The sequence below is a fragment of the Zalophus californianus genome, chromosome 6 (genome assembly GCF_009762305.2).
Source record: "Zalophus californianus isolate mZalCal1 chromosome 6, mZalCal1.pri.v2, whole genome shotgun sequence".
NCBI classification, from domain to species: Eukaryota; Metazoa; Chordata; class Mammalia; order Carnivora; family Otariidae; genus Zalophus; species Zalophus californianus.
In genome coordinates this window covers 38,340,266-38,628,623 of record NC_045600.1, presented here as the reverse complement: position 1 = coordinate 38,628,623, position 288,358 = coordinate 38,340,266, and the positions used below count along the sequence as shown (strand labels likewise).

At 42.8% G+C, this 288,358-nt stretch overlaps 2 protein-coding genes and 2 non-coding genes across 6 annotated transcripts; 3 read left to right on the top strand and 1 right to left on the bottom strand.

The window, feature by feature from the left end:
- Window positions 1–11,594: 11,594 nt before the first annotated feature.
- On the bottom strand, window positions 11,595–14,273 carry TMEM30B (transmembrane protein 30B). The gene has a single exon (XM_027572861.2). It carries the CDS (start codon window positions 14,135–14,137, stop codon window positions 13,076–13,078), a length of 1,062 nt encoding a protein of 353 aa, XP_027428662.1. The 5' UTR covers window positions 14,138–14,273; the 3' UTR covers window positions 11,595–13,075.
- A 6,173-nt stretch (window positions 14,274–20,446) lies between these two features.
- On the top strand, window positions 20,447–20,502 carry LOC113910658. The gene has a single exon (XR_003516160.1). It is a non-coding gene; the product is annotated as a U7 small nuclear RNA (small nuclear RNA).
- A 32,213-nt stretch (window positions 20,503–52,715) lies between these two features.
- On the top strand, window positions 52,716–275,653 carry PRKCH (protein kinase C eta). Of its 3 annotated transcripts, XM_027570955.2 has the most exons (15): window positions 76,808–76,942; window positions 77,730–77,881; window positions 119,821–119,884; window positions 169,698–169,848; window positions 173,355–173,389; window positions 176,638–176,726; window positions 178,195–178,324; window positions 180,552–180,679; window positions 183,575–183,718; window positions 183,903–184,076; window positions 207,619–207,773; window positions 246,366–246,504; window positions 247,100–247,288; window positions 272,778–272,921; window positions 274,408–275,647. In XM_027570955.2, the coding sequence occupies exons 4-15, from the start codon at window positions 169,754–169,756 to the stop codon at window positions 274,633–274,635; spliced, it is 1,650 nt and encodes a 549-aa protein (XP_027426756.1). In that variant the 5' UTR covers window positions 76,808–76,942; window positions 77,730–77,881; window positions 119,821–119,884; window positions 169,698–169,753; the 3' UTR covers window positions 274,636–275,647. The 3 variants fall into 3 exon arrangements, with proteins under 3 accessions (XP_027426754.1, XP_027426755.1, XP_027426756.1); XM_027570953.2 differs by lacking the exons at window positions 76,808–76,942; window positions 77,730–77,881 and adding an exon at window positions 52,716–53,448 and having other exon boundaries at window positions 274,408–275,653; XM_027570954.2 differs by lacking the exons at window positions 76,808–76,942; window positions 77,730–77,881 and adding an exon at window positions 52,720–53,448 and having other exon boundaries at window positions 274,275–274,562.
- Window positions 137,092–137,198, top strand: LOC113910599. Its single transcript, XR_003516112.1, has one exon. It is a non-coding gene; the product is annotated as a U6 spliceosomal RNA (small nuclear RNA).
- Window positions 275,654–288,358: the final 12,705 nt, after the last annotated feature.

The following is a 288,358-nucleotide window of genomic DNA, read 5'->3' as shown; positions in this document are numbered from 1 at the left end:
CGACTGAGCCACCCAGGCGCCCCCAAACAGAAGGAACTTCTGAAGGTGTGGAAAAGGTAGAGCTCACTGAGGGGGAACACTGTCGGGATGACTGTCCTCCAGCCTCCGGAGCCAGTGGCTTTCCTCAGCACTGAGACGGGGATCCAGAGGGAAGACAGATGGAAGTATGTTCTGAAGGGCCAGAGAGGGCCAGTCTCAAAAGAACGTGCAGCTAGAAACAACTTTATATGCCTGACTTATCTGTAAACTCGCTATTCTCCATATTTGTGTGCAGTTTTGTACTACTGGAGACCTGAAAATTGACATAAGAGTCTAGGTACATTAAAAAAAAAAAATCTAGGGAGCTTGGGTGGCTCAGTTGGTTAAGCGACTGCCTTCGGCTCAGGTCATGATCCCAGAGTCCTGGGATCGAGTCCCACATCGGGCACCCAGCTCAGCGGGGAGCCTGCTTCTCCCTCTGACCCTCTCCCCTCTCATGCTGTTTCTCTCTCGCTCACTCTCTAATAAATAAATAAATAAATAAAATCTTTTAAAAAATCTAAAAAAAAAAATAAAATAAAAACGGATAGGGGCGCCTGGGTGGCTCAGTCGTTAAGGGGCTCTTGATTTCGGCTCACGGCCTGATCTCAAGGTCGAGAGATCGAGCCCCACCTCAGGCTCGGTGTGGAGCCTGCTGAAGATTCTCTCTCTCCCTCTGCCCTTCCCCCCTACACACCCCCTTCTTGTTCGTACATGTGTGCACTCTCTCTCTCTCTGAAAAATAAAATAAAATTTTAAAAATCTGATGTTATGAGCTTTTCAGAATTGGAGTCTAGAAAAAGAAGTAAGGAGACAGGGATGGGTGGTGGGGAATAAGAAACACAATTTCTGAAGGAAAAAAACCCCAAACCTGGTTCCTTAGGCAGGGTTGCTGAGGGTGGGGTTGAAGCGAATCTTTAACCAAGCTGAGTCTAAATTGACTGGGAGGCTTTTATTTGGAGCTCTCCCTTGGTAGTGTTATATCACAGTATGGTTTCTCTTCTTGGCCAAGAAAAGAATGGAGGTGGAATGGAATTGGTTCAGTCTGAGCTCTGACAAGACAGTCATAATAATGGAAGACATCTTTTCCCTATAACTTTGAAAAACATGAAAGCAGATATTGCCTCTGAGTATATCTGATGGTCTAACTTTATTTCCTGTCAACAGAAATAAGTCTGATTTATATTTGGTCATCAGGTTCATGCACTCACATACAACTCATACTGAAAGAGCACAGAGAGATGTAATATGCAGAGCTGTGATGTATGTCTATCCAGCAAAGCTTCCTGGTCCAAAGGAGACCTCAGGGACTGGGAAAGACACTTCAGTATTCTCACTCTTCTGAAACTCCATCTCCCTGTGCATCCTCCCAGTGAGCTATATCTCATGGACTTCAGATGAGCTACGTGTTGGCTTTGATCTCAGGGCCCTTCCCCTACCCTCTCTGTGGTCTGGAAGGTTGGTTGGCCTCTACCCAATAATTGTTGTGGGATGCTGAAGGCTGAGGGACTGATCTATGCTGGCGGCTGGCACCTTGTTTTATTCCACTAATATTTGGGTACATCAGAGGATTGAGGGAATTTTTAAAATTCCATTTCCTTCTCAAAATTGATCGATGGTGCAAGCAATGGAAATTGAGTGAATATGCCTTTTCAGTTAATGTCATCTATGTCATCTGGTTTTAAATTCAAAAGCATTCTTTCCACTGCCCTGTTATATGCTGTATAATTCACTGGATTTAAGATGCCATCCATCATATCATGTACCATTATTTTATGTACCACTAAGAAAAAAAATGCTGCCAATTAAAATAGACCTAATAAGTCCTTACATTTAAATTTTTGTCTTTTATCCTTATTAAAAGGATTCTTTTATACTTCTTTACATAGATTTTTATTATGTATCATACCTATACAGACATAAAAAAGGAAAACATATGTAAAATAAATTGGCTAAGGTTCTCCTACAACTTCTGTACATTCAGAGTCCAACTCTTCCAAATCCCTCTGCAGACAGAATCCTCAATGTCTACGTTATTGTACACAATGCAGTGGTTTGTCCCAAAACACAACACTGCAGCACAATGATAACTACAATATGACCATCACCTGGCTGACAGTGAGTTTAAGTAACACAAACGTAAGTTGCTATGGATAGTGAGAAGCCAGGAACTTGAGACACATTCTGATTTTAGAGGTGTTAAAGTGTGTATGTGTGTGTGTGTGTGTGTAGATGCTTCTTACAATGGAAGAAATATGGTATGTTTTGGTATCAAAGCATGGTACGAGACTCACATACACAAAATTTCAAAATACTTTACGAGTATTTCTATCTCTATTTCTTAGGTTCAATATCAACCTCAGGAAAGTATGTGAAGTTTAAAATCATCCACACTTTAATTACTGCCTCGGTATAACCAATTCATAGGATCCTAAGTGAGGATACTTATTTTGCTTTTGGAGAGACTCTAGAAGCTTTCTTCTTGAAAGACGTGGCTGAACAAGCCTGGAAGGCAATTTCATATAGTTCCTGGGAAAAGTGCCTGCCAATATTTCCCAGTCCTTCATTAAAAAAAAACAAAAAACAAAACAAAACAAACCACCATTTCTAATAAAAAAATGACATATTTATGCCTATGAGCCAAGTGCTTTGGTGAAAAAAGAATAGTAACAGTCTTTTTTATTTTTTGTGCCTAAGCTTACAACAAACTAGATGGCATGTACTTTTCCAACATTCGTGTCAAGATCTTTCCTTTCGGAGCCCTTGGGTGGCTCAGTTGGTTTAAGTGCTGACTCTTGGTTTGGGCTGGTTTCCTGATCTTAGGGTGGTGAGATCAAGCCCGGCATCAGGCTCTGCACTCAGCATGGAGTCTGCTTGAGATTCTCTCTCCCTCTCCCTGCCCCTCCTGCTTGTGCTCTCTCTCTAAAATAAAAAACAAATCTTTTTAAAAATCTTTCCTTTATGACATGCTCTAAAGTAAGCACAGATGTTTTAAGAGACAAAAATTTAAATCAGTAATAACCACTAGAATTAGATTTGAAGACAATATTCTATATTATTTGAATAAAAGTTAAACATGCCAGTTTCTTCTTAAATAGATTAATTGGAATGTATTAAGTCATGGAATTATTATGCAGTTTAAGAGCATTTGTATTTTATTTAATCTCAGGAACTTTAATTTTTGAAACTAATATTTCACATGAGCATACACATCGCATAAAAGATTTTTTTTCCCCTTCCCCACTTGGTTTAGGCCCAGAGGTAGTTAAATGCTGGTGATTCTATCTCCGTCCAGCGGAGGGCAGTAGTGCACACCTTTAGAAGCGGGATTCCCAGTTCGGATTGGACAGGCAACCACCTGAGAAACCTTACACCAGATTCTGTGTCTCTGGACTCAGGCTCTGGTCACAGTCCTTGGCAGGGACAGCAGGGCCACAACCAGGTGAAGGTGGCAGAGTTGAAATCGCATCTTCCCAGTTCTGTGGAATGTGTCCCAGTCCTAGGGGGGCTCTATACAAAGGGTCTGGGACCCCAGCCCCACTGCCTGGCTGCTTGAGTTCACCTTTGGCAACAAATTCGAGGAAATGTGGTTAAAATGCGACTCATTCCCTCCCCATGATATCCGCATTAGATTACATTAGATTGCATTTCCTCCTGTTTTCTGCTCCGATGAAAGATAGTGAGGAGAAGATGCGAAGAGTTGGGTCCTGTGGGGACATCTTTTTTTTTTTTAATTTTATTTATTTGTGGGGGGGCACAAGCAGGGGGAGCAGCGGGCAGAGGGAGAAGCAGGCTCCCTGCTAAGCAAGGAGCCCGATGTGGGATTCCATCCCAGGGCCCTTGGGACCATGACCTGAGCCAACGGCAGACACTTAACTGACTGAGCCACCAGGGCGTCCCAGGAGGGACATCTTCTTTTTTTTTTTTTAAGATTTTATTTATTTGACAGAGACAGAGATAGCAAGAGCAGGAACACAAGCAGCGGGAGTGGGAGAGGGAGAAGCAGGCTTCCCCCCACCCCTAGGAGGGAGCCCGATGTGGGACTCGATCCCAGGACCCTGGGATCATGACCTGAGCAGAAGGCAGACGCTTAACGACTGAGCCACTGAGGCGCCTGCAGGGGCATCTTCTAATCCTCCCCATCCTAGCACTGCCCAGAGCTTTGCTTCCTTCATGCAGTATTTGGACAAACTGCGATTATCAAACCCACCAGGGACTCCCAGGGACTGACCAACAGGGACACCTCTCTTCCTTTGAACTTTCAATTAAAACTCAGTGCTTTGGGCAGTAGTCCACCTAATGTCATTTTTATTATTCAATTCGAAGAAAATATTACATTAAAAATTTTTTTTCTAAGTTCCTTAATGAGGTAACAAATGCTTAAGAATAACTTATTCTAATCCTTGAGTATGGAAGCACTGGAAACACCACAGAAAGCAACAGAATCTGGATGTGTTGCGCACGTATAGTCTTAGAATGCCTGCCACAGCTTGTCATTAGTACAGGGTAGATTGCTCAGGCTGTTATTATTTGTTTCCAGACTATATTACACACACAATTTCAGAAATAATAGCAAAATGGACACCAGGGTATCCAACCCCCACGTTTAAGAACAACAATATTACCAGTACCTTTGATTGCCCTGTTTGCCCCTCCCTGCTTCCGTTCACTTCCTTCGCTCTAGAAGGGGGAAACACTCTCCTGGATTATAATAATCATTTCCATGCTTTTCTTCGTTGTCTGACTCTCTCTCTATTCTGTACCATCGACCTAGCTGTCTGTCCCTGCACTAAAATCACCTGTGTCAATTCCTGAAGCTTTGTAGTAAGTCTTCATTTTGGTGGGTCAAGCAGTACCCCCCACCTCCTCACTCCCCCTACCCCTGTTCTTCATTTTCAGGGGCTTGTTGACTATTCTTGTTTCTTCATGAGTTTTAATATTCAAAATTAATCATTATTAATAAAAAACCAAAAGAAAAACAGAGGATGAGATGTTGAGTTCCTTAGTGGAGAGCCTCTCAGTCTGATGAGCTGGCTCTCCGTTCTGTCTGTGCTGCCTGAGGCTGGTGACTTAACCTCTCTGAACCTCCGCTCCCTCATCCGTGACAAGCAGATGATGATAGTATCTATTTCATAGGATTGTGTCCCTGTTGACTTTGAATAGCTAGGGAGCTTCTGAAGTCACACTGACCTCCGCTAGACTGCTGACTGTCTCCCACCAAACTGTGTAGCCCTGAAGTAGTTTATTTTTCCAGAACTCTGTTTCTACATTTGCAAAGTGGAGGTCATCAGGGTTGCTGTAAAGATTAAATGAGAAAAGCCAGTGAAATGACTTAGTGTGTTGTCTGGTATACTGTAAGTACTTACCAATCTCATTTAAGCATTTTAACTGGACTTAATTTTAAGAGTGAATTGCATCTTAATGCTAAAAACTCCCTGTCTACCCTCACTTCTGAGTGAGGACTTGCCTGGAAATCACTGGAGGAGAGCGCCGATAGGAGAGAAGTTTGTAAACCCTTCTCTTGTGCTGAGGCAGCTTTTCTTTGTTTTCATCTTTTTGAGGTATGGGGTGGTGAGGAGGAGAGACTGTTCCTGATTCAGGGCCAAGCTCGCCTTCCTAGGTCCTGCCTCTGGTTTCACAGTCTGCTTCGTCGGCTTAGGGCTGACAATGCAAAGCTGTCCCTTAACTTGTTTTCCAGAATCAGAGGAAAGTTTATAATAACAAAATTTTATAGCTCCTGCCCGGTAACATATATTACTTTAAAAAAATAAAAATACCTTTCCCTTATCATGCATTATTCTTTTACACATACAATTTTCCTGACGTATTGAAGTAATATTCCACGGTTTGCTATGACTTGGAGGTTTATGGCCCTTCTGTGGCAGATCAGACTAAACATAATTCATTCATAGCTACTTAGTGCTCAGGGAAATAAACCCCTGAACTTAAATAACTATGGTGTGACCTCTGTAAAATATTATTTATGGTTTTAAAACTACTATTATGTAGATATCAAGATGTGCCAAACGTTATAAACCAAACATGAGCTGGCAAATGGGACAACTACAGTTCCATTTATTTTTGCTTTCCTTTCTGGATATTTCTCTACAAATGCTATTTTCATTTAAATGGATTCTGGGAGTAATTACCTGGCAAAGGACAGCAATGTTCATTTACATTTTATTATAGCATACTACAGTAAGTAAAACATTCTCCTCCATAAAGAAGCACTGCAAAAATGTAAACATTCCATTAACTTACTCAGTTTAACAGGAAAGACATTGATTACCTTTGGGTACAAAGTAACTGTTCTCACTATCAAGGGACTAAGGTAACCCATCTGCTATTCATTGTTGCAAATTAGTTTATGGAGGAAGACTGCTTGCACATTTGAGTCATCCAAATGGGAACTCTAAGCTTAGCCTGTTTGTGGTGTTAGGAATATATGCGTATTCCCAGCACTCCTTACTCAAATTTTCAAAATGTTGAGGGTGGTGTGTCCACATCTCATTTGTTTCCTCAATTATTTTGAGGAATATTTGAGGAATATTCCTCAACTAGATTGGAGAAGATAATATGTTCAGTGGCAGGGGCGCCTGGGTGGCTCAGTTGGTTAAGCGACTGCCTTCGGCTCAGGTCATGATCCTGGAGTCCCGGAATCGAGTCCCGCATCGGGTTCCCTGCTCAGCAGGGAGTCTGCTTCTACCTCTGACCCTCTTCCCTCTCGTGCTCTCTATCTCTCATCCTCTCTCTCTCAAATAAATAAATAAAATCTTTAAAAAAAAAATATGTTCAGTGGCAGTAAAGTAATGGAATCATTGGTTTCCTCATCATCATTCAACAAATATTTGAAGACCCAGCATGTGCTGGTCACTCAACTCGGCACTGGCAATAATGAAGGTAAGTGAGAAAACAAAGTCTTAGCCAGCCAAGAACTAACAGTCTGGATATGGAGATAGATAAGCAAATAAGCACTTTCTAGGCAACACCGTAGGTGCTCTGAGAGACGAATAAGGACAAAGGGAAGAGTGGGCTGGAGGCAGGGAGTAGAGGAGGCATGGAGAACTTGCAGAGGACTTCACAGAGGACAGAGGACACAGCATAGTGTTGTGGACAAGTGGAGAGATTTAGGTGGTCAGGTAGACAAGCAAGACCTGCGTGGGCAAAGACATGGGGGATATTGGGTTTAGGACTCTTAGAATCATTCAATATGCCTGGAATTTAGTGGGGCCTTGAGGAAAAAGGGATAAAGATTTAGAATGAGGCCAACCATGAAGGCCTTGTAGACCGTGCTAAAGAATTGAGACTTCCCCCCCTCCCCCGCCCCGGAGACTGTGCATAGACATGAGAGATTTTTAAGCTGAGGGGAACGGGATGAGATTTATGTTTTGGCTAGCTCGCTGTGGCTGAGATGTGGAGAATAAACTGGACCCCAATTAGCAGGCTCCTCCAACTTCCAGATGAGAAATAACAAAGACTTGGGCCAGAGCAGTGACAGAGATCTGATTGAAAGTGCATTGGGGATATAGAAGCAACAGGATCTGATAACTATTTGGATGTAAAAGGAAACAGGGAGGAGTCAAGGAAGCAGTTCAGAGTTTTGGTTTGGGTGATTGAGAGAGAGAGAGAGAAAGGAGTCATTTTCAGCAACCAGGACTGTTTTTGGAAGAGTGGGCTTGGAGAAGAGGCCAGTGAGTTAGCGCTGACCATGAGGAGCTCATGCTACCAATAAGACATTTAGGTGTGTCCCATAGGCCCTTGGAAATGTGAGCTTGGATAAAAGGCAGGGTTCAATGCCATCTATCTGTGTGATGTTCAATATTGTTTTAAAGATTTTGGAAGTGAATGTATGAGCTAATTTGCCCCTTTAAGTAAAATTTGAGAAATAGCATAATTCAATTATTTGCAAATTATGTTAATGTAACATAAGTCTAAAGCCTTTTGGGAAAAGAATAAAAAGTATTTTATGGGCGCCTGGGTGGCTCAGATGGTTAAGCGTCTGCCTTCTGCTCAGGTCATGATCCCAGTGTCCTGGGATCGAGTCCTGCATCGGGCTCCTTGCTCAGCGGGGAGTCTGCTTTCCCTCTCCCCCTGCGTCTCCGCCTGCTTGTTCTCTCTCTGTCTCTCTCACAAATGAATAAATAAAATCTTTTAAAAAAAAGTATTTTACATTCGATCATGATGAACAGGAAGTGTTGCTTCTCCCATTTTGTATTCTTTAACACAAACGGGAACTGTCTTTTACCTATTAAAATCATTACAAGAATTAAGTCTTCCTTGGAAAACACTCAAGTGGCCCATTTAAATGACTATCACTGCCACATCCAGGACTTATGCTTTTGTTTTAGAATACTACTTACTTTTAGAGAGTTCTGAAAAAAAAAAAGCAAAATAGAAAGGAATATGAAAAAGGAATATATTTCCTCCTCGTCAGTCTTGATGACTTTCTAAAAGCGCATGCCTTTTGGTGGGTAAGATGCATGAGACCACATAGTGTTAAGCACCTTGGACTTTCAGAACAAAGGCCTTTTAGAAGAACAAAGTATCATTATTAATGACACATCATTTACAGTTTTCATCAGTAATGTAAAGTTTCAGCCACTCTAATGGGAAGTTAGTTAAGAGCTCAATGTGGAGGGCAAGGCTATTAACAAATGTTCTTGACAGTAATACCTTTCACTTCTAAGGAAAAAGATAAATCACACTCAAACTGATCAAAAAGACAAGCTGAAGGGTTCAGAAGGAGGTGAGCCATGGCTTACTGAATTTCTCAAAGGCCTTGTGACTCATGAGCCCGCTGGTAAGCTCTGCCTTCTGTGATGGGCTCCCTTTGCTGCCAGCCCCCTCCCTATCTTCTGGACACCTTGCTGGCTCAGAAAAATGCCTCAGGCTCTAAACCTCATCTTTCCCTCTTATTCCCCCTCTCCTGTCTCTCTGCGTCCACAAATAGTCTCTGCTGGGTTTCATCACCTCCAAGATTCTCCTCTATGATGAGCTGCTCAGCCAAGTACATGCCATAAGGAATGCAGCCTGCTGCACTGACTTCATCTACATGGTGGGAATCATAGCGCCAGGTGGCAAACCAGTGGGGAAGAGGTTTTTTCCTGAATACATGTTGTTAGTCTTATCAGGGCAATGATGCAGGATGGCTGTATACATAGAGTCAACGCTGTTAGCAAGTTTTGCAAATTCTTTTTTTTAATCTCTCTCTTTTTTTTAAGATTGTATTTATTTACAGAGAGTGAGAGAGAGCACACAAGTAGGCAGAGCGGCAGGCAGAGGGAGAGGGAGCAGGCTCCCCTCTGAGCAAGGAGCCTGATGCGGGGCTCGATCCCAGGACCCTGGGATCATGACCTGAGCCGAAGGCAGATGCTTAATGGCTGAGCCACCCAGGCGCCCCAGGTTTTGCAAATTCTTTATACAAAGTGCTGCTCTCATGTAAGATCTCTTCGGGAAGGTAGTGTATTTTTCAGTGAGATTCGTTAAGGCCTTCTTAATGACATTTTAAAAACTACTGTTTTTGTTGGAGGGGAATTAAGAGAAATTCCACTGGGAGAAAAGAGTTGAAGGTTTTTACTTTGCCATCTAAAAATCAGTCAGCTATGTTTTAGCTACAGAAGAAAAATATCTGAGATGCAAAAAAAAAAAAGCCTGAAAAAATAGGGAATTTACTATTATTATAGTCAGTGATCACTTATATCCAAGAGCATATAAGGAATTGATTACATTGCAGCTCTACCAATAACTTAGAGAACTTGCTCAAGGTTGTTGAGATCTTCAAAGACAAGAAGAGAGGACCAGATTTAAAGTGAAGCAGAAAGGGTTGTGGTTGTACATTGCGAAGATGTGTTTGTTACTAACAGAAATCCCAGACTATTATTCTGTCTCTGATTTTTAATGATTGCATAGTTAGTAAATTGTTTGTTTAGTTGATTTGATCCTGGAGATACCTGGAGTCTTTTCTTGTTATGTTATTGTTTTGGGAGTTTCCCACCGACCACCTTTATTTCTCTTTTGTTTGTGGTTTAGTTTACAAGGTAGATCAAAGCACATTTCCAGTCCAGTTGTTGAGGTTCAATCTTTTCTGTCTCATTCCAGAAGACACAGCTCTAGCTAGGGGCATTTACTAGGCAACATGAAAATTTAAGCGCAGCTGGAATCCTGAGATATCAAACAAAATGCTACAGCACAGGGATCATCACAGGTAAATGCTTTATATTTTTGTTTGTAAACTTTTTGAGGCTTTGTAGTCCAAAAAACCCAACAAATAATTGCAATTTAGAATTTGAGTAAAATGTAGAAATGGAGAAGACTGCTATAATCACATTTTTAAATAAATTTTCATACTCTTTATTAAATTGATCACATTTTACCAAATTCAAGTAATAGCTGAAGATCATCTAATTCATATTACATTGACGATGTTCATGTAAGTTCAAGTTCTGTTTTGGGAAGTTAACACTGAAAAGACTGAGTTCACTCTGAGCCTTATTTTGAAAGATGATTTTCTTGCTGCAATAAAAACCTGCTAATAGCAAATGAACAAAGTGGTTGGTACCATTTGTGCCTTTAAGATCATAGTTCAAAAGAATTAAGCAAACATGATAACAAAGGTAAGGCAAATATAACCTTTATTCTCTTTCAAAAGCCCAGAGAATAGGGCCTGGAACCACATTCACTGATTTAATCAGAATACCTTAAATTTTGTAGTCTCATTAAAACTTTTATAGCAATGGACCAAATATTGTAAAAATGATAGCAAAATACATGGTTGCTCCCAGCCACACAATAAAAAAGTAGTCAATTCTCTTAACCAACATAAAGAAAGCTAGGCTAGTGAGCTGCTTGATCAAACATTCATAATAAATAAAAATGATCCTATATACATATAATCAGATTTTCATAGCCTAAAATCACAACACGCAATCTGACAAAATTGTGTCACACTCAGGAACTGGGAAGCCAACACACTAGAATGACCAAAATATTTTTTGGTTTATGTAAAATAGTGGGGCGGAATATTAACGCACAACTACTCCAGAAGGTTGGAGACAGATGGCAGTGAACATGCATGCTGTCCATCAATTATTAATTTTCAAAGAACTAGAATAGAGTATAATAACATTAATGTAAATTATTCAATACAATTCAATATTCTTTGGCTACTAAAAAAAATACGTCAAAGTCTTGTACTACCTTACGGGCATGAGCAAAAACAGTAGTAACTGGAGAGCAGCTATAAAAGAGAGCAGGTCCTGGACGATTCGGACCGAATACCAAATAATTGTTTACTTTCAGGAAATAAACTGGTTAAGATGATATCACTAAGGATTTTTTGTTTTTATTTTGCCATAAAAAGGTGATTTTTAAAAAATCTATTGCTTAGGAATAAGTCAGTCAGAGAAAGACAAATACCATATGATTTCATTCATACGTGGAATTTAAGAAACAAAACAGATGAACGTAGGGGAAGGAAGGAAAAATAAAATAAGACGAAAACTGAGAGGGAGGCAAACTATAAGAGATACTGAACTCTAGGAAACAAACTGAGGGCTGCTGGAGGGGAGGGGTGGGGGATGGGGTAACTGGGTGATGGGCATTAAGGAGGGCACTTGATGGAATGAGCACTGGGTGTTATATGCAACTGATGAATCACCAAATTCAACCTCTGAAACGAATAAAAAAATCTATTGCTTAGAATAACTTTATATACAGTAGGCTAATTTTAGAGTAGTCAGACTTTAAGATTATCTTGAAGTTTTCAAATAATTCTTAAGATTCTAGATAACATATATGACTATATTCCTTAGCATTCATTTAAAACAATTACTAGAAATAAGCATGCTTCATTTGAGAACATAGATTAAAAAGTTTTCTCTTAGACTCCAGGGAAAAATGTATGTATGAAGGAAAACTTTTTTCTCTAAGCATAAAAAATAATTTAGATGACAAAGAGGGCTGAGTCAGGAGTCAGGAGACACAGATATGACTTCAGGGAAATCATTTTCCCCTCTAAGACCCCTTCCATCTATCTGATTCTGAAGTTAAAACACTCACTCCAAGCTGTGCAAAGTGACCTGGCATTTTCAAGTTTCTATACAGTACTTGGCAAACTTTTTTTTCACTTTAACCCTCCAATATTAAGTGCATTGATACAAACCCTGTCCTGCAAATCAGTATGCTAGATTTCTAGAGATAGCAAGTGCCCCCCCCCCCATTCCACAAATTATGGAGAGCTTTCTATGTTGAAGGCAGGATGCTGGGCAAGACATGCAATATTATGACTCTGTCACTGCCCCTGGGAACAAATGACTACCTGAAAAGCTGGATGCAGGTCACTGCTTCAGGCCCAACCTCAGACACATGAGGAAACAGGGAAACATACAGTGTTCTACTTGCTCCCTGGTTCAGGACGGTGAATCTGAAGGAATACAGGAGGAAATCTCCAGACAATCTTGTTAAAACACAGCTTCCGGGGTCTCACTCCAGCCTTAGTGTGTCAGAAATGGGTCTGGTGTCTCCAATCTGTCCACATTTTTAAACAAGTATACTCTCTCCCACCCCTCTACACCTCTGCAAGTTATTTATGGGCTTCATTCTCTCCCTCAACACCCCCTCCCCTGCCCCTCAAGAAAACCAGGGTGTTGTCGCGATAAAAGTTAGAGTCACAGTCAGGAGCCAGTGAATAGCTGCGTGACCTTGAATGAGTTATTTAACGTCCCTAGGTCTGTCTCTTCATCAGATAAAAGTTGAACAGGAATCTCTACTGTCTCTTCCACACTCAAATGCTGCGGACTTGAAGAACCTAACATGTCAACTCGGTAAATCGTGAAGATGGGGAGAATGTACAAGGATGTCTCATTCTGCAGTCCAAACACCCCAGCAAGACTCTGGTAGCCCCCAGTTGGGTGTAATTCTTCCGTCTGGTCCAGGCATCACAACAGGCGGAAAAGTGAGGCAAGGCTGAAACTGGAATTGGAATTGATGGAGAAGAAGCCTAAAAAGCTTGCAGGCGAGTTCTGGCAAATAGCCGGAAGGCTACTTTGAAAAGCAGGAATCACTCCTCGTCCTCGTCCTCGTCGTTCTGGTCCTGGTAGCGAATGTAGACGACCAGCATGACAAAGCCCATGAGGATGCAGAGCGAGCCGACGACCAGGTAGGCGATGCCTAGGAAGGGGTTCTTGCCGCCCATCCACGAGATGTTGCTGAAGACGATGAGCTTGTGGCCGCCGAAGGCGCGCACCGGGTAGTTGTAGGTGATGTTGACGAGGTAGGCGCCGCGCGGCAGGCCGGTCGAGTAGTTGCCCTGGCGGATGCGCGCGTACAGCTTGCGGAACGTGGGCAGCGCCGCCGTGCGCATCCACACCACGAAGTCCTGGTTGATGAAGCCGGTGTTGTTCGGGTCGGGGCTCAGCTCGTAGACCGGCCGGGGCCAGTTGGGCGGCGGCGCGGTGCCTCGGAAGGCCAGCGCCAGGCTGCCGTTCACCAGCGGCGGGTTGCGGAACTTGACGTGGCAGTCGGTCCACCAGGCGATGCCGGTGCGGTCGAGCGGCACCTCGACGTACGGCCCTCCGGGCTGGCGCTGGTGCCACAGCGAAAAGGAGTCGTTGAAGAGGCTGTTGGCGATGGCGCCGCAGGGCGCGATGGGCAGGCCGGAGGCGCGGCGCTGGTAGGGGGCGCACTCGTTGGCCGGGTGGCGCAGCGCGCTCGGCAGCCCGCTCAGCTGCGTGTCGTCGCGGGACACGCTGTAGCGCCGGTTGTTCTGGTAGAAGTTGGTCAGCTCGTAGTAGAGGTACACGGGGCCCGGGAAGAGCTCTGGCAGCGAGAAGTACCAGGAGCACGAGCAGCGGAGCGGCGGCGCGCGGTCCCGGTCGGCCAGGGCGCACGCCGAGCAGTTGCCGGTGCCCGGGTTGCCCGTGTAGTCGTACTCGAGCTCCTTGATACCGTTGGAGGAGTAGAAGAGGCCCAGGCCCAGGCCGATGAAGGCCAGGCCGGCGCAGAAGAAGAGCGGCAGCGCGATGCTGGCCGACAGCAGCGGCTGCCAGGCGGGAAGGCGCTGCTGCGTGAACGCCGTGTTGTCGGGCTGGTGGGCGCCCCGGGCTGTGGCGCTCCAGGTCATGGCGGCCGCGCCGGGTCGGACGGGGGACGGGCGGAGTGGCACTCACAAGAGGCCAGCCGGGGGCTGCTCCCGGCTCAGCTTTCCGCTGGCTCAGGTGAGTTTGGGGGCTGGCCCCGCCTCCGGCCCCCAGCACAGGTCTCCGTACAGTGACCTGACCCCCTCAGTTCCGCCTCTGCCCAGGTGAGCGGGGCCGGCTCCGCCCCTGCTGGTAATCGGCAGCGGCGCCCCGCCTCTTGGGAGGTGAGCGGGGCGGGCGCTGGTTTCCTCACCTGGCCGGCGCAAGGCTCGCGTTTCCTCCCCACCTGGGTGGGTACGGCAGCCCGCTCCTCCTCCCCGAGGTGAGTGGCGGCCCCAGGCTGCCTCTGAGTGGCCCGTGCCTTGCTTAGGTACCACCTTCGCTTCCGCCTTCCAAGTGAGTAGAGTGCCTGGGCCAGACTTTCCTGAGATCGGAGGAGCAGCAACCTCCAGCAACAAAGCTCGTTGAGAGATTGTACGGTGGCTCCTGGAGACTTGAAGACTTCAGGTTATTAATCCTCTTTTATCTGCGGGTGGGAGAGTGACTCTAGACCCTCTTGTCTTTGTAGGTTAACTTACGGACCCCCTTTCAGTCAACTTTTAACCACAAATTGTAATGCCGAGAGATTACACTATGGCAAATCGGTTATTCATTCAAGGCCTGCATTCAAATTCTAGCATATTTTTAGAAAAAGAAGAATGATTTTCCCGCCAGGTGCACTAATCTGGGTGCAAAGCTAAGAAAAGTAGAAAGTTCTATAAAAATAAAGTGAGTCTTTAAAAAAGAGAATCAAAGACTACATGAGGTTCAGAGCCTTTAAATATCTCTCTAGCTGCTGGAAAGGGTCACACAAGGGTAAAAACGCACTGGACTACCTGTGATTTCCTTTTCTTTTCAGATTCTTTGCCTGAGTGGAGAAAGGCCTAATCCAAGGTCCTCAAAGACCTACCTGCTATCCACAGTCAAGGACTTTGGGAATGTTTGGCCTAGGGAGGTGAACTATAAGGATTTATAGGACTTATTTTAAAGAGAACCCAAATTAGCTTTGGCTTTTATGTAGCATATACACAGGGGGGTCTCAGGCCATTTCAGCTTTGTGCTAAATTCTCCCCAGGTATTGAGGGGTTCCTGCCTCTCCTCCAGATCATAAAATGCAAATAACTTAAATATTTTCTATATTACATCTTGCACCTAGAATAATAGATTGCATTCAGGAGTTGTTCAAAACCCATTGAAATTTGGAAAGTTAAAATTCTTGCAAAATTAAACAGGAATTTTTAAAATCATCTCCCAAGTATTCACCCCTATGGTAGGTACTGTAGAAGACAGAAGAGAATTAGACTAAAAAGGACCCTTGACCTCAAAGCATTTGCAGTCTGATAGGGGATATATATTACTTTGAAGTAAGAAAGAATCAAAATAGCCAATAGACAGCATATAGTCAAGTACCAAATTGTACTTTACAAGAATGATATTAAAAATTAAAAAGTAATATTTTAATAATGAAAAATTCATTATATTATTGAATGGAATGAATACAGGTTGGAGGCTTTAGCTGTTAGAGGTCACTGAGGGAGAGCCAGATGACTTGAATTCCACTTTCCTCATGTCTAATTGTACCCCAAGAAAGGAAATTACAACATTGCCAACAAGTTCCTATAGTCTGATCCAGTCTCCACTACACCTTTTCTTCAATAAGATAAAAGAACAAGCAGTTCTCTGTATCGTTATGGTTGAGTTCCATCTACACTTCTCTCATAAAATCATCAGTCAGCCTGACAGAGAGGACACAAACTAGTCTCTAGGAAGAAATTCAGTCCTCAAAACAATCTAGCAGATCTTAAGTTTAACACCACCACTCCCCTAAAAGTGTGAGCCCCCCCTGTTGAGCTGAGAGCCTTTCCAGCTCTGTCTTCCCTGGATGGAAGGCAACAGTTTATTCATTGTGCTAATTAAGGTCACATCAGAGCATCCCAGAAGTCGAGAGAAAAGAATATTTCAAGACAGGGAATGGTCAACAGGGTGAAACACAGCTGAGGGTTCAAGTGAGATAAGAAATGAAAAGGAGTCATGGCATTTGACTTCTGTGGGAGCAGTTGGGGTACTGGGGTGGGAGGAGTCAGGCTCCATCAGGTGAGGGAAAGGGGAAGTGGAGACAGCCAAGGTAAAACAACTCTTTAGAAATGTGGGTGGGGATGGGGAGGAAGGAGAAAGGCAAGTGGTAGTCATTTTGAAGAGTATGTATTTCAAAGGAAAGGCTTCTTTATAGAGGACAGACTAGTGTGTATTCTGAAGATAATCGTTCAGGCAAGGTTACAGATGGGTAGTCCTGGATGGGACAAAGGCAAGAACAGGCAGGGGTTCCAGAGAACAGGTGCAGGGTCACCTCACCTCAGAAATTGGACAACATGGAGTAAAGATGGAGAGCAGAGACTGGGAGTCCTAATGATGTTCATGAGCAGGTAGCATGAAAGCTGGGAGGGAAAAAGTGCTGGTATTGGGATGTTAAAGATTTTGGAGGTGGAGCAGTACTGAGATCCAGCTATATGTCCTGTTTCCTCCACCAGCTTGTAAGTTCTGAGAGGTCAAGGATTGGTACACATCCTTGTGTCCCTCAGAATTCACTGTATAACAAGGGTTCTGATCCTGTGTCTTTCATTTGATTATACGTGTTGTCACGGGGCATTAAAGGACACTTGGATCATGTAAACTCAGTTCTCAGTTCTCAGTACCAATAAAGTGAAGAAATGAGCTCATTCTAAACAATTCTTTATTGCCTCTCTTTATTATGAAGAAAACTCAAAATTAAAGAAAAAGGCATTCTTAATTACAGTACTTTCAAAATTACTTCATTTCCCCCTTTTGTCTTCCCGATTTTATCTGTATTTATTTAACTTCTGATTGGTGGAATAATATAAAAATACAATTATCATTCTATTTCTTAAGTTACCTCCTTTTGGAATGAGGAATAAAATAAATATTTTCCGTATTTCTTTGTGGTCTTCATAAATTTTTAAATGGTCCCAAAATTCATGGGTCTACCATATTTAACTACTTTTTTTTAATTGTTGGATATTAGATTTTTCCCAGTTTTTTCAGTATTCCAAAGAATATGGTAGTAGACATCTTTTTGCATATAACCTTTTCTTTTCAGCTATTAATTTCTAAAAGTAGGAAAGGGGCTTAAAAGTCAAACTCTTTAAAGGTACATACTGCTAGAATCTCTGAAACTGCCATAGTAATGTGAACTTTGCTATATTCACCAAAACTTTGCCAACAAAACCAATGGTTAACCACAGAATATATTTAATCTATGCTAAGAGGCTACCAGATATAGGAGAAGCAGTATAGGATAGGGGAAAGAATGCTGCTTGACATTAAGGAAGTCCAAGTTCTATTCTAGTTCCTCAGGAATAACTGACCTTGGTCAGATTGCTTAGCTATCCTGGTCTGATTGCTTACCTGTATGAATATGTTTGCCAAAATGATAGTGAATATCTCTTTCAATGCAAAGATTTCTGTTCCTGGGTCATCTCAAGGGGTGTCCTTTATACTGACTCATTGAACAGTTAGCTTTTATTGAGTATCCCTGCTGTGGGCCAGTCACTCTCTAAGTGCTTTATATACATGATCTCATCTAATTCACACCACAAACCTAGCTGGGAAGTACTGTTACTAAACCTATTGAGCTGATGCAGAACTAAGATTTTGGCTAAGGAAATGGAGGCCGACGAAGTTCTCATGGAGGTAAACGGTTGATCAGGAAGTCGAAGGCCAAATTAATTCTTAACGTCCTGCATTTTCAACCACGACACTATAATGCCTGGGCATACTTCCTCTTAAAAGAACCCCAAACACTTTAACATTGAACCAGTTTTTGGTATTGCAGTTCTTCTCTTATACCCCAAAGATAGAATTCCATGCCACAGATGGAGAGTCCCAGAACATCTGAGTTGCCTTATTTTTGTTTAACAAAAACTTTTGTTTTGAAGCCAACTTTTGTTTAGCATGCCTATTTCTCTTGCTAGAGTAAAAATAACTTGACTTGTCTGTCTATATTCAGTTTTTGCATTTATTTCTTTTCATTCATGACTATATATCTTCCCGTAATAGAGTCAGGATTTTTAATTGGTGTTCCCTTATATAAGTTTGTACTACTCAGGATTGTTGCCTATTACTCTGCCCATGGGGCAACTTTTATTTAAAAAGAATCAAATTAAATTGCTTCATAAAATTACAGCATATGTTCAGAAAAGTTTTTAAAAATTCACTGTGCCTGGACTTCATTTTTCATTAAAAACTCTATTCAGCAGACTTCCTGTTTTCAAAAATTATGAGTTGGTACCCCCTAGTGGAAGATACAAAGCAACTTCAGTTCACTACTACTAAAAGCACTGGAGGTACAAAAGACAGGAGGGAATTCTCTGTGCTCATTGCTGCGGTGTGTTGGGTTCTCCTGTCACTACCTTATTGAGAAACAGTGGAGGGCTGTTGTGTGCAAAGCTGCAGGGGGCAGTACAGAAGAAAAATGGGAATGAGATAGGTGACCATAGGTCTTCAGCAGCACTGACTTTATGTATGGGATGGCCATGTTGAGAGACGGTGGATAAACCAGCTAGGATGGGATTGGACTTGAATTGTGTGGTTAGAGTTCATCTGTAGGGTGTGTGCTTGGTGAGTTGGCAGGAGGAAGACCCAAAATGTGAGGAGGACAAGTTGGGTGACAGAATTAAGACAGAGGGGAAGGAAGAGCTCTGGAACTGGAAAAGAGATCAGAACTGGAATTGAACTATCCAGTGTGAAAGATGGAACGGGGTATATCCCAGGGTAAGGACTGGGGAAGGCGGAGACACCAAAGTAGAGCAGTGACTGTGGAACCAGCAAATCTGTTGAGGTGGCTAGAGGCCACCCTTCTCCGCCATCCCCCTGTCCCTGAGGAGATGAAACTCACTGGTTTGGGGATGGCCTCACTGAGGACTGTAATATACATACTGGCTTTCCCTTACACATGGCTACACTATCTGTCTTAAACTTTAGGAATCCCTCACTTATGTATGAGGAATAAATAGCTAAGCACTTAAAAATTTTCGAGAAGTTACCAGATTGTGAAATGAAATAAAATAGATGTCTGTTGCCACGAGAGGGCAAAGCCGTATGTCCTAACGTCCATAAGCTGGAGGGCTGACATCTTAGGAAAACTGGAGGTGCCCAAGAAAGATGTGCTTAGATGCTCTTCCCTGTTGGACAGCATCAATAAACTGAATGAACATACTTTGAATTCCATTATCTGGATCACTGATTTAAATGTTTAAATACCTTGCCCCAGCACCCTGGGAACCTGTACTTGTCATGTGTGCTGATCAATATTGACTGCTTAATATTCAATCTGGAGAGTGTGTATCCTTGGATGGTTGCAGGGGTCCCTGGCCTTTCTCTCTGAATAGTAAATCTGAATTTGTGGTGGTTGTATTTAAAATTTTGGTTTTCTTTCTGTAGGAAGAGTACTGCAAGGATGGCTGCATTGTGTCAAATTCTAAACCAAAGTTTGGGACTTTAAAGGGACCAGGATTCTAGATGATACCTTATCCAGTTGGTTTCCAAACTGGCCAAGTAGCAAAATCGTTAGGGGGGAGGGCAGTGTTTAAAAATACACATTCCATCTGCCTTTTGCCACTAAATCACAATCTCCAGGGGCTGGTGCCCAGGAAGCTTACTCAGAGCAACCTGATGATCACCCATCTTTGGGAGCCACTATCCTACGCTGGCCTCATAATCCATCTGGGGAATTCTCTTTGATTTTAGTAAGGATTTCTGTGATGCAAGGAACAGAAACCCAAGCCAGCTTTAGTAAAGGGGTGGCTATTGTTCCGAGATGAGGAATCTGGCACAAGGAAGGAACTGAAGGAAATAGATCTGGCTCTCACATGAGTCAAAGTCATCAGGCAGCTCCCTTCTCTCTGCACTTCGGCAGGCCACCTGCTTCCGCAAGGCTCTTAGTTTTGGTCATCCAAGTCTTGGGCTTTGCATGGCTTTGGGTTGCCACAGCTCGGACTCGGGAACCAGTGCTGGATCACCTTACAGCTCCTGCTGACTACAGCATACATGTTCTCTGGTTCAAGAGAGACTCCAGGTTGGGTCAGGGGTCCGGTCCTACTTCAATCTATTGTGACAGGGGTGGGGAAAGGTCCCACGACACACACCTGGTTGCCTACATTCACCCCTCAGTAAAAGTGGAAGGGACTCTCCAAAGGAGGGGAAGTGCAGTCTGGCTAAGCATTCAAAGGGTGTCCACTAAATGTTACAGCCCTTTTAGAATTTGTCTATCAGGTCCTTACTGGAAGACTCCCCCACGGTTAAAAAAAAAAATGTTGTCCACTATACCTTTGTAACTTCCCAATGAGGGGATCATTTGGGCTCTGCTTGAATACTTCTTGAGACAAGGAATTCACCATTTTGTGAGGTCCATTCCTTTTCCAGTTCTAACTACTCAACAGCTTCTTTGGTAATGACCATCGTATATTCTAAGTTCATTCTCTACAATGATACAGAATTCACTTACTCCTTGCTCTTTGAGAATCTGAAAATGGCTATTGTGTTCATCTCAAGATTTTTATTTTCACACCATACATGCTTATAAGGTTCCTTGTCATGGTCCTCTCTGGATCTAGACTCTCATCATTCTGGTTTCCTTCCTTTGAAAATGGCTTGAGTTAGTAGTTGTTCTCATCAAAGAGTTTGCTTACTTAAAAATCATAATTTTTTTAGGGGCACCTGGGTGGCTCAGTTGTTAAGCATCTGCCTTCGGCTCAGGTCATGATCCCAGGGTCCTGGGATCGAGGCCCACATCGGGCTCCCTGCTCAGCGGGAAGCCTGCTTCTCCCACTCCCACTCCCCCTGCTTGTGTTCCCTCTCTCGCTGTGTCTCTGTCAAATAAATAAATAAAATCTTTAAAAAAATCATAATTTTTTTAAAGGATTGAGAGTGGCTTTAAAATATGCAATAGAGGGGTGCCTGGGTGGCTCAGTTGATAAGCGGCTGCCTTCGGCTCAGGTCATGATCCCAGAGTCCTGGGATTGAGCCCCACATCAAGCTCCCTGCTCAGCAGAGAGCCTGCTTCTCCCTCTCCCTCTGCCTGCTGCTCTGCCTACTTGTGCTCTCTCTCTAATAAATAAATAAAATTTAAAAAAATATGCAATAGAACAACACACAAAAAAATACTTCAAAGCAAAAGTATGAAGGCAAAAAGAATACATTTTGTAAAATAAGCAGGAGTTGGAAGAGAAATTGGTTCACGAAGCACCTGCCATGAAAGCCTGTGCCTTGCTCAGGGTGGTCTGCAGGATTGCTTCAGCTTTCTAGTGGCCAGCCCAAAGAGAGAATGATGAATCACTGCATTCATGAGAGAAAAACAAACCATTAGCCCAGAAGAATTTAAACGATTTCTGGTGCAAAGAACAGGAAACATTTTCTCCTTGGGGTTCTCCCAGAGAAGATGTTATAAAACCAGGTAAACAATATCTTCAACAATATCCTTGAAGTAAATATTGTAGTCATTTCCTAGGATTGTTTCTTACAACATCTGCCAAAAGGAGATATAATGATGTTTGGTGAAAGCCCAGTTCAGTGAAGCCACTCTAGGGAGGCTCTGTGATCCAAACTGGGTGCCACTCTATGGTTCTTTGCCCCAGTGTCTGTGGATGAGTGTTAAGAGGATCTAGCAATGGTTTTCAAGCTGTGCTGTCAGGGTCCCATCAGTGGTGGGACTTCGAGCTTCCCATCCCTTCCCCACATCCCATTCTGTGACTCTAGAATTCTAGAAAAACATGGTTTGAAGAAGGATTCTAGGGTTAAAAAAGAAATTTGAAAACCACTGTTAGAAAAGAATGGATGCACTGCTATCCCTCAGGTAATCTACCATAGATAATGCTCTTTTCCCGAAGTTTTCAATAGTCAAGAGCAGTGGTGATTTCCAAGATTAAACATCCTGATAAGTTCATCAAGCACAGAACCTCTGTGTTGCCAATTAAACCCAGAGCCATATGTTTTAATAATCAAGCAAACTAGGGAGGGATTGACAACTTCTTATTAAATCTGAGGTGCGTAACAAGGACATATGGTGGACAGAAGGCCACTGCACCTTCACTTGGAGGTGGGCTAGGAAAGGACCATCTGTTAGTACTCAGATTCTCCTTAAGAACTAATTTGGTGTTTGCTCTAACAAGATGATACAGTACAGCCTCAATGACTTTAGCCTGAAAATTATTTAAACCTCATAACCACACATCCATTTTATCCATAAGCAAATCTCAGTAACTCAGTCATAGAACATCTAGCTTTTTATACCAAGAAGTATATACGTAAATTTAAAAATGTAATATATATAAAACTAGAAAGTTGATGATTTTAGATGCAGAACATCTAGATTTTCTTTGTGATAATAACAGATAGGATCAGCTCTGTATTAATGCCATTCTGGTTTTGATACTAAGGAAAACCTGGAATTCATGTGCCAGAGAAAGCCCATCTCTCTATTCCTTGTAATTGGAATAGGTGCTATTTCTGATCCATTAATGGACTGTAATTCCTGACCTTGAAACACAGTGGTATGAAGTGCAGGTTCCTCATAAGCCTTGTGACTGAGGGTGGGAACGGGCCTTGACAATCAACACTGAGCATGAGTATCTTGGTTTATAACTGATTTCAGTCCACAAAGATTATGGAAAGATCAATAAAAGGTGTAAACACTCTTAGGTTTTTCTTACCAGATTGTACACAGGTGGACAAAGAGTTTAATAATGATCAGTGGTGGAATAACTATGCCCACAGCTCACTTTGAGCCCAACAGTCCCAGAACCTACAATTTATCAAGCAGGAAGGTGACATGCATTTTAGATAGACCACCTAGTAAATTAGGAGGAGAGTAAATGATTGCCCTTAGGGAAAAGTGTTAATAGACTAAACTCTGGTCCAATCGATAAGGAGAAATTTCCATCAAAATACCACCACCAAAGGCTCTTCCCCATCGATTCACAAAACCATGTAATGACTCAATGTTTTTTAAGTTCTGCAGGAATCATGTGTATATATGAGGATCCCTGTGTTTTACAGTTGCAAGTGATCAGTGAAAGTGGGAAGTTGCAAAATTAATTATATGTAAACTAATCTTTATTACTCTCCCAAGCTGGCAACAAGCATCTGTTGGGGCAAAACCCAAAATGCCCAATTGGCCACAGCTGCATGGATTGATAGAACTCTACCTCTTTTTTTTTTTTTTAAAGATTTGTTTTTTTTTATTTGAGACGGAGAGAATGAGAGAGAGAGAGAGAGAGAGAGAGAGAGCACATGAGAGGGGGGAGGGTCAGAGGGAGAAGCAGACTCTCTGCCGAGCAGGGAGCCCGATGCGGGACTCGATCCAGGGACTCCTGGATCATGACCTGAGCCGAAGGCAGTCGCTTAACCAACTGAGCCACCCAGGCGCCTGATAGAACTCTCCCTCTTTAGAGGTCCTGCCAACTACTGCCCAGAGCAGATGCATCCGGCTACCTGCAGGCCCTTTGTACCTAATTTCAAATGACCATGGCAGGGACAGCACCCCAGAGTCCAAGAGCCTGGCTGGGGAGCAAGGATGACAGCAACAAAGACCAGGCTTGTGAAGGGCTGGTCCCAACTTTTCCTTCCAGAAGCAGGGGAAAGGCCGCCCAGTGTGCCCTCCCTGTAGGTTCACCCAGCCCACCTCAGGTTGTCTTTACATCCAGTTTGGGACATGAGGCCTCAGCCCACACTGAAATGGCAGAATTCCCTCTGTCCAGCTTGTACAAACACACGTCACTTGCCAAGAAGATCAAATCACTTGGTTTCCAAAACAGCTGAAGATTATTTCCCATTCAGTTTTCCCTCCCTTCCCCTATGATCCTCTGTGCTGTTTCTTATATTCCACATATGAATGAAACCATATGATAATTGTCTTTCTCTGATTGACTTATTTCACTCAGCATAATAGCCTCCAGTTCCATCCACGTCAATGTAAATGGTAGGTATTCAGCCTTTCTGATGGCTGAGTAATATTCCATTGTATATATACCACACTTCTTTATCCATTCATCTGTTGATGGACATCTCAGCTTTTTCTAGAGTTTGGCTATTGTGGACATTGTTGCTATAAATACTAGGGTGCATGTGCCCCTTCGGATCATTATTTGTATCTTTGGGGTAAATACCTAGTGCAGTTGTTGGGCCATAGGGTAGCTCTATTAACTTCTTGAGGAACCTCTATACTGTTTTCCAGAGTGGCTGTACCAGCTTGCATTCCCAACAGTGTAAGACGTTTCCCCTTTCTTCGCATCCACGTCAACATTTGTTGTTTCCTGACTTGTCAATTTTAGCCATTCTGACTGGTGTGAGGTATCTCATTGTAGTTTTGATTTGTATTTCCCTGAAGATGAGTGACCTTGAGCATTTTTTCATGTGTCTGCTGGCCATTTGTATGTCTTCTTTGGAGAAATGTCTGTTCATGTCTTCTGCCCATTTCTTGATTGGATTATTTGTTTTTTGGGTGTTGAGTTTGGTAAGTTCTTTATAGATCTTGGATACTAGCCCTTTATCTGATATGTCATTTGCAAATATCTTCTCCCATTCTGTAGGTTGCTTTTAGTTTTGTTGACTGTTTCCTTTGCTGTGCAGAAGCTTTTATCTCAATGAAATCCTAAGAGTTCATTTTTGCTTTTGTTTCCCTTGCCTTTGGAGACCTGTCTAGCAAGAAATTGCTAAGGCTGAGGTTGAAGAGGTTGCTGCCTGTGTTCTCCTCTAGGATTTTGATGGATTCCTATCTCACATTTAGGTCTTTCATCCATTTTGAGTTTTTGTGTATGATGTAAGAAAATGGTCCAGTTTAATTCTTGTACCTGTGGCTGTCCAATTTTCCCAGCACCATTTGTTGAAGAGACTGTTCTTTTTCCATTGGATGTTTCTTTCCTGCTTTGTTGAAGATGAGTTGACCATAGGTGAGTATCCATTTCTGGGTTCTCCTTTCTGTTCCACTGATCTATGTGTCTGTTTTGCACCAGTACCATACTGTCTTGATGATCATAGCTTTGTAATAAAGCTTGAAGCCTGGCATTGTGATGTCCCTAGCTTTGGTTTTCTTGCTACTTGGGGTCTTTTCTGGTTCCATACAAATTTTAGGATTATTTGTTCCAGCTCTGTGAAAAATGTCGATGGTGGGATGCCTGGGTGGCTCAGTTGGTTAAGTGTCTGTCTTCGGCTCAGATCATGTTCCCAGGGTCCTGGAATTGAGCCCCACATCGGGCTCCTTGCTCGGCCAGGAACCTGCTTCTCCCTCTGCACTGCTTCCTCTGCTTGTGGTCTCTCTCTCTCTGACAAATAAATAAATAAAAATCTTAAAAAAAAATGTCGATGGTATTTTGATAGGGATTGCATTGAATATATAGATTGCTCTGGGTAGCATAGACATTTTAAGAATATTTATTCTTCCAATCCATGAGCATGGGATGTTTTTCCATTTCTTTGTGTCTTCCTCAATTGCTTTCATAAGTGTTCTGTAGTTTTTAGAGTACAGATCCCTTACCTCTTTGGTTAGGTTTATTCCTAGGTATCTTATGGTTTTTGGTGCAATTGTAAATGGGATTGATTCCTTAGTTTCTCTTTTTTCTGTCTCATTGTTAGTGTATAGAAGTGCAACTGATTTCTGGGCATTGATTTTATATCCTGCAATGTTGCTGAATTCCTGTATGAGTTCTAGCAATTTTGGGGTGGAGTCTTTTGGGTTTTCCACATAAAGTATCATGTCATCTGTGAAGAGTGAGAGTTTGACTTCTTCTTTGCCAATTTGAATGGTCTTTTCTTTTTGTTGTCGGATTGCTGAGGCTAGAAGTATGTACTTCTAGTACTATGTTGAACAACAGTGGTGAGAATGGGCATCCCTGTCGTATTCCTGACCTTAGGGGAAAAGCTCTGTTTCTCCCTGTTGAGAATGATATTCGCTGTGAGCTTTTTGTAGATGGCTTTTATGGTATCGAGGTATGTTCTCTCTATTCCTACACTGTGGAGAGTTTTAATCAAGAAAGGATGCTGTATTTGTCAAATGCTTTTTCTGCATCAGTTGAGAGGATCATATGGTTCTTGTCCTTTCTTTTATTAATGTAGTGTATCACATTGATTGATTTGCAGATGTTGAACCAGCCTTGCAGCCCAGGAATAAATCCCACTTGGTCATGGTCAATAATCCTTTGAATGTATTGTTGATTCCTATTGGCTAGTATTTTGGTGAGAATTTTTGCATCCATGTTCATCAGGGATATTGGTCTGTAATTCTCCTTTTTGGTGGGGTCTTTGTCTGGTTTTGGGATCAAGGTAATGCTGGCCTCATAGAATGAGTTTGGAAGTTTTCCTTCCATTTCTATTTTTTGAAACAGCTTCATAAGAATAGGCATTAGTTCTTCTTTAAATGTTCGGTAGAATTCCCCTGGGAAGCCATCCCTCCCTGGACTCTTGTGCGTTGGGAGATTTTTGATGACTGCTTCAATTTCCTTGCTGGTTATGGGTCTATTCAGGTTTTCTATTTCTTCCTGTTTCTGTTTTGGTAGTTTATAAGTTTCTAGGAATGCATCCCTTTCTTCCAGCTTGCCTAATTTGTTGGCATAAAGTTGCTCATAATATGTTCTTAAAATTGTTTGTATTTCCTTGGTGTTGGTCGTGATCTCTCCTCTTGCATTCATGATTTTATTAATTTAGGTCCTTTCTCTTTTCCTTTTTTTTATTATTTATTTACTTTTATTATGTTCAATTAGCCAACATATAATACATCATTAGTTTTTGATGTGTTCAATGTTTCATTAGTTGTGTATAACACCCAGTGCTCTTTCTGATAAGTCTAGTAGGGGTTTATCGATATTATTAATTCTTTCAAAGAACCAGCGTCTAGTTTCGTTGATCTTTTGGTTTCTATTTCATTGATTTCTACTCTAATCTTTATTATTTCTCATCTCTTTCTTGGTTTAGGCTTTATTTGCAGTTCTTTCTCCAGCTCCTTTAGGTGTAAGATTAGCTTGTGTATTTGAGACTTTATTCTAGTTTCTTGAGAAGGCCTTGTATTGCTATGTACTTCCCTTTTAGGACTGCCTTTGCTGCATCCCAAAGGTTTGGAACAGTCGTGTTTTCATTTTCATTTGTTTCCATGAATTTTTAAAATTCTTCTTTAATTTTCTGGTTGACCCTTTCATTCTTCAGTAGGATGCTCTTTAACCTCCAAGTGTTTGAGTTCCTTCCACATTTCCTCTTGTGATTGAGTTCAAGTTTCAAAGCATTGTGGTCTGAAAATATGCAGAGAATAATCCCAGTCTTTTGGTACCAGTTGAGACCTGATTTGTGACTCAGTATGTAATCTATTCTGGAGAATGTTCCATGTGCGCTCGAGAAGAATGTGTATTCTGTTGCTTTAGGATGGAATGCTCTGTATATATCTGTGAAGTCCATCTGGTCCAGTGTGTCATTCAAAGCCCTATTCCCTTGTTGATCTTCTGCTTAGATGATCTGTCTATTGCTGTGAGTGGGGCGTTAAAGTCCCCTACTATTATTGTATTATTATCAATGTGTTTCTTTAATTTTGTTATTAATTGGTTTATATAATTGGCTGTTCCCAAGTTAGGAGCATAAATATTTATAATTGTTAGATCTTCTTGTTGGATAGGCCCTTTAAATATGATATAGTGAACCTCTACGTCCCTTACTACAGTCTTTGGTTTAAAGTCTAATTTGACTGATGTAAGGATATCTACCCCAGCTTTCTTTTGATGTCCATTAGCATGATAAATGTTTCTCTACCCCCTCATTTTCAATCTGGTGGAGTCTTTGGGTCTAAAATAAGTCTCTTATAGACAGCATATGGATGGGTCTTCCTTTTTTATCCAATCTGATACCCTTTGTCTTTTGACTAGAGCATTTAGCTCATTTACATTCAGAGTAACTATTGAAAGATATGAATTTAGTGTCATTGTATTACCTGTAAAGTCCCTGTTTCTGTATATTGTCTCTGTTCCTTTCTGTTCTGTGTTACTTTTGGGCTCGCTCTTCACTTACAGGATCCCTTTTAGTATTTCTTGCAGGGTTGGTTTAGTGATCACAAATTCTTTTAGTTTCTGTTTGTCCTGGACGCTCTTTATCTCTCCTTCCATTCTGAATGACAGCCTTGTTGGATAAAGTATTCTTGGCTGCATGTTTTTCTCATTTAGTATCCTGAATATATCATGCCAGCCCTTTCTGACCTGCCAGGTCCCTGGATAGGTCTGCTGCCAGCCTAATGTTTCTACCCTTGTATGTTAAGGACCTCTTGTCTCAAGCTTCTTTCCAGGATTTTCTCTTTATCTCTGAGATTTGCAGGCTTCATTAATATGTTGGGGTGATTATCTATTTTTATTGATTTTGAGGGGGGTTCTCTATGCCTTCTTGACTTGAATGCCTGTTTCCTTCCCCAGATTAGGGAAGTTCTCAGCTATGATTTGCTCAAATACACCTTCTGTCCCTCTCTCTTTCTTCTTCCTCTGGAACCCCAATAATTCCAATACTGTTTTGCTTTATTGAATTTGCCGATTTCTCAAAGCCTCCCCTCATGTTCCATTAGTTGTTTTTCTTTTTTTTTTTCATTAGTTGTTTTTCTCTTTTCCATTATTTTGTCTTCTATGTCACTGACTCTCTCTTCTGCCTCATTTACCCTAGCCATTAGAGTGTCCATTTTAGGCTGCATTTCAGTTCAAGTGTTTTTAATTTTGGCCTGATTAGATTTTAGTTCTTTTATTTCTGCACTAAGGGATTCTCTAGTGTCTTTTATGCTTTTTCCAAGACCAGCTAGTATCTTTATAATCGTTTTTCTGAATTCTAGGTCAGACATTTTACTTATATCCATATCAATTAAATTTATGGCACAGGGTATTACCTCTGGTTCTTTCTTTTGTTGTGAATTTCTCCTTCTAGTCATTTTGTCCAGAGAAAAATAGAAGAATGAGAACAAAATAAGAAATATCAACCACAACCCCAGCGAAATACACACGAGAAAAATCCGAAGAGATATGAAACCAAAAAAGAAAAGAACAAAAAAGGGAAAAAAGAGAGAATATAATCTCACAGGTGGACAAAACAGGATGATACACTTGGTCCTGGGTGTATTTTGGTCTGTTTTTTAGAAGACACTAAATCCCAAAATTATAAAGAAAGAAAACCTTATATATAAACATATATACACACACAAATAAAATTGAATACAGTGAAAGGAAGCCAAAAATGAAGAATATATCTATAAAATATAAATGCAAAAATGAAAATTAAAAAAAGACTTAAAAACAAAGAATTGATAAAACAAGAAACTAGTTGGAAAGGAAAAAAAAAAGAAAAAAGAAAATTTAAAACTGAAAGACTAGTCATGAGAAAAAAACCCCTCGAATTCTATATACTATTTTTCCCCAGTGCAGGAGTTTTTCAGTTCTGTGTGATCCACAAACTTAGTGTTTGCCTGATGTTCCACTTGGTCTTCTGGGGGAGGGGCCTGTTGCACTGATTCTCAGGTGTCTTTGCCTGGACGGAGTTGCACTGCTCCTTGCCAGGGGCCTGGCTCAATATAAGCTGCTTCAGTTGCTGTATGTGGCTTTTGTTCCCTGAAGGCTTTCCATGCCACTTTAGAGGATGAAAAAAAATGAAAATGGCATGCCCCAATCTCTAGCCCTAGAGCTGAAGGATCATGGCCCCCTCAGGGAAAAGCAGTCAATCACATTTGTGTGTGCAAAACTGTAGACTCCTGAGGTTTGCACCCATGCCAATCTTCCCACAGGAGGGAGGAGGGCCACTGCAGTTCTGCTGCCTGTTGGGCCCCTACTTGGAGAGCAGTCACCTGATCATGTCCCGGTTTGTGGTTTATGGCAACACCCAGCTGAGAGCCCACTCCCGGGCTCGCTGATTATAGCCTGCTTCCCTGCTCCAATGCTTGGGAACTCTGCTGCACTCAGGCACCTCCATTCTTTCTGTGACCCTGGGGATCCTGAGACCACACTGTCCCACCTAGGATTCTGTCCCACTTTGACACCTGAGCACTTTCAGGCAGGGACATCTCCCACTGGAGAGACGTCTAAAAGTTCCAGTTTTGCACTCTGCTGCTATATCACTTCCTGGTAGCTAGCTGACTTATAGAGGTTCCCTCCCCCCATGGTTTATCTTCCGAAATATCCCCTCAGGTTCACTTCTCTGCACCTCCTACCATGCAAAAAGTGGTCACATTTCTATTTCTAGAATTGCAGCAATTTTTCCTTAGATCTCAGAATTCACAGTGGTTCAGAATGGTTTGATAGCTACCTAGCTGATTTTAAGGGACCAGATGAAACGAGGGTTTCCTACTCTTCCGCCATCTTCCCTCCAGATAATTGACAGTAATTCTTTAAATCTAGCGTATTAGCCAGCTCTCCCAGCTTATGTCATCCAAATATTTGATTAACATACTCCTTCATTTAAGTCACTAATCAAAATGTTGACTAGATTTGGCTAAATGTTGATGTTAACTAGGTGGTAGATTTGTTTGATGGAGCATAAGATGAGCATTCAATGTGTTGTTATAGATCTACTTATTGTCTGAAAAGATGTGTATGGTACATTGAAAAATGAAAACAAATCATGTAATATTATGCATTTCTGATTCTACTGTCAAAGTATGTGTGGATGTGTATAAAGATAGAAAAGGGTCTGGAAAGAGATGTACCAAGAAAGTCAGTGTTTACCTTGAGTGGCCAGGCTCCTAGTCATTTTTCATTTTCTTTCTTTTTTTTTTTTTTTTAAAGATTTTATTTATTTATTTATTTGACAGAGAGAGACACAACGAGAGAGGGAACACAAGCAGGGGGAGTGGGAGAGGGAGAAGCAGACTTCCCGCCCAGCAGGGAGCCTGATGTGGGACTCAGTCCCAGGACCCTGGGATCATGACCTGAGCCGAAGGCAGATGCTTAACGACTGAGCCACCCAGGCACCCTTTTCATTTTTCTTTTTAATGGTTGTATGTATCTTCTGAAAAATAATTTAGAATGGATGCTTTTATAAAAAGAGAAAACAACAAAAATATTATATTTTTTTAAAAATGCAAAAGAAGTAGAAGAAAGATCAAAGAGAGTCCTATGGCATATCTCTAAAGACCTTTTTCCAGGTCCAATAAAGAGGTTCTCAGACTTCTCTGCTGAACAGAATTATTGAAAGAGATTTTTAAAAACATCTCCCTTGGAAAAATTACGAGATGATACTGCTGTTGCCAGTACTTAGACCAGCCAGAGGACAGAAGCCACATAGTTATCTGAGAATATACTTAACTTCTCTGCCTCTTATTGGCTGTGGGACCTCAGTAACTAACCTAAACTGCAAACGATTTTTTTCCTGTGCTTCAGAATGGAATATTAACATTTATCTTAAAGGATGGTTGTGAGGCTTAAATGACATAATGTACGCAAGATGCCTAATCCAGTTCCCAGAGCATGGTGCAGCCTAGTAATGATATGTTGGTCTCCATAGCATCTAGCCCATGGTTCTCAAGCTTACTCACAAGTCATTGCTTATCACACCTCTTACTTCTTCTCCCTTTCCAGCACATTTTAGGATCTTATCTGAGTCCAAGAAGAAAGCAAGGAAATGACTTAGTATCGATGTTGCTGCCAATTTGCAGAAATAATCATTTCTAATGATCTCCATATAAAGGAATAAGCCCTTGATAAATAACTTATGTTTTTAACCCTTTTGTTTAAACTGCTTTTTTTGTGTGTAGCTTTTGCATTACTGGAATCCCCCTTGCATTCTGATAAGCCTGGAAGTTAATTCAAGAAATATTTGCAGTATTGCATAAAGCAATGTGTGATCTTCGTTCCCCAAAGAACTTAGGGAAAGACTAAATGGTAAAATATCACTTTTAGGGACACCTGAGTGGCTCAGTCATTAAGCGTCTGCCTTCGGCTCAGGTCATGATCCCAGGGTCCTGGGATCGAGCCCCACATCGGGCTCTCTGCTCCGTGGGAAGCCTGCTTCTCCCTCTCCCACTCCCCCTGCTGGTGTTCCTGCTCTCACTCTCTCTCTATCAAATAAATAAAAATAAAAAAAAAATCTTAAAAAAAAAGGTTTAAAATATCACTTTTACACATCATGACATTTTAGTGGAATTTTTGTCATGTTAATGTCCTACTTGATGAGGGAAGGGTGAAACAGCATACTTTAAAAAAAACCTTTTCAATTAGAGCAGATTTTTTTTATTTAAATTTAATTAGCCAACATATAGTACATCATTAGTTTCAGATGTAGAATTCAATAATTCATCAGTTGCATATACCACCCAGTAGAGCAGGATATTTTTAAAGCGATTCTTATGGGAGTTATCAATTCCTATAACATAGGGTTCACACCACCTCAGAAGGGCTGAGATCAAAGAGAGCTAGCCTTGAAGAGGCCACTGAGCTGGAAGGGAAGGTGACTCATGTGGCTTGGCAGCCCCACACCCAAGGCTCAGTCTTTGAGGCATTGTTCTTGGAGTAGCAAGCCTGGCTGCTCCTCGGGGGAGATTAACTTAAGACAGTACACAGCCATGTTCCTCCCCTCCCTTCTCCTCCTTATGCCCCCCGAGTTGGGTGGCGTGTGAGCAATGGAAAATTCCTTTGACCCAGAGTGGGGCTGTAGCGGGGTCATGCCATGTGCTACAGCTTTCCAAAACAGAACCAATGGATGCCAGCTTCCCTTTCTTTTCTTTTTTTAGGATTTTATTTATTTATTTGACAGAGAGAGAGCGCGAGAGCAGGATCACAAGCAGGGGGAGTGGGAGAGGGAGAAGCAGACTTTCCACTGAGCAGAGAGTCCAACATGGGGCTTGATCCCAGGACTCTGGGATCATGACCTGAGCTGAAGGAAGATGCTTAACAACTGAGCCACCCAGGCACCCCACTAGCTTCCCTTTCTTTAGAGTCCAAGATTCCTTCAGTGCCCCATAATCTCCCCAGTCTTAGGGGCTCCTGGGAGAGTGCTTGGAATCATCATTTTCTAGAATGACTGGTCATGCCTTATGAAAATCAAGATAAAGTCCGTTAGGGGTACTCCTGATTTTACCTCTTTTTAAAAAAATCATCCTACTTGGACATAGTATTTCTTGAACACATTGTTTCTAATGATTTTGTGATTTAAAAAAATGTAAATATAATTTATGGTTATAGATGTGTCGTGAATTGTTTAAATTTAAAATATCATCTCTAGTTATCTATGCGATATGATCATTTATAACTCACATGACATTGATTAGGAAAAAGATACAATTGTTGTATGCAAGGTCCATTGACTAAACAATTTTGGAACTTGAAATTTGTTTGATATTACTTGTGTTTATTAGTATTATTTTAATTCTGATCCTTTTTCTTCCTGTCTTTTGATTTATGGTTTGTGGCCATTAGATGGCACTGTGCATTTCAAATATGAAAAGTCTATGAAATTGTAAGGCTGGGCCATGCTGAGAAAAGTAATACCCATTAAAGATTACCATGTTTTTGTTTCAGTGAGGGTAGAAACATTTTATTTTTCACATAAAATGTTCTAGTATTATAATTTATTAAGTAGATATCTAGAACATAATCCCACAGTCCCATATGAAACTTTCCTTGCACAAAGAAAATGTTCCTTCCCATGTGACACAAGTATAACGCCTCTCAGACTTAGATTGGGTATGGGGCTCCTGAGTCACACGGGATACTATACTCCTTCACCTCCCCTCAAAGCAGCTGCTGCTGATTTCCTAATAATGTTGATTAATTTCTATTAGTGTAGCCATATTCTCTCATTTGGAAGTCTTTATCACTGGAAGCATTTACTTACAAATAGGATGCAAATTCATTTACAAATTATTTGAAATGCTAAACTGAACTCTAGAAAAGAATAAAATTAATTGGCTTTCTTAGAATTGATAGATCACTCCCAGGAGCTGGCTTTATTACGCTCATCGTTAACCAGCTAAGAAGATGACCTCACTGAAGTTTTATCCCCTGACTTACCTCCTGCGAAACACAGCCTCTGTTATCCCAGCAGCACAGCCTCCAGCCTTCCCCCCACTGCACAGCCCCATCCCTCCAGCCGCGAGAGGCCCTCTGCCCTGGCCTCCTGGGGCTGCCCAGGGCTCCAGGTACCTTTTTGATGCTGATGTTTCCCAGTCTGTATCTTTGGCCCACATGTCCACTTCTTCCACTTGGATGTCTTCAGGTCCTTTTAACCATTTTTAACAACTTTTTGAAACCTTTTAAAAACTCATCAGAAATGTAACTCACCATGTCCAACTCTACACCAGTGTCCCCTCTCTCGGGAACCGGCCACCTTCCTCTGTGCAGTTGCCCCATGCAGAGATCCGAGTCTGGCTTCACCCTTTGTTGCTACCATCCCCCATATCCAATCTATTACCACGTCTGCCGGTCCTTGATAGTCACTCTGCCACTATCCTCGTCACGGGTTGGATCATCTCTCATTGGGATGATGATCAATTAACTTTCCCCTAGTCTTGGTCCCCGTCAACTCATTTTTTCCACGATAGCCACAGCGATCTTTGTATAATGTGGATATCACCATGTCTGACTCCTGCTAGAAACCCCCCACACCCTCTCATCTCTCTCAAGACAGATCTAAACTCCTTAATGTAAACATAAGGACTTGGACCCTGCCTACCTTTGTGGCATTATCTCTTCTGCCTCAAAACTCTGTACTCTGTCCTTTAGACATGCCTTTCAGCACGTCAGATTGACTGCTTTCTCCAACCTCCAGCTCTATTTGCAGTTCTTTTCTCTCCACCCCTATCACCTGGATATTCCTACTGGAATCGCTTTAGACGTCCCTGCCTCTGGGAAGGGACCCCTCCCTACTGCTTCCCCAAATAGGATGGGCTCTCCTGCTTCCCATGGTCATTATCACACTGTGTGGTAATTGTCTGTTAGTTCATCTACCCCTCAGGCTGTAGTAAATGAATTTATCTTACTTGCGCTGTATCTCCTCCATACAGCACAGTGCTTACCATGTAGTAGGTGCTTAAGACATGTCTTTTGCATAAGTGAGTGAAGACCTGGGCGCTTCGACTCATCCTTTATACCCCAGGTCAGTTGTCTTCCCAGCTCCAATAGTGTTTATAGAAGGAAGAGATTTTCCTGCTTCCGAAGATCATGTAGCAAATCAAGACAGAATAGGGTTTCTACCTGATTTGGGGGTCTAGGTCTAGCTTTGTTTTTATGACTATTGCCTTCAACTTTAGTTTTTTTAAAAATTTATTTTACTTAGAACCCTGAGGTTTAAAAACTTCAACCATATACTTGGAGAAAATTATTCATGCAATTCATGAAAATTACTCATAATTATGATCAATTAAGCATTTTAATTAATCATACAATTAAGAATATGGATGTTAAGCCCCAGAATGTCTGATTGAGGTTGTGAGCCTTTCAGATGTGTCTGAGGAATGTGTGTGCGTCCTGACTCCTATTTCCTTCCTCTAACCCTTCTGTGTACTCACTTCCTCAGGGGAAGAGAGGGGCTTATTCATTCCATAGTAACACAAAATACTCTTAAGAGCACATACTGTGTATCAGAGACTGCTGTATCCATTTTGCATGCATTAACTCATTTCATCCTCAAAATAACAAATATCAGGTGTTATCATTCCTCGTTTAGAGATGTTAAGGCTGAGGCACAGAGAGGGTTAGTAATGTGCTCAGGGATGAGCAGAAGAGCTGGGATTTGGACCCAGGCAGTTTGGCTCTAGATCTTGACTTCTTCTCTAATATATCATAGAGAAAGCCTGACAGGGAATTACATTTCTTGATTATATTAATTGAGAATACTAGCAGCCATTTAATAAAACCTCGTCACGTGGACTTGTTTTCATATGTAGATATCTGTGAGTAAAAGGGCAATTCTTGCCAAAGCCTCCCTTCCCCTCATTCCTGGCCCCAAACCTTGCAGTAAGCCTTGCAACCCTTGGCCCTTCAGGTTTTTAATCCTTTCTCTCATCTCCTGATACCTTTTCTGGAGACAAGCAAAGCCCTGTTCAGTTTTCCACAAACTGAGAGGCTTCTTTCTTGCTTTTCTTGACCATATATCTCTAACTGCTAAGTTATTTTCCTTCCAACCTACTGATACTAATTTAGAGAACTGCTAAGCTTTACAAGATCTCTTGCTAAGCCTTATTTATTGTGTGTAATAGCATACCACACGTCTTTTACCCAAGAGTTCATATTTTTTTAGTACACCCCACCTAACCTACAATCAAACAAGAGCCCTGCAATCACAACACAGCTACAGAGGTTGACAAACTGCATTGTTATCTGATAGAACCAAGTATGATCATATATATTTATGCATTACTAGAAAGACTATTTTTAGACTGATGTTTCAAAGAATAAATAATATTTTTCATAAAGTTTGGATACTTTTTTTTTAAAGATTTTATTTATTTATTTGATAGAGACAGAGACAGCAAGAGAGGGAACACAAGCAGGGGGAGAGGGAGAAGCAGGCTTCCCGTTGAGCAGGGAGCCCAATGCAGGACTCAATCCCAGGACCCTGGGATCATGACCTGAGCTGAAGGCAGATGCTTAACAACTGAGCCACCCAGGCACCCTGGATACTATCTAACCTTTAGGAAGGTGATTTAGAAAGAACTCCTTCCCATATGATAAGTTTTTCTTCCTCTTATAATGCTGTGAGGCAGATATACATTGGAGGCCAGGGAGCAGAGAAGGAGAGCTTATGTCTTCTTTGTGGTTCCAGAAAGATTACATTGAAGAAGGGTCACAAGCTGAAACTGGAAGGTTAAATCAGCACAGTTATTATCATTATCACAGAAAGATATATGCTAGGGTTTGACTTCAGAAGTTTCATTCAGAAGGAAAAGAAGCATTTTCCAAATAAGGTTATAGGGTAATTTTAGCATTATGCTAACACATCTCATGGACATTTTTGCTTCAATTATGTTTAAAATTTAAAACTTCCGAATGTTTCAAGTTTTATATGTTTATGTCATGGTTGTAGGGATGCCACTTACTTATTCTTAATTGAGATACAGTGTACACACAGTGAGATGTATAGATCATAAGGGCATCATTTTATGAGTGTGCCAATGACACATCCTTGTAACCAGCACAGAAAGTTTATAAGAACTTTTCCATTGTTCCAGAGAGTTCCCTCAAGCCTCTTCCATCCTCCACAGACAACCACTAATCTGGTTTCTACCACCACAGGGTTTTGCCTGTTTTGTTTCTTTAACAGAGATAAGGCTATTCGGATTTTCTGTTGTGTCAGGTTCTTCTTGTGTCAGTTTTTATATGTTGTGTTTTTCTTCAAAAAATTTGTCCAGTTTATCTAAGCTGTTGAATTTATTGGCATAATATTATGCATAGCATTCTCTTATTATCCTATTAATATCTATATGAGCTGTGGTGAGTTTCCCTTTTCATTCCTAATATTGGTAATTTGTGTGCTTTTTTTCTTGAATGGTCTTGCTAGGGGATTAGAAATTTTATTAATCTTTCAAAAAACCAACTTTTGAAAATGAATAATTGTCTCCATTTGTCTGTTTTCTATTTTGTTGGTTTCAGCTCTTAGGTATTTCCTTTTTGCTACTTAATTTGGATTTAATTTGCTCCTTTTCTACAGCTTTATAAAACTTTTTCTCCAATGTAAATATAAATATTTAAATTTTTCTCTAAATACCACCTTAGCTGTATCCCACTTTTGACAATTTTTTGTTTTTATTATAATTCAGGTTGAAGTATTTTCTAAATTCCCTGTGATTTTTCTTTGACTCATAAGTTATTGAGAATTATGTTGTGTGGATCTGTCTGTAAGGGTATTTCTGAAAGAAATTAGCATTTGAATGGGTGAACTGAGTAAAGCAGATTCCCCGGCCACATAACCCCCTTCCCCACCCACAATCTGGATTAGTATCATCCAATCCGTTGAAGGCTTGAATAGAACAAAAAGGTAGAGGAAGGTTGATTATACTGTCTGCCCAACCACTTGAGCTTCTCCTGCCCTTGAAACTCCTGATTCTCAGGCCTTCAAATCTACACCATCAGCTCTCCGGCTTTTAGGGCTTTGAAGGACACCACTAGCTTTCCGGGTCTTTGGCATGCAGACAGCAGATTGTAGGACTTTTCAGCCTCTGTTTATCACATGAACCAATACCTTATGCTAAATATCTATCTATCTGTCTGTCTATGTATGTATGTATGTATGTATGTATGTACCTATCATCTATCCTACTGGTTCTTTTTCTTTGGAGAATTTTGACTAATAAAGTGACTCTTCCATCTACATTTGAAAGCAGTATGTATTCTGCAGATGCTGGGTGAGATATTCTATAAATGTCAGATCAAGGTGGTTGATAATAATGTTCAAATCATTTTTTTGTTGTTTAGTTCTATCAATTACAGAGAGGGGTATTAAGATCTTCAACTATGATGATGGATTTGTATATTTGTCCTTTTAATTCTCATTTTTGCTTGTCCTTGAAGATTTTTTAGTCACATAGACATTTAGAATTTTAAGTCTTTATGATGACAATTTATTATTAAGAAACGTTACTCTTCAACTCTGAATTCTCCTTGACTTGAAGTTTACCTTGCATGATGATATCAGCACTAACTTTTCTTAGATTTGCTTGATCTATCTTTTCTCCCTCCATTTACTCACAACTTATTTGGGTCTTTAAAATGCATCTTGTGCAGATAATATATAGTCAAATCTTGCTTTTTGTTCATCTTTACAATCTCTTCCTTTTCACTGAATTGTTCAGTTCTTTATATTTAATATAATTATTGATATGGTTAGATTTAAGTTTGTTTTTTACTTGTCATTTTTTTTCTTATTTCCTCCTTTTCTGTCTTTGTTTTGGTTAATAAAATATTTTTAGGACTCTATTTTATTCATTTTAAGTTATCCAACTGTGGAGTTTTGTTGTTGTCGTTTTAGTGGTTGCTTGAATTCTCCACCTAAACTTTTTACAGTTATGGAAATGTTCCATGTGCTTTTCCAATATGGGAGTCACTAGTTACATGTGACTGTTAAGACCTTGAAATGTGACTAATACAACTGAGGAACTGAATTTTGTTATATTTAATTTTAATTAAGTTTAAATTTAGTCACTTGTGGTTAGTGCTGTATTGGACAACACATTCTTATCAGTCTACTTAGATTTATATTGTATAATTTCATGTAAAATATAAAAATCTTGTCCACAATAGCCAAACTGTGGAAAGAGCCAAGATGTCCATCAACAGATGAATGGATAAAGAAGATGTGGTATATATACACAATGGAATATTATGTAGCCATCAAAAGGAATGAGATCTTGCCATTTGCAATGATGTGGATAGAACTGGAGGGTGTTATGCTGAGTGAAATAAATCAATCAGAGAAAGACATGTATCATATGACGTCACTGATATGAGGAATTCTTAATCTCAGGAAACAAACTGAGGGTTGCTGGAGTGGTGAGGGGTGGGAGGGATGGGGTGGCTGGGTGATAGATACTGGGGAGGGTATATGCTATGGTGAGCGCTGTGAATTGTGCAAGACTGTTGAATCACAGATCTGTACCTCTGAAACAAATAATGCAATATATGTTAAGAAAAAAAAAAGAAGAAGATAGCAGGAGGGGAAGAATGAAGGGGGGAAATCGGAGGGGGAGACGAACCATGAGAGACAATGGACTCTGAAAAACAAACTGAGGGCTCTAGATGGGAGGGGGGTGGGGGTATGGGTTAACCTGGTGATGAGTGTTAAAGAGGGCACGTTCTGCATAGAGCACCGGGTGTTTTGCACAAACAGTGAATCATGGAACACTACATCAAAAACTAATGATGTAATGTATGGTGATTAACATAACAATAAAAAAATTTAAAAGAAAAAAATAAAAAAATCTTACAGTAGTACAATTTTATTACCTCTCGATCCTTTTGTTACTATTGTTATGTATTTTACTTGTACATGGTTAAAAGCTCAATATATCTGTCTTTAAATAGCCTTGTCTTTTAAATAAATTATAAAAAGAAAGAAGACAGTTTTTCATACTTTCATGTCTATTTGCCATTTCTTGTGCTTTTCTTCCTGTAGGTTAGATTTCCCCTTGTATCATTTCCCATCATCCTAAATAACTCTTCTATTAGAATTTCTTGTAGTTTTCAGTGAATTATTCCTGCATTCTTTTATCTGAAAGTTATTTTTTTCATTTTTTGAAAGATATGTTTACTGCATATAGAATTCTGGGTTGAACACTTCTCTCAGTACTTTATTTATTTTTTTCAAGATTTTATTTATTTATTTGAGAGAGAGAATGAGAGACAGAGAGCACGAGAGGGAAGAGGGTCAGAGGGAGAAGCAGACTCCCCGCTGAGCAGAGAGCCCGATGCGGGACTCAATCCCGGGACTCCAGGATCATGACCTGAGCCGAAGGCAGTCGCTTAACCAACTGAGCCACCCAGGTGCCCCATTCTCTCAGTACTTTATTTTTTTTTTTTAAGATTTTATTTATTTATTTGAGAGAGAGAGAATGAGAGATAGCATGAGAGGGAAGAGGGTCAGAGGGAGAAGCAGACTCCCCGCTGAGCAGGGAGCCCGATGTGGGACTCGATCCTGGGACTCCAGGATCATGACCTGAGCCGAAGGCAGTTGCTTAACCAACTGAGCCACCCAGGCGCCCTCTCTCAGTACTTTAATGATGACTTTGCATTTCTTCTGGTCTCCCTTGTTTCTTTTTTTTTTTTTTTAAGATTTTATTTATTTATTTGAGAGAATGAGCATGCGAGCATGAGTGTGGGGAGGGGCAGAGAGAGAAGCAGACTCCATGCTGAAGCAGGGAGCCTGAGATCATGACCTGAGCTGAAGGCAGACGCTTAACTGACTGAGACACCCAGGCACCCCTGATCTTCCTTGTCTCTAATGAGAAGTAAACCGTCACTCATAGCATTGTTCCCTGCATGTAATTGACTTTTTTCTCTATTTTCAACATCTACTCTTTATCTTTGGTTGTCAGCCTATTGACCAGAATGTGCCTAGGTATGATTTTTTTTTGTATTTATTCTGCCTGGAGTTTGTTGATTCTTCAATCTGTAGGCTGATGTTTTCCACCAGGTTAGAGGAATTTTCAGCCATTTTTTCTTCAAATTCTATTCTACCCTATTCTTTCTTCTCTCCTCCAAGGACTCTAGATATATATGTAATTTCAGAAGTTTACTTTCTATTTCTATTATATCCATTTGGTTTAATCTTTGCTGCTACTCCCCATCTTTTTACTCAATATATTCATCTTTTCCTGTGCATCCTTAAATATATTGATATGAGCCATTTTAAGGGCTTCATCTTTTAATTCCAACATTTGGGTTATTTTGGATTCTGCTTCTATTGACTGCTTCTTTCCTTGGTTATGGGTCACATCTTCCTGCTTCTTCACATGTCTAATGTTTTTAAAATTTTATTATTTTTTAAGATTTATTTATTATTTGAGAGAGAGAGCATAAGCAGGAGGGGCAGAGGGAGAGGGAGAGAGAATCTCAGGCAGACTCCACACTGAGCATGGAACCTCACGCAGGGCTCAATCTCACAACCCTGAGATTGCAACCTGAGCTGAAACCAAGAGTCGGATGCCCAACCAACTGTGCCACCCAGGCGCCCCTATAATTAGTTTTGAATGTTGTTATCAGGGACTGTTATAAAGAGTCTGGCTTATCTTATTTTCCTTTAAAGGCTGTTGAGCTTTCTTTCTATGAAGCTGTTAAATTACTGGCAAATTCTCTTGATCTTGTTAGGCTTTGTTTTATTATTTGTTTAGGGCAGTTCTATTTTGGTTTTGTCCTTAGTCTTGGGGCATGGCCCTTTCTCTGAGGCATGGTACTTATTCCTAAGGTGTGGCCTCTTTGGAGTTTCAGTTGACTATATGAGGTGCTTAGGAAGGTCTCTCCACTTAGGCTGGGCCAATATTCTTATGTTTCCTGCACTGCAGAGCCTGTGATGTCTTGGCCCAGGTTTCTTAATTGCAGCAGCTATTCTTTGCTAGGCCTTGTGAAGTCCCCTCCTACACATTGGCTGCAGGGGAACACTCATGAAATCCATCATCTTCCTCCTCTACACAGCTCATTTTTCTGTGATATCCTGCCTTAAAAATTCCAGGGACTTCAGCCATTGTAAATTCTATATGTACCTCTTCAGCCCAGCAAGACTTCCATATTCCCTTGGATTCCACTTCCCTTTAGTTCACTTGGTGTCTCTAAGTAGAAAGCTGAAGAAGACATAGAGCTCTTTTTGTGTTTCTCTCCTCTTAAGGATCACAATGCTTCAATGTTTATTGTCAAATGCCTGGAATTGGTTACCTTAGATATTTATAGCTGTTTTCACTGGGAGGGCAAGTCCAGTACCTGTCACTGTGTATAGCCAGAAGTAGATGTCCTCCTATGTATGTTTTGGTGTATTACATGCCCCTTAATAAACTATTAAAACAAAAAAAATCACTTTTCTTATTTAAAGATCCTTATTTCTTTTTTTGTCAGAGCACTGTTCTTGATGATTATATGTATTTTTACTCTAACCTCAATAAACATTAGTCTGTTGAAATTCATTTAAATTATTATAATTAACATTTCTAAATCACAATGATTAATAATTCGCATTACTTGGGGGTACCGGAGTGATGCAGTTGGTTAAGCATCTGACTCTTAGTTTTGACTCAGGTCTGATTTCAGGGTCATGGGATTGAGCCCCACATTGGGCTCCATGCTTAGTGTGGAGTCTGTTTGAATTTCTCTTTCCCTCTCCTTCTACCACTCCCTCCACCCCTCTTGCTCTCTCTCTCTAAAATAAAGAAATCTTTAGGGGTGCCTAGGTGGCTCAGTCAGTTAAGCATCCAACTCTTGATTTCAGCTTAGGGTCCTGGGATTGAGCCCCAGGTCTGGCTCTGTGCTCAGCGGGAAGTCGGCTTGAGGATTCTCTCTCTCTCTCCCTCTGCTCCTCCCCCTGCTCGTGTTCTCTCCTTCTCTCTCTCACAAATAAATAGATCCTCAAAAAAATAATTAGCATTACTCATTACAGTGTTTATCAAACATTGAAAAGATATTTTTTTTCAAGAGTTTAAAACAAAACTTGGGTAGAACAAAGTATAGCCTAATATCCTATTTTAAAAAGTGGGATATAATGAAATTCTAGGACAATAAAATGATCCATGTAAACTTTGTTGTTTACTGATAGAAAATTTTTATAATTTTCTTAAAAACAAAAATACTTTTTCACTGGCTATAAATGGCATATCAAAGGAAAACACCAGAAACAAATTTGCCTGACATTGTATTCCGAAGAACACTGATGTAAACCATTGACTGTACCATAATTTATGTTTCACTTTATTGTTTAACAAACATATCAAAGCAATATAAATGATACTGCTGTTTCTATAAATCAATTAGAGATAAGGCATGTTGAGTCAGTAACTTACTTGAGACTAGAATCTCTTCTTGGGAGCTCTGGCCCCATATTCTGAAGACCCAGGGAAAATGTAATAAACTATCTGGAAAATGCCCTCTTTCTGGTTCTAGCTCCTCATCTGTAAAATAATATTTTGGTCTAGAGTTGTCTAGCATGGCTTCCAGATCAAAGGATCCATTCTTTCTATGTTCTTACTTTTACTTTCTGACCCATCTTCTCATTACAGTGCCATATTTTTATCTTTAATCTTAAAACATTCTTTCCATATATTTTCATCCTAAGGTAATGACAGCCATATTTCTGGGTGGTTATAACAATCATCGGATAATTATAAATGGGAACAAAAAACAAACATGTGGCTAAGTGCCAGGTAATTTTAAAACTTAAAAACTGTAACAATTACCCCATAAATATAATGCATTGAATCTCTGATTGCTATTACAAAAATGGACCCAAATTAAGAGAAATAGCGTACCATTTACATGGAAATATAGCCTCTGGAATGGTATCACTGCCTGCCATCAGTTATCTTAAACTGAGTCCAAGTTTTTAAAGTCATTTCCTAACTAATGTTAACAAGCACAGGTGTTTCCTGATTTCAGTTGTTCAGACTCTTAGAAAAAATGAGTAACTCAGGGAAATGTGTAAAATTCCTTTGTTGGCTTCCTTTCTCCTGTATCAAACCTAAGTTTCATCTGAGCACTATATGGGTTTTTGTATTTCCATGCCCATTGAGCCCATAAGCTTATTTTCTCCCTTTCTATTTGCTATACTCACCAGCTCTCTCTTTTATTTTCTTATTACTAGTGTTATTTTTTCAAGTTTTCTGCCATCTTTAGAATCTCAATTTGAATGAGTCTATTTGAAGAGAAAGAGTCAAATATCTGTCTCTGATTTGAAGGGTCTCTGTGGGTGGCAGGTTGGAGCCCCTGCATGGCTGTGGGGCTGTGTCTGGTCTTAAGCACCAATCCCTCATGCCAAGGGGCAGAGTGTGAGGCAGCCAGAATGAAGTGGGGGAGAAGGGAAAGTGAGCAGCCCTGTGAGACAGAAGTGATAACATTTATACGATGTCGTAGGATTTTGCAATGTGCGTTAAAGTTGGTTTCTCATTTAATTCTGTACATTTGTGTGACTTGTCTGAGGTCATCTAACAATTTTGGAGGTTGCAAACCTAAGTCTCGGAATGTTACTGTCTCTTACGTGTGGGATTCTTAAACTTGAGTGCAGGAGAACCAGCTGGGCTTGTTAAACTTTGTCAAAAAGGCCAATTCGGGGTTGTCCAACTCCCCACTCCTCCCCAAAGCTCATGGTCAGATTGCCTGAGATGCCCTGCTGTCTATTGTTGGCTTCCAGAGTTAAAATTATGTTCACTGCACAGTGGGACTTTATTAAATTAGGATTAAAAATAAATAGTACCTTGATTTACTACAAAGTATTTACCTGCTTTGCTCTTTTAGTATATAGAATAAACATTTTGCTAACGTTCTGTGTGTAAAACAAATGTCTCAATTCAGAGTTCTAAAAAGGGAAAAGGGGAAGTACTTTGAAGGATTTTAATGTAGAATGTAGGAAGATGTCTTGATTAGTTTTGTAGAAAGTTAAATTTCTGGACTTGTCTGAGAAAGATGACTGGGGCTGATGTGAAAATTTTATACTTCATTATCAGGATTTCAAGGACAAAAGCTCTTTTTTTTTTTTTTTAATGTCTCCTTACTGTGAACTCTACACTCTTAGGAACAGGGGCCAAACTGCTTTTTCATTTCCAAGAATCAGAAAACGTTTAAGGTTCACCAGAAAGATGACAGGAAATGATTTACAGTTTCAAAGGGTTAAAGTCAACCTTATCTGTGATTTGGTGTGTAGTGTTTAATATTAGCTTAAAAATCTTTTGAGAAGTTGCTAAAACTTGGGCGCCTGGGTGGCTCAGATGGTTAAGTGTCTGCCTTCGGCTCAGGTCATGATCCCAGGGTCCTGGGATCTAGTCCTGCATCGGGCTCCCTGCTCCTTGGGAGCCTGCTTCTCCCTCTGCTTGAGACCCCTCTGTCTCTCATGAATAAATAAATAAAATCTTAGAAAAAAAAAAAGAAGAAGTTGCTAAAACTTTGATTATGGAAAAATCCCAAAGTACATAAATGAAAAAAAGGAAAAACCACCTATACCAATAAACAGTTGTAAAGTTGCTGACTTGGTGCCAGGTACTCTTCCAAGTGCTTCAAAATAATAACTTCTATAAAACTCTCAGTAACTCTGGTCATGGAGTGAACCAGAGGATGCCACCAACAACATGGAGAAAACCCAGTAAAGGGTGAGAGAAAGATTCTATTAGAGGAAAAATGATCATTTTCCTCTCACGGGTTTCTTACACAAGCCACAAAATCTAATAACTTGGTCACTACTTGTAGTTAATAACCACTTGGCTTGTTAATGGATTGGAGCTAACTGAGAAAGATTAATGAAACAGACTGTCCAGTAGCTAAATTAATAATAGGCTTTAGAGGAAGTCATTACTATTGTAAATCATATACACTTGCTTCTATCACTAGTGCCTTTTAAAAATATTAACACAGCAAGAAAAATATTAAAAATGAGGAGTTCTGCCTTCAGAATGAAGGATTTTTAAATGATTTTAGTTTGAAAAGATATTTTTGCCTCATTTGGTGATGTGTTACTTCATGTTGTTATTACAGAGGTGGACACAACGAAATGTTTGAGGTGGCTAAACGTCATTAGTTTTAGCTCCTCTATCTCTTCTTTTATTATATGAGGTGTGTCTTTTTTTTATTTTTTAATCCATACAACTATAATTCAGGCTGAGGACATTTCTGAACCTGCTTCTTAACAGAATGACTTTAAGGTTGTCCAGGGTTCCACACGCCTACTAAGAAATGCACTTAGGTGATGTAAAGGATCTCAAATGAAAATATTCTAATATGGGTAGATTTAAGTAGGTGAGTTATGTCAAAAAAAGAAAACAGCCATAGGAGAGATTTGTGTTTGTTCTCTTTACACACATAAATTTTTAACTTCATTCGATTTTCATGGCAGGAAACAATGGCAGAAATGTTTCATGGAGTTGTTGCTCTTGATCGCGAGGCTATGTCCAGGCAATTGTCAGTACAAAGTGTTACCAACTTGACCGCTTTTTATGAGGGTATTACTTGTAGGCTTGCTCCTCTGTTCTGACGTCAGTTTCTGGAATCTGTCTTACTTAAGTGGGCTTTTGAGGCAAATAGTAATCGAAGGCTCTTCTTTTGAGGAAGCCTGAGGAAGGGCGAGAAGCTCTGCTCATCCACTCTGCCTGCCCTTTTAGGCCTTCTGCCCTTCACACTTCCTTCCCCTCGTTCCCTCTTTCACTGTAAGCTGTTGACCCATTGAACACTAACTGGTGCAGCATTAGGAGCCTCTGGCTTACTCATCTCACATCCCTCTCAGGCCCTGATTTTGTTTTTGTTTCTTCCTGTAAGTCACTGAAGATCTTCCCTTTATCCTGGTGTTCAGAAGCCTCACCATGATGTGTCTAGGGGAGGGTCTTCTTTAAACTCATTCTGCCTAATACACTGTGTCCTCTCCAATAGGAGACGAGTGTCCTCCTTCCATTCTGAGAAATATTACCCTCTTTGTGAAATGTCATACCTTTTTCTATGCTTTTTGGATCACCTACAAGTAGGACATGGTGGCCCCACTTATTTATATGTACCTTTGCATATTTAGAAAATGGATACTCCTCGAACTCTTGCCCTGCATACCACCCTCTCCTGCCTACTGAGAATCTCGATCTTCCTCCTTGTTCTCAGTGTACAGCAGTTTTCAATCTAGCTGTGCATTACAACCACTCCAGGATGGGGTTTAGGCACTTATTTATTTATTTAGAGCACCATGTGTGCGAGTAGGGATGGGGTTGGGGGGAGGGGCAGAGAGAGAGAGGGAGAGAGAGAATCTCAAGCAGGCTCCATGCCCAGCGTGCAGCCCAAGGCAGAGCTCGATCTCACGACCCTGAGATCATGACCTGAGCCGAAATCAAGACGACACTTAACTGACTGAGCCACCCAGGCACCCTAGGCATGCATTTAAATAAATGAGTCAAATCTCAGCTCTACCATGTACGAACTATGCTCCAATTCATTTAACCTTTCTGGTGCTCGGTTTCCTTATCTGTAAAATAGAGATAATAACACCTCATATGGTTGTCATGAGGATCAAATGAAATAATGTTTGTCAAGTGGCTTGTTACAGTGCTGGTGGATGCTCAATAAATGATAGTATGACAGCCAAGGTAACAGTTGAAATGTAACATGTGCTTGGCAATGTATCAAATACTTCATGTGAATTTATCTTCAGAGCCCTTTTAGATAAGTACGTTTATTATTCGTTTGTGAGTCCAACACTAAGAGCCGTTTTCATTTACTCGTGTTTTCTTTATCTTTTGGTTTACATATTTTAGGTACTTCATAGCATACTTATATTTCTTACTCTACATTTAAAAATATTTACTATTTTTTCTATGTTGTTTATCATGTGTCATTTTAATAACTATTCCATTAGGTTGCTATTCTATAATTTACTTAGTCATTCTACTATTGCCGGACCTCCTTAGGCAAAGAACTGGTTTGTTTGAAGCTTTTTTTTTTTTAAAGATTTTATTTATTTATTTGACAGAGAGAGGGAGAGAGAGAGAGCACAAGTTGGGGGAGTGGGAGAGGGAGAAGCAGACTCCCCTCTGAGCAGGGACCCGGATGCTGGGCTCCATCCCAGGACCCTGAGATCATGACCTGAGCTGAAGGCAGATGCTTAACTGACTGAGCCACCCAGATGCCCCTGTTTGAAGCTTTTGATTCATACTGTCAAACTGCCCTCCAGAGTTATGCCATTTCATAATGACATGGGGTAGTTTTTGACCTAGCTGTTTTATTCTCTAAATTCTCTAGTTCTGTTTTAAAGTGGAATGGAGGTTGTGGGAAATGTTCCTTAAGAAATTAGACAAATGGCAGGGTGCCTGGGTGGCTCAGTTGGTTAAGCGACTGCCTTCGGCTCAGGTCATGATCCTGGAGTCCCAGGATTGAGTCCCGCATCGGGCTCCCTGCTCAGCAGGGAGTCTGCTTCTCCCTCTGACCCTCCCCCGTCTCATGCTCTCTCTCTCTATCTCATTCTCTCTCTTAAATAAATAAATAAAATCTTAAAAAAAAAGAAATTAGACAAATGGCAGTAATTCAGTCAATCAAGCAATCAATCAAACAAGCATTTAGATAATGTGCTAGCAATTATATACAAGAAGTCCAAAGATAGTGTGACTGACAAAATAAATAGTAATAGCCATAAAGAAAAACAAACAAACAAACCTCTAGTGTATAAAAGGACCTATAACACCGAGTTTAAAGCAGTCAGGACAAATATGCAAATTACTACATTACATTACATGCTGCTAGTCAGGGGGGTGGGATGTATATAGAGAGGGGACTTCTTATCCCCTGCCTTCCTTGAAAGTCAGGACCAGCTCCAGATAGAAGCTGTGACACAGGTGAGGTTTGTAATATCAGACAGTCCCTTCCCACAGGGGCTCTGTACTGTGGACTGTGTACTATTTGTCTGGTGTCTCCTCCAGGAGCCACCAAAGGGCACATGACATAGGCTGGGGACATTCAGGGGCTCCCCCAGGTTGATTTAAGGAGGTGGGTCGAGAAAATCCTCTTTCCACTGGGGCTGTGAAGCTGGAAATCTGGGCAGTTGGGGCTGCTGGTCACCGTGTCTCCTGACTGTAGAGCGGCAACTTGAGACAGCAGGCTGAAAGCCACAAACATAGATGTGTGTCCTAAACTAAGTGCCATTTCTCCCCCTGGGTCTCAGATGGCATTCCCACCTGCAGTCTCAGAACTGTACGATTTCTCTCCTCTCTTGTGTTGCTTCCGCTTAATAAATAGCCCTCCACCCAGTGGTCCCATCTTCCTCCTCAGCTCTCTCTCATCCTCATTCCAGCCCAGCCTCTTGAACGAGTGTCTACACTTACTCTCTCCACTTCCTTATTTTTCACCTCAAGCTATTCCAAACAGGCTTCAGCCCCCATCCCTCTACAGAAATGCCTCCAAGGTTACTAAGGATGCCCACTGCCATCTCTTCATGGCTGCCTTTAGTCCTTGTGTACTCAATCTCTTAGTGTCATTTGGCCTAGCTGAACAATTACTTCTTGTTTGAAAACCCTTTGGCTGGTTTTCATAATACCTGGATACTGTGTCCTCCTGGTTTTTCTCTTATGCCCCTGCTGCTGCTTCAGAACCCCCTTGCCCACCTCTCTTCCACCTATCCATGTTGGGGTTTCTGAAGGCTCTATCCTAAGGCCCCTTCTTTCCTCATGCTACACTCTATTCCCCTCTTTTCTCCACAATCACAATGTCCTCCACTATTCTGGCTTTAGTTGCTATCTATATACCAGTGGCCCCTCACTTTATGTGTTTAGCTCAGACTGCACTTCTGAGCTTCACAAGCACATAGCTGAGTGCCCACCTCAGATTGCAACTCAGATGTATCAAGATATATCAAAACTCATATATTTCAAACTGAACTGTTCATCTCCCTCCACAAATCTGCTCCTTCTCTAGTGGTTCCTAATCACCAAGGGCTCCCCAATCCACACAGTTGCTTAAGCTGGATGCCTGCAAGTCATCCCTGATCCTTTCCTCTTCTTCATTCCTTCCATTCAGTCCAACACCAAGGCCTGAGTGTTCTACATCCTAAACATTTCTCACATCCATCTCCATCTCCATCACCACCACCTGAGTCCTGGTCACCATCTTCTCTCTTTGGACTTTGGCATCTGCCTGCTGACTGGTCTCCCCACACCCATGCTTGCTCCTTCCAATCCACTCTTCACATGGCCCCGAAGAGAGACTTTTTTTTTTTTTTAAGTTTGTTGGTTTATTTATTTAAGTAATCCCTACACCCAAAGTGGGGCTCAAACTCATGACCCTGAGACCAAGAGTCTCACACTCTTCCCACTGAGCCAGCCAGGTGCACCCCCCAGAAGGAGATTTTAAAAGACAAATCTTCATCCTGTCGCTGTCCCTGCTTAACTTTCGGGGGCTTCCAACTGCCCACAGACCATGTCCAAAGACTTTCCCAGGACCTACCAGTCTAGTCAGTCTTGGACCCTGACCTACCTTGTCAGGTGAATTTCAGCCACTTTCCCCTCCCCTTTTTTTTGGGCTCCAGCCACATGGAGTCTTTCCTGTTCCTGAAACAGGTCAAACTCTCCCTTTTCTTGGGAACCCTGAATAAACAGATCCTTTTGCTGTGTACTTCTTCAGGGGACTCTTCCCTGACCACCCCCTCCAGGTTCCATTGTCCCACTGCACCTGAGCCTTTCCTTCACCGCACAGCCCAAGTGTGTGATCTCTACTTTGATTTTCCTTGCTGTGGGACTTACGCCCCAGGAGGGCAGGCACAACCGCTGCCCTGCTCCTAGTGTGCCTCACATCCCAACCCCAGGATGTGTAGCTGCCCACCATTTGGGGACTGTCTTTTTTTAGTGCCAAAGTCCAACAGCAGCCAATCTTTCAGTGGTTCTTAAAGCTAGAGGCCTGCTCTTTGGAGGAAAGGGTGACAAGAGTTGACCCAATTGGTCCCCTTGACCTCTTCCCCTGGAGCACCAGGCCAGATGGGAGCTCCCTAGATGTCTGGTAGCTTGCTTTATAAGCCCTGCCTAAAGCTAAAGTGTCGTTAGGATGATGTGCTGCATCCCTGCCTTGTTCTCTTAAAAGAAGTTTTGATGTTTTTAAGACAGGCCCTCCCCCACCGGCCCATTGTTCTTATTTGTTTTCATTCTCTAGTGTGCCTCCATTCACAGGAGTGACATTGTTGAGAAGCTACTCAGTTCAAGAGCCCCAAACAGGGCCTTGGGTGGAGGGGGCTAGGAAGACCCGACCAGCTCTCAGGGATACCAGAACAGCCAAACGGAATGTAATTATCTTAAAAATGGCCCAGGCTTTATGGGAGACAAACTGGTTGTGGCTGGCCCTCAAGGAGCAAGCTTTGTGGTAAAGCACAGTAGATGGAACGGTTCACCCAAGGGCCCAAAACTCCTGGACCCACGGGTGGGAAGGAACAAAAGGCTGCCCACTCTGCCTGCAAACACAGCAACAAGCTAGAATGTTCCTCGAAGAGGCGATTTCTTCTGCACACATGTGTCAGGGACGGTGTTTGTGTGTGAACATCTTCTGCCCTTGCTAGGCAGGGCTTGGTAGACCAGGAACCACCCCGCAGAGAGACTTAGTACATCTCAGCCATGTCTGTCTTCAGAACCGATCTTTCCTGCTCTTTGTGCAACAAGACACACCTCTCTGAGGAAGGAGGACAGGATTTCCATCATTACTACCACCCTATTAACAACAACAACAACAACAAAACAACCGTGTAATTACTCTCTGCAGGAAAGGCGCACAAACAGGATGGGCCTGAGCTGAACCCGGGATGGGCCATCCTTGTAAAGATTAGGAAAAGGAACCTCCCCGCCATGTGCCTGCTCAGGCCAGGGCCTCTCCTAGACCGCCAGGCAGGCTCGCCAGCCCAACTCCTCCGGTAGTAAGGAGGGTGCCGGCGACTCCTGGAGCGCGGGTTCCCAGCTCCTGCCCTCCCCTTCTCCTTCCGCCCCCCGGCACTCTCTGGACCTGTCTCCCAGGCCTCAGGTGTTGGCTCACGCCGGGCCACGAGCCCTTCCCCTTTTGGCCTGCACCTGGGGGAGCCTCTAGCTCACCGCGCCCACCCCGACCCCCCGCGACAGGGCGCGCGCGCAGAGGGGCTGGCGTGGGGCTCCCCGGCTGCGCGCGCCGGGCCACCGACCCACAGCCCCGTCGGCTGTGCGCCACGCCCCCGGGGTTCGGAAGGCGCGGGACCCGGCGCAGGGCTTCTGTGAACTTGGAGCCTGGCGGCGCGAGGCTCCTGTCGGTGATGCGGCGGTAGCTGCTTCCTGGTTTGAAGCTCGCCGAGTGGGGGAGAGCGTGAGCCCGCGGAGGCGGGGGCAGGAGCAGAAGCAGGAGGAGGCGGGGGCAAGAGACGCTTGGGGCTGGAGCTAACCGGACGGGTCGCTCCGGCTCTCCAGGGAGAGGAGCTTCCCGGCTCTGGAGAAGGGGCGAGTCTTTTGAGAGCCCCGGGGAAGCGCCGCGTGCTGGAGAGGGACGGTCGGGCTACCCCGGCTCGCGGAGGGCTCGGCTCCGGGCTCCCCTCCTTTCCACCTCGCGAGGGAGGGGGCGAGGGAAGGAGGGGAGGGGAAGGTTCCGCGGAGGAGGCAGAATGACCAGTCGAGGGGGGCTTGGGGGCTGCTTTTCCCAGAAGCTGCTTCCACTCCTGCGGCTGCCGCGAGGGCTGGCTTGAGCTGGGGCTCCAGGCTCTCCCGCTGCGAGCCAGCGCGGCCCCCCGGGGCCCGGGCAGCGGCGCCGGCATGACGTCCGGCACCATGAAGTTCAATGGTTACTTGAGGGTCCGCATTGGCGAGGCTGTGGGGCTGCAGCCCACCCGCTGGTCCCTGCGCCACTCGCTCTTCAAGAAGGGCTACCAGCTGCTGGACCCTTACCTGACGGTGAGCGTGGACCAGGTGCGCGTGGGCCAGACCAGCACCAAACAGAAGACCAACAAACCCACGTACAATGAGGAGTTCTGCACCAACGTAACCGACGGTGGCCACCTCGAACTGGCCGTCTTCCACGAGACGCCCCTGGGCTATGACCACTTCGTGGCCAACTGCACCCTGCAATTCCAGGAGCTGCTGCGCACGGCCGGCGCCTCGGACACTTTCGAGGGCTGGGTGAGTAGCTGTGATCCCTCCCGGTTGTGTCCACTTGACTCTTTACCCCCGCCACTTTTCAAATCTCGCCTGGGTCCCGCTTTCCCATCCCGTTGCCGAGCTCTGCGGCGGAGGGAATTCCCTCCAGATTTTGGTCCTCGCCCAGGTGGCCGCGGCGCTGGTGACGCGACCGCGGTGGGTGTGTGAGGGTTCATTTGTGTCTCCAGGAAGCCAGCCCGGACACGGTCCCCTTTTGGGATGGCGGCTTGGGCTAACGGGAAGTAAGGGCGAAGGCAGTGCCCCCCCCCCCCCCCCCCCCCCGCCTCCTGGGCTCAGACCTTGGATAAGGCGCCCGAACTCTCCGCACGCGGGTAGTACAAAGGAAAGGCGAGTAAGATGTGATATGAAAGTGACTTGATCTGGGTAAAGTACTTAAAGCGCTTCTTAGGAGAAAGCCATACATTCTCGCAAGTATTATTCATAATGTTTATGGATACGTGTTGGTTCAGCTGCTCAGACGTGCACACGTGTTTCAGCATGCAAATCCATTACATCCCATGGGTACATAGCCTACACTGGCAGGGATCTGAGTTCCTGGGTCTGCACGTTGGCAGTTTTATTGTTTAGCAGTTTTCCAAGGAGATGAGGTTTATATGTGTTTGTAAGTAACTTCGGTAGTTCTGTCACAACCTGAGAGGTGCGAGGCTTGCATGCGCGTTTCTGCTGCTATTGGTCTGGGAGCTTTGAGAACTCAGGTAGTTTGTGGACCACCCCCAGTTCTCCCCATCTCACCTGCTGGTGTTTCTGTGTATTGACAAGTAGTTACCCGCAACTTCCTGCTTGCCTCTACTTTTCACATAGTTCCCATGAGACAACATTTCTGCTGCAAATAAATTAAAATTTCTATTAGCACTCTACTCAGTGCTAAAATGCTTTTGCTTCTTATTCCCGGTACTGTCTTTGTGATACAGGTGTTCTTCCCACTTCTACATGATGAAATGATAATTATAATGAAGTGGTCTGATTTGGCAAAGCGGAGTAAGCTATTTGAAGACTCTCAGGACTTTAATGGTTTAAGTTCAGAGGATGTCAGTTTTGAGTCCAGAATGTGAATCAGTATTGAAAACCTGTTTGAAATTAACAAGTGGTAGAATCAGATGGATACCAATGAAGACTCATTTCGATATTTTACACTTTGAGGAACTGGTAATTTTACCATATAGTCTGTAAAATTACAGATGGCTTGTAGAACTTTTTTTTTTTAAGATTTTTTATTTATTCATTTGAGACACAGAGATAGAGAGAGCATGAGCAGGGAGAGAGGGAGAGGGAGAAGCAGGCTTCCCGCCGAGCCAGGAGCCCTATGTGGGGCTCGATCCTAGGACCCCGGGATCATGACCTGAGCCGAAGGCAGACGCTTAACCATCTGAGCCATCCAGGCGCCCTGAACTATCTTTTAAGTAGAAGAAAACATAATGGCTATTTAACGAGATCATCACATTATACGGAGTTAATTTCTCTTCAGCTGAACTTTATGAAATTTAGAAGTGGACTGGAGAGGAATGGTTAAAATAGAGACTTACATTTTGTTCTGTAAATTTCTAAATAGAAATAGAGGTGAGCCTAGGAATCCAAATAGAATTACTGAATTAGTGTTTGATTAGGAGTTAGGTTGGGAAAGCTCTAGAGGAACCAGGTTCTGAAGTATGGTGGTACAGAATGGCCAATGGCTATTAGAAGCATCACTTCCTGGAGAGAACCTAGACTGGTCCTTCTTACCCCTGGTCTGCACCACTGAATCACATGGCGGGGGGGGGGGGGGGGGGTTTGAAAATCCCTACTTTTAAAAACTCTAAGCATCTCTGGCTGTGGGACCCTGGCTAGTATCAGTACTTTCAGGCTCCCAGGTGATTCCAATGTGCAATCAAGGTTGAGAACCTGTGGCCTAAATAAAGACCGAGAGATTAGGACTGGAAGATGATCCAGGTTACCTGACATGGTGGAGGTGTGCAGAGCTGCTTATGGTTCCACTGAATGAACAAAGATTTAAATGTATATTAAATATCTATATCTACAATTATCTGAATTAATTATACTGAGATGTTTAACACACTGGCTGTGTTTTTGAAAACAGGAACATTTGGTAGGCTAGGTCAGCATTTAAAAGACCTTGAAACCAGTGATTTACCATGATTTATATTCAATTGTGGGCAGGGCAGAGTATTTTGTAAAAAGTTCTGGGTATTTTTTTTTTTTAAGTTTTGGGTAATTTGAAACAGGATAGGATAGATAGTATGAGTAGAGTGTTTTGTTAACTTTAAGAAAAATTTTGTTAGGAAAGTATTAGAAATGTATGGAATGCTTGTTTTTCGAGGGTTTTTTGTAGATCTAAAGGTGGTTTTCAAGTTTAGAATTACAGAAATACTTATTTACCTTTAGTGTATTGAAATGTGTAGTTTATTCAGACATTTACAAATAGAATATTTTGATCTTACTCCACAATAGATTCTCGTGGTGCAATTGGAATTACAAGTCGCTGAACTTAAAAAAAAAAAAATCTAGTGACTTAATGTTTGCTAGTTCACGAGTAGAGAGACAAAAACAGAAAATACATTTATCATTAGAACAAAACATAGTTATGCATTCTGGCTTAATGTACTAAGTTATCAAGAATTTTTTCAATATTACCTTCTAATCTTGAGAGAAGGGATTAGATTTATTTTAATGCAGTGTATTCCTAATAACCATAATGCCTGACATGGACTAGGCAGTTAAATATTTCGTTCCTGACTATACATATTTTGTTAAATCTACATAAAAACCCAAGGAGGTGGGTGGGATACAGCTAAAGAAGTTCTTAAACAGTAATTCAGTGTTAAACAGTTCAATTAGAAAAGATCTCAAAGACCTAAGTTTCCATTTGAAACTAAAAAGAAGAGCAAGTGGAACTAAAAGTAAGCAAAGAAAGAAATGGTAAAGAAAGAAGTCAGTGAAGTAGAAAAGAGAAATAATAGAGAAAAATCAATGAAACAAAAAGCTGGTTCTCTGAGGGGAAAAACAAAACCAATGACATTAATGAACCTCAAGCCAGGGTGATCAAGAAAAAAGACGAAATTACCAATATAGGAAAGAGAGAACATCATTATAGATCCTACAGACATTAAAAAAAAACGAGAATATTATGAATAATTTTATGTCACATTCCACAATTTAGATCAAATAAATTTCTTGAAAGATACAAACTACCTATACTTACTCAAATAACTTGAATAGCTTTATGTTTATTAAGGTATTTAAATTTGTCATTAAGGGTGCCTGGGTGGCTCAGTTGGTTAAGTGACTGCCTTCAGCTCAGGTCGTGATCCCGGAGTCCTGGGATCGAGTCCCGCATCTTCCCTCTGACCCTCTCCCCTCTCATGCTGTTTCTCTCTCGCTTGCTCTCTAATAAATAAATAAATAAAATCTTTTAAATTTGTCATTCAAAACCTTCCACAAGGCAGATTCAAGGTCTCAAGATGGATTTACTGGTGAATTCTGTCATATATTTAAGAAAGAAATAGTGCCAACTCTATACAACCTATTTCAGAAAATAGAGAAGGAAACACATCCCAACTTATTCCATGACCCTTATACCAAAAACCTGATGACAACATTACAAGAAAATAAAACTACAGATCAATGCCCCTCGCGAACATAGATATAAAAATTAAATTTATAAATTTGCTTAAATTTTTAGCAAATCAAATCCAACAATATAGCAAATGGGTAGTACGTTATCACCAAATGGGGTCTATAACCAGGACTGCAAGATTGATTAAACATTTAGAAATCAATCAGTGCAATTCTTCATATTAACAGAATGAAAAAGGAGATTGGTATGATCATATTAATAAATACAGAAAAGTATTTGACAAAATTAAATATCCAGTTATGATAAAAACTCTCAACAAATTAGTAATAGAATGGAGCTTATTCAGCCTGATGATGGACATCTGTGAAAAGCCTATAGGGAACATCTTAATGGTGAAAGAATGAGTGATAGTCCCCTAAGATCAGAAGTGGCAAGGATGTCTGTTCTTGTCACTTCTGTTCAACAGTGTGTTGGAGGTCCCATTCAGTGCATTAGGCAATTTAAAAATAAGATTACAAAGAAAGAAGTAAAACTGTCTTTATTTGCAGACAGGCTTACTGAGTAAATAAGCTCCACTCATTGATGTCACGCTATGGTGAATGAATCTTTCAAATAATTCTTAAAAACGTCTTTTAAGAGGTGTTATTAAACAGTTCCACATAAGCATCACAGATTGGCCATGTTTCTGTATGATTGTAGAAAATTCTAAGACATTGGGGCGCCTGGGTGGCTCAGTTGTTAAGCATCTGCCTTCGGCTCACGTCATGATCCCAGGGTCCTGGGATCGAGCCCGGTATCAGGCTTCCTGCTCAGCCAGGAGCCTGCTTCTCCCTCTCCTGCTCCTGCTGCTTGTGTTTCCTCTCTTGCTGTGTCTGTCTCTGTCAAATAAATAAAATCTTAAAAAAAAAAAAAGAAAAAATTCTAAGACATCTACAAAAGGGCTACTAGATCTAACAAGTGAGTTTAGCTAAGTCACAGGATCCAAACCAATATACAAAATTCAACTGTATTTCTATATACTATTAGTGGACTGAAATAGAAAAAATACCATTTATAAGAGCATCAAAAATATCTGAAATTGGGTAAATTTGATAAAAGATAATGCAAAATTTGTTCACTGAAAATGACAAAATATTGCTGAAATAAAGATCTAAGTTAATGGAGGGGGTACTGTGTTCATGAATGGGAAGATTCAGTATTGTTAAGACCCCAGTTCTTCCCAAATTGTTCCATAGATTTATTGCAATCCTAGTCAAAATCTCAGCACGTTTTGTAGAAATTGATAAACCGATTCTAAAACTTACATGGACATGCAAAAGACCTAGACTCATCTAAGAATAATTTTGAAAAAGAACGAGTTGGGGGACTTACCTCTCTGATTTTAAGACTTATTGTGATGCTACCATAATCAAGATAATGGGATATGAAGTAAATAGAGTCCTATAGATCAGTGGAATGGAAGAGAATCTAGAAATAGATCCATACATGTATGATTGGTTGATTTTTTTTTTTTTTTCCTGACAGAAATGCCAAGGCAACTTGATGGGGAAATAATCTTTTCAGAAGTAGTACTTGAACAATTGAATAGCAAAATGCAGAAATATGAGCATTGACCCTTACCTCATAACATACACAAAAAATTAATCCAAAATGGATCATAGACCTCAACATATGAGTTTAACTATAAAACTTCTATAAGAATACAGAAGAAAATGGTAGTGACATTGGGTTCAGCAAATATTTTTTAGATAGGACACAAAAAGCACCAACTATTAAAAAAAATCAAACTTGATAAAAATTAAGAATTACTGCTTTTCGAAAGACTTAAGAAAGTGAAAAACAAGCCATAGATGGGGAGGAAATATTTGCAACATTAAATCAGACAATGGATTTATTTGTAACATGAACATATAAAAGAACTCTTAAAACTCAATGAGAAAAATACCCAATTTTAAAATGGGACAAGATTTGTATAGGCACCTTCATGGAAAATAGCACATTAAAAGATGCTCAAAATCATTAGTCATCAAGGAAATGCAAATTAAAACCAAAATTCATGGAAAGGCTAAAAAAAAAAAAAATACCATACCAAGTGTTAGTGAGGAAATGGAGCAACTGGAACCCCTATACACCACTGTGAGGAATATAAAATGGTATAGTTACATTGGAAAACGGTTGGTAGTTTCTTAAAAGTGTTAAACATATACCTACCATGTGACCTAGCTACTCTTAAGTATTTACCAAGAGAAATGATTTGTACAACGACTCATACATGAATGTTCATAGCTGCTTTATTTGTAGTAAAACTGGAAACTACTCAAATGTCAGTCAACAGTTGAATTAAAAAAATTTTTTTTTTTACTGAAGTATAGTTGACCTACAATGTTATATCAGTTCCAGGTGTACAGCATAGTGATTTGACAGTTCTATACATTATGTAATGCTCACCATGATAACTATAGTTACCATCTGTCACCATACGATGTTATTACAATACTATTATATTCCCTGTGCTGTATTTTTCATCCCCATGACTTATTTTATAACTGGAAGTTTGTACCCCTAAATTCTCTTCACCTGTTTTGCCCATCCCCACAGCCCCCTCCCTTCCAGCAACCACCAGTTTATTCTCTATATTTATGAGTCTGGTTTTGTTTGTTTGTTGTTTTGTTTTTAGATTGCATATGTAAGTGAAATCATATGGTATTTGTCTTTCTCTCTCTGACTTATTTCCCTTAGCAAAATATCCTCTAGGTCCATCCATGTTGTTGCGAATGGCAAGGTATTCCACTGTGTGTGTGTGTGTGTGTGTGTGTGTGTGTGTGTGTGTGTGTGTGTACACACCACATCTTCTTTATTTATCAGTGGATGCTTAGGTGGCTTACGTATCTTGGCTATTGTAAATAATGCTGCAGTGAACATAGGGGTGGCTGTATCTTTTTGCATTTTCATTTTTTGGGGACACTCAGTGGTGGAATTACTGGATTGTATGGTATTTCTATTTTAATTCTTTAAGGAACCTTCATACTGTTTTCCACAGTGGCTGCACCAATTTACATTCCCATCACCAGTGTATGAAGGTTCCCTTTCCTCCATTTCCTCAACAACACTTATTATTTCTTATCTTTTTGATAGTAAACATTCTGACTGGTGTAAGGTGAAACCTCATTGTGGTTTTGATTTGCATTTCCCTGATGATTAGTGATGTTGAGCATCTTTTTATGTCTGTTGGACAGATGAGTGATTAATGAATTGTGTACCCATACAATGGAATAATACTCAGTAATAAAAAGTGATGAAGCATTCATGCATGCAACAATATGGATGAATCTCAACATGATTTATATTGAGTGAAAGATGCCAGACAAAAAGGAGTGCACACCATATGATTCCATTTATGCAGAATTCTAGAAAATGAAAACCAGTTTGTAGTGATAGGAAGCAGATCAGTGGTTGCTTGGGAATGGGGGGGTGGAGGTGGATGGATTACAAAGACAGCACAGGGAAAGTTTTGAGGGAGATGAATATATTTATTATTTTGATTGTAGTGATGGTTTCACAGTTATATGCTTACATCCAAGCTCATCAGATAGTTCACTTTTAAGTATGTGCATGTTACTGTGTGATGGTTGTATGTCAGTAAAACCGTAGAGGAAAAAACAATGAGGATTTTACCAAAGAAGAGGTTAAGTAAGTGACTGAATTAGGTTTGAGCCAAGGCTGGCTCTTGAACACTACATTGCCTCTTCAGTGTAGAAAATACTTATCAGAGTAAGAACATAAAAAATTCTTTATAGTTTCTGATTTTGGGGACACAGTCTCATTTTCTAAATTGTCACTGCCAGTTTTTCTGTTTCTTCTAGAACTGGTTGATTTTGTATAACTTCTTAGATTTCTGAAAAATGCAAATTTGTCTACATTAAAACTTTCCTTCTTTCATGTACTTTCTCTTTATTTGATGACTGTCCAAATGGGGACCAGCATCTAATACTTAATACAGAACATGGGGGGAAGGGGGGCAGGAGGAGCTGGAGGCTGCGTCATGGAAGGACCTTGGCGTCCCCTCAGGAAGGAAGGACTTGCTTGGTGGGATCTCAGGCTGTTTTCCTCGTTCACCCCTCCTGAAGACATTATGTTCCCTGCAGCGCTGGAAGGCTGCTTTCTCTGAACTTCTCAGTGAGGTACCTTTTTGGTAGTCCTGTCAGGTGACGTGGACAGGTTTCCACTGGACACTTGTCAGTTGCATTTTTCCTGATTCCTGGATCTAGGTGCATGAATTGAGAGCATTTAAGTTCTTCCAGATTCATTATCTAGCGGTTCATTGTCTTTTGTACTTTGCACTGCAATTATTTTTTTCTAACAATTATTTCTTTCTGAGCCAAATGGCTAGCAGTGTCCAACACTGATGAGCTCATGGTGTTGAGGGGAAGGACATATTTTAGCATCTCTAGGGAGGTTTAGTCCAGTGTACAGGAGTTGTATTGGATTTTTGTGTCTTCAGTTTCATTGTAAGGATTTTGCTGCAGTGGGGCTGGCGGCTTCTCAACAGGCAGGTTGTGGCTCAAAAGCTCCCCGCTACAGAGAACATTTTCCTGACCATGTTATTATCTTGTCATCCTTCATGGCCCTCATCATCCTCTGAGATCATTTTGTTAATTTACTTATTATGCTTTCCTCCTTTCAAGTATAGACACCATGAGAGCAGAGATTCCTCCTCTCTTATTCATTGTTCTAAACCCAGCACCTGGAGCAGTATCCCTTATATAGTAGGCACTAAATATTTGTCAAAAGAATGAATTTCTTAAATTCTTAAATGTGATTTTGGAGCAAGCAAAGTGCAAATACTTTGGGAACATCTTTAAACACTTTATTCAGCTTTCCAAAAGAAATAAAAGTCATTGGGGAATGACCAATTATAATTATTACAGTGTCCCTTCTTAAAATCAATTAATGATGTATCAATAGGTACTTGAAAGATTGGGCTGGATTTTTATGCCCTTTGAGTATGGTAATGGGTTGAAAACTCTGTGGATGAAAAATTCCTTGCTTTTGCTTCAGTTTAAAAGACTGTGATTTTTAAGCCTGTTGATAGGTTGTAATTTGTGAGCCCCACATGTTAAATTTGGGGCCGAGGCAAGAAGTAAGCATTCAACCTTGGAGAGTTAATGAGGTTGGTGGGCAGAGTGTGAATCATTTCATCTTATGTAACTCTTTTGGTATCTAGCAGTTCAGAATGATGATTAGTTACGATAGTAAAAGTGCAATACGTTTTTATGAGATGGGTAGCATTTACTTTGAATAAGAGAGGTGCCTTGGATTTTCTGCAATCTCTCTCTCTTTTTGTTTTTTAGATTTATTTATTTTAGAGAGAGAGAGAGAGAGAAGGCACAAGAGTGGGAGGAGGGGCAGAAGGAGAGAGAGAGAGAGAGAGAGAGGGAGAGACTCTCAAGTAGACTCCCTGCTGACTGCGGAAGCCTACACTGGGCTCCATCTCACTACCCTGAGATCACAACATGAGCTGAAATCAAGAGCCAGACGCTCAACCGTCTGCAGTGTCTTTTCTATTTTTTGAAATAGAAGGACTAGAACCTGACTAGATCAGGTTCTCCTTTTGTGTTAACTGCTTATCTTTGTCTTATTAGAATATCATAAAGTTGAGGCCTGAGTGGAAACTCAGTGCCTTGACCACTCTTTTCCACTGTTAACATCGCTGTATCCAAAATGAGTTTTCTCTCAGTTGCTAAGCTGATAGTCATTCCTTAATACCTTCAGTGGTTCCCCCTTACTCTTGCATAAAGCACACGTCTTTAAAATGGTGTAGAATATTCTCCATGATCGGCCCCTGGTTTCCTCTTGAGCCTTCTTGCTCACCTCTCCCCAACCCATGCTCTGTTCCAGTCACATCTTTCATCCTCAAGGGCTACCTGTTAGTTCCTACCTGTGCCTCAGGTTTCACTGTAGACATCACTTACCCAGAAAACTTTTCCTGACATCCCAAGTCTGGGCCCTCCTTCTTAGTGTTCCCTCAGCATCCTTGAGATCTCCACTGCCCATCCTGAAAGAGTAGACATATGGGATTGGGCTCTCGTGAAAGTATGTGATATTGGTTAGAGGGAGTTCAGGGTGTAGTAGTATGGGTGATTAACTAGGATTTATCTCTTCTGCTCCTGGGGTAGCTACTCTAATAGACTATTACGTGTGTCTGTATGAAATGCCAAGCCCTAGGTGAGCATTCATCCACCACTGAGCACATCCTGTGTACCGGGCACTGTGCTCTACCTGGAGGCGAGTGGACAAGACAGACATGGCCTCTTCCTTCATAGACCCTGGAGTTTCAAGAGGGAGAGAGGTTGGAGGAGAAACCCAGCAACCAGGAAATTACAGAAAAAAAGTAAGTACTAAGTTGCTGTGAGTACCTGGTTTGAGGCGATCAGAAACATTTTTCTGGAGGGAAAACAGCTGATTTTTAAAGCCCCAGCATAGATAGCCACAGGCCTGCTTCAATTAAATGACTGTGATGTATCATTCCTCAAAAGAAGAAAAGGAACTTTTGACCTGATAATGCTTTCCCAGGGAGACATCACAGGTGCCCTTTTGAAAGGTACATGTTCCTGACCCACTAGACATGTTTCCATCTTTGGAAAGTGACTAAGTTGTGATGCCTATGAACAGATGACCTGACCTGAAAGAACATTTGCCTCCCAAAGGCAGAACACAGTAACACCCTATTTGAACCAGTAAATAACTTAAGCTTTGTACAGATCAGAAAAGAATCGTAGATGTTGAAGCAGGAGGATTATCTAGTTCAGGACAACAACAAAAAGTCTGCCGGGTCTTAGGCCCATTGACAGCTTGCAGATGAATTCATTTGGCAGAGATGTTTTTCATGTTGAATCTGAAGATACTTCGTTCTGTGGTACTCTAGTTAGCCAGACCCCACCACTCCCAGGAACAAACTGGCCCTCTTTACTCATTACCTGCTTGGTTCTGGAGGTTTTTGAGTTTTTGACACCTACTGTAGCTCACGCCTTGTTTTCAGAATGTGGGAACGAAAGCTATAGCCACAACATTACTGTTGCCTTGGCTCACGTGATGTGTGACACACACACTCACACTCTTAACATAAAGATGTAGTATATTTACTTAGATTTATTTAGATATCTAGTAATTTCATAAATACATTAAATTAGATGTATAGTTATTTAGATATTTATTTACATTCACATATATATTTGTGTCCTAAAATTTTAGAGGAAGCTGGCTTATTAGTAAATATATGAGGAGTCAACTTTTTAAAAATATTTAAGTAATGTCTACACCCAACGTGGGGCTTGAACTCACAACCAGAGTTGCACACTCTTCCGACTGAGCCAGCCAGGTGCTCCTACGAGGAGTTAACTTTGACTGCAAATCAGTATTATATTAACTTCCCAATTAAAAAAACAACAACAACAAAAAACCTTGTAGTTCATTATAGAATTTCCAGCAATATATAAGTGCTGTGCTATAGTGGGAGTCAGGAGAGCTGGGTTCAAGGTGTGGCTTTGTCATCTATCAGCTCTGACCTTAGGCAAACCTGTGTGTGTCAGGGTCTCAGTGCCCCTGGTTTAGATCATGAGGGGGTTACACTAGAATATCCAAGGACCCTTCTCATCGGTATAGCCTCTGCCTCCGTGTGTTAGGCAGTTACATCATTTCTTTTCTTTTGGAGTGATTGGTTTGGTTTTAAGCAGTCAAGATGAATTACGTCTTATCAAAGTTAGTAACTCCTAAGAATTGGTCCAAATCTAAATTGCTCAGGCTTGAGGAGGATTTAGCTCATGTCTAAATGGATTTTAGCATTGATAGTGATGTTGGTGTTATTTCCTTGATTTAGAATCAGCCTTAAGGAATTACAGTGGGTACTCATGTCAAGCCACGACAGTTATATTTCTTGATTTACAGTAATGGGCTCCTTGTCCTATGGGACAGTTGTAAGTTGTGTCCCTGTTACTTGTTGGCAGAGAGAGACTGAGAATCCCACTGTTCGAGCTGTTGCTAGAAGCCATTCTCACCAGCATGGTAATTAATGCTTTGTAGTCACAAGCATGTCTGTAGCCACCAGTCTATATATTCACCTTAAGTGATGACAAATACTATAAATCACTTGTAGAACAGACATTTTAATTAGATGGAGGAATGAGCCCAAGGGTATTGGCTATTGTAGTGTTGAAGTGCTGTGTCAAAGGACTTTATGAGGTGGGAAATTTTTGTTGAGAATCATGATACTATCCAGAGAGATTTATCAAGATTATTATTTTGGTGTATTTTGGTATACACAGCAGTGATTTTCAAAGCACGAAGGACTTTTTAGTAGAAAGACCACTTAATAGGGGACTCATCAGCAGTGCTTTTATTAAGTGCTGCTTTCTGGAGAGTTCCTTCAGTTTTACATAAGCTTTACCCTTGCATTTTACAGGGAGAGGAATGCTTACAAGTTTTAGTTTGTGCTTGTGGTAAAAAAAAAAAAAATTTAAGAAATTTGCCAGAGGATAGAACCATAGCCAACATGAGCCCCTCATAATTATATTAATAAAATAAATCAGAGGGGGCCAGAGTGAGCATGTTCTAGACCTAGCCCCTGTTCTTTAAGGACTTAAACCAAAACCCGAAAGCTGCATTTTCATTTGTAAGTCATATTTATCTCTTGTACTTGCACAGCACTGTTTCTAGATCTCTCTCATAGCACTTGCTGTGATGTTGTGCCTCTGTCCTCACAGGAGGCTTTGGTATTCTTGTCTGTGATGTCATAGGGCCCCTTCCCCATAGGGGCTCCTTCCCCGGTTCCATTGGACAATGAAAGCTTTGCTCCCTTCTGAAATATCTTCTGGACACTATTCCGCTGATGCTCAGATTTGTTCTAAGCTCTGAAATTATTTTTGGAAGAGTACATAAAGGTCATATACATATTAGCATAATTCCCCAAACAGAATACATTTACTAACTTGTGAGCTGCGGACCTCTTAAGTGCTTTATTATATTTTACTGTTGTTTTATCATAGTATGGAAGAGTTGAGAACAGATTCTCAGCAGAAGCAGTGCATCTGAAAGTATTTTTGAGCCCTGGATCCTTTTAGTGATGATGAAAGCTATGGACCCTGTTTCTAGAAAAATGCATGTATGTGCATATTGACAATGTGCTGGTATCAGTGTCACCCGGTTAGTGGTCCCCCAAAGCCCGATGGTGGACACAGAGCTTCAGGTTAAGAAACTCCAATTGAAAGGTATAAAAAATAAGGCTTTCATTAATTTCTAATTCCCAGGGTATGGTTCTAATATTTTCCCCTGTATTTGAGGGCATTTTCACTTCAACTAATTATAGCAGACAATTAACTAGTTGAAAGGAAGAGCTATAAATTTTAGAGAAAAATACGTGCTTTAAAAAATGTATTCTCACTTACGTCTGTCTCCTGGTGAAATATGCTAGATGATGACCCATTTTAAGATTTATTTGGTTGTGTTATTTAGGTATTTTCAAAAGCCTCTATTTTTGAAGGGGTTTCTTTGAGGTTTGCAGTAGATGAAAAGTTAAAAAAACCACCTAAAAAACTAGGACAGTTTGACTTTGGCTTGTATCTTTTGTTAATATCAACCTTTTGCCTATAAAAAGAGATAGGATTTAGCTGTATGCTTAAAACATTTACCTTCTTTTGGAGCTGTATTGGGCATTATGGTGAACCATTGTGTTAGTCCAAGACAAGACGATGGAATCAGTGATGCTTGTCTGCTCCTCTTGTCTCGTGACCCCTGGTCTCGTATGGTCTGGGTCCCTCTGACCCAACAAGATTTTCCAATCTTCTCTTGAGTTTCAGCTCACCTCACTGACACCGTGGGAAACGACCCTGATGATGGTAGAAATTGAGCTGAATGGAGGTGGTCCAGAGTGCAGCCCCCTAGCTCTGTGGACTTAAATCCAAGAATCCTCCCCGACGCCACCACTGTGTGGGGTGGAGGCAGCAGCAAAGCCACTTAATCATTCATAGATCTTTACTGGCTCCTGCTGTGTGCCCAGCTCCATTCCAGGTATTCCAGATAGGACAGAGAACACAACACCCGGAATCTTGGCTCTCACAGAGCTTCCATCCTAGCGTGGAGAGGTAGATATTACACAGGAAAACAGGTGATTATGAAAATAACAAATGGTGGTTAGGCGCTCCCTGGGGAACAAAAAACAGGGTGATGTGGTGGAGTGTGATGAGATGACTGCTTTACCCAGAATGGACAGAGGACTCACAGGGAGGGGACATTTTGGCTGAGACCCGAGTGATAAGCACCCAGCCATATGAACATTAGAGAAAGAGCATCCCGGGCAGAGGGACCGGCTAAGCCAAAGGTCCAAAGGTAGGAACAAGCTTGACATGTGGAGGAACAAGAAGGAGGTAATGGAAAGAGGGTAGACTTGGTGTTACCAAGTTGAGTGCATTACTCCAGCTCTGCTACAGTGAGCAAGTCCTCCATCTCTGACCATTTTCTTCTCTGGACAATGGTGCTACTGTTAGCTACCTTCTAGGATTGGTGTGAAGATCAGATGTAATACATTAAAAGTGCCCAGCACAAAGTAGCCCCTCAAGAAATGGTAGCTTTGGTTACTTTTAATCTCCCGAGGATATTCATATTTTAACAAGGGCCTTCTGAAAATAATCATATTGGCCAAGGAAAGACATTTAGATGATTGCATTGGAGACAATGGGAGTGACGATTTACATTTCCTGGGGATAGAGGAGGTGCATCTGCTTACTCTCTGCAGCACCGTATTTTCTAAAGGAGAAAGAAGACAAAGATTCTGAAGTTAATTCCACATTTTTGAATTATTGAATGATATATTTTCTGTAGACTCCTACATATTAATGGAAAGTTTCAATTCTTAAAAGGATAAGATAATTATACTGTGGTGATATAATTGATAAGGCCTCTAAGTGTTTTTATTTTTACAAAACTATAAACTTATGGCTGAGAATTAATAAACATGGTGACAGCAATCATAAAGGAAATAAAGCCTCAGAAATTATGAATAACTAGATACAGTTGGTTCTTAACTACTGAAAGCCTGTTTATTGACTATAATTTTGTGAATTAACTCTGGATAATTTTAAATAATGTCTATTTTGGCATCTCCTTGACCTCTAGAGTATTTCTGACCTTCCCTTCAATATCCATTTGATCTGTGTTTATGTAAAAAGACACATTAGCATTTGCCTAAGCCACATAAATTAGGATGCAGGATCTACAATTACAGAGTAATAGTACAAAGTACACGCTTTGAGGAATATTTATTGGACAACTACCATAATTATCAGTGCATCATAGTGTGATGGTTGGGTGTCAGCCAGGTTGGGGTTCAGCTATTAGTTCTGCCTCTCATTAGCAGGGGCCATTGAAGCTCTCTGAGCCCCAGCTTTCTCGGCATAACACAGTAGCTGCCTCCCAGGCTTATGTGAGAACATGGAGCATAGCGCATGACACATAGCACCGCAGAAAATAATCATCCGTGTCTCCATAACCACCGCCACCACTCCTGCCAGTGCTTAACTATGAAGTCACAGGCCCAGCTTTTTCTGAAATTAACTCTGAAAACGATAAGACACTGAATTACATAGAATTTTAGTTTTTAATTTTACAGAATTCAGAGTTTAGAATTTTGAGTTTTGAGATTTTAGAAGGGATTTTTGGGTCCAGCCTTTTTTTTTTTTTTTAAGATTTTATTTATTTATTTATTTGACACACAGAGAGAAAGTATAAGCACAAGCTGGAGGAGCGGTAGAGGGAGAGGGAGAAGCAGACTCCCTGCTGAGCAGGGAGCCCGGGATCCCAGGACCCTGAGATCATGACCTGAGCCGAAGGCAGATCCTTCACCAGCTGAGGCACCCAGGTGCCCCTGAGTCCAGCCTTCTTAACTGTTTTTGCTTTTTATTTAAGATTCTGAACTGTAAATCAATAGGATGGTTACTGGTGGAAGAGGGGATGGTTTCTTTACCCTGGAATCCTAGGGATTTCGGGTAAATTTTGTACATATGTCCACTCTGAAAGATCTTGCAAGAAAGATGGGGAAATGAAGCTGGGAATACTGTAGCTACAATGTTGGCCAAAGTTAGTTTGTGAGAAGCCTTGAAATTGAGTCTGTTGGTTTGCTCATTTGATATTGGACAGATAAAAGATTCTGTTAGTGTGAATAACAAATCAGAAGGAAGTTGTAATATACAGTTGCAAAGGAGGGAAGAAGCCCTTTGAAAAGCTGAAGTGAGTGCTTTTATTACTGTAGTTAAGGGAAATGATGGTAAGTAGGCTCTTTGAGTTGGCATTAAAAGATGTTTCCTTGATTTAAGTTTGAACATATAATGCTAGTCATTGGATGTAAATTGTTCTTTCATGCTTTCAAAGAGGAAAACTACAATTTAAAAGTGCATCATTTGAATTTTGGGATTTATGAATGAAATCAAAGGGCACCAACAATTTTGATTTGGTTTGCAGAAAAATATGAAGTTCCCCCTCCCCCACACTGACTCATTTTGAAGGTGATTTTGCCCAGTTCTAGCTGTTGACTGGCTACTTGTTTTTGGTCCTAGATCTTTCACGGTTGATTTTAAGTTTGAGGTTTCTGAGATGTACATATTTAATTTTTCAGAACAGAGGTTGCATTTGCTCCATACCGAGGCCCAACAGTGTTTGCACTGATGTTACCACAGTCTTGGTTTTGGGTATTCAGAAGCCTTAGCTCACTGGCTGTGCAGAGAATATATTGTTTTTGAGTCTCCCTGCTGGGCCCCCTCGGCTGTCTTGTCACGCACATCCTGTACTTGGGTTGTGGTTGTATTGATTTGCTGGGGCACTGCTGTTGCAAGTGTCTGGGGGTGAATGAGAATGTGTTGGGTGTCTGCCCTCACTTCCACCGGACTTGCTACTTGCAGCCAGCGGTACCACAGTCTGTGTGAGTGCCTCTCTCAGGGACCCTCAGCTTCCCCTCCACCTGCGCCTGGCCAAGTGCCCTGCACGCAATAGGGATTCAGGAAACATTTGTAGAATGAAAAAATTCCTCATGGTTTTCATGTCTTGAGTCTGATTCGGAAGTCGAACACTGTCCCACTTTTGCTAAAAGATTTTGTCTTTTAATGTCTTAAAACATTCAAATTTCAGGGGTGCCTGGGTGGCTCAGTCGTTAAGCGTCTGCCTTCGACTCAGGTCATGATCCCGAGTCCCGCATCAGGCTCCTTGCTCAGGGGGGAGCCTGCTTGTCCCTCCCCCCCTCCCCCTGCTTGTGTTCCCTCTCTCGCTGTGTCTCTCTTTGTCAAATAAATAAAATCGCATTTTAAAAAAATTCGTATTTCAGATAAAGACATTAACACTTCGCCTGTGTGAGAGAGTTTAAGAGCAGCCCCGGGAGTAGTTGAGAGAGTGAATGTGCCAGCATGATTTTTAGTCTGTCCATTATTTAAAGAAGTGTAAGAGGTGTGTGAAAGGACTAGCTGAATCCCAGGTCCCCCAAATAAAATGCTAACTTTTGTTTAGGCCATACGAGATGGTTTTCAAAATAGGAAAAACAGACTTCGACCATGTTCTGGTCCACATATCTCAGGGAGAGATTAATGACAGCCTGCCCTTGGTGAGAACGGGACACCGGCAAGGGGCATAAACTAGATCTGGTTTAATTGTGACCTTGAGGTGATAGTTGCCTGTTAAGCTTCTTTTTCTTAAAATATCCTCTTCTTGCAAAATAAACAAGGGACTCCTGAAGTGGCTTCATTATGACTCTGATGTGCCGTTTTTCTGTCTGAACTGAATTTCTCATGGCTCATTGCCGACTCCTGCTGCTGTAGCTTAGTCCTATCAAACTTGTGTATGCAGGATTTTGTTTTAAAACAGGAAAAATAATGATTCCGAAATTGTTCCTGTCAAGATATGAAACGAGTCTTTCCATTAATATTATTTCCATTAAAATTTTGATATCAAGTCACTTAGTGACAGTTCAGCTTCAGTGAAGCTCATGTGGAAAGCAAGAAACTGAGAATTGGCAGAACAAATAATGAGGTGTCCCCACTCTGCTGAAGCTCCTCCTCTTAACTCTTAGCGGACCCTTGCTTCCTTCCTTATCTTCTCCTTGGGCCATTATTTGGAAGAGCTCAGGTTAGAGTCAGTCCTAATCGGGGAGAGCTGGTTTCCTAGCACCCAGATCATTCTCTGTAGGCAAGTGCCCCCGTGTCCCAGGAAAACCGATACTCTCGGCGGGAGCTCCCACTCCCACTTGTGGCATGTCCGCTTGGGGCCCTGCTTTCCTGCTGCAGGCAGGCTTGGGGTGAGGGGAGCTTGCTGGTCAGACTCAGCCCTCTGCCTGCCTTGTTGGGGTCTTCTGTGTCCTCTCTGGGTCCGGTGTTCTCTCTCCCACACCTTCATCCTCTTCCTCCTAACACCTCCCGTTTAGAAACAGGCCCAGACCTCTCGAAACACTCAGCCTTCCCAACTCTGGCGAACGAGCCACACAGCCCTCTCCTGGCCTGGCTTGCTTCGTTTTTGAGGTGGGGCTTAGTGTCTCCCTTTCTCGTCTCAGTTTGTGTGGATAGCACCCGGCAAAGCCCAGGAATGGCCATGTTATCCCACCACTCCTTATTTGTCTTGTCGGCTGCTACTTTCTCCTCGAGACTGTTAAATATTGGTGTTTCCTGGGGTTTTGTCCTTCTATTGTTGTCCTCCTCCAGAAGATCTCTGCTTTCACCGTCTTTTTTTTTTTTTAAGATTTTATTTATTTATTTGAGAGAGTAAGAATGAGAGAGAGAGAGAGAGAGAGAGAGAGAGAGAGAGCACATGAGAGGGGGAAGGTCAGAGGGAGAAGCAGACTCCCCGCTGAGCAGGGAGCCCGATGCGGGACTCGATCCCAGGACTCCAGGACCATGACCCGAGCCAAAGGCAGTCACTTAACCGACTGAGCCACCCAGGCGCCCCTGCTTTCACCGTCTTAACCATATTGTGCATATGCCAAGACCTTTGTCTCCCATCTTTGTCCCTGAGCCTGATTCTGCCTCTAGGACTGGGGCAGCTGAGGGCAAAGGGCTTTATCCTCTGTCTACTTCAATCCTCACGACAGCCCACGAGGCACAGACAGGTAACGTTCCTTCTGGAGGAAACTGTGGCTTAGGGATGTGCCAGAGCAAGTCCAAAGTCTCACATCTAAGGCTTGTTGGGAAGATCTACTTGGACATCTGATAGGTGTCTCTGGGTCAGCACTGTCTACGACTAAATACTCCATCTTTCCCCTTCACCTGCTTCCCTGCCCATTTTCTTAGAACTAGTCTCACCATTGTTCAGTCACCTAGGCATCATTGTTGAATTTTCTCTTTCACCTGATTCCCCATTTCAGTCCATTGCCAAGTCCTGCTGAATTAGCTTGCTAAATACTTCTTGACTCAATTTCTTCTTTTCCACCAGCACCACACCTGTTTAGGCCCTTGTCCCATGGATGGATGAGTGCAGTAGCTTTGGAACTGGTCCCCATGAGTCAAATCTTATTCCCTCAAATCCATCTTCCACAGAGCTGCTTGGATGAGCTGTCAAAGCTCAAGCCTAACCTCTCTCCTGCTAGAAATCTTTTAAAGGCTTCCCATCGCCCATAAAGTTCAGGCTTCTTGGGAAGATTCCCAGGAGTCTGGCCTCACCTACCTCCCCCATTCCATCTCCCACCTTGCCTTGTCTCCACTTCATGAACTGGGTACAAGCGAGCAAGTTAGGTTTTCTTGATTCTGCTCTTGTCTAACTCATTTCGTGTTGGGGGAGGAGGGCAGGTATTCCTTTGTAATTTGCACAGAGGACTTGTTATATAACACTAGAAAAGATAGGAGGGATGAAGGAGGTTATATAGAAAAAATATGTCACTCTCTTTGGAACTACAAGCACACCCACAAACAGGCCTGAGCCCGCATATGCACGTACCTACACACTTCCATGTGTCAGCTGACAGCATTCCCTGAGCACCTGCTATGGCCGGGTGCTGGATGTGCAAAGTTCAAGTTGCTCACCTTGTGGGGAAGACAGCACAAGCCCGCTGTTTTATCAGAGAGTAGTTGAGTTCAGGAATAGAGATAGGTGCAGTAATAGAAATGAATGTTATTGGATTGCAAACCTGGGGATTCAGGAAGGACTTCCTAGAGGAGATGATATTCGACTTCAGTCTTCAGGGTAAGTCAGTATTAACTAGATTTGAGGTGGTACAAATACCTTTCCCCGTTTCCCCCGTGGAGATTTGTATTTTTCCCACGGAATTTTTATCTGTGTGGGTCATTTTAAGGAGGGCTAACGATACTTAAGCGCTTTTAAAAAGCAAACCGTACCTGGTCCATACCACTGGCAGGAACGTATTTCATGAGGTCCGGGGCATTGTCTTGGTCTTTTCTCATTTATTCTCAGTGCATGGCCCCTGGTAGGTGCTGAATAAATGGTTGAATCGGACGCCTTGAGGTGAGGGGTGAGAAGAGGTTCTCCTCTTTCCCCTGAACGTGGTAAAAGTCAGTGTGTCAGTTGAGGTTTGTGTGGGGGTGACATTGTGAGGTCCTAAGCTTGGTGGCCTGCCTCTGTAGTAGATCTCATGGGAGGGGCAGAGTGTCGTCTAGGTGTCCAACTCTGCTCTGGGCACCAGTGCCAAAAGCTCACTTGCAGGTGAAGGGAGGAGTGCCCTTTTAAAGGCTAATCCAGTAATTAAATTCAAGCAGAAGGTTGGTGAAGGTGGAGCGAACTCGTTTATTAGCATATAATATTACCGACCGAACTCATATAAATGTAGATTATTGTGGTTTGTCCTTTCCTGACTGCAGAAGAGCTTTGGAGAGATGCCCTTGATTAGGAGTTAGTCAGTGAGCTGCTGCTTGAAGATCTGAGAATGCCAGACGGTGTCATAGCCGCAGGTTTTAGCTTTCATTCGCGTGAGAGAGTTTTGTCTTCCTGTGTGTGAGGTGAATGTCTGTTCTGGGCTTAGGCTCTGAATTAGCTGCCTCAGACCCACCATTCCATGGGGCTTTGTCATGGTGCGCTGTTGCTGTGAAGCCTGTTTTCACAGAGGCCCATTTCCACCAGGAGAATCGCACCGTAAGTATTTCCACAGGAACTCTGCCCTTCACCACTTGTCACTGTTGTGGCTGCAGGGCTCCACCACAGGGCGGAGGTGGCTTAGCCCTCGTTGAAAACGCAACAGATCTTTCCATCTCTCACCGTAGATTTTCCAGTGTCTTCTGGGCCAGCGTGGAGTCTTTAAAACCAGGTTCACCGATTACCACATAAGAACTGATAAGTAGAGGTCTTAAATGATCTGTTGAAGACTCGCATCCGGAAAGGTCACGGAGAGTTTCTCGACCAGCTAAGCGTAGACCGTGCCATGGAGAAGCTGCTGTGAAGGTCCAGGAACTGTCTAGCATCACTGTCCAGACAGACGGGAAAGGCAATGGCTTTACCTCTGGCTGAAGGCAGGGGCTTCTCCATGGATTAATGGACCCTCTTCCAAATGAATCCGTTGTTCCTCTTGTGCAGACTTCTTGCCTTTACTTTTTTTCCGAGGGCCTACGGGGTGGCCTGGAACAGTTCAGTGCTAACTGCCCTTTGTGGTTACTGCCCGGTTGGTGTTCCCAGTGGGGCAGTTGCCATAGTGGTCTAGTTATTTGGATCGATAAGTCAAAGGAATGGCTTGGGGGTTAGTGTACTGCCTGGAGAAAGGCTTAACATTACTCCAATTAAGAAATTAATGAATCTGGGGCACCTGGGTGGCTCAGTATTATAAGCGTCTGCCTTCGGCTCAGGTCATGATCCCAGGGCCCTGGGATCAAGCCCCGCATTGGGCTCCCCGCTCTGCGGAGAGCCTGTGAAACTCTCCCACTCCCCCTGCTTGTGTTCCCCTCTCTTGCTGTGTCTCTCTCTGTCAAATAAATAAATAAAATCTTTAAAAAAAAATAATGAATCTCATGGTGCCTGGCTGGCTCAGTCAGTTAAGCATCTGCCTTCAGCTCAGGTCATGATCCCAGGATCCTGGGATCAAGCCCCATGTCAGGCTCCCTGCTCAGTGGGAAGCGCACTTCTCCCTCTCCCACTCCCCCTGCTTGTGCTCTCTCTGTCAAATAAATAAGTAAAAAAAACTTTTTTAAAAAAGAAATTAATGAATCTCAAATGATTATAACCCAAGTGAGAGATCTTCCAAAAGAATGGCCCTTTAGAGAAATAGTGACCAGCTCATTGAAAAATAAGACCCTAGGCTGGATAGAGAAGTCTTACATGTAAAGACTGGTTGATTTCTCTTATAAAACTATGAAAAGACTACCCTATAAGGAAAAGAGGGTCTTAAGTTTTATTGGTGAGATTTTCATTCATTCTGGAGCTATGATAAAACAAGGACTAGGCAATGCAGGGCAGAAAGACGGATTTCTTTAGATTTTTACCTCAAACACAGAACCTAGATCTAATGTGTGTCTAAAAGTAATATCATCTAAAAGTAGTAATTGGTCTCTTTTTGTAATCAAATAATATTTTGAGTAATATTCATTGCTTAACTAAAGCGTGTGACACATAGTGAAAGTATAAAAATTGATTAGAAAATATATATGAGTGTGAAGACGTTTAAAAAGAGTTTGACCTATAGCTTTGTTTGGCTGAAATGGGTGGAATTATTTAGTTGGCACCAGGAAACAGTTTCCTTGGCTTTCTACTGGGTTCAGGATCCTGACATATTTTTTAAAATTCTTCTTTTTTAATTAATGAAGGAAATTGACATACAATGTTATACTAGTTTTAGGTGTATAACATATTTTTTTTAAAGATTTTATTTATTTATTTGAGAGAGAGAGAATGAGAGAGAGAGAGCACGAGAGGGAAGAGGGTCAGAGGGAGAAGCAGACTCCCTGCCGAGCAGGGAGCCGACGTGGGACTCGATCCTGGGACTCCAGGATCATGACCTGAGCCGAAGGCAGTTGCTTAACCAACTGAGCCACCCAGGCGCCCAGGTGTATAACATATTGATTTGACAATTCTATACAGTACTCAGTACTCCCCACGATAAGTGTAGTCACCATACAGCATTATAATCTTATTAACTGTATTCCTTATGCTGTCCTTTTCATCTTTGTGACTTACTTGTTGTATAACTAGAAGTTTGTATCTCTTAATCCCCTTCATTGATCTCACTCCTCCCCATCCCCCTCTGGCAACCATCAGTTCTCTATATTTAGGAGTGTGTGTGTTTTATATTTTAGATTCCACATGTAAGTGAAATCCTACAATACTTGTCTTTCTCTGACTTATTTCACTTAGCATTATACCCTCTAGGTCCATCCATGTTGTTGCAAATGGCAAGATCCCATTCTTTTTTATGGTGGAGCAGTATTCTATCTGACAGCTCCTAAGGGTAAGTCTTCTAACCTCAGAATCCCATCACCTTTATGCTGCACAGGTATTTTGGTAACGGGCTCTTTTGGATGGTGACTTCCTACTTCTAGCAGTCTCCTCTCATCGTCCTGAAGTGATGTCAGTATACCTTTGGAACACCACAAAGCTTGCCATTTGAGGGACACAGCTTGCTTCTGGGCTTGGGGACTGAAGAGGTCTAGCCTTGGTTCCAGACGCCGATGAAGTGAGAGGTCTCTGAAAGTTCCCCCAGCTCTGAGAATTCTGATGTCATTCACATCCACTGCCAGGGTGGCTGCTTTATGACGCTGGACGTGTCATAAAGAAGAAGGGGAAACAAGTATGAGAGACCTGGCTCCACTGAACTCGTGGGAAGTGGGTCAGCCGTCGAGTGAGATGGTGCCTGGCATTTCCCAGCCACATCTTGTGATGCAAACCGAAACAGGCCAGAGGGTCCACTGTGTGCCAGGTGTTTCCATGAAAGTAAGCTGTTGTGTGCCAGGTATAGCACGCTGCAAGCAGAGATTTTAGTGACCAGTGTAATCTTTTTTCCCCCTGTTGGTGATATGTTGAATGACGTTCTAATGGTTGTAGCTTACTTGCGAGAAAAGGAGCTGGTGGAGAGAGCTGGTTGGTTGCCCTGTGACCAAACCTGCTCTTTTCAGGGCTGCAGAGCCAGCCCGTGGAGCAGACAGACAGCTGCAGGTACAGCTCGGGGCAGTGCTCAGGTCTGTAATCAACAGCTTTGCCTGTGACTGACAGGTGGGTGGCCACTGCAGGTCTGCTCTGGTGAAGGCACTGACCCTGCTCATCTCACTTGGGTGTTTTGTGTGTGTGTGTGTGTGTGTGTGTGTGTGTGTGTGTGTGTGTGTGTGTGTGTGTGTGTGTGTGTGGTGAGAGACTTCTAGAAGTTCCTCCCATGGCTCATCTGTGTAACCTTCTGTTTTCATCAGATCCCCATTGCTAGCTTCTTAAAGCTAGAGGAACCAAGGAGCCTTAGAGATCATTCAGGACAAAGGATTTTATATTTTAAATCCCTATGACCGTCCTGAACTCCAGTTGAGAAATTGAGCCTGGGCTTGAATTGCTTACCGAGTCTGCTACTTTACATGGTAGTTTTTTGGTTTCTGCTTTGGGAGAATGATCTCAGGCCTGCTAAGGGCTTATTTCTGTCCCTGTCACAATACTAGGCTGTGTACTCATTCTTTCTCAGTTCCTTTTTCCTCGTATATTTCCTCACAAATCATTTTCCTCTTTCCACTATTTTTAGGGTAGCCAGTCCTAAGATACTCACACATGGATGATCTCTACTCTCAAACCCTTTCCCAGTGAGCACGTTTACGGAGCACCGTCTCTCTCTAAAGTCTTCCGTCACTGTGGTCCTTTTGCGGCAAGCATGAGCAGGGTGTTTTTACGTCTTTTGTAAGTGTCTCCCCTTAATACTTAATTTCCCCAGACTGTGTGGGTAGAAGACCTCCAGTAAAAAGTGAGGAGCTTCCACGAGCTGTCTCGGTAACACTGGCCACCATACAGAAGTAGCATATTGTTGGTATCCTTTTACCATCCTTAGACTGTAACAAATACAACAGTATTTGTTGATGGAGAGCAGATGGACAGAGCCTCCAACAGTCATTTGACGGTGGTGGAAATCCAGGATGCACTGAAGAGGACAGATAATCCTCTACTATGAGTTTCACAGTGTCCAGAGGGGCAGAGAAGTGATGAACAGGGTAGCGTGGGGGTGGGATAATGCCGAATAATAGTAGATACTCAGTAAGGGTTGACTAGATGTCAGGTTGAGTGCTCACTGGATGACCTCAGTCAATCGTCCGGATACTTTTGAGATAGTTTGTTGTCTTCTCCTCTCTTTAGGGGGCAGCTGAGGTCCAGAGAGGGTAATGATACTTGCTCCTTGTTGGTGGTGGAGCTAGAGTTTGAACACCTGTGTGCCGCCACCGGCAGCCCCTCCTCAACCCCCCCGTCACACCTGCTTCAGGTGATTGAGAGGAGGCAAAGCAAAAAACTGCAAGATGAACTCCCGCATATTTGCCTTGTAAGGGTGTATGTTTCTTAATTCTGATAAAGTGGTAGAGAAATAATTAAGGGTTTCACTGTTGATAGGGCCCCGGATAGGAAGGACATCTTGTGCTACGTGTGATTCTGCAGCAGATGACAGGTCCTCAGATAGCACAGTGTTGCCCCAAATTAACGTGCCAGCTTAGCAATTGAAGGAGTGAAGTATCAAATGATCACAGAGCACAAATTTGACCTCTGGGATTAACCTCCCTTCAAACACTGTGCTTGTTATACTGTATACTTCTTTCACCTTTAACCTCATGCTCTCCTAACTGAGCAGTGAATTACTAGGTAAAGTCACAGTTGAATGTATCAGCACAGTGCACTGCACAGAGTTTTGGGTAGATTCTGCAACCAGCTATGTGAGGTAGCCAGTGCCATTTCCCAGTGTTGAAGCCTGTAGCCTGCACCCTGGCCTTTTCCCCCTTTTGAGGTAGTTTTAAATTAACTGTTACTTGGCCAGTAGGTTTGCCACTTTGTGGGAGCAATTATTACGTGTCTGAGGTTATGTTAGACATGGAATGTGCAGAAATAGAAAGATAGGTTCTTTGCCCTCAAGGAGCTTATCTTGCAGGGGAAACAGATACATGAATGCTTTCAGGGATCACATATTTTATTCTGTGTGTCTGATAAGGACGTGGTGCAGAACTCTGTAAAGGAATAAAACTTTGAAAAAGAAAAAAGGAATAAAACTTTCATGAGCTAAGCAGGCACAAGCCAACACGGCACATCTTTCTGTGTGTGTTTTTTGAACCAGTCTGTGAATGTGAGCTTGATTTAAAGTCTACCCTCCATCCTAGACTTCAACCAAACAGCCATTATAGAAATGAACTTTTATTATTATTTTTTTAAAGATTTTATTTATTTGTCAGAGAGAGAGAGAGAGAGCAAGTGAGCACAAGCAGAGGGAGAAGCAGGCTTCCCGCTGAGCAGCGAGCCCGATGCGGGGCTCAATGCCAGGACCCTGGGATCACGACCTGAGCCGAAGGCAGATGCTTAACCGACTGAGCCACCCAGGCGCCCTGGGAATGAACTTTTAATTGAGTTGCTTTCCCTAAGCATTTTAGTTCTCCTTGTTTATCTTGCATCATTAGCTAATGACATCGGTGTTCTCAGAAGTCATGTTTAAGCATAGTTTAGAGATGACGTAGGAGTTTTACCATATATTTACTTGGGCTTGTCTGCTGCCCCTTTATAATCTGTTGGCCAGTGATTCTAGCTTTTTTTTTTTTTTTTTACCCCGTGTTCCTTTGAAGCTGGATAGGGAGAGGTGGAGACTGGTGGAGAGGGAAACAAGTGATAGGTGTTCCCAAAACTGAAGGGCTTTGGGTGAAAATTCAGGAAAGGCCGTCATATTGCTGCCAATCTAAGGTGGTTTGATTGGTGCCAAGCTAAAGAGAGAATACTGACTTTTTAAAACTGCGCTGACTTTTTACTTAACTATTTTCCCCGGAGCCATGGGGATGGGGTGTTGCAGTTTACAGCGATAATTTTGTGCTGCTCAGATTTTTCTGATTATCTTCAAGCCTGCGTGGAAAGTGTCCCTGCAGATCCATCCATGCTGTCTTCCTCCTGCGCTCATCTGCTCTCTCCCCGGCTGTGGTGCCCACACTGGGTGGGTGTTGGCCAGAAGTTCCTCTCGCCCCCTCGGGAGAAACGGTGGTGTTTCTGGACTTAATGCATTTGGAGCACCTGGAGTTTATTCTGAAACCCCAAGTTTCTGGAGCTTTGTGCTCTTAGCTTGGATTTAATTACCCGTAAAGGTGGTCAATGTTAACTAGAAGCCATTGGAGGTGATGCTCCTAATGTAGACCCCTCAGAGAGGTCCTGGGTCCTTTTTTTCATCAGAACTTGGGTAATAATGCTTCTGTTTTATACCCCAGAAGACTGATATAACTAGCAATGAATCTCATTAGTAATTTATATTGGCAGATCTGAAGTGTTAGATATTAAATCTGTTTTACACCATCAGTGTTAACTTCAGCTGGTGAAGTTTCCTGGGGTAGAGGGCAATGCAACCACCTTTTACCAAAATAGAAAGGAAGAGAATGCAGATCTTGTGGGGAATGGCATTGAATACACTTTAGTGAGCGTGGCTGGGGCAGTGGGGTGAGGAGAGGGGGTAATGGGCCTGGGGAGGGGAGCTTCTGTCACTGGGCTCCCAGAGCTGATTCATCTAGGTGCTAGTAGAGCTGTAGAAACCCACAGGGGAATTCCCTGGCTCCTTTCCATTCCTCTTTCTGATACGATCTTTGCCCAGTTTATCTGTTAGCCAGGCTTCCATTTTTATCAGCACTGAGATGTCTTTTTTTTTTTTTTAAAGGCCTGTTTTTTTTTAAGATTTTTTTTTTTTTTATTTATTCATGAGAGACAGAGGCGGGAGAGAGGGAAAGAGAGAGATAGAGAAGCAGAGGGAGAAGCAGCCTCCCAAGGAGCAGGGAGCCCGATGTGGGACTCGATCCCAGGACCCTGGGATCATGACCTGAGCCGAAGGCAGACGCTTAACCATCTGAGCCACCCAAGCGCCCGGCGCTGAGATGTCTTTATGGCCCCATACATGGCCGACTGCACAGTTGATGTTCTCGGGGAGGGTGTCACAGCCAGAGAAGGGTGCCATGGAGAGGGCTGACTGGGCCATATATGTTTGGGGCTCACCCTCCTTTAGAATGTTCTGGAAGCATGTGGCCAAACAGGGGATTTTGAAGGACCAGAAGGGAAGGGCAGGGTGGATGACAACGGGGGGCCGTTGAAAGCATGTGTGGTATCTAGAAAGGTGGTGGGTAGGACGAGGCGTGTGGGCATGCTGGAGGGAGACAACATCTTTGCCTCTACGTCTGATGTTTGGGTTTGGGGGGGAAGGAAGCCACTTTTCTGTTTTGATTGTGTGAAGACAGAAGCTTCTCTAGTTCTTTATGGGGTCCAATAAAAGGGAAGAATTTTTATTACCTGTGTTCTTAATTTTAGTAAAGCTGTGCTGAGCTGGTTTGCACTCCAGCTCTGGTCTGTAATTTCTGCGGCTGACCTTTTCCTCTTCTTTCTCTCTGTCACAGTCGCCGAACGCCACTTTCAGTGGCCCTGGGTCAACGTCACCTTTCCCGTGAGTCCTCTGGGCTCAGGGTTACCACCTCTGCCCCCCATTTTATGCTTTCATCACAACTGGCACTTCGGCCTCGTAGCACTTTGTACGTAATTATTTATAATTGATGAGTCATCCCTCTGAGACTGTAGGCTTCCTGCCGGCGAGGTCCCAGGTCCACCCGCATCCTCAGCTGCCTCCACATGCCGGGCGCACACTAGGTGACCAGTTGGCATTGCTTGTCTGACGGATAGACTGACACAGGGGCAGCTTTGGGGAGTGTTGTTGAGTGGAATCATTCTGAGAATTTGATAGAATGATGATGGGGATCACTTTATACTCTTAATTAAAAGTCGGCCCTCGAGACTTATAAGTGGCAGCTTGTGTGCTTTGCCCTTTACAGCTTTCAGGGTGTTTTCTCTGTTTCCTTTCATACTTGTTTCCTACTTTGACCCTCCCAGTGATTCTCGGAGGCAGGCAGAGCATCATTTCCATTCCAGCTGAGGAAACAGAGGAGTTTCCACAGCCCGTTTCTGAAGGGGCATAGCTGGGACTTGACCACAGATCTGACTCTAGAATGCAGTACTCCTCCTGCTGGCTCATGCTGGCCTCCCCACATTTCTGGAGCAGCTACAATGTGCCTGTCTGTAACACTTGTTATCTTAATCTCCTGTCAGTACTGTTGAGGTAGATATTATGATCCCCATTTTACAGATGAGGACCTCTGAGAGGTCAAGTAAGTTTTCCAGGAACACACAACCAGTAAAAGGGGAAGGAAGGTCTGGGTTCACACCCAGTCCTGCAGTGCTGGAGGACAGAGCTGCTGCCTGCAGCGGGTGCCACCCAAAACTTGTGACTGTTCTGGTAGGGAGTGGGGAACAGTATTCGTTGCTTCAGAAATTCTGGATAACGTCTAAGTGTGTGTTCATTCCTGCGTTCATGACTGTGTCACAAATACTATATTTAGCAAGTGTCAGTGATGTGCCAGGATTGTGCTTGGGATACAAAGATGAATGAATAAGGTGACTACGCAGAGAACTATGACAAAATAGTATGATATACATGTCCCCAAAAGGTCTACATGAAGTGCTGTAGGAATGTAGGCCTGGGAAGGTGACCAAGGTTTGTATGGCACTTTTTATGTTGTCTCTTGAGCTCACTCCTGTTTGCGTTCTCTGTCTCCCATCCTCCCTCTCCACCACCCCATCCCTCTCTGTCCGGGCTGAGGATGAGACAGTAGGCCATCCAGAGGCCACCTGTCAGCCACTGGGCCCCAGAAAACACCAACACATGCATTTGCCAGGCCTGTTTTGTACAGAAACAGCATAAAAAGGGAGAGAGAACTGGCAGATATTTAGATTTATGGGCTTTTACAGAAAATAATTTCTTTTATTTGGTCAGGGTGTATGCCTTCTGGTTCCATACTCCTCGAGGGACCAAGAACATCTCATTACCTCTCAGAGTCCTGTCTGAAACAGAGACTAGAAAGTGCAGTCGGGTCCCTCTCACCTCTGGTCAGAGTCCCATGCCTCTCAAAGACACTAAAGAATGTCCTCTCTCCCCAGCGTCTGTCTCTACTGGGGAGGCTCAAAGCCCTTTACAACTAGCTTTCCCCAGCATCCTGAGGAGGCAGGGGAGGGAGGGAATATTGTGAGGGCTACTTTGTGGGGAGAGATGTCGACTGTGCTGACCCTGTGAAAGCCCTTCTCTTAGCTTAGACCCTCAGGTAACTTCGAAATAACCTTGCTGACTTAGAGGTTATTTTTTTTAACTCTCCCTGTAAGAGCCGGTCTGTTTCAGGCAGCCTCAGCCTCTGCGGAAATGGGTAGGCTTTTTTTTTTTTTTAGATTTATTTCTTTTTTGAGAGAGAGAGAGTGCGTACATGCGCTCGAGCAGGGGAGGGCCAGAGGGGGAGAGAGAGAGAATCCCAAGCGGAGTCTGCCTAGCACGAGCAGGGCCTGACACAGGGGGCCGATCCCTTGACCCAGAGCTGAAATCAAGAGTCGGTTGGATGCTTAACCAACCGAGCCACCCAGGCGCCCCTAGAAGTTGGTAGGCTTTGATGAAGCACTGCTTTGCTTCGCATGTTAGGACCCCAGGGTTCAGGGGCACTCTACATGTGTTTTTAATCTCTCAATTTACGCAGTTTAAGCAGTGCTCATGTAGGACATAGCAGAGATTTTGTGAAATGATCCTCTATTGAAAAGCTTGAATTTTCCCCCACATAATTGATTGGGCTCTGGCACCGGGTGTGTTGAGAGAAGGCCACTTCACTGCACTTTATTTCCACAGTCTTTGTGGGGTGGGGGTTCCTTTGAAGGGCTGCGGGATTCTGGAAGAATGTGTTTATAAAGTTCGTTCTCAAAGTTCGTTCTCACGGCTCTTCTAGCTGAGGGCCAGCAGAGTTGCATCTATCCCTCTTGGTGCTGTCAGCATGAGGGACTGAGGACAGGGGAGTGGACATGGTGGCTTGGGGCCTGTGGGGAGGAGGGGAGGGAAAGGCAGGCTGAGACCCTGTAGCTTTACTCTTCCCCCCGACTTTTCTGTTTTCTGAATTTTAGGATTTGGATGCACATGCACATTTAAGATTTGCTCTGTGTAAATGAAATCAAACTTGTTTGTTGGGAGGGCTACATTTGAATGAACTACGGAGTTTTGGGGGCACAGTGAGGGGTAGGGAGATTCTGGGGGGGAGATTCGTCTGGTGTTGGTGGTTTTCCAGTTGGTAGAATGGTGTCAGCATTCTCTGATATGGGGTTAGCTCTACTGGGCCCCAAAAGACCAATCAAGCTTAGTAAAAAAAATGACCTGCTCTTGGCACACTATGGCTTGTATTGAGAAAAAGCAACTTAAATGTGAACATCCAGCTTGAATTCTTAGTAATTGGCTATGGCTTCTCATATCTCTTTCTGTTTCGCAATAAAACTCTAAAAACGCATGCTGCTAAGTGTGGACAGCTACTACCCACAGTGGTAGGAGAACAGACTCTGCATTAGCAGCTCGCGCTAACCCTGGGAGCAGTCTTGCGTCTGCGCAGGGAAAGTTGCTTCCATGTTTCTCATAGCTAATTGCGGCGCCCTCACCTTTGGGAGGGCAGAGTCTCAGAGCAGCAACACTGAACGTGGGGAACAGGAGTGAAGAATTAGGACCCTGGGCTCCAGTGCCAGGTGGCCTGCTAAATGGCAGCAGTTATGCAAGGAAATCATCACATCTGTCTACCCCAGATTATCCTTTTGACAGAAGAATCCGGCCGTTGTCTCTAAGGGCTTTTCTGGCCCTGAATTGTGTGATATCTACTCTTCGCTTGCATACTTTCTCCCTAACCGTTCTTGTGGGTCTCCTTTTTAATTACTTATCCTTTCCCTAAAATCAGGGTTCCCCTTGTTCTTCCCGTCATGCTACCTCCTCTCTTGTGTCTGAGAGGCTGTTAAAGAGCACAGTGAATTGATGTGGAAAGATATCCCTGATGTGTTATTGCATAAAACAAATCTAATTGCAGAGAAGTATGCATGGTATGATCCATTTCTGAAATAATAGTGATAATGATATCATTATTAGTACAAGTACGCATCTTTTGTTTGAACTGTTGGGAGTCAAATGTGTTTCTGAATTCAGGATTTTTCAATTTTTCATAGGGCCAGGTGTCATCTATTAAATAATAGCTCCACTGGGGGGTTGGGATGGCACCCTGTAATCAAAAACATTAATGCTTCTGCAGTGAAACATGAATATTCACACTAAGTGGGGAAAAATAAAGATTACAAATTACCTTATGTGTGTTCAAGTCAGATTTTGACAACAAATGTTATAAAAGTTTTTTTTGGGGTTTGGAGCTTTTTGAATAATAGGATTATAGATAAGGGATTGTGGACCTGCATAGCCAAGGGGAAGAAAGTCTGGAAGATTTTATAGCAAACCCTTAGCAATAGTTTCCTTGGGTGGAGCAGTAGGGTAGAATTATGGAGGACTTTCATTAACCAAGTTATACTTATTTTTGGTAAGCATGTATAATTTATAATCAGAAAAAATTATTAAAGATATGCATAAAACATAGGTGAGACACACCTCACAAATCTATAGCAATGTTTTTGTTAGGACCTTAAGATTTGAATAATTTTTCTTAATTTTTCAAACTTTTGAAATGTGATATTTTATATATACTTGACTTTTTCCCTAGATAACAGTGTTATTTAAAAAATATATAAAAGAGGGTGCCTGGGTGGCTCAGTTGGTTAAGCGACTGCCTCTGGCTCAGGTCATGATCCTGGAGTCCCGGGATCGAGTACCGCATCGGGCTCCCTGCTCGGCGAGGAGCCTGCTTCTCCCTCAGACCCTCCCCCCTCTCATGCTTTCTCTATCTCATTCTCTCTCTCAAATAAATAAATAAAATCTTTAAAAAAATATATATATATAAAAGAATATGTGATAAAAAGTCAGTGGTGAACAGTAAATCCCTTGGAGTCCCATGTGGGAAACGAGGAGCCACTTCTTTCTTACTGATTTGTATAGCACATTTATACTAACCTATAAAAGAATAAAAATCAGGGGCGCCTGGGTGGCTCAGTCGGTTAAGTGTCTGCCTTCGGCACGGGTCATGATCTCAGGGTCCTGGGATCAAGGACCAGGTCCAGCTCCCTGCTCAACGGGGACTCTGCTTCTCCCTCTCCCTCCCCTCCCTGCTCCTGCATGCATGCTCTCTCTCAAAAATAATAATAAAAATTATACAGAAGAAGCAAATGATCATAGCAAAAATATAATGTACGGGAAAAGACTTTCTGGAAATATAAGGCCTTATAGAAATATAAGCTGTTACAAAAGTAACATTGCAATTCTTTGGGGGCCAGAATCAGTGGAGTTGGTGGGAATGGACTTTGTCTGAAAATTGACTGGAAGAACTCCTTCAAAATAGAAGGAACTTGCAATTTTATGTATGAGATGTAAATCAGAAGGTTGATAGTTGATTGTTTTATCAGTTGCTATACAAGGACCTCTATTCTTAATTTTCAAATGTTTTCATACTTCTAATGAAAATATACTCATTTATTACCTTTTCCCACTTAATTGCATAGTTAGTCTTTTTTTAAAAAAGATTTTATTTATGTGAGAGAGAGTGATCACGAGCAGGGGGAGGGTAGAAAAAGAAGCCTGATGTGGGACTCAATCCCAGGACCCTGGGATCATGACCTGAGCTGAAGGCAGACGCTTAACCAACTGAGCCACCCAGCCGCCCTGCATAGTTTTATATGTTGCTCTGTAATAGCTGCATAATATTTCAGTTACTGCTTTACATAATTTGCTGCCTTTTTACTGCTATTTCTAATTTTTTTGTCCCAAACAACACCTCTTTATACCTGTAGCTCTAATTTTTTTTTTCTGTATTTAGGATTTATTTTCTTGGGAAAAATTTCCTGAGTGCAATAGGATCTTTTTTTTTGAGATTTTATTCATTCATTCATTCATTCATTTAAGATATATATATAGAGAGAGTGGTGGGGGGCGGCAAACGGGGAGGGAGAGGGACAAGCAGACTCCGTGATGAGCCCAGAGCCCAACCCAGGGCTTGATCCAACCACCCCAGGCCAGGACCCCAGCTTAAAATCAAGAGTTGGGTGCTCAACTGACTGAGCTGCCCAGGGGCCCCTGAATGCAATAAGATCTTAAAATTTATTCCATAAGCATTTATTGAGCACCTACTATTTGTAAAGCTCTGGCAATACAAAGATGAATTTTTAGGACCTATGCAGGAGATGTGTCCATTTCCTGGGACTCCCTCCCCGTTGCTTGGTTAATTCTCATTTAAATACTACTTCACCAGGAGGCCTTTTGAGTTCCTCATAATAGGTTAGGTTTTTTGTGCTGTTTCTTCTCATTTAATCACATTTTTAAAATGTATGTATGTATGTGTGTGTGTATGACTTAATCACATTTGTGAGTACACAGTCATTCTGGGATTACTTGTTTGATTTCTGCCTTCCTCATTAGACTATAAACTCTGAGACAGGTCTCATGTTTGATTTGTTCCTCCTGGGGGCCTCTATACCTAATACTATATACCTGGCATGAACTAGGTACCCAAATATCTCTAATAAGTGAATACCTGAGTAAATGGATTAAGTGAGTAAATACTTGAACGTGTTCCCTGTTTTGAAAAACATTAGAACCTGTTTTTAGAACATTGGAGTTGAACAATAGATTGGATTGATAATTTCAATGGTGTATAAATGCTTTATAGAAAATAAGCCTTTTTGGGGCAACTGGGTGGCTCAGTTGGTTAAGTGGATAACTCTTGATTTTGGCTCAAGTCGTGAACTCAGCGTTGTGAGATTGAGCCCCTTGTCAGGCTCCCCACTGGGTGTGGAGCCTGCTTAAGATTCTCTCTCCAGGGTGTCTGGGTGGCTCAGTCAGTTAAGCGTCTGCCTTTGGCTCAGGTCATGATTCTAGGGTTCTGGGTCAAGCCCCTAATTGGGCTCCCTGCTCAGTGGGGAGTCTGCTTCTCCTTCTGCCCCTCCCCCACTCATGCTCTTGCTCTCTCTCACTCTCAAATAAATTAATAAAATCTTAAAAAAGATTCTCTCTTTTTTCCTGTTCTTCCCCTCCTTAAAAATAATAATAAAAAAAATAAAAATGTTTCCCTTGCAATGAAGTCCCTGGAGAAGGACTCACTGCCAACATCTTACTCAGTGTCTTACAACCTAAGTTTGCCCATACTCTGCAGTAGGAGCAAGCTCATCTTGAGTTCTTTTTTGCTGAAGCTTTTCTATACAAATCCTTTATCTGTCGTTGCATTGTACACCATTAACCTTCTTCACCTCTTGTACTTATTTTGGTATCTTTTCTTATTTTCCTCTTATTTTAAAAAATCTGTTTCAGGATCTTTAACTGATCTTATCTGATACCTATACTTATTTTGGTCTTTATGCTCTTTGAAAAACTGTTAGTTCCTTGAGGGAAGGGATAATTTGATCTTCAGTAGTGTCTCATACAGATTCATGCAGAAGAGGGTTGGTAATAAAACTTTGGTAGAAGACTTTAGAAGATCCATTTTCTTGTGTATGTTTTAATGTATCCCATGGGTCAAATGGAGGATTTTTTTTTAAAGGATGATCATCAATTAAGTATTTAAGTAATGGACTAAAATTTATATTCTTAATTGTTTACTAAAAACATACACTAAATAATTTTAAGAGAGATTTTGGAGTCTCGTGTTCAAGATTGAAATCTCTTGACTATTCTTGCTTTGACTTCTTTGCTTCATGGGTGGCTTTTGAATTCATTTTTGGGGGGAATGTTACTAGTCAGGACCAACTCTTACTATTGCTATTTCATGATTTTGTTTGTTGCCACTTCCACGTTCTAGTTCACCTGGAATCTGGAAGCTCTCCACCAAAGCACCTGTATAATCCAGTCTGAATTTAGAAGTGTCCCTTGTGAGAGAGGCATCATCAGGCCCATGAGACTCAAATGTAGTCTTCTATAATCACAGATCTCCTCATATATGACAGAAACTGGCAGGTGACTCACCAGGGGTGGAAGCCTGGAAAACAGCCGGCCAAGGAGGGTAGTCTTTCTGGTCACACATCACCGCCCTTTTGAAGCATCCAGAGAACCTGAAGAGCAGGAACTGCCAGTCAGACTGACTGAACGCTTGGCATTCTTTCATGGAAAGATGACAACTCATCCAGGGTGAAAGAGGAAGTAGGGGGTGTGCATGGAACAGGAGGGTGACCTGACATTTCCATTGTTTTGCAGGCTGTCAGCTCTAATGCAGCGGTTGTTTGGGGGAGGGGAAGAGTTGGAATCTTGTACTTCATTGTTGCTCTCCTAAGCGGATGTCCTCTTCCATTTTGTCCAGGAGAACTCGTACTTGTCTTATCCTTGTGTTGCTGCAGAATCCAGATTGCTTGTGATCCTTACTGTTCCCCTCCCAGTGAGTCCTGGACTCTACTGATGATAATTGTAGCATCATTTTAAGAATTGGGATTCTCTTATGTCAAATTTCTGGGAAACGTGAGAGCCAAAAGACTTATTACAGGCTATTTCTGGCTTTGCCATTGACATGTTTTGAGTGTCCATTGTTTTGGTCTCAGTTTATAACTGTAGCAGTAGTAGTATTTTGATAATTTTTAGGTTTTGTCTTGGGAGCTCTTTGGGGGAAAAGGGTTACGTTCTTAGTTCTTTGTTACTGGGGCCAGAACCCACCTGAGAGTAGAATAAAAACCAATGGAGAACTAGTGGTGAGGCGGCTTTCCAGAAAATGGTGGGTTATCTGAACACTGGTTGGTCCCCCCAGTTCAGTGGTGTAAGGGAGCTTCTGCTGTCTTTGGTCCGCAGCAGTCCCGTCCCAAAGCCAGGACTCCCCTCTCTCAGCCTGCGCCTGGGCCACCAAGTGGTGCCCAGGAGACTCACAGCATGGCAGCTTGGTGCCACCCATTTCTTTACACTTCTAGTGAATGATTACTCCAAGCAGTTACTGTTCTCCGCAAGGGCTCTCCACCCCCTCACTCAGATGACCTTGCATCTCACTTGATTAAGAATTTGAGACTTTCTGAAATGATCACCAGTTTCCTGTGTGATGCCTGCAAACAGTGTGTTAGTCACAGTTATCCTCACCTGCTTACTCTGGGGTTCTCCCCACCACCCCCCTTTCTGGGCCTTACTCTGTTACTCATTGTGCCTTCCTCATTCTCTAATTTTCAGCCTTCACGTCTTTACTGTTTCTCTCCCATTGGCTGTGAAATCTTCTGTGTCTCCCATTTTTGCATTTCTCCTTCTTACTGATGATGATCTAGTTGTCAAATCCAGTGGACGTGCTTTGTCCTCACCATTCTGGACCTCCTTGTTGTGTGCAGCATACCTTATCAACTCTCTTCTCCTGTCTTCGGCTTCTGGCATGGTCCATGCTTCTGGTTTTCCTGCTGTGTCACTGTTTTGTATCCTGTTTGTGGGCTTCTCTTCCTTGACGCACACCTTGCTGTTGGCATTCAGTTCTGGGAGTACTGCTCAGTTACTCTAGCTTCAGGACTTCATCTGCCCACTGGATTTTCACCACCGTCCATGTGCCCATGACTGCAGGTCTCTGCCTTGCACTACAGCGCAGTGTGCAACCATCTGCTGGTTGTCATGTGTATATCTGAAAGGCTCCTTAAATTTACAGGGGCTGCACTCAACACTTTTCCTCCTAAGCCTCCCCTCTCTCTTGTCCTTAGAGATGATTGCATGGTGGTGAAGATTTGGGCTCTGGAATCAGACACACCTGGATTTGAATTGTGACTCTGACACTTCCTTGATGTTTGATCTTGAACAGGTTATTGAATTTCCAAGCCTCAATGTCCTCCTTTTAAAGATGGGGATAAATATAATACCTATCTCAGGAGGCTCCTTTGAGGCAGGTCCTAATGCTTCTGTACAGTTCCTGGCTCGGAATGAGAGTGTGATAAATATTAGCTGCTACTTCTGAAGATGATAATACATTCTATGTTAATTAAATTAATTTAAATAAAAAATAAAATTAAAAAAATATATTAGCTGCTACTGGTGTAGTGGTCTCTTCTAGTTACCCTCATCATTGAGTCACACTGGTTTCTTTAACTCCTAGGTCCAGCCAGTCATCTGGTGTGGCTGATGTCTAATTATTGTTTATTTGCTATTTCTGGAAATTTCTGAGTTTCCTCTTGTCGTCTCGATTCTCCCTACGTCTGCCTGCATGCAGGTCCTCGTTATTGCTCTCCAATATAAAGCCTTAGTCTCCTGCCTTTTGTTCTTGCAAATTCAGTATGCTACCAGGTGGCCTCTCTCTAACAGGACCTCTTCCCTGGCTGAAGCCCTCTGGTGTCTCCCATTATGTGCAAATCAAAGACCAAGCTCCTTAACATGGTATAGCTGGGCCTTCCCCTGGCCCTTGCTGGCATTTGAGCCTGTTTTCTCATCACTCTGACTCCCACATTATTCTCAAGCAGTACCTTCTTGCTATGTTCTCTGAGCATGCCATGTCATTTAGGCTGTTTCTTGCTTTCATTTCATTTTATTTTTTTAAAAGATTTTATTTATTTGAGAGAGAGAGAGCACGCTAGCAGGGGGAACAGGGGGAACAGGGGGAACAGGGGGAAACGGGGCGATGGGGGAGAGGCAGAGGGAGAAGCAGACTCCCTGCTGAGCAGGGAGCCCAGTGCAGGGCTCGATCCCAGCACCCTGGGATCATGACCTGAGCTGAAGGCAGACGCTTAACCACTGAGCCACCCAGGCGCCCCTGTTTCTTGCTTTTATTATCCATGCTGCTTGGAATGTTTTCTTCCCTGCTTTTGCCTTACTAACTCTTTCTCCTTCTGAGGACTCAGCTCAGGTGTTACCTCCTCCAGGAAGTCTTCCCTGGCCCTCCAAAATTGGTTAGGTAACCTTCCATAGAGTCCTATCATTCTCTGTGCTCATCAGGCACTTACCATGTTGGATCATGATCTATTTATGTGCCTTTCCTTCCAACATAAGTCCTGGAGGGCAGAAACTATGTGTCACTCAACTTCATATTTTTTGTGCCTGGCTTGATGCTTGACATGTAGTAGTCTTGTGAAATGTTTGTTAAATGAATGACTGAGTTCAAGAACAAGTGAACTTCCAGATGACCTTGGTTTCCTGTTTGTGTGGACAACAGTATTCTGGGGCAGAGCTGGGTATCAGTAGTTCAAACCATAGCTGGATGGCCACACCTGAGGTAGACACCCTAATATTCCTTCCCCTGAGTCCTCAGTCCTAGATCCTGGAGTGAGGTTGTCAACTCTCGGGTGTCAGAACCTAAAAAGTTATTCCTGTGAAGAATAAAAGAAAATATATCATGTATCACATTATTGGCTTTATTCTATTTTTTTTCCTCCAGAGAGCACTTTAATATTTTAAAACCTATGGTAATGTTAACACTTTCTATTTGCATGAGCATTTCCCTGATAGGAGATACTCTAGGTGTTAAGTTTTCTGAGTAGTGTTACACCACAGTGGACCTACTTTCCATAGATATGGAGATAGAGAATGTGTATAGTTTGAGACAGAACTTCCTTCGAGAGATGTAGACTGACCTATTTTAGAGACTGTGTGTTTCCTAATTGTCTATTTTAAAAAGATGATGGCCAAATACTAAAAAGCTTCGAACATTTTAGAACTCTGCTGCCTGACATGGTAGCCTAAAATTCAGATCCTCAGTCACATTAGCCATATTTCAAGTCTCAATAGCCACATGTGGCCAGTGTCTACCATATTGGACAGCTCAGCTATAGAACATTCCCACCGTTGCAGAAAACTTTATTGAACAGCACTATTTTTGAATGTAGGAGTCCTGATGGATAATACCAAAGCCACCTTCCCACACAGGGAATTTTACAGAGCTGTGAAATAAGAATCCTTACTGGGAACACCAGAGAATTGCTGTATCATTTTATATAGTGGATGTAGCATTACATCACCTTATGATCAGAGCATGTGCCTATCTTTAGGTACAACAACATTCAGATACCAAGTAATGTTAGAGTGTGTATCTGGAAGTGTTTTCTTATAAAACACAAAGTGGAAAAGAAAGAACATGGGTTGAGTAAATTGAATTACTTTTCTTTGCTTCACATTGTCAGAAAAATTCAGAGGCTAAAATGTATCCCGGAACTAAATGTTTACATTTCTTAAAGAAACCCTTGTGTGTGTGTGTGTGTGTGTGTGTGTGTGTGTGTGTGTGTGTGTGTGTGTGTGTGTGTTTGGGTGACAGAGAAACAAGGGATTTGTACTGTTGGATAATATAAAAACACTTTTTTAAAAAAAGATTTTATTTGAGAGCAAGCGAGCATGAGTGGGGGTGGGGAGAGGGAGAGGCAGACTCCCCACTGAGCAGGGAGTGGACCGTGGGGCTCCATCCCAGGACCCTGAGATCATGACGTGAGCAGAAGGCAGAGGCTTAACCAACTTAGCCACCCAGGCGCCCCCTGTAAGAACACTTTTAAAAATAAAAGCAAAACAAAGGATGAGATCTTCTCCTGTCTTATTTTCCTCCCCAGTTGCCTTATCCACTTGGCTTCCAGTGGCCTGAGGAACTTAAAGAGTAAACATAGGTTTGGTGCCGCAGGAGTCATGGTGGGAAGCTCTAGGCATCTTGTACACTGTGGAACTCACAAGAATATTTCTTTGTGGAGCAGGAATGCTGTACATGAATGCCTTAGATATCAGTACTGTAGACGGATTGAGGGATAGGAACCATCATTCAAAAAGAACAAGAACATCAGGCCTGTGCTGTTCACTCAGAGGATCGCCATGCCCAGAGAGTATGCTGTGAGTCGTCCCGTGATTAAAGACCCCAGGAGACCCTAGTTGACTCCCAGTGCATGGCCACCGAAACTCGGTGCAGAGGCTGCAGCAGGGGGATCTTTTTTGGATTATGGAATGCTATTTTGTTTCATATCCACAGCTCCTTTCCTAGCCTGTTTAGAACAGTGCCTGGGGAAGTTCTTAGGTTTAACTGGTTTTTTGTTTTGTTTTGAGAGGAAAGATGTGAGCTTGAGGGTGAAGGGGATTGAATTCCCTTTTACCTTTCTGTGCCTTTTTCCTCTGGGGTGCTTCATTATTGTGGAAAAGAATAGAGGACCTGGGGGCGCCTGGGTGGCTCAGTCGTTAAGCGTCTGCCTTCGGCTCAGGTCATGGTCCCAGGGTCCTGGGATTGAGCCCCGCATCGGGCTCCCTGCTCCGCGGGAAGCCTCCTTCTCCCTCTCCCACTCCCCCTGCTTGTGTTCCTGCTCTCCTGTGTCTCTCTCTGTCAAATAAATAAATAAAATATTAAAAAAAAAAAAGAATAGAGGACCTGTCCTTTGGTGTAGAGTGTGGCAACATTTATAAGAAATGAAGAGCTAAGGGTGTTTATCCCAGATGATAATCACAGTGGTTGTTATACAGTGACAAAGTGGGTTCCTGACCAACATGATACATTTATTTTACGAGACCTTTTCCTTACCAGTGAAACATTAGAATTTCACAGAATCAATATTTGTGGGCTTTATTCATGGTTTTTCTAAAACTTTCAACTCTGTCATCTTTATTGATAATGAGACTCATTTTATACCCTGTGTGTCCTCTTCTGAGAAGAAACAGTGCAGCTGGTATGGCTGAGTGTTCTGAACTTGGGCTTTGGGGCAGAGAGGCTGGAGAAGCAAACCCATGGTCACTGCTTGGACAAGTTTTTTTAAAATTTCTGAACCTTAATTTTACAACCTGTAAAATGGGAATAACAATGCTTACCTCACAGGCAAGAGAAGGACATTTCCATGTGTGGAATAAGAAACTAAGTCAAGTTGACTCATTTTCAGAAAGACCTTTAAAAATTATTAAACATGCCATATTCCTTGATCATTGTTATGATTACATTGGGTCACATATTTAGGTTTTACCATGCACATCCACTTAGTGTTATAAAAGCATAAGGAGGGACGCCTGGGTGGCTCAGTGGGTTGAGCATCTGCCTTCAGCTCAGGTCATGATCCCAGGGTCCTGGGGTTGAGCCCCAAGTCAGCTTCCCTGCTCAGCGGAGAGTCTTCTTCTCCCTCTGCTCCTCCCCCCCACTTGTTTTCTCTCTTGCTCTCTCAAATAAATAAAATCTTAAAAACAAAAGCGTAAGTAGAAAGGGCTCTTGATGAAATCAGTAAGACAGTCTCAGATTGTGTGTTACTATTAGGGCATTAATCTGAAAATAAAATTGAAGGTGATCAGAAGGGTATGTTTTAATAGCAAATTGCTTCTTAAGACAAATTGCTGTATTTATTTAAAAGAAACCAAAGGGGGTCAAGGGAAGTGAGGGAACTAGGCTATTCAAAGGATATTCACTTAGAAAAACAACAAAACCCTTGATGACTTAAACTTTTTGCTCTTTGGAGTAGTATCTTTGTTGCTGATTTCAGTCCAGCCTAAGTGAAATAATGAATTCAATTGATCTTCCAGAGAGTTTTTGAGGACAGACTACTCAGTTTTGACTGATACATTATTACAGATTTGTAAAAGTCAGGTTTCATGTGACTCTGACACAGAGGAGGTGTAATAATCAAGTGTTCCTCCCTAGAGCACTATGTAGTGCTCATCACAGAAGGAAATCAAGTTCCCTTTTCCTCAATGCTTGGGCTGCAAGATGGGGGTTCTGCTGAAGCCACAGCATGTGTCAATGACCCTCTTGTCATCACGACACTTTACCCACTTTAGGATGGGCTAATCCTCTAGGGTACAAGGGTGGGTAAAGAAGAGTCCCAGCCTTGCAGATGCATGTCATGTTGAAGGGGATGTGGACGTGAGCACAGGTGAGGTTAGTGATGAGTGGCATGCCAGGGAATTGAGAAATCCTAGAAAACAGCCTCTTACTTACTTAAGACAAAGCTTCCTGGAGAAGTCACCTGCGCTGAGTCTTGAATGAGGAATAGGACTTGGATGAAGAATGGGCAAGAGGGAAGGAAAGGATCATAGGCTAAGGGAATAGCATGAATGTTAATGCATTCAATTGCCTGTGTATGCTTGTAAACTCAAAGCTTTTTGATATTAATCAAGTGTAAAGCATGGGGTGGGAGTCAAGGGAATGGTGTAGTTGGGGACTAGCCCATGAGGAGTCAGGTATATATGATGTGAGGGCTTAGACTGTATGTTCTAGCTGCTGGGGAACTACTGAAGAATTTTAACCAGGGCTGTAAATGGTCAGATTTGCCTTTTGGATGGGTTGTCATGGCAGCATGGCAGATCATAGATTTGTAGTTGGATGGCAGGAAGCTATCGTGGTAGGCCAGGTGAATCAGCCCTGCAAGAAGTAATGAAAATCAGAGCTGGAGAGAGGATAGGTTTGAGAAGTGCCCAAGATGTGAAGTCTGTGATTTTTATCAATCAGCAGCTATGGGAAATGGATGAGATGGAAGAGATCGGAATGACTCCTAAAGTTCTGATGTCATTATGGATCTAGGGAATGTAGGAGGAATAATTGACATTGGGCTAAGGTGATATATTGCTTTTTGAAGTGTCCATCAGCCAGCCGAATGTGAGTCTGAAGCTCCGGGAGGGCGGGTGGCTGGAGATAAAAATCTGGGAGTCACCCGCATAGAGGTGGTAAGTAAAACACTGTGAGTAGTTTGACACCCAAGGAGAGTACAGAAGGCAGCGGACAAAGGATGGAGTCCTAGACGGAAACGGGGGAATGGATGAAATAAGGCATTCCTAGAGAAGTCCCAGAATAGGATGGGTCTGAAGGTAAAATCTGTGGTTGTCCTAGAAGCTGGGAGAGGAGACTTAAGGGGTTTGTAACGGACATAGCTAACCCCAGGTCACCCTACGTTTTTGATGAAGTAGCAGGCAAAGTAGAATGGGGTTGGGAACTTGAAGAGAATGGAGATTATCTGCAATATTCTAGTCACTAAAGGACATGGGAGAGGAGCTGATCAAGAAAAAGCGAAAGAAATGTGAAGAGGTGCTGAGGCCCAGCCAAGGTGAGAAACTGAATTTCCTGGGGTCTCAGTGTACTTGGCTGCCCAGCGTGGCCCAGCAGAGCAGAGACAGCAGATCATGAGACTGGTTCTGGGGGTGGGGAGGGGGTTGCTACTCAGATGTGGCTGAAAAGCAAGGTGTGAGGATGTTGTGAGGAGGGGTTGATAAGAGTTGGGAAGGAAATGTGGCCAGGAGGGGCCTCAGCGGCTGGAAGGAAGCAGTTCATGGCCTAGGGAGGGCTCTGTGTGGTCAAAGCCCGGTGTGGTGGGAGAAGGGCAGGAGGCTGGAGGGTGGTGTGCATGTCAGGGCAGGGCAGTTCCAGGGTGTGGGCCTGGGACTGGGGGGCAGATGTGGCCCAGCAGTGAAGGCCAGATGATTGTAGGATGGCCTGGAGGGGAAACTGTGTAGAAAAAGGACTTTGATTCCACTTGGAGAAACTTGTAGGATTTGCACTGAATTACGAAACCTAACGTGTAAAATAAAAAACTGTATTTGGTTGTTTAAGAACATGATGGAGAGGAGTGTGTCCTAAATATTTTGAGCAGTCTTCTTAAATGCAGGTTATACAAAGTCCATTTTTTGTTCCTTTCTGTAGGAAGGGTGGGAGGGAACATGTAATATATTTCTCTGGGTAAGAGTATTATTAACCACAAGAAATGAAAGCTCTCAGGTAAATTTGAGTATTTTCTAGTGCTAAGGAAGGCAATGGATTGATGCCAAATTATATGCACTTTTGTGCAATCCCACTAAAGTTTTACTTTCAACTCTGCGTATTTCTGTGTTTAATTTTTTTTTTTTTAAACCGCAGGCATCTGTGTCTTCTGAGATTTGAGAAAATCCGAACAAGTCACATTACCATGTATTTTTCTGGACTCCTATGTGCTCGGTGGTGTGAGGACACAAAGATACATAAGACTTAATTCTGGCCCCCAAAGGACTTCAAATTTAGTTGAAGAAACAAGACATAAACACAGGAAAAGTTAGATAATTATGCAGGATTTAAATAGCCAGGCATTACATGACTAATGGACAGATGCATTGTTCAGGCAGCAATGCCTACAGGAGTTCAGAAGAAAGGTCGTTTCCGGCTGTGTCGGTAAGGGAAGGGTGTAGTGACTTCAGCAATGAAGGGAAAGAAGAAAGGGGTTACGTAGAAGGACCAAAACTTGGGAATTACTGAAGCCCTGTCCTGCAACTTCTACCCTACCTTTTGTCTTAGTTTCCCAAGCTGAGGAGGGAATGACCACGTGCTGCTTCCCTGATTGCAGAGCTCAGAAGCGCTGCTCTTGCCATACTGTGTCAGAGGTATCAACTGCACATCTGGGGAAGGTCTTTGGAGTTTTAGGTGTGTTTTAGGGTGTCATTTCTGTTGTTCACATTTACCAAGTACGATGAAAAGAATCCGTGTATTGCCCAAAGTTTGGCCTCGTTTTGTTTTGTTTTGTTTTCTAGGAAGGAATGGCTCCTCAAAGTCTGAAGACATTTTAGGCAAATTACTAGACAAATGGCTGCTTTGGGAAAATGGTTTCCATGTTTCTTTCTTCATTTCCTTGAGAAAAGGTAATGATTAATAAGGAAGCAAAACAGGAGCCAGATCCCAGTTAGGAGAAATATGTTTTGTAATTCACCTGTTCACCTGGCAATCCTCAAGCAAGTTCGGTGGGAACTGCAGGTTGGCTGGTGGCCACTTTGGGGGAACCCAGCCCGACCTCTGGCATTTTGGAGACTATGGCCTCAGAGTTCATGGGTATCTTGAATAGAAGGCCATGGGTGTCAGGAATTTCAACTATACTGTTAGTTACTTTGGGAATATGAATGGTATTCATTAGGCAAGGGAGCTTGTACCCAGACTGTAACTAATGGGGACCCTTCTTACACGACCAGCAACCCTTCAGCATCTCTGTATTCCATGCTTATGCATATTTATATACTTGCCTCGATTGCTAAAGACTTTGAGGCATTCAGGGATCCTGGGGCTCTTAGTGTAATGGCGATGAAAATTGAACCCGCTTTAAACCACTAAGAGTGCTTCTCTGTCGAGGGATGTGGTCCTTCTGCTGTGGTCTTCCCTTCTCCTAAGATAATAGTAGTAAGAGGCACTAAGTGAGACATGTCTGACACAAATATTTAGATGAATAGGAACTCTTATTTTCCCGAATATATCCACTTTCTCACATATTCCCCAGCTCGACCCCTTCTCTGCCTCTGGAACTCGTGACCTGAGGATCATAAGCAGGACCCTTTCCTACTCTGGCAGGTTGGGGATGTAGTAGAGCTAAGAGAAGGCAGCAGGTGTGACAAAGAACAACAGGAAAAGAGGAAAGAGACAGGAAGATGAAGAAAGCATGCTTTATAACTGCAGAGACAGGGTAGAGTCAGCTAGTAGTTTTCAGTGTCACCTGCCCTACCCCAGTCTAAACGTCCATGTCTGACTCAACATCTCCAGAGGACACGCAACCAGGAAAACCAACATCAGATGATGCGAATCAGATATTGCAAGTGTGTGCGTGCATGCGTGCATGTGCGTGTGTGTGTGTGTGTGTGTGTGTGTTTGTTAGAGGTCAGCCCTGATGAACTGCCGCACAGGTCCCGGTGGGTGAAATCACGTGCAGGAGGTGCAGCAGGCCCAAGCTGTCCCTTGGTGCTGCTCTCGTCCTGAGATTTCCCTATTTTCAGCACCCAGCTTGGTGCCTGGTACACAGTAGGTGCTCAATAAATGTTTCCTGGATGACTAACTGGATGAATGAGTGCTAACCCTTGTAAGAGGTTCTATGACTTGGAATCATTCTAGAAGGAATTCTGCCCAGAGTGGAATTGTGTCCTGCTTGCGACTTTCTTGTACCAACTGCAAATAATGTGTTACCCAGATAGATGATGAGCTCTTAACCTGGGGTCCTTGGAGGAACCTCCAGGTATCTGAGAACCTCATGGTGTGGGATGCCAAGTGAGGATTTTCTAGGAAAGGGGCCAGACGAATCTGTGACCCAACCAGGCAGAGCAGTAGTGCTTTAACCCGGCCTAGTCCTTGCGTAGGGGTTCCAGCAGGTTCCTGACACAGCCCACCCTTCCCTCTTCCCTGGCTATTACCAGAATTCCCCAAATTCCCGAATTGCCTCCTCATTATGGAGAAAAAAAGAGAGAGAGAGAAACCATACTTCCAAGATGATCTTGCCTTCCTTTGATCCTGGGGTGTGTCCTGACAGGGCAGAAGGCCTCATGCTAATGTTCCTTCTGCCTAATGGAGGGAGGAGGAGGAGGATCCTCCAGATGATTTGTAAGGAAAGACTATAAAGGCAGAGCCGACCTAATGGAGTCACCGCCCAGCGGACACACGTATGTTTATGGAATAACAAAGGAAGGGTAACTAGGCCAGAGGTCAGAGGACTTACTGCTGATGTGCCTTCTGGCAACTCATGGAGCTCTCCCGTAGGTATTTTCCCGGGTAAAACGAGTACTAGCCCTAATTACCTCCTGGCTGTGGAGCTAACATGGATTCATAGCTGGAGTGTGCTATGGAGGTTGGAATGTTTTTGCGATTTTTAAAAAAATTAAAAGTAAAAAGATACTTGATTATAAATTGTGATTTCTTTCTCCTAAAATAAAGTCATTAAAAATTTTTGCAGCCTTTGAAGGTGATATATTTGATGTAAGCATCCAAAGCACAGTTGATAATAATTGGTACTTACGGGGAATTGTTTGTAGGGTATTCAACAATGCATGCATGCATTTATTCATTATTTATCCAAAACACATGTATATGTTCATCTACTCTGCACTAGGCCCAGGGAAACCTGCTTCAGCCCATGTTTCCTTTCGACACCCAGTCTGTGTATTTGGCCACAGGGTTTTGAATTTTTTATATCTGCTTTACTCTGAAGAACGCTACTAAAATTTCCTCTGTGAAATACACCACTGACCTACTGTTGGGATAATTCCGAGGTTTGTAACCACTTCCTATGCACCTTATATGAATACACACTGAAACAGTGGTTCTGAAATTTAAGCCTGCATCAGAAGCACCTGGAAGGCTGGCTTGTGAAGAGGCATCCCTGCACCCCACCCCAGAGTTTCTGATTCACTAGGTTTGGGTGGGACTAGACTTGGCATTTCTAAGAAATTCCCTGGTGATGTGGACGTTGCTAGTTTGGGGACCACGTTTTGAGAAACACTGCATCAGGATTTTTTTTTTTTTTTTCCAGACCTAAGGTCCTTGGAAATGCTGCTCTTCCTGGGAAATTGGTGAAATTTCATCATGGTTAATGCAAATCATGTTTGTGATGTGGATTCCCTTTTTGCTTTGCTTCAGAAGTTCAGATTCAAATTTGTAGCTCAACTTTAATAAAAGTTAAATTGTTTACATTTAAACTTGGCCCCAGCCTTGATCTCCTGTTTGATTTTCCCCATTCTGATTTTTTAGCTGTTAATATTTTACAGTTTTGTTATATAACTTCTTGTAAATGGACTCTGTTGTGGAATATAATACATATTGATAAATATAACTGCAGTCAGTGTTCTTTTCTTGGGCATTTGGCTTTCAAATCAAATCCAGAATACTATATTTTAAGCGTTCAATGCATTAGCTATGGGAATAGGTTCTCCAGAAGGCTGGGATTATTGATATAGCAAGTAACCAGAGTGTACTGAAAAGAAAAAAATTTGATAAGATGAGAAAGTTCTCAGTAAAAAAACATTTTTTTTTTTTTATAAAACGACGGGGGCATAGATAATATACAATGGGTATGCAAAAAATTATATGTATATATTTTTAAAGATTTTATTTATTTATTTGACAGAGAGCGAGCACAAGCAGGGGAAGCGGGAGAGGGAGAAGCAGGCTTCCCGCGGAGCAAGGAGCCCGACCCAGGGCTCAATCCCAGGACCTTGGGATCATGACCTGAGCTGAAGGCAGACACTTAACCGATTGAGCCACCCAGGCGCCCCCCCAAAATTATATTTTTTATTGAGGACTCTACAAAAGCAAATTATACAGTTGCGTAGGTTGTTGGGTGGACAGAGAAGGATGGAGTAATGAGAACAGTGAAGGAAGAAGTAATTACAGTGATGGCCAGACTTGAGTGGGCATCAGAGCCCGTCACCAGAGGACTTGGATCACGGGCTGCTGTTTACTAGGCTTGGGCTGAGGGCCTGCATTTGTGTGATGTATAGCAGGAAACTCTGGCTTCGGGGTGGGGGGCCGGCTGCTGGGCAGGAGCTGGAGAAGGTCCTACAGCTCTTACTCCCTTGGCATTGGGCAGAAAAATGAAAAGCGGGGCTGTCTTGAAAACCTGCTCTGAGTCCATCTATTTTTTAGCTGAGGCATTCCTATTCAGATTTTCTACAACTCTGTGAAATCAGATAGTGTAATGGGCATGATGTCATTCGCATTACACAGCCTTGGCTTCAGAAAAAATACTCATTATGTTAGATGGTAGCTGGAAGCAGTTTGTAGCTGATTTCTCTCTCTCTGTCTCTCCTCTTTTTTTTTTTAAATATTTATTCATTTGACAGAGAGAGACATAGCGAGAGAGGGAACACAGGCAGGGGGAGTGGGAGAGGGAGAAGCAGGCTTCCCGCGGAGCAGGGAGCCTGATGCGGGGCTCGATCCCAGGACCCTGGGATCATGACCTGAGCCTAAGGCAGACCCTCAACGACTGAGCCACCCAGGCGCCCCCGCCTTCCTTCTCTTTTCCGCTCTCCCTCACTTTGTGCTTTTCCTCTACTTTACTTTTAACTTAAGGGAAAACACCCTACCAACAGCTTGTCTGAAAACAGGCGGAGAAAGGAATACTCTAAAATAAAGCCCTGTGGGGGCCCTTGGGTGGCTCAGTCGGTGAAGTGTCTGCCTTTGGCTCAGGTCATGATCCCAGGGTCCTGGGATTGATCCGGCTCTGTGCTCAGTAGGGAGTCTGCTTCTCCCTCTGCCCCTCCCCCTTGCCCTTCTCTCTCTCTCATTCTCTCTCAAATAAATAAAATCTTTTTAAAAAAATGTTTAGAAAGCCCTGGGGTGGTCACTGTGGACCACCTCCAGGAGTGTGCAGTAACACAGAACGTCACAGTAGGAGAACTGGCTCAGGCTGGAGATGCTAACCCTGTGCCAGGTGGGGGAAGTTAGGAACCAGATGTCTTAGCATTCATATGGTAATAATGTTGCATACACACTCTCAAAAGGTTAGGTATTCTTTGGCACTGCTGCCTCTGGCTTTCTTTTCATCCGTTTGGTGACAGAATCAGATTTATCACCCATCAATATTGCTATTTCAGACTTTAATTTCTCTAAAAGTTACCTGGATTTAGGGCTCACTGGAGGCAATTTTTATTTAAAAGGTATTTTTCTTAAATAGGCATTTTTAAATAATTTCAGATTTACAGAAAGGTCATGAAGATAATACAGAGAATTCTCATACATCCCCACACCCAGTGTCCTGTTATTACTGTCTTACGTCAGTATGGTACATTCGTCACAGCTAATGAACCAATAATGATATACCATTCTTAAACCTCATAGATGAATCAGATTTCCTTTGTTTTTACCTAATGTCCCTTTTCTGTGTCAGGATTCCATCCAGGATACTACATTTCATTGTCATGACTCCTTAGTCTCAAGGAGACTGTCATAGTTTCTCAAACATTCCTTGTTTTTGGTGAGCTTAAAAGCTTGAGGAGTACCAGTAAGGTATTTTGTACAGGAGTACCAGTCAGGTATTTTGTACAGGAGTACCAGTCAGGTATTTTGTAGAATATCCTTCAATTTGGCTTTGCCTGAGGTTTCTCTTGTGGTTAGACAGGGGTTATGGAGTTCTGGGGAGGAAGACCACGCTTAAGGTGTGGCGAGTTATGCCCCACCTCCTGGAGGGGGGTGGTATGTACACACATTATTTGATATTCTTTTGCTTTGGAGATATGTCCCCTCCCCCATTTATTTAGTCAACCATTTATTTAGGCCTGTGTGGACTTGTGAATATTTACTTTATACTTTAGGTTATATACAATACTACATTACTTTGTGGCTCAAACTCTTCCAGTTTTGGCCTTTGGGAGCTCTTTCAGTGTCCTTTTGTGGCATAATCCCCATCATTGTGTCAGGTGAACGTGATAACCACTACACTATGGACCCCCCACCCATCATTGTGGGTTTGTTTTTTTTCTTTAAACACTTTCTTACTCTTTCTGGCACTGTAAGATGCTTCAGGCTCATTGTATGTAGTCCTTGATACATTTTTGGAATCAGCCATTTTTCCAAGGAGCCCTGGTTCCTTTTTATCAGAGAATGGAATTTGAAACCAAGCTCTGGATGCTTCGATGTGCATGTTGTTCATTGCGTCCAGGTCCTCCCAGCTGACGGGAAAGAGATGTATGCATCTTAACTTTTGTATACACACATATCTGTAAGTATTTCTAGATGTATCCTTCTGTAGCTGTATTAAGCAAACCTGAGTTCATACGGATGTCTCCAACTCCAGGGCAGTACCACATGGGCCACATTCCAGCCTCTCTCCCTTGTCTGCGGACTCCCACCACCCTCCATCCATCTGTTACTCACAGGTATAGTGCTGTCAGAACGGTTAACTGAGATCATTCCCCCCACGCAACTTTAGCTAGAGTTCAGTGCTTCCTTTTGCCTCGAGTCTTCCCTCACGTCCGGAGTTCCTTAGGTCAGCACCTTTTCCCTCACTCCCGTCAGTGAGGTGATTGCCTACATTTTAATACAGCTGATTCTCATGTTGTGGTCTGCATTCCATCCTGGGATCTCTTGACTCCCTTTTTTAATGGCATGCATTCAGGTTCACTGTGCTGTGAAGTTTTAAGGGTTTTGACAAATGCTGAGTGTCCTGCATCTACCCTACTCCTACTGCTCTAGAAAATCCCTTGTACTAATGAAGACATTCTTAAGAATTTGGAAGTGCTGCTGGGTAGAAGAAATAGGAATAAATATTAGACAACAGTATCTTATAGGAAAAGGCTGTGGGGTCTTGTCGTTTGCTGCTCTAAGAGAAGGAAACCGTGTGGGTTGGGTTTTCCATTTTGGTGAAAACCCCTCAAAGAGTCCTAGTTCAAGGTGTTTGAGTACCTCCGATTTAGATGAGGGGTGGGAAGTGGGTGGTGGCTGTTCTATCTCAGGTTTCTCTTACTTCCCAAGCCCATCTATAGCCTCAACTCACCATTTTGTGTAACATCCTGTTAAAAGTCCTGCCATCCTGTTGCATCTGAAAGCAGTTCTGGTTTTAATTTCACCTGATGTTTAGAAACTGCTCTGCTGTTAGGCTGTCACCTGGCTGATGCCCTGGTGGGCTTGCAGCTGTGGATGGAAACTAGTTCCTAAAAGCAGACAAACTTTGCTTTAGGAAGAAGGGAGAGAGTGGAGCAGGTGAAATTCATGAAACCTTCTCAGGTGGCAAATATGAACCTGGTCCATCAAAAAGACAAATGCTTTAGGATTCTGTTCACAGGGTGGTGGGAATGGTAGTGGAGACCCTAAAACCCAAACCTAGTTTAATCGGCCACCAATTTATTCTTTTCCCTCTGTACAATATGGTGGGGATAATGGTGCTAATCTTCTCACTCAAGGCAATTGTGAAGATAAATGGGGGGGGGGGGAAGCATGTGAAACTGCACATGCATATGGTGCCTTTCTGCACTCGCTGCTTTCTCTTTTACTGGTTCTGCTTTCTCCCAGCCTCTGAACATGGCTTTGGTCCTTGACCCTTTGCTCTTTCAACCGTACCTTCAGTCCTTGGGATCAACTGTCTTGTGGCTCAGTTGTGCTTTTGTACGGGTGCTTTTGCTTGGCCCTTTGTTTTAAGTTTCAGATGCATCTATCTTTTTGCCAAACACTTCAACCTGAATGTCTCCTTACAAAATCCGTATGTTTAAAAATTAAAGTTGTCCTCAACCAACTCAACTTCTAGACACTCTTACTTCTTCCCGGCTGTCTTAGAAGCTTTCAGTTACTGGAGCCCTTTTTGGCTTTTCATCATCTCAAATCTCAGTCCACACGTCATGCTGAACTCCGTTTGCAGCATTTTCCTCCTGTCTCCTCCACTGCCCGCCTGTGCCATTGGAATAGACTCCTAACTGTGCCCGCTATCCCCAGTCCAGTCTACTCCCTGCCAGGTTGGCTTCCAGCCTATCTTTTACTATTACTTGTCTCCTTTTTTAAACTTAAATTTGAACTCCAGTTGGCATCCAAACTTGCATTTCTAGCTTTCCTTTCAAACTCAATTAAACCATGTAGTATAGTTTAACTAAACTACATGTTCCTTCCTGCCTTTGTGCTGTTCTCTCTCTTCCTATCTTGGCAGGGGAAATTGTAGAGGTGCTACCAAACTTGCAGGGCAGGTACAGGGGTATGGATGCACTATAACTTAGAACGAGGAGGACCTTTCCAACAGAGCTACTAAAGATGGGATGGGTATCATGGAAGAAGTCTGTCTGTTACCTCCTGGTTCCCATGCATGAGGACCCCATTAGGTCCTTATCTTCCTCCACCTCTGAAGCATGTGGCTTCTCTTCTTTTTGGAAGTTGCTTTCTCCCATGTCCATGACACCGCACTTGGATGAGACCACCCACCTCTCGGATTGCATCTCTGGGTCTTCTTTCTTCCATCTCCTACATGAATCTCCTTTCCTGTTGCTCCCATTCCTGTGCTCTTTCTTGAAAAGTTTCATTGCTCTTAGTGATCACCTTTTGAGAAAGATTCTCAAATAAGAACCCGAGACCTATCTTTATAGTTTGTCTGTGTTTCTAACTTCTCGTCAGATGTTTCTATTTGAGTACCTTGTGTCCAAATTTGAACTCATTTCCTTCCTTCTAAAACATGTTCCTTCCCCTTGAGTTCCCTGGCTTGATTAATGGCGACAGAGGTTGGCAGACTTTTTCTGTAAAGGGCCAGACAGTAAATATTTTTGGCTTTGTGGGCCGTAAGGTCTTGGTCATAACTACTTAACTCTGCCTTTGTAGCACAAAAGCACCCACAGATAATATGTAAACAAAGATAGGTGTGCTATGTTTCAATAAGATTTTACTTACAAAAATAGGCAGTGGGCTGAAATTGGCTTATGGGTCATAGTTTGCTGACCCCTAGGTTACCCAGGTCCAAAATTCAATGTTTCTTTGCCTTTTTGCTACTTCCGTTTACTCTCTTCATATGATATTTAATTTCTGCTGATTCTACCCTTATGAAATGTTTCTTATTTCTAGAGCCTAGTGCTTCCCCATTCATTGGTCTAGTAGACAAAATACCCCTTTTACATGTTACTGTCCATCAATCTGCATGATCAGAAACCTCTGATGACTGCCCTAGGCCTGCATAATAAGGTTAAAGTTCTCCCAGTGCAGCTTCTTCTACGGTTTTGCCTCCAGCCTTTTCTTAGTCCTCTGAATGGACACTCTTCCACGTACACTAGTCTAGTTTGTGTTCTGCTCTTTGTTCTATCTCTGCTCATGATGCTCTCCTGACTCACAGTGGCCTCCCTTTCCGCTTATTGAAACTTGAATGTCCCCTCTTGATCTGCATGGTGCTTTTGATGTTATCCTTACCTTTTCTGCTGAGACTGTTCTGGGCTGTATTTTATAACTTCTCCATCTGAGGCAGCCCAGTAGATGGTTTGTTGACGTGGGTAATGGTCACACATTGAACTCTGTCTCTCCTCCAGATCTGCCCATTCCTTTGGAGTTCCTGTCTCAGTAAATGGCACCAGGGATCATCATTGGCCTTGGAGACTCTGTGACTGCCTATCTTTAATCCTCCATCACACCTCTGTTACGAGGTTTAGCTGCTTTTCCCTGTCCTGTTTTCCTCCCCGCCCCCCCCCCATCTGCCTCCTCCTCTCCATCCCCTCTGGTGCTGGCTTGGCTCAAGTCCTCTCCATTCTTCACTAAGACCACTTGACTAGCCTTTGAATGTGTATCTCCAACTCCAGCTTCTCTCTGCTTATAACCCAAGCACCCTTTCTGTAGGGACCTGTCATGTAGGTGTGATTCTGCAACACTGTTGACTGAAACCCCTCTGTGGTTGTCCATTGTCCTAGGGTAAGGGCTAGCTTTCCAATGTGCCATGAGGCCATGACTGAATACCCTTTCCTCTCCAACCTCGTTTCTGCCCATTTCATTCACAGTCTACATTCAACCATATGTAACCCCAAAATGTCCTCTATACATTTGTATACACTTCCTTCTCTAATCTATCTGGAAAACGATCTGAATTTCTAGGAAGGGTATAAATGTCCCTTCTTATGCAGAGCTTTCATCTCTTCTTCTCTCCAGAAGACCAAAAAGAATAAAGGTGTCATAAGATAACCATTGGGAGAGACACTTGGGCTTGATGTATTTTCTGGTGTCCCTTCAAATTCAGAGTTTTTTAAAGTTGACCTGGAGCCTGAGCAATGAGCAATTAAGTAGAGAAGTTTATAAAGCATCTTGAATGCTTAAGTATGCTAAATATGTAGTTTTGACTTTCTCCTTGCTTTGGTTTTGCTAGAACTTTTGCCTCTTCCTCTATTATAATGGATAGTGAGAGTCAACAATGTAGAATAATTCTGGATTTATTTATATCCTCCCCCCTTTTAAGTAACCTGACATCTTCAGTTTAAAATGTTAGGATAGGGGCAGAGCATGAAGGAATAATTATTTCATTACAAATATTTGATATCTGCCTCTTCAGTCTAGAAAAGTAACATAACATCCATGGCAAAACTTACTAGACTCTCCATCTCCTGCTATTTCTCCTTTCTTGTGGGAGCTTCCCCTCAGAGAAGGAGGCTTCTTCTGGGGCTAACAGCTCTTACCAGACAACCCACAGAGGCTGTGGAAAAGGAAGGAGGCTGTGAGGCTGCTGAGTAGGACGACATACATCTCCTCCGGCCATGGTCAAAAGCTACCTGTCCCTTTCATCTAGTGCCTCATCCTGGCAAGGAGAGAGTATGTTCTCTTTCTGGAAGGGTCTGTGGAGCAGAAAAGAGAAGGGTTGAGATCATGAAGAAAGTGACCCTTTAAAGTATTCTTTGATGTGGGGAATACCCAATATGGAGAGGGAATGCAATTGCTGTGGTTCTCTCTAGATTCGGAGTCTGCTCTGGTAGGAGGTCCTTGGGGACACCCTCCTGGAGGGGAAGGAAGGTGCCTTCTTAGTTTTGGAGGGTGCTATTTTGACAGGCCTCTGCTGTTTTCCAGGGTGGGTGTTTGGCTTCTTCACAAGGACTTCGCCTGTTCCTTTTAGTCCATTAGGAGAAGCGCCAGCAGCTCTAGACTGCCTGGGGGCCTAGGCAGGTCCCTTCAGAGCCTCCGTCCTTCTTCACAAAGGAGGCATCAGGTAAACCTTCCACCACCAAATTAAACTCCTAAGAGCGAAACGGGGAGGACTTCTAGTGGAGCATTTTGAAGAGCCTAAGGCAACTTCCATTTAATTTACATTTTCAGTCCCTTAGATACTGGAGTCAAAGATTGAGAGAGACACACCCACAACAGTACACCATTTCTCTCCTTAGCCCACTCCTTGGCAGAGGGAAAAAAAATTAGTCCTCAGAGATACTCAGTCTTGACTACTCCTGATTTTTTGTTATGGGCAGAAAAACTTTGAAAAATTATTATTTTTTATTTATTCATTTATTTGACAGAGAGATAGCACAAGCAGGCAGAGAAGCAGGCAGAGGGAGAGGGAGAAGCAGGCTCCCCGCCGAGCAGGGAGCCCAATGTGGGACTCGATCCCAGGACCCTGGGATTATGACCTGAGCCGAAGGCAGACGCTTAACGCCTGAGCCACCCAGGTGCCCCTGAAAAATTAATTTTAATGCACTAGACTTTTACCTTTGCCAGAAGAGACATCGTTTATGTTAGAACATAGGGGTAATTGGCTCTGAGTTGAAATAATTCTAAATTTAAATTTACAGCGGTTTTGTGGGTATGTGTAGCTGGGCTGGTGAAGAGTTATCATGAGCCTTAAGTATGAATTTTAGAGACAGATTCTTTAGTAGTCTTCAAACCTCCTTACTTGCTCAGTGGAGTTCAGAAAGCACTTCTGACTTGGAATCGTAGAATATTAGATATGAAAGAGACCTAAAAGGCTAGACCACTAGATGTCCTGTGACCAGAGCTGTGGTCACAGCCCGGGGCTCTTTTTCCCATCCCCCTCTCTCACCACAGTGGAGGGTCCAGACTTGGCGAGATGAGGATTTAATCACTAAAATAAAAATAATATCTTTCTTCACTTTCAACTTCAGTCAGATTTGATAAGCCCCACTTTTCTGTTCAGTTTTTGCCACCTTTTTCTGATAATTTTTAATCTGTGGTACTTCTTAGTGTGCCTTGAACTCCTAAAACTTATCTGGTTGTTAGAAAAAATAGAAAATCAGCAGGGCTATAGGATTTGCCTCGTTCACCCTCTTTTGCTCTAAACTCCTTCCCGCAGTGAGGGGACACATTGTGTGTCTACAGCACATGACACTGACTTGGGTCCTCCAGGCAGCTGACTAATGGGGTCCTGAGCTGCCCGCTGCTTTTCACCAGCCCCAGCACAGACTTGCCACGCTTAGCAGCTCCTGCCTCGTACCCCCATAGGGAGCCATCTAGTGACATCATCAGGCTGGTCTGGGGCCACGCCCACTGGCCTTGGCAGTGAAAAGTTGAGCCTGGTACACCGAAGCCTGGCATTTGGCAGGGAGCACCCTCAGATGCTGACGGCATGAGTCTTGCCTAAGTTCCCAAAGGATTCTGGTGATGTGATGACCCAACATACCAGAAGCCCAGGCAAACTGGCATCAGGGAAAGCAAAAGACCGTGGGCAAGGCTGCGGTGACCTATAGGCAGATGCAGTCCCACACAGCAGCCTTGAGGCAGGCTGCTATGGAGACAGTATGGGATCTTCCCTGACCTGGGTCTTGGCTTGGCTTCACTGCTCGTGACCTTGGTCAATTCCACAACCTCTCTGAGCCTCCATTTTCCCCCATCTGTATAGTGGTGCTGGTGATACTTATCTTTGCAGGTGGTGAACGTCCTACACATTAATGAACTCAAGACATAGTAGCTATTATTTCTATTACTAAAGAACACAGCCACACACCTCCTTGTTGGTTATTGGGACAATCCTGTATTTTTTTCCACTAGGAATTAGAACTCTCATTCTGAAGCCTGATAGTTTCAGCTGGAAGAGAATTGTGAAATGCTTTATCATGTTTTTAGGTTGTTACTTATCCCTAGAGCAAGACTTAGAAAAATTACAGAAACAAGCCACCAAGCCAAAAATCTGAATATCACAGATGTCTGGATCAAGGCCCAGAGAGTCTAGGTGAACTTCTACCTTTGCCCAAATAAAGGATTGTTTTTTCTTTTAATATGCTAGATCCCTCTGCTTACCCCAGGACAAAATGAATACTAAGTAGACAGAAGGTTCCTGTCTGTGATCAATTCTAATGCCTTTTGTGAAGGGAAATGGTTGTAAATTATTACCAGTTAATTAAATGAGTGTTTCCGTTGAGTTCTGTGTGCAGGCTTTTATCCAAGCCTGTTTAGAATCATGCAGCATCAGAGCTAGAAGGGTTTTTAGACAACCCTCTCATTTCATGGCTAAGGAGACAGTCAGGATGTAAGTGACTTGCTTAAGTGATGCCAAGGGGAAAGCAAACCTTAGCTAGCGGTGCAGGGGGGAAAGAGGGGGTTCCTAGAGATTTGGCGGGTATATCATGTGAACAGAGCATGATTCCTAAGCAGTGGGCCCATGCAGTCCTTATGCTAGTGGTATGCCTTGGTGCCATCTTGGAGTGCTTTTCTATTTTATGAAGTGCTGTCACATTTTTATTATAAGATAAAATATTATTCCTATTTTATAGGTGATGAAATTGAGGTGGTCAAATGAAACTTCCAATTCAATTCATTAGACCAAATCAATAGATATTTGAAGTGTTTACTTGGTTCGAGGAACTCTGCTAGGCCCTTTGGGGAACATAAAAGTGTCAGATCCTGCTGGAATGGAGCATACAGACTTATTGCAAATGACTGGATATAAGTATATGAAATTTATCTAATTGTTCAAGGGCATAGGTAAGTATTAAGATAATAATCAAGATAGGAATTTTGAGACTGGCGGAATCAATGTGCATGTCAAGATCTTCCTGGCAAAACTTCCTTCAGCTCCTGTGACTGTGTCATTTTCGTCAGGTGCACTTGGTTACACATCCCACCTGCAGCCCCAGGGAACTACTTTGGGAAATCCTGAGCACCTGGCAATGATCCCAGCCCTAGGAATAATTCAGTAAAGGTTTGAATGAATGGATAGGTGAAGAGAGATTTTCCAAGCAGAGACAACAGCATGAGCAAAGGTGTGGCTATGCCCTGGTGAGTAGACAGGACTGACCAGAAGAGCAGGTTTAAAGAATGGAAGCTTGCAAAAGAGGTTTGGATAAATTAGTGGAAAGGCAGGGAAAAGAGAACCCAGGTGGCCCAGACAGCTAGGTGGAGCAGCTTGAATTTTCTTCTGAAGGCACTGGGAAGCCAGAGGAGGCTTTGCTGGGAAAAGTTGATGAGAGTGGCACTTTGGAAAGGGTATCTGGGGCAGTGAGGTGTAGACTCTTTTTGTTTGTTTGTTTTTAATTTTGAAATTTATCAATTTCTTTTTTTTTGGTGACTTGTATATATCCTGTACTTGATGTCATATCTTGTACTTGGATGTCATATCTAGGAAACCATCACCTAACCCAAGGTCAGGAAAATCTAATTCTTTGCTTTCTTGTAAGATTTTTACAGTGTTAGCTCTTGGCATTGGGTCTGTGATCCACTTTGAGTCACCTTCATTCCTTGGCATGTGGATATCCAGTTGTCCTGGCATCTTTAGTTAAAAAGAATATTCTTTCTCCATTTAATTGTCTGGGTACTCTCATTTTGGTAATCTCTCCCTACCCACTTGTGCTATTCACAACTGATGAGTTTTCTATCGGTATAGATTAGTTTGCCTTTTCTAGGCAGAAGGTACTCTTTTTTGTTTGGTTTCTTTCATTCAGTATTCTTCCATGTTGTTTGCAGGCATCAACAGTTCCTTCTTTTTATTGTTGAATACTATTCCAGTGTGTGGCTTTACCACATTTTTAAAAACTCCTGTGAGCATTTGTGTACATATCTTTGCATGGACATATGCTATCTTTATTCTTGGGTAATTACTGGGAGGGGAATGGCTAGATCAAATGGGAGGTATACATGTAACTTTTTAAGAAAATTTCCAGCTGTTTCCAAAGTAATGGTACCATTTTACAGTTCCATCAACAGTGTGTAAGAATTCCAGTTGTTCTGTATTTGTACAAACAGTATAGTCAGACTTCTCAATGTTAGCTATCCTAGTAGGTATATGTTGTTGTTGCATTGTGGTTCTAATTTGCATTTCTTCAATGAGTAATGATGTTGAGCTTGGTTTTTGTATCTATCTGCCATCTGTATATCTTCTTTGGTGTAATGTGAAGTGATGAAATCGTTTTTGGAAAAGTTGGATTGTTTGTTTTCTTATTACTGAGTTTTGCAAGTTCTTTATCCTGGATACAGATATTTTATCAGATATATGATTTACAACTATTTTCTCCTAATCTGTGACTCATCTTTCAAACTCTTGACTGTGTCTTTCAAAGAGCAGAAACTTTAATTTTGATGAAGTCCAATTTATCGTTTTTCTTTCATGGATTGTGTTTTTGGTTTTGTATCTAGAAAAATTTGTCTAACTCAGAGTCCCCCCAATTTTCCCTTATGTATTTTTCTTGAAGTATTAAATTTTAAGTTTTGCATTTAGGTCTGTGATCCATTTTGAGTTAATTTTTGTGTAAGTTACAATGTCGGAGTTGAAGTTCTCTGTTTTGCATGTGGACATCCAGGGGTTACAGCACCATTTGTTGACTCTGAGTTTTTCTTATCCACCTGTGCTTTTAGAATGTCATTTTTAAAAAGTTCATTGCTTACTGAGTTTTGACCAGGGCCCAGGAGTTGCCCTCCTGATCCACAGAAGTGGTCTTTGGAGAGAAGGGTTAGTATAGTCATTCCTCCCTGAATGTCTGTTACAGAAAGCATGCTCAATGTGTCCATTTCTATGTGAAGTCCCCCTAGCACTCTGGCCTTAGCCCTGTTCTGTTGGACATTCTCTCAGTGCTTTAGATGATGACATAGCTACTGTAGGCCCCGGAGTCCATAAAGTTGAGAAGGAAAGTGATTTGAACCAACTGGATTTGGGATTCAGCAAACCTTGGGGCCTAAAACAAGCTGAAATTCTAGGGAAAAAACACGAAGCTCCTAGGATTTGGGGCCTAATCGCTACGCAGGATGTGGGAAGCAGAGCCTTATGGGCCATAGAAGAGATGCAAAGGTTTTAGTTGCTAGCAAATTCAACCTGGGTCACTGGGCCTTCTCATAGTGCTCATGCAGATGGTTGCTGCATCAGTAATGGACAGTGTCATTGTCAAGATCAAGGTTGGTCATAATCTTGCTCTCCCCTGCGAGGGTTGGGTTATACCTGCAGGCTGATGGTCTCTCTTTAAGGGCCTGTGCCCTTAAAGGAGGCTGTGATTAAAGAGAGAAAATAGGGCACATCTGAGGAAACTAATCAGAATGTTGGAAGGAGAAAACCATGCCCTATATGAAGCTGATGAAAGAGCTTGGGATATCCATATTTGTTAACTTATTTACTCATTAGTTCCATGATTGTTTCAGTCCTTTTATGTTCAAGGTAAGATTCTAAGGGACAGGGCATAATGATTGCAACATGATATGGAGTCCAGCGATGGTCTCTAGAATGGTGCGGAGTTGCCCAACTGCTTCAAGAGGTCTAGGAAGATCTTCCTGTAAAGATGAGTTTTGAGTTGAGTCTTTTTTTTTTTTTACTTTAAATTCAATTAATTAACATATGTATTATTGGTTTCAGAGGTAGAGGTCAGTGATTCATCAGTCTTATATAATACCCAGTGCTCATTACATCACATGCCCTCCTTAATGGCCATCACTTGAGTTGAGTCTTGATTGACAAATAGGAGTTTGACAATTAAAGAGAGGAAAGGGTTTTCCAGGCAGAAAGGTTGCATGCCCCCAGGCCCTGGGCAATAAGTGTCAGACAGGTAATGTGTAGTTTTCACAGTTTTGACTATATTCCCCAGTATGCTGTCTGACTGTAATCCGTTTTGTTGATCTCTCAGATTAAATGAAAAGACATGCCTCCCAGGGGAGTCTACAAGTAATTCGAAGAGGCTGGGGGTACAGGTTGTATATATGTTTGGCATGGTGGGGACACAGCATGGAGGGCTATGTGCCAGGCTAAGGAGTTTGGAGGGGAAACATGGAAGGATTTTATTTATTTATCTATCTATCTATCTATCTATCTATCTATTTATTTTAAAGATTTTATTTATTTATTTGACAGAGAGAGAGACAGTGAGAGAGGGAACACAAGCAGGGGGAGTGGGAAAGGGAGAAGCAGGCTTCCTGCCAAGCAGGGAGCCCGATGCGGGGCTCGATCCCAGGACCCTGAGATCATGACCTGAGCCGAAGGCAGTTGCTTAACCAACTGAGCCACCCAGGTGCCCCAACATGGAAGGATTTTAAATTAGGAAGTCACATGGTCAGATATTCATTTTTGAAAACTGTCATTGGCAGCAGTTGGGGGAGGGTGAGTCTGGAGACAGGAAATAGCTAGAAGGCCATGCAGTTGGCCAGGTGAGGCATGGTGGTAGGAGTAGGGAAGAAGAGGCAGGTTTAGGAGAGGCACAGAAAGTGGGTTTGATGGGATCTGGTAGAATTATATGTATGTGGTGAGGAGCCTGGGCTGCTGGGTGAGTGGTGGAGTCAGGACTGTGGGGTGTCAATTAAGGGAGTATAGGATAAGAATTTGGATTCTGGGCATGTTGATGTATTGAATTAAAGGAACTTGTCTCAGTAGGACAAGGGGGTGGAGACTTCAGAAAAGGTGCATATATAGGTTTGGGAGTAAGTCTGTGCTAGAGACTTAGGAAATGAATACGACACTGCCCCCTGTCTTTAGCCTGTACCCTTTTGGAGGTTCTGATATGTTTGTTTCTTTCTCTTACTCCTGCCCCCAAAGAATCTCAAGTTGGTGCTGAAATCATAAGGCTGAATCTTTTAATGGAAGAAAAAGAGGACTTAGCAAGATTTTAAAGGCAACCTGTGGGAGGGAGGGAGGGAGAGAGAGAGAGAGAGAGAGAGAGAGAGAGAGATTGAGAGAGAGATGCTGGAAAGGAGCCTGAGAGAGAAAGAAAAGAGTGAGAGGAAGACCAGGGAAGAGGGTGTCCTGGAAGTAAGGAAATTCATGTTGAAGGAAGCTGTGAGGATCAGAACTGCAGAGATCAGTGGAGATGAAAACAGACATATCTTTGGATTTGACAGCAGGACACGCCAAGGGTTGCAGGAGCTGCTTCAATGCCAGAGGGAGGCAGAAGGTCAGGCTGTAGGTGGGAGCATGGATGTTAGAAGGTATAGGGGGGAGGCGATAACTGTTTTTAAATATTTGACTTATCCTCTTTGGCTGCCAAGTTGGATAAGTCTTTAGGTGCTGATGATAGGACACCCTACTCACTGGCCAAAGCAAAAGGAATTTACAGGCTCAAATAACTGAAAAGTCCAGAAGAATCAAGCAAGGCTTGATCTCAGAGTGTAAGTGGTATCAAGATCTGGTCTCTTTCTGTCTCTCCGCTTTCTCTTCTTATCTGGCTTCCTTCTCCAGCCCAATGTGGTGGCAGGAAGAGTACTGGAAAGTTCAGCAGAAGTGAGATCTTGTCTCTTTCTTGTAGATCCAGGATTCTTAATTGGACCTACTTGGGTTTTGTGCCCAAACCTGAGCCAGTGACTGTGGGAAGGGAATAATGATTACTCAGATGATCGGATAGAGGACATGTGTCCACTCCTGGCTAGTCATCGTGGCTGGAGGAGTTCAGGGCACTGATTGGCAAGGCCTGGGTCATGTGGCCAGTGGAGATGGGAACAGAATCCCAGCTGAATCATGGGGACTACCTGCAAGGGAGGGGTAGTTCTCGAATAAGAGCTGAAGTGCAGTTCCTGGAGGCTGGAATGGATGTTCTAGCTGGAAAGAAAATAGCCATCAGAGCTGTAGGGGAAAGACTAGGATCAGTGCATGGAAATTATTGGTTGCTACACTTCTGCTTTTAGAGAGAGATCTTTCTATGCAGTGCAGGAATGAGCGAGACCAACTGTGGAGGTAGCAAGTTGGCTGACATGGGGATGGGCGGGGGGGGTGGGGGAGGTCCAAGTAATCACTATGAATAGATGCCAACAGCCCATCAGCGCTGAGTAAATGGAGGAGGTGATCTGGAAGGTGGTGTTTTCCAAACTGTTTCTCTGTAGCACAGTTAGGAATACATTTTTACACTAAAACCCAGTATACCCTCAAAATGCATATGAAACCGCAAGCAGAAGTTTCATGACAGAATACTTTTCCTTACTAAGTGACACGTGCATCTTTACTCTTCCAGAATCCCAGTTGTGCGCAACCCAACTCCGTTGTTTTCACGTCAAACTAATGTCAAACCTGCCATTTGTAACCCCCTATTCTAAGGTCAGGGGGTTAGGTGGCGTAGGCTTGAAGCTGGTGTTTTTGTCTGGCTTTTCCATGGTGATGGTGGCACTGGTCAAAACTGAGGAAGCAAACCTGTCCTGCTTGTGCGAGTTCCGGATTCTGCCGGTGCCAGAGCAGCTCCGGGCCCGTGGGGTGGGGGGGAGTGGCCTTCTTTGTGGGCCCGCAGGGCAGTGTTGGAGGGAGGTTCCGTGCTGGCGTGTGCTGGAGGAGCTCAGAGGCGGCCCCGGTAATCTGTCTGTCCGGAGGCTGGCCAGCAACGGCTTATGTTGTGAGGATGAATGTGTGTGCCTGTGTGTGCTCTCTCCAGGCCTTTATATTGAAGATGAGGGAGTGGCTTTTAAAAATAACATATTTTTGACTTGAAACAAGTCAAGGCAGAGAGTGGAGACAATTAGAGACTGACATCCTGTTTAGTCATCTCTCCAGAGAGCTCTATTTTCAGAACTGTTCCATAAAGGTTCACAAGTGGTATTAAGACAGTTTAGGGGATATTGTTAACTTAGCGGTTGTCGCGATGTCAGTAGCTGGTTTGAACACTGGGGTGATCTGCAGTGTGCTAACACCTTGACAGCAGATTTTGTGCAGAGGGATGGGGGGTTGTAAGAATAGGCTGTTGTGTAGGTAAAGCTTTCTGAGTCAGAATGAAGCTGGCATCTTTTATTTTGGAAAAATATGTAATCAGGGTGTGGCATTAAAAATATGTGGTGGTAAGGTAGGGGAAGGTCAGTGCATTTTTTCCCTAGTCTTTGTCACCTATGGGTACAGTAAAAACGGTAAACTGCCAAGGCTCTCTGAGCTCATGTGGTGGAAGCCATGGCAGAAATGCTGAATGGCAATGTCACAGACTTTTGGATGAGAAGCGTGAAGCTTGGAGTGGTTAAGGACCTTGCCCAGAGTCTAGAGCCAGCTGTGGCAGTCAGGCTGGAGACCATGTCCTTGTCTAGTTGGGCACGGTTGTGATTTGCATCTTCTTTAACTGTAATATTTTACCAAAAATGATCAGCTGTATCTGTACCCAGCTTCGCTGGACCTTTCTCTCTTTGAGGAAAGGTCAAAGGCAGAAATGGAGCCAGGGGCTGAATCTGACAAGATTTTGACAATTGTAAACTCATGTATTGGGGTCCAAAAGAACCTCACAATCCAAGGCTTAGCGGTGTTCTTGGATAGTTCAAGGTTAGCACCCAACATGAAGATGGCAGAGTCTGTCTACATGGGCTAGTGAGATCAGAGCAGATCTAGAGGGTGCTTCCTGAATCTAGAGGCGTGCTGCACCAGGACAGGACGGAGCCCGGAGACGGCAAGCTGCTGAGTTTGCAGACTGGGTGTCTCTGGAGCTCAGTGCATAGATAAGAGCTTTAAGGGATGTTGATACTCTGGGAACAGGCAAGGGTCGTGAATGCAGAGCTCCTGAATTGCCTTCCCTGTGCTTGCTGAAGATGAATTACACTCAAGTGAAAATGGTAGAGATGGAGACAGTATTCTTCTCATACTTTTTGCTTCCTAAAAGGAAAGGTTGCAGTTGACCATGCCACATTTGTTCATTACCTTGTATGTTGCCATTGTTTCTCTATTTCATAGACCTGCCATGTGGTTATTTTTTTTAAGATTTACTTATTTGAGAGAGAGAGAGAGAGAGAGAGAAAGAAAGGGGAGAGAGGCAGAGGGAAAGGGAGAGAGAGAGAGAGAGAGAGAGAGAATCTCAAGTAGACTTCCTGCTGAGCATGGAAGGGGCCCAAGGGGCTGAATTCCTCGACCCTGAGATCATGACCTGAGCCTAAATCAAGAGTTGGATGCTTAACCAGCTGAGCCACCCAGGAGCCCTTCCCTACCATGTGGTTTAATAAAATGTTGCTCTGACGTAGGATAGGGATATCTCAGGAACAATGACCAAGTTTACAGGTGCTTCTCAATAATATCACAAAGAGCCAAAATGGAAGAGAATAAAATTCACAACAAGGGGAAACATTGAAAGAACTGTTTTCCTTACACTTGCTTTTCCACCTTTACAGTTTCTTGTGTTTTCACTTGTTTCTTGCCCCTCTGCTGTTGAAGGGAAGACTTAGGTCTGATTGATGGCTGTGGTTTGCACAGCTAGGCCTCTTTGTAAAGCATTATTTGCTTTAAGTACACAAAAGTACTTTAAAATTGTAATATAACCCATAATTCTTTTCTCTTTCTAGGTGGATCTGGAGCCAGAAGGGAAGGTATTTGTGGTAATAACCCTAACAGGGAGCTTCACTGAAGGTAAGGATGAGTTTTGGGTGGTTTCTGGTGTAAGTATAGTTTTAGTTCCTACTCAGTAGGAATTTCTAACATGGAAATTATAAAAAGAGCATTTTGTAAAAGATGCTTTAAAAATTGTTTTACATTGTGTTGGTTGGTATTTAGTTTCTAATGATCTATTGGTTTGGATCGCCAGATTAAATATATTTGCTAAATCTGGCAATCTCATGATTTGTTTGACATACTGAGTTTTATTTTCTTCATCATCATTGTAGCTGAATTGGTTCTTGCCTCTTTTTGTTCATGTCTGTCAAATTGTATTATAGATTTTTGGTTTTGGGGCCAACTTTTCAGTTTGTCCTGAATGTGTTAAAAAATTTAAGGATCATGTTCTCTTCCTTATAATCTTTATCTCATCCTGCTCTTTAAGGGCTTCTATTCCTCATCCCCTGGTGCCACCCGCACCTCCCACTCCCTAATGTTTAAAAAAAAAATTAGAGGTAAAACGTATATACAGTGAAACGACCAGATCAGAAGTGAGGAATTTGAGTTTTGGCAAATGCATGCAACCACGTCACCAGCACCCTGATCCAAGGCAAAGAACATTTCCACCACTCCGAAAGTTCCCTTGTGTCCTTTCCCAGTCAGCCTCCTGCTGCCAGAGGCAATGAATGGGATGTTTTGTTTTCTTTTTTTCACCATAGATTAGTTTTGTCTATCCTGGAAGCTCATATAAATGGAACCATGTGGTATGTTCTCTCGTGTCTGATTTCTTGCACACAGCATAATTTTGGTGAGATCCACTCCTGTCATTGTGTGCATCGGCATCCTATTCCATTGCATACCCATTCTCTTCTTGATGGACATTTGGAGTCATTATGAATAATGCTGCTATACACATGCTCATACATACATTTTTGTCGATGTGCACTTTCCTTTCTCTTGGGTGGATTTGTAGTCCTGGAGTTGTTGGGTAATAGAGGAAATATATGTTCAACTTTATAAGATACTCTCAAATGTTTTTCTAAAGTGGTTGTATTTTTATACTCCCACCAGCCATGTATGAGCGTTCCGATTATTCCATATCCTCCCCAACACTTGGTATGGTCTTTCTCTTTAATTTTAGACAGTCTAATGGGTATAAAGTGATATCTTGTGGTTTTAATTTGCATTTCCCTGGTGTTGAATACTTTTTCATGTGCTTATTGGTCATTTTCTTCCCAAGTGCCAGTTCAGGTCTTTTTGTTTTCTGAAATTTGGTTTGTCTTTTTATTACTGATTTATAGTTATGTTTTCTAGATAAGCATCCTTTGTGAGACATTTGTATTGTGAATACATTCTCCCAGTGCGTGTCTTGCCTTTTCACTTTCTTAATGGTGTCTTTGAGCAGAAGTTTTAAATATCTCTGAAGTCCAGTTTATCAATCTCTTCTTTCATAGTTTATACATTTTGTATCTTCTATAAGAAATCTGTCATAGGGTCACAGTAATATTGTCCTATTTTCTTTTAGAAGATTACAGGCTTTTATGTTTAGGTCCGTGTTATGTTATATTTAGGTCTGTGTTCCTTCTTAAATTAATATTTGTGTGTGGAGGGGTTGAGATTTCTTTTCCCTATACTATAATCCAGTTGTTCTACTCCCTACCATTTCTTGAAGACTTTCTTTTTTCTTGGAACCTTTGTCACTGATCACTTGACCCTACTGTGGATCTATTTATGAACTGTCTATTTTCTGTTGATCCATTTGTTTATCTTTATGCCAATACCACGCCATCTTCATTGCTGTTGCTTTGTAATAAGTCTTAAGGCTAAATAGTGAGAGTTCTCCAAATGCATTCTTTTTATTTGTTTGACTATTCTCCGTATTTTAAATTTTGATGTCTATTTTAGAGTCAGCTTATCAATTTCCACACAAAAACCTAAATTTTGAATTGAAGTTGTATTGAATCTATCCATCAATTTGAGGAGAGCTGACATCTTAACAATCGTGAACATCTTCAGATCCATAAACTTGGTATATTTCTCCATTTACAGATGATCTCTAATGGCTTTCATCCATATCAATACTAGCAATTCTATATAATTTTCAATATAGAGATCTTGCACATATTTTAAAAAATGTATTCCTAAGTATTTTAAACTCTTGTTGCTGTTATAAATGGCATTTTAAAATTTTTATTTTGGAAATTGGTAACAGTATATAGAAGTGAATTTTTTCTTGATTTTGCATCCTATGAACCTTAAAAAATTTCACTTATTAGTTCTAGTAGGTTTTTCTTTTTCTTTTTTTTTTGTAGATATCTTAGGATTTCCTCTGTAAATAATTATGTTGTCTATGAATAAGGCAGTTTTCTTTTTCTTTTCTAATATTTATGGCTTTTATTTCCTTTTCATGTCTTATTGTGCCCGGAGGCCTTGAGGACAGACCTCCTTGTCTCATAACTAGTTTTAGGAGGAAAGAATTTAGTCTTTCCCTAGTAAGTGTGATGTTAGCTGTGGGCACTTTGTATATACTTTTCATCACAAGGAAATTCTAAGTCCTAGTTTTCTCATAGGTTTGGTTTTTCTTTTCTTCCTTTCTTTCTTTTTAATCAAGAGTGACTGTTAAATTTTGGCAAGGGCTTTTTCTTTATCATGGACATGAGCATATGGTTTTTCTCCTTTGTTCCTTTTTTTTTCCCTAGCAGGCAGCTAAATTACTGGCTATCACCTTAAAATTGTGAAGGCTTTTGAGAGTGGGCTTTTTTTGTTTTGTTTTGTTTTTTACTTTTTCCCCTTAGTTCTTGGACAGATTCCATAGTCCCGAGACATCGTGTTCGTTCGTAAGACATAACCAAGTTGGGGCTTCAGTGGAAAGCCTAAGGTGTTTGAAGTCCTCTTAAAATTGTGGGACTTGGCCTTCAAACTCTCTCCTACAGTGGGAAACAGCAGACATCTCAACTCCTTTCTCTCAGCCTTCTCGTTACTGCTTTTGGTGGACTTCTCTGAGTCTCTCTTGTGTATGCACAGATTGGAGGAGTTTATAGATTTGGGGATTCTTCTCTCTGTGGCCATATCTTTTCCAGGATTTCTCTGCTCAATTTCCAGTCATCTGTTAGTCCTGAATCTTGTCATTTCACTCTTCAAGCCAGTAAAACCGTAGTTTTCTGCTTGAATTCTTTTCACTCAACCCTGTGCAGCCTGGGGAATATAACCTTTGGAGATGGCCTATAAATATGGAACTTGACCAGCACAATTCCTTTCTTTCAAGTGTCAGATTCCCTCCAATTTCTGTCCTATTTGGGGTGCTCTCCAGTGTTTTCAACTAATTGTTTTAAAATATATTTCTAGGGGCGCCTGGGTGGCTCAGTCGTTAAGCGTCTGCCTTCGGCTCAGGTCATGATCCCGGGGTCCTGGGATCGAGCCCCACATTGGGCTCCCTGCTCAGCGGGAAGTCTGCTTCTCCCTCTCCCACTCCCCCTGCTTGTGTTCCCTCTCTTGCTGTGTCTGTCTCTGTCAAATAAATGAATAAAATCTTTTAAAAATATATATATATATGTATTTCTAGAGGTTTTAATTGTTTGTGGTGGGAGGGTTAGTCTATTAAAAGCCACTCTACCATTACTAAAATCCTGTGAAGACTTTTAAACATGTGGCTTAATGGTTTGTCCTTTTGGTGTTGGCATTTTGCAAATTGGTGACACCTTTGAAAATTGGTTTTCTCTCCTCTCCGCTGACCGTTATTCATGTGGGAGAGTTGTTTTAATGTTAATGTTTAATTTTTCCATCTGTTGTCTCAATTGTTGCATCGTATCTTTTTGCTCCAATATTGAAATTAGCAGATATGTGGGATACTTGGACATGAAAAAGCTCTCCAGATTACGGTTTGGTCAGCTCAAAGACCTTTTTGTTTTGCTTGGTATCTTGTATGTAGAGGATTTGTGAGAAAAAGGAGTCTGTTGATAGCTCAAATAAAATATAATGTGGTATTACGGAACACTGTTGCTAGAACATTCTATAGCACATGAAACATGGGCAAAACCATGGTAGAGACAAACCCAGCCATGAGAGAAGAGGCAGAGCGAGGAGTGGGTGAGATTCTCAATGTGTTGAACTACCTTTCGGCACTAGGTTACATGAGACCGATGGAGTGTGGCTGTGCACAGTAGACCAGGTGTCATTATGTGACTTCCTTTTTTTAAGAGTTATACCACTTTTCAAAGACTAAATTGTATCAAGGTTCTGTCTTCTTTAATTGTAACACTAGAACACTGGGACTGGAATCCTTGCGGATGTTCTTGTTATATTAATTTATTAGTGATGAGAAAGGAATGCAAAATATCACTGGCGGTGAGTTCTTACCAGGTCATTGCAATGGCATTCCTTTTAGAGGGGACCCTGGGTAAAATTGTGAGGCTGGCCGAGTTCCTCTTTGGCAATCCCACCGCCCCTTTAAATTAGTCCTTCTTGCTGTCTGTCTTTAACTGTCTCTTACTCCAGTAAGATACCCAGTGATTTCCTCTCTCTAGGAACAGTTGCCAATAAGAAAGATAGTGAACTCGTGTACTAATTCACACTGGAGTGATAGTGATCAATATCTTAGTGCTCTACCCCTCTGAGGTGTGTCTGCATATTTTAAAAGCTGCTAAAACTGTTATTTTATCCATGAGAAGTAGATTTTTAATGTTGACATTTCAGGAGCTGTGGCATCTATGTGTGAGATATATTTTAGAACCTCAGATCTATTCTCTCTCTATGGGAGCATTGTCTTGTCAGTGTGGCTCAGAGGCTGGGGTTCAGCTTGAGCTTGCACATTGCTTCTGCTTTAGAGCCCAGCTCCCTTGTCAAACGCAGAGGCCATGATAGCTGCCTGTGTGTGTGTGTGTGTGTGTGTGTGTGTGTGTGTGTGTGTGTGTGTGTGTGTGTGTGTTACATGAGGGAATGGAGCCCCACCATGCACCTGCTACAGCTGTGGCCGCAGCCGGGTCCTGGCATTGTGAGAATGTCCCTAGCTTGGCTTCCCTCCTGGCAGCCACTCTAGATTATGCCCAGCCATAAAATGACATATTGGCTGATAGAACATTTGGAGCTTTAGTTCTTATCTTGGATGCTGAAGGGCTTTACTTAAGGAAGCACTCTGAAGTCAGGCTTGCCCAGTGTTCTCGGACTGTGAAAGGAGCATTGGCCTGGGATCCCAGAGGGATGGCCAAAGCTCGAGAAATGTCGGTTGGGCCTCAGGGTGCATCAAAGGCTGTGGTTTTTGAAGGTCAGATGTTAAAATGTGTAGTGCTTTGCCAACTGTAGGGTGCTGTATGAAAGTATGCTAGCCCACATCCCATCTCCATGTTCCTGTTGTTATGGTAGCAGGATTCCTCTCATTCTCCCCACCCCTGCCTGGGACCCCATGTATACTCAGCAAATTTGTTTTATTTTGAGATTGGATGTATTTTATATTAGAAGCTTCAAGAATTTAGTGAACAATGACGGATATGCTGCTGGCTTATCTCCATGCCTTTTTTCCTTTCATGGCCTCCTGTAGGAATTCTGCCACTAGCTGAGATTCTATAATTCCAAAGCTGTCCTTAAAAAAGGAAATGCTTAAATGTGGCAATGATCTGTGATATACAGGGCTGGTGTTAGAAGCTACTGACTACTTCTCGTTTCTTCCTCTCTCATTTTCTAATCTTCCATTAGTTATGCTGAAATACCTGCTAAGGCAAACAGTTTTTATTATTACTTTTTAAAGATTTTATTTATTTATTTGACAGAGATAGAGAGAGAGAGCACAAGTAGGCAGAGAGGCAGGCAGAGGGAGAGGGAGAAGCAGGCTCTCCACCGAGCAGGGAGCCCCATGCGGGACTCGATCCCGGGACTCCAGGATCATGATCTGAGCTGAAGGCAGTCGCTTAACCAACTGAGCCACCCAGGCACCCAAACAGTTTTTATTAAATGTAAGACATGGCTAAGAAACGACATGGGGCATACCTACCGGGTACAGACCTGTGATTTGCCAGAGATGCTGGGGAGATAACGATGGACAAGACTTAGATACTCTCCCGAGGGAGCTCCCAGGACGGGGGGGGGGCAGATGCACCCCATATGTGCACGGCAGGGGCCCAGGTCCTACCACGGGAACAAGTCCAAGGCACAATGTCAGCACGAGGGAGTATGTAATCAGATGAGCCGGAAGGTTTTTAGAGAAAGCGTCTCAGGGGAGATGATGTTTAAAGCAAGTTTAAATGATAAATGGAAATGCGCCAGGAGGGGAGGATATTTTAGGGAGGGAAGACAGTTTGTACAGTGGCACAGAGGTGAGACAGCAGCAGCAGGCTCCAGAAACTGAAAGTAGTGGGTTGGTTTTGGAGGTTGGGGAGCATGGGGGAGATGTGCCAGCGCTGTGGGAGGGTCTTCTGTGAAGGTTTGTCTGGAACAGTCTCAGTTTTGACTGATGTACCAGTGTAACTGTGAACAGTGCCACCTTTTACTCTGAAAGGGTCCTGGGTTAGATAAATGACACGGCCACATTACTTCTAGGTTAGGAGAGGATGGGGTTGCCAATGAAGGGTTCTAAGCAGAGAGAAATAAGATCTGATTTGGTGGCAGTGGGTTCAAGGGGCTAGGGGCAAGGGGGTGTTTGAACATAGAGGAGACAAGGGTGTGGAAAGCTATTAAGAGACTGTTAAAGTTATCTAAGAGAGAGATTAGTAGAGCCTGGGTTCAGTTGTAATCCATGGGGATGGATAGAAAGAGAGAGACAGTTCTAAGACACGTATACGAAGCATAACCAACAGGAGTTGGCAACTCACTGGATGTTAGGGATGAATAAGGATGAGTCTCAGATGATGTTGTGGAGTCATTCACCAGGGTGGAAATATAGAGATGGAAGGGGATGAATTCAGCTTTGAATAGGTGGAGTTTGAAATGCTTGTAGGAAACCTAAGTGGAGATGTCTAGGAGGAACTGGGAATAAGAGTCTGAAGTCAGGCAAGAGATCTGGTCCCAAGGTGTAACTCAAGGTGTCAGTGAGAGATAGATCCATGGATAAAGGGGCCCAGTGAGAAGATTGAAAGCCCCAAATCAAGGTTGAACAACAGCAGAACTCTGTGGAACACAGCACATAAGGACTCTGGCTCACAGATTATAATCCGTCGAACTCACTCAAGCTATGTTGAAGGTTTACTTAATGAGCACCCGTTTTGTTTATATATTCATTACTCAGTAATGTTTGAGTGCTTACTGTATGCCAGAGACTGTTTCACCGGATGGTATAATAATGTCTTTCAAATTGGCATCAAAATATTTGATAATGAAATTTGCATAAAGAACAGAACATAAAAGGCTTTGAAAAATAATGTTTGAATTAGCGTTAACTGCAGTAGCTTCGAAGTTTGGTACAATGTGCTGGGTTCAGGTTTATTCTTAATGCTGGGTAAGAAGAACAGAAGAATCTGCTCAAAAACCTGCCATGAGGGCTTTCTTCCCTGAATTAAGATGGAACAAGAAAAACTCTTAGTAGATGTCTGTCTCCGAGCCGAAGGCATAACATTATCAGCTAGATCAGAAACCCATCACCACCGTTCATCTTAAGAAAGGCGTTGTTACTCTTGATCAGATGCAGAATTCCCCTAAGCACTGCTGCTGAAGTAGACACAGATGAAGTGATTTGTTATCTTGAAAAAGCTGCCTCCTGTCATCCTTTATTTCGTTCTGGCTAAGCCTTTCTGGAGCTAACAACTAGATCTGCTACCTAATCAAGCTGAAATTTATTATGGTGACAAAATAGCCATAGATTTTAATGCAGCCACTAGATGCTGACAGAATGGCAGGATCTGGCCGTGTTTGATTGTCACTATATTGGACTAGTTTTTACCTGGAAGAGTGGAGTAGCCAAAATACTACTACTAATAATAATAATAATGAAATAAAGGAAACTAATGAAAATACATGAACATGAATTGGTAACTGCTCCACTTGGAAGAGAAGTAACAGAAAGAAATTAAGTTAAAGTAGTGATATCTCATGTGAGAACAAATCAAAAAAGATGTTGCTGCATTGTCATGCTGTTAAGAAATACAGTGTCAGATTTTAAGATTGAGTTTGCAGAAGTAAAGTTGCCTGGACTTAGGGTGCCTCAAACTTCAATGGTGGGTCCCCAGAAAGAAAAGCATACATTTTGTGCCTCCTATTGGAAGCATGCCACACCATCCGTGAGGTAGCGTTGCTTAAAAAATAGAGCCTGAATCTGGTCAGGCTTCCAGATCTAACCATGAGGTTAGAGGAAATACTGGGCACAGGGGAACATTTTAAATGACACCATGGGAGAGGTGCTTAGGTGGTCATTCGGTTGAGCGTCCCACTCTTGATTTCAGCTCAGGTCATGATCTCAGGGTCATGAGACCCAGGGTGGAGCCTACTTAAGATTCTTTCTCTCCCTCTGCCCCTCCCCCTGCCATTTCTCCCCCTGCCATTTCTCTCTCCCTCTTTAAAAACAAACAAACAAAATGACATTGTGGGAGAGACTTGGTTTTTTTCAACAAAAAATTAGAAGAAAGAAAAGAGAGGGAGAGAAAATCAAAATAACAAAAGAGAGACCTCTTAACCAGTTTCAGTATATGGACCACGTTTTATTCCAATTCCAACACGAATTGTAAAACAACTCTCAGGAGACAACCGAGGAAATAGGCACAGTGACTGGACACATGATGATATTAATTATTAATGTTATAATGTTATTTAGGTATGATTATGATATCGTAGTTGTTTAAAACAAAAAGGGCATCTGTTAGAGATACTTGAAATGTTTACTGGTGAAATTATTTGATGGTTGAGATTTACTTTAGAACAATCAAGAGAGGGGAGGAGGGAAGAGGGTACAGATAAAATCAGATTAACCATGAATTGATTGATGAAGCTGGATGTTGGTTACATGTGGGTTTATTATACTCTTCTATTTCTGCATGTGTTTGAAATTGTGTTTAGTAAGAAGTAAAAATTAAGAGAAAACTACACATTTAAAAATTATCTATTTCCTGGACAAAAAACAGAATCTGGGTTGCCTCTCTAACTTCAAAATGATACTTTAACTTTGAATACGTATTCCCTATCCTCATTTATAAATTAAAGCTGGTGTTGGTTCTTTTTGGTCTGTATATGTTTTATTATTAGTTCCCAATTTTTATGTATTATGAGGAGGCAAGTTAAAAATTTTAAATGACTAAGGTACTTCGGTACTTTTTTTTTAAAATTCTAAATAAATATTAAGCCATGAGTCAAAAACGGCAGGTAGAAGAGATGAGTAAGATAATGCCCTTCATTCCATCGTAAAGTTCTCACTTAAAATGAATGACAAGTAAATCATCTCCTACTAACAATTACATAACGTTTTGTACTTGCCAAGTTTAATTTTAAGATAGTTTCCTAAAAGAATAAAGTAAATCAAAAGAATTAATGGTAGAAGGATCTTTATGAAGATAGTAAGACCGAAGTTTTAAGTGGACATGCTTTTTCCCCAGCGTTCCCAAAGCATGCTTGAAAGTAATCTGTACCAGTTTTGTTTTTGGTAGGGGACGGGGGTAACTTCTTAAAAAAACAAACAAAAATACAACCTGACAAAACACCTGTCATTGGTGGATTTGATGCTTGTCTAGAAAATTTTGCTAAAGGGGTGCCTGGGTGGCTCAGTTAGTTGAGCATCTGACTCTTGATTTGATCTCAGGTTGTGAGATTGAGCCCTGCGAGGGGCTCCACGCTCAGTGCAGAGTCTACTTGTCCCTCTCCCTTTCCCCCTTCCCCCCAACCCCCCACCCCCTGTGCTTCCCCCCGCAATGATCTCTCTCTCCCTCAAATAAATAAATAAAATCTTAAAGGAAAAAAAAGAAAACTTTGCTAAAACTTTGAATTGCCCCCTTCTTTCAGACTCTCACTACATTACTTGGAACTGATTCCTGGGGACCACATGGAAGGTGCACTTGAATTCTGCTTATTCTTTTTGCCAAAGCAGTGCATTACTGTGTAGAGTAAGATTCTTATTTTTTTTTTTTTGTACCATTGCCTCAGTTTTTAGCTCAAATTTCCTGTGTCAAACCGTTGGTTTATAAATAATGAAGTTCTCTGCTCAATCATTGTGACCACACGCACCAAGGCAGATGAAATGTGTTACTGTTTGAAAGCTGCAACCCACAGTTTCTCACTGGATCTCATACTCACAGTGCATGTCATTTTTAAAGGGAAAAAGATTATTTCTGATGGAAGTTAATTTTCAGGATTCCTTTCTCATGTTTCAAGCCAGGTGACAGCATGTTAATTTAATTTGTTTTCAATTTAGCTTTTATAACAATTTTTGTTCCTTCGATATATTCAACCTGAGAAATGAGTGACCACTTCAGTTTTGGTCTAAGCAGTTCTGTGGCTACTGCTGGGAAATGAATGCCAGGGTGAAGACAGGGCAGGAGAGCAAGAAAGAGGCCTTGAGGGAAGGAGAGAAGAAAGGAAACTAGAAATGGAAGGGCTGATCTTTTTAAGGATCGAGATTAATTGTCTGGTGTCATAGTTTGCCTGTTCCTCATCTGAATCACAGCCAGCTCATTTATTGAACACCTTCTGAGGGACCAGATACTGGGCTAGGGAGTAATTTGACAGATAGCAGCATTAGCCCTTATTTTATTTTCTTTCTGGAAGCAGGATGGCCTCTTACCCTAATAATTGGTTACCTATGTCCATGCAGTCCCATATCTTAAGTCGTTTGCTCCCCACACCGAATTTCTGAGGCTGGTGTGATGCTCAGTGTGCAAATGGTGAATCCAGCACAGAGACACTGATTGTGCTGTGTTCTCTTGGAAAGTAAGTGTCAGACCCACACACAGCACAGCCTGGGGTGCTGAGGTCCCGTATCCTTCTAGGCCACCCACCTGTCTGGGAGGTGTCTCGTGTTTTCTCTTTATTCCACTTTGAAAGAAAATGGTCCTGTAGGTGGTATAATCTCATCCTCCTCAGAGTTGTGTCATCTTTTGGGATGATCTGTGTTTGCAAAGCTTCCTTTGGATTCCTCGTTTTTAAACCTAAAGATCTTCTCAGATGTCGGGCATGGATCAGAGAGCTCTGGAAAGACTGAACTTGAGATTTGCTCAAGCTTTACCATGATTATCTGTAGGTTCTCTTAATGCAGATCTTAAACTTCAGAACTCGGAAGGAATTAAAAAATAAGTAAGTTCAGCTTAGGGTGTGGTAGCTGTATTTGCTTAGTTATAACCCATTCATCATTGGCTTCATCCTGACTACTTCTCTTACTTTCATTGACTATTGATGGTTTTGTTCAGAATGTTTCAGTTGGTTCTCAAGGTGGGGTCCTGTGGACCTCTGAGGGTTCCAAAGACATTTTCAGGAGCTCTGTGGTTCAAAACTATTCTCTTTATAATACTAAGATGTTATTTGCCTTTTTTTAGTGTATTGACATTTGCTCAGTGGTACAAAAGAGACGATGGGTAAAACTGCTGGTGCCTTGGAATGAATCAAGGCACCAAACCATGCAGTCAACACTGTAGCCAGTGTGGTCTTCATTGCCAGACGATTGCAGGGGAAGAAAATAGTTTTGTTTAAGAATATCTTTGTTGGGGGCGCCTGGGTGGCTCAGTGGTTAAGTGTCTGCCCTCGGCTCAGGTCATGATCCCGGGGTCCTGGGATCAAGCCCCGCATCGGGCTCCCTGCTCAGTGGGAAGCCTGCTTCTCCCTCTCCCACTCCCCCTGCTTGTGTTCCTGCTCTCGCTTTGTCTCTCTCTGTCAAATAAATAAATAAAATATTAAAAAAAAGAATATCTTTGTTGAAGCAGTAAACATTATCAGTGTTACTAAGCTCAACCTTTGACTCTATATCTTTATAATCTGTGTGATGAAATGCAAATTATCCATAAGGCACTTCTGCTGTATACTGCAATACTATTGTGTCTCAAAAAGAAAACCACTTGTATGCTTGAGTTGTTAGCTGAGCTAGTCACTTTTTTTTTTGTGGAACACCATTTTTACTTGTAAGAATGACAGACTATAGTAATGAAGTTTTGGGAGTTTCTCAGGTATTTTCTTAAAAATGAATGAAGTGAGCCTATTACTTCAAGGAGACAACTGTGAGTATTTGATACCAATGATAAAGTCGGATCCTCCAAGCCATAATTAGAATTTTGGAAAATTTTATCCACCATTATGAGCTTCTCAGCTTGCAATACTTAAAAAAGACTTTTCTCATGAGTTTGTTGTTGATATTAATTAACAACTGTGATCTTTAAATATTGTGTAGTAGGTCAACATTTGGAAGAAGATTCGCATAACTCAGTGAGCCCATATTTTCAAAATGACCAATACGACGTGTTACAAAACGATGTGTGGGTCAAGGATCCATTGGAAAGTGTAAGATAGACTAATGGATTTCCTGTAACAGTATGAAAAGCGTATTGATATGGTTTTAGATTTCACATTGCAACTAACTTTTAAGAAACAACCACTTGTCCAGTTTGATGTGATATCAAAGAATACTCACAATTATCTGAAAATGCTCTTAGAACATTCCCTCTTTTTCAACTACTTTCTGTGTAAGGCTGGATTTTATTCATATACTTCAACTAAAACAACGTTGCAACAGATTGAACATAGAAGCAGATATAAGAATCCAGTTGGCTGTTAAAGTCAGATGTTGGAGAGATTTGCAAAATTGTAAAACAATACCACTCTTATTTTTTTTGTTTTGGAAATTACAGTTAGCACTCATGAAGATGTTACTTATGTTGTCATGCGATGGATTTATTGTTTTAAGTGACTGTTTTTAAATGTCTCAACTTTAATTTCAAATAGGCAAATATCGATAAAGAAAATCCATATAAACCGAAACTCTGAGTCTTTAATTTTTAAGGCTATAAAAGGGTCCTGAGACCAAATTATTTTTAGAATTCATAGTTTAATTTTTCCCTTTATGTTCTTTTCACAAGTCCAGCACTTTTAATTTAGTGACCACAGAAAGAAGGAACTGACAAATATGTGTGTATGTTGTGTTGGGGACTGATGTTAGGTAACAATCAGGTCCTATAGGCAACAGAATAATTCAGCAATTTTTTGAAACTGTAATCCTATTTTTCTAATTATTTTTACTGTGCAATGTACTTTTTCAGCCAGTTTTGTCACAGGCACTTTCTCATAAAAATAGGAAGGTCAGGAAGTAACACCCAAACAACCAGAAGCCTATGGTGGTTTCTAACTTTGGAGATGGCTTTCGGAGTAGCTTTATGCTCCACCTTTGCTTGATTCGAACAGAACAAGGCAGTCACAGTACTTCTGAGCAAGTGGTCAGAGGTGTAAGCACTAAAAGCTGAACCTCAAAAATAGCTCAGAGATCTATGGACAGAAGTATCAGTAGATTTGCTTTATGGGGCACTTGCTTATTAACTAGCATGCTCCTTTGACATCAGGGTTCTTGAACACGCAGAGTCTGAATAGTTTCTTAATTTTCTCAAACTTAATTTTTTTGGGCACCTGGGTGGCTCAGTTGTTAAGCGTCTGCCTTCGGCTCAGGTCATGATCCCGGGGTCCTGGGATCAAGCCCCGCTCGTCGGGCTCCCGGCTCAGCAGGAAGCCTGCTTCTCCCTCTCCCACTCCCCCTGCTTGTGTTCCTGCTCTCACTATCTCTGTCTCTGTCAAATAAATAAAATCTTTAAACAAAAACATTCTTTGTTGTTGTTGTTGTTGTTGAAATTACATTAATGTATTCTCTCAGTGGAACTGAGATTTAGGTAAAATAGAACTGAATTACTTTTTTGATAGAAAAATTAATTGCTCCAGAGCCTGTTTTCATTACGCTTCAATCTCATTTCTGGTGACCCCTGATCTCTCCTCTTTCTGTTTCAAATGAACAGCCAGTGATACTGGCATCCCTTTTCTTAGGTCTTCCCCAGTAACACCCTGTATCAGTGGGCAGGTAGAGAGGAGGAAGACCTATTTCTTCCCTTCTCCCCTGAAACTTGTCTCTTGCATCAAGATTTCATTCTGGTGGGGCGCCTGGGTGGCTCAGTCGGTTAAGTGGCTGCCTTCAGCTCAGATCGTGATCCCAGGGTCCTGGGATCGAGTCCCGCATCGGGCTCCCTGCTCAGCGGGGAGTCTGCTTCTCCCTCTCCCTCTTTGTGCTTGTTCTCTCTCTCTCTCTCTCTCAAATAAATAAATAAATCTTTAAAAAAAAAAAAAAAAGATTTCATTCTGGTGTTTGAAATTTCTCTGTAGTCAGCGCTGAACGACTCCCTGCAGGAGGTTGAGAGTATGAGTGTGTGGGTGAGGGCACGGCGGCCTAGGTTTGAAGGCATGTTCTTTGCATGTGTCAGAGACTGCCTTAGGTTTTTGTAAATAGTGATTTCTCAAATTATTTTGGAAAAAATCAGTTTCTACCTCTATGAATTTACATTTGGTTACAAAATATACTGGGTTGAGCAATACTTCTAAATTTTTACCACTTGGGTCCAGTGAATCAAAAGGACTATCCATATATATACACACAGAGAGCGCTTATGTGTGACCTTATGTTAATATGTATGCATGCACGTATTAATGACGCTGGTTCTCACAGAATTCAAACTTTGGTGTGCGGGAGGAAACAAACTATTAGATAAATTAATGTAATATGCCAAGTGGCAAGTGAAAAAATAAGGCAGAGTCAGGACAGAGAGGAGGGCTGTGTGTGTTGTTCTGTACCTATCAGATGACCTTTGAACCAGAGATCTGGAGGGAGGGAGGGAGTGGACCCTGGGGCTGTCTGGGTCGGGGGGAAGAGGGAACAGGAAGTATAAAGACCCTAAGTGTGTGTGGGGGGATGGTCAGTGAGTGAGAGTTGCAGCGGAACGTGGCTGGGCTATGAGGTCCTGGGGAGGTGCCTTGTATCGTTGCAGGCACAAGCTCAGCATCCTGTTAATGTCACTTTTGTATTCAGGAATGTGCCTTGTTGCTTAGGTGAAGTTCACCTATATTTGATGCTGGCTGATTGAGCATAATCTTTTCCCCTTTGGTTAGGGTCTTCATCGGTTAGAGTCTTCAAGAGTACCATATTACATCCATTTACAATGATTTAATGTGGGCGCCTGGGTGGCTCCATCGGTTAAGCATCTGCCTTCGGCTCAGGTCATGATCCCGGGATCTTGGGATCGAGTCCCACATCGGGCTCCCTGCTCACCTGGGAGTCTGCTTCTCCCTCTGCCTCACCCCTTCCTGCCAGCCCCCTCCCCCGCTTGCTCTTGCACATGCACTCTCTCTCTCTAATAAAATCTTAAAAAAAAAACCAATGTTTTAATGTAAGTTACTAAAGCCTAAACTATTTTGAGTTCATCATGAAGACTTTCCCAAGTTCTGTGAACTCCACTGTGATTGTTCTAGCTAAATTAGGATCCATTACACAGCTTAAGTAAGCATTAAAAGTTCAAATCGACTGTTGGGAGATATATAACACGTTCATGCACCTCTCAATATAATTAGCTATAATTCAATTCTATTTGTGGGTTGTTAAGAAATTACTCTTATGTACCTCACCCACTTAAAACATGGAAGACTTAGGCTTAGCTGGAGTCTTCTGTTCTTGAATTTGGTGGGAACTATTATTTGTTGTGAAGCTTTAATAAATGTAACTGATATACATCTGGTAAAAATCTGGGGAGGTAAATGGATTGGAGCTTGGTCTGGGGATGCTGTAGGGACTTAGTATATAGCTTTTAGAAGCTTAGTTCATATTGAATTTTGATGATACTTCCTATTTTGTGTAAATGAGTGTACTTCCAATATCTGAGTCCTTGGATTGGGATTTACCAATTATTGAAAATAGGGCCTTTAAAAACTATGAGATGGTAAGAGAGTACCTATTCTAGAGCAATGAAATCACTTAAGAATTTTGAAAAATATGGGTTCTCAGGCCCCAGACTGAATTAGAATCTCTGGGGAAGAGGCCTGAGAAACAGATTCCTAATAAACACTTTGGCTGGTTCTAATGTTTGACTAAGTTTTGGCACCCTTGTTGTATCCCAAATCATATCTAATGTGGTTAATGGAAAGTTTTGGCGATTGGAAGGTTTCTAGTTGAAAAAAAATGTAGAAAAAAACCACACAGGGGAGTATATTACTTTGGTGTAGTCTTTTAAGAGTTGACAAAACAACCAATTTTTTTTTTTTTTTTTTTAAGAGCTTTAAAAATACCGTGACATAGCTAGGTCAGGTTACAGCTCCTGTGCTTCTAGGAAGAGAAAATGAGACTCAGAGGCTAAGGGCCTTGCTAATGTCTGCAAACACTCAATGCCAATGCTGAGACTCAAGCCAGGCTTGAAAGTGGTAAAAGCAGGCTGGGAATGTTGGCTGTGCTACCTATCAGCCATTGGACTGAAGACAAGTTATAGGCATTTCCCTCCATCAGAGTAACCGGGATCAGGAAAAGGCAATTTAGAGTGATTCCAGTTACGATGGAAGCCAGCATTTTAAAAATACATGTTTTAAAAGGTTTCCTTGGTACTCTGCCTATAAAATTATGACAGAAATTATGCAAGTCAGTTCCTTTCTTATATTTATCAGCGTTCAGGTTACAGTGACACCTTTATGCCAATTCTTAGAATGAAGAACAGATCAAATAACTCAGTTGTGTACTTTCCTGACTGATTTGAAGTCATGATAACATTTTCCACATCATGATGACTTTCTCAACACTGTCATGAAGAGGGTTATTTACAGAAATATTTGAAGGTGTCCTCAGTTTTTCCAAAGGCCAGTCATGGCTTCATTAGTGTTGATCTTTTCTTCATTGGTGGTGGACCTACACCTGGATTTACTGTGTCAAGGGTTTGCTGTGATTGGAGTAGCTTGTCAGTCAATTTTATTACCTGCATGAGCTGCAAGATCTCATTTTTATCTGGTACCTAATTTTTATTGCATAAGTTGTTGCATGGGATGTCTCTAATACTCAGAAAGCAAGAACAGCAACCATTCACATGGAGGGCAGGAATAGGGAGGAATGTCAGAGAAGGGACTAATTTAAAAGTGCTCAGTCTGTTCCTTGGTGACTATTTTTATGCTTTGGCATTAAGATTACCTATATCAATATCCCTGTTATGAGGATTTTGGTAATGAAAACTCAGATGATGAGTTTGGGTATCGTAAGTTTTACACAAGTTGTTTAGATGCCATTCTGTAGAAGGGACTCTGTATCTGGGTACCACCATCTTATCTAACGCTTACTTAAAATCCACCTGGGTGCGCTGGCTTTGGCAGCATATATACTAAAATTGGAATGACACAGAGAAGATTAGCATGGCCCCTGCGCAAGGATGACACGCAAATTTATGAAGCCTTCCATATTTTTTGTATGATTCCATTAATATGAACTGTCCATAATGGGCAAAGCAATGGAGACAGAAACTAGATTAGTTGTTGTCTAGAGCTGATGGAAGTGATTGCTTTTAGGGGTCATGGAACTGTTCTCAAACTTGTGATATTTTCGTAACTCAAAAAAGGAAAAAGAAAATCTGCCCGGGTCACCATACCTGGAGGGGTTCTTTCTAACAGAGGACTTTAGGAAGGATTCACTGACAAAGACTGAAGCTTAACTCTGGGAGAGAACCCTCATCAATTTTGTTAAATATATTAATACGTGATGGTTCAGTAGGATTCTGGTGTTTCCCGCTAGCCCCTCAGAAAGGACCCTGTGGGAGCCGGGAAGCAGAGACAACAGTTTTACGGCCCTGCTCAAGTGGACCTGTGACAGGTCATGTCTTGTTTCATGCCTCTGCCTCAGGTGTTGTGTGTCCCCATTGGAGGCCCCCAATTCCTCAGTTCTTGGTCCTTGCCTCTGTGAATGGTCACCCTAAATCCAGTCTTTATGGTCTTTCTTTCTAATATGCAGAGTACTGACTCCATGCTGGCTACATCTGTCTGGTCTTCTTCCTCTAACCAGGGATCATGAACTGGTCACGGACGCAAATGGGCTCAGAGACCAGTTTTGTTTTGTACGTGGCATCTTACAATGTTTTTGGAGTTTCCCACTGTACCTCTTCAGGCAGGGCAGGGCTCTCCAGGGCACCACCTTCCCCAGAACCTCTTGTCGTCCGAATCCGCTCTGACTTCACCTCCATACCGCCATGTCTCAGTTTGGATCTGAGCGTTTTCTCATTGTATGTATTCAGCACCGTGCAGTAGCTATGGTGGCACTTTTCATTGTCTTTTAAGGGGGAGGATCACTTCTTTGCTGGAGCCAACTGAAAAACACTTGTGCTTTACTGCATGCCATAAGGGTTCCTCTCTTGCACCATCAGCATCCCAACCCATCCCGGTGGCACTTCCACTTCCGGTTTGGGGTCATGTAGTCTTATTGTTCTGGGGAGTTGTGGGGGAAGGGTAGGGAGAGCAGTCTCTGTTTTGTTTTTGTTTTTTAATCCAGGAAATAGGTCAAGCTTTTTAGAAAATATGTCAGTTTTAGTGAGGCCTCCAGCTTCATGAATGCCCCAAAACTTACTTCCTGGTGTTAGTGTTAATCCTGTCCTTAACAGAACCTTACAGACAGAATCCCCTGGAAATTGCTCTTGGGGATTCTTACTGTGCTAGAGATGTGGGGTGGGTGGTGGAAGGGCATCAGCTTTAGATCAGAGGGACCCAGCTCTGCTTCTTGTACTTCCTCGCTGGGTGGCTTTGAACAATGGTTACCTTATATGTAAAACATGGGGCTAGTGGCATCTACCCCCAGGATTATTGTGAAGGTGACATGAGATCATACAAACATGCATACACCCACAAAGGGCTGTTTTAGGACCTGATGCAGATTATGTGCCCGCCCATTTGGAAGGAAACTCATACCCAATTTCCCCATGTACTTTGTGGTGAATCATTTAAGAGGCACCAGGAGAAATATGACATAAACCCCTTTTCTCAGCCATTGTTTCAAATCCGAGACAGCAATTGAACTTCACATGTACATCATATTCTGGGAGGGTACAAAGTACATCCTGGTATGTGTGTCGAAGTGCTTTTGGTAGGAATTACCGTCAGTGAAGCTGTGGGTGGGAGAGAACGTATGGAAGGATCACTACCTATGAGGGGAGCACTACCGTGTCCGTTTCCTGCATGCTGGGCCCTTGGGAACATATGTTGCCCCTGTTCCTAAATCTGCCCATTAGAGCCAATGCTATACTTTCCCCTGAGAGAACATCCTCAAGGATCTAGATAATGCCTAGATTGATGTTGCTGCCATCTCCTTGTGAGGACTGACTATATCGTGGAGTGTGTGTGTGTGTGTGTGTGTGTGTGTAGACCAGCCCTATTCATGGGCAGCCCCACTGCCATGGGTGCTTCATAGGAATGTTGATAGGACAACAGATAGGGATTAGCGGTCTAGTCCCCTGTCTAGCATGACCTACGGAGCAGTGGGTCCAGGGAATTACTCTTTGGGATCATATTGAAAACCAGCCCCTGTGGTTGGCTAGTTCTTACAGCACAGATACACAATTGCAATGAGTGAGTTCTTCCAATAGTTCCGTTAAGATGAATCAGTTAATATTTACAAGACATCTCTAGGTCCCAGAAAGGTGTGTTTTAAGAGCAGATTGTATGAACTATTTGCTGTTAATTTCTTATCCCTAGAGGATCAAATATTAAATGCCAGGGCAGACATTGTGAATTGTCAGGCAGCATTGGCCCCTATCTCCCACCTTTGTCCCAGCCCCAGGATTTCATTAGGTCTGGTCACCAGCCTGGCCTAAGTGCTGCCCATCTACTTGGAGCAGCCCTGATTGTTTACTTTGTTATTTATTCACAAATTGCTGTTGGTTCCCTCCATGTGGATATTTTTATAGAATTGGTCTTGCCCAAATATTTGCCTTAGTTTATTAAATTACTTTCTCATTTATAAGTTAAAGTGTGTGTTGACTTTTGTGGTTTTAATCTTACAGGCTTGGTTGTCTTTGTATTACCAGATGGTGTCCTTTGTTTGAGTCCATAAGCAGGGTTTGTTTGCTTGCTGGCTTGTTTTGTTTAGGGCTCAACCACTACCCAATTCCATCTTAAGTTAAAGATGGTGTTCTGTTCAAGTGAAAATCCATTTTAAGTCTACTACTTAATTATTAATTAAAAGTCTCCTTCATATTTTGGAGGTGAAATTGCAATTTTGTTGCATGTGAAGGAAGGACGTGCACTGAAAAACAATTTTTGTGTGGATTGGGGTTAGCCTCTTTGCTCTGTGGTGCTGGCAGGTAGAATAATATGGATCAGAAGGGCCAAAGGCAGGCTTAATTGTTTCTGGGAAACCTATCATCAAGGTATTTTATTTTATTTTATTTTATTTTTAAGATTTTTAAAATTTATTTGACACAGAGAGACCTCTAGAGAGGGAACACCGCAGGGGGAGTGGGAGAGGGAGAAGCAGGCCTCCCGCAGAGCAGGGAGCCTGATGCAGGGCTCGATCCCAGGACCCTGGGATCATGACCTGAGCCGAAGGCAGACGCTTACCGACTGAGCCACCCAGGCGCCCCATCACCAAGGTATTTTTTTTTTAAAGATTTTATTTATTTATTTGAGAGAGAGAGAATGAGAGAGAGAGAGCACATGAGAGGGGGGAGGGTCAGAGGGCGAAGCAGACTCCCTGCCAAGCAGGGAGCCCGATACGGCACTCGATCAAGGGACTCCAGGATCATGACCTGAGCCAAAGGCAGTCGCTTAACCAACTGAGCCACCCAGGCGCCCCTCACCAAGGTATTTTAAAGGCTCTTTACCTGTAGGAGTCTTGGGGAGGGGTTGCTGCCTGTGAAGGCAAACAGAATCAAGATCTGGGTGCTTGCTTCCTGCTTCTAGCACCATTTCTGGCCCATGGAGTATAATGGTGGGGACTGTTGGGGTGAAGTTGCTCCTTCTGCAGCTCCCTCATATTCTTGGATGCTCTCTCTTCTGCTCTCTCAGGTGAAGCGCAGTGGACTTCCTGAGTTGAGGAGATGGATCTGAGTCCAGAAAGAGTAAGGCAGCTGGAGGACACAGGATAGAATACCAGGCAGGAGACAGTTCCCCAGAGAAAGAACTCCACAGATACACAGTGTGTCCGCCTTGAGTCTTCAACTGAGTGCTGATCAGTATAAGAAAGCTACCTGAGGCCAGGGAAAGAGCCATCTAAAAGGATCAGAGAGAACTGTTTCTGGTACTCACATAGGGCCGAGAATAATGCCTGTTCCTACTAGCTGGACTGGAAAACCTCAAGATTCATGGAGCATTGGGTTGAGTATGCAGAAGGGTCTTGGCTGCCTGGTGGGGAATAACCAGCCCTAGACTGAGCACTGTTCTGGCCCACTGAGCAAATCTAAAAAGCAAAATCTGAAAGGATCAAACTATTTCCAAGTGACTTAACTGTATCCCTAAACAAAGCTCAAGAATATTTATATGAATATAAGACTGTCCAGCACTTAACAGGTAGAATTCACAATGTTTGGCATCTAGTCAAAAATTACCAGGCATGTGAAGAAGCAAGAAAATAGAACTTGTGATGGAAGATAAATCAATCTGTGGAAAGCAATCCAGAACTAACACAGATCTTAGAATTAGCAGATAAGACATTAAAACAGTCATGATAACTATTCCATATGCTCAAAAGTTAAATACAGAGATGAAAGATTAAAAAAAGGAAACCAATTGGATCTCAAACATGGCGTGTTTTTTAATCACTCCTTATGTTACCTCGTTATGTTGCTAATCCTGATGTTACTTTCACCAAATCCACCTGACCCAAACCTGGCCCTACTGATGTATCTGATTCCTAAGCTCTTCCCAGTCCACCCAGTATTCTCTTGAGCCCAGACTCCAGGGTCATTACTGCAGTGCTAACTCAGTGATGCCTAGGAGTTGGTTGACCCTTTGACCTTCCTTCATGCCTGCTATGCCCGTGCCAGACCTGAGCAGTCATCCTACAGTGTTTCTCCTGGGACAAAGAATGCTGCTGGATCCATTGGTGTATGTCTTCTCCGTGTATAACCAGGTACCCAGCAAAAATCCTACTTTGCTCCTTGTGGGTTTTTCAGGAACTCCAAAACCTTCATACCTATAAGCCCGTCTTTTTTTCTTATCCAAATTCCGGTTCAGTGGTCTGCTGAGAAAAATCCTGCAATGACTCCCATCTGTATGTATCCACTGTTCCTTGGTATGGCTATCTCCTGTCTGCCTTTCTACTGGTTGCCAGGGAAACCTCTCTTCACACAGAGACTATAACCTTTTTCCTGGGCAGATCCATTCTCTTTGCCCTCTTAACATATTCTTGCTTCCTCACTTGTCTGACTTACACCTTGTGCAGTCCCTTAGTCTCCCTTGGTTGCTTCTCCTTTGGTGATGTTGATGGAAAAAAATTCTTCACTTGATCCTCGGCTACCATCCCATTTCTTTCCTTCTTTTATAGCCAAGTATCTTAACAAATACTCTGTATTTACTCCTCACCACTCCCTTTCTTCTCAGTCTCTGAATCTCTCTTGTTCAGATACCTCCTAAGTACAAAATGTACCAGTCCTTTCTCAGCAATGTTCTATTGTGACCTTGCTGCTGTATTTGGTTCTGCTTAAGCTCCTTCTGAGACCTTAAATCACCACTCTGAATTCTGAGTGGTGGTCCTCAACACCTACAGCTCCTTCTCTCATTTCCTTCAATGATGACTAAACTTCATCATTATTTTTAAGACCCCCATTTGCCCTGTGCCTTCATTCTAAGCAGGTGGACTTGCTTCCTGTGTACTCAAGAAAATCATATCAGGTGTGACCTCCCTGGCATGGGGGGTGGGGGTGAGGATCTGGGCTACAGACATAGATGTAAGGGTAGAGAGCCACGGGCAGAGTGAAATCCCCAGATGAAAACAGATCCCCATATTTAAAAAAATTTTTTTTAAAGATTTTATTTATTTATTTGAGAGAGAGAGAATGAGAGATAGAGAGCACGAGAGGGAAGAGGGTCAGAGGGAGAAGCAGACTCCCTGCTGAGCAGGGAGCCCGATGCAGGACTCCATCCCCGGACTCCAGGATCATGACCTGAGCCGAAGGCAGTCGCTTAACCAACTGAGCCACCCAGGCACCCTAAAAAAAATTAAGTAAGCTTTATGTCTGACGTTGGACTTGAACTCATGATCCTGCATGATCTACCAACTAAAAACAGATCCCTAGAGATGTGAGTGGGAACTACATCCTGCTCCTGACCTTATCTACACTCCCACCCATTCTCATTCCTTAGCCTCTGTCCCAGAGGGTAGTTGTCCTTTTGCCAAAGATCTGTGCTTCTTCAAGGACTTTGCTTCTCTACCTCTAACTTCTTCATTCCCCTTACTTGTGGTTGCTTCTCCTAACCTATAAACATGCCAAGCCTCTTCACCCTAAAAGTCCTTTAGCACCTCCATGGGTAATTCCAGTTCATTTCCTCTTTTTCATCCAAATGTCTTGAGAGCGTAGTCTGTACACTCTCTCCCCTTCTTTGCCTTCTGTTTTCCCCTCCAATTCCTACTGCAGGTCTCTGGCTTCCCTTACCATCATTCTGCTCAGGTAGCTCTTGATGAAGTCACCAAGGACATCTGTAGTGCCAAGTCCAGTCAGCAGCTTTCAGTCCTCATCTTACTGGACATCTCAGGTGCATACGATAAGGCTCATCACTCCCTCCACCTCACGGCCCTACACTTTTTGACGTCTAAAGTCTACTGATCATCTTTGCACCTCCCTGACTCTTCCTTCTTTGTATCTTTCAGCTTCTCTCCCTCCCCTTCCAGTTTGTATTCTCCAGGGTCAGTGTTCAGTCCACTGCTGTTCTCACTTACATCCCTGATGATCTGTTTTCATCTGGGGATTTCACTCTGCCTGTTGCTCTCTACCCCTACATCTATGTCTGCAGCCTAGATGTCTCTCATGAGTATCAGCTTCCTGTATCCAGTCATATGCTGGGCCCTTCCACCTTGACATTCATTCATTCTTTGAATTAGCAAACACATGCGTCTTCTCTTCCCATGTTTTGTTGAATATGATGAAGAAAAGCATTCCCCCGCTGCGAGGTGCTATACTATTCTGATCCTGCTCCCATCTCTTTGTCCTTCCTCTATGTCCTTAACGGGCCTCTATTGCTCATTCTAGGTCTTAAAAGTGGGCACCCATCCTCATAAGGTCTTTAATCTTCAGAGAGACTGTCAATTATTACCATCACTCATTTCTTCCCATGAACCCTGGTTCTGTGGTATCTTTCTACGGCTCTAACCCCAGTCATCATTTTCCTCTCATATCAATCCCTTCTGTGTACTCCATTTCTGTCATTGCTACCTCTTTTCTCCCGGACACCCAAGCTTGAACCCCGAATATTTCCTCCACCTATATGCTTTGTCTCTCAAACCAAAGCAAGAGCAATTTGAAGTTAGCATTCTGTTGGGTAGCTCTGTACTCCACCCACTCAACACGCTGGTATATGAGGGTATAAAGTGAGGCCAAGAGGTTAGAAGTGGTTCCGACTATTTCCCATTTTAATGAGCATCTGCAGAACCTCCACCCCTCTGATTTTGACATTATGTCAGAAATTATATTTTTGGAAGAGTTTTCATCCAGACTTTTTATTTCCAGCTAGAAGGAGAGCTAGGGGACAGGGTTAGCCAATAAAAGATGAGGACATGGAATCCATTTAATGAGGATTCTTGCTGGGGATGTTTACAGGAATTTTTTTAACAGCACTTACTTTAGATTATACTATGTGAAATCTTCTTTCCCTTTGGGTAGTAGATTCCTTTACACTATATTGGGCCAATTCTCTAACTTTCCCCTTACCTTCAGTTTTTGTTTTTGTTTTTTTTTTTTTTCAGCTCTTGAGATACAATTGACCAAATTGCAAGATATTTAAAATGTGCATAAAAACCGTGATTTGGTACACGTATACATTGTGGAAGGATTCCCACCACCTAGTTAATTAACATATCTGTCACTACCTTTAGTATTTTTAAGTTCTCTTTAACTGTGGTAAAATACACATAACATAAAAGTTTACCATCTTAACCATTTTAAGCGTACAGTTCAGTGGTATTTATTATATTTGCTTTGTTGTGTGACCACCGCCACCAACCATCTCCAGAACTCTTTTTGAAACTGAATAGAAATCTTACAAAACCGAAACTCTGTGCGTTAAATAATAAATTCCCATCCCCTCTCCCACAGCTCCTGGCAGCCACCATTCTTTCTGCCTGTAAATCTGACTACTCTGGATATCTTATATGAGTGGAATCATACAGTATTGTCCTTTTGTGACTCTTTTGTTTCACTCAGCATGATGGCCTCAAGGTTCATCCATGGTATAGCAGGTGTCAGAACTTCCTTCCTTTTTAAGGCAGAATAATATTCCACTGTATGTAAATACCACATTTTGTTTATTCTGTCAGTTGATGGTCAATCTCATATTAGTGTTTTAGACTGAATCCTGATCATTTTGAACACTTCAGTCTCGCTCAGTTGCGACCTCCTTGGCTCACCTCCCTCAGCTGTGGCCCAGCTGCTTGGAGTGAAGAAGAGGGTGAAGTCTTTTCTTTCTTTAAGGAATAGTTAACATATAACATGATGTTAGTTTCAGATGTACAACGTAATGATATGATACTGTAAAATAATCGCAGTAAGTCTAGTTAACATCTGTCGCCATAGTTACAAAAAATAATTATTTTTTCTTGTGATGAAAGTTTTTACGATCTACTCTCTCAGCCACCTCCAAATATGCATATGCAAAACAGTATTAGTTATAGTCACTATGCTGTATTACATTCCCATAACTTACTTATTTTATAACTGGAAGTTTGTACCTTTTGACCCCCTTCCAGGAGGGTGAAGTCCTGTCCTGAGATCTAGCACCTCCTTCCCTCCTTCCCATCTCCCCTTCCTCTCCTTTCCTGCTCCCTGCCTGTCCCCAAAGAGTGATTTTCTTGGAGCCTCTCTCCTCAGCTTTAGGTTGGGGAGGGAATAGTCTTGCACCCCCTCTAATGCTGACACCCCCTTTCCAGCCTTGTTCTGACTTTGGGGGAGCAGTACAGAACTGGTGTGTTGGGGGGTAGAGGTACTGTCTCCAGGAAGCCCTGATGGGAGGGGGCTTTCAGAACTTAGATTATGGCTCCTTAGTGCCTTTTGTCCTCAGCTACCGTTCTGGGATGAGAGGAAAGTTCCCACCCCACATCCTGTTACACTTAGAAAATCAAAGGGACCTCATTCTATATGACATTTATGGCTGCACAAGGGGCTGTGAAATTCTATCTTTCTCCTGTCTTCTCCCTTTCAGTATTCCTCATACCTGAAAAGGAGGGGCTAGGGCCAGTATAGGATGTGGATTCAAGCCCCTTCATTAATCGGTGATTGCAACTTTAGTCTCGCAAGGTGAGACTGGTCCTCCGAGTAGACTTCTTTGTTGTTTGTTTTTTGTTTTTTCGGAGTAGACTTCTTTGAAAGAGCTTGCCCTCTGTTGTCTGCACCCCAGACAGTTTTACCCAATAGAATCCCCATTAGTGTCCTCCTTTTGGCAATCTTTCCTGATCTCAGTTGAACAAAAAGAGCCTTATTTCTAGGGCTGTTGGTACAGCACAGTAGAGGAACCTCTTTAAATGGGCTGGCTTAGTGGTTTCTAACCCTAGGTTGATTATCAAGGCCTTGACTACATCTCCCAGAGTCTTTTGTAAGTGTAGCCATTTTGACACCATGTCTCTCGGGACTGCTAATATACTTAATGGCAAAATTTGATGAATTCAGTGAAATCTTTAATTGCATTAAAAAATTCACAGAAGTATCTAAACACTAATTGTGTATATGTTAGACATATTTTATACTCTCAGATGGTACCTATGGAGTCATCTTCCCTTATCAAGTGTTTGGCCCAGCAGTTCTGGACCCACAACTTGGGAATGGTCCCAGGAGCCAATTTTCTTAAAAAAAAAGTGGGGGGAGAGGTCTATACTGTGATTGAATCATTTTCTTTTCTTTTCTTTTAAAGATTTATTTATGTACTTTAGAGAGTGCGAGTGGTGGGGGAAGGGAGAGAGAATCTCAAGCAGACTCCCCACTTGAGTGTGGAGCCCGACATGGGGCTTGATTTCATGACCCTGAGATCATGACCTGAGCCGAAATGAAGAGTGGGATGCTCAACCAAGTGAGCCACCCAGGCGCCCCTGAAACTTTATCTTCTAAGACTTGATAGCTAAATGAAAGCATCTAGGTTGAAAGTGTGTTTGTGTTTGTAGTTTATTGTGTGTGAGGCCTTTTTTTTAGTGGATGCTTCTAAGGACTGATGAGGAAGCCACACCAGGGTTGTTTCTCTGCTGAAAGGGTTGAGGCAAGGTCATCCAACCCTCTGATTACACTTGAAAAGGGAGAGTGTGTCTTTTGCCACCTCAAAGGGCAGCTGTTTATTGAATTTCTCCACCCTCCAATTGTTTTACATATGGAATGGTTCCTGGAGAAAGATCTAACATCTGCACAGGTCTATCCTGTTCCTCGGCTGTGTTTACTGAAGTGAGTTCTGCACTTACGTTCACACACTGCAAGCTGCACGTACAGCATACGTACAGGAGGGTCTGGCCTGCCCAGCAGAGTTTGGGGAGCGCATACTTTGAAGCCTGTTACATGTTTGACAGGTCAAGTTCATTCATGTGTTCAGTAAATATTAAGTCCCTGATATGCCAGGCAGTAGGACACAGGCTACTTTGAAAAAGCTCACAGCCTAGAGAGGAAGGTAGTCATGCAAAAACAGTTCGGCATGGCATGTAGTGATGAGTGCGCAGGGGGCCTCGGGGGGCCTCCTGGAAGAAGGCCACCTCCTGATGGTCTTAGGGGAGAGAGTGGGATGGACGATGAAGCAAGGCTTAGCCATGCGTGACGTCTCATGTGGGTTCTGTCTTTATATCTGGAAGGATTAGCCTACGCGTGGGCTGTCACTTTCATTTGCTGAGAGACACCCCAGAGACCCTCAGAGTATCAGGAAGCCTTCATGATAGGATAGACAGCTGTATTTTTTCCCTTGACCCGAGAATCAGGATTCTTCCTTTGCTTGGTATCAAAAGGTGCCACTTAGTCCCTGGGTTTTGCATAGGAATTAGTAATTAGTGAGTTCACCAGCAATGGCTGAGCATCTCTTGAAGTCTGCCCCACGGGAGCAATGACTGTAACTCTGGAGCCCAATCCATTTTCCATCCTGGGAATTATGCTCTGCCCCTTCCTAAATTCCCATTGTGGTTTCAAATGAAGAGGCCATTGTTCACTTTCCTTCCTAAAAGGAGCAATATATTTAACTTCTGGCTCTCTGCCTGACTGATGGAGAGCTGATCACTATGGAGCCAACACCCGCGGCTTCCCATCAGGACAAACCCTCGGTCTCCATCTGATCTTCCCCATTCTGGTTGAAGTTATTTAGATTCTACACTGGTGCAGTAGGAGGCTTGCATTAGGTCCTACTAGGTGGCTAGAGCTCCTTGATTCCCACTCAGGGTTAAGTCGAAAAAAAGGGCCTTAGCTCTTTATAGCAGCTAGACTTGTTACGGGAATTTAAAAGCAAATGTCTGATGTGAAAATCTGTACTATCTTAGGACTTTGAAGCTCAATACAAAAGAGTCTTTATCATGTTGTTGAATAGTTTGGGTCCAGGCAGGTGTCCTAGAGCAGAAGTTTTCAAACTTATTTTTGAGCAACAAAATACCCTTTTTTCCCCCAAATAAAATCTGCAGAATCCAAATACTGCAGGGTTTCCTAACCGGCAGGATTGACCTTTTGGGTTGGATACCTTTTGTCATGGGGGCCGGGCTGTGCACTGTAGGATGTTTAGCAGCATTCCTGGTCTCTACATTCTGGGTGTCACTGGCAAACCAACCCACTCCAGTTGTGACAACCAAAAATGTCTCCACACATTGCCACATGTCCCTAGGGGCAAAATCACACCTGGTTAAACACCAATGCAGTACAATATATGAAACTGATTTTTAAAAAAAATAGGAACTGATGTTTTGGAAGTGAGATTAAACTCCATTAGAACCCTGTGCAGGGTCCCTGGCCTTTACCGTTTGAGGAGCTGGTGTACAGTTCTGACCTACACAAGTGTGCCATCCCAGAGGGGTAGGTCGTCATTTTTAAAGCCTGCAACACAGGGAACTGGTTATAAATAAAGCAAAACAAACAAACAAAACACCCTAAAATTAGATAAATCCACAGGTATTTTGAACCCAAATGTACACTGAAGAGTTTTGTACATGTATGTAGGTCTACTTTGTTGGTCTACTTGGATGTTAGAATAAGGGAAGAGAGATGTTTGGGTGCTGTCCATCTAACTCCTGGGATGTGGCTACTGCAGTTTGTCCTGTTTTGCCAGAGACACCAGCTGAAGGCCTGTGGCCCTCAGCCCAGTGATGGAGCTCACCTCTGCTGTGTGAACCCTAGCTTCCGTGAGACTCACCACGACTGGCTGTGCTCATGGAGGGCTGGAAACCTGGGCTAGTGCCTGCAGGCTCTTCCAGCCAGACTCCAGCTGAATCGCAGTTTGGACCATAGTTGTTTCAAAGTCATTGGACGAATTTTTACATGTCTGCCCTTCATACTTAGGGAGTAACATGTGCTTCTGTATATACGTGTGTGAGTTACCTTGCCTCTCCTTCGGGAAGCCCCATGTGGTCTCCTCTCCCCTTCCATTCTCAGTATCGGTTGGGGGGTGGGGGTGGGAGGGTTTCTAGGAGCTTGGCACGTGCCACTCTTCCCTTTTCCTCATGAACCTGGGCTGATGAAGCCTGTCCCACAGGCAGACTCTGTACCCCAGGTATGTGGGTGTCAGTTAGTATAAAGAACAATGCCGCTTAGTGAGTCACTCTCACCTGTGGGAAGATGCGTGGCTCAGGGAGGGAGGGAGGGAACAGGCTGCCTAGAGGGCTCAGCTTTCATCTGTCTGTCCAGTAAACTCACTCTAACCCCATGTCAGAGCTGGAGTCTGGCGTTAAATTGGTGGAGAGCTTGTGCCTTACTTGAGGACCCACCCCTTGGCCTAGCGATCTGTTTGGCTGCTTTCGGTGGTCTCTTGGCACTTAGAAGAATGTTTCATTTTCCCCAAAGATCACATGATTGCTTCAGTTAGCCTTGGGAACAAAGGAGTGAACAGAACTCATTTTATCTATATGTCCATCTGCGGATCTCCAACCCTTCTGAGAAACCCAGTACCAGAAATGCCTCAGGAGTCCCACAGAAGTGTGCTTAGGATTCCTGGAAGACACTGATACGAGCCCATTGCAACACCCCTCTGTCCCACTCCTCTCCCTGTCACCGCCTCCATGGGCTGGAGGATGGGAGCTCGGGGGGACAACTTGGCTTTGAACTTGGGTTTGAACTGGGGTAAGCGACCAGAGACTTCTCTGGCAACACCCTCTGGCCTGTGATGGGGAAGCTTGCTGTAAGAATATTTGGAAAAAAGGTTTCTATTTTTGCATAAAATGTGAATTTGATTGACTTCAGTCTCTAGTGTAGATTATTGCCATCAGATAAGTACATGAAGCATCGAGCTGCAAATAGGCTCAACAAAGTGTTAGCACTGATAGACCAGGTTCTAGTAGACTGTATTTAGGAGGTAGTTTTATGAGTGACCCAGGGACGTAACTGGTGTATTCTGAAAAGGGAATGGCTTCCCAGGATGCTGTGTTCCCCCACCGTGCCCTGATAAGTGGCTGCATTTCCTATCTCTGCCCTTTTGTCACCTTTTATAATCAAAATATGCAACCAGTTTTAGGGATCCGAAAACGAAACACTGTAAGATTGATAGGTTTCATAGCTAGGATGTGTGGGAGACAGTCTCACCTTTACACATAACTTTATAGTGTATACATCATTCCTACATGTATTCTCCATTTAATCATGACAAAGCAGCCCCGTGGCCTGGGTTTCTCTTGGCCTTATCTTGAGAGAACTTCGGGAATCTCATAACATTGCTCCCCATATGAAACCTTTCAGTGCCTTCCTATGATCTGTGAAGGTCATGATCCTTCTTCCCATACACGTTTGGCACGAATCTTCCTTTGAAATCTCATCTCCTACTAATCATTCATACTCACTATGGCTTAGCAGTAGTAAACTACTTGTAGGTACCTGACTCTGGCAAGCTCTTTTATACTCCAGTTAACTTTTTCATGTGAGCATGATTTGACCCATTCACTTAATTTATTACTTCTTATATACTGGGCACTGGGGATACACCTCCCTCGACCCCTCATGCACGCACCCCTAGTTCACAGTCTAAACAGGTAAATGTGAGTCTCTGTGATAAAACCTTTGGTGTTGGTGCTGGGGATACTATTAGAGGACAGTTAAACCCTGACTTGAATAAGGGTCAATAAAGCAAGTCCTGAAGTTCTTTTGGTTGGGGAGTAGGCTGAGAGAGTAAGGAGAGGCGAGGAAGGCGGAGATTAGGGCAGACATGGACACGAGGGCCAGGCGGGGATGGATGAGTGCGAAGGTTTTGGTGGGGCCTGGACCAGCTGCAGATGTACCAGTGTGCCCTGAAGCCTGAGGGCAGCCATTGAATGGTTTTTAACTGGGAGGTGGCAGACTGTGAATGATTCAAAAAGACTTCCCTTGGGTGTTTCTTCTGCTTCTCAGGTACCCTGGCACACTGCTGCTCGGGCTGTAGATTCAGTCTAGGCATCACCTCCTCTGGGTGTGCTCCCAATTCCTAGGCACCATCCGGGCTCCCTCCTCTGGTCTTATAGCACCCTAGACATGCAGACTAGAGATAAGGCAACTATTGCTTTTGTATTTTAACTATTTATTTATGTGCCCTTCCTGCTGAACCACTGGTTCTTAGAGTTTAAAGTGCAGATTCTTGGCACCTGGATGGCTCAGTCGTTAAGCGTCTGCCTTCAGTTCAGGACAGGATCTCAGGGTCCTGGGATCGAGCCCCACATCAGGCTCCCTGCTCAGCGGGAAGCCTGCTTCTCCCTCTCCCACTCCCCTTGCTTGTGTTCCTGTTCTCGCTAGCTCTCTTTCTGTCAAATAAATAAAATCTTTAAAAAAAATAATAAAGTGCAGGTTTTGGGCCCCACCCTAGATACTCTGATTTCGTTTGGAATAGAGTCTGCTATAAATGTTTAATAAGTGAATGAAGTTGCCCAAATGTATGTATATAAATTGCATTGGAGCCTAAATGGATGTTCACAAATGATTCCATGGCCAGGCCCTTTTAAAGATCACTACCAAAAAAAAAAAAAGATCACTACAACCCAGCTGCCACGATGAGATGGCCTTTGAGAAGCAGATGATCCCATTGAACCATAGCATTCTAGACACCCAGAAATGGGAACAAGGGATCTTTAACTTGTATTTTATAATTTTCAGTGGCATAGTCGTATAACCTGCAAGGATATCACTCATAGGTGTTAGATGCTCATCATGACAGATCCCGGGAGGATATAAAACTATAAAATCTTGTGCTAAGACCCCTGAAACAAATAATACATTATATGTTAATAAAAAAAAAAACTTGCACTATGAAATTTATTCTACTCGAGATAGTAGGCAACAATACCCAGACAATGGAAGAACTATGCAAGCTTGTGAAGTCTCCGTGGAGTGCTGCTCACGGAGGAGCATCAGAATGGTGCAGCAGTAATGGAGAAGGAAAAGAGAGAGAGAGAGAACTGTGTGCAGGAGGAATCTGCAGGCAGCTTCGGGTGAGGAAGATGAGAAGCCATTCCTGGTGAGGGGAGTGACCAGGGCAGAGTCTGGCAGAAGGAAGGGCCTTGAGCGGGTAGGATTGTGTCAAGGGGGGCGTTGGTGGGAACCGTGGAAGGGGATGTCAGTCTGGGCTCGAGAGGGCCTTCGGCAAAAGGCAGCGTTATAATAAGACTGGGGTGTGTGGCTATGTGGCACTTCTTGGTCTCAGGCAGCTTCAGCTCTTCAAGTCTGTTGTTCTTATCCCCAACTCCATCCACCACTTCACCAGAGCCGTGGATTTCTGAGTCTAGGGTAATGACCACGCTCTCCTCTGTGTGAAAAGCGCTGATTACACACTTGAGTTCCAGGTCAGGGGAAAGCAGACCAAGATGCATCCTGGGACAGTTTCGTTTGGCATCTTCACAGGGAGGAATGTTTTCATGTCTCTGCCTGTTCCGAGTGCGCGTGCCCCGCACACACCGCCAAGCTGTCACATTCCCTGTTGTGCAATGCATTTGCCAGTGCCTTCAATGAAAACATGAAAAAAAAAATAAGAACTGTGATTTCCTTGTTTATTAATAAAAAAACACAGGGCTCAAGCCACCAGACACATGATCTAGAATAAAATGTTCAGTTCGTACTGACCCTGTCATCGCTGAAGCCAGGTTCGTAGCTCTTTCACAAGCCTGGGCAAACAGCCTTGCTAAGAATGTTTTCATCAAAGGTGTCTCTTCCTAATAACCCTTTGATCCAGGGAAATTCCTTTATCGTCTTAGATGGTAATTTTGCCCCCAAGGAAGTCCAAGAGGCCTCCCGTAAAGACTTGTTTTTGTTTAGAGTTAGCCACAAATACTGGAAGAAGAAAGTCTTCTATTAGTATTATTTATATAGTGTTTTAAGTAGAAAGCTGGAGCTTGTAAAAATAGCTTTTCTGTTCAGTCTTTTACCTACACTTATAGTAAGAAGCTAAAGTACCCATTCTTGTGTTCACAGAGGAATTTTCTCATACAACTGCCAGAAAATGTGGAAAGTTTTGTTTGAGGAAATTCGACTCTTTCATCTCTTATGAGTTATTGCTTTAGGAATGCAGTTTACCAAAGTGGATTAGGGACAGTTTGTAATGCGGAAATGTGGGCACTCACAGAAGCAGAGACAAAGCTCTCCTCTCCAAATCTCCACCTTGTTACCAGTCTACCCCAGATGCTGAGATTTGCTGAGCCTGTTTATTCTCTGATTTGAGGCCACAACTATTTGTTGTTGGCCCTTGCCAAAATAGGTCGTTTGAGAATTGATCCACTTTATTTCTATGAATCGAGCATTAACCCGGCTCGTCGACACCCAAAATGCTTCACTTGTGTTAGCGGGAGCTCTTATTTTGGGAAAGTGAAAATTTCTGTGTCTACAGATTACAGAAAACGTTCCCCACTGGTTTGATTGAATCTGAGATTCAATCATTGCCTAAAAAGTTTAAAAAAAAATTGTTTTTCTAGCAAGCCTATTCCCCAGATATCTCTTTAAAATCCCCCTTATTCGGAGAGGAGGCGGATGAAAATTTCAGTAAAAGTAGTTTTCCCTTTTCTGCACAGATGGGTTAAAGAATTCTGAATGCCATTTACATTTATCTCCTGTTGCATGTTCAAGGTCAAAGGTTAAAAATAGTTCTTAAAGGAAGCAAAATTAAAGCAAGAGGGAATTGTCTCTTGTTATAGAGAAGTCCTACAGTTTTACACTGAGTTTCCAGTCGATGTGGAGAACAGAGGGAAACATGAAAAGCTTCATTCCTGTGTGAAACCGGCTCCTATCTTCTCATCCGATACAAACAGGAAACTGAGAAAAAGTAAACTTGGAGGCCAGAAAGAGCATAGAGCCTCTTTAGGCCTCTCTCATCAGTTACTGTGTCACATTAAGGAACTAAGTTGTAAGCTTTGGGCAACAGCTCAAATAGAAACCTGTAGAACTGAGTCAACACTATGTTTCTCAAGGGCAAATGCTGAAGGTTGATAAATGCTTTACAGGTAGAGGGCATACTCTCATCCATTGTTTTTAATCTTGTGATCAAAGGTGGATTTCAGGATTTTTTTTTTTTTTAATCAGTCCATACAACAGCTAAGGATGCTACTACCAAAGGAAGAACGTGAGCAGTCACACCCATTGCTGACGCTCTCAGAGCCTCGGGGAATCCTGGAATATGTGTCCTGGGACTTTGCCATAGTTGACTGATTGCAGTGGCAGTTGCTAAAACCAAATGTATTTGTCAATAAAGAAATTGACAGTGATGTTAACCAGACCCATTCTAGAGAGGCCAGAAAAAAAAATGTATCTGTGGTATGTGCTAGGAATTGTAAATGGAGATGAAGTAGAATCGTAATTTGGATTATTTTATTAAAATTTTTAAAATATTGAAATTTAACTGGATTATCTTACTCAGCTAAAGATGGTATACAAAAACTTGGCAAAAATATGATTTTCTGTGCTGTTGGCCAGACTAATACTATATGCATGGAATTTTTAAAACATAAGTCTGGGTATTTCCTGGCAGCTGCTCCCCCCTTCTCCACCAATACATATGTATAAAAGGTAAAAAATGAACCATAACCTTTCTGAAATCTTCTTTGTCCTCTTCAGTTTGGACACAATCTTGGTGAGAGTTCTCAGTGAATCCAATGGAATTAAGAGTAGAGGAGTATAACGGGGCGCCTGGGTGGCTCATTCAGTTGGGCGACTGCCTTCGGCTCAGGTCATGATCCTGGAGTCCCGGGATCGAGTCCTGCATCGGGCTCCCTGCTCGGCAGGGAGTCTGCTTCTCCCTCTGACCCTCCCCCCTCTCGTGCTCTCTCTCTCTCTCTCTCTCTCTCATGCTCTCTCTCAAATAAATAAATAAAATCTTTAAAAAAAAAGAGTAGAGGAGTATGTTTCTTTTCTTAATAGAAAAAAACAGTTGTTAACTTCTTTCCAAAAATGAACAGCTATATCAGAAAGTTATAGGACAAATGGAAGACAACTTTTAAAAAATGGGCAAAGGATTTGAACAGCTATTTCTTTCAAAAGAAGAAATATTAATGGCCAATGAGCATATGAAAACATAGTAAGATACTACTAGAATGGCTAAAATTGGAAAAGACTGACCACACTAACTGTTCATGAGACTGTGGAACACAAGAACTTTTCATATTATTGGAGGGAATGTACAACCACTTTAAAAAATGGTCTAAGATCCTAATGAGCAAATAAGGATCTTAGAATGCTTTCTCTCTACTCACCTTCCTCCTGGTTTATGTATAATTGGTTGATATTTTAGATGTCCTTTTAGTTTTCTTTTGAAGCTCCATTCACTAGATGTTATTACTTATTCCATAGTTGTTTGTTTATATTTACCTAAATGTTTATATTTTTTTTACTCACCATTTTCTTCTGTTGCTCAGACATTCCTTAGAGGATCATTTTCCTCTCCTTCAAAGTAAATGCTTTAAGGGGCGCCTGGGTGGTTCAGTCAGTTAAGTGTCTGCCTTTGGCTCAGGTTGTGATCTCAGGGTTCTGGGATCAAGCCCCATTTGGAGCTCCCTGCTCAGTGGGGAGTCTGCTTCTCTCTGTCCCTCTGCCTCTCCCCGCTGCTCATGCTCTCTCTCAAATAAAATCTTAAAAAAAAAAAAATGCTTTGAAAGTTATTTAGTGAAGGTATTTGGTGGTGAGCTATCTCAGCTTTCTGAAATATCTTTCTTTTGCCCTCGTTCTTGAAAACTATTTTCAGTGGTAACATAGACTCTTAAGAATTAGAAACAACTTCACTGGGCATTTAGCTGAGCTTTTTCCATTTCTACAGAAGGCCTGCCACTGGGCACAGAAGGAATACATGACTGTACCAGGGCAAGATAAAGTACAATTTCTTAGCCTGATACTGGAGATGTCCACTGTCCTGCCTACATTTGTGCCCACTCCAGTCCCCATCATCTGTCCTCTACTCAGGAAGGAACCAATTGTGTTAGAGAAGGGGGTTTTCTCATTGCTTCCCAGCACCCGTATACCTGGGCTTATGTCATTCTTTTCAGATAGAATGTCCTCTCCTAACCTGTCAACTTGGTCTGAGATCTACTCCCCATCATGGCCTGAATTAAATGCCGTCTCTGCCATGGAACCTTCCCTGACCACCCCAGCCCTCAGGTATCTTTCCCTGCCCTTTGCTCCAATGGCACTTAGCCTTGGTGCCTTTCATCTCCGTGTAGCTTGTTTCTCCAACCAGAATGTAAATCCATCTATATCAGTGGCCTCCAAACTTCTTTTGATCCTGCAGAGGTTAGTGAACAATAGTTGAGCATACATCCCAAATATATGTATGTTTTCTTATAAATGTTACATATATGTAGTACTGTGTATATTATAAACACTATAAAAGTGTCACAGATTTGAACTGAAGAGTATGAGAAACAAACAAATGGGAGTCCCAGTAGTTTCTTCCTGGACCCTAGCATAGCGATTCAAGAACCTTCTTGGAGTACTCTTACCCCTACTCTGTGGTGTTCTTGGCTCTGGTAAGTAGTAGACATTTGGTAAGTATTTGATGATATTGAGGCAGCTACTAGGTGTTAGAGTGACCAGGTCAGGAGGTGAATATTAGGAGTTCCCTGAACCTTATATTCTTTTAACTCTGGACACTGGTACATATGGCTTCCGCTTCTTGCAACATTCTTACCCATTTTTCCTGATTCACCTCTTCTTCCCTTATTCTGAAAGTTACAGCTTTACTGTACTTCTTAAGAGAGGCCATCTCTGATTTGCCCACATCTAGGTAAGACTCCTGCCCATCCACACTCCCATGGAAATTTCTACTATGCATAGTTAACAGCTGTTTACAATCTTTCTCCACCATTAGACTTACAGTTGAAGATGTTACCATACCTTGTTCACCATTGTACCACAATTACCATTTCAATGTCCAGCACTTAATAAAGGTTTGAGACCTGTTGGTTGAAGAAGCATATGCTGGAGAAGGAAGAAAGAGTTTGAGTGTCCTTAGAGCCTATATGGACACTGACAACTAACATCATTGCAAAAGATGGCCTGCTAGTCAATGTCCAAAGTGGAGCAGAATGCCTCCTTGTCCCAAAAGTGATTTGTGAATTAATGACAGCAGAGTGTTGAGAGCCCTGTTCTTCAATTTTTTGTGGGAGCCCTAGTAGTTTGTTGAGCTGTTGTGTGTTTAAACTGTACGTTTACTAGATTATGATAAGCCTCTGAATTCCAACTATAATATGCAGACTTTTGTTGGTGTGGTGCATTGAGCTGATACTAAATACTCCAGGAGTTGGAGGCATTTGTCATACCTTAGCCTGCCATTTGAAGTATTCTTACATACATCTCTGCCTTTCCTGGGAAAGTATGAACTCTTACTCGCAATATAGGCAGGGTTATTCATGGTAGTCAAGAAAGAACCCTTTGAATGGATTTTAAGAAAAGAGAATTCATTTGTCCTTGACTAGTGGAATGTTCTCTTTCTGGTAGCACAGGGATAACAACACTCGATCATAAAGGATGGGATTCATTGCTAATCCAAAAGTGTACTTTCATCAGAGGTCTCAATCCCTGTCAATACCAAGTCTTTGTTTACACTGTTTAAAAAAAAACAAATTTAATTTCTTCATCTCTTTTTAATTTTATTTTGTTCCTGTCCAATTTAAGGCATAATGTAATTGTCAAAAAGTAAACAAACAGAAAAGCCAACCTAGTAGCCAAGATAGACACTTCTAAATTGCTAGCTTCTGACAGGAAGTGACCCTATGATGTAAGTGACATTTGATTAAAGCAGCTGTCTCCTTGCCTTTTTTTTTTTTTTTTTTGACTGTCATAAAATGCTGGTTGAGGTTCAGAGCCTTGGTGTTAGTCTTGTAGGAAATTTGGCTATGTGATAAAGGTATTTTACCTTCAGCACAAGGTGGAATTAGCCCGCTTATAATGAGCAGTGGTGCCGTGGTTTTAAAACTCGTGTTGAGTCAGCAGCATGAGGGAGGCAGCATTTCTTTTGTTCCAGCCATGTAGTTGGAGAAGGAAATGATTAGGCATCATATTCCTCATGGCTAATATCCTGTAAGGTTTTTCTAAAATCATAAAATCAGAAGTTGAGAGCTTAGAAGAGACCTCAGAAATCTACATATGGAAAAGAGGGGAAAAAAATTGAAAGGGAAATGGAATAAGCCAAGCTATGGGGCAGGGTTCTTTTTAGTTCTCAGCAGGAAACACATGTTTATCTGGAAAAGATTTTGGATGGACAGGTTGTTTATATAAGAATTTTTTTTTTTTTTTTTTTTTTTTGAGGAAGGAACACCAACCTGAGCTTAGAGGCAGGGGTGGGGGCAGGGGCAGAGAAAGCAGTCCCTAAACTTCAAGTGAATGAGAAAATCACAGAGGTTTCAACCAGGGAGAACTTGCTTTCGCAGGGATGATATGCTAATGCTATTAAGTTACTTTTAAGTTAGTCGTGATATATATTCATTTTTATAAGATACGATGGCTAATGGTAACTTTATTATTAATTGCTCTAAAAACAAATAGTAACTTTTTAAAATTACGGACAGCTTATGTTCATGCCACAACCTGCACATGGATGTTTGTAGCAGCTTTTTTTTCTTTTAAAGATTTTATTTATTAGAGTGAGAGTGAGAAAGAGAGAAAACATGAGCAGGGGGAGGGACAGAGGGAGAAGCAGACTCCCTGCTGAGCGGGGAACCTGATGTGGGACTTGATCACAGGACTCTGAGATCATGACTTGAGTTGAAGGGAGACGTTTAACCGACTGAGCCACCCAGGTGCCCTGGATGTTTGTAGCAGTTTTATTTATAATTGCCAAAACTTGGAAGCAACCAAGGTGTCCTTCAGTAGGTGAAGGGATAAATAAACTGTGGTACATCCAGACAGTGGAATATTATTCAGTGCTAACAAGAAATGAGCTATCACACCATGAAAAGATAGGGCAGAACCTTAAATGAATGCCATTAAGTGAAAGAAACCAATCTGAGATGGCTCTATACTGTATGATTCTGACTATGTGACATTCTGGAAATGGAAAACCATAAATAAAAGACAATAAAAAGATCAGCGTTGCCAGAGGTGGTGGCCGAAGGGGATGGGGAGATGAATAGACAGAGCACAGAAGATTCTTAGGACAGTGAAAATACTCTGTATAATATTATAATGATGGATATATGTCCTTATATATCTTTTTACACTCATAGAATGTACAACATCAAGAGTGAAGCCTCAAGTAAACTATGGACTTTGGGTGATTATGTGATGTCTCATTTATACTTGTTAAGAAAGGTACCTTTCTGGTAGTGATGTTGATAATGGGGAAGGCTATGCTTATGTGGCCTCCAGGAGCATATGGGAAACCTCTGCCCCTCCTCCTCAATTTTACTGTAAACCTAAATCCACTCTAAACAGCTGAAGTCTTTTAAAAAATAAGATAATGGGAAGATGTTTCGGGTGAAAAGTAGTTGGCACTTACTGTATGTCTACGTGGTGTATATATTTGGCATGTTCACCAGAATATTTACAGTGATTTTTTTTTTTTGGTATAGTGAGATTTAAGATGATTTTTGAAAAAACTTCTTTATAGTTTTCTGTATCATTTGCATTTTCTAAAATCATATATTATCTTTACAAACAACCACAGCAAAAGAGCAAAAAAGAGACATTTCACATATTGCTCTTTGCACATTATGGCTTCATTGTCTTCTTATGTTAAGCTCAAAAGGTTCTCAGGAACAGGAAATACCATGGGTGAGACATTTACTTCCCAGTTAAATTTAGTAATGAAGGATAAAAGAAAAATTGCCAGATAATTGGAAAATGCTTACATTTTAAAGCACATACAACCAAGATTCTTACTCTAACTTAAGCTTAGAGTTGAAGGTAATGCCAAATCTGGTATTTTCCAGATAGTCAGGAGGACAGTGAGAGGCATAATGGGGACCTACCTCTGTATAATCCAACCCAAATTTGATGAAACAGAAACACGTTTCCTCATCATCCTGAAACCTGGTGCCGATGAACTGCTCAGCAGTGTTTAACTTTCATTTAAAAAAATTGAAGAATGAAGAATTGGCAGCTGGAAGTCTATTTATGGATGAAATCAGTGTGGATGGGGGGAATGAAATATTTGTAGCATCACAGCAACAGGGTAGAAATTTGTACTATTTTTGCAGAAAGGAATTACAGGATTCTTGCATTTGATAATAGGGAGCAAGAGGGAATTTCTGTCATTAAATTATGTGTGCAGAAAGGAGTAGGCACAGTAATAGTTGAAAATTGTTATTATAGGAACTTTCTATTTATACTTAATTCCACAAAGAGTTTGAAGCACTTGTTAGGAGGTATTTATGGTAGCATACTATAAATAAGAAAGCAGGACCAGAGTAAGTATAAATTCATTCTGTGGCAGACGCTGTGGATGTCCTCTCCATATTTCCCCTCGGGGCACAAGGAAAGGCTGGAAATTCTAGAGAATTAATGCTCCCTACCCCTGAGGCATCCATCAACCAATGACAAATGGCAGCTGGAGGTTAACTGTCCCAGTTTTTCTGCCCCTTGAGGATGTTCTATCAGTTCCTTGAGATCGTGGAAGGAGCCCAGTCATGTGGAAGGATGAGAGGGAGGAGGAGATGGGATGGGTTCCTGGATGTTGGGTTGGGGATGTTGGCCTTGGTATCTACTGAACAGACTTAGTAGAGGAGTGTGGGATCTGCTGGCTTCTTGATGAAAGCAATCCTAGTCCTCCAAGGTTGGCAACCGGGAGACCTGCCACCGGGGAAATGTGGCTAGATTTTGTCTCCCCGGGTCTTATGTGCCACGATTCACCTTTTTCTGGGGATTCTCACTTTTCACTAGAACCGTCTATCTACCATGGTAGCTGCAGAGTGTGACTTACCTGCTTTAATGTACTCTCTAAAGCAGAGCTCAGGCCTGCCTGGACCATGTAAACCAGGCTTAATGGTTTATATTAATATGCACTAGATGCTTTCCCTCACAAGGGATGTTGAACACATCTTCTCTGTGCCTCCACGACTGGGCTTACTCCTAGCCTACCTCAGTCTGCCTCTGCAGAACTTTGTGGACCCACCATTTCCTGGGCCCTCAAGTCCAGACCCCAGACAGTAAAGACCAAGGGGAAGGACTCTGCGTCCCATCTAACTAAGGCCCCCCTGAAAGTTATTTTGCTGCCTGAAGATTTGACCTTCTCTCAGATGTTGGACAGTGGGAACACTACCCTTTGGGGAAAACCCACCCCCTTTACCTTACGGTGGTCTAACGAGGGCAACTACTCTAACTTCCGTTCAGGAAATTTACATAGACTATAGCAGGGGAGCCGTCTCCCTACAGGGTGTGACATGATCTCACTTGTATTTCTCATGCATAACTGGATGGATTGCAGAGGGGAGCAGCCTTATGCAGAGAGTCTAGGTGGGAAACTAGTACATAGTCTAGATGAGAGGAAGAGGGTGGCATGAACTATCCCCAGTGAGCATGGGAGGGACAGATCTAGTCAGATCATAATAGGTTTAGTAGAGCTTGACAGTTGATTGGTTGTGGGTGGAGAAGGATCTGAAGACAGCTTTAGTTTTTTTCTGGATGACTCCAAGGATAACGATACTATTATCTAAGAGAAAGGGTGGGTTGAAGAGGCAGGGAAGAGGGCTCAGCCTACAAATGTCAATTTTAGGTAATTTGGGGATACCTTGGAGAGATGCTAAGAAGCTACTTAGAAATGGTTAGCATCTTTTTATATGTAGTTAGAAGCCAGAACTAGAGCTGTTGATTTGGGAGTACCCTCAGTACATAGGCAATTGTTAGAAATCAAGAGAACATACGAGATCTCTGAGAAGATGAATGAGCATCCAGAAAGACCAGAATAGCGTACAAAGAGCTTTGGAACACACACAAGTTTGAAGGTCGGGTAGGAGAGGAGAGCTGGTGAAGGGGACAAGAAGGAGAAATTGTAGAATAAGAGGAGCCAGATGCCATTGGAGCTGAGGTACTTTTCTCCAAGTCCTGGGAAGGGGAGAGTTTGTACTTTGGCAGTATTTCTGCCTAACAGAGGTGAAGCCGGTGAGGGGATGATGGGAGGCAGCGCTCTCTCCTCAGAACAGTGGAGAAAGGCCAGTGAAGGGACCCATTGCTCTTGGCGGAGCTTTGGTCACATCCAGGGGCTCTGTTCTGATTACCTTTCTGCTGACAGAGGAGGCTGGAGTGATGGGTGAGGATGGGCTCGCTTTCATGTTGCTTTGAGGGCTATTCAAGAGAGTCAGTCTAGTAACAAATGATTTTTCTCTCCTCTTTTCACCAATGATAGCCGTCTGCATGATGCACGATGGAAGGTGTTTATGCAGGCTGAGCTTCCTTGGAGGGAGCCAAAGCCCTGAGAAACACCTGTGCATGGTGCCTGTAGAGTCAGGTCTCCTGATGTGTTGACTCTAATCACTGTATCTGAATTTGGAAATAACTATGAGTCATGTGGTATGCAGTTTTCAAAAACAGAAGATTCTGTACTGCTCAATGTTATTTGGGGGATTTTGCATGCTGTTTTAAAATATGAACACCTGTTTTTGTAGCCTTTATCACTGGTGCTGGCCTAAAGTCCTGGAACCTTCTCCCCATCCTGTGTATCAAATTCTTGCTCCTCTTTTCTAAACAACTGCTAAGCTCAGTCCATTTATAAAGTCATTCTTAATAAATCAGAGGACTAGATACACAACTCCTGTGATTCTCTCTTCACTCAGCACCCACTAAATGCTCTCACCCACTGGGGGTGTGTACTCACTGTAAAGACTCATTTAAGTTATGTATTTGCCTAGCCCATGTCCTAATTTCTCTCTGTTTATATCATTATTGTCTCAGACAAGAATCATCTAATGTTAAATTCTTATGCATCATTCTTTATGCACGCAGTTTTGTGATCAGATGGTTGCTTATTCAGTGTGTTTGATGATATTAAGCAAGATTCTCTCATGACCTTATCCTGTTACCTTTCAGGAATATATTTTGAAGAGAGAAATTATACTTTCTGGTTTTTTCTTGACTAGTAACTCAGTTAACTCTAAGGTCTTCCTGTTTGTTTTTCTCCCAGTTACCCCTTCCCACATGCACAAACGATAAAACAAATATCTCAGGAAGAAGGAAAAAAGGAGGTTGGATAGCATTGCTCAATAGTTGAACAATAGTAAACAGAGTCTGGCGACCCCACTTCTATCAGTAGCTGCTTGACCTCACTTAACCTTCCTGTTAGCTTCTGTTTCCTCACCAGAAAATGTATTACTTTCCAGGGATTCCAGGAGACCTAACGTTAATAAAGGACACAGTACAGTGTGATGTTACCCATAAAGCCCTGGGGATAAAACCAAGAGCAGAGGATTTCTAGTGGTAGTTCTGGCTCTAGCTAGCTAGATCAACTTTGGACACAATGTTTAAGGTAATGGTTTCTTAAGTATTGATTTCAGGCAATTAGGTGATTGAATTTAAATGCTTTCTGTTCTTTGGTCTCTAAGGTAGTGTGAAGTAAGGGTTTTAACAATTATGTAACACTTAGTTGCTACCTGCCAGGTACTTTTCTAATTATGTTACACTTATTAACTCAGGGAGTCATCAAAGTGCCCTTTGAGGAAGGTTCTCTTGTGCTTCCTGTTCTACAAATGAGGAAACTGAGGGGTAGGAGATTCAACAGTTTGCCCAAGGTCACCTAGCTTGGAGGGGAGGAAGCAGGATTCCTGCCCAGGCTCCAGTTTCTGCACACTCACCACCACACGCTCCAGCCTGTTGTGTGGGAAGGCCGCACAACTTCCTCTGCTGGGCCCCTAAAAGACAAGCCATGGACCTTTGCAAACCACGGTGCCCTTGCTTGTTAAGCAAATTCAACTGATACAAATACAACTGAATCGTATTTTTACGCTGAACCAAAGTTATTCCTTTTATGCATTTTATATTCTGGAAATATTTATTTAATTCTGAAAATTTAAAGGTGCCATGCCATAGACTTTCAGGCTCTGATTTAATTTGCTTACAATTGTTTGAAAATTAGGAGATGTGATCTCGGTTTTCAGAAGTACTTCCAAATAACAGATTTCTGCAGCTGGAATAGAAAACTTTAGCTTTAGGTAGATAGAGCAAAATGGCTGAAGAGGATGAAGCATTTACTGTTTCTGAGATAAAGTTAAGGCAGCTTTACAGAGATTTCAGAGAGACGCCCCTCCCCCACAAAGTCTCAGGTTGGCAACACGTCTCTGTCCAGCAAGGCTTTTTGCCCTGAAAACTAACCCTGGAGTGGTTGGGTCACTCTTAGTTAACTTGTGCCTTCTAAAGTTCTAAAGAGTGTGTGGGATGACAATCAGATTTATGACATAGAATTTTATTTCAAAATAGTTAATCTTTGTTGTATTTGACCTAATTATTCTCCATCCCATGGATGGGATGGTTTATCAAAACTGACTCTCGGTGAGATGGATCAGGGCTCCAGGCCTGCCCACCTCTTGAGCCTGGAATGTGAATTTCCCTCCTGGGCACTGAGCCAGCTTCCTATTTACTTAGAGGCATGAGTACCTCAGGAGCAAAACAGAAGTTGTGATGCAAGTTTTGGCTGCAAAGCACATTAGGGTTGCCTAACGTGTTCAAAAAAACCCTATGTGATCTGGAAAATTTCTCCAAGCCTGGGTTGGTTTAAGGCACAAAAGGATTAAATAGTCTTTTTTTTTTTTTTTTTTTTTTTTTAGTTCTTTTAACTTAGTCCTAAGGCAACAGGGGGCAGTGCAAACAGTGAGGAAGGCCCCTGTAATGGTAAAGTGGGGGTCGAGTACCTGGGCAGAGTGCCATCTGAGAGCTCCTTCTTCCTGTCCAATGCATCCATCAAGAGGTGACAGTGAAAGGCCTTTGAAGCCGTGGGCATCCCCCCAACCCCTGTTTTCTTAACCAAACATCTTTCGAACTCCCAGGTGTGTATGAGTATGTTTTTGTGCTTTTTAAACAAAGAGGCACCTGGGCAAAAGAATACAGAAGAGGGAGGAGTGAAGCTTCATTAAAATGACCACATGGGAGGTGCTTCTGAGACATCTGGGATATGGAGGTGAACTCTTTCCCAGTGCTGTGGGATAAAGGAAAAAATTGAGGGGCAGTCCCAGATTGCTTTGGGAAGAAGGGGATTTAATTCAGGATTTGGGGGACACCACTTAGGCTCTGAGGCAGATGGGATAAATCTAAGTTAACTAGTTGGGGGGAAAAAAAGAGGACAGGGCATTCCAGGAGGGGTGGAAGGCAGGAGCGAAGGCATTAAGGGATGACCAACATGTGGTGGACGTCTGTAAGCTGTTTCTTCCTAAGTCCTTCAGGTTAGAAGGGATCACCTGAAAAATTCAGAGGTCCTGTTATACTAAGGCAATAGCTGTTGGGGGATGGGGGGGTGGAATTCAATTCAAAGAAATATTATAAATACAAGTGAGCTGACCTTTTAACCACTCTTCATAGTCTTAAGGGACAAAAAAAAAAGTAAATTCTTGATAGTTAAACCCCTGGGGAGAATTTAATTTGCATCTAGATGTGATAAGTGTTTAGTAATTCAATGCACGTTTTGCATTGGCCAGTACTGAGCTAGGTCTCAGGCTGGTGATAATATACGCTAGATACAGTGTGATCATTAGGTCAAATTTTATCATCTGCCCAAGCAAAGAAGTATTAAAATCTGGTCTTTTTGTCATTCCTAAGTGACTTCTGGAAATATTGCAGGAGAGCTGCATAATAGAGTGACTTCTGTTCATGTGTGATCCTTATCCAGAATTTTAAGAAACTCAGGAATATTGATTATGACATTGTCCCCATAGGGCCGCAGACAGGGATTTAGTTATCTTCTTGAGACAGATGGGAACCCTGAGAATGAAAATAATTAGGCTGCTTGCCAAAGGTTTTACACACACAAACACCCCAAAATAAAAACTGAAGCAGGTACAATTTTAACTGCCAGAGCCTCTGAAAGCATCAGTGTCTTAACCAAATTCATTTTCTCTATTTCTGCATTTCATTCTTTGAGATTTCTTATGTAAACCCTAATTTTTACTGTTAAATAGAAAGTAGTAATTGATATCTATATAGCATATATTCTTCCTAGCATTTTTATAGACAAAAACAATCGTAGAAACTGAATTACTGAATGAAAGGAAATGTAGGTTTACAACTTTGACAGATATTGTCAGATGGTCTCCAAAAAAAATATTCTTGAAATAGCTACATGTGTTGAATGCTACCCCGGGCCTCACTCTGTGCTGAACACTTTCATTGCATTACCTCCTTCAGTCCTTGGAAAAACCCTTTGAGGAAAGCACTACCCACTTTATGGATGGGAACACTGAGGTTTAGCAGGGTAAACACAGCCAGAAGGTGGCAGAACCAGGACTGCAGCCCAGTTACACTCCTAACAGCGGAGAGTGGAGGTGCCTATTTCCCCATTCCCTTGTAAGCATAGGCATATTAGCAGTCCTTATAAATATTTGCCAATTGAAGTAAAATGTCATTTATCTCCTGCTTCTTATGTGTCCATCTAGGATAGGATTGGACATCTGGTGTGTTTATTGTCTGTCTGCATTTATAGTTTTATGAATTGCCAATTTGCCTCCTCTGTCCCATTTTTACTAGATTGTTCATCCCTTTTTATTATTAATTTCTACATATATAAATAGTAACCCTTTTGTCATGTGTTGCAAGTCCTTTTTCTCCCAGTTTGTTTTGTTTAACTTTCTGTTTTGTGTCTTTTGCCAAATAGAACTTTAAATTTCTTAAATTGCACATCTGAGTCTTTTATGGCATTAGACTATTGTTACCCTTATCCCATCCTAGGAGTATATATTTTTTCCCTATTTTTTCATAACTTCCCCTTAACATTTACCTGAGATTATTTTGGTGTAAGGAGTGAGGTAAAGATATTTTCTAAAAGGCTAACTAGTTGTCTAAACACTATTTATATTAATAAATATTAATATAATAATTAATCTCTCATTTACCACTGATTTGAGCCTTGTTCTCTCTAAGCAAAATTGATTCCTAGGTTTGGATTCTTCTTGAGGTGGTAGCATGCTGTTTTGGTCACTATAACTTTATGTTTTATCATGTAGAACAAGTCTTCCTTCCCTCATTAGAATTTTTGGACAGTTTTTAAATATTTATGGTGCCAAATTAACTTTGAAAAAGTTGTCAGGTTTAGTTTAAAGACCTCCTTTGGGGATGTTTATTGGGATTTTGTTGAATTTAGTTTAGAAAGAATTGACAACTTAGTAGTATTAATAAGTCTTTCTATTTAAGAAGTTCATTTTTATATATCTTTTCATATTCTTCAGTTGGGGTTTATAGTTTCCTTCATATAAGTCTTGCACTTCTTCTGATAAATTATTCCTAGTTTGGGTTTTATAGCTTTATGAATGGGGATATACATTTATTATATATTCTAAACGGTTCTTTTGATGTATTAAAGACCTGTTGACTTTTAATGATTTACCATTGTCCATCTTACTGAACTCTGTTTTTAGTAGATTAGGCTAACTTCTCCTGAGTTTTCTAGTCATGTATTGAACATATCCAAATCATGGTATCTTTGCCTCTTTCCCCCTGCCCCTCCCATAGCTTTATCCTTTATTTTGTTTTCATCTCTTAGCAGCTTTGGCAAGTACTTTCAGAATAATAGTAAGCAATAGAGGTGATAATTGGTCTTACTTGTTCTTAACTTTCATGGGATTTATTATTTTTTTTTAATTTACCATTTATCTTTTGACCTGTGAGCATAATGTTTTAGTCTTGTTGAGGAGACAATCTTTTACTCTTTTCAAAAAGTTCTTTATTGGATTTCAAGTTAAACTTTATCAAGTGACTTTTAAACGTATATCGAAATGATCATAGTTACTTTCTTTTACTTGTTAATAGAATAAAATATAATAGGTTTTCTAATAATATGGCCCATCGTTGTGCTCAGGGTTATGAGATTGAGCCTTGCATCTGGCTCCGTGCTGGGTGTGGAGCCTGCTTAGGATTTTCTCTCCCTCTCCCTCTGCTCCTTCCCCCGCCAAAAGATAATGCTGAATAGTATAGAATTTCTTGGTTATCTGAGTGTCATTGCTACTGAGAAAAGTCCACATAAAATGAATTCTTCAAAATGAGGACTAAATTTTGTTAATATTTAAAAAGTGGGGTAAGGAGTTTGACAAAGCATTAAAATTATGAAAATGTTTATTGAATGCATTTTGTTATTTCTCATAACCCTGAGATCATGACCTGAGCCAAAATCCACTCAGACACCTACCCGACTGAGCCACCCAGGTGACCTGATACTATTCAGCATTATCTTAAAAGAAAAACCGACTGTGAACAGGTGGCAGTTTTCCCAGGAGCACAATATTGGGCATATTCCAGGTTTTAAAATTTATTAGCAGATTATCCTTGCATTATTTCTTAAATTTTCTTTGCATTGAAGTGATTAATTGCAAAGCATTATTAAAGAAGTAATCTTTATTTTATTAATCATAAGTCTCTGTATACCTTGGGAAAGTTCTAGTATAATTATCTGGGAGACATAATTGACTGACTTTTGATAGTGCCCAGTTTTGATTCTTCAGACTAGGAGCCACGATTTTTAAAAATGTGAAGGTGGAAACGGAACCTTGCATTATGTCCAGGTGAATTTCTACCCATTCCAGAGACAGTTTTGGGACTGATGCTTTTGGGTGATGTTGTCACTGTGCTGTGGCCATTCCCTCCTTCTGTTTGTGAGGATGCCAGAACAAAAGGCAAATAATGAGAGATCTGTTCTACCCGCTAGTAGTTCTAGCCAGTTGATGGCCCTGAGGTCCCACCCAGGGGAACAGGAGCTAGAAGGCCAGGCTGATGTCCCCTTTACGGGAACTTTAGAACCCCGGGGGACCCATGGTCTGTGCTGGGGAGACTGGTCCAAGATAGCCAGCTATAATCAGGCAGTGGGGAATCTCAGAGTTCACTTAGATCCAACCCTCTCAAACTAAGTCCTAAGGTCATTAGGAAGCATGATGAGGTTGTGGGGTGTTTTGCATCTTAAAGAAAGAAGAAACAATTTGGAGAGTATTTGAGCTATGACACTTTCTCATACATTAGATAAGGCTAGCTTCAGTGCACATTATTCTTTTTTCCTTTCTTTTGTTGTACAGCCACTCTCCAGAGAGACCGAATCTTCAAACATTTTACCAGGAAGCGCCAAAGGGCTATGCGAAGGCGAGTCCACCAGATCAATGGACACAAGTTTATGGCCACATACCTGAGGCAGCCCACCTACTGCTCTCACTGTAGGGAGTTTATCTGGTAAGAGGTTCCTTGGCTTTTCTCTTCCTTGTAGTTTCTTTCTATAATCAAGTCCTCCTCTGGTTGTGTGTGGTTTCAGAAGGAAGCATAATTCTGAAGAGTTGTTTTAGGATCTGATTTTTGCCTTTTATTCTAATATGTTGACCCAGTAATTTGAATTCCCAATGAAAAAAATCTAAACAATTTACGGATCCAAGGTTTACATGTTATTTCTTTTTCCAGTCATTTGGGGAAAGGTGCTAATAATGAATCATGAACTGGCTATAAAGCACTAATTAGGGAGGCTAACCAATCAATATATAGATAATCAATAAATTGAATAATCGGCCACTGAGTAAGAGAGAAAAAACAACAGTATTGCTTTAAAAAAGTATGACTCAAATGATGATTTATAGAAATCAGTTGTTGTCATCTGAGATCCTTTACAGGCGCTAGTAGCTGAAACTAAAAACGAAATGGTAAAAGTTTAGTTTTGAGAACTGTCTCGCATTTCTGAATTTTTAAAAAGTCACACTCATTAAGGAAGTCACTAAGTATTTTTTTAATTGGGAAAAAAAATTCCATGATTCTTATGCAGTAAATAGTAGAAGTAAATGCTATATAAGAAAAACTAACCTGTTTGAAGACATGGCTCTGTCAGAAGGGGATTCTTAGAGATCCTCCATGTGACAGAATTGTAAGTAGAAAATATATGTTGCACTCAGGCAGTTAGATAAAGTAAAGGAGTACTTTGGTAGTCTGTATATTCATATATATGGACTAAATCAGGGTAAACCAAGGTTAACAAAATTTAAGGGTAACTTAACAGCATTTTTAAGATATTTTGATTATTAGGTCAGTTGGTGGTTTCAGTAGCTAAAAGACTTACCATGTTTTGAAAATATGAATACGGAGAACAGGCTTAATACCAGTGTTTGCATGTGACATGCATTGTATGTTTTTACCTCTCAGATCGATGATGGTTTTCATCTATAAATGAATAGTTTGAATTATTTCAGTAATTGGAGTTTTGCTTTTTGAGAGGTCTTACAATGGAACTGGGACCTACTGTTTTGAGGGAACTATTGATACCACATTATATCTGGTCCTTAATACAATTTAAATTTGGACAGGCTTATTCTAGTTAAGCCATAAGTGTCAACATTGTCAACTTGTTTTGATTAAAGGATTTTTCTATAAAAAAAAAAAAGAAATTAGTTGTTGTAAGTAAAGTAAGCACACAGTAATCTTCAGCCTTATGTTATGTGGCCAAAGGTAAAACTTTGAGCGATTACATGCTATAATCCTTGGCATTTAGGAATTGAGATAATTAATAGTTGAGAACTTCTAGATGAATTGGGGCAATATTTTACTATACACATGACTGAAGCTGAAACCTCAGTGGCAAATCTACAATGTGAAATAAATTTAAGTTAATAGTTACCTTCATTTACAGCCAACATTAAACACATTTAATGTTGGAAAGAGAAGAAGGAAATGCCCCCTCATTACCCCAAACATGTACCCATACATACCCATCCATACCCATCTCTGAGGGAGAAAAGACAGTTTAGTATCTAAAGCATAAAAGGAAATCCTTGTTTTTATTGCAAACTTTAGTCATTTTGTTTAAGTCAAAAGCACTTGGCTCAGAGTAACTTTTTTTGAGTATTGATCAATGAGTTTGTTTTTTTTTTTGTCATTACTTTGGCTTAAAAGTACCTGCTACCTTTTAGCAGTCAGAATCCGGGGTTAGTGTTTCTGGCATTTTAAATTAAGAATAGAATCTTGTCTAAACCAACGACCCTAAACTGGCTGTCAGTATGCCGATAAATATGCCATCACAACTCTAGTCTTCAGAAACAAGTTCCTGCTGAATTTTCTTTTTTTTTTTTTTTTTTTTTTTTTAAAAGATTTTATTTACTTATTTGAGAGAGAGAGAATGAGAGATAGAGAACTCGAGAGGGAAGAGGGTTAGAGGGAGAAGCAGACTCCCTGCTGAGCAGGGAGCCCGATGCGGGACTCGATCCCGGGACTCCAGGATCATGACCTGAGCCGAAGGCAGTCGCTTAACCAACTGAGCCACCCAGGCGCCCTTCCTGCTGAATTTTCTATTGAACAATGGAAAAGCTCTGGCATCTTTGAGCCCATTTTTTACCCTTGTGGTCATCTGTACTGTCTAGTTAGTTGCCGTCCACTTCTCTCCTTGTGGTTTTCCTGACTTGAAAGGTCTGCTGCTCTTTATTTCAAGTCACACCATTCTGCTTACCTCCTCTATGTGACCTGCCTGCCCTGTGGGCATTTGTGGTGACAACCCGTTACCTCAACCAACGTTCTCAGTGGAAAGTTGTTTGATCATTTCACTAAATTTTTTCCACCAAGGAAACAACTCCCACTCAACCAGCCTTCACTTTCCTGCGCTCGTTCTCTCTCTCTCTCTCTTTTGCGCACACACACAGGCACACACACACACAGACACAGTATTAATGTATGTGTTACATATATATGGTTAACAATATGGACTCTGGCATTCAATCTCATCACCAACTAGATGTGTGAACCTAAATAAATTATATAGTCCATCAGTGTCTCCTTATTTGTAAAATAAAGATAATTTTATTTTGCTTATATCAAAGTTTTATGTAGAACTTAAAGTTCTAGGCACTTTCCTAAGCGTTTTACATTATCACCTCTCTCTATCTTCATCACAACCCTATGAAGTAGGTACTGTGGTCATTATTTCCCTCTATAGATGAAGAAGCTATGGCTCAAAGGAATTAGTGATGTGCCCCAAATCATGCCCAGGCCATCTGGTTTCAGAGTCTGTGCTCTGAGCCTTCCTCTTATGCGTGCTACCCCACATGACTTTTGTGAGGATTCGGTGAGATGCTGAACGACAGCAGCTTGGCTCAGTGCCTGGCACAGCCTCCTCCGGGCTTAATAAAATGTGGCCTGTGTTAAATGAGAATGAGGATAATGTCATCATCGCCCAGAGAACATACTAGGGAGAGACCAAGATGATAGCTGTGGGCTTGACAGGCATCTTGTGGTTGCATTTCTGCCCTACCCCCTGGACTCCAGGGGTGATGGAGGCACAGGGAAGAGGGAGGGTGCCTCAGGCCAGGCGGCTGCGGTGGACTCATCTGTTTACTTCACTACCTGCACATCTTTATGTGTATGTGAGTGAGGCCAGCAAAGGTGGTGGAGTGACCCTTCAGGCTGAGGCTCAGTCACATGACCAGATGAGGACCTGGTGTTTGCCACAGAGCAAGGTGGGTAGAACGAGGATCACCAGTACCCACCTGTGTATATCACTAGAGGATTCTGATCATCAGGTGACTTCCTCTGTGTCTTGTGGTAACAAACAGGGGCTCAGATATCACTTCATCTTTGCTTCTTCTCTGAAATTATGTTTTTCATAAAGGTGCAGAGGATGGCATACATTTGTTTTCCTTAAGTACTATGATTGTAGGAGCATTGTTGCTGAAATAGACTGATGATAACTTTTTCTCTATTGTCTTGAACAGGGGAGTATTTGGGAAACAAGGTTATCAATGTCAAGGTAAGAAAACATTTTAAAAACTATGTTTAATATTGTTCCCTAAGAAGACACAGGATACATTTCATTAATATTGTGATAAATAACTCTGCAAGTCAAATGAGACCCCTATAGAATTGCAACTTTATTAGTTGTGGTTTAAATTTTGGCTACGTTTTAGGCAGCATAGAGGAGACATTTTTATTTCTAAAGCCGAGTTACCTAATAAAGTTTAATTGTTTAAAGTTTTGTTTCTGCAATAACATGAAAATAGTGAAAGGTTACGCCATTGTGTGAGCAGTACCTATAAATCTTGAAGCTAAATTTTTATCTTTTACAACCCCGTTGTTAATAGGGGTGAGAAATGGCACAGTGTTGTCTCTTAACCTGCATAGGGAATAGAAGCTATTATCTCAGTTGCTTTTTGATTTTCTAATTTAAAAAAATGTGAGAAATGTTCAAAGTTAATCTGTTAATGATCTTGTAGTTATTATGTGTTAAATTTATTTTGATTTTCACAATTCTAAGATAAAACCAATTTACTAGTGTTCCAAATGGGAGGAGTGAAAGAAGGCTCTTACTCAGACTTAACTAGACTGGATTGGTTTGTCTTTTATTTGGGCTACCCTTGTTGTTGGTTTGAGCATCATCACACAGTTTATACATAGGGTACCTGTCTTCTTGATGTGCACTCTACAGATGATTGGTAAAATAGCACTTACATGTCCTGGAGTGGTAGCCTCCATGTCAATAAGGAAATCCTGCCTTCTCTTCTGGAGAAGGTGAGGCAGAACATTATTTCCCTTAGAATGGAATAGGACATACTCTTGGATATAATTTTCATTTTAACATGTATGAGCAATTCTACTGAGTTCTCAAATTTAGAAAAAGAATGTATCATCAATATGACAACAGTAATTGACCTTTATGCTATTAATGTCAGCCCCAAATGAGAACATAGTTCACAGGTGAGAGTTGATGTCACTTTTTAGCACCTGTCCAGCACAGGGACATGCCTTGTGGTCAACCCTGGTCCATCTTATGCATAGTGCCAGGATGTTTGATGGGCTGATTTTCAGTGGGCCACCTGTTGTTGAAAGAACAAGAAAGAACCTTGGTCAGGATATGTTCACATCTTGTTAAGGGACATAAAACCAACTACCCAGGTTGAGAAGGGTATACACCATGCCAATGCTAATCAAAACCGAATAGACAAGGCAGACTTCAGAACAAAGATAATTATCAGGTCTAAGGAGAGGCATTATGTAATGATAAAGGGGTCAGTTTTTCAAGAAGACCTAATGATCCTTAACATGTAGGCACCTAACAACGGGGCATCAAAATACATGAGGCAAAAACTGATAGAACTGCAAGGATATACAGACAAATCCACTGTTATAGTTGGAGACTTCAATATCTTAGTAACTGATAGGTCCAGCAGGCAGAAAATCTGTAAGGATATCCACAGTTTGATCAAGTTGACATTTATAGACTACTCCACTTAGCCATAGCAGGATATACATCCTTCTCAAGCTCACAAGGAATATTTATCAAGGTAGACCACATTCTGGCATGTGAAATAAGCCTTAACAAATTTAAAAGAATAGAAATCATAAAAAATAATAGAAATCATAAAAAGTATCTTTTCAGACCACAGTGGAATTCAACTACATATGAATAACAGAAAGATAGCTGGAAAGCCCCCCAAATATTTAGAGATTAAACAACACATTTGAAATAACACATGGGTAAAAGAAGACTCAAGAGAAAATAATAAATATTTCAGACCAAATGAAAATGAAAATACATCTTATCAAAATTTGTGGGATTCAGCAAAGGCAGTACTCACAGGAAAATTTATAGCATTAAATGCATATATTAGAAAAGAAGGATCTAAAATCAGTAATCTCAGTTTTCATCTTTAAGGAAACTAGAAAAAGGAGAGAAGCTTAAAGGGAGCAGAAGAAAAGAAATAGAATTAAAGCATAAATCCATAAAATTGAAATTAGGAAAACAATAGAGAAAATCCACCAAATAAAAAGCTGGTTCTTTAAAAAGATCAATAAAATTGATAAAGCTCTAGCCAAGCAAATGGAAAAAACAAGCAAACCTCAGATGCTTCAGAATATAAGGTTTTTCTGTGTGAGGGATGGTTTTGAGTTTCCCTCATATAAAATGACTGATTCTCTGGGAACTTTCAATTTGGTTCTCCTTCAAATTCAGTCTGATGCTAGCTAGATTTGTTTTAAAATATATTACTATTTGCTAACATGTCATTCGTGTTTATGTAGTTAATCTTAAAAACCTCCACATGTCTTGAAAGATCTTAAAAATAACATATACTTTCATACTGCTTCATTATACTTGTTCACCTTTTAATGGTAAACTGGACTGTGTCTGCACTATGTCAGTTATCCAGATGAAAATGGGGGAAAAATGTTATTTGGAAGTTCTAAGTATTCAAACGATTGAGTCATTCTGCAAAAATGTAATGAGTACCTATCTTGTTCAAGGCATCATGCTGCCTGGGAATTCTGAGGGCATTAGAGGCTACTGTGGAAGGTTTGAAAGCATTTATACATAGCAGTGCCTCCTCCAGGGGGTAGGCTGAGAGTTGTAAGAGATCCAAATCCAAGGAGAGAGATGGTTTAATCTAGAAGGGGAGCCAGGGGTCATATATTTTCATGGAAGAGACATTTCTCAAGTTGTGTCTTATTATAAACTTAAGATGTAGTTAGGTGATAGGCAACAAGGATCTTCTAGGGATTGAGCAAGATATGGTCAATGTGTGGGCGAGGGTGAAGGCTTCCTCCAGGAAGAGCAACCAGTCTAGTTTTTGTTGGAACAAAGAGCTCCCCTCGAAGAAAGGTAACAGGTAAGCTGGGGGTAGCTTCTGGAGGGCCTGAAACCTGGCTGGGAAATTTGAACCTGACTCATTGGCAGTGAGATGCCATTGAAGGTTTAGATCTTGGGGCAAGGTGACCAGAATTACACCAAGAGAGGAGGATTCCTGTGGAGGTGGGTGCAGGCAGGGGGAAAGCCAGGAAGGATGAAGTGGGCTCAAGACTTGAGTGTGAATAGTGTGGGTGTGAGCAAAGGCATGAGTTAGGGTGATGGTAATGACCGTGGGAAGGATGGGTGCATTGGATGCCATCGTGTGGGCCAGACACCCAAATCAAGTCACCTTGGCATGGAGCAGCCCTTGTTGACTCTACTAGAACAGCAGACTGTGAGCCTCCTAGAAATGTATAATCATGCATTTGATTCCCTAGTGTGCACCTGTGTCGTCCATAAGCGCTGCCATCATCTGATTGTTACAGCCTGCACTTGCCAGAACAATATTAACAAAATGGATTCAAAGGTAAGAAGATAGAAATTTGCTAATTAAGGGCCTGCATAAGCTCATGTGCGCACTTCTCTCTCTCTCTTTTCTTGCTCCATCCCCTTTCCACCTCCCTTCTGCACTCCTTGAAGTGAATGGTGGTATCAGAATTGAATTTTCTCTCCTTTTTATAGTATGCTGTTTTTATTTCTATAGCATGACCTGTCCTTGAGTTGATCCCATGAATGATCAGCTGGTTACAAGCTCTCACTATCAGTTTTTCTAATTTGGAGAGAGTTTTGCAAGACTGAAAACGTCCCTGAGTTTGGCATCGAATGACTAGGATTTGAATGCAGAATCCAGCCTCTGCTAGCTAGCTTCTCTGTCAGCCTGAGTCTTTTTCTTTTTTTCAGCCTCAGTCTTAAAATGGGATTCATATTTCCTTCACGTGCTTTTTTTGTGAGGCTTCCACAAGATAGAATTGATGTGACAAGTATTTGTTAACTGTAAATTGTGCTTCCTTAATAAGGTGACTATTAGCCTTCTCCAGTGTCTTCCAAAATTTCCAGGAGGAGGCATTGCTATGTATAAATGCTTGAATCTCATTCTCGTCACTGGCACTGCATTCAGCTGGGGTGGGCACATTCTAAATTGTGGAGATAGAAAGCAGCTGGAGTACTGCTGACAATGAGCCGCGGGTTTACAGATGCATCGGGGAGTCTGACTTTGAGCTCAGCGATTGCTTACAGTACACAGAAAGGATTGCTAAAGAGTTCTTGCAGAGGTACGAGCCACTTTCTCTTTCTTTATGAGAAAGAGATCAGCAAAATTCCAAGAGGAGTCATAACTACCCCACTCCTTGTCCCGCGTGGATCTGTTGTCACCTCAAATGGTGACGTAGACTGTAGCGCATATACCTACTCTAATTATTTGTTGGAAACAGTTTGTGAGATGAATGCAGGACCCGTGCCCTCAGACTGTAAGATGCAAATGGCAGGCACAGCCCGGGAGGGCTGAGTAAGCTGCTAGGATGTCACTTTGGAGTGAATTCCTTCTGTGGTTCCGTGCTCCCTGGGTGCCACCTTCTCCCCCAGGCCCCCACCGACATGATATCTGGAAAAGCCTGTGCTAACAGTCTTACAGACCTATATGGTCTATAAGAGACCTGTTTAATCCTGAAGTTAAAAGCGTTTAGGAAATAGACATGGGCATGAGGGAGTTGGCAGGGAGAGGAAATACAGCCTGAATATAAACGATGATAAAAAGGTTTTCATTCCTATTTATCTCCCAAAATGGTGAACGATCTAATGCCCACTACACCCTTTCTTTTTAGTCTTGTTGATTAGAAAATGTGCTCAGCCTGGTGAGGAAAGCCTGAGTACAGTGAAATAATCTCCCCGGCTCAGGTGTCATGGTAACATGTTGCGTTTGGGGGGGCTCCTGTTACAGTTTCTACAAAAGATGCTGGCACGGCATCCTAGCTCTTGTCCTTCTGCTTTTTTTATAGATTGCTGAACAGAGGTTCGGAATCAACATCCCGCACAAGTTCAGCATCCACAACTACAAAGTGCCAACCTTCTGCGATCACTGTGGCTCGCTACTCTGGGGCATCATGCGACAAGGACTTCAGTGTAAAAGTGAGATGCTGGGGTGCTGGGTACCCATTTCACGAGAACAACGCGCTGCAAGCTTTCGGAGTTCTGTAGGCTCAGCTTCTGACCCAGGACCGATGGTTATAAGCACTTTGTAAATGAGATCTTCATAGTTCTAGGTGTATGTGTTCCCCTCGTCAGGCATATAAGGAGAGCCGCATCTGGTCCAAAGATTTCCTAACTGTAGATCCAGTCAGTTGTTAAATTCAGTGTTCTATCTAGCTAGCTGTCAGCTGCTTAGTGCTAAGGGCCTGCTAGTTGCTGTGTATTTTCATAGGTATTTGCAAGAGGGAAAAATGGGATCTTGGTCAGAAATGGAAGGTGGTAGGAGGTGAGGTGGCCAAGAGAGAGGCTTTGGTTATGAGTAAGAACTGGCAGGAGAGTGGGTCTGGTGACCTCACCAGAAATAAGCAGGAATGGAGTCAAAGCTCAATGAGAGCTGCCCTGGGTCTTCTCAAAGAGACCGCCAGAGATTGGAGAGGTAGGTGGGGTGAAGGATGTTTCACCTCTGGCCATGGACTTGCACGTCACTAACTGTGCCCAGGGCAGCCTGAGTTTGGAGCTTTCGCCTTAGCAGAGGGTCTGAGAGTAAGGGGTGATTCCCGTCCTGTTTGGAGCTGGGGAGTTGCTGAGTCTTCTCCCATGGGGTGTTGCTGTAACAATCTGGCTGTCTTGGGGCACGGTTCCCTGCAGAAATACACGCGAATTTCAGCCTGAAGCTTTAGATAAATCCTGACTCACTGCGGGAGGCAGAGTTGATGTCCATGCAGCTGGACAACGTCCATCAACTGCCTGCCCTTACCAAGCCTGCTTCTGCTGACAAAAAGGGACTAGCCACTTGTCTTTAAGAAGGGCAAACTCATCTCTCGAGAACATCATTTACTAATTGTTTTTTCCTAGACACATGGAGTAATTCTTTTTCAATCCAAACAGCAACCAGCTTGTGCATAGCTTTGGTTCAGGCACCGCTTGACCTTAAGCTGGATGGTCTCCCCTGGGCGTGGGTTGCATCGCAGAGGCCACTTTCTGCTTTTGTATAGTTGTTGCCAACATGCAGAACCGTGCATAGGTCTCCCCCACATTGTTCTTATCCCTCGTGGCCTGGGGGTCGCACACAGACAGTGATCTACCTCCTGTACTTTTTGCTTTTTTTTGTCACTGGTACTTTAGCAAGGGCACTGCAGGCTTGTGTGTCTCTGTACCCATCTTCCTGAGGGAGGGGGATTTCCCATGAGGAGCTACTGAAGCTTCAGCCTCAGGGTCCCTCCCTTGCAAGAGCACCTTCCAGAGCTCTCCTTTTGATTGGATATTCTTTTTCTTAAAGAGGGCACCCTAAATCACATACATTCAGACCCCTCCCACCCCCCCAAACCTGGATCCAGGCATGCTTCCAGAGACGGGTTGACACTCCAGATATAGGAATTTGTTGCCTGCTGTTTCATCTCTTCCTCCCATCAGCAGGGCCCATGTTAAGAAACTGCGTCAGAACTTCCTGCTGATTAAACCCTGGGTCCCTTCATCATCCCAAGTCCATTTCCTATGCACCAGGAATGTAGCTTGCTTCTCCTCTTCCAACTGCCATTTACTTTGACCTTTAAAGAAAAAAAACCTCGCTTTTCTCCCCCATGAAGTAGTTCAAACCACAGGCTGCAAACACTGAGACCCACAGCCCCACAGGATGCTGTGCCCTGGGCTGGGAGGGCACCCCAACCACAACAATACTCAGAAAGCAAGCTTCACTTAGAGGTTTTTCTCTCAGAAACACCATCTCCATCCTGTTTGAACAGCGATTTCTGTGTGGTATTTAGATGGCTACCTTTTCTTGAGTGATACAAGGAAAAGCATACAGTCAGCTGACATGCTTCCTTGTTAGTTTAATTGACTGAAATGTCGCCGTGATGAACGTTTTGATTTCTATATTGAATCATGCTGTTAAGTCGGCAATGACTATTACACATGATTTAGGTGAATGCCTTTCATCAAGTCAACAGGGAAAAAAGTGGATTTGAAATGTATTATTCGTCAGTATGCCAGGCTCCGTGCTGCTACTGCATAAAGCAGCAATGAGACAAATGTCAGGGTTTGCTTTGAGTGCATCCAAGCCTGGATCATTCCCCTGTCATAGTCTTTCAGGTGATTAAAGCTCTTTTTTGCAGCATATGTTGACTTGGCTCCTTCCTGAACGTGGACTCCCTTCTCTTCCCCCCTCCAGTCTGTAAGATGAACGTCCACATCCGATGTCAGGCAAATGTAGCCCCGAACTGTGGGGTCAACGCGGTGGAGCTCGCCAAGACCCTGGCCGGGATGGGCCTCCAGCCCGGAAATATTTCTCCAACCTCGGTGAGACTTGGCTTTCTTCGATGTATTGTAGTTTAGAAGTTGTTCAGATGGGATGAGTCCGAATGAGTGCCTGCGGCATAAGCAAAGCTCCTCATCTCAGCAAACACAATAAACAGATTTATTGTATTTTTTAAGACCATTTTGTTCCACAAAAAAGATTCTTTATACAATTATATGACAAGAAATAACAAGCATGCAGATGTAGCAGGAAGCAGAAGGGGGATTTTTTTTTTTTTTTTTTTTTTTTTAAATCAGCTTCCTGTCAGTGTGGTGTGGTGAAGCTCTGGATTCCAGGGCCCTGGGTTACCCAGCAGCTGAGATGACCAGCAGCTACGGGCCTCAGCTCCCTCCACTCTAACGGGGTTGAACATGAGGATCTCTGAGATTCTCCCCAGCTCTGGAGTCTCACTGTTCTGCAGTTTTTGTTTATGGATTGTGAATTTATCTCTCAAGTTCAGCGACAAACAGGAGTTCCTTCCTCTCGGCTCCTGGGAGTGGGTGGAGTTGTCCTTTGCTTTGCGCATGTTTTGTCTCGCAGCCTCCCTGAGTGACCTCCACTCGCTGTTGACCGTTAGAACCTCGACCACTTCCCAGGCCCGCGTCCTATTGCTGCCTTCCGGGCTGGGAAAGAGCCACGGCTCCTGTTGTGGTTTCTGAAAGGTGTAGCTTCATATCCGACTTAGGAAAATACTAGACTTAACTGTTAAATATCTCTGGGTACTTAGGGAAGCGCAATCACTGTCAAGTTCTTGGTCATCCGGAAAATGTCCGTACTCACCACCCCATTTCCTTATTACTGGCTGATTAGGGATTTGGACTGAAATTGTATTCCCTTATTTCAGGGAAGCATCAGCAAAGTCTAATGTCTAAGCATGGACAGAAAGGCAGGATGCTGATGCCAGGAAGGGGATTTCTAGTGCGTGGGACGGCTGCTCCCAAAGGGCACGGATTAAGGATTTCAGCCTGCACCAGGGCTCCTAAAATGTCATGGGAATAAGATAGACCATGTGGCACAAGCTCTAGAATGGACAATGCCACTTGTCATTTGTCACTTGAGCCAATAATCTTTAATGTTATGATATTTAAAAATGGAAAAGCCAAAATTACCTGTCATTTGACAGCAGAACATGAAACAGAATCTTGAGTCTAGCAAAAGAGAAGAATGGGTTACAAAAAAAAAAAAAGATTGAGAAATACTGGCTTAAAGTTTTCTAGCCCAACCAGGGGAAGTATTTAAGTGGAGGAAGTGAGATTCAAGCTAGTAAAGTTTTTCTATCTTTGAAATATTTATGATCGGAGATCTGGAGGGAGAAACTACTAAAAACAACTGGATTTTTTAAGGTGATCCATTTTATATCTGTAATCACTGTTTTATTGGGTTGAGTATGTCAAAGCCTTGTAGCTTCAAGCAATTGCACAGTTGTTGTTTGTTTGAAAATATTACTTAGAAGTTCTTCCAGATAAGCTGGGGCTTTTCAGCTAAATAGGTCAAGAACTTCAGAACGTTGGACTTTTGACCTGTTGCCCAGGGGTAGCTTGTCTTATAAATGTCCCAAGGTGGACATCTGCAAGTCATCTTGCCGTCAGAGAGCTCCCTCGCTGTGGCTGGGCTTGGACCAGTGAGATGCGGTTACCCACGGAGGAGGCCTCGCCTCCTTCCGGTTCAGTATGGTGAGGCTGGAGCTCTCATTGTGCTGGTGGTCAACTTCCCTAGAGGGCCAGCAGACTGTGTATCAAGAGTCTTCAAGATTTACATTTTGGCCCAAAAGATTGCATTTCCAGAAAGTTATCGTAAGAAAATAGATGATGCTCATGATCATGATGATGACAGCAGCTCAGTTCATGTGTATTGAATGTGCCAGGCACCAATCTAAGTGCTTTATGTGCTTTTATTCATTCCTCATAATGACTTGTGTGGCAGGTGCTATCCCATCCTCTTTGTTAGGAGAAACTGAGGCATAGAGATGATGGGTAGGTAACTTACCCAGAGTTACAGGATTAGGTTACTGAGCTGTGATTTGAATCCAGGCAGCTTCCTTGAGAGCCTAGATTCTTAATCACCCTGCTTTGAAGATTAGCATGCAAGGATGTTCATGATGCTGTTATTTAAACTGGCAGAAGATGGGAGATAACCTGTTTCCAATAAGCAGGGGAATTAATGAATAAACTGTGGTATAACCATAAAACAATATTGGGCAGCCCTTAACACTCATGTTCTTGAAGGATATGGAAATTACATATGACAAAGTGTTAAATAAAAATGTGTGTTATGAAATTACAATTTTATTATATTTTTAAAAATCAAGTGTAAAGATAGATATGTGTGTATATGTAATGGCTTTTATTTTTTATTTTTTGAGGGGGACCTCATAAGATTAGAAGTATTTAAAATTTTATCCTCCATACATTTGTTCATTACTCTAGTTTTTATATTAATTTTTATTTCTCTTATATAATTTTAAATATTGTGTAATAAATACTGCTTCGTTCATTCACATCCTGGTATGGATCCTTTGAGCAGATGCGAAAACCGCTCTTTGAACGAAGTGGACACCAGGTGGCGCTCTTGGAATCTGACCATCCTGTGGAAAGCCACCCCAAGCCACTGGAGGGACCAGACTAAGGCGTTGGTGTTTTATACATTCCCATTTGAGTTAAACTCTCGGTGGCTGGGATATATTTTAAAATGATTCTTTTCCAAATACAGTAAGCACAGATGAGGAGCTGGTACTGTGTAGTTTTGCATGGCAGAACTTGATCACATGTCCAGCTGAATTGATCTTTCCCCATCTGTTGTGTCGGAGTTGGGGCAGCTAATAAGGTCTTCTCCATCCATAAAGGCTTCATGCCCATGCTGTGACTTCTGACTCCCTGTTTGCCTACTTTTCTTTGCAGAAGCTGGTTTCCAGGTCAACTCTAAGAAGACAGGGCAGGGAAAACACCAAAGAAGGGAATGGGATCGGGGTTGATTCTTCCAGCCGACTTGGTATCGACAACTTTGAGTTCATCCGAGTGTTGGGGAAGGGGAGCTTCGGGAAGGTGAGTCCTGGCTTCTGAGGTGTCTGGGTTAAAGTAAGCATGCCGCATGTATGTGTTTGAGTATGCGTGTATGTTTCATGCTCATACTTTCCAAGTGCCAGGTCCATTCTGCCCCATGTGTTCCCACACCCTAAGAATCTCAAGAGTTCTCACGCCTGTGCTTCCTTCTCCTGCTTTGCCACAGGTGATGCTTGCGAGAATAAAAGAAACAGGAGACCTCTATGCTGTGAAGGTGCTGAAGAAGGACGTGATCTTGCAGGATGATGATGTGGAATGCACCATGACGGAAAAAAGGATCCTCTCCTTGGCTCGCAATCACCCCTTCCTCACACAGTTGTTCTGCTGCTTTCAAACACCTGTAAGTAGGACTCAAATTCACCACCTCAGTGCCCTCCTTTCTTAAACAGATGTGACAGGATGTTGAAGATTTCATAAAGAAGTGCATCAGACTTTTGAGGGATGAACTCTCGCTGTAGGGCCAAATGGAGGTACCAGTAACAACTTCTTTTTTTTTTTTTAATTTTATTTATTTATTTATTTATTTTAATTTTTTATTGTGATGTGAATCACCATACATGACATCATTAGTTTTGGATGTTCCATGATTCATTGTTGGTGCATAACCCCCAGTGCTCCACGCAGAACGTGCCCTCCTTAATACCCATCACCAGGCTAACCCATCCCCCCACCCCCCTCCCCTCTAGAACCCTCAGTTTTTTCAGAGTCCATCATCTCTCATGGTTCGTCTCCCCCTCCGACTTACTCCCCTTTATTCTTCCCCTCCTGCTATCTTCTTTTTCTTTTTTCTTAACATATGTTGCATTATTTGTTTCAGAAGTACAGATCTGTGATTCAACAGTCTTGCACAATTCACAGCGCTCACCATAGCACATACCCTCCCCAATGTCTATCACCCAGCCGACCCTTCTCCTCACCCCCCTCCCCTCCAGCAACCCTCAGTTTGTTTCCTGAGATTAAGAATTCCTCCTATCAGTGAGGTCATATGATACCTGTCTTTCTCTGATTGACTTGTTTCACTCAGCATAACACCCTCCAGTTCCATCCACGTCGTTGCAAAGGGCAAGATCTCATTCCTTTTGATGGCTGCATAATATTCCATTGTGTATATATACCACATCTTCTTTATCCATTCATCTGTCGATGGGCATCTTGGGTCTTTCCACAGTTTGGCTATTGTGGACATTGCTGCTATAAACATTGGGGTGCACATACCCCTTCGGATCCCTACATTTATATTTTTGTGGTAAATACCCAGTAGTATAATTGCTGGATCGTATGGTAGCTCTATTTTCAACGGTTTGAGGAACCTCCATACTGTTTTCCAGAGTGGCTGCACCAGCTTGCATTCCCACCAACAGTGTAGGAGGGTTCCCCTTTCTCCACATCCCCACCAACATCTGTCGTTTCCTGACTTGTTAATTTTAGCCATTCTGACTGGCATGAGGTGGTATCTCATTGAGGTTTTGATTTGGATTTCCCTGATGCCGAGCGATGTTGAGCACTTTTTCATGTGTCTGTTGGCCATTTGGATGTCTTCTTTGGAAAAATGTCTGTTCATGTCTTCTGCCCATTTCTTGATTGGATTCTTTGTTCTTTGGGTGTTGAGTTTGATAAGTTCTTTATAGATTTTGGATACTAGCCCTTTATCTGATTATGTCATTTGCAAATATCTTCTCCCATTCTGTCGGTTGTCTTTTGGTTTTGTGGACTGTTTCTTTTGCTGTGCAAAAGCTTTTTATCTTGATGAAATCCCAATAGTTCATTTTTGCCCTTGCTTCCCTTGCCTATGGCGATGTTTCTAGGAAGAAGTTGCTGCCTGTGTTCTCCTTTAGGATTTTGATGGACTCCTGTCTCACGTTTAGGTCTTTCAACCATTTGGAGTCTTTTTTTGTGTGTGGTGTAAGGAAATGGTCCAGTTTCATTCTTCTGCATGGGGCTGTCCAATTTTCCCAACACCATTTGTTGAAGAGACTGTCTTTTTTCCATTGGACATTCTTTCCTGCTTTGTCAAAGATTAGTTGACCATAGAGTTGAGGGTCCATTTCTGGGCTCTCTATTCAGGTACCAGTAACTTCTGATGACCTCTGGGAGAAAGTTGAAATCAGTGAACTAACTGCTTACTGTCATGTTGTCCTAGAGAAGGATCATCTTGAGGGTGGAAAATGTCTTCATACATAAGTCTTCTCTAGCAGTGTGAAGGTTACAGAAGTCTAAGAACAGAGTAAATGTCATGGGCTGCTTATCTTGGTGACTTTAACCTTGGCTCTACCCCTAAGTGCTGAGCTAGTTATGACCTGGGCATGAAAGTTCAGGGTAGGTCCAGAGAGAGAAACTTAATTTGTCAGGTCTCAAGGCATTGCTCCTTGCCTCAATCAGGGACCCTTTGTTTGATTTCTGTGAACTGATCCTGGGATTCAAGTCTGTCTACTCTATCGTGGTGTGCAATTAGGAATACTTTTGGCTGCACTTAACAGAATACCTAACGAAGTGTCACGTGATAAACGGAAAGGATGAGTTTAGCTTATTAGTACAACCCTTTTTTTCTTGAAGTCTGGCAGTGACAATGTTAGGGTTGGGTTAGTTGCTCAGTGACATGGGGCATCTTTTCCCCATGGGGTCTCAAGTTATTTGCCACAGTCCTCAATATCACACCTCATGTGATGGCATCCGAAGCAGGAAGCCCAAGGACAGAGGCACAAGGGCTTTGTGGGCCGCTCTCCTTTTATCAAAGAGACAAGAAATCTTTCTAGAGTTGAGTCACCTGCTCACCTTTAGCTGCACAGGATGCTGGAAGAGCAAATATCTAGCCAAGATAAGCAGGTTTACCCTGATTGGCTTCCACCAACCTTGACTCATCCCTTGGGGCATGGCACTCTGCTGTCTCTTTAGCATTGGACTTGGAACTTGGCTTCTGTCCTCAACAAAGAGGAAAGACGGCTCTTGGGAGGGCACCCAGAGGGTCTGCCACAGATATTTCAGAACCTTCTTGAAGTCAAAAGGCATTTTGAGAAAGAGAACCTGGGATACGCTCCTTGTCTCTGCTACCACCAGGGCGGTGGAAAGTGTGGTGGGGGCAGAATAGGGACAGCCCAGCTGTAGCATGGATCCTGCAGTGCATTTCTAGGGAAAGTGACAGCTAAGCTCGGACCAGAAGGGTGAGTTAGAATGCTGAGGCAAAGAGAATGAAGGTGAACATGCTGTCCAGGGGAACAGCACCTGGACAGGAGTAGTGGTTAGTGAGAGCGAGAGGTGTGAATACCGCTCAGCGTGCTTGAAATATGGGGGTTGGGGAGGGGCATGGAGAGAATGGTTGGGGCAGAGGTGACCTGGGCCCCACCTGGAAGGGTCTTGTAGGCTCTGTTAAGGACCTTAGATTTTAGTCCTAAGAGCAAATGGAAGAAATTTAAGCAGAGGAATGACATATCAGATTGTATTTTTTAACTATAAAAAAAGCTAACTTTCTGCCGTGGGTAATAGGAGCATCCTCCAAATAGCCATATCCTTTCTCTGAAAGAAACAACTATTACTAATTTCATGTGTTGCCTTTCAAGGAGTTTTTTGCACATGAAAGTATACACCCACAACACATAGTATCTATGGGTTTTTTTTTTTTTTTAAACACAGGTGGTAGCATACTCTGCCCACTATTCTACACCTTATTCTTTTAATGTAACAATGTATCTTGGAGATTGTGTCATATTTGTACATATCTAGCTGCCTCATTTTTAAAAGTAGATGCATAGTATTCTATTTTAAGGCCATGGCACAATTTATTTAACTTGTTTCCTATTGTTATGTATTTGGGTTGTACCTAGTCTTTTATTCCAGTCAACGTTGCATTGAGTCCCCTTGTACATTTATCTTTATATATTGTTCTGTTATTTCCATATGACACACAACTAGAAGTGGTGTCGCTTGGCCAGTGGTGTGTGCGTTGTGACTGAGTCCAATCGGCCTTCTTCCCCATAGCAGTGGAAGATGGCTAACATTTTATCACCTATGTGCCAGGCACTGTTCTAAGTGTCTTTGAGCATTGTCTCGTTAAGTCTTTCCAGGAGCCCTGTGAAGTAAGTTAGGACCACTCACATTTTCCAGATAAGGAGGCTGAGACCTAAAGAAACTTAACTCCCAAGAGACAGAGGTTTGGACCCCAGGTGGTCTGACTGCAGAGCCCGGGCTCTTCTCTTTTGCTCGCCGTATTTCTAAATTCACATTTCCAAGCCATGGGTGAGACTTCTTTCCTCCACTATCCCATCATGCCATGCAATCTCTCATGTTGATGATCAGGAGATTTAAAAAATGGTTTCTTCAGAGTTCTCATTGGCATTCCTCTGACTGAGTGAGGCTGAGCATTCACAGATGTTTAAGGGTCACCTGTGTTCAAATCTGTGCTCTTAAGGACCACGTGCAGCCTGGAGAAGGGGTGGGCCGGGGAAGGCTGGGAGCCGGGAGACATGAGGATATACCAGAGGCACGCACACCCATGGCGCTCAAGCATATTGGAAGGAGCTGGGGCGTCAGCTGACAGCCTCATAGGTCCCGGTTGCCCCTGCACTCCTTCCTCCTTCCCCTCCTAGGCTGGACTCCAGAGGGCCACATCCTCCTCACCTCATGGTCTGTGGTCCATTCCAACGGCCCTGGAGCCCACACGGCCCCTGCTGCCTTACCTGGTTCTGGGCTGCCTATCTCTGTGGTCCAGGGTTCCTTTGGAGCTCATCCTCGCCACTTCCTGGAGAATCCTCAAAATTCTATTTCCTGTGCTCTGCCTACAAAAAGCCCTCCCCCATCCTCACCTCTCTCATCCAGCTAAGACCTCAGAGGGGAATAGGGTGACAGCTCAGGCTTGAAAACACCCTTGTCAAGAAGGATGGTACCATCGGTTGATACCAGTTGTCTGCCTGCATTTCAAGGTTGAGCCTCGGGCCCATACCATGAATCAGACAGCCAGACAGGGTTATACTCAGATCATCTGTCCAGGGCCTGAACCAAAGAGTGGATGGTTTTCTGTGACATTAAGTTAGATGATTTTTACGGGCTGGTAACCTTTGAATCAGACAGTTGACAGGCAATTAGTGAACTTAGTCCGGTTGTGCAGTGGCTGTTGTTTCAAGGTATCTAGTGAACAAATAAGGAAGTGTCTCACACTGAACTCCAGAGGACTTTTACCTTCCAAAGGAAAGCCCCATGATTCTATAGAACAGTCTGAGGTCTCAACACAGTTAGATTGTGTTATGGTAGAGTAGAACAGGAAATAAACTTGGAACAGATTGAGAGCCCAATGAAAATAGCATAAACAGTGCAGAATTTTCTAGAAAAATATATGATACAATATAACAAATTATTGGTGGCCACACGGAATTTCCACAGTGTTCAGCATGTGTTAAGCACTGGAGCGGGTCTTTTCCCTAGCGGTAGTTTCACGAGTGGCCACAAGGTGGCAGTCCGTACTGCAAGGTGATTTTATTTCTCCACCAGAGATTGGAACCAACTTTGGGAGTTAGAATTTGTGTTTGGCAGTAGATGTCTCCAAAGCAAAGGATAAAAGGAATTTTCCCCTGTCCTAAGTCTAGATGATAAAGTAGAGGGAACCACCCTAAAGAACGAAGTGAATTTTTCTCCTGCTGAGCTAGAGAGATGCAATTTTCATTTTGCTGTAGTTTATACCTTCTCTGCAGCTTGCAAGGTATCAGACTTCATAATATGCATGGCATTTATTTGCTGTGCATCTGTCCATCTGTCAGAAATCCCCAGTGACTGTGCCCATTTGCTGTTGAAAAACTAGCCAGAACAGAAAATGTTAACTACTACAAGGAATCACAGCAGATACATTACTTTGTAGCTACTTAGTTTGGCAGGCCTTGGCCTCTAAAACCAGTCGCTAATCCGTGTGTTATGCTGAACTGTTAAGGTCGGCATTTAGAAGTGAGCCGAGGTGAGGTATTAGGGTCACACCCAGCTATCTGCCAAGTATCATCTCATTATAAAAACCCTTAGAAAATTGTTATTCCTCTCATGTCCTGCCCTGTGGAATGAAGTGTCTCTGGGGCCCAGAGACAGGGAGTGGGTAACTTGCGGAGGGTCCCTTGGACTGTAAGTAGGGGCGACAAGGTTCATCTCTGGGTCAGGTTGACCCTGGAGCCGGCTCTCAGCCCTGACCCATCATTGCACACGTCCCTGATTCATCCTCTGCCTCAGCACCTCCTGTCTGCCTCGGCTCCCCTCCCACCTGCTGCTATAGAAGCAGCATTTGCCCTTGGACGTGGAAGACCCAAGTTCTTCCAGCTTTGTTTTCCTTGGAGTGGCTCAAGCCTACCTTAAAATTCTTTTGAGCTTTAAAGTTCTCATGGTTAAAATGAAAGCAGGATCGTAGTGAGGACCAAAGGAGAGAATGCAGAAATGCTTTGTACACGTGCAGCACTATTCAAAAGGGAGTAAGACTCACTTCTGTGATGACTGCCTCCTCCTTTACACCAAAGAAAAATGTCCTGGGGCTTCCCAGGGCCAGCACAGACCCCATATGGAGGGTATAGTCAATACCCCAAAAGTAGGAGTTTTGGAGCCACTCTTGTGCTTGGCAAAAACAAAAACAAAAAATACGTTTCAAATTAGTAGATAATTTATCAAGCTTGCTTCCTAGGATTATGAGCTCATAAATTATTGCCTCCAATTCTTTCATGATAATGCATGTTACTTGCAAATATGTAATTAAATTGCCACCCTCATACATTTGCAATAGCATTATAAATCCTAATGGTTTATGAATAATTTGATAATCTGGATCAAGACTCATAAAAATGTTTGTACTCTGGGATCTTTTGATTTTATTTCTGAAACTAGCCTAAAGAATAAAATAAATGTTATACATAAAGATGTTTAATTTTCAGTGTACTATTTATAATAGGAAAATGTTGGGAACAACTTCAGCATTCGGCAACAGGAGTTGACTTACGTAATATATTATTGGATGGAGATTTTCATCCAGTAAAGCAGTAACGAATACTCTGCAGTGAAACGATATGGTGTCGGAGACTGTCTTAAGCATCTAACACCTGTTATTTGCTACTTGCACTTTGTACAACAAACCTCTAGGACAGGTGCAATTATTATCTTCTTTTTGCCGAGTGATAAAGTACCGAGGGGTTGAGTAACTTGCTTAAAATCTGAAATAGTAAATGGTGGAACTAGGAAGTTAGAGCCCAGGAAATAATACAGAATTTATGAGGCTCAATGGCGTGTATCCACATCACGTTCTGTCCAAGATGGTGAATTGGCAAACCTGGCTCCTCCAAAAAAAAGCCTGGAAGGAAATTATGCCAGATAAACTGCCATGGATGGCTTGAAGGTAGTGACACGGTGGATGTTTTTTCATCTTTGTTCTATTTGCTGATTTGGATCATGGGACTCTAATTCTTTAACAGTGGGGGTGGGGAGGAGTGAGTCATTACTAAGCCGGGGTGGGGGAGGGGAGGGTCCCTGTGGGGTGCAGGCCGAGGGAGCACCACCTTCCCTACTCTTCCAGGTGAAATTCACTTTACAGCCCTCTCATTTCATCAGTCATTGCTGACTCCTGTGTCAGCAGCTGAGCCTCCTGGCATTTGCAGCCTGGAATCCAGGCCTCCCTCCCCACCACCCCCAGCTCCCAGCTTCCAGACACTGGCCACTGGCTCTCCTCCTGGAGCCTCAGCTGAGTGTGGAAGGAGGGAAGAACAAAGACGGGGCAGTAGCAGGAGGGGGAGTAGCAAAGTTACTGGTCAGATGCCTTAGTCTTTGTTCAGAGACCCAGTTTATTGAAGCACAAATTTCCATTTGGAAGACATAAGACACTCTGTGCCTGGTGCCCAAGAGCTGCCTGTCATCTGCAGGACCCAGCCCCAGGTCAGAGAGACAAGCCATGCGGGAGCCTCTCTTTTTGGGAATGCTCCCCTTTGTGTTTGCAGTCCGCTGCATTCAGGTGGGCCATAGAATGCATGCTCCCTTCCTTGACAGGGACAGAAGCCCAGTGCTGTGGATTTCTACCGCCACCCATCCTCTACCTGTCCGGCTTTTGGGGGGGGAGGGGGGACTGTCCCCAGGGTGTCAGCCTGCAAGGCTTGTCCACCAAGCAGTGTGCCTCGAGTTCTGGCAGGGACACAGCCTTCCAGAAGAAGCCACTCCTCAAATGTTGGTCAACAAAGCAGAAATCCTACTTCCCAAGGTTACGGTGTCCAGTAATCTTGCATATTAACCACTGTCCGCTTACACAGCTGCCACACGATGCTCTCAGTATATTTAAGTTATACTTAAAATAGGTTCTGAAAATCACCTGGCAACTTGAATGCACCGGGATATTACTCTCTCTGCTGTTACAGGAAATATTAGCAAAGGCGTGTGTTTGTGAGAGTGTGTGTGTGCATGCGTGCGTGCGTGTGTGTATGAGACAAATGAGATAGCAAGTCATGTGGCTCTGGAATGAATCTTTCAGAATTTTATCAGGCAGGCGACTACACGGCCACCTCCAGAGTCAGAACTCTTGAGTTCTACTTCTGGCTTAACTCATAGCCCCCTTGTTTTTAGGAAGGTCTTGGCATTTGATTTTTTTCCATATAAGCTCCTCCGCCTGAATCTGTGTTTTTCTGTCATGGACCTATGAGTCCAGAGAGTGACCCTGAAGTTAGCTTCACGCACGTGGTGGGTGGGAGGCTGCAGCCCCATGCAGCCCCGCCAGCTACCCCCCCCCCGCCCCCCGCGCAGCACCCTGCAGCCCTGCCAGCCTCCCCCCACCCTGGGAACAGCCCACAGCCCCGCCAGCCCCCCAAGCAGCCCCGCCAGCTCCCCCACCCCCGCGCAGCACCCTGCAGCCCCGCCAGCCTTCCCCCCACCCCTTGCAGCACCCAGCAGCCCTGCCGGGCCCCCACGCAGCCCCGCCAGCCTCCCCCCCGCCGCGCAGCACCCCCAGCAGCCCCACGAGCCGCCCCCAAGCAGCCCCACCAGGCCCCCACGCAGAGCCACCAGCCCCCACCACCCCCCCCCCGCTCCCCGCCCCCCGCCAGCCCCTGCACAGCCCCGCTGCCAGCCTGGCACAGTCCCGCGCAGCCCCGCCAGCCCTGACCCGTTCCAGGTCCTTCAGTTCTCTTTCCCTTTCCTGGGTGTCGAGTCGGTACTTGGCAGCAGTGGCCTGCCTGTTTGTTGAGCTGCAGCCGGAGACTGGCCTAGAGGAGAAGGCACACTGGGCCCCTGGGATGGCGTTCCCCGTGGCGCTCTGAGTTACAGTGACATTCCGGACTAGGGGAAGAGACCCCGGGACCCTGGTTAGGTGAGGAGAGGGCAAAGTGCAGCCGAAAAAGCTAGAAAGGACAAGGGTCTGAAGAGGCCTCTGTTAATGCCTTTAGAAAGCTGGTGGATTCTTAGAGCCTGAGTGGTGTCCACTTGGTAGAAGGGACGGGTGAAGAGGAATGGCAGCTACTATTCGTTGAGACCTTAGTGTGTGTTCTAGGTGCTTATATTTGTTACAGGTGCCTACACCGCTGTGCGTGTTGGCATTTCATGAACATCTATGCCATGAACTATCTCATTTAATACCCAAAGCAATCTAGAGTGGTATAGATATTATTATCCTCATTTTAAAGATCTGGAAACTGAGAGGTCCAGAGAGGCTAAATAACTTGCCCCAGATCACACAGCAAGCAAGAGTCAGACCATGGATTCTTAACCAGGTCATCCAGCTTAATAATCCATGCCATTACCTTTAAAATACCTCACACAGAAATGTCTTCTCCCTGGGAAGTGTGCTGAGAATAGCGTCATTAGGCAGGAATAAAGGCAGTTTGTTTTGTTTTGTTTTGTTTTACAATATCTAGTTTTGTAGCCTTTTATGGAACACCTAAGGATATTTCCTCTTATCTGTTTAGAACTAGGTTTCCTCCTTTCCCTGAGCAATGCCTGCCACAAATACTCTTTGATCTGCTTATGGGTCATTTGCTATAGTTTGCCTTTGGCTCAGATCAAAATAGAAAATGAGCCAGAACATGGTGTTTCCCAGTTGGGCATGTTCCCAACTTATTAATAGTGTTCCATCTGGGGACAAAATGCACATAGACCATCTCCAGGCTCTGGATTTCCGGGGGTGGGGGGGGTGGTCGCTTGGGACCTTTGCTTCTGTCCTCTTGGGCTTTCTGTGGCTACTAAACAGGGCCATGTAAATGAATGGGAAATGGGAGAAGCTGGAGTTCGTGCTGTTCTTTTGGCTCTCCCTAATTGGGTAGGACTGCCAGGAGACTTGGTGTGACATGAGGGGTTTGAAAGAGTTGGCATGCTTTTCAATTTAAGGTTGTTCGGTTGTAACTGGCCTTGTTGTCACTGGCCGTCGTCAACACTGATGATCTGAGGATCATGGAGACCTGCCGCCTCCACGTTTGGTAAGATGGTGTATGGATTGTGTGTCATTTCCCTGGATGTATCCAAGACATGCCCTGGTCAGAATTGGCCCCATCCTTCCCGATGACTGTCGAAGCTTTGTGGTGGTAAGTGCTTTGTTATAGTTTTCCCTGACTGTGCCCGAGAGCCTGCCAGACTATAGATGTCCCGGCCTCAAAAAAGCCCTGTGTTGGAGCGTGAGGCTCGAAGTGTGCGGGTTAGCTCCAAGGAGGAGAAGGTGACTGGCCTTTTGCCAAATAGTTTAGTGAAAAGTCTATCCGTTCATGATCACTCTGAGTGCTAGCAAGAGAAACAGTTCTTTTAATCCTCAGTCTGGTTGGGAAGAGAGGATTAATACCCATGGAATGGCAGGGTACAGTAGATAGGGGGGAGTCAATACGGTCATTATGCTACAAAAGGAGAGGTAGTTGAAAATGCACACTGAGGGCGCCTGGGTGGCTCAGTCGGTTAAGCGACTGCCTTCGGCTCAGATCATGGATCCTGGAGTCACGGGATCGAGCCCCGCATCGGGCTCCCTGCTCGGCGGGGAGTCTGCTTCTCCCTCTGATCCTCTTCCCTCTCGTGCTCTCTATCTCTCCTTCTCTCTCTCTCAAATAAATAAATACAATTTAAAAAAAAAAAAAGAAAATGCACACTGAGCACCCGTGTGCCTCTCTCTCCTCAGACATGTAATCAGCCTCGTAGCTACAAGGCTGACCAACTAGCATCTGAGCTTTAAGCAACACCAAGCGGCGGCCTGCAGTTGTTTCCCTGGGCAGGTGGGTTGATTCCTGCCAGGACTGACTGGGACATTCAGGGCCTCAGGCTACACCTGTGAGTGACTGGAGGGGGGGTCCACCCCACCCTGATCACAGAATTGTGCCGTGTAAAAACCTGACTGCTCTGGGTGGAAACCGTGGACGGTAATATACTCTAGCTTTGAAACCCTTGAGTTCTCCGTCGTTACTTCATCACTGATAAGTGCGCAGCTGGGTCCGTCTTTTCTAAGCCCAGGAGCTACCTCCCCGGGGTCTCTCTCAACCCGTCAGCCTCGCCTGGCAGTGTGATCTCAGCCCACATGGCAGTCTACAGAGTCACCCCCAGCAGGTGAGGTGAGGAGGTATTTACTCATTCAGCACACCTGCGCCGAGTGCCTTTGAGGTTTGAGGCTGTGCTAGAAGCCCCGGGCCGGGGGGTGGGCAGTAGGGAACAAAACTGGGAGGGACACCGTCGCGAGCGGCTGCTTTCCTTCGGAGTCCGCCAGCCTGCAGCGGCCCAATCAGCTGGCAACCCCCTCAGTGGGTTGGTCACAGAAGGGGGAATGTCAATCGGTGCAGCCACTGTGGAAAACAGTATGGTGGCTCCTCAAAACATTACAAGTAGAAATGCCACATGATCCAGTAAGTCTACTATTGGGCATTTACCCCCCACAAAAAACCAAAAACAGGAATTCAAAAGGATACCTGCGCCCCTATTACTTAACAGCAGCCTGATAGGGCACTTGTCTGGGAGCTACATTTGCATTTGAAGCTCACTCCTATTTTTACTTGGGTGCAGTGAATTGAGGACCTGGTGAGGATTCCTGGGGCGGAGGGAGGTGGCTTAAGCTGTCAGCACAGCCTCTGCTCTACCATGGGTCCTGTAGGTCCTGTAGCGCTACTGGGCGTGGGGACCCAAAGCACGAGGCACAGCAGGAGGGCCGCAGCCCAGCCTGCTTCCTTGCTCCCCACTGCCGTGGTCCAGTCATCCTCATCCCCCTGGGTAAACTGGTCTCTTCACAGACAGCCCCGGCGCGGGGCTGCTGAGACACCAGCTTCCCCACTTAACCCCGTGCCTGTGCCCATCAAGACTGACTCTGCTCTGGGGCAGGGTTCCTCTTCCTGCCTTCTGTTGTCAGCTGATACCTTGACCCGGTCTCACCAGCAGACCCTCCCCTCTCTGCTGGAGGGCTTCGGCATGCCCTTGTCTTCCCTTCGGGCCACCCAGGGAGTTCCTGTTTCCTTTCTGTGCAAGGCATCCAACTTGTAGTTGGTTTGTACTGCGAAAGAGCCTGCTGTGTCTCCAGCTCACTCCTGCCCACTCCTTTAGGATGGCCTGTAATGATTTATGGCTTAGCTGTTACGAAGGGAGCCTTGGAACCTTTCCCAGAATCTCTTAATTCCATTCTCATGGTGTATGAGATTTTAAACATTAAAATGATGTAATATATAATTCCCAACCAAAACAAAGGAGGAAAGTCAGTCCAGCAAAATTCCTCCCCTCTTCCGAATACATGTTGTTCCCTTCCTGGGCCGTGGACCATGGGAAGCTCCTTCTTCTGCTTCCTTGTGCTTCCTGTCTCCTCCTCACTCCCAGGGAGCCCTGAGCTGTGATCAGCTTGTGAAGTGGGGACTGCCCATGTCCACAACAAAACCCAGACCTTCTAAACCAGGGTCTGTCGACCAGTGGGTGAAAGGCAGTTCACAGGGTGTCGATGTAACCAACAAGGTCAAGAACAGATAGGGCAGAGCTGAAATAGAGAACAAGTCGAAGTTTCTCTTCTGGAAGGCTGTGGAACTGAGGGACTGCTCCTTAACCTGATCTGTTCCCTTGTACTTGGGCTTCAGAACAGATCTGAAAGCAGGAAGCTCCCTTCCACCTGGCTCAGAACTTTATCCCCACTACTTTGACCTTCATCAACAGGTCACATAGTTTGAAAACCGAATGCCTCGTGCATTTTCAACCTTGCCAGTAAAAAAAAATTCACTTTTTTGTATAATGTAATGTCATTTGCCCACTGCTAACACTTGGAGCAGGGTAATCCTTTCTAATGGGGGGTCTGTCCTATGCACCGTCAGATCAGGGGCATCCCTGACCTCTACATGTGAGTAGCACCTCCCTACTTGTAACAACCAAAAATGTCTCCAGACATTACCAGATGCCCCCTGGGGGGAGGAAGCTCTGCTTGCTTGAAAACCACTGCCTTGTCTGAATGTCAGATGATCTGTCCTAGGTCTAAGAAGTTACGCGGACTAGAGGATCACTTGACTTTTTACAGGGGCCGAAGCAAAGTATGTCACATCTTCCTTATAAAATTAAAAGCATTTTTATTTTATTTTTTCAGAGTTTGTAGACCAGCAGGGTTCCTGTTTTGGGGCTTGTGCCAGTTATCAGTGGCTGCACTGTGGCATTCGCTCAGGCTCGGGCCCTGGGCTGGGAGGAGGCCATGGAAGCACACGGCGTCTGTTGGGCGGAAGCCCGGATTAGCACTCTGCCCGCAGCTCTGAGCAGCGAAGCCTGCTGTGATAAGACAGACGTATCAGAGCCTGGGGTGGCTAGGGAGCCAAAGATGAGCTCAGTGAGCATATATCTATAAGGGGTTATGTTTAAAAGCCAGAGACTGAAAGCGCAGCTTCTCTTGTTTTGGCATTTAATGATTATGCTTCAGTTCTACCATCAAGGTGTGGAATCAGTCACTTTTTATGAAAATCGTCTCCACCCAGAACTGAAAGAGGTGCCAGCCTATCTGTGAGTCAGATTCCCATCCCATGTGTGATGCATATGACTGGATTTTACAAACAGAGATAATCAAAGCTTTAAGAAACATTTCTCAACCAGCCTAGAAAAATGTACTAGTAGCAATCCAAGTGTGCTTTGGGGGAAGCACACTTGCTATTTTCCTTTGTTTTCCATACATGGGAATGCTCTTTCAACTTAAAGTCACAGACACCTTAGATGATATCTTCAGAGCTGAGTACTCTCTAAATATTGAAAGTAGACCCTAGCCACTAGACACATTGGCTGTTTCTCTATTGAATGGTAATCTATCTAGCTTGCATTTTTAATTCAATTCAGTAAATGTGTCCTTAGCATACATTGTGTGCCAGGGACTGAAGACATAGGGAAAAACAAAGTGTGGACCTGCCCTCTGATTGCTTTCAATCAGGGATCACCTTCAATACACATGCCTATAACCGTGTGATAGAAGAAAGTCATCACTTGGCCCTTGCAGAGGTTGAAAGGGCTCTGAGATAGGAGGGGCTGTCTGAGCTGGGTTTGAGGATGAATATGAGCCCTGCAGTCATGGAGGGGGTGAGGGGAGGACAGGGAACGGGCCTCCCAGACAGAGGTAATAGCAGTGCAAAGGCACAGAGGATTAAAATGTATGATGTGCCCAGGACACCCCAAAATAACTTGATGCAGCAGGATTATAGGAGAAGAAATGTGGGGAGTGAAGAAGCAAAGTCCTAAAGAGTCTGACATCCTTTGCTTAGTAGCTGAGCCTCAATCATGGAGGTGAAGGGAACTGGAAAGGGTTTTAAAGTCAGAGAGCAATGTAAGATGTGCATTTTGGGAGGCGTTCTGTGGTGGCCATCTGCAGAAGGAGAAGACCAGGAGGTTGCAGACCTGGTTAGGATGCTGAAACAGTGGCCTGTCAGACCTGCCTGCTCCAAGGCAGTGGTCACGGGAGTGGAGTCAAGGAAACACTAAGGAGATGGAATCGATGAGACTTGTTGGGTAAGAGAGTGGGAGGAGTGGCCAGAGTTCTGGCCAGTTAGGAGCCTGGGGGAATCCGAATATGATGAACTTACTTAGCAGGAAACCTACGGGTAAGATGTTTGTTGCTCAGAATCATGGTTCAGATGGGAGATTGGATTTGGTGTCCTCAGTGTCCTCTGGGTAGAGTAGAAAGTGTAATTTAACATATTTCAGTAGGTCTTCTTAGATGGAGAGGAGAAGACAGCTGAGAAAGGAATTCTAAGCAAGAGTGGAGGAAGGTCGCAGAAAGTCAGAGGAATCAGAAGGAAGTGGCTTCATGGGTGGAGGAACCAAGTGCCAGATGAAGTCAGCTCACCAAAGGACTTGAAGCTGTAACTGGATCTGGGTTGAGATTACTGGTGCTGTTGTCTTAGTCCCTGCTCTGGTCCTTGGGGTTTGAAGGGCCCCTCGGAAGTCCACTTAACCAACGGAAGCTTCTCTACAAGGTTAACACGACAGCCCCTCCCCTGGCTAAGCCTTTTAATCTATTTGTAATTACTTTGCCCTCATCTTATTAGACCATGCCTCTTTTACTTTGGTCACCCTACCTGTGTAGTAAGGTTTGCATCTTTCTTCCTCCCCGGACGGTGAAGATCAGTATCTGGCCCACAGTACAGAAAGGTTGGAAAGAGACCAGTGGGGGCGGGGGGGGGGGAGGAGCGTCGTTTGCTTGAACACATCTCGTTCCCCAGCCAAAGGGCCAGAGAAGAATGTATCGTGGCTGCGCTAGAAGATCCAAACTCAAAATAGCTCGTGGAATGAATCCCAAATGGAAATTCTGCAGGGACCTCAACACCAGAGAGCAGAGGAAGGAACAGATGCTTGGCCAGCTGATTCCCAGGAGTCTTCTCTAGGCAGACAGAGAATATTCTTGGCCAGATTTGCTACTTCTCTAACTGGGCAAAATGTTTATTTAGATAACTGTAACCCAGAATCTCCTCTTGTGAGGCAGACCTAATTTGTCCACAGATCACAGGAAGAGATGAAATCTTGCCTTCTTTAAGAGGTTGCAAAGTTTAGGAACTTCTGTCACGAAAAATAATCTAAATAAGTAGATGGCATTTTTACTTTTTATGCTATAGCCTTGTACAAACTAAATCCATAAATATCTTTAATAGACCTTTTTTTTTTTTAAGATTTTATTTATTTGACAGAGAGCGCGAGAGCAGGACCACAAGCAGGGGGAGTGGCAGAGGGAGAGGGAGAGCAGGCTTCTCGCCGAGACAGAGTCCGATGCAGGGCTCGATCCCAGGACCCTGGGATCATGACCTGAACTGAAGGCAGTTGCTTAACAACTGAGCCACCCAGATGCCCCAAATAGACCTTCTATTAAATCAAAACCTTGAGAATCGTACCATGTGAAATAATGATTTAAAGGAATCCTATTGTGCATATTTTTAAGTGATCAAACCTTTTTAAAAAGGAATAATAACCTGATATCTTTTTTGTGAATCTAAATTCAGAATTTAGATTTGTGTGTTTAATTCAGAATTAAAACACCATGCCCAGATGGCAACAATCTGTTCCAGGTTTCCAGGCTAATAAAAATGATCTTTATCATAGTAGACTATTTATACCACATTCTCTTATTTCCATTAACTTAATCGGAAGTCTGGCTAATTGTTGGATTTCATAGAAATGGCACCGGGAATAGTATGCAGCTGTTAAAAAAAAAAAATCACAGTTTAGTGACAGAGTACATCAGGAGATCTTATGTAATGTAAATGAAGAAAGAAGGATGGGTTTTTCATTTTCTCTTTTTCTCTTTAAAGAGTGGCAAGTTTAAGTAGGACATAAGGGGTAAAGAAATTCTAGTTAAAAACTTCCTTGTAAATTTCTTATTTGCCCTGAAATCTCCAGTTCCTTGGATGCTAGAAGCCACAGATAGTTTTGTTTCTCCTTGTATTTGGACTTCTATCTCTGGGTGTCAGGATTATAGGTGATTTATTTTCATTTTATTTATTTTTCCCTCAGTTTTCCATGTATTTCTTTATAACTACATTTGAACTATGCACATGTAATTACTTGTAAAAGCAGAGAAAAACCGTTGCTTTATAAATCAAGGGAAATAAGTGATGTGTCAAGCAGATCTGCTTCTCTTCCTGAACTATCCCACAAACTATTTTAACTACAGGTAAGGTACTTCACTTCTTTGCGGTTGACTCACATAAAATGGATGGATAATCTTGGCAGTTTGTTCCAGCTTTTCTAATGTTCTAGTTTAAAGTGTATTAGAAAACAAAAATGGCCTCCTGTCATGTTAGTTCCCCAGGTCCAGGCACTAAGCTTGTTGGTATTAGAGATACATCATTTAGATCTGGGCTCTGCCTCCAAAGATTTCGGGTCCTTCATAGAAAACAAGACCAAGTACACAAAGGCAGCTCAGCCCAGTGAGACTGGGCGAGATGTGTGTGGACCAGACGTTGCTCTGCCAGGAAGGGGGAGGACTTAAGCCCCAACATTGCTCTATTGCCAATCATATATTGACTGCTTACTTATGATTTAAGGATCTTCTGTCTCAGATACCTCACTGTGTGTTGAACTACAAGTTAGATCGCCTCACATCGCCTAGTCTGGTATATACATCAGTGAGCCTTGTCACATTTCATTACAAGAGATGGCCAGTGCGTTCCGTTTACTGGGAAAACACTTGGTCTTTGGAAAGAGCTGTGTGTCCCTCCAGCTTCGAAAGAGAACAAGGGCTTATTCTATTGGAGACATATTTCACCTTCCCAAAGACTGGTCTCTGAGCTCAGATAGGATGTATCCTGCCCGTGGACTCGAGAGAGGGGTGGCTGAGTGATTGGATTAGCGGCTGCTGTCTTCTGGGCTACACAAAATGGTGAGTCAAAGAAAGAAAAAATGAAGCCATTAGATTCCCTCTCCTTGTTTCTTCCTTGAAGCCTTTGTGTAATTATTCTTAATGTGGTTAAATTTAAGTTGTTTCCAGTTCAGGCATGGTGCAATCAGATTTCCTCATGAGGGTGCTTTTCCACTGTGACCTCTTTGACGTCAGCAACTGTTTCCTGTTGATTTAAACTCCCTATTCACCCCGTGGATGGCTTGGTTGGAGGAAAACCATAAAGCAAGGAGCACTTATGAGAAATTCAACACAGTGCTGTCTGTTACTGGAGATTTCCTTCTGCTTACCCACAGCCAGTCACTGGCACTCTATAGCTTTTGACAGAGGATTGATGTGTTATTCATTCAGAAATAATTCCAAAGCAATTCTTAGGACTTGGGGTAGGTAAGTCTAGATGTGGCTCTTAGCTTAAACATCACCTTAAAGCAATCACTAAATTAGTCATTAACCTTAAATGTTTTTTCTATTCTTTGAATTATTTCCAGAAGGTAATCTGCATCCTCACTGTAATACATTTTCAACTGAGATTTATATCTGTGGATTATGTGTAGGGACTAGGGATTCTTGATTTAAAGAGAAAAATCTTCTTAATCTGTTGATTAGAGTGAATCAACTTTAGGGATGGGGAGAGGAGCTACTACAAGGAGTCTCACTCTAATATGTCAGCAGTCCATTTACCTTTCAATAATAACAGTTATGATTATAAAGCTCTTAAAATAGAGAATATTATCATCTGATATTAGAAAATTAGAACGCTTGCTGGAACCGAAACCCTTGGTTGGCGTTTTGGTTACCAAATCCAGTTTTGTAACCCCTTGCTTAGTATTCACTTCCCAGAAAGAAAAGTCCTCCTTAATAGCTCAAGGCCATGACCATGCCATATCAGGAAATGCCCTGCACCCCTGCAACTGGCTTGGCATCCCCCTGACTCCTCGAACCCTCCAGATTCCTGTCTCATACCCACAGCTGCAGTTTCGGCTGCCGTTTCATTCCTGCCTCCTTGTCAGCCTGAGAGCCCCTGAGTGAGGCCCAATCTCTGCATCCGTGGCAGACGGCTCTCTGCCCAGGACGCTGCAGCTCCCCTGGCAGGGGAGGGGGGGGGGCGGGCAGAGCCCGGGGAGCAGCCAGCCTGTGGTGGCCGAAGCCAGAGTGGGGCTGGTAGCGATGGCGAGGATGATATTGGCTTACGCTTACTGAATCCTCGCTGTGTGCCTGCCACTGTTAGAAACTCTTAGCTTAAATCATGTAATCCTCACGCACCTGGGAGTTCAGTCATCTTATTATCCCCGATTTGCAGATGGGCATTTCGAAAGAGCGAGAGAGAGAGAGAGAGAGAGAGTGAGAGAGCGAGCTGGTGACACCAGGGACTTGGGTGCTGGGCACAAGGTCTCCTAGAATAAACTTTAGCCCCTTCGCATGATGGAATAATAACAATTGTTTGTTTGTGGAGACTCTTCTGGGCCTGACTCTTACGAAGCACTTTGCTTTTGGTTTAATCCTCACTGGATCACTGCAGTCATAGGTGTGGTTATCCCAGATTTATAAGTAAGTAAACCTCCCACCCCTTAAGAATTGGTGTGTGTCTCAGTTAAAATTCTCCTGGGAGCAAGTAACAGAAAGTAACTTAACCAAGGTCATGCAAAAAAGGGAGAAGTGAAAATAAAGATCCAGAGATACAGGGCGGGGTGTTTCGTGGAAGCTGGGGGCCAAAATCGTCCAGCTCTCTTTAGGGATCTGAAACTGGAAAGGCAGGAGGAACCCAGGGAGCTACTTTCTTGGTGCCCACATGCTCCCTCATCTCTTGTCTCTGCCTCACCATATGTTTCTGCTTCTTTTTTTTCCTCTCTCGTCCTTCTGTCCGTCCATCCGTCCCTCCAGCTATACTTTCAGGACTCCGTTTTACAAGGCATTTCCCATGGTGTCACCACAAAGGTAGCCTCAGCTTCCTAATTCATGTTTCCTCTCTTCCTGCACCCCGCACAGCCTAAATCAAAACCTCTCCATCTCAGTTCCAATTTTCTGGGAAAGAGGTGGGGAAGAGAGTGGCCAGCGTGGTCCCCACTAGCTGTTTGCAGGATGTCCAGCATTTCCCCATGTGACTACGCCAGGGAAGTTCTCTGAGAAAGTGATTAGTGAGCTGAACAGACACCCCCAAAGGTGCCCACCACAGTGACCCTGAAGGACCTCCTCCCTGGTTCCTCTGCAGTCACTCTCCCTAGGTGACGTCACCTTGTTGCAGGTCCCACCTTGGTGTGTCACTTTCATCAACCCAAGCCTTTCGTCTCAAACTTTTCTTGATGCAATTGCTCATCATTTTTAATTCTTAAAGAGCAATCTTTCTGAGGGGCTTTAGGGCATGCACACTGCTTGTACCCAGAGCCACTATCAGTACAGGGGATATTTTTATCCCCCTTGGCCTGGAGAAGTAGCAGGTCTGAGCTGATAGCCAGGACTGACTTGGCCCAGGCTACAGTGGGTTAGTGCAGCGAGGCAGGGGATGACAGGAATTCTATTATTAACCAGGCAGCAGCTCCTTGGCCTCCTGTAATCCACACGGAGGCCTGGGACAAAGGGATTTCTGAGTTGCTTTTATTCCCCCAGGTGTCCCTCACTCGTGTTAATGACTTGCAATTGTGGTTGGTTGAATGGGGGGCAAAGGAGGAGCAAGGGACAGACAAAAGGCTGGGCCTCTTGGCTTTAGAACTGAGGTTAAACTGGTCTCCGGTCTCCCGGGACCTTGGGTTTCTTACTGTGCAGGTTGGGGCAGAATTTACCTTAGCAGAGCCAGAGGCCTCAGGGAAAGCTCTGCAGGTATCCAGACTCAGTTTCTAGGAAACTGGACTTCAGAAAAGCTGGAGTGGCTATCTATACAGGCTTAAACACAGAAACCGTTGTCTTTGTAATCTCTGCCTCGGCTGGGATCTGGAACCTCTTCCCTGCCCCATGATGCAATGCCTCCCTCAACTCGGGGGTCCCAACAGGTGCTTCCTTGCCTTGCTTCACAGTTGAGTTTGTGAAGCATAACTTAGCGTTCCTCAGGTAATCAGGGAGACTCATTCTTCTACAGCACAGACAGAGTGGAGTTGTAGGTAGGAGATTGACTTCTACCTCCTGTTAGAACTTCAAATATATGTCTCTGCTTTGTAAGGGGCACTTGCGAAATACGGATTTCCTTCAGGTTGCTGGAATTCATTCCATAGCAGGAGCATTTAGCGGACTGATTTGTTTTTGTTGCGGATGTTGTTTTAGCACATGTGGCATGTCCAACACTCCCTGGAGTCTTTTTCAAGCCAAGTGCTGTCGCTGCCACCTGTGGAGCCCTGGGACCCAAACCAGAGGCGATTATATCTCATTTGGGATGTTATCCCCACAAGCCTGGTGGGGCCAGGTTACTTCAGGCCTCCGAGAGGCCACGGATAGGGTGAAGAGAGGGGCTGTAAAGAGAGGGTGTCCTCTCAGCAAAAACATCTGGCAAGTTGATGAACCCGTTTTTATCTCCCTTGTGATATTAATTTAGGTCTTTGATAGCATGGACCATTACTTTGTGCTGTCATTATTACATCTGGCTGGCTTGTTTCCCCTTCCTGCTTGCTTCAAGAGTTGTATGTAGCCTGGGGGGTGAGAGTTGTTCTAGGTGGTGCCAGACAGGAGGTTCGAAGTGCAAGTCTGAATGGAAAGAAACCCCTGGTTTCTCAGTTCTAAGGCTTATGACTTTGCTGCGCATCACAGGTTGCTGTGCCCCTCTGGCCCTCCTGCATTTTCTGAGAAACTCCCTCCAGCACTGGGCCGAGAAACAGATGAAAGAGTGAGACAAGAAGGCAGTATGTCCTCCCCTAGATTTGGAATTCAGCCCCTGCCCTGGCTTTTCAGGCTTGAGACATGAGAATGATTTGGGGGGAACTAGAAATGGATGAAATTGCCCTTACAATGCCTTCATCTCTTTTGATGCCTACTGCCTTAGAGGCTCTTGCCAGGTACACTGACATCCAGCAGCCTAACGAATAGCCACTTACCTACTGACCCAGTTGCAGTCATCAGGTATTTCAAGCTCTTGTAATTCATGTGACTGCCAGTTCCAGCCATGAGGAAGGCGAACGGGCCGGTTAACAAAAATGCGTAAGGCTGACCAGCTTGTCGAGGGGTGGTTTGGGTGGCTTTACCACCTGAGTCTTCATCAGGTCCCCCTTGGCCACCCCCTCCAAATGAACACAGCATCGGCGTCACACCTGCCCGAGCGGATGCAGCTCTCAGACGAGTCTTGGTCGCATGCTTACCCTCCTTCCCACTCCACCACTGACCTGCTCTTTCCACCAGAGTCCTTCCCATAGAGAAGAGAAAGAACACCATCGCTCATCAGAGCTCGTCCCTCCCACGTGGGCCTCCCTGCTCGCCCGCCACCCCCGGATGAAGGCCATCAGCTCAGTCCGATGGCTTACTGTGTTGAGCTTTCAGTTGGCTTAGATCGGCCAATGTGAAGAGTTGTTTTGTTAGTGTTTGGTTTTTGTTTTCATGTGTGTGAATTTTGCTGTTCTATTTTTACTCTTACATTCATGCTCCTCGTGAACAGAGAGAAGTTTCATAGAGCCAGGGGATTTTTTTCCCTTCGAATTAAGGTCTTACTGAAAATCAGGAATAGAGAGGTCATGAGCTCTGTTTTCTGACTGGGAAGACCTGACGGAACCAGAGGTGACTCGGAGCATGAGCCAGAGCACACATGGCCTCTGTCCACTGCTTGGCTGTGGACGTGTGGTAACACTGAGCAAAACTGGAGGGCTTAAAACCACACGGAGAGATGAGTTCTGAGTACATGTCCTTTGAGTATTGGCAAATACCAACTTCCTTACCAAATGACCTCCCACCCTCCTACCCCCAAAAGGATGATGGCTGGCCCTGTGGGGTGATCCTGTAGGCCTTAGCTTGCATGTCCCTTGCTTGGAGAGACCTCCACGGACCCCCAGGCAGATGACCAGATGTCCCTGCTTCCTCCACTTTTCCTTTACAGGATTTACCGGAATTTGTATATTTACCTGTGTATATAACTCCTTGTTGTGTTTTGTTTTGTTCTGTTTTTAAAATAATGTGTGTCTCCCACACCAGACTATGTGGGTAGAGGTCATATCTGTTTTATGCCCTTTCTACTCTCTGTTTGATCCCCAGCACCTCATTTGGCACCAGGCTAGCCGTGGACTTCATAAATGTTAGTGGAGGGAGTCAGGAAATCCATTGATCTTAGGGGTTCCTGAAACATAGCACTTTATACTGTCCATCTGGGAGATGTCACTTTTTCATGGAAACTTCACATTTCTTTTATTAAAGTCTTAATAAAAGCACTTTGTTCACACCACTTGCTCACTACTTAGCGCACTCCATGGGGAATCTTAAGAGCCCATTTCTCTCTCTCTCTCTCTTTTAAAATTTTATTTGAGAGAGAGCAAGAGTGCATGAGAGAGAGAAGAGAGCTCGTGAACAGGGGGAGGGGTAGAGGGAGAAGCAGATTCCCTGCTGAGCAGGGAGCCGATGCGGCATTTGATCCAGGACACCAGGATCATGACCTGAGCTGAAGGCAGACACTTACAGACTGAGCCACCCAGGCGCCCTTAAGAGCCCATTTCACCTGCAGGGTTGAGCGCTCCTTCCAAGTGGAGATAGCATGGAGCTAGTCTGCACGTTTCCACTCCTGGCTCGGGAATTTTCTGTTGGGCTGAATGGAATTTCTAATGTTGAGGCCACTCTGAGGAGGCTGTCATTAGACTGCTGTTGGGCAGACTTGTCTAAAACGTTTTCCTTTCTCTTTGAGTGTTCCCTGCCCACGTGTGAGGACCTGTTAGATGTCCCTTATGTTCTGTGAACGTGCTTAACCCTGCATGTTCCAGAGGAAAGGCATGTACCTTTCCATTTATGTTCTCCTCCGCTTTCCCAAACCCAATGATTCAGCTAGGGATTGCATCATCGTTCTCACTTTACTCATGGCGAACGTCCAAAAAAAATGAAGCTCGAGGTTACACGGTGTTTAAGGTGCAGAGCTGCAGTGAGAACCAAAGTCTGTTGACCCAACTCTAGCCTAATGGCCACACCACGCTGGATCCTCTCTTGTGTTTCTATCCAGGATCGTCTGTTTTTTGTGATGGAGTTTGTGAATGGGGGCGACTTGATGTTTCACATTCAGAAATCTCGCCGTTTTGAAGAAGCACGAGCTCGTTTCTATGCAGCAGAAATCATTTCGGCACTCATGTTCCTACACGAGAAAGGAATCATCTATAGGTGAGTTTTGGTCTCCTGATTCGTCCCGTTTGCCCTCCTGGCTTCACCTTCCATTCATCTTGGTAATCAACTGAAATCTTTTTAGAATTAAATTCACAAAGGTGTGAGTGTCCATTAGAATAAATGAATAACGTAGTGTTCCCCATTACCTGCAAACCGGAATTGCCCCCATGTGGTCTGCAGAGGAGGGGGTGCAGAGCTCCGAGCCAGGCTGGATACCAGCAGCAGGAGTCCTCTGCTTGGACATAACCAGCAATCTCCACTCATCAGTCGGCTACGGAGCTGCCATGCTGGCTTTCGGTGGCTTGTGCTTTGAGCCTGCTTGACCAGACCCTCTGTTGTGGCAGCTCCAGCATGGAATTGTTCCTGCCGCAGTGTCCTGCCCAGTGCAGGATTGGTGGGGGTTGCTGGCCCAGTGTCTGATGGTGGAGGGAGTTCAGAGGTCTTCCTGGTGGTAGCGTCAGATTCTGGGCTATGGGCTCGCCTTTGTTCTCCTCTCCATGGCTTATCCATCCATCCATCCATCCATCCATCCATCCATCCATCCATCCATCCCTGCTCTGTTTGCCCCAGAGAGAGCCTTCCTCACATTTAATTTTCAAGAATGATGACTTCACTACTTGGCAGGGAATTCTGTTGTAAATCCAAAGAAGAATATTAACAAGGGCAGCAAGGGCTACATGGAGCATTGTGACAGCCGGCTCTTTACCTGCATTTCTCCCCGATCCTCCTAGCACTATTATTGTATAACAGTAATCTTATTTGTGTTATTTAGATGAATAACTGAGTCTTAGAAAGGCTTAATAACCACACTGTCAACTAGTAGTAAAGCCACAGTTCAAATTATGTCTTTAACCACTGGGCTACCCTGTCTCCTCAGGAGAGCCTTGCAGACTTAGAGTACCACTAAAGAATGGGCTTCTTATTGCCCTTCTGGTGATAGGGCAACTTTAATTCATGAAAAGGAAGCAGAGTATGTGTCTTCGTCCTTTTGGGCTGCTTTAACAAAATACCACAGACTGGGTGGCTTATAAACAACACAAGTTTATTTCTCACAGTTCTGGAGGCAGGAAGGCTAATATCAGGGCGTCAGCAGATTTGATGTCTGGTCAAGGCTATCTTTTCTCTGTGTCCTCAAATGACAGAGGGGTTAGGGAACTCTCTGGAGCCTCTTTTATAAAGGTACTACCCTCATTCATGAGGGTTCCACCCTCATCACCTAAACACCTCTTAAAGGCCCCGCCTTACTAATACCATCACCTTTGGAGGTTAGGATTTCGCCATATGAATTTGGGTCCGCCTGGGGCAGGGGGGCAGGGACATAAAACCTTCAGACCATAGCAGTGGGGAAAAGTAATAAGGTGAAAACTCATTTTCTTGAATCCTTAGAGGCTTTACTTAAGCACCACATTACGTTGCTGCAAGGCAGCTGACTTGCTCTCCTGTGTAGGATCTGATCACTTCTCATTCTGCTTGTTTCATTGGTCTGGAAATAAGGAGGATGGACACTGTAACCTGATGTCATTTCTATGAAGCTGTATCAGCCCACATCTTGAGAAATTTTATTTAAAATCTTGGCATCTGTGGTTCAATTTTGAGAATTTATTTTAATTTACTCTTCAACTTGGATGCCAGATGCAGGTGCTAAGTGATATGGTTGACTTTGAAGGGGACACATTTAATTAGGATAGATTCAAAAGCTATTTTTATCCTGTGGATTTATTTCACAGGATAATTTAATTCCATTCAGGTTACTGGCCTGAGAACAGAGTCTTAAGGATAAGCCTTTGAAAACCAAGTCCTTGGAACTCACACACAGTAAAGGGCACAATTGGGTCGCCCAGGGTGTGAATTTGATCCAGAGAGCACAGAGAGAAGCTTGGGAGCATCAGACAGCCTCATTTATCAGACATGTCCTGGGACGGTCCTTATCAGAGCCAAAATGGTCTCATGGATGATGCCTCTGACCTATCCAGATACAGAGATACTCATTTTATAGTGCTTTGCTTTATTGTACTTCAAAGATACTGTGTTTTATGTACACATAAACATATATATGCACATTGTGTATTGAAGGGTTGCGGCAACCCTGTGTTGAGTAAGTCTGCCAGTGCCATTTTTCCAATGGCATTTGCTCAATTTGTGTCTCTGTGTCACATTTTGGTAATTCTAGGGATATTTCAAACTTTTTCACTGTCATTTTATTTGTTATGGTGATCTGTGATCAGTGACCTTTGATGTTACTATTGTAATTGTTTTGGGGTGCCATGAATTACACCCACATGAGACAACAAATTTCATCCACGAATATGTGTGTTCTTACTTCTCCATTGACCAGCCATTCCAACATCTCTCTCCTTCCTTGGGCCTCCCTATTCCCTGAGACACAATGATATTGAGGTTAGTCTAGTTAATAACCCTACTGTGGCCTCTACGTGTTCAAGTCTCTTACTTTAAATCAAAAGCTAGAAATGATTAAGCTTAGTGAGGAAGGCATGTTGAAAGACAAGATAGGGTGAAAGCTAGGCTTTTTGCACCAGTCAGCCAACTTGTAAATGCAAAGGAAAAGTTCTTGGAGGAAATCAAAAGTGCTAGTCCAGTGAATACATGAATGATAAGAAAGCAAAACAGACTTAATGCCGATATGGAGAAAGTTTGAGTGGTCTGAATAGACATCAGACCAGCCACGACATTCTCTTAAGCCGAAGCCTAATCCAGAGCAAGGCCCTCACTCTCTTCAATTCTGTGAAGGCTGAGACAGGTGAGGAAGCTGCAGAAGAAAAATTTGAAGCTAGCAGAGGTTGGTTCATGAGGCTTAAGGAAGGAAGCCATCTCCATAAACATCAAAGAACAAGATGAAGCCCCAAATGCTGATACAGCAGCTACAGCAAGTTATCCAGAAGATCTAGCTAAGATAATTAATGAGGGAGGTTGCACTAAACAACAGATTTTCAGTGTAGGCAAATCAGCTTTATATGGGAAAAAGATACCATCTAGGACTTTCCTAGCTAGAGAAGAGAAGTTCATGCCTGGTTTCAAAGCTTCAAAGGACAGGCTGACTCTCTTGTTAGGGGCCAGTGCAGCTGGTGACTTTAAGTTGAAGCCAGTGCTCATGGGCCATTCCAAAAATTCTCAGACCCTTAAGAATTGTGTCAAATCTACTCTGACTGTGCTCTGTAAATGGAATGAGAAAGCCTCTATGGCAGCACATCTGTTTACAACATGATTTACTGAATATTTTAAACCTACTTTTGAGACTTGCTGCTCAGAGAAAAAGATTCCCTTCAAACTGTTACTGCTCTAGCAATGCACCTGGTCACCCAGGAGCTCTTATGGAGATGTACAATGAGATGAATGTTGTTTTCATTGACTGTGAACACAACATCCATTCAGCAGCCCATGGGTCAAGGAGTCATTTTGACTTTCAATTCTTATTATTTAGGAAATACATTCCATAAAGGCTACAGCTGCCATGGATAGTGAATCCTCTAATAGCTCTGGACAAAGTCAATTGAAAACCTTCTGGAAAGAATTCACCATTGTAGATGCAATTAAGAACATTCATGAGGAGAGGTCAAAATATCAGCATGAACAGGAATTGGAAGAAGTTGATTCCAACCCTCATGGATGATGACCTTGAGGCTTCAAGACTTCAGTGGAGGAGGTCATTGCAGATGTGGTGGAAATAGCAAGAGAACTGGAATTAGAAGTGGAGCCTGAAGATGGGACTAATTGCTGTGATCTCATAATCAAACTTGAATGGATGAGGAGTTGATTCTTATGCAAGAGCAAAGAAAGTGGTTTTTTGAGATGGAATCTACTCCTGGTGAAGATGCTGTGAAGATTGTTGAAATGAACACGAAGGATTTAGAATAGGATATAAGCTTAGTTGATAAAGCAGGGGTAGGGTTTGAGAGGACTGACTCCAGTTTTGAAAGAAGCTCTGTTGTGGATAAAAATGCTGTCAAATAGCATCACATGCTCCAGGGAAATGGTTCATGAAAGAACGAGTCAATCATTGTGGCAAACTCCATTATTGTCTTATTTTAAGAAATTTTAACAGCCAGTCCAGCCTTCAGCAACCACCACCCTGATCAGTCAATAGTCATCAACATAGAGGCAAGACCTTCCACAGCAAAAAGATTACAACTTGCTGCAAGCTCAGATGCTGGTCAGCATTTTTTAGCAATAAGGTAGTTTAAACTTAAGATATGTACATTGTCTTTTTTTAGACATAATGCTACTGCACAATTAATAGACTACAGTACACTGCAAACATAACTTTTATGTGCACTGGGAAAGCAAAAAAATTATTTACTCATTTCAGACAGTTCAGTCTGGAACTGAACCTGTGATATCTCTGAGGTATGTCTGTAGAGGTGTGGTTATTTGCTTGTTTGTTTTTTGTCAGGGGAGGTTTTTATTTTTCAGCAAGTTACAAAGATGGTACCATGGGCAAGTCATTGTCCAATAGGACTTTAGAAGTACCTTAGGCTCCTCGACTTTCTTCTCTCCCTTAGCCAACAGAGCCTTGTGTAAGAGGAGACACGCCAGTTACATTTCTGTGCTTTTCCGCTTGACCCTGATTCTCAGATGTGTTCTCTTGCATTTCATGGAGGAACAGAATCCCAGTTCCCTGGAGATAGAGCAAGAGCAGGGTTTGTGCCTTTGCCTTTGGTTGGAAGGTCTGGGGCTGCCATGGCCCAGAGACCAAGAAGAAAGGGCTGGGAAGCAAGCAGTCAATGAGCCACTTTGCTAAGGGGAAAAAAAAAGACTATTCATTCCTTTGTCCTGGGCTTGTTGGCTGATTGGGAGCCCAGATAGAGCTCATGAATAATTTACACGGCCATTGACTTTTTTCAGAGTCAAGTCCTACAGAAAAGTTGGAAGACAAAGGAGCATGAATCCCATTTACCTGCCATCCAGCATTACAGACCCCATTTTCTATCATGTTTCATAATCTGTATTAAAGGGGAATTCAGCCGTCGTTTTTTGACATTTCAACCCCAAACCCCTAGAGCCAGCCAGCACATAGTGGATTTGCTGTTTTTGACAAAGCATAGAATGTATTTAAAATATGTTTAGTGAGAAAGCCTTTATAGAAGAGCACAGTTTAAGTTTTGATTCCTCCTTACCATTTACACTTGAACATGGTGCATTTTAATGCACACTTGGAACCCATGAGTCTGATCACTTTATGCTCTATGCACTTCTTGGCATGCTATGTGCATGGTAATCAGTGTTTACTCCTAAAGCCCCAAGTGCTTGCTGTGGTAATTTGTTGTCCCATTGTCCAAATGTAGAACTAACCCACAGAGGCTCCAGACCTCAAATATATTGTCTTTTACATGTATACTTAATGTAGCACATGGGTGAACTTGTAAAGAAAATCACCTTTGAGTTCTCCTCAAATTGAGAGAACAGTCTCTAACCTCACTTGACTTTTTTTTTTTTTTTTTTAATTCAGAATATGGGAAGATTGACAATCTCCCTCCAAGATAAGGTCTGTTAAGCTAGTCTCTGAAAACAGCTACTGGAGCTGTGTGAATATACCGATCTTTAATATCATCTGACTCTTGTTTCTCAAGGGTATCATATAGGACCATCAGATGTCTTGCTGACTTCAGACACCTGTGTGATTTGAAATTAGCTTAACATAGTTTTGCTTGGAGAGCCGCCTCTGTGAGCATTGCTTCTGGGTCTATGAATTCACAGTTAATCTATTTTCCAGCCAATTTGTGCATGGGTCAGTGATGACTATCACGTGCTTGAGTCATTGTTTTCTGACATCTACTTCTCCCCCTCTTGGAAATTGTAACATCTGTTACAACATCTGTTAGAGTCCTATCACCTGGGACCTTAGTCATTCTTGCCGGCGGAATGTCAGGGTCCCTAAATGTCTTTCATTTGAATCTGGAGTTTTGGACTCTTACTGTTACCTCGCCTATATTGGAATTCACTTCAATATTTATATTTGTTGTACTCACTCTAGTGAGAAAAATCTTTTCAGATAAAGATAAAAGCCGAATTTAGGAGCTCTCTTTTCCCTTTGCCATTCGGTAACATCATTCCTTCTGCTCTCAGAAGTAAGTCTACTCTTTCTTGATCTGCTTGCTGCAAAGACAACTACAAATTGTCATTTGTTATTTTCATTATAGCCCTTGTTCCTTCAGGATGTGCTAGCCACGGGGTTCTCGATACACTGGTAACTTCATATCTGATTTTGACTGTGAGCCCTTACCTAGGATTGTTACTAAAACTCCAAACTTTTTAGTCACATTCCTGCTTCTTCTCTTGGCTTGTCAGAGATTGTTCTGTCAGATGGTGACCTCATTCAGTGCCTGCTCTGTCACTGCCACCATGAAGTGACTTCAGGATGCTTTTTCAAAGATGTGAAGGAGAGCTCAGAGGATTTCCAGCTTATTAGAATAGCTGTTCATTTCCCCCACTGAAACTTGGCCACTTTTCTCCTCCCTCACACAGCCTTTGGAGATATTTAGCAAGTGTTTATTGAGCATCGACCCTCTGCCAAGGATATGAGTACAGTGATGAGTAAAAACCAAAATACTCCCTTGTGGAGGGTGTGGTCTAGTGAGGGAGAAAGACATCAATCCAGTGACCATACTAATAGAAAATCACAATGGTGACCAGTGCCATGAAGAAGAGGAGTGCATTGCAGTGAGTGAGAACTTCTAATACAGTAATTCAGTCTGGTCAGGGAAAGACAGAAGAGTTTTCTAAGGAAGTGACTCTTGAGCTGAGGTGGCCAGGGAAGAGGGATGGAAAGAGCATTTAAGACAGAAGGAATAGCATATGCCAGTTCTCAGTATCAGGAGGAAGCATAGCAAGTTCTGGGGCTCTAGGGGAGGCCAATGAGTTTGGAGTCTAGGAGGCATATCCTCCCACAATAGGCATTTCATTATCCTAGAGTGTTCATTGTCATCTGATGACTTCAAGATTTTGTTAGACACTCCTTGTAAGTAATTTATTTAAAAGTTAGGTAAGGCTGTTCATGCTGCCAATTGCTGGAGGAACCATCCATTCACAGTGAGTTCCTTGTGTCCTGTTCTATGTGTTTATATTCAACAATGGAATTATAAAAATTCTAGAGCCAGATGAGGCCTCCGATAGTGCCAAGTTCTCTTTTATAGTTGAGGAAATTTCAAGTCTGAAACATCCAAACAGTAAATTGCTTCTCAGAGTGGATGTTTTCTTAGGGTGGCTCACCTGTAATTTGTTTCCCATGTCAGGAAAAAAAAACCATTAGAAGATTTTGTTTCAATCTTTAACTTACTGCTGACATGAAGGAGCTAATCAGGACATTTGGAGGCATTTGATACTGTTCACTCTGTTTCCATGAGGAAAATGCAGGTGAACTCAGAGCATATTTACTGAGCTGCCACTTTTTGGAGATATAGATACAAAATGAATAGATGTGGTATCTGCCCTTTGAGGCTCTTTCTGTGGATTGGGAGAGATGGCCCATAAATAATTAATGGCAGATGGGTTCTAGAATTGGAGTATGCCCAACATATTATGGGAGGACTGAGAAGGGCCACTTACCCTCATGTGGAGGTTTAGGCAAACTTTCTGTAGGAGGCGATGGAAAGTTAAAACCTGAGAAATGAGGGTGTTTAGGTAGGGGGCAAGCTTAAGCAGAAGTGGAGAAGCATGAAAGCTCATGGTGAATACGTGGGTGGAGTGGAAAAGTACAAGAATTTTGGAACTTAAATTTTGAGCTCTGGTGGAAGATAAGGCTCGAGGCGTTGGCAGAAATGAAGTTATGAAAAAGGCTTAACATTCTTGAGATATTTGAATTCTGTATCACTTAGGATTGGGTGCTGTTGCCTGTAATAGGAAATGGAATATGATGGCGCCTTAAACCAGTTAGAATGTATTTTTCTCTCCCATAAAAAGTCTGGAAGTAGGCAGTCCAGCTGTGCTATGAAAGCTCCGTGGAGTCATTTGGGACCGAGATTTCTGTCTTTTCTGTTCAGCCGTCTTCAAGGCCACCTCGTGGCCTAATGTGTTTGGTAAAGCTTCCAGAGTCATCTCTGTATTCATTCCAGGCAGTAAGAAGCACAAAGAGCACTTCTCCCAGCTAAGTTAGCTCCCTTTAAAGAGCCTGAGATTTCACACGTTGCTTACCAAGGATTTGGCCAGAACTTGGTCCCATGACTGCACCTAGCTGCAGTGAAGGCTAAGAAATCATTATGTGGCCAGGCTCCAGCCACAAATCAGGGTTTTCTTATTAAGGAGAAGAGGGCAGGATAGTTATTTGATAGTTAACTCACAGTGTCAGACACAAATTGCACGCCAGGGAATTTGGGTTTTGTGTAGCAGGTGAAGAAGAGTCTTGGAAGAGTTTTCAGCAGCTTGCCTGACAAGAGTAGACTCATGTTTCATGTTATTCTGGGGGAGGGAGCATGCAGACATGGACATGTAGGTAGCAGGGGGAGGTTCAGTTTGTGACTGTTGCAGTGTTCCAGGTAAGAAAATGAGGGCCTGGCCAAGACGGTCGTGGGAGGGCGGAGGACCAGAGCGTGAGATGAAGACAGCCGAGCAAGGGCACCCGTCGGGTCTCGGCGGCTGGGTGGGTCCAGGAGGTGAAGGAGAAACTTGGGGTCATTTCTGGGTGTTTAGTTAGAAGGTTGAATGCATGATGTTACCATTACCTGGGAGAGATCATGAATGCAGGAAGACATCTAGGCAGAAAAGGACGATGAGGAGATGTAGAAACATAGTATGTCAGGTACCTGAGACACATTCCCGTGGAGATGTGAAGCGGGCAGATGGATATGGGGGCCTGAAGCTCAGTGAAATAGATGGGCTGGAACACATATTTAGAAGTCATCAGGACATAGCTATTAGTTCAGATCATGGAGACTAGATGGCATCACCCAACAAGAGTGTCTTAAATGGAACGGTGAGCCAAGGACAGAACCTTAGGAAACCAGACCCCATTAGAAATCTGCTTAAATTTGGCTCTGGGGCTTACAGAATTTTTTGATGTATTGCATCATTTAAAGTAAGTGTCCCCAAAGTGCAGTTCCATTTAAATTACAATGCTATGAGAGAATAGAAAAAGATCACATATATTCTTTCAACTGAAAGAATGCTGGGCTTGGTTTTCAGAAGATCTGGGTGCTAGGACCCAGCCCTGATTCCTGCTGGTCCTGGAGGTGTGGGCAGGTTGCAGAATGCTCTGAGCCTCTTTGCCCATCTGTACATTGACAGGGCTTCCCTGCAGGGTATCCATGAAGCTCAAATCAGGTGAAAGTGAAAATGTGAAATCTCTTTGAAACATGCCACGTCAATATAAGAGGTTATTGCTTGTATACGTGCTATCAGATGGTTTAGGTTTTCTTTGTAGCATGGGCTTGAGCAGAAATTACCCCAAGATGCTCTCTCAAGAATTCTTTACAGAAATTGGAGTTGTAGCTTATAAATATCAACCCTCTGAAGACCAGTCTTTTTATAATAAACAAATTTGTGTTTTCCTTTCAAACCAAATCATTTTTTTTTCATTTTAGCAATATTTTGAAATTGTGTGTTGTTAGTATCCTTAAACCACATACTTATCCTGAATCCTAAAGATAGTTTCCTTAAGAGGCCCTGGAGCATATGGGACAGATTGTAAAACCCGGAGACTAGACTTTTGCATCTTGTTTAAATTGCAACTCTCTAATATATGGGGGGAACATTTGAACTCATTCAGGATTTACCTTTTCTGGTACTGAAGCAAATTTTTGGTTTTTCATTTGAGGGAAGATTCAAGAACTTTTTTGGACCAATACTGGAGCCCATATCCTGGCAGCTTCGTCCCAGCAGTGTAGTTTCTCAAAGGACCCAGATTAATGGCAGAAAGAAATTTCAGCCCTGAAACCTTTTGTTTCTGTACTTCACTTTCTGTACTTACTAAATCAGAATACTGATCCTGGCATACCTCATCCACATTTGACCTTTTGCATCAACAAGGGCTGTGGTTATTTGGAACTGATGGATAAGTGTGTTAATTGATTCCAGTCACTGTGAAATCGGATCACCAGTGTTGTTCTTCTCCCTACCAAATTGATCGATCAGCCTACTGCTTCATTATAATTAAACACAATCTTGGATTTATTTGCTAAGCAATGAAAATACAGTCACTTGGTCTTCAGGTATCAGATGAACATTTGTAAAAAGGGGTTCAGTTATACAGTTCAACAAGTGTTTATGAAATGCCTATTCCATGCAAAGCTTTATGTCAGGTCCCCAGAGAGTAAAAGAAGACTAAAGAAAGCCCTTCCCTCAAGCTTGGGATATTTATTCAATCCTTTAACACATACGTGTTAAGCACCTATCATGTGCAAGGCACTGTGCTAAGCTCTGGAAACAAATCAGACAAAACCCCACATTCTCAAGGAGCTTAAATTCTAGCACAGGTAGTCAGATAAACAAAAAGTGAATATATTGAATGTCAGGGCGAAAAATTCTATGGAGCAAAAATTGTGTAAGGGGAAGATAAAGTTCAGGGAGAATAGGACAATTGAGGAGATGAGCAGAGACCTATGAGGAAGCAAGCTCTATGTTAATATCTGGGGGAAGAACATTCCAGGCCGAAGGAATGGCAAGAACCACAAAGCCCTTGGGAGGGGAGTGTGCTCTGCAGAGTCAAGGAGGGGCAAAGAGTAGTGGGCCGGGGCAGGAGGGAGAGGACCCCTGTGCTCTCACCTTGGCTCTGCCGTAAACAATAATGGCCCATGTGCTTAGCATTTCTCTCTAAGGATAAATGTCTCTGTAAGGAGCTTCTACTTAATGAATTTTAAGCCTCTTAAAGGCATCTCTCCAAGGCAAATGGTATTATCCCTATGTTACATGTAAGGAAACTTGAGGCTCTGGGAAGTAAAATAACTTGTTCAAGGTCACACAGGATGTGATGGAACTCTACAGTACCACCTCAGTTTTGAATCCACGAAGGTGCCGAGTTCCCTCAACCAGCAGGCCTTGCAGGTGCATGGAATGCTCTCTGCTCTTTCTGCAAGGCTAGCTCCTGCGAACCTGTGAGGTCTCAGCTCAGTCACCTCTACTAGGAAACTCCCTAGACTCCTCACCCTCTAAAACACAGGCTAGCTTAGGTGCCTATCCCATCTGCTCCCATGGCATCCTGTAATACCCTTCCCTTCTTGCTTTTCCTGGCCTGGGCATCTCTTCATATGGGCATCTTCATGAGGGCAGGGACTTTGTCTAACCCATTGTCTGTCTCCAGCATTACACTAATCCAAACCCATGATTTGCTCAGAATTCAAGGTAGTGTTTTTTCACAAATGAAAGCCTGAGAATTTGCTCTACTGAAAAGAATGTTTGAGAACCCATACTAGTATTTTTCAACTGATCATTCTAATTCTTTAAGAATTTTTAAATTTGCATTTTCATTTTGATTGATAATATAAATAATTCTTTCACCTGCTATAAAGACACAGTTCTTCCTTGCAATTATAATTCTCAAATGAAAGTTATTTCATAGGAAAAGACTTGGTCAGTGCTTCTTCAGATGTTCTTTAAAAAGGAGCCATGCAGTACTTAAGTTTGAGAAACCGTGGTGGTCTCTGCCATGATTCTTCTACCACATCTCTATACTTAATGACTTAGAAGTTGTATGCTTTTTTGCTTAAGGTGACGCTAATCCCTTTCAGAGTTACAATAGATCTGTCTGCTCTGTTCAGAGAACTTCAGTGTTTATCAATTTCAAATTTTACGCCTTTCAGCTAAAAGCAAAGGTAGTAACTTTTTCACAGTCATTTTATAAACTGGACATTGCTTGGTAAGGTCCTTAAACCTACCGTGTGTTTACACATAACAAGTGAGGTAGAAAGCCTGGTGATGTCATTTTTCTATAGTTATGTGAAGTTATTGAGTAATACACCCTAAAGTTTAAGGGGGTGTAACTCCAAACTAGGCTGTACAAAACTCTTCTTATAAAAACATACATATCGTCTTCATGGGGTATGTATTCATTAATGCGAGCAATGATTTTCCCCCATGTTTTAAATTTTTTAAATAAAATTTATTCTTACCTTTCTAATTATAAAAGTAACACATAGTAACTGCTGAAAATTTAAAATACAAAAAATAAAAATGAAATAACCTATAGTCCTACCACTGAAAGGTAACCATTTTTCTTTTCATACATTTTATTAAAATTTTTAATGTGTTTACTTTTTCAAAAAGAAACAAAGTTGAAGTCATAGTATATAATCATTGTTAACCTGATTTTTTTATTACTTAATATGTTATAACCATTTTCCCCTACCATGAAAGTGGTCTACGTTTTTTTTAAATTTTTTAATTTAAATTCAATTTAGTTAACATATACTATAGTATGAGTTTCAGGGGACAGAATTTAGTGATTCATCAATTGCATGTAACACCCAGTGCTCATCCCATCACATGCCCTCCTTAATGCCCATCACTCAGTTACCCCACCTCCCCCACCCACCTCCCCTCCAGCAACCTTCAGTTTGTTCTCTATAGTTGAGTCTCTTATGGTTTGCCTCCCTGTGTGTTTTCATCTTATTTTCTTTTTCCTTCCCTTCCCCTATGATCCTCTGTTTTGTTTCCTAAATTCCACATATGAGTGAGATCATATGGTATTGGTCTTTCTCTGGTGGACTTATTTTGCTTAGCACAATACCCTCTAGCTCCAATCGTGCACATCATGGCAAATGGCAAGATTCCATTCTTTTTGATGGCTGAGTAATATTCCATTGTATGTATCTACCACTCTTCTTTATCCATTCATCTTTCACTAATATTACATGATGCAGAGTAGTCTGTCATGTGGGCCTACTTAATTCACAGTACATTTCAGTTGATTTACTATTATTAATAATGATTTGTTTATATTGTTACATATATTGATTGGATCAGTCTTTGATTCTTTCCCTAGAACCAGATTCCTGGAGGTACTGCTGAGTGAAAAGGCACACACACTGTCACAACAGCTTCTTGCTGTTCCATCTCAGGAGAAAGAGAAGAGGCGAGCTCTCTAGTATCTCTTCTTGCAAGGGCGCTAATCCCATCGTGAGCGCCCCATCCTCATGGCCTCATCTCACTCTAACTACTTCCCAAAGGCCTCATCTCCAAATAGCATCACATCAGGAGTTTAGGGCTTCAACTCGAATTGGAGGGGCACGTGAACACTCAGTCCATACAGTCCATTCATTCACGCATGTATTTGGTATTTTAATGTCTTCTATTCCATGAAGCAAGGTGCTCTGCAACTACTTGGCTTGATAGTGCAGAATCTATGTGGAAATGCTTTCAGCCCAGAAGAGAGTAGCACCTGTTGGAGTTGAAAACACAGTGGACTGATGGGAGCGAACAGCTGAGGATTAGATGACAGCTCTATCATTCTTTCAGTTCGCTGAGCCAACTATGTTAGTCTTGGAGCTATGTTTTCAGATGTGTTAAGACCAAGTCCTACTCCTAGATCTCAGTACTTAAGCCTGGCGAGATAAGTAGCTGAGCAGGGCATGGTATTAGAGTTTTCTGTTTGATGGAGTCTGCAACATATGCCCGAAGGTGGACATTTTTCCATTGTCTTGCAAATGTCAACTTTTATGTATTAGCAAACTTCCCAAGCAGAAATATAACTTGGTGCAGATGCCCTGTTAGCATGTGACAAAAACTCTCAGACATTGACTAATTTCTGGGTTTAGTTGCAAAGAGAAGTGAGTGAAAACTGACAGGCAAGCTGCCCCGCACCCTGGAGAATGACATCACTGAGTGACCTGGGTCCAGAGGTGTGTGCATGGGGCACACGGTGGGAAGGTGGCAGTTTGTGTGGCCTTTCATTCCTCCTCCCTCCCCTGGCACTGCTCCTCTAGCCTCCAGAATACTCCATTCAGACTTTCTCTTTCACATACAAAATCACCATGCTATACCATTTTTGATACTTGCATCAAAACTCACCTGTCCCATGTCCCATTGATAAAATTCTAGAGTCTCAGGGTTGGAAGGGAGTTCAAAGTTATATACCCTTGTCTTTCAAAGCATGAATGCCTAGCAAGCTGCTGAGTGGTCCTTTGTTTCTATACTTTAGCACCTCCAAACAGAGAGGAGCTTGTTACCTCTACTTCTAGGCACCTATGACTATTGGAAATTTCACCTTTATACTGGCTCAAACAGTGTCTCACTGTATCATCTGTCCATTGGTTCTGGACCACCTTGATGGAGTAAAGTGAAAAAATACAGATCTTCTACAAGAAAGCCTTTCCGATATTTGAAGACAATCTGGATCTTCCAGTGTAGTTTACCTCAAAGAAGGAAACACTGATGGTGTGATGTTGTTTATTCTGCCTCTCTTGTTGCAATCACTGATTTCTGAGCAATCGTAAGCCATCCGTGTAAATTTTTATTCTAGATTCTTGAGCCAATATCCAGTTGACTTGTTACATTCTTCTTCTCTTGTAAAACCAGAAGTATCTGAAGTAGTAATTGGTGAAACTAATATGAATTGAGGTAATAGGTGCTCGTGTTACCTCTTCCAGGTCAGATTTGGGCTTTAATTGAATTTTGTTCATGCTGAATTATCGGGGTAGCAAGCATGCTGGGAAGTTAGCTGTTGGTGTGATGTCAGAATAGGGCATTCAAGGTTTCCTTCCATGTAGATCTTAGAGGAATGTAATGCCTGCCTACCTTTATGGTATAACGTCAGCCTCTTTGTTCACATGAAAACAGAAGGTAGTCATGAACCCCAGAATGAGGGGTCCCTGCCTGTTGTCCACTCTGAAAAGGTGGGTACTTTTCACTCAGGTCAGTCAGTGCCTTGCCCCAGGGTGAACTGCCAAGGACAAGGCACAGGATGAGCACAGGTGTGGGGACCAGGGAGACAAAGATGTGAACACCTCAAGTTCGAGGGACCTGTGGAACTCCTAGTCAAATGATCCATCCCAGAGTTTAAACACCAGGCTAACCTTTAAGACTGTGACCACAGACTCTAGGTTGGTTGCATGGCAACAGTGTGAGAATGAGGCAGTATTGGCTTATAGGGAAGTGCGAGGCTTTGGAATCAAACTCAGATTTGAAACTGACTTCCACCCTGTACCAGTTCTGTGATTCCAGATAAATGCTATAATTTCTCTAAGTCTTCATTTTCTAATTTACAGCATGGGTGTAACAGCACTACCTGTCCCGGGGATTATTATGAGCCTTGAGTTCATGGGACTTGTTTATGCCAGGGTCTGGTATCAGTTAAGTCTCCATGCATGTTATCAGTACTAAGGAAGAAAAGTGATTCAGGGAAGAAACTTGAACAGTGAATCCATTGAAGAGGTGGACAGATTCAATAAGGAGATGATTGAACCAATTATGGCATACCCATCCTGTGGAATTCTATGCAACTATGAAAAGAAAGAATGAGTTAGATCTACATTTATTTGTCTGGTGTGTATGTGTGTGTATGTAGCAGAGGGCGGGGGTAGGTGGGTGTTGTCCCTGATAGATAAATAAATGAAAAAGAAAGAAGTTGAAGAGTACTATGTATGCTCATTTCAGTCCCATTTTTTCTGTATTAAAAAAGTATCAAAAGCCATCTCAACATAGATGTGGAAAAAGTTGTGGAAGAAGGGAAACAAAGCTGTTTGGGATGGGGTGGACAGTTATTAATTTTTCATTATGTGTCTTCATATTGTATCACTGCTTGTGGTGCAATTGTGTTACTTTTGTGATTTTTGAGAACAATTTTTTTAAAAAGAAATAAGCAAAAAAAAAAAAGGAAAAAAGGAGAGAGACCAAATAAGAGGAGAACTCTCTCGATAAGGCACGAGAGGGGATTGTCAGAGGGAAGGGGCATTGTCCAGGAGGGTGCAGAGTGAAAAGCCAAGAGACTCACACTTTTTCTGTCATTTGTCATGGCTCTGCTAGGACTTGCATCCAGAGCTTTGCTTTGCTTTTTCGTTTTCCTTTGGTATCCCTCAATTTCCTAAGTCTTTAGAAAGACCAGGTCTAAACTATAAAAAGGTAGCAGTTGAGCCTCCTTTTCTTTTCAGAGAAGGGTGTGTGGGTGAGGGTTCAAACCTGCAAAGAATTCTGCTCTTGTTGGAGAAACTGTGCTGGTTTGTTCCGATCATGTAACAGGCTTATAAAAGTTTATTGCAGTTACAAAGCCACAGAGAGAAATTTATTTCCAGCCCTACACGTAGAGCAGTTGCATCAGCTGTTATTTATAACTGGATTAAGGATTAGTGGCACACACTTCCACTCTGGCCGGCTGGTGCCTGCCTTCCTGCACAAGGAGCTTGCTAGTCTACCAGGAGCTTCTCAACCGCTTTCTCTGCAAGGCCCCGGAGCGAGTGCTGCCCGGGGAGGGGGAGAAATCCTATGTGAGCTCCTGGTCTCTGAGAACACGGGGAACATGTGGAAGCATCCAAATCGTGCAAGTTAAGCAAGAAGCGAGTGTTAAATCGTCCTTTTAATCCAAGCAACGAGAAGCCTTGCCCCTCCCAAGTTCACCTCGTGAGGATTTTAACACTCCTTTGACAAAGAAATGGGAGTATGAGCAATAGAGGAGAATAGGTGACAGTGAGTCCCGAAATTCGCCCTTCCCAAGAACAGGTCTTGTCATCACGAGCCCTTCCCTGGGGTACCTGTGGCTCTTGCATTAATTCTTGGAGGGTGGGAGGGAAACCTATTTTGGTTTTGTTTTTGTTTGTTTTAACTCCTACACTAGACAGTGGAATTGGGAAAAATGCACTGTGGCCATGAAATTAACTTACAGCTGCGGAGACAAATTTTGACACGGTGAAATCTGCATGCTCCTGGCTGACCACTTGACTGCCACATGAAGGAAGGGGATACGATTCAGGCCTAAAGAACAGTGGAGTTTTGTTTCCTCATCTGTGAACAGACAGGTTCAAACCTGTCAAAGGCGGTAACTGAGTTTCCTTATGACTGACTTCTAAGTGGGGTAGTGATTTTTTTTCCCCCAGAAGAATCTGGTTGAGTAATTCAGAAAGTTAAAAAATAACAAAAAAGAAAGAAATGAGAAAAGTTAGCCAAGGTCTGCCACAGATGCCAGGAAGGTACACACAGACTGGAAGCATCTGTGAGGTCTTTGTTTGTTTCTCCCTATGCAAATACTCGGCCCTGCTCAAGAGAGCTTGAGTGCAGTATCTGTTCGGCTGCCATTTAAGAAATAGGACTCTGTTCTCCACAGCTTATTCCTTGGGGTTTCAGAATGTAAAATATGAAGTGTGTATAATCACAGTTCCCAGCATTTCTTGGCATTTCAGCTTTGGCAGCAAGAATGGGAAAAACTGAAGCTTTTATGGCCAGAAAGGCTGAGTGTAATCTTTGTGCTGTGGCACCACCAAAGGAAGTAAATATGTTAAGAAGCATTTTCCCTCTGAAGTCCGTCTGAGGGGCTGGCTATACTTTGTTCAATTCACTGTAGCTATTGTATATTTTTACATTCTGTGTTCATCAAAAAAGAGGTAGAGGCAAGGGCTTACCATGTGTGAGATCGTTCCATGGTATCTCCCTCGACCGATAATCTAGAAAGGGTGGCCTGTGTCACATTGTGTTTGAAGACTTTAACTCTAGAACTGACAATTTACCAGAGAAACTCAAGATACTGTACTTCTAAGAATTAATTCTTAAGATAAAAACTCATCAAGGAGTTCAACATGAGAAGAATTCAATGAAGAACAAGCACTTTCAACAAAAGACAAATTTCAAGAAACTGCTTTCACTTTGAGTAGGCTCAGATTCACTGACCTGGCAAAAGACATCCTCTGCCTCCGTGTCTTAGTCTGACCAGAGATGTCCCAGTTTGGTCCTGTGCCCTCCTCACCTGTGCCCCCATTCACCCTCAGAGTCCCATTTTGGACAGTATACTGCACAGTCACCCAACAAAGACGTGTCAACATGCTACAGCTTTTTTTTTTTTTCTCCTGTGAAATGGTAGTGCCAAAGGAAAAAGGATATTTTTACAAACTGAGAGGGGGCCCCTTCTATAGGAGGAGAATTCTCCTGGCATTTTCTGTTCAGAGACTGTCTGCTCCTAGTCCATGAATTGTAAATGTAGCAACTAACCATTTTAAAACACCTTTTTTAGTGTAAGTCACTGTCTTGGTGTCAAAGACACATTGGGGAAAACTGCCTTTCCTGGAGTCCCATGGTTTACTTCCTTTGCATGATACTTTAATATATTTCCATGTGATATAAATTTGTAGTCATAACTTTATGGGTCTCCATTTGTCTGTTTATCCGTGCATCCAGTCAGTTGTTCATTTATTCATGCAACACATATTCATTGAGACCTGCTGATATCCTAAGGCAATCACAGTGAGCAGGATAGGGCCAGGACTCAGCCTACCAGAAGCAGGTGTCCAGTGCAAACATATAAAGACATAAAAGTAAGCACCAGTTGTGAAAATTACGTGGAAGGAGATAAGTGAGTTTTTCATTTTTAGTTTTACTCCACAGAGCTAAAGAAAAGGGAAATGAAAGAGACAGATACCTCTCCCCACGTGTTTCATTCTTGAATGTATAATGTGGTTTATCTGGGGTTCAAACTCAAATAGCTTCAGAATAGGATCTGATGAGGGCATTCCAATCACAGAGTTTTAGCCAAATAGAATTCATGTGTCTACACAACTGAAGTTCAGTTTAAAAAACAAAAACAAGGGGCCCAAGGCCGGACCATCAGGAACTGTCCACACTCCATTTGGTCCTGGTCGCTAATTAACTTCCTAGGTGTTCTTTTGCTCCAAATCAATACCCACAAGGCCTGGTTCAGTCTTCCATTTCAGTAGCTCCCCTGGTGGGTCCCTCAGAGAAAACGAGGGCAGTATTAGAATTTTACAACCACAAGTGAGCTTTTCCACCTCACTTTGGAAACATTGAGCCATCCCTCCAAAGTTTGGAAGACAGAAAGACTGCTCAAGAAAATCGGCTGGAAAATTTGAGAGCTAAGAGAAATGTCAGGAATATCATCTTTCATCATGGAATTTCTACACACTGCTGTGGTCTCCTCTGAGTCAGGAGGAGGAACTTCACCACATTGCGGCCTCAGGCCTCACATCAGCGGGGCTGTGGCAGGGTCCCAGCCCCAGCGGGGGTTTGTGGACGGTAAGTGGTGTCACTGTCCATGCCAGCCCAGAAATGCGGGCTCCTTTGAGTGTGTGACGCTAACCCTCCTAACCAAGTGCAAACCCCATGGGTTCTTGGGTGGGCTGTCTCTGAAAAGCTCATCTTCCTTTGTTCTTTTTCCAACATCCGCCTCCTGCCACTCTCCCAAAAAGTTTCTCTTCAGTGCCAAGAGCGGGTCTCCTAGAGAACCAGACGCTGTCCTTCCCCGAGACTTCCATGAAAGATGGGATAGGCCATCAGTCACCACACCACCTTCTCTTCCTCTAGACCACACAGTGACTTCCTGAGCAGATATTGAAAGTAATAGTTTGGTCCTAATAGAGTAAGAGAGTTCCTGTAGGCAGTGGCCTTCCACGAAGCCTCTTATAAGGCATTGGTGCCTTCAAATGGAGTTACCTAGACTCTGTTTTCTTGGAAGGTGAGTCTATATGCATAAACTTCCTTGTTCCCTTTGGTCCCCAACCTTTAACACAGCAACTGACAAGAGGAATGTGTACTAACCACTGTGTTTCCTGGATTCCAAGAAACTACAGATCACAAAATACTGATAATTTTTGATTTGATGAAAACAAGAGTACTGGCAGTTGGCAAGTTTTTTTCATTTGTTTGTTTGTTTTGGTTTGGGGGTTTTTTTGGCCATTAGTTTTAAGGAACTTACCTGTTCCAGAGGTGTTAGAGGGAAGGGAGCAGGTATAGATCTTAAAACCAAGGCAATGCAGAGGTTGTAGTTTTGTTCTTCTCTACATAGCAAAAGAGGAATGTTTTCCACTGTGGGCACAGTGATAGAGATTAGCTTGTTTAAAGATATGATTAAGGCCATCCTAGTGACAATGAAAGGGAAAGAGAAGCCCAGATGGTTGGAAAAAATGTATGATCAGCTGGATTTTCAAGTTCTTCCTTTCTTATGTGCTAGTCAGGCTTCTTCAGGAGAGTATATAAAGAACAGTGGTATGTGAGACACCCACATTTTCCACTGTGTCAGAAAAGCAAAGTCTGCCTACCCTTCCTCAGTTTCCCTCTTGGTAAATTTGTGCTGTTGGTAATTTCTTTGCCAGAAACTGGGGAATCTGGTCTCAGATAAGAGTGGGTTTGAATATCTCTCAGTTATTATATGGGGTAAAGATAAAAAATGGGGGTAAGGTGGTTGAGTTTATCTTGCAAATGGGGCCCTGTATTATCAATGGTCTTTCTCTGCTGGATTTCTCCTCTCTAAATATATCTTGAAGAGTGGAGCCTGAGGACATTATTGCTCTCCGTCAGAACTTACACTCACATTTTTTGTTATTTTCTCAAGACAGGGCTACTAACTAGATTTGTAAGCATCCTGTTGTCACTTAGTTTCCATCCAGGTTCTCACCTTCTCAAGGTGAGCACTATTCTGAGGAATGTTCAGATTCTTGTAAGGCATTCTTAGCCTGGGTGGTGGGGCTGGGCCAGTCCAGGATCCGGAGAGCCAGGCAGAGGCAGAAGGGGACTCCAGAACAGACCCTACCTCCCGCCAACCCTACTCCCGGATGCCGAGCTTCAGTCCCCTGCCAGAGCTCGTGCTTTCTAGGAATTATGTTTGATGCAGATTGTGAGTTATAGCATAAATGTGTGTTTATTTTAAATGGACTTTTCGGTTTGGAGAGTGCCCTTCACCTCCACCTGACATGCTGTAGTTATACTCATTTGTCCTTGTTTGGCTGGTGCTTTGAAACAAACATATAGGCTCAGAGTAGACCATCATTACGTGGTCCCTGGGTCCTGAGGACGTCACCATTGAGTCACTCATTGATATGTCCTGCACATCTGCTTTGTAGTGGGTTTGGCTCTGAAGACCAAAAGATAAGTAAAACGGGATCCTTGCCCTCAAGCATTTAGTCTACTGGGGGCTCCAAATGCATAGACAAATTGATAGTTTAAGACATAGTACCATAAATGCTCAAAGTAAAATGTAATGCAATGAGAGCACGGAAGAGGAAGTTATTAACTCTGATGGAGAGGGTCAGTGAAGGCTTTAGAGAAGAAGTGGTATTTGAGCCATAGGTTTTCATTAACAGCCAACTATGGAAATACAGGCCAGGCAGATGGAGCAATAGGAATGAAGGCCTGGAGAGAGAGAGTGTCCTGTGCTAAGGAATCATGAGAACTCAGAGTGACTTGGAAGAGCAGAATAGGGGGAGGTGGCAGTAGGTTGGGGTGAGAATACGGAAGGCTTTGAAGGCCAAGTTAGGAAGTGTGGGCTTTATCTGCTTGTCAGCAGAAGCCGTCAGAGGTTTTTGAGAAAGAGATCCACAGGAAATAAATGTGTGTTAAACAGGGTACGGAGGGGCAAGCCTGGAAGCCAGGAGCTCAGGGATACAGGAGGCTTTGGAATAAGTCAGGCAAGAATGCTCAGACAGAAGAACGTGCAACTCTTGATCTCAGGAACATGAGTTTGGGGCCCATGTTGGGCGTAGAGATTACTAAAAATTAATAAACTTAGCAAGAAAGAAGGCGAGAGAGAGAGAGAAAGAGGCACGACTTGAAGCAGGAGGGAGAGGAGGAAGGGAGTGATACAGCAGAGGAAGAGCGGGGCGGACGCTGAGGAATTGGGTATGGGGCCCAAGGAGTAGACAGTAAGGATGACTTCCAGATTCCCAGCTGAGAACTCTAAAACTTTTAACTGAGTAAAGACAGCATTTGGGTAAAATCCAGGTTTCATCCTTTGTTGTTTGAAGGTTTGATCCCTAGGAGCTATGCCCCCAAATCAGTCACTTTCTAATTTATCATGCAGGTCTGGATCTCTGGAGAGGGGTATCACGGAAGAGATCTAAATTGGGGAGCCATCTGTCTAGGGTAATATTTGAAGCCATGGGATTCAATTGCACAGAGCAACTGCACAGCTGGGCACATTGTGCACTCAACAACTCTCAGAGAGCCACCCCATCAGAGTCCTTGAAGATTTGTGTCATAAGTAGGAATTTTCTAGGAGCTGGTGGTAACATGTCTTGAGAAAGGGGAGCCTTTTTCTAATTTGGGCGAAGGCACCATTTAGTCTAGCAGTAGTTCTGGACAGAAAGCTAAGCAAGGGCCAAGCACAGAACCTTCGGGAACAGCCTACCCTTTAAGGGAGAGTGGAGGAGGAGGAGACACTGAGGAGAGGTTAGAGACTTAAGTAGGATTGTGTTTAGTTGCCTTGGAATTTACCTGAAAACACAGCCACCACGCAGTAAACTCTCATCTGAATTTGGCTTAATGACTGGGGTAGAGCCTCTACTAATACTATCTGTCAGTTTTCCCTTTTCAGAGAGCCACGGGGTTTTCCTTGACCCAGCAGGTGGGAGAGTTAACCGTCTCCATTTGTTAGGACAGAGAATGATCAGACCTGGGGCCGTTCCTGAGAGCCAGCACGAGAGGGTGAGCATCATCGAGGACAAATAGAAGCCTCCAGAATGCCCACTCCAGAGCCTGCTCTGTGGGCTCCTAGGAGAGCAGGCCATGTTCGCTGTCCCTGGGAAAGGGCACTAACTCCGGTCACTCACCCCTGTTACCTCTGGCTCCAGCCAGCCAGGAGTCAGGAGCTCTGAGGCAACTCCCAGCCCAGAACAGGCAGAACCTCTCAGATGGCCCTGAGTCCCACCCTCTGAGGGCCTGGCAGGGGAGAGGAAGCTTTTTGCCTCCTGAGCCACCCAAGAAAGAAAAAGCAACCCCAGAACAATGGCTCAGAGGCTGTCTCAACTTCCTTGTGGCACAAGCTGTGAAGCTTACAGCCTTCCCCATGTGTGCCAACAGGATGGTATAAATACTTCTTACAGAAGAGGAAAGCGTGCCTCGGCCTATGATTCTCTGCCTACACAGACCTGTCATTGCTGCCTCCTGGCACTTTTGACCTCATTTATATCAGTGGAAAGTTATAGGAGGAGAGATAGCACCACCTTTCTGGCCAGGAATATGTCCAGTAACCTAGATCAAAGACTCCAAGGTCACATCTCTGTCAATGGGATTCAGGCTCTATAGGCAGAGAAAACGTTGGAATGGTCATAAAAACTCAGAATGACACTGGGACCTATCTGAGTGGGTGGAACTTGATGGCTTGTGCATCACCTAGATCAGGCAGTGGAAATGTTCTGTTTTCAAGATAATTCCCTTTTTTAGATCTTAAATTTTAATAATTTTCTTTATCAGCTGATTCTCTGCTTCTTAATTGGAATGAGGATTAGCGTCCCTTTTCCAATGGGAAAAAGGTCACTTGTCCTGGCTCTGTGGCTTGCTTGTTTTTGTTTTGTTTTTTGTTTTTTTACTAACCATAAGTGAGCCTAGGGACTGGCTCCATGCATCAAAGGTCCTCAGGAAGCTCTTGGGATGATTTCATATACTACATCCTATAAATGGGCAGGTTATCATTTTACCCCTTTTTAAAAAAGGGCTGTGCAGGGTGCCTGGGTGGCTCAGTTGCTTAAGGGACTGCCTTCGGCTCAGGTCGTGATCCTGGAGTCCCGGGATCGGGTCCCGCATCGGGCTCCCTGCTCAGCGGGGAGTCTGCTTCTCCCTCTGACCCTCCCCCCCTCTCATGCTCTCTCTCTCTCTCTCATTCTATCTCTCAAGTAAATAAATAAAATCTTTAAAAAAAATAAAAATAAAAAAGGGCTGTGCAACAGAGAGGAGAGGAAGGACATTTTCTGTGGCATCGGGGGAAATCCAGGAGTAGAACCCAAGAAGCTGAGGTTCAGGAAATGTGTTCCCAGACTGCCTTCTCTGAAAAATGCAGGCAACTGGCTGGTTTCCAGTGAAATTTTTGGTTTGTCAACTTTCAAAAAGAAATTAGTTCCATATGATGGAAATCATGTTCTTTGGTTTAGGCTTAAATTGAGCTTTTTAGTAGTTTCTATGTAATATTCCTTCCCTTCTGGTTTTGGAGTTTTCCATTGAACTGAAGAAAAAAAAAATCAAATGAGCTTTTCAACTTGATGAAGGGCTTCAGGAATCTCATTATTCCTTCTCTTCCTGGACTGACCTTTTAATTTTATGCAAGGTGTACAGGGGTGATTTGTCTTGTCTGGTTATAATACCGTGCTGTTGTAAGGATGCTTAATCACCAGGCACACACATTAGTCACCGGTTGTTGTAGCTACAAGCCCAGCTTCCTTCTGTTAACTCGAGGACCAGCCTGAGCTTTGCTCAAGAGGGAACAGTGCCTCTGGACGGGTGGCATCAGAAATTCACAGCAGATGGAGAAAGCAGCTCTTGTCATTTCTTCCACATTTCCTCAGCTCCCTTTCTGTACAGGACACCAGCTAGGCATGGGAGGGAGATACACAGGCCAGAAGGATTTTACACACAAGGAGTGTTTGGTTAAAGGGAATGCAACCAGAGTTTAGGGTAAGAAACTTGGGGCTTGTTCAGTTTAGTCAACACTCAACTGCCCACTCAGCCCTGGGCCAGGCACCTTGTTCTGAGGTTAGCAGAAATAAGCATGGGGAGGACTTGCAGGGAAGCCAACAATTACAGTCAGTGCAGTCAATGCTGTAATTAGACATAGGCACCACGTACCACTGGAGCATAGAGGGGGAGACACCACGCTCATCCTAGGAAGGGATACAGAACCCTCCCGAGACAGCGAGGCTTCAGCGAGAATGAAGTCATCTGCCCGGGAGAGAGGAAGGAAGAAATGTGCAGGCCAGGGCACCTCACAGTGTCTGTGGTGGTAAACTGGTGGGTTTTTTTTTTCCTTTTTCGATCCATTTAGGACTGGTATTTTTATAAAATGTAATAAAAGTAAATCACTAGAAAAATAACATTTTAAAAAGACATAAAGTAGATTCAACAAACATAAAAGTACTGTCCAATAGTTATAAAAGTTTCTAAGCGCTTACTCTTAATTTTTCTTCTTACTTCATTGCTACTTACTTCATTTATTCATCTTCATTCATTCATTCATTTTCTACTTCATTGCAGGCCGGTAGTGGTTCCAAGGGCACAGCGGGGCACGCCCGAAGGGCGGAGAGGTCCACGAGACAGCAGGGGCATCTGAGCAGAGGGAGAGCCCTGGGGGAGGGAATAGGGCTGCAGGGCCAGGCAGAGGCCCCACCGTGGAGCGTTGTGTGTGCCAAAGTTAGGCAGGGCCTCTTAAAGAACTGAATTTCAGGAAAACAGCGGGCCCAGCACAAAGAAGGGGGGAGAGTAGAGGTGGTGAGACCACCACCTCTGAGTTAGGAGAGACCGTGATCCAGGTGGGACATGAATGTGTGGTGGGGGAGAGGGTGTCTGGTTCTGAATACAATCAGGAAGAGTACTTGTCAGTGCTCAGTGATTGGATGGAGAAGTGGGGAAGAGATGTCATCCAGTACCATCCCATCATTTATAGATGAAGAAACTGAGGTGACAGAGCTGAGTCTAGAATTTCTGCTTTTTGGCTCAGGACAGGTTTTCTTGCCCCTTGACCAACTGACCAGAAAGGGTACCAGGTAATACCAGCATTCCGGTGTGTCCACCCTGAGTCCCTATGCTACCTCTGAAGAGAGGGAAGGATGTGTGTCCTTCAGAAGGTTCCAGGTACACTGACACACCGGCTTGCTCACGGACACTTCACACCCCTCCACCGCACTGCCCAGCTGCACTCAGGCAGCCTACCTGATCTCCTGTGCTCTCTGCTCCCGGTCCCTGCCTTCATGACCGAAGCTCCTCCAAGGTTCACTGTGTCCTGTAGTAGCCAGGTAAATTCATGTAAATCCTGTTTAGGCAGTTGACAGAATTTTTAATATCCTTCTTTTATAGGAACAAAGGTTGCTCTCACCTTTAGGCCAAACATGAACAGGCAGTCACCAAGCAGGGCCAGTTTTCCTTTCTGGTATCTCTTGGTATCTCGTGACTGGTCTGGAAGGATTAATGTCTGGAGTAGGGTGGATTTGAAAGTGTGTTCGGAGCCACACAGTTTCCTGGGGTGCTGACCTGGTCGTCCTAGGTCATCCCCAAGACAGGACTCCAGCTTCATGTTGGCTTTGGGAGTCCTGGATGGGTGCCCGGCGCCCAGCACAAACCAGAATCCACCCAGTTTCCTAGTAGCCTCCCACATCCTCTTTAATCCAGCCTCACTGGGGTCTCAGGACCAAACCAATACCAGAGGGCAGAGAGGGGGCTTGCTGATGGGAGGAACAGCCATTCATTAGGGACCTACTATGTGCAAAGCACTGTGTTAAGCACTGAAGGGAACTCAAAATACAAAGATAGAAAAATGAAAACAATGAGGCATCTGTCCTCATGGAGACCACATTTTAGTAGGGAAAATAAGAACCATAAAATAATAGTAACCTGAAGCAGGATTTTGGAATTTGCACTCTCTGCCTGCCCACTCCTTTGAATCCGCATACCCTTTGTTGGCTTCCTGTGGCAAAGGAAGGCAAATACCAGTGCAGTGGCCTTGACGGAGATTCTTAAATGTGAGCATGATACCTGGAGTTGACTGTTGATTTGTGCAAACACATGATAAAAAATATTAGTAGGTTTGGACATGTCGAAAAGAGACCTTTGTCTATCACAGCATTGTTTGTAACAGTGAAAAATTGGAAATAACTTCTCCCAAAAGTGGCCTTGCAGGATCTGGGTTTGATCACATCACTGAACGAATGAGGCCAGTATCCACTATTGGGTTTATGTCCTAAATAATTAGGCAGGGAATGGGTGGAAAGCAAGGACTGGCTGCACCGGTTGGGTTTTATTTGACTGCGTTAAGAGGAACAGATACCATGTCACATATTGGGAATTCTGTGTTTTATTTCTGGAGAATTACAGTTCCTCTGTCAGTTTGTTCCGCTTAGAAGAATGGGTCATTTGTGCATTTGACAGGGATGAAACTGGATGAACCTCAACTTGAACCAACCTTTTCTCATTACACTGAGCAGGGCTGCTGATAGTGAACAGAGATCTTCATTCCTGTGTCTTTTTTATTTTTAATTTGAGTATAGTCAACATACAGTATTATATTTCAGTGTGCAATATAATAATTCAACAATTCTATGCATTTCTCAGTGCTTATCAAGATAAGTGTACTCCTAATCCCCTTTATCAACTTCACCCATCCCTCCCACCCACCTCCTCTCGGGCAACCACTAGTTTGTTCTCTGTGATTAAGAATCTGTTTTTTTTGTTTGTCTCTTTTTCCCTTTGTTTGTTTTCTTAAATTCCTCAAAAAATTCCCATATCATCCAGTAATTTCACTATTGGGTATTTACCCAAAGAAAAGTAAAACACTAATTCAAAAAAATATATGCACCCCTATGTCTATTGCAGCATTATTTATAATTTCCAAGATATGGAAGCAACCCAGGTGTCCATCAATAGATGAATGCTTAATTCCTCCATCTTAATGCTTCAGCATTTGGTCCTAGCAAAGATGGGTAAAGTAGACAAAGGTATGGTGGCTGATGGAGCTTAACCAGTATTTGAGACATTTTGCTCCCTGGTAGTGCCGGGCCCCGGCACTATATGAACATCCTACTCTGGCCCCTTGCTCTATTACCCACAGAGTGGTTTATAAGCCAGATGTCTCACTTTATAATATAATAGACCTACCTGCCCCAAACTCAAAAGCTGCCAATGTTATTTAGTATTTTCAGAGTTTGTGTATACTCTCTCTCAGTTTTGATTCTTATAAGAATCTTAAGGAATGGGCCATGTACATGTTATCTTTTTTGCTGATGAGGAAATAATAGTTAAGGTCTCTCTAGTACTTAATGCATCCAGGCACTGTTCTAAATAATTCACATTCAATAACTCCGTTCTCATGATGCAGGAACCATTATCTGCATTTCATGGTGAGGAAACAAGTATAGAATGGTTAAGTACCTTGTCCAAGAACATACAACTAGTAAATAGCAGGGCCAAGACTCCAACCCAGGCAGCCTGGCAAATTCAGACTAGTATAGTGTATACTGCCTTTTGGAATCAGACAGAGGTGGGTTGAATAACCTCTCCAAGGTCATGTGGGGGTTTGGGAAGGAAGCAGAATGAGGGAGACAGATGGGAGCTATGTTGCTCCGTAAGAGCACAGTTGTGAATTTGCCCTTGGTCTCGATCTAGCCATGTGTGTGAGGACTCCATGCTTGGCTACTAGTCTGAATTTGCTGTGTCCCCAGAATTGGTCACTCGGATTTATTACCAGATAAGATCATCAGCATGGACTCCAGTTCTTTAGGAAATGGAAAATATACCCCACTGTTATTGGTATATGAAACCTTATACTTGCAAAAGATCTTTAAATGTCTCTGTAATATACATATGGACATAAAATGTTGCCACACAGGTCACTCATGGAGTGAAATCCAGGGTTAGTGACTAAAGTCTAGCACCTTACAACCTTAATGTTTTAACAGAGCAACTAAGGTGCTGAAAAATTGACCAAACTGAAGTAACCATTATTTATTGGGTCAAGATTAGTCCAGCATTTAGGCAACAACGTTAGTCTCTCAAAAGGTCTCTTCATCAGCAACTTTTGCTTAGAGGTTTGTTGATAATTTTCTAAGCTAATTAAGACACACAGGCTAGGGCGCCTGGGTGGCTCAGTTGGTTAAGCGACTGTCTTCGGCTCAGGTCATGATCCTGGAGTCCCGGGATCGAGTCCCGCATCGGGCTCCCTGCTGAGCTGGGAGTCTGCTTCTCCCTCTGACCCTCCCCCCTCTCATGTGCTCTCTCTCTCTCAAATAAATAAAATCTTTAAAAAAAAGTTAAAAAAAAAAGACACACAGGCTAAAAAAGAATTTTCCCTAATTCGTGAATTGTTTACTTTTAAGATGTTAGGGGACATTATAATGACTTTTACTCATGCATCTAAGAGATTACTTTTATTAAGAATACTACTACATGAAATTGGAAATAATCTTTGGATGATGTCTCCACATTTACTCAAATGGATTACTCAACAGAATGGATGTTTTGGGAAACCTGGTTGTAAGACTAAATGCTAGGGATAGAAGGGGTAGGTGCTCAGGAAGTAGCAGTGAGTTCTTCCAAAGGGAGTTTCTTAGGGGTAAATTCAGTGTCTTCTGCACATTTTGCTGTGATATGCCCAGCATTAGGAGGAGATCAGTAAATCCCTGGAAAGGGACTCAGATGTGTGTTGCTGTCATATGTCCAGCCTGTGATCGGTGCTCTGGAAGTGACCTCAGAAATATTCCAGTCCTACCCTTGGAGGTTGTGATCACATTGGAGAAAACAAGGCTTTATGCAAAACACGATTAGAGAACACAGCAATACCAACTATAACCCAGAACTAAAATGTGAGGTTCTTAAAAAAAAAAAAAAAAAAGGTAATAAATAATAACAACAACAACATAAATTAAAAATAAAATATGAGGGTCTTATTTAATTCCAAGGACCGGGGAGTGGTTCTGAAACCCTAGGTATTCTCTTGGGTTTTTCAGACTTCCGTTTAAATAGCTCAGGTTTAATCTCTGATGGAGCGAGCAGGTAATCAAATGAGACCTGCTGATGTGGCCGTAAGTTCTGGTTCAAGTCAGAAGTCTGTCTCCCCTCCCCTCTGATATTACACAAGGCATTACTAACGTTGGCAGAGTTTCGTGTTTGGCCAGTTGTCAAAAACAGCCTGAATATCCCTTCCTGAGGTTGGTGCTATAAACTGCACTCCTTCCTGTTGTAAAGCGTTCCTCATCACCCTACCTCCCCCCCGCAGTGTCCATGTCACCTCTCAGATGCTACTATTTCTTCTCAACAGAATGCCTTCAGGGCACCAGCCTCACTGCTGACAGTCTAGTACCCCCAAGTCAGAAGAGCCCTGGGTTTCCTTAGAGGGCACCAGCCACAGCTAGACAGGCTAAGTCTCATTGTCCCTTCACTTGTTAGTCTGTGTATTTGCATTGATACCTCAGTTGTCTGGCTAATCTTTTCTGAGGATAACAGCCACACACTTATCCACTTACTAACAGTAATAATGGTGACAACAATGGCTGACATTTATTTACCTAGTGCTGTGTGACCTCTAAGGTCGAACAGAGTTTCATTCTGTGGCCTCTCTGTTGGTATTGGTGCCGTGTGTGTACCATAAACCTAGCAGGTTCCATCTTCCCTGCTCATCCCCACTCCACAGCTGCCCCAATTACCATTAAGATCACGTGGGTTAAGAAGGACCCATGTTCTGATTCCTCCTCATTGGAAATCATTCCTTCCTTTATCTTCCTGAAGATGCCCTGCAAGCAGCCAGCAGGGAGCTCCTCCACACTTATCCCATCCCTAGCTTGCAGGCTCTCAGAATCCTATGACTCTCTGATCCATTTCTTTGTTGGATCTCTGTGGCCAGAAAGCAAAGTGGTTTTGCATGGGTCAGCTGCACCCAGCTCTCTGCACTGGGGAAGCCTGAGGAGTTAAGCAGAATTCAACGTGTTGACCACCTTATCCCCCCTAGACTATCAAGTACAAGTGTACCCTTTGCTCCAGCATCCTTTCTGTGTTGTCAGACTGAGGCCCAATGGTCAGGAGACCCCTCACCACCCAGGGTCTGTCATCTCCTTGGTGTCTTTGTCTGAAGCCCTCCATCCCACCTGCCTGCTTTTCCTCGCAGAGGGCGTCTGCACGCTGAATGCAGCCAGGTATCATGGAGGAAGCATTTTGGCAAGGAGAGTCCGTGAGAGAGGTTTTCTTGGCAACTATAAAATAAAAGTACTGTAGGGAGCTACTAAATAAATTTGTGCCATTTCAGCTAGGGAATTTCAACCCTCCTGGGAGTGGTGGCGGGGGTTTGGAATGAAAAACTTTAGGGAGAAGGCTCAACTGTCAGCTTGATGGCTCACTTACTTGATGGTCCCTAAAGAGACGTATGAGCTGCACACTGTGGACGTTCATCAAACTCATTGCCTCCTACATTTGTCCAGAGAGGCAATGAGTGTTTTCTTTGTACATTTTTTTTTTTTCCAACCATAAGACAAGGCAAGGGGAAATCTGTCGGTCCCTTTGCTCAGGTTAAATTGGTCCTGTATATGCACAGTGGTAAAGGTGGAAACACGCTGCCTGCATATTGAGTGCATCCAACACCAGACCTGGATGGAAACCAAACCCGGCCTGGGGGGATTTGTTTGTCAGTCCCTGGCCCTGTTTTAAAGGGATTGTAATAGCCAGACTTGTACAGGGTCATTTTTTTGATCATTTCCCAACTTAAGCAGCTGTTGGGAGAAGTAGAAAAGGATAGGGGGAGCCTCAGAGGAGAGTTGGTAATACTCTCAGGGTTGGAAGTTGTCTTATGGACTTGATTCATTAGAAAATGGGTTATTTTATGTTCAGCCTCAGAATGAGCGTTCATGTTTCACATATTCCTAATTTGTTCCAATAGATCAGCCCCACAAAACCAGATAAAATGTCACTTTGGGAAGAGAAATGGCATGGGGACTTCATTTAATAATTAGGAATGTTGCTTTTTTTAAAAAAAGTTTTTAAAAGATTTTATTTATTTGACAGAGAGAGACACAGCGAGAGAGGGAATATAAGCAGGGGGAGTGGGAGAGGGAGAAGCAGGCTTCCCACGGAGCAGGGAGCCCGACGCGGGGCTCGATCCCAGGACCCTGGGATCATGACCTGAGCCAAAGGCAGACGCTTAACCAACTGAGCCACCCAGGCGCGCCCCCCCCCTTTTTTTTTAGCAGGGGCCTCATTTTCATGCATAAGTTGGTTAAGAATACAGGGACACATCATGGGGCAGTTGAAAAATCAGTGCCATCCACAACAATTATGTATTTGGTAGATACTTAAGGTAACTTCAGGAGTGAATAATGAGCTTGTGGCAACAGGTTCGGAATTCTGAGCCCACAAATGTTCAGGTTCTGTGCAAGTAAGTTGTTTGTTTTTTCAACATGTCCTTGCAGCCTGCATTCCAAAAGAAATCCTTTCCATCTCTACCAGTGGATTATATTCCCTACACATCTTCCTTGGGAATTACGGCCATAAATGGTACAGAAACCAAAGAAAAAGATTAAAGCCAAAACATGTAAACATATATTCTAATGACTTCTTCCAGGTTATCAAATAATATGTAATTCCCATAAGAAATTTAGAAAACACAAAGCAAAGAAAAACTATTTATAAACATATCACCCAGAAATAGACTTTTACCCTTCCCTCTTAGCTTTCCATCTCTCATTCCTTCCTGATTTGCTTCCTTCCCTCTACCTTCCTAACAACCATAATTAAGAGAATATTGAAAATATAATTTTGTATCCTGCTTTTCCACTTACAATTGTATCAGCCTGTAAATAAGTCATGAAATCCAGCAGCCATAAAGGACAAATTGGAAGATTTGACTGTATAAAAATATTGGGCAATAATATTTGCAATCTATATAATAAACCACTACTATCCATAATATGTAATGAGCTTCTAAAAAATAATCAGAAAGATAACTCAAATTTTAAAATGGCTAAAACATGTGAAAATACAAATGGTCATTAAACATATACTTTTTAAAAGCTTAATCTCACTAATAATCAAGAAATGAAGTTAAAACAATGAGATCATTTTCCCTAGCAAATTGGCAAGGACATAAGGATGGTGATATCTAACTTGAATTAGGAAGCCACATGGATGCTCTTGTGCACTATTGGTGGGAGTATAAATTGGTGCAACTTTTTCAGCAATTGCTCAACATCTGTTTAAATTATAAACATTTATATCCTTTGACACAGCATTTCTACTTCTAAAAAATCTATCCAAAGTAAACCTTCCTACAAGTGTGCAAATAATGTTCATTACTCTCTGGTTTGAGGTTGTAAAAAATTAAAAGCCATCTAAATGTTCATGGAGAGGGGACTAGTTAAATTATGATACACCTTTCTAATGGAATCTTAGATAACCATTACAGAGAAGGAGGAAGATCTATAGGATATAGAACTATGTCCAAAATATTTGTTAGGTAAGAAAAGCAAGTTATTTCATAATATATATTAGTGTAGCATTAAGAAAAAAAGATTTGAAGACTGTGAGACTGTCATCATTTTCCCCATGATTTTTTCAGGAATGACTGAATTTTATGTAGTGAAAATATTACTCCTATAATCACAAAAGAAATAATTTTCAAAAGATAAATTTTCTGTCATAAAAATGTCCCTACATTTTTAGTCCTTTATAAAGTTTTAGCAGCTTCCATAAAATTCTGTCATGTATATACCATAATCTGTTTAGCCATTCCCGTATTAATAAATAATTTGGCTTATTTCCAAATTTTTGCTATTACATAAGATGCGGCAACGAACATTTTTGTAAAACAGAATACTGCAGTTTACGCTTACAAAGGCATCACATCACGTAGCAGGGGTTGAGGGTTAAACCCAGAAAGAGTCCATTAGATGATTTTGAATATAAAAGGTTAATGTTTTCTAACCCTATTAAGCCTTGACAAGACTAGGGATGACCTACTTGGAGGCAGAGGAGTTGGGTCCTTGCTCCCCTGGGCACTCAATGGTGCTACCCACTCGGGCTCTACTTTATCACCAGTATTTGTGGTCCCGGTGTGAAAAAGACCAGAGATCTTATCCTCAGAATACCCTTCTCATTCTGCTCCCTCTCCCCAGGTGAACTCATCCATGCCCAGCTAATGACTCTCAGTCCTACAGCTCCGACCCAGCCTTTCCTCTGACTTCTAGCCATGTATATTCAGCTGCCTTTAAATGTCTCCACTTGGATGTCTAAAAAATAGCTCAATATGTCCAAGATAAATTCTGTGAGCCAGAACATCCTCACGCCTTCTTCCCTTTTACTGTCTATATCTTTCCATTACTGTATCCCGTTACTTTTCCTGCCTAGTCGTTCTCAGACCATCCAATTCCCTTTGCCTTACTGCCCCACCATTTGTTTTCTGAACACTTCAGTAGCTTCCCATCTACTTTCCTCAAGTTCTCTCCTCCCCCTCTAACCTTTTGTCCACATTGTTGCTGGAGGCTCATTGTAGAATCACAAGTTAATGTTCATCCATCTCCTGTGTATGACCTTTCTATGGTTTCTTTTCTTCTTGGGCCAAAGACTGGAATTTTGGCTGGTCCCTGCCATATCAGGCTCCTGCTATCTCCTGTCTCCTTCAGGACTCTGGGCCCCTTGAGTATTGTTTGGCTCAGAGATGGTCCTCTGAGATTTGTGCGGTGGGTGAATGGCTGAATATCTTATGTTAAGTAATACATGAACGGCACGTCTATCTAGTTGCTGATAAAATCAGATATTAGACTGTTGCCGTTTCAGTGACTTCTCACCATTTTTTTTTTTTTTTAAAGAGAGTGTGTGTGGGAGCACGAGGGAGAGAGAGAATCTTAAGCAGGCTCCATGCCCAGAGCAGAGCCAGTCGGAGCTGGTCGATGCCCGTGGGGTGAGAGCTCACAACCCTGAGATCGTGACCTGAGCCGAAATTAAGAGTCGGATGCTTAACTGACTGAGCCACCCAGGCGCCCCTCAACATTCTTTTACCAATTTAACACAATCAGTCTTGCCTTGAAAAAAAATTGCAAGTTTATATAAACCCAGACATTCAAAATACAAGCTAGCCCTAAATGGTTTTGTTGTGAAATTGTGATCATGATATTAAATTCATTCTTTTCAGCCACCTCTTCACCCTTACCCACCCATCAGCCTCTTCTCCTTAGAAGACAGCAGTGAATTATCTTCAGAATATTTGACCAGTAGAGACACATTTGCTGTGCATGCCCCTATTCCCGTACAAAGGTTGGGTAAAATCCACTGAATTCCCTCTCCTTGCACAAACTAAAAACCAAAGCAAAAAAATTTTGGGGGGGGGTAAAATTTTGATTATGCATTTCATAGTGATGTGCACAAAAATGTCGCTTTGTCATTATTCAGTCTTGAGATACTTATTGATTCTCAGATGGTTCTTGTTTCAATTGGGGAAGTGTCAGGAAATAATCTACTAGGAGGATTAGCCAGCAGTGCAATACCAGTATATAAAAGAGGGTTTGCCTACTATAGTGGGTTATGAGCCCATGCTTTGGGGGGAGGTGAGCAGAACTGAGTCTGAATCCTGGATTTACCCTTGGGTAACTAAGTAATGTTGCAATAGATCCTAGTTCAGAGGGTTGTTATGAGGATAAAGTAATACGGTTAAAGCACTTCCCATCTGGTGAACATTCAGTGTGTGTTAGCTATGCACACACATCCCCAGACGAGCAGACAAAAAGCGGTATACTTGTAATAGTATATTGACTGTATGCTTTATAATAACCAATATCCAAGTTATATTTTTTTGAAGAATTGTTGTCTCTTAGATTCAGATATTAAAATATTTACAGATGAGATGATTTTATGTATTGGATTTGCTTCAAAATCTGAAAAAGGATGGATCAGGTAGGGAGTGAAGGTATACACAAACAAAATGGGGCATGCATTGATAGTCGCTTATGGTCTGTGATCACCATGGGAGTTGTTATATTCTCTGTACGTTTGTATAGATTTGAAATTTTCCATGATAAAAAATTTTTTCAAATACATTAAAAATTGTTACTGAATAGCCTCTTAGAGTCATTCTTGTTCAAGGAGCCAGCTCTCAACTCACCTTCCTTTATTTCTTTTGGAAGAGTCACTGATTCCAGTGATCTAAGCAGAAAGACTCATGTCATTCTGTTTTATGACTCTTGGAATAGCTCACTGTGGAAACAAAATAAATAGAATTTCTGAATTTCCTTTGTCCTCGACCACTTGAGATGCTTCTCGATGAAACCACTGTGGGCATTTTAAGTAACCCTGATTACCTGGCAACAACAATGTATAAAATAACTCTTTCTACCCTTCTGTGTGCTTGTATGACAAAAGTTATAGCTATGAAATACAGGGGCTCGATGTGCTAATGAATGATGAGCCCGTAATTGTGTATTTGGCATTTTGGAATCTGAGCCTCTGCCCTGTATGAACTTGTAATCTTCATTGTGTAGCCTTGTTAAGTTTGGCTGTTGAGTTACATGTTGGCATTGGAGGCTGGGAACTACTGCAAAGCCAAAAACTGACCTCTGCCTATTTCAAAGTCAGAAGTCATAGGATGACGTTTTTACTTTTGCCTTTTTTTTTTTTTTTTAAGTAAAAATAATGATTACCCTTAGAATGGAAGCTGATGGTGGCCATGAATGAATCTTTAACCTTTGGATCTATTTGACGAACCCCGTCAATGTTTCACTCTTTCGTCTGGCTGCAAGCCGAGGAAAAGTATCATGATTGGGTCCATAACTGCCTTTCCAAAAGTAGTTTCCCTTCACCAGCATCACCAAAGCAAAGAATTTGAGCTTATATTTCAGGATTCTTCTTTTCCCTCTGGAATCCATCTCTAAGGGGAAAAGCACATCACTATTTGTAAGTGTAATTACTTTGGAACAAGGATCCCAGTGAGGTTTATGAAGCTTCCTTTATTCCCCTCAAAATAAGACAGGCTCTGAGTTGGCTAGGGCAGCTCACTGTTGTCTGTCTGAAATGCTTCTGTTTATCTCTTGGGGCAGCACCTTCTGCCAGACCCACGCTGAAGAGAGGGAGGAGGAAGGTTTAGCTCCAGCTAAGGGGAAGACAGGTACACAGACAGAACCTTTCGGAATACAGTGCAGGGTGTACCATCATCGAGGCATGAACTGGGTACTCTGGGGGCAACGTTGACTATCTGGGGATATCGGGTCAGAACTTAGACAGAAGGTGTGAGACATTTGGACCAAGGGCAGAACTGATAGCCTGGGATTATATTATGTTCTTAATTGAACCCCCTTGGGGTCCCAATTTGGGAGTTTTGTCTGTTAGTTAGCACCTGGTATGAAACCAACAATGGCATTCCCCTTGGACCTTATACAGTCCTGAGGAATGCCAAAAATGAGTGTGAAACACCAGGATTGAAGTGTGGCCTCGGGCATCCTATGACAGGGATGAGTCGAGCCCCCTATACTGCTCAGTCTGTCTTCCGGGCAGTGAGGCTGTGTCCCCGGACTTCTCTGTGCAGAGGGCATGGTGCTGGGTGGCTTACAAAACTGATCGCAAGCACTTGTCTCTCCTGGAACAATTCCTGCTACCCATGACAGCAACTGAGTAATATCCAATTAAACCTCTTACTTGAGATGTTAGTCACAAACTCTCTTGAGCAATCACAGGTCAGTTCTTGAGACCGTTGTAGGTTTCTGTTAGCACTTGTTTTCTGTTACCAAAGAAAATCCTTTACGAGTCCATAGCAAGCCAACAGCTTTAGGAGAATTCAGAGACCCAGTAACCTTGTTTGGCAACATGAGAGAGCAGGCTCTGGGCGCAGGTCCACACGGACCTGGCTGGCTGGGCTAGAACGTGGTGCTGACAGAGGCCGCCCCCAAGCTTATGCAGATCCCCCATGGTCTTGCTCTCTCCTGGGGCGGCAGACTGTAATCTCTAACCCTGAACACCTCTGATGTGTGCCATCTGTCCCGGAGGAGCCAGACAACCAGGCGCTAATAGGGCAGAGGATCTGCGACCATTCCTGGAAGAATGGCTGAGAAAGACCATGCTCCTGGCAGTGGCCTCCCTCCCGAATACATGACCATAGTCATCCCACCCACCACCGGGCACCTCGTGAGTCCTCCTTCACGTGGGCTAAATACGTCTTGCTTATATTGTGTGGGGGCTGTGGCGGAAGGAAACCGTTTCCATAGATCACAGCCCCCTGAAAACGGTTGCTTGTTGGAAAGTGGGATTTTGTATGGAGAAGGGGAACAAGGCCGGGCTTGGTTTCGAGTGGAAAAGGCTTGCTTTTCTGAAGTGGGCGCTCAGAGACCCAGCACACCTTTGCTTACTCCCAGGGAGACTGCCGCCAGAGGCACATAAGCCGAGAGGAGGCCTGCTCTGCGTTCCCACTGATGTGTGCCAGGAAAACTCCTCCCCTTTCACCTCACTTATCGGGAATTCCTAGAAGACAGGACTTTGTTTTCATTCCTGGGTGTCTCTGGTGACCGCTGTCTGTGAGACCTGTGTGGTCAGGCTGTAGCAACTCATCAGCTCACAGGGCACAGCTTGGAAACTAGTCCCGCCTGTGCTGGCATCACCTGCCTCCTCTGAGCTGAAACGTGATCCCGGGCTGGACAGACACCAGTCTTTCCCTCAGGCCAGGCAGGCCAACAGAACTGGATTCCCAGAGCAGGGCTAGACACACAGAGCCATGAGTGCCCCGCCACAGCCCACGGGGGGGGGGTGGGGGGGTGGGGGGTGGGGAACGGTGAGGCTCCAGAAGGTCAGTCCTACAGCGACTGTGGAGACGCCCCGATGACGGGGTACCATCGGGCCTCGGTAGTTGTATATGGTTAGCCTATTCACAAGGGACCATCATCTAGGAACCATGAGGCAAATTTTGAGTTGACTAAAGCTTTTTCCAAGATAACCCAAAGAAGTTTGTTGCCTTGGAGGTGTATGCAGTAAGCTTGCTTGGTGTGGTCTCCTCAGCCACCCCATAAGCCAGCCCATCAGGGTTTGGGGCCTGGCTGTCCTACGCATTTTGCTCGCTCTTTCTTCCAGAGATCTCAAATTGGACAACGTACTGTTGGACCATGAGGGCCACTGTAAGCTGGCAGACTTCGGGATGTGCAAGGAGGGGATCTGTAATGGAGTCACCACGGCAACATTCTGTGGCACACCCGACTATATTGCTCCAGAGGTGAGTGCAGCTTGGGCAATCCTGAGCATTAATGTCACAGGCTGTTTTGGTGCACTGAGCTCTATGGGCGTGTTGAAAGCTGACACCTCCACACTCCCTGATGCCTCATTGGGTGAATGATGCCCGAAAATGTCCTTGGTTCCTATAAATAACAATTTGAGTTAAAAAATTTGTGTGTAAACCTTGTAATTGCTTTAGGCATTTGCCCTGAATGAGGACAAAGTGTGCTGTGCTCCCAGCTATTTATCTTCCTCTTTGTCTCTACTCAGTGCTTTGGTCCCAGCCCCGTTTAGCAGAAGTAGAGAAAAGTGCCTCAGTCTTTCCCATGCGAGTGAGTGAGCCCAATCTCCTCCTCCCTCGACAGGGACACAGTGCCCAAACCCTTTCTGTTTTGGATCTGCACATGCCATTACCTTGGCCAAAACAGGCCATAAGTGTTTGATCACCTGGATGAAAGGTCCTCTGAGTTGAACCACAGAGAAAACAGACCACTCTCTAGAGATGAAATGAAACCTCTTTCCTAATACATCATTTTCCCTAGTCATTCAGGACACATTCATTGTTCAGATGTTCTCACCTTGCCCCCTCTGCACAGATCCTCCAGGAAATGCTCTATGGACCCGCAGTAGATTGGTGGGCGATGGGAGTGTTGCTCTATGAGATGCTCTGTGGTCACGCACCCTTCGAGGCAGAGAATGAAGATGACCTCTTTGAGGCCATCCTGAATGATGAAGTGGTCTACCCTACATGGCTCCATGAAGATGCCACAGGGATCCTGAAATCTGTAAGTTTGGCTTACCCAGCCAGCTTCCGGCCTACTGCAAACCAGCTGGCTGTGTACTTCTTTGTGTTCTTCCAATACCTCGCACTGGTAAGCTCCCAGTGCTAACTGCAGTGTATGTTTTAACCTGCAGAATCAAAGAACCAGAATGTTTTCCTCTGGTTACGCAATAGTTCTTTCTGGGCCAACTGCGAGCCATTGATAATGTTGTTTGCCAAATATCAAGTATTTCTAGCACTTGTGGCTCTAGCGTAGGTGAAGTAATGCACCCCCTTTAAACAATCAGGACACGCCAGGGGGTTGGGTCAGGTGAATGCCATTCTTGCTTTGTTTGGGTATTGACTGTGTTTCTGGGATGAAGGGGTCTTTCCCTTAGTGCTGGGCAAGGCCAGGAGAGGTTTTCCAAACTTCTGCAGATCCCTTTTGGGTCCACATTATCCTAATGAATAATAAGTGAGGTGCCAGGCCCAGGATTCATGTGCAGTGAGGTTAATGTATCATGAAAAGTCTTTTTCATGTACATTTAAGGTACCATGCTGGAAGCCTTATTTTGAAGTGAGGAGGAAACATGGATTTGATGCCTTTATGTTGAAAATAAAAAAGCACATGTGATCTGTGTCATTCCTATAACCACATTAGTTGAATTCACAAAGCATGTATTATTGCCTACTAGGTGCATAGGGGAATAAAGATGGATAAAAGGTCAATTCTTCGAGTAGGGAAAAATCAGGACAATCAATTCTCTGTTGGATAGTTTCTAGGGGGCATAAGAATTACTTTTCTTAAGTCATACCCTTTCCAGTGGCTTGGGGAGACAGAAAACTAAATTTGGGAAATACTGGCTATCTTGTTGGGAGACTTCTCTCTCTTTAGAAATCTTCAGTGATATAATCAGTGGCATTTCAAGAACACTTTATATGCCGGTCACCGTGTACTGGGGCTGAAGGCATGATTGTCCCTGAGAATTCTCCTTATCACTAAAAGTGAAATAATCAAAGAAATGCTTCAGGCAAATATTGCCAAAGTGAATTGTAATTGGTAACTTGATTCTCAAGGTTAGGTGCCAGTATTCTCCTGATATTGAGGAAACACTAATCTCTTATAGAAACAAAAGTGAAGTCACTTTGGATTCTACCAAATGTCTCCTGCCTAGCATGTTTTCACAAGAACAACTGATTTGTATCATTGGTAGAAGTTTTAGACTGAGGAAACAAAGACTGTGGCTTTTATGACTTCATGAATAAAAGACGGAGGAGGGCTTGTCTCTGTGGATTTGTGCCCTGAAGTGTCTTAACTTCTGGAAGGGAACCGTACTCACCTAGGTTGGCCTCAGCCAACTCTGATGACCTAAGCTACTTTAACACAACCTAATCATGCTACAGAATCGGGCTTATGTTGCATTATTACTTTTCCAGTACCGTGGTCCATAATCTGGCTCTTTAGGCACGCTAACCCCCTGTGGCCAACAACTGCCACCGTCGTTCTATTCATTGTTTTTCATGGCGCACATATTTAATTCAATTGCTATAGCTTATTTAGCATTTTTAATGCTTAAAAGAAAGACCTCAGAGTTTATAATTCAAATGAAAATACTAGTTCGAACTATAAAGAAATGTGCATTGTTGGCTTGGTATATAAATGTCATTATGCTTAGTACCGTGAAGGGTAGGAAATAAAAATCAGTCTGTGCCTCAAGAAACTTTAGTGTTCTCTGTGTAGGGTTAACAATCAAGATCATCATTTCTCTGATAAACGTCTCCTACCTTTTGTCTGAATCCAGTGGAAATCTTGAGGTCACCTTATCGTTTGAGTTGGACATCACTCACATGTGCTTCTCTTAATTTTTTTTCTTCAAAATTTTAGAAGTCCTTAACTTTATTCTAGTATTTCAGAATCCTCTTGAGAGAGTTTTTCCCAACTAAATCTGGGACCTAGATCTTACTCCCCCTCACCCAGTACCTATAAAACCTAGAATTGGTACTAAGCAAGATTAAGAACCATATGGAACTATTAAGATGGTTTCTTCTTAACCAGACAAGTCCAATTACTTTATATCTTTGAGATATATATATATATGTATGTATTTTTTTTTTTGGTAACTAGAATATTTATTATCCAGTAATATCCTCCCTCCACAATCTGTTCTAAGAGAAAACAGAGCCTCTGGTGCCCAAAGAGAATCTAATCTTCATTGGAGACTGAGTTTTTCCCTCTCCTTGCTGATTTGCTCCTGGGAAGCTATGAACCTCTTCACTTTCCTTTATTTTTCTTTCAGACACCAGTTGCTCAACTGAATAGAGACAGCACCTGAGATTGTGATATGTCGTTGACCTTGCAATGATTTTCCTAAGTGGCATTCTATGTTCTTGGTGGGGTGTCTCCCCGTAGGAAGGAGCATGGGCTTCACTTGGTGACAGGCTTACCTCCCAGCTCTAGTCTGTTTTGACTCGGTGACCTGGGTAAGCTACCACACCTCTCTGAATCTCAGTGTCTTTGCTTATAAAATCAAGGTAATAAAATCCATGTCATAAGATTATTATCCAGAACACCATAAGGATTCTATTTCTTCTTCCTTCAAGGAGCGTCCCTTAAAAGTGATTTTCTGAAAAACACTTGCAAAGTTATCAGATGAAATTACTAAAAAGCATTCACCCAGAGGATTTCTGGGACAGCTTTGTACATTTCAGCCTCTATGCCTAAAAATAAAAAAGCTTAAATGCCATAGTGGAGGAAATTCAGCTATTCTTTGCTAAGGGCTGAGATATTTAAATGAAAGTGTGATCAAGGAAAAGAAAGAAAACAGTTAAGAACAGTCAGGACTCGAGGAGAAACACTGAGGAAGAAAGGCTTCATCTGGGTCTGGTGGTGAAGAACCTGTCCCCACAGCAGAGCTGTCCACAGGCAAATCTCGGCTCTTTCACTCACTGGCTGTGTTTTCTTGGGCACATAGTGTAATTTTGCCATGTCTCAGTTTCCTTATCTGTACAAATGGGGCATGAAATAGTGTGTGGGGGATACTTGGAACAGTGTTCAGCAGAGGAGATGCTCAGGAGGTGGCCACTACCATCATCAATGACATCTGCATCTATGAAATGATTTTAGACTCTTTGTGCTTTCCTTTGAAAAATGATTATTGTATTAGGAAGAAGGTTTAAGTTATCAAGTCATGCTTATAAACCTTTCGGACTGCTTTTTGGCTTTAATTGCAACTTGATTTAATTAGACCAATATAGTTTTCTATTGCTAGAAGAAACCTTAAAGACTGTCCATTCCAATCCCCTCATTTTATAGATAAGGAAACTGAGGCTCAGAGAAATTGTGACTCACCAAAGGCCATTCAGCACATTAGTTTAAACAAACAAATTAGAACTCTTGTGCAGTTTTCATGGGAATGTAAAATGGTGCAGCCACTGTGGAAAACAAGATGGCAAGCAGTTTCTCAAAACATTAAACATAAGATTACCACATGGTCTAGCAATTCCATTTCTGGATGTATCACCAGAAGAATTGAAAGCAGGGACTTGAACAGATATTTGTACACCAATCTTCACAGCAGCATTATTCACAATATCTGAAAGGTGGAAACAATCCAGGTGTTCTTCGACAGATGAATGGATAAACAAAATGTGGTATATCCATACAATGGATGATTATTTAGCCTTAAAAAGGAAGGAAATTTTGATGCATGTTACAACAAGGATGAACTTTGAAGTCATGCCTAATGAAAAAAGCCAAACCCCAAAGGACAAATGTATGATTCCACTTTTATGAAGCACCTAGAATGACCTAGAAAGTCAAACTTATAGAGACAAAAAGCAAAATGGTGCTTGCCAGGGACTAGGGGTGGGGGTGTAGGGAATTAGTGTTTAAGGGGTGTGGAGTTTCAGTTTTGAAGGATGGAAAAGGTTCTGGAGATGGATGGTGGCGATTTGCACAATAGTGTGAATGTACTTAATGCTACTGTGCTATACACTTAAAAATGATTAAGAAGGTAAATGTCATATTCTGTATTATTATGCCACAATTTAAAAAAAAATAGAAAAAAAGCCCTAAAACCCTGGGATCAGAATCCAGATATTCTTAACTCCTAGCCAGAGTTCTGAGCTAGACTACCTCTGGCCATTCCCCATTTTTCTTCTACTTCCCATTAATAAAAACATGGGCACAGACCTGACTAGGGTAGAGGCTGAAGAATAAAAGGATTAGGGCCCACCAGGGTTCACGGAGTGACCATGGAAGAGGATTCAGTGAGGAGGTTAGGAAGGAACGACTTCAGGTTGTATAAACATCTAAATCTAAAATGTGGCTACTAGTTTTACTTGTGGCGAAATAGGCCAATGGTTTTACAGTGTGATCTACCCAGAAACTGATGCCTGCAGTAACTTTTGAGTAGTACTAAGTAGGAACAAATAGTCCTAGGCCAGATAACTGAGGGCTTGGGGAATCTGTGTTAGAAGTTATGTAAGTGGAGACATTTTTAAGGACTCTGAACAAGACTTCATTTTGTTGTGCAATTCCAGTTCAAGATAAAGTGCATTGCTTTCTTTAAAAATATAGACTTCAAGCCCTTTTCCAGGATTTTGTGATCCCCTAAGATTCTGGGAGCTTGGTGACTTCAAGAGTTCCTAATATTGAATGTTGACTCCATTAGATGGTGTCCTGCATGGTCCTAAAAATTGCCAGGAGGTCCTGCATGCTAAGTTTTGTATTATAATCACTTGTCATCACCCTTCATTTCATAGAGCTTGGTGACGATTAAAAACACAGAGAATTGCCAAGATAGAAAATCTTTCAAAAGCACTTGGTCTGAATCCCTGGTTGATAGATGAAGCTGAGACCCAGAGAGGTGAACCAACCTCACATGGTAGCGTGGAAGAAGCACACACTAGTCTGAGTCAGGGGACCTCCTTCCGCTCCTGCCACTGCTCTTCAGCCTACCTCTGCAAAGCAGGGATGAGTACCCCAACAGTACCCACTTCAAATGAGGGAGTACACATGAAAGCATTTGCAAAGTTGCAATACAGGAGTAATTTATTAGTATTGTTGAGTTATGAGTAGTAATTTCATAACATAATGAACGTGTCATTATCATCATCCTCTCCTTGAACAAGGTCCACCAACATCATCAAGATTATTAAGTGCTAAATTGTACGTGAAGCTGGATTCTGTTTTTATTCCAGAGAGAACTATATTGCATTTTTCCAGAAGCTAAAGACACGTATGTGGGATGTAAATAACCAAAAAGATACGGATCTGCCTCCTCACTTAACAGGAATGAGTCCATGCATATATGCATAGCAGCCATGGGTCTGCTAGGCTCAGGTACTAGCAAGTGGCTGGGAATGCAGAGAGCACCGTGCCAGATATTATCTTTGCCTTCAAGGAATTTAAGTCCAGCTGGGATGGGGAAGAAAACAGATAAGAAATCATACAAATAACTATAGTTACCCTACAATTGACGTTGAATAAAATAACGTTATCGTTAACTTACAATTCGATTTTTAAAAAAGGTCTAAGTTGCTTTGAGAAGATATAAGAGATAGACCAAACCTAATGTAGGTCATCAAGTGAGGCCATCCTGAGGAAATGACATTTAAGCTGAACCCAAAGGCTGAAGGCAAGTTAGGTTCAAGAAGTACATAAAGATCTTGAGAAAGAGTGAGTTTGAGTAACTCCCTGGCAATGTGGCAGGACTGTAATGAGCAAAGGTGTAGGGCCGTGGGGGTTAGAGGAGTTGAGGCAGAGCATGAAGGACACTGGAGGCCATGTGAAGGAGTGCCAAGATGAGTCATTAGAGGACTTCAAGCAAGTATGAGAGACAAAATGTTTCTTCATGTTTAAGTGATCATTCTGAATATTTATAAAGAGAGATTGTAGATCAGACGGAAGCATTTGCAGATGAAATATCTGGGATTTTTTTTTTTTTTTTTTGAGAGGGAGAGACAGCGGGGGTCAGAGAGAGGTGGGGGAGAGAGGGAGAGAGCAAATCTCAAGCAGGCTCCATGCCCAGTGTGGCTCCCAGTGTGGGGCTTGATCTCATGACCCTGAAATGATGATCTGAGCTGAAATCAAGAGTTGGATACTCAGTCAACTGAGCCACCCAGGTGCCCCAATAGCCAATTTTTAAAAATTAACATATGAATCCATTTTATATAGTGTGTGTATACATATGTGCCTTTGTGTATATAATGTATATATGTATACACACACATTACAGACTGTGTAGAAAAAGTGAACTCAGCCTTCATTTAATGAAACAAAATGGTTTAGCAATACAAACATAGAAAAAGAAGAAATAATGTGAGCCACATACCAGCTCCCTGGCTGATCCAGCTACATCTTTTTTTTTTTTTCCCCACTTTAGTTTTGAATTTATTATGAAATGTTTCAGTAACAATGGGTCTGGATCCAACTATGCCTTTTTGATTGCTGGTAAGAGTCCCAAGGTCCTGGACTGGGAGTCGACATAACCCTAGTCATTTTTATGCTAAGAGAGAAAATTTATCAGCGGTTTTAGCATATTCATTCTTCAACATCCATAAACAGTGTTCGTACCTTCCCAAGAAGTATTTCTCAATCCAAAGTTGAGTAAGTGTACCCCAAAGAAGGATTTTTAAACAAAGAGCAGTGAAGAAGAGAGCCGTCAGTGGTGAGCTCTGCCCTGAGCTGCTCCCCTGCTGCCCTGTGGGATCCCTTCCTTCGGGCTGGGGCTGCCCTTTCCCACAAAGACAGGAAGGGCCAAGATCTCCAAGCCAGCCTCTCACATCCGCTCCCTGAACCACTCTCAGCATGGTGGACCATCCCTACTTGGCTTCCTGAGATTTCCTGATACTCTTTTCTTTGGAACATAAGGTCAGCCCTGTTCCTGGAATTGGTGTCTGCTGGATATTTTGGTTGCCTTTTTTTTTCCCCTTCAAAACAAATGCTTTCTGAATTCCTTCCTACCTTTTAAAATGGAAGGTATTATTATCTGTAGAAACTGTTTGGATACCCATTTATGTAGCATACCATAGAGTCATAGATGTTAAGGACCTTGTGGCTTTGTATGGTGTAATAATGTCAGTGAGTCCCCTGAAGTGGGGATGAGGGGGTGTTCTTTTCCCCTGTTCCACAGAAAGTGAGTGGTTGAACAGGATGGGCACTGGCGTCTTACCCAACAGAACTCCCAGCCCATTGTTACTTTCCTACCCTAGCCCTTCCCGTGATCACCTTTACCAACCGCGCTCCCAGATTGTGAACTTTCAAGTTCTTTGTGTGCAGATGTCCAAATATTTCATATAGATGTGAAGAGAGGTAGAGGACTTGCTTGTGAGGACACTCCCCTGAGGCACAGAACCATCAGGAAGAGGGGAGCTGGAATACACACAATGTTTAGCCCAGGACTTCTACTTGGGGAAAAATTCCCAAATCATTAACCACTAATCCCTACAACTAAAAATAACTATCACAATACACTCAAAAAACCTGCAATGGGAAGACTATTTTTCTTTCTTGCCCTTTTGTCTCTCATTTCTCATCTTCCCTTTAAATGTGTATCTGAAATGCTCACATGTCCATGCTCTAAAAGCAAAACAATCCCACCTGTTCGCTCTCCTCGATTATAAAAACTGGCAATATGCACAGAAGTTAACACAGAAAAGAAACGTGGAGACACACTTGGGTAAAGGCATTACAGATTTATGACTTTAAAGACAATTTTTTAAATGTTTTTCTTTCCCTTGGTTTGAGAATAATACATGCTTTTTGTTGACTGAGTTTCCTTAACTGGCACTAAATTATCCCAAAATGCTAATAATCATAACACAGAAGAAAATAGAGAGTTTGCTTAGAGTTTTTGTGGTGGCACTGAGTTTTGCCTTCATGTAGCTCCAGAGAGAGATTTGGGAAAGTCCTCACGAATCCACAGAGCTTAAGAAGGTGACAGCCTTTCTATGAGATGAATCTTCCTCTGTGCTAAATCATCTCCTGCGAGGGATCACGAGGCTCAGTGCTGACTCAGGTGAAGTCAATGCCCTTTCTCTGAGCTCACACAGGTGGCCAGGTTAAATAAGTGCTGAAAGGAGTTTGGTGCATTCTCCTGAGTCACCTTTGTTCAGGAGGCATTGTAAACTTGGCATTAGAGGGAGATTACAGAGTGCTTTTGTTCCGAAGCTTTATGGAAACTAAAGTGTGTGTGTACTTGTGTGGGTTTTATCTGTCCTCACACCTCTCAGATTTCATCATCTGTGCCTTGTCTGCAGGAATCCTGTGTGCCTCTGTGCACAAAGGGAGAATCACAGTTAATGCTGGGATCCTCTTTTAGCCAGGAGTGTGTCCCACGTCTGTCGCCACGCAGTTGATGAGAGCAGCATTGAATTTGACCCCCTCCATTTCCCACTCCTCTCCTGGCAGAAGTCGAGGTGCTCAAGGGAGGTGGTCGGGCAGAAGGAGGCTGAGGAAGTAGAGGGAAAACTGGGACCAGATTAAGGTAGAGGATCCAACTCTGGATCATTAGAACTGATTTTCCAAACACCGTGATGGGGAAAATCCAAAAGAAATTTACTGGAAGATCCTTTATCAAGAGAGATGGTTAACATGCAGCCAGGCAGCCCTTTACTAGGACTGGAGTTCCCATACGAGGAAATGGAGCTGCTCCACAGGCCTCTTACTGAAACTGCTAGTGCAATTAACACCTTTCAGAAACGAACCGTTTCCTTACAGACAGATCAGTGCTAGTGTTGGCAGAAGACAGAAAAACCCTAGCACACTGATCCTCCCATAGACTTATTTGGCATTTTTTAATCATATTTTATGAAAGTTACTGTTCTCAGCTTCCCTCCCCCTCATTTTAGCTTATAAGTTTACTTAGGAATAGAGTTCCTAATGTTGTATTTGTGGCTGGCAGTGTGAAGAAATTTTTTTCCTTTTTCTTTTCTTTTTTTTTTTTTTTTAATGGAGTACTAATACCACTTGCTCCTTTAATCTCCATATCTCAGCCAGGAGGATAAAGATATCAGAAGTTTTTTAAAATGAGCATGGATACCTTTTCTACGTGGCAGTTTGCTAACTGAAATCTGTGGGTTAGAAGAGCTTTTTGTTTTAAGCTGGAAAAATTCTTGTGAACAGAACTAGTACACTTTGTTTTCTTTCGTGTGTCCTTTCCAACTATCAAAGATCAATAATTTTTAGCAATTGATGGTTAGGTTTGGTTTGGACACCCTAGATAAAAAAGGATGTTGGCCTGAGTTTCGTCAGCAGGAAATAAAAGGCATTGTGTAGTCTCCTCTGGAGGACCCTTGTTTAGTACTTGCTTCCTTTAAATAGCTACATTTGGGGGGATCACACCTGAAATGAAGAAGTAGCTTGGGCCACAGTGAGTAGAGCTTTCTTGTCCTTTAACACTTGGGAGAGCAGTAAAACCTGCCCCGTCAGTCAGGGATGCTTGAGACTCACTTGCCAGCATAAAATCATATTGGCCAACAACATGGGTGTTGGCACAAATGCCTGACCTTGGACTTGGATCTCTGAGACTCACCTCTGACCTTTACCTTTTTTTAAACCAACATTGTCCTATGACTTGGGATTCAGGGGAAGCTATAATGATTATAAAACATGGGAAAATTGAAGTGTTAAAAGCACTGGAAAGGAATTAAGTAGATGCCTACACAGAAAGGCCGTTGGATTCCAGTCACTGACAGCATGAAAAATAGAGCCAACAAACCCGCTACAGATTTTAGCACTGTTTCTGCCCCCTTGCATGAACAGCAACAGTACGGGGCATTTCCTGTACTGGCTTTCATGAGGAGATAATAAAGTACACTGTGTAGTGTGTCTCTGGAGATACTTATGGAATATTCTGATGTAGGTTAGTTATAAGTAACTTATCAGTATAGATGTTGATCCATTGGTATTTTCAAATATACTCATGTGCCCCCTTCTTCATGACTAGCCCGAGGAGATAAGCTTGAGCAAGTTATGTATTATTTTACTTTTTATAAAGACAAGTCCACTTGAGACCCAAGGAAAATGTGGCTTCTCTAGCTGAGGGAGGAGGTACAGTCATCTTCAAAATGGCAATTCTTCTCTCCCTGAATTTTAATGATAAATCCAAAAAGAGACGATAGAGAGCACAGTCCATGGAGGCCATTGGTCTCCCTTCCCACCTGATGCCAGAGAGGTCATCTGGCGTCCTTGACAAATCCCAGTTCTTATGCTAATGCTTCCAATAAGACAGTCGTGCTCCTCCTGGGAAAGCCCTTTCTCTCACTTCATGGCATCGAGTATTAAACTTATTTTAATTGTCCTTACAAGCTTATGTATGTCCCCTTAACTCCCACTCCCTAAACATATTTTTTATTTAGAAGTGCTCTTACTGCCAACGCCTCTCCTCGTATTTGAAAATATCAACAGTGCCCTTTTATCTTTTTTTCTCCAATATAAAGCCCCCCAGTTGTTTAAAGTAAAGCAAGCTGGTCAGACTAAAGGATTCTTTAGGTCCTTTTCAAGACTGTTTTCTCTGCCCTCTCTTAGTACCCGCTGGTCCCATGGGCCAGCAAAGGAAGCGTAATGTAAGTAAGCACACAAAGTGCCATGCATTCTCATTCAAGTGAAGTCCTGAATGTCATCCCACAATTCCTCCTGACCTGTCAGTCTACACTGTTTTTTAATCCAGAATCCAAATGAGAAGATTGGTCACCTCAAAAAGAGGGTTAGCACAGTGACTAAAAGCAAAGGCTTCTAGTGCTAGATAGGCTGGGCTTTGAATCTCAGCTCCACCACTCCCAAACCGGGTGGCCTTGGACAGGTTACAGATTGGACTGTTCTTCAGTTTTCCCAATTGTAAAATGGGAATGGTAATCAAGGTTGCTGTAAATATTATACAGAATGAATTTGAAACACTTAGGTCAATACCTGCTATAATACAAGAACACATAGATATGTATATAAAGTAGTAGTAATGGCTACCACTTAAGCTATAGCATTTACAAAAACTATACTATTTTTTATTGATGTATAATTAACATGCCATATCATGTAAGTTTCAGGTCTATAACATAGTGATCCAACAATTATATGCGTTATGAAATGGTTGCTATGATAAGCGTAGTTACCACCTGTCACCATACAAAATTATTACAATATTATTGACTATATTCCTTATGTTGTACTTTTCATGCAGTGACTTATTTATAACTGGAAGTTTATACATCTTAATTCCCTTCACCTGTTTTGCCTGCCCCTCCCCCCCCACTGGCAACCATCAGTTTATTCTCTGTATTTAGGAGTCTGTTTCTGGTTTTGTTTTGTTTTTTCAGATTTCACATATAAGTATAATCAATGGTATCTGTCTGAATTATTATACTCAAGCATTATACCTACTACATCCATCCATGTTGTTACTAATGGCAACATCTCATTACTTTTTATGGTTGAGTGATACTCCATTGTATATATATACCACATCGTTATCCATTCATCTATTAATGGACACTTGGGTTGTTTCCATATCTTGGCTATTGTCAAAAAATGCTACAATAAACATAGAGATGCATATATCTTTTCAAATTAGTGTTTTTGTTTTTTTCGAGTAAATACCCAGTGGTGGGATTACTGGATCATACGGTATTTCTATTTTTAATGTTTTGAGGAACCGCCATACTGTTTTGCATAGTGACTACACCAATTTATATTCCCACTAATAGTGCGTGAGGGTTCCTTTTTCTCCACAACATTGCCAACACTTATTTCATGTCTTTTTGACATTAGCCATTCTGACAGGTGTGAGGTGATAGCTCCTTGTGGTTTTGATTTGCATTTCACTGATGATGAGTGATGTTGCACATCTTTTCATAGTCTGTTGGCCATCTATATGTCTTCTTTAGGAAAATGTCTATTCAGGTCCTCTGCCCACTTTTTAATCCGATTGTTGGGTTTTTGGTGTTGTCTAAGTTTTTTCCATATTTTGGATATTAACCTTATTGGCTATATCATTTGCAAATATCATCTCCCATTCAGTAGGTTGCCTTTTTGTTTTGTTGATGGTTTTCTTCACTGTGCAAAAGCTTTTTATTTTGGTGCATTCCTCATAGTTTATTTTTGCTTTTGTTTCCCTTGCCTGAGGAGACATACCCATAAATATGTTGCTAAGGCTGATGTCCAAGAGATACTGATAACCAGTATCTCTTGGATGGATTTTTGTGCAGGTACCATCCTGTTTTTGAAATCTTTTAGGAGTTTTTTTTTTTTAATATTTTATTTATTTATTTGACAGAGAGAGACACAGCAAGAGAGGGAACACGAGCAGGGGGAGTGGGAGAGGGAGAAGCAGGCTTCCCGCGGAGCAGGGAGCCCGATGCGGGGCTCGATCCCAGGACCCTGGGATCATGACCTGAGCTGAAGGCAGATGCTTAACGACTGAGCCACCCAGGAGTTTTATGGTTTCAGATCTCACATATAGGTCTTTAATCCATTTCGAGTTTATTTTTATATATGGTATAAGAAAGTGGTCTAGTTTCATTCTTTTTGCATGTAGCTGTCCAGTTTTCCCAGCACCATTTATTGAAGAGACTTTGCATATTCATGCCTCCTTTGTCATAGATTGACCATATAAGTGTGGGTTTATTTTGGGGTTCTGTTCTGTTCCATTGATCTTTGTGTCTATTTTTGTGCAGGTACCATCCTATTTTTGATTACTGTAGCTTTGTAGTATAATTTTAAATCTGGGATTGTGATACCTCCATCTTTGTTCTTCTCACTCAAGATTGCTTTGGCTATTGAGGGTGTTTTGTGTCCATACAAATTTAAGGGTTATTTGACAACACAAATAAATGGAAAGATACAACGTGCTCATGGGTTAGAAGAATTAATGTTAAAATGTCCGTACTGCCCAAAGCAATCTACAGATAGAATGTAATCGCTATCAAAACACCAATACTATTGTTCACAAAACTAGAACAAATAATCCTAAAATTTGTACCATTCTTTTTTCCACTCCTACAGCTGCTCCCTGCCCAAATCAGTCTGGATCTGGATCCCTATGTGCTTTGAGAATGGCCAGGTGGTCCTATTGCCATAGGCATGCAGATTACTAGTTCCAGCCCAGCCTAGTAAATTCCACTCAGACCCAATCTGAACAAGCTAGAACAACTCTCCTTCTCTTGGGTCTTCCAATATTCCATGGCAACACCAGTCTGTATAATAACCTGTACTTGCGAAGATTAGTTTGTTTCCCCAGAGCTATTCAAAAAATACATTATGTATCCTTCCCCCCTGCCTCTGAGCCCCATCCCAGCCCCAGTGTGGGTTGTTGTCAGCCTCATCTTGGGTTTAAATATCTGCCTCTGCCTTCTCCTATGGAAAAGTGACTTAGCAATGCCAAGTCAAAGCCCTGGGGTCTCTCTCCTCCCCGGCAGCCCCATCAGCTAACTCACATGCCTCCCCAAGTCTGTGCCTCGCCAGTGCAGCCGGCACGAAGGGCTGCATGAGGAGGTGGTTGATGACCGGTCTTCCTAACCAGGCTAGACTGCCTGTGACACTGGCAACAGACCTGTGACTGCAACAGGCACACATAGACATGCATTTTGTCACCCCCATTAGCTGGACGCCCGTGGTGAGGTTGGCCATCATAGCTGTGAAACCTACTGTGTTCTGGGTCGTGTGTTCTTCCTCTGCCCTCCCTCCCCAGCATTCTCTGTAGAGCCTTAAAATGCCTTCTTCCCATTTGAGAGCATCTCCCTGGAATATTGATGGGAATGTCCCATGGAATGGTTTCCTTCCCTTCTGATTTGCCAACATTAACGCTTTCTGGTCTTTGGTCTGAAATTGAATGAAAGGAGAAGGTCATTTTGTTTGTCCAACAGCCAAGTCCAACTATTAGAGGAGAAAATACAGTGTTTTCTCCCTCCTGAAAGAAAATTTTATTAGACTAATTGGTCTATTTATATAACAGTCGTCTTCCTCTGAAATCAGACAGATTTTGAAAGAGGAAAAAATAGCCATTGCCTGCATTTTAATGGGTTTCAGAGTACATTTGGATCCTGTTTTCTCAAGACACATTATTATACAGGGTTTAGTTTGAACTCTGTCCTCTGGAACATTCAACCACTGAAAACCAAAGCCGCCTCGGGTGCAGCAGAGCCTACCAGACATGAGAGTGCTGCCCCTGGCATGGGGTTCACAAAGAAGTTGCCCCGTTGCATCCTTCGCCCTGCATTCAGTATCTCCCTTCTGTTTAAGCAGATACAGCTGTGCAGCAAAACCTGACTGCTATTTGTATTTGTTTCAAGATTGTCTCTAGAAATTTTTGCTGTCAGAAAAACCGTTTTCCAGAGACCATCATAACAACCCCACTATCGGAAACTGTGAAAGCAGAGACACGCCTTGTTGTGTCTTTCTTGTCCACAAAGCTGAGTAGCAGGGAGAGCCGGATGAGCCTCAGGGTCAAGGCTGATTTCAGATTTTACTCTTGGAGGTGTTTAGTCCACGCCTCTGGCTTTAGGTAGAACAGGATGGACCTACAAGTGGTTTAACAAGATGCTTACTAATACATTTATTGAGGGCCTGTTTTGTGCCAGGCATTTACTTGTTGTAACAGCCTTGTGAAATACAGGAAAATCTCCATTTTATAGTTGAGGAATCTGAGGCACAGAGAAGGTAAGAAATTTGTGCAAGGTCACACAGGTCATTGGCATATGAACACACAGAGTCAGACGGCGGAGCCTAACCAGTTAGCCTCTGGGCCTCCCGATCAGAGGGGCTCTCCTGTCCTTCCTTCGTGTTCAGGAGGCTCCCTAGGACATTCTTGTACAAACCCGACCCACGTTGCACTGGAGAGCCACCTTCAGGAGGACATACGTCTGTTTTCCTCTGTAGTCCTACCTTCTCTACAGCCCTGAAAGAACTGTTAAGTTTCTCATTGCCAGGACAGATGTATCTCTGATCGCTTCGGGATCCTCTAACGAAATTCCACTTTAATGAGGACCCCAAAAGGAAGGAGAATACAAGTTGAATCCATGCATTCTTGACCCCTCTCTTGTCAAGTTACCTTGACACTTACGTTTGGGGTGGAAGCAGATTTTCCACTTCGGCCTTCTCACTTACTCTTTGCAGCTTATAAAGTGCTTTTATTGACCCTAGAAAACATTCTGCCTCCTTTAATAAATGTGTCCAGAATCTTTCATGAAAGTCACTTTATTTTCCTCCTTGGCTGACTTTCTTATTTGGACCACAGTCGGGGAAAAGGTCGGTTGAGGTGAAGCAAGTTTAAGTATGACCTTAGACGTGGACAGACGATGGTTCCAAACAACATTGTTGGTAACTTGTTGGGCATTTGGGTCCCATTCGGGACATAAGCAAACAGAGGACGTTCTCTGCAAAAGGATCATGCCATCACTATTCACAGCAGCAGGAATACGGTGTTTAGGGAGAGTCTCGTGCCTGGCGTAGGGCAGCAAGCCCCTTCTCCTCCTAGCCCTGCACACCTCCACCGATGGGCACCGTTAAAGGTTTTAGGACTGGGCTAGTGATAAATATTCCCTTAACTCCCCATCTTTGCATCTTTGGAGGGGTAGTCGTGAAGAGGCTATAAGCTCCTCCGTGCAGTGGGCCCCGTCCTGGCTTCTGTTTCATGGTATTCATCCTCCCTGAGTTTTTTTTTTTTTTTTTTCTTTTTAAGTATAGTTGACACACAGTGTTACGTTGGTGTCAGACGTACAGCATAAGGGATTTGACAAGTCTGTGTGTTATGCTGTGTTCACCACAAGTGAGCTACCATCTGTCTCCATACGATGCTATTACAATACCATTGATTGGAGTTGCTGTGCTATACCTTTTATCACTGTGACTTATTCGTTCCATATTCCCCACTACCCCTCACCCATTTTGCCCATCCCCCACAGAACTTCCTCCTCCCCCCAAGCAAGCATCAGTTTGTTCTCTGTTTTTATGGGTCTGCTTCTGCTTTTTGTTTTAATTTTTAGATTCCACATATAATTGAAATCATATGGCATCTGTCTTTCTCTGACTTTTTCACTTAGCATAATACCTTCTAGGTCCATCCATGTTGTCACAAATGGCAAGGTCTCATTCTTTTTTTATGGCTGAGGAATATTTCATTGTACATATAAACCACTCCTTCCTTATCTATTCATCTCAGTGGCCACTTGGTTGCTTCCATATCTTTGCTATTGTAAATATTGCTACTATAAACATAGAGGTGGCATCTATCTTTATGAACTAGTGTTTTTTGTTTTCTTTGGGTAAATACCCAGAAGTAGAATTACTGGGTCATATCGTGTTTCTATTTGTAATGTTTTGAGCAACATCCATACTGTTCTCCACAGTGGCTGCACTGATTTACATTCCCAGCAACAATGCATGAGCGTTCCTTTTTCTCCACATCTTCACCAATACTTGTTATTTCTTGTGTTTTTGATTCTAGCCATTCTGACTAGGTGAAAGTTGATTCTCATTGTGCTTTTGATTTGCATTTCCCTGACGATTACTGATGTTGATCATCTTTTCATGTGTCTGTTGGCCATCTGTAAGTCTCTAGAGAAATGTCTATTCAAGTTCTCGGCTCATTTTTAATTGGATTATTTGTTTTCTGGTGTTGGGTTGTTTAAGTTCTTTCTATCGTTGAGATATTAACCTCTTATTGGATATAGCATTTGCAAATATCATCTCTCATTCAGTAGGTTGCCTTTTCATTTTGCTGACGGTTTTCCCCACTGTGCAAAAGCTTTTTATTTTTATGAAGTCTCAATAATTTATTTTTGCTTTTGTTTCCCTTGCCTGAGGAGACATACCTAGAAAAATGTTTCGAAGACCACTATCAAAGAGACGACTGCCTATGTTCTCTTCTAGGAGTTTTATGGTTTCAGGTCTGACATTTAGGTCGTTAACCCATTTTTGAGTTTATTTTTGTATATGGTGTAAGAAAGTGGTCCAGTCTCATATTTTTGCATGCAGCTGTCTAGCATTCCCAGTGCCATTAAAGAGACTGCAACGTGAGTTTATTTCTGAGCTCTGTTCTGTGCCTATTGAAGTAGGCGTCTGTTTTTGCGCTAGTATCATAATGTTTGATAGATTTGCAGCATATCTTGAAATTTGGGATTGTGATTCTTTCAGCTTTGTTCTTCTTAAGATTACTTTGACTATCCAGGGTCTTTTTGTGGTTCGGTACAAATTGTAGGATTGTTTTAGTTCTGTGAATAAAATGCTGTTACTATTTTGGGAGGGATTTCATTGAATCTATAGATTGCTTTGGGTAGTATGGACATTTTAACAATATTAGTCCTTCCAATCCATAAACATGGAATATCTTTCCATTTGTTTGTGAGGTCTTCAGTTTTTTTCATTAATATTTTATACTTTTCAGAGTATAGGTCTTTAACCTCCTTGGTAAAGTTTATTCCTAGTGATTTTATTCTTTTTGATGCAATTCCAAATGGAAGTGTTTTCTTAATTTCTCTTTCTGCTACTTTGTTATCAGTGTATAGAAATGCCAACAGATTTCTGTGTGTTAATTTTGTATCCTACAACTTTACTGAATTTATTATTTTTCATAGTTTTTTTTTGGTGGAATCTTTGGGATTTTCTATATATAGTAATATGCCATCTGCAAATAGTAACAGTTGACCTTCTTCCTGGCCTATTTGGATGCCTTTTATTTCTTTTTCTTGACAATTGCTGCTGCTAGGATTTTCAGTACTATGCTGAATGAAAGTGGTGAGAGTGGACATCCTTGTCTTGTTCCTGATCTTAGAGGAGAAGCTCTGTTTTTCCCCCCTGACTTACGTTAGCTGTGGGTTTCTCATATGTGGCCTTTATTTTGTTAAGGTATGTTCCCTCTAACCCCACTTTGTTGAGAGTTTTTATCATGAATGGATGTTGAATCAGATGCTTTCTCTGCATCTATTGAGATCGTATGATTTTTATTTTTCATTTTGTTAATGTGATGTATCACATTGATTGATTTGTAAATATTGACCCACCTACACATCTCCAGAATAAATCCCACTCAATCGTGGTGAATGATCTTTTTAGTGGATTCTTGAATGCGGTTTGCTAATATTTTGTTGAGGACTTTTGTGTCTATGTTCATCAGGGATATTGGCCTGTAGTTCTCGTTTCCTGTACTGTCTTGTCTGCTTATGGTATCTGGGTAATGCTGGCCTCGTAGAATGTATTTGGAAGCTTTCCTTCTTATACTGTATGGAATAGTTTGAGAAGAATAGCTATTAAATTTTCTTTAAATATTCGGTAGAATTCATGTGTGAAACTACCTGGCCCTGGACTTTTGTTTGTTGGGATTTTTTTGATTACCAGTTCTGTTTCATTAGTAGTAATTGGTCTGTTCAGATTTTCTATTCCTGATTCAGTTTGGGAAGATTATATGTTTCTAGGAATTTATCCATTTCTTCTAAGTTGTCCATTTTGTTGGCATATAATTTTTGTAGTAGCCTCTTACAATTCTTTGTATTTATGTGGTGTCAGTTGTTACTTCTGTCTCATTTCTGATTTTTGGGGGGCATCCTCTTTTTTTCTTGAGGAGTCTAGCTAAAGGTTGGTCAATTTTGTTAATCTTTTGAAAAAGCCAGCTGTTAGTTTCCTTAATCTTTTTTATTGTTTTTGTAGTCTGTGTTTTATTTATTTCTGCTCTGATCTTATTAGTTCTTTCCTTCTACTAACTTTGGGCTTTGTTCTTCCTTTTCTAGTTCCTTTAGGTATAAGGTTAGGTAGTTTGAGATTTTTCTTGTTTCTTAAAGTAGGCCTGTATTTCTATAAATTTCCCTCTTGGAACTGCTTTTGCTGTGGCCCAAAGATTTTGGACCAGTGTTTTTATTTATCTTCATGTATTTTTTTATTTCTTCTTTAACCCCTAGGTTGCTTAGTAGCATGTTGTTTAGCCTTGACATGTTTGTGTGTTTTCCATTTTTTTTCTCTTATAATTGATTTCTGGTTTCATACTGTTGTGGTTGGAAAAGATGCAGGATATGATTTTAATCTTCTTAAATTTATTGAGACTTGTTTTGTGGCCTAATGTGATCTCTTCTAGAGAATGTTCTATGTGCACTTAAAAAGAATGTATTCTGTTGTCTGAAAAGAGTATATTCTGTTGTTTTGTGATGGAATGTTTTATATATATGTTAAGTCCATCTGGTCTAATGTGTCATTCGAAGACATTGTTTTGTTATTGATTTTCTGCCTGGATGAGCTATCCATTGATGTAAGTGGGGTGTTAAAGTCCCCTACTATTATTGTATTACTGTTCATTTGTCCCTTTATATCTGTTAATATTTGCTTGATGTAATTAGGTGCTCCAGTGTTGGGTGCATAGGTGTTTACAATTGTTAGATCCTCTTTTTGAATTGATCCCTCTGTCATTATGAATTGCCTTTCTTTGTCTTGTGTTGCAGTGTTTGTTTTAAAGTCCATTTTGGCTGATAAAAGTATTGCTCTTTGTTTTTCACTTGCTTTCACATGGAGCTCTTTTTCCATCCTTTCACTTTGTCTGTATGTGTCTTTAGTTCTGAAGTAAGTTTCTTGAAAGCAGCACGTAGATAGGTTGGCAGAATGGGTAAGAAAACAAGACTTACTTCTTTTGAGTAAAGCATTTAGACCATTTACATTTAAAGTGATTATTGATAGGTATGTACTTTTTGCCATTTTGTTAATTATTTTCGGTCGTCTTTGTAGTTTTACTCTGTTCATTCCTTCTTCTCTTACTCTCTTTCCTTGTGATTGATGGATTTCTTTAGTGTTATGCTTGGCTTTCTTTTTGTTTTTTGTGTATCTAGTATAGGTTTTGAGTTTGTGGTTACCATGAGGCTCATATAACATCCTAAATACATAGCAGTCCATATTCAGTTGAGGGTCACAAGTTCGAACATACTTTTTTTTTTTAAGATTATTTATTTGAAAGAGAGAAAGCAAGAGACAGAGCACAAGTGGGGAGAGGTAGAGGCAGACTCTCCACTGAGCTGGCAGTCCAATGTGGGGCTCCATCCCAGGACCCTGGGATCATAACCTGAGCCGAAGACAGACACTTAACTGTCTGAGCCACCCAGGTGCCCCAGTTCGAACATATTCTAAAAAAGTTTTGTTTTCACTCCCCATTCCATGTTTTATGTATTTGTTGTCATGTTTTACATTTTTTTATTTATAATTTTCTTCTAAATATGGCCTTTTGCACTTAAAAAAGTCCCTTTAACATTTCTTGTAAGGCCAGTTTAATGTTGAACTCCTTTAATTTTTGTTTGGGAACTTCCTTATCTCTCCTTCAATTCTGAATGGTAATCTTGCTGTTTAGAGTGTTCTTGGTTTTAGGTTTTTACCTCTCAGCATTTTGCAGGCCAGGAAGGAGTAGCACGATATATGCAATGTTTCTGCTAAAAAAACCAGCTGAGAGCATCATGGGGTTTCCCTTGTAAGTAACTAACTGCTTCTCTCTTGCTGCTTTTAAAATTCTTTTTAATCTTTGACATTTTAATTATTATGTGTCATGATGTGAACCTCCTTGGGTTCATCTCATTTGCAGCAATCTGTGCTTCCTGAAGCTGGATGTCTGTGTTTTTCCCCAGGTTAGGGAAGTTTTCAGCTGTTACTTCTTCAAATAAGTTTCTGCCCCTTTCTCTCCTTCTGGGACCCCTATAATGTGAATGTTTGTTTGCTTGATGCTGTCTAAGAGATCCCTTCATTTGTCATTTTTAAAAATTCTTTTTTCTTTTTGCTGTTCAGCTTGGGGGCTTTCCTTTATCTTGTTCTCGATCACTGGTCCATTCTTCTGCATCTGCTAATGGACTGTTGATTCCCTCTAGTGTACTTTTCATTTCATTTATTATATATTTCAGCTGATATTTTTTATATTTTCTATTTCTTTGTTGAAGTTCTCAGTTCACTCTTTTCTTCAGTCCAGTGAAAATCTTTATATTACTTTAAACTCTCTATCATCATATTGCACATCTCCATTTCATTTAGTTCTTTTTTTGAGGTTTTTGTCTTGTTTTTTCATTTGGAACATATTCCTCTGTTTCATTTTGCTTGACTTTGTGTTAACTTTTATGAATTACACAGAATAGCTACTTCTCCTAAACTTGAATGGTCTTGTGTAGGGTTGTCCCCTGTGTAGACTGTGTGTGCCTGGTGACTTTGGTTGGCTCACTGGAGCTGAGGCTAGTGTGGGCTGGGAGTCCTGAGGGACTCCACATTGAGGCTGCCCTGATGGGATGGCAGGAATTGAAGTGGGTGTGGGCTGGGATAGCCCTGCGGCTCTTTATGCAGAGGGTGCCCTGGCAGGACAGCTGAAGCTGGCATGGGCTGGAGCCCTCCCAGGTCTCCTTAAGCAAAGGGCACTCTAGCAGGATAGCTGAAGCTGGTGCAAGCCAGGGTGTCCCAGAGTGTTCGGCACAAGGGACACCTGTGGCCAAGGCTGTTGCTGCCCAGGGTGCTCTACACAGGGAGGCCCTGGTTGGCCTGGCTGGAGCTGAACTAGAAGGTCCCAGAGCACTCTGCACTGGGGGCACCCTAGCAACTCATTTGGAGCCAAAGTGGCATGGCCTGGAGTATTTCCGGTGCTGTGTGTCTGTGTCACTTTGGCAGGAAGGCTGGAACTGTAGTGAGTGCTGACCAGAAGTGCCCTGGGATATGCCAGGCTGGGGCCACTTTAGTGTGATAGATGGGGCTGGTGTGGACTAGGGGCCCAGGGCTCACTGAGATGTCACGCTCACTAGGGCACTGGACCTTGCTCCTCTCCACGCTACCACGGTGGAGCAGGACTGTAATCATAGCACTCGCCAGCCGCTCCAACCTGGAGAGATTTCCAGCATGTCTCCTGCCATTTGTCAAGGTTCTAGAGCTGAAAGCTTTACATTCTAGTTGTACTCATAAATGTTTTCTGTGCTCTAGGATAATTGAATCTACTCAAAGTCCCTCAATACTATTCCTCCCCACTGCAGTTTGTAGCATTGAGTGTTCCCTTTATGATCATGTTACCATGTCTCCATCTAGCTTTTGTGCAGAAGCCGTTCAGTCAGCCCTCAGTTCCTCTCCAGGGGAATTGCTTTATAAAATAGGTGTAGATTTGATACGTCCATGGATGAGGTGAGTGTGGGGCCTTCCTATGTTGCCATCTTGAACCAGAGGCCCTCCCCTGGCTTTTTTCTGTCCCTGTGCCAGGGCTCAGAGCCATGCAAAGTCAGTGAGTGAAGCCGCTAGGTATGAGGCAATGCAGAGTGGTGGGGTATGTGGCTGACCAGGGATCATATGCTCCATCTAAAAAGGCAGCCACTGCTGACTCTAGGCCCTTTATATCAAGAAGTGCAGGTTTAGTGTACTAGAATATCCTATTTTCCCAGAGAAAGTGGAAAACTTGACTTTTAAATGACATTTCCTAGTTTTTAAATATTTGACAAGTAATTAAAATTATTTTAAAACATGCTGTGTGAGCCAAATAAGATGTCTGAGGCCTGGGGCTGGTCTTACTTCTATACTCTTATTCCTTTTCCACAGTCTTGCCTGCCCTAACAGCTTCATCTCTGGCCCTCTCACCAAATGTTGATATCTCAGACGATCAGATCTCTAATCCTCGCCTGCACCCTGGATTTACAGGACTAGTCATCTCCATGGGGATGTCTGCATACTTCATATACAAAGCTGAGCTCAGCCTCCCAGATCTGCTCACTGTCAGGTCTTGAGAAATGCTGGATATTTTTGTTTCATTCCCCAAAAATACTGCTATTACTCATGTTAACTGCTTCTGTGATTAATACTACCAATAATCTGTTGTCCTCCTTTTGTTACTGATTTCTCTTATCCAATACTCCCCCCACTCCAGCAGGCAGCCAGAGCAGACCCCATGACCCCGCACTCACTGCAAGGCCAGCCAGTGGGGATTGTGTTCATTCTTCTTCCACAAGCCCTCTAGAACTTGCTCCCAACTTTGCCTTCCCACTAACCAGAAACCCTTCTAGTTTCTGAACTTGTCTGGTCTTCTCAGCTATTTTCTCCATCTCTTAACCGATCACCCACCACCAATCTCGTACCTCTTTGTTCAGGATGTATTCAGTACATTATGGCTAGAGTCATCACTCACCTCTCTATCGGACTTCAGTGGCTCCCCAACCATCCCCACGTGCCCGTCATACCACACTCTATGTTCCTCTGCCAGTGTACCAGGTGCTTGTGTGCACCTGTGCTGGCTTTTGGGCATGACTGTCTTCTTCCTTCAGGCCTGTGTTCATTCCCTTCATCCACCTCCTCTCTTGTCAAGTGCCACCTCCTTCATGGAGCCATTACTTGCCTCATGACCAGCCCCTCTTCAAAGCTGCCACGCGTTGTGCTCTTTTCATTCACCCAGCTGTGATTGCCTACAAAGCTTGCTGGCCTCTTCCCCCTTCATCAGCTCCTTCGTGGAGAGACACTTTCTTGGTCATCTCCATCCCCACAATGGCTAGTATACTGCCTTGCATACAGTAGACACCACGTAAACCTTTGTAAATTGATCCCCTTTTCAAATTGGAGAATGGCTGTGTCTAAAGGGCTCAGAACAAGATATTAAAAGTCAAAACAAAATTGTCTGGTTTCTCAGGACTTACCAGAACCTAAGAGAAGGTATCAAGCTAGTGAAAGGGTTATTCCGACAGTCTCCTTTTCCAGGATTGCAGTGTTTAGAGGAAGAACAGCTGTGATTTAGTCTCCTTCCCTCATGCACAGTGCCTTTCCCCAGTGCGCCTTAGAAGTTTGGCTTCAGTGCCAGAGGCGAGGAAGAATGGGCAAAGTCTCTTGGACGCTGGGCTTCTGCCACTCTGGCAGCGAGAGCCAGGCACTGTTCCTCTTGCCCAGAAGAACAAGTTGTACCCACACACTCACAAGATGTCCTCTGCTCTCCTCATTGGCAGGCCTGCACATTTCCCACAAGCCATTGGGATCTGTTCTACCATCCTTGTATTCTGAGGGTTTTTTGCAGCATTGTTTGTTAATTAGCTCTTAGAACAGATGCCCATTCCATTCAGGATTGCATCCCCTTGATGTTCCTAAGGAGATAACCTACTCATTTTTCTTGGGTACGTATTTTCCTCTTCCTTTGAGTGCACAGGCTGATCCAGGAGAACCCAAGCAGCATGAACACCTCGCTCTCACAGAACTGAGCTGTGAGACATGTTCTTCCTCAATCCACGCTGTGCTGACTGACTGGACCTGTGCAGCTCTGAAAGCTCCCCAGACTTTCGGGGCCCACCTTCACTCCAGCCCCACCTAGGGCCTCGCATTCCTTGTCCATAGGAGGGAGGAAAAACTCCATCAGTGTCTGCATTTTTTATTAGCTCCCTTGGAGGGCTTTTTAGCATTTTCTGAGGTCGTTCCTGTCAGCTTTGCTTAGGCAGTTTTGCAGCCTTCTCCTGCCACAGGGTCATTTTCATCTGAAGCACCACCGGAGGCTTATGCAGCTTTGGACACCTGGCACGGCTGGGCTGCCGCCTCCAAACACTCCCCTGGCAGGTCTGCACCCCTCCAACAGCAGGGGCTTTTTATTTACTCTGGAAATTCCACTGCAGAGCAAGTTCTAGGAACACCGCATTACTCTTCTCTTGTGCTCACAGATCAAACTGGGAAAGGGGTGTTTGGGGGGCAGTCTTAAAGATAACGATTTAAACTTTACAACAAAATTTTTTAATCCAAGGCAGTTTTTATTTTGAATTAGCTTAAGTGTCTTTAAAACTGAAAAATCACATTCCGGCCCTGAAAAGTAAATTATCCTTTACGAGTCCTTGGTTTGGATGCGATTAGAACACCTTACGGACCTTTTTGTCAAAGTAGATTTAGTTCCAAACATCTTGATAGGAGCTCAGCCCGAGGGAAGTTTCCCAGTTGGTAGAAGTACAGAGGATTTATATATACCCATTGCTTAAGTGGTCTATGTAGCAAGATTCTCAATCATTAAACATTTCAAAATGGAAGGGTAGGAGAAGAGCATCTTTGTTGCATGAAGAAAAGTGGCCAACTTTGGGTTTTTTGCTCCACAGCGTCTTCCCACAGATCTTCAAAATAATGACCCTCACTCCTCTCTCTATGGTCTTGTCAGAGAGCGGGAATCCTGGCCGGCTGGTCAGGTCCTCAGAAAATGGCACAGCTGTTCTTAAAAGTAGCCCTATTCATAAGCTGTGGGCTGTCGGCAACTGCAGTGTTCGAGAAAGGCACACTGTTCTATAAAGAGTTTTTCTTTAAAAGGGAAAGAAAAATACATGGTATTTACAGTGAAAAAAACTGGACCCTTTAGCTTTATTTTAGTGGCCACGTCTGAAATGGAAGTGGCGAAGGCCATAAATACACACAAGCAGTTGCGCCTTTAAGGGATGATTCATGTTGGCTGTGCTGCCCATAATGGAAAATTCAGCTAGTTAAGCAAGATCAGCCAGAAAGCCTCACACAGGCTTCTCTGCCAGAGCGGATGCCTACCATCTTGTGACCTACTTGTTGTCTATTATTGAATGATCGACTCTCTTTCTTCCCCTCTTAGTTCATGACCAAGAACCCCACCATGCGCCTGGGCAGCCTGACTCAGGGTGGGGAGCATGCCATCTTGAGACATCCTTTCTTTAAGGAAATCGACTGGGCCCAGCTGAACCATCGCCAAGTAGAACCACCTTTCAGACCCAGAATCGTAAGTGTCTAAGACCACAGACTTTCCTCTTTTTGAAAACACCTCCGTGTTCTACCAAGATTTATTGTCCCCTATGGAATAACCAAACAGGAAGTTCAGCCTCAGCCCTGCAGGGTGGCCTCACCCAGGAGGAGGTTGGCCCTTGAGGCAACCTCTCCCCCTTTCCAGTTTACTTCTCTCCAATCTTTCACCTCTTGCTTGCTCTGGAATCCATCCTCCCTTAACCTAAACTTTCTGGAGCCTAAAAGACCTGAAACTTCTAGGTTTCCCCAAAAGAGTTGGGCTGAGAAATTCATCATTCCTCTAGTTTCCTCATGCTCCCCCAGGTGCCTTTCCCAAGCGCCCAAGGAAGTAGAAAGGGCATGAAAGGCTACCCACCTCACTGAACCTGGCTCCTTGGCTTGGAGAGCCTGGGTCTGTACCAGCCCCTGCAGCCCAGAGCTCAGGCCAAATCTCTTGTGACTAGAGAAATACTGGGAGCGCCAGGGCTACCTTCCCAAGCAAGGCAGCTGAGCGGGCATTCTTGAGGGTGGTCTAGCTCTTGATCTGAGAGCCCAGCTCTTTCTCATCTGTAAGTCAAGAGATCCATGGTGGAGAAAGCAGAAACGCATCTTCAACTTAGGCAAGAGAAATGAGAAGTCTAACAATGGCAGAAATGAGCTGTCCAAGCATTAGTTTATAAAGATGTGAAAGATCAACATTTCCATACACACAGCTGGCTTAATCGGTAACAGCCCCCAACGTTGGGCACTAGGCACCCAGCCGTCAAGCCACTTCCTTTACCAGGCCCCCCGCTGCCAACCCCTCGGGGAGGAGGGAAGGCTTTGCCAGCGAGGCAGCAGGAAGCCAACTGGTGAGTAAAGCGAGGGACACTTGTTTAGGAATAAACTCAGTGCTTCCACGTCTTTCAAGAAAATCTCTTCACACCTAGAGTCCTGTGTATAAACAATAGGTGAGGCAAGTGTGAACTTACTCTGTTGACAACCAAGCATGTATGTCCCTCAGTAGAGCCTGTTGAGAAGTGGCACTTTGGTGAAATGCCAAGTAAAGGGTGAGTGAGAGGGCTGGATCAGGTGACCAAATTAATTGCTTTGCCTCCCGGCCTAAGGCAGGCCTGCTCAGCAAGATGTCCGTGGGGGTAGTGAAGTGGGGTGGGGGGTGGGGGGTTCCCACACGCCTGTAACGATACACAGCACAGAATTACTACAACCCGCTGCTTCGTCCTAATGGTCCTAACTGTAAATAATGCTACTCCCAAGGCTGCAGCACCCTTCTGACCTCACTGGAGCGGGCACAGGGAAGAGGAGAAAGCCTCCTGTGCCTAAAAATCTGACCCTTGTTTCCTTTTGACAGAAATCCCGAGAAGATGTCAGTAATTTTGACCCTGACTTCATTAAGGAAGAGCCAGTTTTAACCCCAATTGATGAAGGACATCTTCCTATGATTAACCAGGATGAATTTAGAAACTTTTCCTTTGTGTCTCCAGAATTGCAACCTTAGCCTGATGGGGAATGAAAGACATGACCTGAGAATCACAAGCAGCTCCAGATTTTCCAGGAATTCCCTTTGTGGGGCATTTCCCAGGATCAGCCTTAGAACAAGAACCTTACCTTCAGAGCACAGTTGGGAAACTCTGAAGGACAGAACTTCAGGAGGTCAGCTCTTTCAAGTCCTCAGGAAGCCAGGGTACTGGAAAGAGTGGATACCAGAATGAGAGTTCATGAAGAAGTATACTGCTCAACCTAGGAGTTACTATGGCTCTTTTGGGCTTGGGATATTAGAAGGAACCAACAGAAGAGAAGGTGTGAAGAATCGACTTGATCCTAGAAATTCTGAGTCCACCAGCTTTTCACTTCAAAAGACAAATTGAGACTTGGTCTGGGCCCCTCTGTGCTCTTCTTAAGCCAGCGAGCCTGGAATACTAGCAGTCTTCAAGAAGTCTGTAAATGCTAATGAATTCGGTAGGGAAATGAATGGCTTTCCAAACAGAATGATTTACTCTGAAGAAACAAAAGGGGCTTCACCCCGTCAAGCCCCATCTTGAAAACAGATGTTGAGCACCAAGACAACTGTTCCAGCTTAATTCTCTCATCCTCACTTGAACGGATATTTATTGAGTGCCCCATGAGACAGTGCCACGCGCCCTGCTAGTGTAAACAGATTTGTGTGCACTGAACTTTCATGCTCCAGTCCACTTATTTACCTGAATGGTGTTTGCATTCTGTGAAATGCCTCTCCACCTTGCATATATCATGCTTCTTTGTCTGCACATAACTTTGTCCACAGAAGAGGGCTCGCTGCCACAACAGCAACTATCCCCACAAACAGCAGGTGAGCGAGGGGCTTGCTGCCTAAGGACCTGTGAAATCTCATTGTGGGATGATGTGCTGATACTGTGCTGAACTCTGTGAAGAATCGCACGCCACTCTTGTCAATGACCAGACTTACGGTTTAGACAGTAGCAGGTTATTTAAGTTATATTTTAAGAGACAAAAATATTTGGTATGCATTTTAATAATTAGAAAGGACTCATAAACAGGACATTTACTGAAGGATCTTATAATATGTACTCATATATGCAGTTGGAGAATTTTGTCTGGAAATAAATGCATTTTGTAGCAAAAGCAAACTTTTTGTCTAGAATGATCTGTCCCATCCCCACTAGGCGACAAGATACCTAATTAAAGGTTTTGAGCTGAATGAATAGAACGCCTAAAGCAAATTCCTGAAAAGCTGGTATAACCTGTGTGTGCCTAAGTGGACCTGGCCTCTTACTGACCAGAACTTCTATTCTGACTCAGGGTACGAACTAAGCAGTGCTGCAACAGAGTAATCCTCAAAAATCTCAGTGCCTTGGCCCAATGTTTGTTTCTTTCTCATCCACATATAATACAGTGCAAGTTCAACGGCCCTCTTTGATCTTATAAAATAGAGCTTCCAAGGTTGCTATAGCAAGGAAGAAAGATGGAGGAGGTGCTTGACTGCATCTACAGAGAGGGATACGCATCACTTCTGCGCACAGCAGATTGGCCAGAACGTGGCCTCTGTCTAGAACCAGGGTACAGAACTGCCGAGCAGCCAAAGGGTATTTAGCCAATATTGAAAATCTCTGTCCTAGTTTCTTTTCTGTATTACCAGCTGAAAAATGACTTTTGAATTAACAGAGATGCTAGGAGCTTCCCTTTACTTTTGTTTAGCATCTAGCAGTGAGGCGGCACACCCAGCCTACACAATTTCACTACAGCTTCAGGTCCTTCTACCACTGTTTCCAGTGTGACTACCCGGGCTCATTTTTACAAATGAGAAAGGCTCAGAGAAGCTTAATTGGTTGCTCAAAGGTTTCAGACTGGGGAAGGAGTGGATTTAGTCTAGAGCCTAAATCACTAAAGTTCTAATCCAACAGACTTCTGGAAAGAGGGATTTTTCTAGTTTGGGAGGCAGTGGGGGGAGCAGGAACCTTCATAGCGAGGTTGCAGCACAGTCTTCTAGTGCTGTGTGGGGCTGAGGAGCTACTCGATGTGGTTTACTCCACACGGGTGAAGAAGGATGAACCATAAAGCATGCCTCCTGTGTTTATTTACAAATACCATTATAGCCCCACAAAGGCCCCAGATGTCCTCTTTAATGAATCTGGGTAATCACTCAACAGCTTCCCTCTCCACAGTCTATTCAGACCTGTTACCTGGGCCGCCCAGTTTGGTTTAAGTCCATTCTTTCAAATCCAGAATACCAACGATCATGCTAGGAGAGAATTTCCAGTGCTGTTCCTTCCACCCTCTTCTAGGGAGACAAGATTGGAGGAACAGGATATTTACTGAAAGCTCCAGGAGTCTCCAAGTCCAGGGGTAGGGCTCCACTTCACGACTTTAATCCATTCTCCTAAATCTTGGGTCCTTTCCAAGGATCAACAAGGTCGCCCGCCTGTACTTCCTGCAACAGACTGGACATGAGCCATTTGATCAGCAGGTGTGGAGTCTGCTGGGGCTGCCGGGTTCACCCTCCAGCTCAGCTGACAGCATGGAGGTCAAGACAAGGTCACACTTACCCTTCTCCGCAGTACCCTCTTGCCTCTTGGATGAGGAATCTTGAAAAACAATCAGGCCTTATCACCCTACTGTCGTCCCGAGCTAGTCGCCATCCCCATCTCTCCCTACTTTCCCAAGCTCTCCGCCTGTTGAAGTCCATGCAGGCTGGAGGCTCTGAAAGAAGAACTGATATGTTGAGACGTGGATCACCTTGGACCACAGAAGAAGTTTTCACTTAATAATGCCTGACATTTAATTCAGGTGTATTGAGGCCCTCTTCCAAACACTTTACGTGAGCACTCTCTATTGTACGGATGGGGAAACTGAGGTACAGAGAGATTAAATAACTTGTCCCAAGTCCTACAACTAAAGCATTATAGTCAGGACTTGAACCAGGTGGTTTAATTCCAGAATCCCTACTTTTAGTCAGGTTGCTGAGTGCCTTCTATTAAGGCCAGTTTTATTTTTCCCAGTCTTGTAGGGTTTTGAAAACAAGAAGGGTGTAGACTGGGATTAGCAGGAAACACTAGATAAACTGCCAGCTGAGCAGGACAGGATTAGTCATCCTGTTTGCAGAACCATTTATCGGCACTGAGATTATATGATTTGTGTGTCAAGGGCCTGGAACCACTAACCCCCCTCAAAGGAACAGGGGCAGGCCAGAGTGATGCAATCTGGGTCTGAGCCTCTCTGAGGAAAAGGAAATGGTCTGGGTCATACTGAGCCATATGAACCCCATCTGAACCCCTGGGGAACCTCTGACCCATGGTGGGGTTTCCAGGCCTTTCTTCGTGCACCCCACCCCCCCAGAGATGCCTATTTCAGGAACTCACCACCCGCCTATGGCATCGCTGGGAAGGAGGTGTGTAGCGTGGGGCTGACCTTGGCAGCTGTGACAGCTACAGAACTGATAGAGTGTGGCAGCAAAGAAGAATAAAAACATCCGTTTATCACTTATTGATCTTAATTCGGTGTATGTTGCCTCGAAAATGTCCCAGCCACAGCTGATTTGGCTTTGACCGTATCATGGGCCAACATCATACAACGTTGTCCTCTTTCTTCTCAGATTTGGTCGTCCATGATTGCTTAATCTGGCTACACTGACTGAAAATGAAAATGCCCTAGACACAGAGTCACGGTGGGTCCTAGAACTTCTCTTACATCCTCTGACGATAAGCCTCAGATACGCCTGAGACATTTGCAATGGAAATCAACCCCGGGGTCCAACGTTCCTCTGAACGGAATTGCAGGCTGAACACAGTGGACCCGAGTGCAGCTATAAATGGGCCTTTGTCATTTCCCTTCCTTCCTGGCTGAATGAGAATCAAAATGAAGAATGCTGCCATCAGCTTCTTCCCGTCCCGGCTGCCCTCACCCTCACCTCCACGCCCCTGACAGGCATTCGTCCCCTCCCGCCACCTTCCTCACTCACCCCTGTGAGCTGGTCACTTCTGCGCACTCTCCCTCTGGCACTGGATTTTTCAGAGCTCAACCAGTCAGTTTTCCAACCACCAAGATGCCATAGGATCCTGATTTGCGTATTTATCTTATAGGCTCTTTGAGAGCCCAGAAAGCGCAGCTGCTATTGGATTTCTCCCACGTGTTCCTGCATCTTTGCCCTGGCCCACACTGCTGGGAGCGTAATCCTGCCTCCTCCCAGGGGCTTAAGGGTACTGACTTGAGTACAGTGCAGACCTCTGCACCAGATTTGCCATTCACTCTGTTCTTCGGGAAAGGGGTTCTTTTCCCTAGATTACAATGTTCTCCTTTGTGAGATGGGAGAATAGCACTTGCCAGCCTTGGGTTATTACTGCAGAAATTTGCTGGGATATTCTAGGTCAGGCACTTAACCCAGGGCTGGGACAGAGAAAACGGCCCATCCGTATTGGCACTGATTGTCCGCTATTGCAGAGCGCCGAGGGAAGGATGCAGAGGGGGATCCACCAGAACGTGGGCAGAAGGGGACCCCTGTGTCCCTCATGCAGCCCAGCTCACCTGAAAGGGGTGCTGTGCGAGCTCTAAGCTGGAGGGCTTTTACCTTTCTAACTGGTTGGCTGCAGAGATTTCTCAGGAGACTCTTTTAAAAACTTCTTGCAGGCTGTTTTGAGGTCATCCTGCCCTGATTGACATGCATGACCAGTACCATGCTTGAAACTCTGCTGCTCAGTATAAAAAAAAAAAAAGAGGCTAAGAAATATCCATGGTTTTCCCTAAAGTAGCTCTTCCCTCAAGCCTTTCAGGAATGCTTTTGTTCTTTCCTATTTAACCTGAAGTCCCATTTAACTCACTTCTGACCAGATGACAGAGACCATACCCCAACCCCAGTACCCGCTGGTTACCCTCTGGACACTCAGCATGCCCGTGGACCAGTTCAGAGAAGAGAGGATGTGTGCTCAAGATGTTTCCTAGGTCCTGGCATGCCTTAGGATTTGAAGCCACTAGTAGAACCAAGGGATTTGACTTCCTAGATGAAGATCTCTGTGATGATCATTCCTAATAAAATGAGAGACCCTGAAGTTCTATGTATTCTTATTAGAAACTGGGCTTTACACCCCTGTTCCCATGTACCACCCTTCCACGCCTCCCAGGACTGCCTTTCTCATGCCAGCAAGGCAGTTCTAACCCACAGAGGTTTCATTCGTCTGAGGGCTTGGACCATAGCTAGAAGAATTCCAGCTAAACAAAGTGAAGCCTGTGTAGGCACCAGGTGTGGTCAAATATGCAAGTGGGTTGCAGAGGTTGAGACAGGAATTTTCTTTGGAGGGATTTCTAATTAGAAACCAGAGATAATCTAGTAGTTGTTTGACCTAACATCAAAACCTAGATGATCCCTCAAGTTCCTCCAGCCTTGTGCTCTCATGACTCAAAGGTGAACAGAGGGATATGGGTGGTCAACGCTGTATTGCTCATGCCTCACACAAGACACTCGGATTGCCTCCCTGTCCATTTCCATGCAATTTTCACACCCACACACCCTCTCTGCAGACGTCTCAATCCCGAATTCCCCTGAGGCTCATACAGATCACCAGCCCCTGAAATCGCATGTCAAGCTCTCATACCTGATTGTTTCTTATGTTCATACACGGAAAAGAAAAATGGCTTTCTAAAGATGAGCACAAGATCAAGAGAAGATAAGCCCCTTTCAAGAAACTGATAATAGAACACAATGAAAGAAAAAGATTTCTTAGTTCTACTTCTTGTGTTTTTCCTTGAGGAAAAGATATAAAAGATCACAAAAGTTACTGGTAAAATGAATTGTAGCCCAAGGTAAATAAATAGATTATATAAAGCATTGAAGCAAGTAGAGGCAAAATTGCAGAACGGAATTACTCTAGTAGTATTTAGGAGCACCAGAAAGGGTACTGATCATCAGGGACTGTACAGAGGCTCATAGAGATAAATCTGGAAAGTCTAAATCTCATTTTCTTTTTGGATGGTTTCTAGAATAGTTAATCCAGAGGTATATGATAGGTTTCACATATCTGAGCTTCAGTAACATGTGAAGAACAAAATCTAACTTGTGGCCTAGCTGGAATTCAGTGAACAATGGTAATCTAAGTATGGTAACTAATAGATGGATACTAATCTGGAATAGTGTTCTACAACCTTAGATAACCTCTGCTCCTTTGGGATTGACAAATTTCACACCTTTCTTTAATCTTATTATATCAAACAAGCAACATGATGAAATACAAAAACTAGACAATGGGACAAAGAGCTGCTATGTTTTCAGACTACACATGCACTCCCAGCAGACTGATACAAAATAGCAAACTAAAGCTTAGAAGTCCATGTATTCCTTAAACTAATATTTACTGAGCACTGACTATCTGCCCGGCCTGATCTTGTTGCTGGGAAAGCTAGAGTGAAAAAACACCCAGAGAGCCTTGCATTCACGCAATGTACAGTTGCATTCACGCAATGTACAGTCTGAAGAGGTTATACCGTTTGCCTGAATTAACCCACTCAGTGGAATGATGGCCTCTGGTCTTCCTCGTAACTGTATCCATGGCACCTGGCACCTTGTAGGTGCTTAAATGTGCTATTGAAGGATATAATCACAGCTGGGTGTCAAACACATTTTTTGACTCCTACAATATTCTTTCACAGCTCTATGCTGGAATAAATTTAAGAAATAAATATAGCCTGTACTTGAGTCTGAAAAGCTAATTATGTCAGGACAAGATGGAGTTAGGACTTCACACTATGAGTAAAGAAGGAGGCAGAGGAAAAGAATAAGTGTAGGTACTCAACAAATTAGCATTTATCAGACCTTTTTCCAAGTGATAGGGACACTACAAGTCAAACAGTCAGTCCCCACCATCTTGGAGCTTACAGCCCAGTGACGAGTGGCTACACAATTGCAGGGTGCTGTGGCAGCTGCAAAAATAAACATGCAATCTTGGATCCCCAAGTCCTAAACGTGGGGTCCCAGACAGGGGAAAGGATAAGCCCCACTGAGCTCTGCCAAGATCAGGCCTCCTGGAAAACCGGACTCTGCTCTAGACACCCAGCAGGAAGAGATACAAAGCTCCATCACGTTCTGAGGAAAGTCAACTGAGTGATGAAGAGAGCAAAAAGCACAGACCACAGTAAGGAGGTAAACTGGGGGGAGCCTGAGGAGGAAGGCAGGAGAACGTCCTAACCACCTTCACATAGACGAAAAACCACTGTGGCAATCATGAAGGCTGCTCGGAGCGGTTCCAGCTCCTGCCTCCTGGGCAGGTAGCGGGGGCTTCAATATGGACAGGTAAGGCCACAAGAATAGTTCTAACCAACAAGAGCAGAATGATGTACAATATTTGCAAATTAGAACAGTTCAGTGCTGCCGAGAGACTGTCCTTTGCTTCCAGCAGACCAGGCTCTTTCCTCCAGTGAATGGCTAGTTTGAGAGAGGACAACTGGACTCTGACAGCCTGCATCCCAAGTGATTAACATGAGCCAAGCCCTCAGCCGACATCTGCTGGGCAGTTTGCGTGACAAGAAATAGTTATATTTCTGTTTAATGCCACTCAGATTATGGCAGTTCATCCCTGTAGCATAACCTGGTCTATCCTGACTGACTTGCCATATGCAGAGAGACTAGCCTGGAAATTTATAGCCCCAGGGTTAGAACTAGAATGTCAGGCTTCAACAGGGGTTACAGAATTTGTTATAACCTTAAAAAATGAACTTTTTACACAAAGGTACTCGAATGTACAACTTCCTTGGAAGGGAGGGAGTTTACCATCCCTGGACATCTTCACATAGTCTACAACCCTTGGTGGGATGACGGGCAGGGGGTCAGACTGAACAATCAGAGAGGTCCCTGCCAGCTTTTAGGGACTATCATGCCACAGTTTGGAAAGGGCTTAGCAAGCACCCTCTAACTGTGCTGTTTCCCCTGGCCCACTGGAACAGGCCCGGAGTTGTCCTACCATAATGTTTCCATGGGCCATATGCCCCGGGCCCTGCAGTTTCACTGTACCCCCCGCCCCCAGTCATGAATCTGGGCATAGCACTGCTTGGAGTGCTCAGCAAGTGTGTACAAAAGGCACAGCAGCTCAGAGGGCAAATAGATACAGCAAAGGCTAAAGGCTCTCCTGGCTCACTATACCAAAGAATGATAAATGGCCCCTGGGACTCCTGTCTGCATCATTGGCATCCTGGAGGCATTAGAACACCTCTGAAGTTCACCCCTACTGGTTTGTTCCTCATAGTGCTTATCTGCCTTCTAGGAACAAGAGCTAATAAGCATCAGTCCTAACAAGGCAGAACTCTAGCATAAAGATCTGCTCTGGGGGGCACCTGGGGGGCTCAGTTAGTTAAGCGTCTGCCTTCGGCTCAGGTCACAATCCCAGGTGCCTGGGATCAAGTCCCATATTGGGCTCCTTGCTCAGCGGGGAGCCTGCTTCTCCCTCTGCCTGCTGCTCCCCCTGCTTGTGCTTTCTCTCTCGTGCCAGCTCTGATAAATAAGTAAAATCTTAAAAAAAAAAAAAAAAAAGATCTGCTCTGGGGAGGCATGTGTTAAAAGAAAGCTCTGTTTAGGAGGTTGGGGAGAAATGTGGTTCTTAGCACCAAAGGCTGGGTTTAAGCACTTGCCCCACCTTCTAGTGGTTTGCTGAAGCTGGCTCATAGAGGCTCACAAGAATCAACTGCACAAAACTCTTCCTAAGTTAGTATTCAGTGAATTCACAACATAGCTTAAAATTGGGCATAGTGAGAATATTTATACCATGAACATTTGTAGCATTTACCAATCTGAAGTTTTTGTTTTTTATATGTTTGGCAGCTTATCAGCACACCCCTGCTAATAGGTTGAAAAATCATGATCTCCAGAACGAGGCTGAGCTGGGTTTATTCTGGCTCTGCTACTATGGGCTGTTGTCACTGGGGAGAAAGCATTGAAACTTCTGTGAACCTTAGTCTCCCTGACTGTAAAATGGGAATCATTACCAACAGCAAGGTAGCAACTACCTCAGAGGATAGGAGGATCAAATGAGATAATATCCACAGGTCACTTTAAATTAAACAAAGTTCCTTCACCTTGGGGCACATGCAGACAACACCCTCCAGAGACAGAAGAACACCCCCAAATCATGACTTTTTAAAATTTTTTAAAAAGTAGAAAGCTTTCCTGGAAGTTTCCCAGCTTCCTATCCCCATATCCCATTTACCAGTTGAGCATCACATGATCATACCTAAAACCAATCACTTGCCAAGGGAAATAGAAGCCAAGCCACTGTCCCCAAGGGTACCCTAGAGCCCAGGTGGGATCAGTGGCATTTTTTAGAATTTCCTCAGATGGTTTCTTTCAATATGCAGCTAAAATGCAGAACCAGTGGCTTAGAGTCTAAGTCTTAGACAAATTATCACTTAGCCAACTGGGGCTAGAGAGGGATTCAATCTCCTCTGAAGGATAAGGACGGATAACAAAATCAGGTTCTAGGAGTATGGGAGGGATAAAAGAAAGAATGGTTTTATCAAGTAACCAGCAGTGTTGGCCCCAGACTCCATTCCCAGCTACTGGACACTTCTGGGGCAAAGAGCTCGGCAGGGAAAACCAGAGGCATTAATAAATGATTGTTCTTAGAAGTGAGACACTCAACTGTTTGAGAACAGAAGTGAAGCATTGAATTAAGATTTAAGAAAACAAGGGTAGGTAGGTAGAAGGTTGAGGTGTTTTGTTTTTTTTTAAATATTTTATTTATTTTAGAGAGAGAGCGTGCAAGCATGAGTCGCTGGGGTGGGTGGGTGGGAGAGGGAGAAGCAGACTCTCTGCTGAGCAAGAAGCCTGATGTGGGGCTTGATCCCAGGACCCTGAGATCATGACCTGAGCTGAAGGAAGAGGCAACCAACTGAGCCACCCAGGAGCCCCAAAGGTTAAGCTTTCATAGTTCTGGTTCAAGATGGTGACCTAGGAGGCTCCAAAATCCTCTCCCCCTATGGACATACCAAATCTATAGCTACATACAGAACAATTTCCTCTGAAAGAAATCCAGAAACTAGCTGAGTAACTCCTACACATGGGGTGAATAAAGAAAAAACCCACATCCAAATGGGTAGAAGACATACAGACTGTCTTGTCAGAAACTTCACCCACAGTGCTGTGACACACAACCAGGAAGGAACTCAAAACTCCAATCTTCTCCCTGAGGAGTGAAGGGTTTAGACCTCATATCTGGTGCCCCAACTTTTAAAACTTCCCCCTGAAACATGGGCCTTCAAAACCTCTAGTTCTGAAAGCCAATGGAGTTTGTGTCCGTGAGACCCACAAGGCTACAGCAAGCTAAGAAACACTGACAACATGGACTCACCATGGCTATCCCCCTCAGGGCCCAGTACAGAAAAGCAGAATTAAATGCCCAGTCTTTCCATAAGAGGGCTACTTGTTTATCTTAAAACCTATGGCCTGAGGCACAGGCTTCCAATTTAACACATACCTAGGGGCCAACCACAATACTCTCCAAAGACTGGGGAGGCCGGCAGGTGCCATCTTTGTACCCTGCCTCATTCTGGTCACTAGTATCTCCCCAAAAGGAACTCGTATGCCCATATGGCACCCCAGGTTTTATAGCTGCCATGCAGGAGAGGCACCACTTGATTGCCTGACCCTGGTGACCAGTGGGGCTTACATTCGTGGATTTCACAGGACTATAACAGAAACCGTTCTTAACCATCCCAAGGCACACTGCAGAGGCAGCAGACTGAAATGTCCAGTCTTTCCATAAGAAAGGCCTATTGCAGATCTTAAAAGCTGAAGCCTGAGGGCCAGGCTTCTGACTACAATCTTTTCCAGAGACTGGGGAGGCCAGTGGGTACCATTTTCACACTCTACCTCTGCTCTACCACAGGTCACTGGTAGCTCTAAAAAGGGAGCTTCTACTAGAAATACATCTGGTATCCCAGCTTTTGTGGTTGCTGCCTAAGGACACACCCTTGAGAGTCTGGTGGCCAGTAGGGCTTATGTTCACAGGTTCAATGGGACAGTAGGAAACAGTGAAACAGTTCTTAATGAACTATTCCTTTCATGGCTCAGCGCAGAGAGAACAGACAGAAACACTCATCTACAGGCTTCCCTTGAAAGAGATATATTGGCATATTTTAAAAGCTGCTGTCTGAGGGTCCAGCTTCCAATCAGCCTACAGGTAGGTGTTGACAGAGTCTCCCCTTGGGACACTGACAGGTCTTGGCACATCCTCAACTACTGGGAGCCACTAAGAACAAAGATGTCTCTCACACCTTTGTGATTGTCCGAGCAGCCAACAAAGAGCTAGGGCAGGGTTAAATAATAAGGTTCAACCTCCCACATGAGGTCACTCCATCAAGACCTGAAGAGGTGGTTCTTTTATGTAATGCATAGAAATCAACACCGAGAGTCAAGGAAAATTAAAAATACAGAGTAATACGTTCCAAGTGAGAGAATAAGATAAAACCCCAGAAAAAGACCTTAATGAAATGGCAGTAAGTGATTTACCTGATAAAGAGTTCAAAATGGCAATCATAAAGATGGCTACCAAGGTCAGGAGAACAATGTATAAACAAAGTGAGGATTTCAACAAAGAGAAAATATAAGAAAGTACCAAACAAATTACAGAATTGAATATAATAACTGAACTGGAAAATTCAATAAAGGGGTTCAACAGCACCCTATATGAAGGAGAAAAAAGATAAACAAGTCCAAAGACAGAATAGAATTCACCCAATTGACAGAACAAAAAGAAAAATGAGTGAAGATAACTTCTAAGGGACTTATAATGCGACAGCATCAAGCAGGTCAATATTTACATTGTAGATATCCCAGAAGGAAGAGAGAGAAGGGACAGAAAGCTTATTTGAGAAAGTAATGGCTAAAATGTTCCCTAACCTGGGAAAGGAAACAGACCTCTATATCCAGGAAGGTCAGAGTTCCAAATAAGATGAACCCAAAAAGACCTACACTAAGACACATTAAGTTGTCAGAAATTAAAGACAAGGAGAGAATCTCAAAAGGAGCAAGCGGCGGGGTGGGGGAGCCTATTACATACAAGGCTTACAAGGGAACCTTAATAAAACTATTAGCAAATTTTTTTCAGCAGAAACTTTGAATATGTTATGCCATTCCCTTTTTGCTGCAAAGGGTTGAAAGAAAAAGCTGCCAACCAAGAATATTCAACAAAGTTGTCCTTCAGAATTGGAGACAAAGTTTTCCAGATAAGCAAAAGCGAAAAGATTTCATTACCACTAGACCTGTCTTACAAGGAATGTTAAAGAGACTTAAGCTGAAAGGAAAGGGCACTGAGTAGCAACAGGAAAGCATATAAAATTATAAAAATCACTGGGCAAGGTAAATATATAAATTCAGAATATAGTCTGTTGTAGTGGTAGGTTAATTATAAATCTAGTGTGAAATTTAAAAGACAAAAGTAGTAAAAGCAACTACAATAACTTAAGGAATACACAAAAGAAGATGTTAATTGTGACATCAAAAACATGGGGTGAGGGAGTAAAAATGTTGAGATTTAGAATATGTTCAAACTTTGTTATCAATTTAAAATACACTGTTATAAATAGGTTTTATGTAAGCCTAATGGTAACCACAAGCAAAAGCCTGCAGTAGACACACAAAAGAATACCACTATAGTATATCATCAAATCACAAATGAAGACAGCAAGAAAAGGGACAAGTGAATTATAAAACACCCAGAAAAAAATTAACAAAATGGCACTAAGTCCATATCCATCGATAGTTACTTTGAATGTTAATGGACTAAATTCTCCACTCAAAAGACATGAAGGGGCTGAATGAAGTAGAAAAAACAACTATATGTTGCCTACAAGACTCACTTCAGCTTTAAGGACTCACACAGACTGAGAGTGAAGGATGGAAAAAGATATTCCACAAGAGGAAATGAAAAGGAAGCTGGGCTGGCTGCACTTATATAGACAAAATAGACTTTAGGACAGAGACTATAATAAGAGGCAAAGAAAATCATGTAATAAAGAGGTCAATCCAGCAACAGGATAGGACATTTATAAACACTTATGCACCCAACATAGGAGCACCAAAATCTGTAAAGCAAATATTAATCTAAAGGGAGAAAAAGATAGCAACATAATAATATTAGGGGACTTCTATACCCCATTTATATCAATATATAGATGATCCTGACAAAAATCAATAAAGGAAACATTGACCTTAAATGACACATTAGATGAAATGGACTTAACAGACATATCCAGAACATTCCACCGAAAAGCAAGAGAATACACTCATACGGAACGTTCTCCAGAACAGATGTTAGGCTACAAAACAGATCTTAACAAACATCAAGCACCTTTTCTGAAACTAGAAATCAACTATAAGAAGAAAAATGGAAAATTCACAAATAGATGGAGATTAAACAACATGCTCCTGAACCACCCATGGGCCAAAGAAGAAATCACAAGAGAAATTTAAACAATACCTTGAGACAAATGATTAATGGAAATACAACCTACCAAAACTTATGGGATGCAACAAAAGCAGTTCTAAGAGGAAATTTCTTTTTTTTCCCCAATTGATTTTATATACCTTGTTTTTTTTTATTATTATTATGTTTAGTTAGCCACTGTATAGTACATCCTTAGTTTTTGATGTAGAGGGAATTTCTAAGTCATAAACCCCTACATTAAAGGAACAAGAAAGATCTCCCACAACCTAACTGTATACCTGAGGAAACTAGCACAAGAACAAATGAGGCCCAAAGTCAGAAAGAAGGAAATAAAGAGGGTGGAAATAAATTAGAAACTAAAAGAAATGGAGAAAATACCAATGAAACCAAGAGGGTTTTTCTTTTCCTTTTTTTTTTTTGAGATGATAAATGGATAACACTTTAGCTAGACCCCCCAAAAAAGAGGGGGCTCAAATGAAATCAGAAAATGAAAGAGGAGACATTACAACTGATACCAGGG

Excerpts from the sequence above, each read along its gene's own strand:
- TMEM30B (XM_027572861.2), bottom strand. The coding sequence starts at position 14,137 with ATGACCTGGAGCGCCACAGCCCGGGGCGCCCACCAGCCCGACAACACG.
- PRKCH (XM_027570953.2), top strand. The coding sequence starts at position 53,086 with ATGACGTCCGGCACCATGAAGTTCAATGGTTACTTGAGGGTCCGCATT. Across the intron at positions 119,885-169,697 it reads AACAGGGAGCTTCACTGAAG|CCACTCTCCAGAGAGACCGA; the intron begins GTAAGGATGAGT and ends TTTGTTGTACAG. Across the intron at positions 173,390-176,637 it reads ACAAGGTTATCAATGTCAAG|TGTGCACCTGTGTCGTCCAT; the intron begins GTAAGAAAACAT and ends TTGATTCCCTAG.